At 43.0% G+C, this 288,358-nt stretch overlaps 1 protein-coding gene across 1 annotated transcript; it reads left to right on the top strand.

Moving 5' to 3' along the window:
• The first annotated feature begins 62,220 nt into the window (after positions 1-62,220).
• LOC126475151 (dipeptidase 1-like) lies at positions 62,221-221,993 on the top strand. The gene is made up of 6 exons (XM_050102767.1): positions 62,221-62,353; positions 123,837-124,013; positions 149,878-149,962; positions 153,252-153,327; positions 159,136-159,274; positions 221,730-221,993. Exons 2-6 carry the CDS (start codon positions 123,852-123,854, stop codon positions 221,832-221,834), a joined length of 567 nt encoding a protein of 188 aa, XP_049958724.1. The 5' UTR covers positions 62,221-62,353; positions 123,837-123,851; the 3' UTR covers positions 221,835-221,993.
• The last annotated feature ends 66,365 nt before the right edge of the window (positions 221,994-288,358 follow it).

Genomic DNA, 288,358 nt, shown 5'->3' with positions numbered 1-288,358 from the left:
ATATCATTTCCCCCTCCCCCCCCCCTTGAATTGTATATATGTACATCATAGTTCTTTCTCAGATTGTGATAGATAATTATAACGAATTTCATCAATGAATGCAATCGCTGTGATGGCACAGGTAAAATGGCTAGCCTCTAGAGGTGGTACCTAGATCACCACTGTGGGTGAACGTCACATGTCATTCTCACTGTTCGCTTTTTTACAATCAATACTTTCTTTCTAAGTGATGGGGTGCCCAGGAAAATTATTCCGTACGACATTATTAGGTGGAAATAAGCAAAATTTGTCAGAAGGTTGTTATGAATGTTGACAAGATTAGCAATTAAACTAAGAGCTGAAGTAACTGAGTTTGATTTTTTTTTGACCGTGTCAGTAACGTGCTTCTCCCAGTTCAAGTTCTCGTCAATATGTACACTCAAAAACTTGGGGCATTTTACCCTATGTACTGGCTAATGTTCAATGTAATGTGTTTTTTGACAATTTACAGAAAGTCTGTTTTCAGACAAACACTTAATAATTATTTGAAAATCAGCATGTATCAAGTCTTCTGTTGCTTTCTCTTCAATGGGATTTATTATAGTACTAGCATCGTCTGAAAAAAAAATTAGCTCGTTGAATGTTAAATGCCATACCATTCACATATATAAATAACAGGAGAGGACTCAAATTGAACACTGTGGACTCCTCTGTGACTTTTTTTCCTGAGTCACTGAAATATTCTACCTTTCTGATATTGTTTAAATTATTCAGCATAACATTTTACATTCTGGTTGTTAAGTGTGATTCAAACCATCTGTGTGTAAAGCCATCAGCTACATATAATTTGAATTTTTTAATGTGAGTAGCTATATCTACACAATAAAACGCCTTGGAAAGACCACAAAAATACCACCGGGCGATATACTATTATTAATCCCTGTACTAATTAGTGAGTAAATGTATAAATAGCATTCTCAGTCGAGCAACTCCTCTGCAATTGAAACTGTTACGCTAAGTAAATTGTTTAATTGTTTACACTGATGTGTATGACTAGTCTTGAGTACCTTAATTTTTAGAATATTTTGGAAAAAGGTGTCAGAAATGAGACTGGACGATAATTGTTTAAGCCAGTCTCGCCACTTTTCTTGTGAAGTGGTTTAATGTTTGCGTATGTGTCAGTGATACACTGCATATATCACTAAGGACATTACTTATTAAGTTAGAACAACTTTTCAGAATTCTGTTTAAAATTCCATTAACCCCAAATGAGCTTTTGTTTTCCTGATTTTTTATAACTGTGCTAAATTCAGAGAATGAATTTTGGGCTTCTTCTGGATGGTTGCTGTTTTGTGGAATGACATTTTAAAATATTTTCGTGCTTTTTCAACCGAAACATCTAATCCTACATTTGCTGCTAAGTTTAAAGCTGATTCTTAAAAGTACTTGCAACATGTATATTGTCAGTCACAACATTGCCATTTTGTTTAATTATTCTGGAATTTCGTACACTCACATGCTGGCCGGCCGGTGTGGCCGTGCGGCTCTAGGCGCTTCAGTCAGGAACCACGTGACCGCTGCGGGCGCAGGTTCGAATCTTGCCTCGGGCATGTATGCGTGTTATGTCCTCAGGTTACTTAGGTTTAAGTAGTTCTAAGTTCTAGGGGACTGATGACCACAGACGTTAAGTCCCCTAGTGCTCAGAGCCATTTGAACCATTTTGAACTCACCTGCTGAGTGTCCTTTCTCCCGTTTTAATCTTATTAAGTGCAGTATTTATTCCCATCAGCACATGGATATCTATGGACATTTAATGATTTTCCTTAAAATACTACAGAATTTTCTTAAGTATGGAAGTTGTTGTGTCGTGCCCACTCGTCTAACATTGGGTGCCTAGGAAACTTGCATTCTCGGATCGCTAGACGACAATTCAAGCAAATCGTGTTAATCAACTTTTATTGCAATAAGATAAACTACAATACTTAACTCTGAGAATTGGCAATGTTGTGTCGCAAGCAATGGGCCACAGAGAAAATACAAAAATCTCTTCAGTAGACACAACTCAAAATACAAGTGAAACCAATACAGTTCGTAAGTCGCTGCTGTAGAGCTCGTAGAAGAGGTAGTGTTCAACTGGGTCGCTTCCAGACAGCGCGGCGCTTATGTTCTCTTCACTTAGAGGCCGCTGCTGTCTCGGTGTCGTCCTAGAGAGGGGTCGGCCAGCGTACTATTGCTTCCCCCCCCCCCTCCCCCTTACCACAAAGCGGCGGGATGTCGTCGTGTAACGAGCTCGACAACGGCAGGGGAGGCAGGAATGTGGATGTGCGCTGGACGTCAGGCTTCCGGTCGTACCCCGCCATCTGGCCTGCTCACTGGCCGAAACGTCCCCTGGAAAACCAGAAGGGTACGCGTTCACCTCAGAAGGCCCATAACAAGATGTAGAAGGCACAGGCTGCTGTTCTGTGGGAGGGTCGAGATCCATCGGTAGGACTAGAGGAGGCGGAGGCGGCGATAGGCTCCGACTCCGTGGGGTCGTCCCAGGGTGTCGCGATGACACCCTGGCGGCTGCTGTGGTCGCGCTGTTCTCATGATCTGTGGATCTGGGGAGAGAAACACTGAAGGATCACCGTGCACATGACATTGCCGATTTTGACTATGACACTGGCGCTGCAATCCGTCTGGCCCTGAAATGAAATTGTGCATACGCCAAGGCGATGAAGGATCTTGCTTCGCGCCTACCGTCTGCTGCCGCGAAAGACCCCGAAAAACACAAAATAAGGCGGCGCGAAGCGATGCTTGCGGCCTTCCTTCGACGCCAGATAATGAAGAGAGTGGAGCAGATCGATCAGTATCCGGTGGCGGCTACCGCGAAGTAATTCCGCCGGTGATGATCTCGTGGATGCAAACGATAGGAGGCAAGAAACCGTTTCACTACTTGATCGTGGTGTGTGTTGTGAGCTAATGGGCGAGTTGAAGCGCCCTGGAAATATTCTAAGTTCAGAGTTGGCGACCACTGCTCGGGCCACTGGGTAAGAAGCACCTCGTTAGCAACCACGTGATGCCGCACAACGGCCAGACCACGTGGTCCATCGGACGCGTGGTTGGGAATTCCATAGTGACTCTGTGTCGCTGAAGGAGACACTCCGGGAGTGCCAAAGATGGCGGACTTTGTGAAACCATCATGGCAGACATTTCACAGTTCGTATAGAAATAAACAGTAGCCAGATGAATCAGGGTGCCTCAAAAAGAAACATGTACATTACTATTACTTGCACGACGATTCTGATGGTGTAATCGGATTTTCAATATATTTATTAGTTTGAGATTTTGTATCTGACGCCACTTATGCAAGAAACACCCAGCAACGAATTTCCGAAGCATAAACGCTTCATCCCATTTTGTCGATCGCCATGTCTTTAGAAAGCTATTAGCATAAACCGAAATTGGTATGAATTACAGGCATGTAACTTAAATGGTACATGAGTTATTGGAGGTCAAATTGGCCGATTACTATCGATCGCGTCAGGCCGTAAGTACTCCACAGTTACACGAAGAAACGGTAGCAGCATGCTTATAAATATATTTATTAATCTATGTCTTTGTTTATATCCGATATATATATACTATTCGTGAAGAAATTGGTTATATATTTACTGTGTTTTAGAAAGCACAAAGGCATTAGGCTACTGGCCTACGTTTTGTTCTATTCCTTTGATATATGATTATTTAATTTGTTTATGTATTTAATAATGTATATTAGAGCTTGTTTAAGGTCCAGCCGTAACAATATTTATTTAATTTCAAGTATTTAAATGTAAATCCAGTATTTCGAATAAGTTTCATTATGTTTGTGAGTGTAAGTTGGCTTGGAGACATAGAGGGAGCACTCTAGCCAATCACAGCGCTCGTTACGTGCAGGGGACAGCCGCACAGGACGCGGCGAGTTCTGGAGTACGACACTGGACACGGTATTTGCTGGATGCGACGGCGCGGCGGATGCACACTCACGAGAGGGACTTAGCAGTTTACGCGTGGTCCCGGCAAATAGAAATATTTCTTAGTGCTGACTTGTGCACTTGTGAGATTTCCGTGGCTTCTAAGGTCAATATTTCGCGAACTTTGTTGTTGTTCATAAGCAATTACGTGCAGTAGGAATCTGTTATTTCCTTGTTATTCAACTTATATTTTATTTAATTGGTGTACCATCGACACCAATAAATGTTTTGCAGAAATATACCGCATTCTCAAAGGACATCTACTATCGTACTCATCATTTAAAGTCGTTAAGATAGTGCCTGCACGTCTTATTTAAGTTTAGTCTTTCATTTATAAATTTATATGTCACATTCGTAATGCGCAATTCCCGAGTGATAGAAACATTCGACCATTCGATTCATGTGTATATTTTTATCGTATGGTTCAAAATGGCTCTGAGCACTATGGGACTTAACATCTATGGTCATCAGTCCCCTAGAACTTAGAACTACTTAAACCTAACTAACCTAAGGACAGCACACAACACCCAGCCATCACGAGGCACAGAAAATCCCTGACCCCGCCGGGAATCGAACCCGGGAACCCGGGCGTGGGAAGCGAGAACGCTACCGCACGACCACGAGATGCGGGCTTTTATCGTATACTCTAGATTCAGCAGTATTTGGTCTGTAATGCGGCAACTACGTATCCCAGGCCCTAGACGCGAAACCAGCCAAAACTTTTAATATTTCAACTCTGAGTCCAACTCTGAGTCGAAGGATGCGTAGATATTTGAAAGCCCGCAGTGCGGTGCGAAGTTTGGTCACCTGCTGCTTGAAGATTCTGGCAAAACGTTCCGCTCTGTGAATGGAACGATGCACTGGTTGGATGCTGTATGCCACTGCGTTCACAGAATGTTTCAGATTCATTTGACGTGAACTGAGGACTGTTGTCCGACACTATGACTTCAGATACACCTCAGAAGCCAAAAATGGAGGACAAAGTCTGAATTGTGGTACGTCACGTTGTCGAGTTTATCGGCACAGCAAGAGAAAATTACTCGCTGAGCGAGTCTACCACAAGTAACCAACGAGTGTTCTAAAAAGGTTCCGCAAAGTCTGTGTGTACACGTTGCCATGGTGACTGCGACTTCGGCCAAACAAAGAATTTTTGTGGCGGGGCGGACTGATTCTCCGCACATGCGTGACACTGTGAAGTCATCTATTCTATTTGGGTGCCCATACTGTGCCAAGTGCAGTGCCGCCGCGCTAACTGTTTCGTACGAACGATCCCCCAGTGTCCTTGGTGAAGTAAATTCCACACTTCTTTTTACAAAGCCTTAGGGATGAACACACGTGACTGTCCACTGTCATTCTGAACAAGAATGGCACCGTGCTGTATAGCGAGGCTATGCTGACGTACAAAGTATCGGCACACTACAGTGTTCTTTACGCTATGCAATGAGCGAGGCCAAGATGTTCGAATGTACTGTAGCAAAATATTCAAATCTGAATCATCTTCCGTGGTCGGTGCAATTTTCCTATACTTCAGAGTAAAGGATTCAAGCAATTTAAAATACTGATCATCGATGTGATAGCAAGATGCAGCAGAAGCGTCGAAGTCCGTATCAGGGACGATCGGAAGACGTGAAAGTGCGTCCGCATTACCATATTTAGTCGTCGGACGATACACAATCTCGTACTGGTATTAAGACAACAACAAAACCCATCGCTGTAATTTTTAGGCAGTTCGTACAGGAACTGGCTTCGTTGGATGAAACAAGGACTCCAAAGGGTTATGATTCGTCCCTAAGTAGAATTTTCTGACATACAAATAGTGGTGCAGCTTGGTAACGCCATACACCATGGCCAATACCTCTTTCTCTATTTGTGAATAGTTACACTGATCTTTGGACAACACTTTTGATGCGAAAGCAACAGACCTGTCTGTATCACCAAATCTGTGTAAAGCTCAGCGCTGATTCCGTAAGAGGAAGCTTGAACTTGCAACACAACTGTTTTGCCAGGATCAAAGTGTACCAAACATCGATCACTGATCAATGCATTAAAAAAGTTTTTGAAAAGCTTCTTGACACTCATCTGTCCAAACAAAGGGAACGTTCTTGCGATGCAAGCGATGCAGTGGAGCTGCAATTTGTGCTGCATTCTGTATGAACCGAATATACTAGTTCATTTTCCCTAATTGCAATTCTGTGACATAGCGATGAACTGCAAATCTTGTATGGCTAACAAATGTGGTTGAAGAGAATGTACACCTTAACTGTTTATGACATGACAAAGATAATTCAACTCAGGTTAAAAAACCACACACACACACACACACACACACACACACACACACACACGCACGCACACACACACACACTTTCCCAGTCAACACTTTAGTCCTGTATCAGATAACACACAAAACAAAGCACGCAGATTTGCAATGTGTTCTTCAGGTGTACGACCTGCCATAACAATATCGTCCAAATAGTTTGAACAGTTTGTTATTCGAGAAGTCAACTTTTCCAAATACCGTTGGAAAATGGTAGGTGAGGAAGTACTGCCAAAAGGCAAACGCAAATATTTAAACAAGCCCAAAACGAATGTTCACAACATACACTTTTTGAGGTTCTTCGTCTACTGGTATTTAAAGATATGCATCGCGCAAATTAGTTTTTGAAAGGTAACGACCAGCGCCTAATCTGTCCATGAGATCCTTTGGGCATGGCAATGGATAAGTATCAATCACAGTTTGTGGGTTAGTGGTAGACTTAAAGTCAACACAGAGGCGAATGCCACCTGAAGATTTGGGAGCAACAACATTGAACTTCCCCATTGACCAGCTTGTATGGGCACAGTAGCTCCGCTATGTCGCAAGTTCAGCAGTGACTTTGTCCAGTAATGCAATGGGAAAAGTTCTGGACCAGCAAAACTTCATCTGAGCATTGACTTTCATTCTAACATGTGCAACAAAATTTTTAGCCTTGGCTAAACTTTCAGAAAAGAGTTCAGGGAATTCTTTCAGCAAATCTTTTGCATTGAATACAGACAATGACAAGACATTGTCCTCATATTTAAAAACAAACAGATCAAAAGAATCAAGGCAAAATATGTTCTCACAATCGCGTGACTGTAGCAGTGAAAGTCACAGTTTGCGCATGTGTGCAACGCATGGCAGGCAAAGTACATTTTCCGACAACGAGAACGTCTTGTACATTATAAGCCGTCAGGTGCATGCTAGCTTTAGACAGGTTTCAGTAGCCTAACAGTTCATGTGTGTTACGATTCAGCAATGTAAGAGAGGGCTCTGAGCACTATGGGACTTAACTTCTGAGGTCATCAGTCCCCCAGAACTTAGAACTACTTAAACCTAACTAACCTAAGGATATCACACACATCCATGCCCCAGGCAGGATTCAAACCTGCGATGGTAGAGGTCGCCCGGTTCCAGACTGTAGCGCCTAGAACCGCACGGCCATCCCGGCCGGCAAGAAACTGTTCCCTTGCTAGTTTTGCTAATGAGTGTTGCAGGAATTGAATACACTGCATTTATGACGTAGGCCTTGTGACTAGATTTTTGTGAGTGAGCAGAATTCCTCCGTGTGTTCCGTTGCAAACAGACGGATTGTACATCTCCTTTCTAGCCACAAGCGTAGCATTGTGCTTGTCGGGAAGGGTAGTTTGTCGTTTGTGCCGTGAATGGCACCGCGGGGATGACTTAATTTTGTTTGCCTTTGTAGAGAGCTGTTTTTGTGGTATGGAGAGCTGTCTCATGCAACATGGCGCGCACAAGCTGCTGCTGCGTAATGGGCTGGCCACTACCAAGGTGTGATTCGAACCGACAAATGGACAACTGCTCAGAGGCACCTGAATCGTATGTATCTAGTATTTGAATGATGGATCAGACTGTTTCAAAATATGTTCTCGAAGTCTGACATGAGTCACATTTTACACAGTCGCATCATGCAACATTGCATGTAAATACAAAGCATCGCAAGCACATTTGAATTTGAATTTCCTCATCATACCCTGCAAGTCTCTGACCCACACGCGATAAATGTTTTCTTACCGTTTGTTGAAATAAAAGAACTGGTACCTAGCTGCTACCACATTCACTTGTTGGTCATAATAGTTAGTTAGAGAGTCTACAACCTCATCATATGGACGTTCACTCGGAGTGGAGTTAAGAAATAACTTCTGAGTGAATCCGAACACTGCAGTTCCTACAGCCGACAATAAATAGGAGTACCTGGGAGGCTGCGAGCAATTATGTGGGCCTCAAACTGTGGCAACCACTCGAGCCATTCCTCTTCTTATTCATGAAACTGGCAAAAAGGCGGTACATCACTCGGAGATACTGTAGGCGCCTGCTGCAGTGTATTCTATTTGCGTCGCCAGCAGCAGCCGTCCCGAATTTAGTAGAGACCCGATCTGTTGACTCTGAAACATCTCCATTAGCGGCGTTGCATCTATGGTTTGCAGCTGAGGCGCCTGTGCAGGGATAGGTTAGGTGGGCTGCTCGTACTGGGAGAGAGAAATGCTATGAACAGACAAGGCAAGCAAGAAAAATAAGTATAAAAGCAAAGAAAATTTCTGCAATGCCCACTTGAAAACACTCATTAGCAAAAAACACTACAAGAGATACTATTAAAGCAAGTAAACACCCCTGAAAAGAAAAGCAAATTAGAGTTAAGATGCCACGAACCCACAAATGAAAATGCCCGTGGCCACGAGGCGTGGGGTTTTTTGAAGACTCGTCGACAATGTTGTGTCGTCTAATATAGGGTGCCTAGGAAACTTGCTTTCTCGGATCGCTAGATGACAATTCAGGCAAATCGTATTAATGAATTTTTATTACAGTGAGATAAATGACAATACTTAACTTTAAGAATTTACAATGGTGTGACGCAAACAATGGGTGAGCGACAAAATAAAAAGTTCTCTTCAGTATACACAACTCCTAATACAAGTGAAACCAATACAGTTCCTAATTCGCTGCCTTTGTGCTCGTAGAACGGCCAGTCTTCACCTGCGCTGCGGCCAGGTGGGGCGGTGCTTATATTCTCTTCGCCTAGAGGCCGCTGCTGCCTCGGTGTCGCCCCAGAGAGGGATCGGTCAGCGTACTATTGGCTGATGTCTTCACAGGCCTCTCTGCTCTGCATTCTTGACCGTCGTGCCAGCGCTTGACTGGCGGAACACAAGTAATGTCGGTTCATGAGTCTTATGAAGATGCTGGTCTTTTCTGGGCCAAACGACATAAAGACTGTACAGCAGTTGACCGAAGGTGCGTACTATGGTCCAACAAGTCACGCCTTGCCCTCTTCCTAAATGAAAAGAGACATCAATTGCACCATGCCCAAAGAGAGCGTTTAACACGTAAGGTTTGGAGGATTTACATCAGCCCATAGGTAATTCACAGACTATTGGGTTGGTTTTCAACCATGACTTACCTCTCTTACTTAGTTTGGTCCGAACACGAGGCGTGGTGTACGTTTCAACATTCTCGTTGACGAAATATTAACCTTTCTTGTAAATCATGGTGAGTAGGCTGTGGACTGTCTCGTATTCCAAGTTGATAACAGCTGCATTCATGTGGCTGAATAGACCTGTTCCTAGTTTGGCGAACGCTCAGGTGCCACGTCGTCCGAAGCGAGACTGTCGAGACGACTGCTGAATTGCCAAAAGTAACCCACAAGAGTGCATGGAAGCATTTGACACAGAGAATCAAACTGTGTTGTACACGGTCCAGTCACATTAATGTAACCACCGTCTATGTTCGACGCCATTGTGCAATAACCACTTATGGACGGCAGCTGGGAGCACTAATCGTGAAGAGTATATAAAGCACGTCGTGGGGATACGGACAACAGTGCAGTCGTGGTCGTAACGCGGAAACGGAGAGATGTATCTGACATCCAACAAGCATGATCATTGGCTTTTGGGACAACGGTGGAAGAATGTCCGAAACGGCTAAATTTGTAAACCGTTCTTGTGTCGCTGCTGGTAAAGTATAACGTGCCTGGAAATACGGCGCATTCCAAAACCAGTGTCGAGGTTACTGTGGTACACAACGGGCAATAGATGACGGGCGAACGACGGCTGCGGAAATGTGCTTGGGCAAAGAGACGTGCAACTGTCGAGCAACTGCCCGCCCAGAGAAACAAAGGGACTCCAACAGTGTCTCCTCAACGACCGTGAAGCGAATGTTGCTGCATATGGGCTCACTGCAGTTCATCGGTGCCGAAGGCTGGAATTTACATGCCAATGCGCAACTGGGCGTCCATTGGGTTACGGCAAGTGGCCTTTCAGATGAATCACGTTTAGAGCTCCATCTGTGTGAGACGTCTAAACAATCGTGGGAAAGGTCCAGGCCGGAGAAGGGTGTGTTAAGGTCTGGGGATTTATTTAGTGGCATTTTCTGGATGATCCTGTCATTGTTGAACCCACAATGGATCATCTTAAATGTAGTTATTCAAGTATTTGACAGGCTGTCAGATAAATGTGACTGGACAACACAGTAGCAGACTGTAAATCGACATCTCGTTTTATAAACTGTGTCATGTTCCATTAACCTTAAAAAAGGATTCTTTGTATGGCATTTTCTTGAGACATTCACAAAACAATGTGAATAATTTTGAAATCGTTTTAGAGGGAACGTCTGGCGTAGGTGGATAATTTTCAGAGACGTCATTTGTTCACTGGACACTACCGGACAACGACGAGGGTTGGTGAGCCGACTACCCTGGATGTGGTTTTTAGTCATCCGACTGTCTGAATAGCAGACTGGTACCCATGTCCTGTCTCACTTACATGATTCGCAAACTCTTTGATACGGCTCACACGGGATAACACTAGGCGTGGACAGGTGGGAAACACAATATCCGTTCTAGTGAGGTACGGGCGGCAACAGGAACGGCATCTGGCCAGCCTTGACCTCTAACTTTGCGAAACCCATAAATTAACATGCCGAGTCCATCAAGATATGGGATAACGGACAGGAAAAACAAGGAGAAGCACTATCGCGGCAATGCTGATGATGGCCGTTTTCGAGTGCAGAACATACATGTTTCTATTTGTGCCTGCGGCTAACATAACATAAAGTATATTTCCGGTTTTCGAATCCTTAACATCATTTAGACATCGTCTTAGGCCATGGACCTGGCACACAGAAGTAAATGACAAGATAAAAAAAGTGTGCCCACGCGAACTGTGGAATTATAAATCTTCTGATAAGGGGAGTGTAGGTTATACGCTGCAAAGTAAAAACTGATTTGGGAAACAGATTACTACAGCATCAGTTGAAATCTTAATTTTCAATAGGACGACCAGTTTCAGCCACTAGGGCCAATTTCAAGTCGTTACTGAAACAACGCTATCTAGCATTATTAAAAAAAAGATACAAATGTAAACAGTTACATAAAAAACAAAGTAACAACAAACACTATTAAGAAAAGGCACTATTGCATGAATGAAACAATGTGAAACAAATAATGAAGCACAACAATGTCTCCAAATTTAAGGAAGGTATTGAAATGACGTATAAAGTTTCAGAATGCACACAGAATTTATAATCATGTGTACCGTAATAAGAACCAAATTCTTAATGAGCAAATAATTAAAAAGTAAAATACTGTTCTTCTTTATTTCCCTCAAAATGTTTACGATATCGTCTTCTTATCCTTTTGCCATTTTTCAGTTTCGTCTACGAGGTCTGCATTCTTATATGGGTTCAGGCAATATCTGTGGTAGTTGGTGGCGGTCTACCCTTCCTGATGCCAGTATGTGTTTGATATACGGTCTTCATACATGGGTCCACAGCCCGCAAGAATTCTATGAAGAAAACATTACCCTTAGAAGGCTGTACAATTATATCCTCCATCCGTTCTAAGATTGGCCACTTTTGACACTAAGTAATGTTCAATTACTTGCGGATTAGCATTTTGCAATATGTCGTATTTCTTGTGGTATACAATCGAAAAGGCATTCCATATGTGAAGCCATACGTCCATTAATGGCAACTGTAAGTGAATATAAGGCCGTTAATTAGCATCACAATGTACTGCAGAACCACTATATCATTGAACTTGGCCTTTACTGAAAATACGTAGTGGTGTTGCAGTAAACAAGTACAGTGGTGACTAAGGAAAACTCATCGTAAAGTCAGTACTTTCAGGACAGTTGTGCATAAACTGTCGCCTCTGATTGCGAGCTGAATCACGCTTAAGTTGACTGAAGCACCCTCACTCCAAGGGGTAATAATATTGTGGACGACTAATACGTGTGACCCACTGATTGTAACCAAATGGTCATGCTCAGTACTTCTGTTTTCATGTCGTGCAAACACCTCTTTTGCCTACAGAGATGCATTTGCTGACTGTGCTCCTTTTCCATTGCTGGCTTTCCGGCCTTGACCCTTCTTCAGTCAGGTTTTCCGAGAGTCCTCTGCTATTTATGATGTTTTCTCTTACCTAAATCTCTCAGTCTTTTAAATTCTTTTATTTCTGACTTTTCTTTCACTTATGATGATATAAGCGGCAGTCAAATAAAAAGGAGACAGATGAAAACAAATTAAGTAATAGGTTTATTAATTCAAAAGGCCGTAGTTGTAAATAGCCCACTGTTACCAAAAGACGGTCAATGCCTTCGTGGAGAAACGTTTGCAGTTACCTACTGGATCGTGATTGCACTCAGGCTTGCTCCTTTTTCTTTCAAAGCATATCGATAGTCACGAATTTCTTCCTTCAGGGCTTCAAAAATGTGAAAATCACATGGGGAGAGATCGGCAGTGTATGGAGGGTATCTAAGGGTTTCTCAGCGGAACTTCTGCAACGTAGTCCAAACAACTTTATTACCATGTTGGCGGGAATTTTGTAGGCATCCCTCTGGAGGGCAGCGTGATCGGAGTTTCTGCTCTCTTGTACAAGATGTAACTATTGCGGACTGTTCACAATCACTGGACGAAATTTGAACGTGATCCAAAGCAGATAATGGTTCTTATGCTTTTTCAGTCCTCCTGTCTTGTGCCTTGCTGTTGCAGTCACCGGGTTTGTGGCACTGACCCCCGTTTTGGCAATACCCTCCGTGGCATCCACCCACCTTTATTAACAATTTTAAAAACACGCCTGTACTGAGATAAATTGTGAAGCAGTCTTATCTCCCTGAAAGCAGGCATCAAAGATCGGAGAGGTGTCGAATGGTCGTCTGCCTGCAGGTAGCTAGGACTATTTCACAGGTTATATATGTGCTGCTTATTCTTTCGAACGTGTCCGAAAGATCAGATTGTTCTTTTGAACATGTCTGAAAGGCACTGTTTTGATTCTGCAGATACTATGAATCAAGACACAAACGAATTAAAGACATTAACTACCAGTAAGCATCAATTTATATCGATGGGGGAAGTTTAAAATTTTTGCCTGACAGAGAGTCGGATCAGGGTCTCCTGCTTCCAAGGCAGATGCACTGACCAATATGCTATCCGAGCATAGTCGTCTTCACATCCGCGCTGGCTATGTTAGCACGCCCACCGCCAGACCCAAATTTTTAACTTATACCGTACACTAATGATGTAGTGCCCTTCTCATTAGCATCATTAGTCGTGGATTCTCGCCGAATCCCTTAATGGTCCGAGCTTGGTGTGCATCTGCGCTGAGGGGATCGTTGACCGTCATCGCCTTCATTATATATGTGGTGTCTGTCCGAAAGAGAAGACACTCTTTGATCCTACAGCCGCTATGAATCAAGATATAAAGCAATTAAAGACATTAGCTACCACTGGGCTTGCCGCGCGGGATTAGCCGAGCGGTCAGGGGCGCTGCAGTCATGGACTGTGTGGCTGGTCCCGGCGGAGGTTCGAGTCCTCCCTCGGGCATGGGTGTGTGTGTTTGTCCTTAGGATAATTTAGGTTAAGTAGTATTTAAGCTTAGGAACTGATGACCTTAGCGGTCAAGTCCCATAAGATTTCACATACATGTGAACATTTTACCACTGGGCTTCGATTTATACCAAGCTGTGGATGCAAGAGCGGGACATGTCTGAAAGAACAGACAGCGCATATGTAATTAAGGTGATGATGGCCAATGATTCCTTCAGTGCAGATTGACACCAAGCTCCAACTCATATGGGAATCGGCGAGATGCCGCGATTAATGAGGCTACGAGCGGGGACACTACATCGTTTGTATGTGATACAAGTTGAGGATTTGGGTCCGACAGGAGGCGTGCTAGAGTAATCTGTGCGTTTGTGATGACCACTAGGTCCGGTTGGCGTAGTGGTCAGCGTATCTTCCTGGTAAGCAGGAGATCAGCGTTCGAACTCGGGTCCGGCACAAATTTTCAACTTGTCCCATTGAGTCAATGCCCCCTGGTAGCTAGTGTCTTTCATTCCTTTGAGTCTTTCACTTGACGGTTTATCTCAGTGCAGGTACGTTTTTAAATTTCTCACTTTGACGCTAAGACTCTGGTCTTTTCGAAGAAACCATCCTAGCCCAAGCCCAAAATGGATCCCCATACAAGTGTTTAAGGCTCTACTGGACATGCGCTCCCACTAGCAACAGGAAAAGTTCTTCAATATGCTGAATATATGGTGTTACCAAAAAGGAAAGGACAAATTTCCGATAACCGTTCTTCACATACAGTAGAGCAAAGTTGCATGCCGCAGTGTTCTATTGCTATGTGTTTCCGATGACAAATGCACTATGGACAGGTCTCGAAAACCGGTTCGGACACGAAAATCAACAGTTTCCCAACCAATGTACAGGTGTTTTCCTTCTGTAATAACTGGGCGTACGTTTTTGTTACATCCCGTATATTTTCGTAATAACGTCAGCGGAGGATGGGGAAGCAATCTGCGTGATAATCCAGGAGCGTAGGTGGCAGTCAGATCTGCCGCCAAGGTTTGTATAAATCACTGTACGACGGACAAGCTGTCCCTCTGGGTGACGTTTCCACCATGTGAAGCGGGAAACAATGGAGCTGCGCTAGATTAAAGGGATTACTGCGGCTCACCACCTTTCAGCTACTCAGCCGGGTTGGCTTTATGGACGTCGTCCTCTGTAGAGGACACTGGCTGGTCAAACACAACTTTCTAGTCAGAAACTGCGACGACTGAATAGCCCGCGGTGCGACGCCGTGCTGTGGTACTCACGAGTACCTGCGACTCATTCACGGTTATGAGAGTGATATTTTTGAACCTGATTTCATCTGCAACGTATCCATGTTTTATGTTTCTATGGTCCTCATTTTTCTGACCGTGCCCCTTGTGTTCTCAAGAGCCCACGACACGGTTTTATTCCTTGTAATGTTACCCCTCTATACAAAATTACACATATTAACAACAACAAAAAATACGGCAACTGACATGACCCGACTTCCGAGAAACTTCCCTCAATGGAAGAGGGGTATCTCCACTTATCCAAAGATACTAGACAGTTTCTGAGAAAAGTACGGTCAAATTTTTCGAAGTAGCGTAGATACCTTTTAGTGAAAAATACACTCCTGGAAATTGAAATAAGAACACCGTGAATTCATTGTCCCAGGAAGGGGAAACTTTATTGACACATTCCTGGGGTCAGATACATCACATGATCACACTGACAGAACCACAGGCACATAGACACAGGCAACAGAGCATGCACAATGTCGGCACTAGTACAGTGTATATCCACCTTTCGCAGCAATGCAGGCTGCTATTCTCCCATGGAGACGATCGTAGAGATGCTGGATGTAGTCCTGTGGAACGGCTTGCCATGCCATTTCCACCTGGCGCCTCAGTTGGACCAGCGTTCGTGCTGGACGTGCAGACCGCGTGAGACGACGCTTCATCCAGTCCCAAACATGCTCAATGGGGGACAGATCCAGAGATCTTGCTGGCCAGGGTAGTTGACTTACACCTTCTAGAGCACGTTGGGTGGCACGGGATACATGCGGACGTGCATTGTCCTGTTGGAACAGCAAGTTCCCTTGCCGGTCTAGGAATGGTAGAACGATGGGTTCGATGACGGTTTGGATGTACCGTGCACTATTCAGTGTCCCCTCGACGATCACCAGTGGTGTACGGCCAGTGTAGGAGATCGCTCCCCACACCATGATGCCGGGTGTTGGCCCTGTGTGCCTCGGTCGTATGCAATCCTGATTGTGGCGCTCACCTGCACGGCGCCAAACACGCATACGACCATCATTGGCACCAAGGCAGAAGCGACTCTCATCGCTGAAGACGACACGTCTCCATTCGTCCCTCCATTCACGCCTGTCGCGACACCACTGGAGGCGGGCTGCACGATGTTGGGGCGTGAGCGGAAGACGGCCTAACGGTGTGCGGGACCGTAGCCCAGCTTCATGGAGACGGTTGCGAATGGTCCTCGCCGATACCCCAGGAGCAACAGTGTCCCTAATTTGCTGGGAAGTGGCGGTGCGGTCCCCTACGGCACTGCGTAGGATCCTACGGTCTTGGCGTGCATCCGTGCGTCGCTGCGGTCCGGTCCCAGGTCGACGGGCACGTGCACCTTCCGCCGACCACTGGCGACAACATCGATGTACTGTGGAGACCTCACGCCCCACGTGTTGAGCAATTCGGCGGTACGTCCACCCGGCCTCCCGCATGCCCACTATACGCCCTCGCTCAAAGTCCGTCAACTGCACATACGGTTCACGTCCACGCTGTCGCGGCATGCTACCAGTGTTAAAGACTGCGATGGAGCTCCGTATGCCACGGCAAACTGGCTGACACTGACGGCGGCGGTGCACAAATGCTGCGCAGCTAGCGCCATTCGACGGCCAACACCGCGGTTCCTGGTGTGTCCGCTGTGCCGTGCGTGTGATCATTGCTTGTACACCCCTCTCGCAGTGTCCGGAGCAAGTATGGTGGGTCTGACACACCGGTGTCAATGTGTTCTTTTTTCCATTTCCAGGAGTGTACGTTCGTGGGAAGCTGTGGCACACAGTGGTCAGCGTCATGGCATTACACTTTTGCGTCCGTGTTCGAAACTCGTCTTCTTATTTATTTATCTACTCCTGTCGGTAGAAAGTAACTAGGCGATTGTTTGTTATCAAATTTTCGATACAAGGACATTATATTAATTGTAAAATTGCAACTGTCTTTCACAATTCCTGGCACACATTTGTTATATACGAGAGCATGGTATTTTCAGGGGTTACGGCCTTTTTAAGTCCTCATATTCTTCCATTTAAATCTTGTATCAGTTCTTATATTACTTTCTTACATTGAATTATTATTTTTATTATTCAGGAAGATTTGTGCGTTCCCTGAATGATAACAATCGTTGAAACATTCGGAACCTAGAAATTCCGAGCATCATGAGCACTGCGCGAAGCCAGTTTTGTTATTCTCACATTTCTTCGTATGAATCTCGCTGGGGAAAGAAATGTCGTTGACAGTGCTGAAAAATTAACGCATTGGCAATAATTTTGCGATAAAACACGCATAGCGCACCATTTCTCCGAAAACTGGAGCCTGCCATTAATTATGAATCGAGAAACACTACACGAATTTCACGATTAACAATTTCAAATAATTTTCAATCTTTTTTTTAAAAAAAAAAATAGACAGACAGGCCGCTAGTCTGCATTTTCCAATGCATGGTGAAATAACGTTGTTCTTCTTTAAGAACAAAGAACGACGTTATTTCAACATGCATTGGAAAATATTCATGCAGTAGTAGTCTACGCAAATGGTTTTATAAATGAAAAACAAAAACAAAAATAAAGACGACAACTGGGTTTCAAACAAGGGTCGAAAAAGTGTGAAGCATCGACACAATTCATTGTACCACCGCTTCGGCTGGGCTTTACCCGCTAAAAGGGCAATGCAGTAACACCAAGACTTTGACTGTCGTTTTCTCAGAAACAGTTGAGTATCTACGCGTAATTCGAGACAAGGGGTCCCCTAATTTTCACCCCTCTTGCCCTGGGCGAAGTTTCTAGAAAATCGGATTTAGTACTCATCATGTTTTCCTCGAAAGTTACACTGCTCCTGTCACGGCAACAGACGTATAACCTACCTACACTCTTCGGTAATTGTAGGATTTAATAGCTAGTGTTACCTAATGTTCCGTATTTTAGAGAAAAGGCATCGATTCTGTACAATAATGCTAGTCAAAAGAATGCAAGCACTTCATCGCTGCCGCACAGATACTTACCATGTACAAGGATCGTAAAGAAATTTCATAATGAATTAAATAGCGCACTGTGATTAGCTGTAATTCCGAATATGTATGAGAAGCAATCAAAAATTTTACTTTCGAAGAGCACATTAACCGCTAAGCTACATGTCGATGCTTCTACACCCGCATAAGACTCGCGCTGGGTTGCATATAATAAGAAGCAGCGTCCTCAAAATGAAACCTTCTCATCGCCCCTTATGACTGAAACTATATGAAAGTTGATTACTGAACAATAAACTACAGTCGCTTGCTCACAAGCGAGCGGAAGTTAATAACTGTTAACTACTGAACAGAAACTGAAATTATGGAGTACTAACAAGTGTGTATGTAGGAAGCAGTGGAACACACGCACGAACTTAAATGGCGCAGCTACGTATCACTATAGGACTTTCAGTAACCTATTAAAAGACTGGAATTATAATTAACGAAGACCGTGGATGATTATTTAACAGTGGTACGTAATGGAAGAAGAACTACGCAACATCACTCACTGCAATGCTATCTGTTGTCAGGTCTTGTGAAGCAAATAACAAACTGTGAAGCAAATACCCATTTTGGCTACAGCATGTTACGAAAATCGAAACACACACTTGTAAACGTACCAAATACTGACGTTAATTTACCAGCAGTTTGAAGTTACCTTTACTTTTCACTGTTTTTGCTTGGTTACTCATACGTTGCAATAGAAACACTGCAACGCACAATGAAATTTAGTTAATTATTACCGAATATAATTTACTGAACTGATTGAATTTACATTAACTGGCAAGCGCAATTAAAATTTCTCTCAGTTATTTCTTTCACTTACTATGATTAATACGATAATAATGGCGATGGGATAGGATAGTACTCACTGTAAGTGCCATAGGATAGTGACCAACACTAAATATAATTACAGTTCAACTGAAAACACTATATTGTTCAAAATATTGCGTCTAAGACACTCAAACGTAGTATACGTAACTAATAAAGCAACTGGCTCGTTCTTAGTTTGAGGCGAGTTGCAAGAGGTGTGGCGCAATGCATTAAGTGACAATAATTAATGAAACAGCAGGGTCTTCTTCAGTGACGAGCAACCTCAAAATTAGAACACCATCATGCTCAAGCGCGCCCCCATACTGCATACTACCTATAACTTGCAATTACTCCGTCCCTTACATCTCTCTGTCCGCGCTCGCGCCCAACGATATTAGTATCATACTTGGAACATATGTTTTGGATTTTAGGCAAAACGTATTTTTCTGACTTTTCTGGTTTTTACCACAAAGTTTTACAATATCTTCCAGTCTTTTTATATACTTACGTTACGGTTTTTTAACTAACGACCATTGATGGTTGGTTAGTCGATATGGGGTAAGGAACCAAACCGCGAAGACGTCGGTCCGATCGGATTAGGGAAGAAAGTTGGCCGTGCCCTTTCGAAGGAAAGATCCTAGCATTTTCCTGAAGCGATTTATGGATATCACGTAAAACCTAAATCAGGATGGCCAGTTGCGGGTTCGGACCATTGTCCTCCAAAATGCGCGTCCAGTGTGCTACCCACTACGCCACCTCGCTCACTAATGACCATTGACGAAACTAATAAAGCATATCTAAACACATATGTGCATATTCATATACGAGGGTTGTACAGAAAGTAAGTTCTGATCGGCCGCATAATGGAAACCACTGGAAAAATCCGGAAAAGCTTTGGGCAGACGTGTTGGGGAGAGTCTCTAGTATTCCCGTCGATCGTGTCGCGTCACTCTTTTCAGTTTTGAGTGAACAGTGAGCACATGAATATGCGTAGGGAATAGCATCTCCCGCTAAGTATGACGGTTAAAATGGGTCTGAGCACTATGGGACTTAACTTCTGAGGTCATCAGTCCTCCAGAACTTAGAATCACTTAAACCTAACTAACCTAAGGACATCACACACATCCATGCCCGAGGCAGGATTCAAACCTGCGACAGTAGTGGTCGCGCGGATCCAGACTGTAGTGCCTAGAACCGCTCGGCCACCTCGGCCGGCCAAGTACGACGGCCTGGTTAGAGATTTCGCCTGTTTCATGAAGCCCAAGTAACACAACTGTCTGCGAGTTTCTTCTTCATGCCAATTCTTGGCCGCACACTGCAGGGGAAATGAAGACGCCCCTGCGGGGTTTCCGATGAGAAGTGTTTGATCACTCACAATACAGTCCGTAATTGGCTCCCGCTGAGTTTCATCTCTGCTTACAAGTACCGCTGGCTATGAAGACAAAATTTTTCCACAGACAACGAGCTGCAGACCAGTGCAGATAGCTGGCCGAAAGCAAAGGTGGCTGCTTTCTTTGAAGAGGATATTGGAAAGTTGATACAAAACTACGACAAAACTCGAAGTTAGAGGGGCAACTATGTAGAGAAGTAGGTGGAAGGTGTACCTAACTGTTGCAAATAAAACGTTTCTTGTTTTCACTGTGGTTTCCATTTCGCGACCGATCGGAACTTACTTTCTGGACAAGCATCGTACATATAATACCAGGTGGCCCACACAAGCCGCCCTCCGCAGCTTTATGTTTCCCGCATACGTCACTGCAAGAAGGGTAGCCTGATCACTGCTGTCTGAAGGGGAAGTGCACGTACAAGCGAACATCCACCGTGCTCTGCCGCCGTCTGGGTGCGTTTCTCTACTGGTTACTCTCTGATAAGGACGTGTGGCTGTCTTTTTGTAGATCGAGTCACTTCTTACAGTCAAACAGGTAACGTCTGCAATGTACTCTAGCGAAGACTACATAGATATGATACTGATCTATGGGGAGACGCACCACAACGTATCTGAGGCCTGAAGGCTGTACTCGCTATGATTTGCAACGCGACGTCTAGCTTCTGCGCATGTTTTTAGATGTTCAGAGATGCATTTAAGAACCCAGGGAGCTTTCCAGGTACAATGTGTCGTGGAAAGATGAATGCGCGACGCACCCGATTTGCCCGGAACGTTATTGAGTATTTTGAAGCATATCTCACGCATGATAAGCATAGCTTAAATGAAAATAACGTGTAGGTACATAGTACCATAAACAATAAGGTTAAAGTGGTTGTTGTGTTGTTTATACCTATAATTATAATAATTATAAAAATAACGCTCTTACGGTCGTTATTATTAATGTTATGAAAGTCGGTAGCACGACGGTTCAATCCCGCATCCGGCCATCCTGATTTCGGTTTTCCGTGATTTCCCTAAATCACTTCAGGCAAATGCCGGGATGGTTCCTTTGAAAGGGCACGGCCGACGTCCTTCCCCGTCCTTTCCTAATCCGATGAGACCGATGACCTCGCTGTCTGGTCTCCTTTCCCAAACAATCCAATTATGAAAGTCATTATATCTCGCCAAATGATACCTATTTATCGTCGTAATTAGGACAAAGAAAAGCTACAGAGGACCTTAGGATATCGAGGTCTTCGGTTCAAAATGTTCTGGAGAAGCAAAAATGGCATCTTTTAAGCTGCATCTACAGCAGCAGCTATATGGAAACGATTTCTAAAATCGAGTATCGTTCTGCAGACGACTCATAAATAAAACTGCCGTAAATCCGGATTCATCACGCAGATTTTATGGGGAGATGAATGCCAATGGAGCCATTGTCAATAGACACAATCTACAGTACTGGGCTCCTACAAATCCTCACTGGTTACGACCACATCACATGCAAGGAGAACTGGAGTGTTAAGGTTTGACGCGGCATTCTAGCAGACCACATCATTGGGCCATTTTACTTGCCTCCCAAACCAATGAATTTTTGGTCTCTCCTAGAAGACATCCCACTTGAGTTAGCTATGAGGCACTTGTTTCAGTGCGATGGTGCACCATCCTATTATTATAGAGGGATTAGAGTATTTACCAACTGTGTGTACCCCAAACACAGTACATCGTAGTGATTGCATTCGATGTGCAGCAGGATCCCCTGATTTAAAGCCCCTGGGTATTTTTTCTTTTGGTGTTTTATCAAAGACAGGGTCTACGAAACGGAAACGGTAAATCCAGATATGTTAAGAGAACGAATACGTCATGCTTGCAGTATCTACAGAAATGTTAAGAGATGTTCATGATAATACCTAGAGGCACCTACAGAAATGCATCTAACAAGGCGGTCTGCATTTGAACCTTTGTATATTGAATAATGCAGATACAAAAATCTGTCCGCACATAATATAGGTTAAAAGCGGCATCATTTATGCTATTCATTATTGTCATTGTTCTTTACTGCAATCAAAGATATAGCATTTATGTAATACTGCCAACTGTGAAGCACGAATTGGTACATCAGGTGTTGTTAATAAATTAGCTGTCATATATTGATACGCTTTAAAACAGATAATTAATATGCTCTACCCTTATGCGTATTGCTTTGGTCAGGGACAATTATTCTTCAACACAGACACCTTTCTCGAGCCAAGGAATCGAAACCGCCACCTTTGCTTTGGTCAGGGACAATTATTCTTCAACACAGACACCTTTATCGAGCCAAGGAATCGAACCCGCCACCTCTCCTTCAGCAAGCAAGTTTCCTAGCGACGAGCTATAGGACTAGTTGTTGATGGAAAGTGTTTATTTCAAGCGCCGGTCTTAGGTTTAGCAGGATCTCCTCTCTGTTGGTGGTGAGTGAGTCTCATTTACTGTTCTTCTTAGGCAAAGCTTCCAGCGTCTGTGGTGTCCGGAATAAACTATCGTTAACGGAGGATGGGGTGCGTGGGCCAACTGGAATATATATATATATAAGAAACTACGTAAAACTTACAGAATCAGTTAATTGGCAATAATGAGACGCTTCGTTCTTGTGTTATAAAATATGATTCATTTGTAAAAAAACCCAATCTGTCTGAAATTACTGAAGCTTCGGAATGGCAAGGGCTTTCACAAAATGTAACTGAATAAAAGGAGAGGAGGATGGGGTTAACTAGAGGTAACCAAGACGAAACTGAGACTAGAACAGTCACTAGGACACAACACCTCTCGTATTACGTCTGCCAATGGAGATTGTTTAGCATTTCCGTAACGCTCTCTCGCCAGCTGAATGATCCTGTGACGAAACGCACCGCTCTTCGTTGGATGTTCTCTATCTCTTCATCAGTCCTACCTGATAGGGATCTCAGACAGATGAACAATACTCAAGAATCGGGCGAGCAGGCGCCTTATAAGTCGCATCTTTCATGGATGAGTTACATTTCCTTAAGATTCTTCCGATGAATCTGAATCTAGTGTCTGCTTTTCTCACTATCTGTTTTATACGGTCATTCCACTTAAGGTTGCTCTGGGTAGTTACTCCTAGATATTATACGGGAGACGCTGTCTCCAGCTGTTTGTCATCAACAGTGTAGCTGTACAGTAGTGCATTTCTTTTCCTATGTATGCGCAATATGTTACATTTATTTACGTTCAGGGTCAACTGCCAAAGTCTGCACCATTCATCAATTCTCTGCAGGTCGTTCTCCAAATTCTTACTATCTTCTGGCGTTGCTATTTTGGTAGACGCAACTGCATCATCTGCAAATAGTCTTAAAATACATCAGACGCTTTATACTAGATTATTTGTATATATTGTAAACAGGAACGGTCCTACCACACTTCCATGTGGTACTCCGGATATTACCTTTACATCTGTCGATTTAGTTCCGTTACGAGCGACGTGTTGAATTCTATCTGCAAGAAAGTCTTGAATCCAATCGTAGGTCTGATTCGGTGCACCGTAAGCTCGTATTTTTTCACTAAACGGCACTGCGGGACGATGTCAAATACCTTACTGAAACCAAGGAACACGGCATCAATCTGAGCGCCGTTGTCCTCTACGCTTTGGATCTCATGGAGGATTTGAGCGAGCTGAGTTTCGCAGAATCTCTCTTTGCGGAATCCATGTTGATTTTTGTAGAGGAGATGTTCATTTTCCAAAAACGTCATACTTCTTGAGCATAAAACATGTTCCATAATTCTATTACAGATTGATGCCAACGATATAGGTCTATAATTGTGTGGATCTGTCTTACGGCCTTTCTTAATAACGAGAATGACCTGCGCTTTTTTCCAGTCGTTAGGTCCCTTTCGTTTCTCAAGCGATCTGCCATAAATTACTGCTACAAGGGATAGTAAGTTCTTTCGCGTAATCTTTATAGAATGTTATACGTATCTCATCTGGTCTTAAAGCCTTTCTACTACTAAGTGTGCCGGCCGGTGTGGCCGTGCGATTCTGGGCGCTTCAGTCTGGAACCACGAGACCGCTACGGTCGCAGGTTCGAATCCTGCCTCGGGCATGGATGTGTGTGACGTCCTTAGGTTAGTTAGGTTTAAGTTCTTCTAAGTTCTAGGGGACTGATGACCTCAGATGTTAAGTCCCATAGTGCTCAGAGCAATTTGAACCATTTGAACCACTAAATGTTGTAGGTGCTTTTCTGTTCCGCGATCGGTTATCTCAATATCTGCCACTTCGATGTTCGTACGACGATTGAAAGGAGGGAGAGTGTTACGATCATCCGTGGTTAAACAACTTCGGAAGACTGAATTCAATATTTCGGCCTTCAGTCTGCTATCTTATGTTTCGGTGTCGGTGTGGTCGCTGAGAGAATGAACAGATGATTTTGACCCACTTACTGATTTTACTTACGACCAAAATCTCTTAGGCGTATTACTCAGGTCGATTGACAACGTCTCACTTTCAAAATCACTGAACGCTTTTCTCATTGCTCTCCTTAGGCACACTTTCGCTTCGTTCAGCTTTTGTTTGTCAGCTGGGTTTTTACTTCTCTTGAATCTGAGATGAAGTGCTCTTTGTTTACGTAGCGCTTTTCTACCACGGCTATTAAACCAGAATGGATCTTTTCCATCTCTTAAAACCTTACTCTGAACATACTTGTTGATTATTTTTCCATTTGTTCTCTACATCTTCGTCCTCATCACCGAATATTTGACGCTTACTGCTGAGATATTCTGAAATTTGTATCCTGTCACCCTTGCTGAGCAAATATATCTTCCTACTTTTCTTAACATTCCTTGTAGGACCGGTCGTCATAGACGCTGTCACAGTCTTATGATCACCGAAACTTCCTATACGTTAAGTGATTCGGTCAGTTCAGATCTGGTTGTTTCCAGTAGGTCTCAGACGTAACCCTCTCGAGTTGGTTCTCTAACTATCTGCTCAAGGTAGTTTTCGGACAAAATGGTTCAAATGGCTCTGAGAACTATGGGACTTAACTGTTGAGGTCATCAGTCTCCTAACTAACCTAAGGACATCACACACATCCATGCCCGAGGCAGGATTCGAACCTGCGACCGTAACGGTGGTGCGGGTCCAGACTGTAGCGCCTAGAACCGCTCGACCATTCCGACCAGCTTTTCGGACAAGACAGGCAGAAAAATGCCACACGATTCCCTGTCTCTGGAACCAGTTTTGATGGCATAACACTCCCAATCTATACCTGGCAAGTTGAAGTCACCCACTATTACAACGGCATGATCACGAAAATTATTAATGACTCTCTGCAAGTTCTGTCTGAAACACTGTACAACTACAGATCCTGACCCAGGTGGTCCATAAAAGCATGCGATCACCACTTTTGATCGTTCTTTGATACTCAGTTTCACCCAGAATAATTCACATTCGGAATCCGTGATAACTTCGCTAGATTTTATCGATTTTTTTACTGCAATAAATACGTCACCCCCATTGGCGACTAACCTGTTGTTGTTGTTGTGGTCTTCAGTCCTGAGACTGGTTTGATGCAGCTCTCCATGCTACTCTATCCTGTGCAAGCTTTCTCATCTCCCAGTACCTACAGCAACCTACATCCTTCTGAATCTGCTTAGTGTATTCATCTCTTGGTCTCCCTCTACGATTTTTACCCTCCACGCTGCCCTCCAATACTAAATTGGTGATCCCTTGATGCCTCAGAACATGTCCTACCAACCGATCCCTTCTTCTGGTCAAGTTGTGCCACAAACTTCTCTTCTCCCCAATCCTATTCAATACTTCCTCATTAGTTATGTGATCTACCCATCTAATCTTCAGCATTCTTCTGTAGCACCACATTTCGAAAGCTTCTATTCTCTTCTTGTCCAAACTATTTATCGTCCATGTTTCACTTCCATACATGGCTGCACTCCATACGAATACTTTCAGAAATGACTTCCTGACACTTAAATCAATACTGGATGTTAACAAATTTCTCTTCTTCAGAAACGCTTGCCTTGCCATTGCCAGCCTACATTTTATATCCTCTCTACTTCGACCATCATCAGTTATTTTGCTCCCCAAATAGCAAAACTCCTTTACTACTTTAAGTGCCTCATTTCCTAATCTAATTCCCTCAGCATCACCCGACTTAATTAGACTACATTCCATTATCCTTGTTTTGCTTTTGTTGATGTTCATCTTATATCCTCCTTTCAAGACACTGTCCATTCCATTCAACTGCTCTTCCAAGTCCTTTGCTGTCTCTGACAGAATTACAATGTCATCGGTGAACCTCAAAGTTTTTATTTCTTCTCCATGAATTTTAATACCTACTCCGAATTTTTCTTATGTTTCCTTTACTGCTTGCTCAATATACAGATTGAACAACATCGGGGAGAGGCTACAACCCTGTCTTACTCCCTTCCCAACCACTGCTTCCCTTTCATGTCCCTCGACTCTTATAACTGCCATCTGGTTTCTGTACAAATTGTAAATAGCCTTTCGCTCCCTGTATTTTACCCCTGCCACCTTTAGAATTTGAAAGAGAGTATTCCAGTCAACATTGTCAAAAGCTTTCTTTAAGTCTACAAATGCTAGAAACGTAGGTTTGCCTTTCCTTAATCTTTCTTCTTAGATAAGTCGTAAGGTCAGTATTGCCTCACGTGTTCCAGTGTTTCTACGGAATCCAGACTGATCTTCCCCGAGGTTGGCTTCTACTAGTTTTTCCATTCGTCTGTAAAGAATTCGTGTTAGTATTTTGCAGCTGTGACTTATTAAGCTGATAGTTCGGTAATTTTCACATCTGTCAACACCTGCTTTCTTTGGGTTGGAATTATTATATTCTTCTTGAAGTCTGAGGGTATTTCGCCTGTTTCATACATCTTGCTCACCAGATGGTAGAGTTTTGTCAGGACTGGCTCTCCCAAGGCCGTCTGTAGTTCCAATGGAATATTGTCTACTCCGGGGGCCTTGTTTCGACTCAGGTCTTTCAGTGCTCTGCCAAACTCTTCACGCAGTATCATATCTCCCATTTCATCTTCATCTACATCCTCTTCCATTTCCATAATATTGTCCTCAAGTACATCGCCCTTGTATAGACCCTCTATATACTCCTTCCACCTTTCTGCTTTCCCTTCTTTGCTTAGAACTGGGTTTCCATCTGAGCTCTTGATATTCATACAAGTGGTTCTCTTATCTCCAAAGGTCTCTTTAATTTTCCTGTAGGCGGTATCTATCTTACCCCCGGTGAGATAGGCCTCTACATCCTTACATTTGTCCTCTAGCCATCCCTGCTTAGCCATTTTGCACTTCCTGTCGATCTCATTTTTGAGACGTTTGTATTCCTTTTTGCCTGTTTCACTTACTGCATTTTTATATTTTCTCCTTTCATCAATTAAATTCAATATTTCTTCTGTTACCCAAGGATTTCTACTAGCCCTCATCTTTTTACCTACTTGATCCTCTGCTGCCTTCACTACTTCATCCCTCAAAGCTACCCATTCTTCTTCTACTGTATTTATTTCCCTCATTCCTGTCAATTGCTCCCTTATGCTCTCCCTGAATCTCTGTACAACCTCTGGTTCTTTTAGTTTATCCAGGTCCCATCTCCTTAAATTCCCACCTTTTTGCAGTTTCTTCAGTTTTAATCTACAGGCCATAACCAATAGATTGTGGTCAGAGTCCACATCTGCCCCTGGAAATGTCTTACAATTTAAAACCTGGTTCCTAAATCTCTGTCTTACCATTATATAATCTATCTGATACCTTTTAGTATCTCCAGGGTTCTTCCATGTATACAACCTTCTTTCATGATTCTTAAACCAAGTGTTAGCTATGATTATGTTGTGCTCTGTGCAAAATTCTACCAGGCGGCTTCCTCTTTCATTTCTGTCCCCCAATCCATATTCACCTACTATGTTTCCTTCTCTCCCTTTCCCTACACTCAAATTCCAGTCACCCATGACTATTAAATTTTCGTCTCCCTTCACAATCTGAATAATTTCTTTTATTTCATCATACATTTCTTCAGTTTCTTCGTCATCTGCAGAGCTAGTTGGCATATAAACTTGTACTACTGTAGTAGGTGTGGGCTTCGTATCTATCTTGGCCACAATAATGCGTTCACTATGCTGTTTGTAGTAGCTTACCCGCATTCCTATTTTCCTATTCATTATTAAACCTACTCCTGCATTACCCCTATTTGATTTTGTGTTTATAGCCCTGTAGTCACCTGACCAGAAGTCTTGTTCCTCCTGCCACCGAACTTCACTAATTCCCACTACATCTAACTTCAACCTATCCATTTCCCTTTTTAAATTTTCTAACCTACCTGCCCGATTAAGGGATCTGACATTCCACGCTCCGATCCGTAGAACGCCAGTTTTCTTTCTCCTGATAACGACATCCTCTTGAGTAGTCTCCGCCCGGAGATCCGAATGGGGGACTATTTTACCTCCGGAATATTTAACCCAAGAGGACGCCATCATCATGTAATCATACAGTAAAGCTGCATGCCCTCGGGAAAAATTACGGCTGTAGTTTCCCCTTGCTTTCAGTCGTTCGCAGTACCAGCACAGCAAGGCCGTTTTGGTTATTGTTACAAGGCCAGATCAGTCAATCATCCAGACTGTTGCCCTTGCAACTACTGAAAAGGCTGCTGCCCCTCTTCAGGAACCACACGTTGGTCTGGCCTCTCAACAGATACCCCTCCGTTGTGGTTGCACCTACGGTACGGATATCTGTATCGCTGAGGCACGCAAGCCTCCCCACCAACGGCAAGGTCCATGGTTCATGGACCTTACGATAAATCTTCCATTCTGATCGTAGGATTCGTTGTCATTGACGACCGCGAGCAACCATGTGTACGATGCTACAAATAGACAGCTTAGCCTGCAGCCCACGTGCGTTACTAGTAGCCCTCAACAAATCAGCCACCCGCCGAAAGGAGCCGAGGATGGCCTCGGAACCCAAGCGGCAGGCGTCATTCGAGCCGACATATGCCACGACATGGAGCCGGTTGCACCCAGTGCACTAGATAGCCGCCGGCAAAGCGTCACAGCGACGCTAGGACACACAAAATATTTTGTGTCAGTGATGTAAAACCATACATGTTGGGCACTCAGCTTATAACTTTAAATGTAAAAAACAATACAGATCGGCGATAAACAGTTTCAAAGAACACCCGGTGTACTGAACCTTATTTTCCTAAGACCCACAAAAACTGTAAATTATTCGCCTAAATATCTGGAAATGTATAGTAAAATATTGCTTTTGACTGATCTCCAAGAGAATGCACAAAGCCGAAGCAAGGTGAAATACAAATATATTATAAAATCTATATTGGATGGTGAAAAAAACAGAAGTGGTGATGGTATTGACAATCAGCGTAAGAGAGTGAGAAATCGGCTCCCACAGCACATAAATTACGACGATCCCAAAGAACTAATACACCGGCTATGACTGCTCATGGCATCAGCTGGCGCTTGTAATACAGCTCATTCGAATGAAGCATGGAGAGTGTAGTTCGAGAACTACACAGACCAGCACGCAAAACGTACCCTCGAAGATATGTTATGATTAAAGGTTTGAACGTCCTGTGGTAGGTAGATCTTATCGACATAGGGAGACGGATTTAAATATTTTTATTGATCATTGATAATTATTCCAAATATGCCTGCGTATTACTCGTGAAAGAGAAAACCTGGAAGGATGTCGCTCATGTGTTTGAGGGATTGCTTCAGACGGGAACGAATCGAAGCCCAGACAACGTTCAGACAGGTCACTGCGGTGAGTTTTACAATAAATATTTCACGGCTGTGATGGAGCGGTATGGAATACATCACTATTCGACATTCACCCATCTGAAGGCGAGTATCGTGGAACGTCTGAACAGAACAGTGAAATCCTAGATGTTGATCCAATCGTGGCTCACACAGATGGATCGATATCCTCCCGCAAATAATTGCACAATATAATCGAACTAAACATCAGATAATGAAAATGAAACCAATCTCTGTTCGTGAGAACAGACTTCTAGATACAGTTTACAATCGTATTAAAGTGTTAGATCCTCGCAAACAGCAATTTATTGTAGTTGATTTAGCATATGTTTCAAAACACAAGACGTAAATTGAGAAGTCATACATTCCAAACTGGTCAAATGAGATATTCACGGTTTCCAAAGTGCAGAGAACGAATCTTGAAACCTAACTCTTCAAAGACAGAAGTGGTACTGAAACTTCAGGATGCTTTTACACAGAAGAGTTACAGAGCATCTCGGAATCAGAAGTGTATCTCGTATAGAGAGTCATACGGCGTCTAGTGAATAGAGCCTTAGTTACATAGCTTGATTTTCCCGCATCACAAAACAGCTGAATCGACGCTGACGATTTTCGGTATAAAAGGGTGCGTAGACCATAACCAACTCAGTATCATAACATGCGTGATAGGAGGCGCATTAGAGGAGTAATCGGTACTCTGAAACGACTGGCAGGCTGTGATAAGATGATAAATCTGCTCGACGATGCATGTGTGGAACACGACATCGCGTACGCAGCAAATAGAGATCGTAACGCCGCCGGTCGAATGTTAGCTGATAAAGCTAAAGAAATACGTGGGAGAAAGGGTATTGGTATAGGTCAAGGCACTGCAGCATTTGCAGTTGGAAATTATAAAGTAAAATAATAAAAAAGCCCCCTAGCAGTCCTACCAGAAAGGTAGGCTACAAATGCAGATGTGGTGAAGTTTGTAAAGAATAAATTCAACATTCCTAGATTCCTAGGCGAGTTTCTGTGGAAATCAGGAGAATGAAGAATTGTGAATCTCGATGTGGCAGGAGGACCTGGAACTTACTTGGTAGCATATATTAATAAAAGAAATACAAATAACGTCTGCTATTTCGACTTATTCGGTGATCCGTAACCCCGAGAAGAATGACAATGACACTTCACAGGCAGAAGACATGTGTTCTACAATTTTCGACGCTACCAAGACTTTGTGCGTTCGTGTGTGGTCATTTATGCATCGTGTTCCTCCTGACCCACTACTGTGTTTCACAAAGGAACATGTTTTGAAGACGGGTCACAGTAAATTTTACGAATATGATCAGACAGTGGATATTCTCCCTGTCAGTCCGTGTTGAGTGTAACATTGCAACGAACTCATATCTCAATGATAGATTGGTTCATTCAATTTACAGATTCTTCCCATCAGTTGGAACACGGTGTAAGATTGTTGAGACTCCTACCAATGCTATCCAACGCTACATACTTTCCAGTGACAGTTCTGACATCGCAATAATTGGAACTGCGTATTGTGGACCAGAATAACCAACTTGTTGAATTTCGTGGTGAGGAAATCATTGTATGGCTGTATCTAAGACAAGTTGGGTGTAACGTATAAAACGAGCACACACAGCGCACAGCGCAGCACTTCACAGCAGAACCGCAATATGGTAGCTGGTGCGAACTACGAATTTCTTAAATTAGTAGGCTTGAAACCTTACAGTTACTTTGTCAGCAATATATCGCACCCACTGGAATATGATGAGCGAATCATACGCCGGGAATACTTCTCGCATAAACCTTAATGCTTCAATAACATTTCACAAGAACGATTAAATTAGGATTGCCATACACTATCAAGACGTCTTAAATGTTCCGTGCAAGAGTTTCATACATTTGGATGGATCATTTAAGAAAAAGGATGGAGGTCATACAGTGGGATCAAAGCTTACACGTAAAGCTCTGGTTTTCTGTTCCAGGGAATGCGATATGAACTTATTGGGGTAGAGATTGATCGTACACGCTGTGTTGGTATAGCATCAACCCTCAAGATATATGTCTCATCATCATCCTTTGATTTGAATGGCTTATAAAATGCAAGATAGTTCCTAGACAAGCCTGTGGACAGAACAATAGCATAGTACCGTCGATTTACTGCATGCATACTTCAAAAATGCTTAGGGGTACTTTGAGGACATGCATCGAATTATTATTAATGCCAAACAGGAGCTTACTCTGACACGGAGTGCAACAGGCAGCAAGTCATACACTCAAGGAGCTCAAGAAGAGAATGAAATTATCATCAATAAAATTATACGGAACATGCGAAATATCACTGTGGCAGACGAGCAGCGTTTGAAGCTTTTGAAAGTGCTGAATACCGGTACATATCTGCCATTCACTTTGCGCTCATTGGAGGTATTTGAGGACCCGGTGCTACCGACAGCGGTCAGACAAACATCGGCTATTAAAGCCTCCGTGCAGCTGGAAACACAGAGATTCATCGTACTTGCATTTCAGACCAATATAAGGGGGAATTTAGCAAATGGTTCCACAGTATTTGAGAACTGTCATTTAACTATTGCCAGAGTCTACTTAAATTCAGAATTATATGCGTATGACAATTGACTGCTACAGTGGGATCAGAATGTATACAGTCTAGAATTTGACATGCATGCATAGGTTTCGTGCTTCTTACTATCTTCTTACTATAAAGAAGCTGAAGAGGAAGGATGCCAACTCAGTCCAAGCAAAATCAAGGAACTGGCACCAAGCATCGTAATATACTGTTCTAAGCAAAATGAGATGGTTAAATCAGGAGCAACAGACTTGCGAATCGAATTAGAATCCTCACAAATTTCCCAGAACGCACTGCAACGTATGCTCCTGTTCTACATGACCGTGTGATTAGCTGTTGCCCACTTACTGATGTTGTGCAGTGTGCTGTATAAATGACCAAATGCTGTGGCATGCCCAGAGCATTTCACAATGACAACTTGCAATGTGAACGTCGTTGCCGACATTTAACGTCTCTATGACAATGAGTGAAGAGAAGTCAAACATAAAGATGTAGCACTCATAGCATACACATAAGATGATGGTATTATAGAGACATTCTCAGGAATAATTGTATTATCTACGTCTACATCTACATCCATACTCCGCAAGCCTCCTGACGGCGTGGGGCGGAGGGTACCTTCTCCCTTCTATTCCAGTCTCGTATTGTTCGTGGAAAGAAAGATTGTCGGTATGCCTCTGTGGGGGCTCTAATCTCTCTAATTTTATCCTCATGGTCTCTTCGCGAGATGTACGTAAGAGGGAGCAAATATACTGCTTGACTCCTCGGTGAAGGTATGTTCTCGAAACTTCAACAAAAGCCCATACCGAGCTACTGAGCGTCTCTCCTGCAAAGTATCCCACTGGAGTTTATCTATCATCTCCGTAAAGCTTTCGCTGTTACTAAATGATCCTGTAACGAAGCGCGCTGCTCTCAGTTGGATCTTCTGTATCTCTTCCATCAACCGTATCTGGTACAGATCCCACACCGGTAAGCAGTGTTCAAGCAGTGGGCGAACAAGTGTACTGTAACCTACTTCTTTTGTTTTCAAACTGCATTTCCTTAGGATTATTCCAATGAATCTCAGTCTGGCATCTGCTTTACTGACGATTAATTTTATATGGTCATTCCATTTTAAATCACTCCTAATTCCTACTCCCAGATAATTTATGGAATTAACTGCTTCCAGTTGCTGACCTGATATATTGTAGCTAAATGATAAAGGAAGTTTCTTTCTATGTATTCGCAGCACATTACATTTCTCTACATTGAGATTCAATTGCCATTCCCCGCACCATGCGTCAATTCGCTGCAGATCCTCCGGCATTTCAGTACAATTTTACATTGTTACAACCTCTAGACGCACTACAGCATCATCAGTAAAAAGCCTCAGTGAACTTCCGATGTTATCCACAAGGTCATTTATATACACTCCTGGAAATGGAAAAAAGAACACATTGACACCGGTGTGTCAGACTCACCATACTTGCTCCGGACACTGCGAGAGGGCTGTAAAAGCAATGATCACACGCACGGCACAGCGGACACACCAGGAACCGCGGTGTTGGCCGTCGAATGGCGCTAGCTGCGCAGCATTTGTGCACCGCCGCCGTCAGTGTCAGCCAGTTTGCCGTGGCATACGGAGCTCCATCGCAGTCTTTAACACTGGTAGCATGCCGCGACAGCGTGGACGTGAACCGTATGTGCAGTTGACGGACTTTGAGCGAGGTCATATAGTGGGCATGCGGGAGGCCGGGTGGACGTACCGCCGAATTGCTCAACACGTGCGGCGTGAGGTCTCCACAGTACATCGATGTTGTCGCCAGTGGTCGGCGGAAGGTGCACGTGCCCGTCGACCTGGGACCGGACCGCAGCGACGCACGGATGCACGCCAAGACCATAGGATCCTACGCAGTGCCGTAGGGGATCGCACCGCCACTTCCCAGCAAATTAGGGACACTGTTGCTCCTGGGGTATCCGTCTCCATGAAGCTGGGCTACGGTCCCACACACCGTTAGGCCGTCTTCCGCTCACGCCCCAACATCGTGCAGCCCGCCTCCAGTGGTGTCGCGACAGGCGTGAATGGAGGGACGAATGGAGACGTGTCGTCTTCAGCGATGAGAGTCGCTTCTGCCTTGGTGCCAATGATGGTCGTATGCGTGTTTGGCGCCGTGCAGGTGAGCGCCACAATCAGGACTGCATACGACCGAGGCACACAGGGCCAACACCAGGCATCATGGTGTGGGGATCGATCTCCTACACTGGCCGTACACCACTGGTGATCGTCGAGGGGACACTGAATAGTGCACGGTACATCCAAACCGTCATCGACCCATCGTTCTACCATTCCTAGACCGACAAGGGAACTTGCTGTTCCAACAGGACAATGCACGTCCGCATGTATCCCGTGCCACCCAACGTGCTCTAGAAGGTGTAAGTCAACTACCCTGGCCAGCAAGATCTCCGGATCTGTCCCCCATTGAGCATGTTTGGGACTGGATGTAGCGTCGTCTCAGGCGGTCTGCACGTCCAGCACGAACGCTGGTCCAACTGAGGCGCCAGGTGGAAATGGCATGGCAAGCCGTTCCACAGGACTACATCCAGCATCTCTACGATCGTCTCCATGGGAGAACAGCAGCCTGCATTGCTGCGAAAGGTGGATATACACTGTACTAGCGCCGACATTGTGCATGCTCTGTTGCCTGTGTCTATGTGCCTGTGGTTCTGTCAGTGTGATCATGTGATGTATCTGGCCCCAGGAATGTGTCAATAAAGTTTCCCCTTCCTGGGAAAATGAATTCACGGTGTTCTTATTTCAATTTCCAGGAGTGTATATTGCCAATAGAAACGGTCCTACGACACTCCCCTGCGGCACACCTGAAATCACTCTTACTTCGGAAGATTCCTCTCCATTGAGAATGACATGCTGCGTTCTGTTATCTAGGAACTCTTCAGTCCAATCTGATAGTCCATAAGCTCTTTCTTTGTTCATTAAACGACTGTGGGGAACTTTATCAAACGCCTTGCGGAAGTCAAGAAACACGGTATCTTTCTGGGAACCCGTGTCTATGGCCCTTTGAGTCTCGTAGACGAATAGCGCGAGCTGGGTTTCATTCGACCGTCTTTTTCGAAACCCATGCTGTTTCCTACAGAGTAGATTTCCAGTCTCCAGAAAGTCATTATACTCGAACATAATACGCGTTCCAAAATTCTACAACTGATCGACGTTGAAGGTATAGGTGTATACTTCTGCACATCTGTTTGACGTCTCTTCTTGAAAACGCGAATGACCTGTGCCCTTTTCCAATCTTTCGGAACGCTACGCTCTTCTAGAGACCTACGGTACACCGCTGCAAGAAGGGGGGCAAGTTCCTTCGCGTAGTCTGTGTAAAATCGAACTGGTATTCCATCAGGTCCAGCGGCCATTCCTCTTTTGAGCGATTTCAATTGTTTCTCTATCCCTCTGTCATCTATTTCGATATCTACCATTTTGTCATCTGTGCGACAATCTAGAGAAGGAACTACAGTGCAGTCTTCCTCTGTGAAACAGCTTTGGAAAAGGACATTTAGTATTTCGGCCTTTAGTCTGTCATCCTCTGTTTCAGTACCATTTTGGTCAAAGAGTGTCTGGACATTTTGTTTTGATCCACCGAGTCCTTTAACGAATGTGAATTGTGCTGAAACACGGAGGAGTGCAAAGTAGCTAACACGTTTGTTTCACGGATACCACTGGAACGATCCTGGTATAACTTATAAAGAAACAATGAAATCACTTCGAATATTCGATCATCCTGAGACCATCACGTAATTCAAAGACGAGAAGAATGTCACATGTATGCAACCAATCTTCAAACTTGCATCTATTCAAGACCTGAAATTCTACGAGTGCTCTGCTATCCATCAACTCAAGAAGAAGAAGATGTTTGAGAATAGTGTTGTGTTTGGTTATGAAAATGTAAAATTACTTTTAAGTAGGATTAATGAAAATAAGTGATTTTCTTTTTGCCTCACAGTCTTTGTTTCTCTTCCTTTCTACCTAGCTCCTACTCAGATAATGTTCAGCTTTGCGTAGATCCTGCATCTATGGCTTTGTTCAAGTACGGGAGATATAATTTCAGCCATGATTGATATATATCTTTGGAAACGGACACGATCACGTGTCGCCTGTTCCCAAAAACCTTTACGTGCAGCATGACAGGCGAAATCCCTTGCAATCATTACATATATTTTGTCTCCCTTCAACTTAAACGTCACCTTCCTCATGCTTCAAACTAACATCTAGTGCATCTTGCATAACCTTTACATACATTCATACGTTTGTAAGGCTATGGATTTGTGAAAAAACATCCGCTACTGCGTGTTCTGCGCTCATAGGGAGCACACGGCTCCTGGTACACGCGACCCTCGGGGACCACAGCACAGTGTAAGTGTCGTGGTATCATTTGTGTATTTCCCTACCCAGGCAGTCGTCCGTAATACTGTCAGGTGCCACTGGCGCATTGACCTAAGTTTCTTAGCACCTAGCCCGGCTGGCGGTTTCGAAACGTTTTTAAAAGTTTTTAAAACTTTGTAGAAAAAAATTGTGTTTTGTTTTTTATGTGTGTTGCGGCGTGTGAAAATTATCTCCCATCTTTTGCTATTTCCAGTATGACACCGGAGGATGGGTTTATAACAGTCCGAAACCGGTCATGTGAAAACAAAGTGAAGTACAACTGAAGCGGTATTTTCAACCTCTGCTATAATGCTTGGTTGCGGATGTTCTGCCAACAGGATTGTTTGCAAAAACGAAGTGCTTCTATTAAAAAAGGTGTAAAACAAGGATGTAGTCTTTCGCTCCTACTGTTCAATCTGTACATCGAGGAAGCAATGATGGAAATGAGAGAAAGGTCCAGGAATGGAATTAAAATCAAGGTGAAACGATATCAATGATAAGATTCGCTGACGACAATGCCATCCTGAGAGAAAGTGAAGAAGAATTATATGATCTCCTGAATGGAATGTACAGTGTAATGGGTACATAGTATGGATTAAGAGTAAATCGAAGGAAGACGAAGGTAATGAGAAGTAGTAGGAATGAGAATAGTGAGAAACCTCATGTCAGGATCGATGGTCACGAAGTAGATGAAGTTAAGGAATTCTGCTACCTAGGTAGTAAAATAACGTATGACGGACCGAGCAAGGAGGACATCAAAAGCGGACTAGCAATGGCAAAAAGGGCATTCCTGGCCAAGAGAAGTCTACTAATATCAAATATTGGCCTTAATTTGAGGAGTAAATTTATGAGAAAGTACATCTGGAGTACAGATTAATTTGAGGAATAAATTTATGAGAAAGTACGTCTGGAGTACAGCATTGTATGGCAGTGAAACATGGACTGTGGGAAAACCGGAACTGAAGAGAATTGAAGCATTTGACACGTGGTGCTACAGACGAATGATGAAAATTAGGTGGAGTGATAAGGTAAGAAATGAGGAGGTTCTGCGCAAAATTGGAGAGGAAAGGAGTATGTGGAAAGCCCTTATAAGAAGAAGGGACAGGATGATAGAACATCTGTTAAGAAATGAGGGAATGACTTCTATGGTATCAGAGGGAGCTTTAGAGAGCAAAAACTGTAGAGCTAGACAGAGATTTTAATACTTTTAATACATGCAGCTAATAATTGAGGACGCGGGGGGGGGGGGGGGGGGGGGCAGCACTGTAACAGGAATGGCCGCCTCTCGCGCGGCAACGAGCGGCGCTATGCAAGGCAGTGCATGTCACTTGGGTGAGTGTTGGATACCTGCCCCCACAGCCACTGCTCTAGGTGCACATGTCACAGCAAATTGTTGTGTTGGCTAATATAGGGAAAAAATTAAGTACAACTCTCGAGATTTTTAAATATACGCCTTAAACAAATAACAACAATTAAGTCATCAGCATTCCAGAATAATCATTATATGCTGTAATGATGCGATCACCTTTCACACCTTGGGTCCCGGGATGGAGCAGTTAAGTCGATCTTTCTAACATTTCTCTCACGCACTCAAATACTTCCATCTCTTCTTCCAGAAGGGAAAGGTCACACTGCCTTTCAGCAGCCACCTTCTCACGCTCCCACACCTGTATTGCACCCTTACCGTTATTGTTGTTGTTGTGGAGCACCAATCCATCTTACAGAAGTTTTCTACATCAAGATATTGATTGTAAGAAACAACAACAAAAAATTTTCACTGAGTTTGCCTACAGAGGGATGTTGATTATACATAACTACGAAAAAAAAAAGTTCATTCCCGATGGAAATGACGACTCCTGGGCATCCTTGTTGATGCATACCCCTACTAGCATCTTATCCTCCTTTTTATCTATAGCAACATCTGCAAAGATGGATAATATATCCATCACACAGCTGTATACGATGAAAGAAAGTCGAATGGCAATATATTACAAATGTACTTAAATTCTTCCGGCATTTCGGCCTCCAGTAGCAGTTCAATGTCCGTCAGCTGTTGTTCTAATGTTGCATCAGCGAGATCAAAAATTATATAAACACTTGTTACAATCTGAATATATCAAGAGCTGTTTCCTGAACATGTAAGCTATCACAGAGAATTGAAGATGTGTTTACATAATGGTAGCACAACTTTTTTGGCTTGCTGGCGGCTTTCAGCTTCGAGTTGGTGTTCTGCCAAAACATGGAAAATGAATGTTGCAATAGTAAGAAAAAAGGACTTTTATTACCACTGGTTACGAAAATGTATCACACTCTCGAAAAATTTGAATATTTTCGCTACGAAATTTTATAACTGTCGAAATTGGAACACATAATTTTCTTATAAACACTTACATGGCAACTGCCCCAAGTTTGGCTGTTTAACAGTACCACTACCGCTGGCATCATTGCTAGCAGTCCGCAGCTCGTGGTCTTGCGGTAGCGCTCTCGCTTCCCGCGCACGGGGTCCCGTGTTCGATTCCCGGCGGGGTCAGAGATTTTCTCTGCTTCGAGATGACTGGCTGTTGTGCGTCTGTCTTCATCATTTCATCCTCATTCACTCGCAAGTCGCCGTAGTGGCGTTAAAGAACTTGTGGAGTGGCGGTCGAACCGCCCCATGAGGGGTCTCCGGGCCACCAATGCCATACGCTCAATATTATTATCATTACTGCGGGCTGACCGTTTCACATTGCAGGAATCACTCAGACACAACTAGGCACTGTCAAATACTGATTGTGGTGGGGTTGGTCTTTGGGCTTTATATATCCTCAGACTCCACCCTCTATTTTGCAGACGACAAATAGGCACTCAGAGTACTATAATGGCAAGTTACAATTGGCCCTCATTTTTCTTCAAGCAGCCTTGCTGCAGGTTTCTGAGGAACAGATCACATCTGTGGGGGAGAGAGAGTTATGAGACAAATATACTTTGTTTACTGCCAAGTGGCTGGAGAACTGGACCCAGCTGCTAGCTTTAGATTAAGACTCTTTGTTCATTCTGAGGTAAACAGATAGCTTGATACTTCTGGTGTCAGCTACATCCCTCAAATACATATTGTTAGTCAAGGTACAGCTGTGGGTGAGGACGCTAACCTCACCTTCTTCTTTTTCTTCAAGCTGGCTTGGTATGGGTGACTGCTGTCGCAGACAAAAAAATTCTGTCAAACAGATAGAGGCCCCTTCTGAATACATCCTTTGTTTTCCAGCAAGTGGATGGAAAATTGGATGCATATTCTACCTTTACAAAAACACCCGTTGTTCCTTTAGAGACAGACACATAGTCTGGCACACACAATGACAGCGGCACCCTTCGAAATATATGTTGCTATTTTCGTTAGCACAGAGTTGTAGGGTAGACACTAACCTTCAAAAATAAATCTATTGTTCATGGTAGATGCGCAACAAAGCGCGCCTTGAGAGCAGCATTGTACACTAATATCATCTGCTGATTTCCAACTGCTGGCTGCCGTCTCCCTGTGGTGTGGGTTGTGTCACTTCAGGCCACCTGAGAGTTACAAAGATGCGTGGGTCAGCGCCGTTTCACCTGAAGCCCCCTCTGAGCAGGGGAGGAGGTGGTGGGCAAGGTCCTGTTAGGATCCGAAAGGCAAGACAGCTGCAGCGGCCATCATAAATGTGGTCTGGTGGGGGATGGACGGAGATTCCTGCCAAGGTTATGCTAGGTGGTGTGGTGCAAAAGGTGAAGAAAGGATCAACGCTGACACACCTCTATTGCACTCATGCCCGGGAGAGCACCACGGAGCGTCTTAATGACTTTGTAATTGCAGTATACAAAGCAACTGGAAGCTGAACAAAAATATTCCTTTCCTATGAAATGTCCATCTCAGAGCATAATTCAACTGTTTCCCAGCCTCTGAGGTATTTTTTCTGATTTTTACATTCTATTCCTTTCTTAAAACCATTTTCCATCAAAAATTTCGATTACTACAATGTCCTCTGAATTTTTCAATCGAATTGTACAACGAAAAATCGAAATTGCCGCCGAAATTCGAAATTCACGCCCAATTTCGAAATACCCTCCAATAGGGTAGGTGGGAGAGAGAGAGGGGTGGGTGGGGAGGGGGGAGGGTGCAGGCTGAGGAAAACACATGGCGTCGTCCAGGGGTGGGTGTGGGTGTGGTTGGGGGTAATTAATTGGTCAGTTTAGTTCATTTGGATAACAATTTGATATCAATACAGAGCTGTTGCCGCCCTTACCCTACTACTACTATTATGTAGATGACATACACACACTAAAGTGTGTCAGCTTCTGGGAAATTAGACCTTCACCATAATCTTAATCCTTTTGATCACTCTTGGCCCCCAAAATATGTTAAAAATAATTTTACTCAGTGCACTTTTATATGTTAATTTTCAACTTTATTATTAGCTTTATTTATTGTTCAACCTTCCAGGACCCAATATTTCCCTGGACTACATTTATGAGGGGCATTTTCCATTGTTTGACATAGGCTCACTTAAAAATATTTTAATCGGTCAATTGATGACAGAATTTTTTTTGAGTCATCAGTCTTCGGACTGAATTCCTCTGCTGTGCCAACCAATACATCTCAGGGGTAGCAGTTGCATCCTACGTCTTCAACTGTTTGCTTTATGTATTCCAGTCTCTGTCTTCCTCTACAGTTTGGACCCTCTAAATACATGGCAGTTATCCGCTGATGCCTTAACAGGTGTCCTTCTTCTGGTTAGAGTTTTGCATACATTCCTTTCCTCGTCGATTCTGCGGAGAACCTCCTCATTTGTTCACTTATATGTCCAACTTCATTTCACCATTCTTCTGTAGCACCACATCTCAATGGCTTCGTTTGTCTTTTGTTCTAGTTTACCCACAGTCCACGTCTCACTACGATAAATGATGCCCTCCAAACTTACATTTTCAGAAATTTCATCCTCGAGTTGAGACCTATGTTCGATACTAGCCGACTTCTCTCAGCCACGAATGTCTTTTTTGGCAGAGATAGTGAGCTTTTTACGTCCTCCTTGCTTTGTCCAATTTAGCTTATTTGCTGCTTAGGAAGCATAATTCCCTGACTTTGTCTACTTCGTGATCCCCAATTGTAATGTTAACTTTCTTGCTGTTCTCATTTTTCTACTTCCTTGAGTTACCCTCAGTCCATATTTTGTACTAACTAGTATGTTAGTTTCATTCAACGCATCCTGCAGTCCTCCTGCACTTTCGTTGAGGGTAGCAGTGTCATCAGCGAGTCTTATCATTGATAGCTTTTCAACCTGAATTTTCATCCCCCTCTTAAATCTTTCTTTTATTTCCGTCATTACTTCTACGACACGATATACAGACGGCACGGAAGGGGGTATGGTTATATCCCTGTCTTATACTTTTTTCAATCCGAGCACTCCGTTCTTAGTCTCCCCGTCTTGTTTTTGCCTCTTGGTTCTTGTGCATATTGTATATTACCCGCCTTTCCTTATAGCTTACCTCTATTTTATCCAGAATATTTCCAATCGCAACGCCAGAACTGCCACTCTGTTGTCTACTTTTCATAAAGCCAAACTGATCGTCATCTAACAGATCTTCAATTTTCTTTTTCCATTCCTCTGTATATTATTGTTGTCAACAACTTGGATGCATGAGCTTTTAAGCAGATTTTACGATAATCCTCGCACTTGATGGCTCTTCGGAATAGTCTGTATGACGTTTTCCCGAATGTCAGATGGTATGTCGCCAGACTCATACATTCTACATACCATGGTGAATAGTCGTTTTGTTGTTACTTCCCCCAACGATTTTAGAAATTCTGATGGAATTTTATCCATCCCATCTGCCTTATTTGATAGTAAGTATTCCAAAGTTCTTTTAAATTATGCTTCTAATACTGGATCCCTTCTCTCTTCCCTGTCCAGTCCTGTTTATTTTTCTATCAATTCGTTAGAAAGTTTTCCTCGTCGTAGAGGCCTTCATGTTCTCTCTCCACCTATTCGCTCAGTTTATAGTTACATATCTTAAATCTGGTCACTCTAGTTTTTATCAGCTGTTCCATGTTACATGGTACTGGCCCCGCCCCCTTTTTACTTTAGGTCTGCATCACTGTTTCTTGGTCAATGATCAGTTTCTGATTCCTAATTTCTTTCCTTCACTTTTACAAACTGGACATTTATAACTGATGATGGTCTTTATCGAATGAAGAAGGCTGAGAAATTTGCCTAGCCACACCATCAGTGGGATTGGGGACAAAAAGTTAGTGCTCTCCATGGAATGGAAACGCGGAAATTTTGATGATCTACCAATTGAGCTTCGTTCTTTGTGCGTGTAAGAAGAGTCCTGGAAATACGAGATATAAGATCGACTTCCCGATAACTGAAAAAGACAAAAGAGATGCCACGCTCGCTTAAGCACAGTCTATGAAATTTGCAAGATTTCTGGTGAGTGCAGAAGCAACTAAATTGATCAGTCTATCAGTACCTGTGCCGACAGCTGTGCTGAAAACCACAGACATATTAAAATTCGATAACTTGAGAAATCAGCAGTTTCTGATCACAATCTCGCGAATAACCATTGAATAATGTCTGTCGAAACTCAGATCATGCCCACGATTCAACATACTTAGATTCTGATATCAAATGAGCATTAGATATTTGAATGTGTAAGAAGAGCTTCAAATTGTATAGTAGATATAGTCATAGTGAGGTGTGGAAACGAGCTCTCGACTCTAAGAAGATACAGATAAATGAGCCGAATAGTTTATGTTCGTTTGAGAGCAGTATCACAACTAGCGTAAATATGGACACAGTCTGTGGCAGCATGACGTAATGATGACGTACACCAGCTAATCAGAAGCCGTCTGTTGGCTATAAATGGCCACCACATAAACAGCCAAAGTAGCCATGATAGTCATTTGGTCCAGACGTAGCCAATGGAGAACATCGTCGAAAGTTCGAGATTTCACCCAGATTTGACGCGGCAAGTAAACCGAGAACTGTGCAGAGAGCTAATTCGTATCTATGTCAATCCACGGGCGGGCCTAGGAGGCGGGGACTTTGTTAGAGAGCAGTATCTGCACCGAGCAAGGTTCTGATAAGCAAAAAGTCTAATAATCAGTTTCGCAACGTCTAATAATCAGTTTTGCAATTACGTTTCGGCATCTATCGCGCACAACAAGTGTGAGCCATGCCAGCACTCCTGGTTGTGGATATAAGAGAGTCTTGCTACGATTGTGCTGTGGAGCTTAACATCTGTGGCCGAGTCGCAAATGCAAGAGCGTTGGATGGTGCGGGATCTCAGTCTCGAGTCCTCCTACAAACTAGGAGGGAAACGTGTGGTCCAGTGGAGTGATGTATGTAGCGGCCAGCCTCTTTTTTCTTTTCTTTTCGGCGCTGTATTTCCACAGTGCTACCTCTTTTGGAGGCCGGAGCGTCTGTGTAGAAAGTGCAGGTTTATTACTTGAGTGCTCAGGTAATTGTGTCTTTTGGGGGACATTGGGCTCATTATTTGGTCAATCACGCCTCCAGTCCTATATTTCCTTGAGAAGTGTTTTATCTCTTACAGCTGCTGGTGGCACTTTGACTTTATGCCACTGCACAGATTCTACTGCTGGCACATCTTGAAACTGAACTGTGGTAGGTCGGAGCTATGCGATTTTTCAACTAGCTTCCTAGTGCAATTCTTTATCTGCTCCTGAATCGTCTCCATGTTTAGTTCCTCGTGAACTTTTGCTGTGTTCATCAACTAGGGGGCACTGAGAATTAGTTTAAGACAGCTATTTTGTAGTCAGTGGAGCATTTTGACGATCGCAGCCAGCCTGTGTATTCGAGTTTTGGCCATGACTCCGAGCGATGAGGCCAGCCCTTAGTCTTCCCCGAGGAGTGCATGCTCTTTGTTTGTTTGCCATTGCTCGGTGGCGGGCACATACGTGTAGTACGGTGCGCGTATGTGTGTTGTGGTGTATCCAGCATTGAATGCAGGCCGTTTGCCTGTCATTATTACGGTTCAGTGTACCAAATACAACGAACGGATCAGCAATGCGGGCTCAGCAGAGTGGTTGTAACTGCCGGCTTGCCACTTTCTCTATGTGTGTGTGTGTGTGTGTGTGTGTGTGGGTGGGTGGGTGGGTGGGTGTGCGCGCGCTTCTGTGTGTGGTACGTCGTCTGCGTACATGCTCAGCCTGTCACTGTGTGGATTCCAAAGTGACAGAATCAGATTAGCAAGGTGCTCAGCTGCGACCTCGTTGTGTGAGCGACGTTGTTTTCTTGCCCAGTGTGGAAGTTACGGTGTTGTATTTTTTTCCAGTGTCTTTGATCTCATGTTTGTCAGGTATTCATTGAGTTTTGTTATTGTTGTCTGCCGCGTCTGAGCTAGTGTCCTTTGTTGAATCGTGTATCTCACAGCGTGTGGTTCCGGTGCAAATAAGTGGCTTGTTTTCGAATGTGAAACACCCTTCTAGTCTGTACCTGTTGGTCGAATTAGTGTTTGGTTTGGCGCGTCCTTTATCTAACCGTACCTATATCCATGTGTGTTACGTGTTGCAAAGGAAAGTTACGTTTTGTTGAGATGTTTAAATGTAAGCTTCCCGCCAGCCCAGTAACGTTAAATACTACTTATTGCGGTGGTAACATTGAGGCTGTCTCTTAGCCTGTTCCATATTTGTGAGGCTGTTGATTTTAAGTTACTACAGTTCTATTCCGTTAGCTTTCCAGCAGTAGAAGCGCTAAGGTCAATCTAACTGATATACATAGTTACGTATGATTAAAATTTTTCAAGTAAACATCCATTTTAATGAATTTGGTAATCGCTTGTAAATCCCTTTCAACCAGGAAGCATCAATGGTTGCGAATTTACAGGATCTGCGAATTTCATATCATAATGTGTATCCAAGAGACACGTGGCTAGTAACTGAAAAAGTGCCATGATGATCTCTCAATTTGCAAAAGGCTTAGGACTAGTCCTCTATTCCGATCTCCGGAAGGGAGCTGCCTAAGGAGAAGTGACCATGAGAAAAAGGACTAACGAAAGGATAACGGTCTACAGGTCGGGGCGTCGAATGTCAGAAGTTTGAACTTGGTATGGATGCTAGAAAACCTGAAAAGGGGAATGTATAGCTCAATCTAGATGTAGTGAATGTCAGCGAGGCGAAATGGAAAGAAGACAAGGATTTTTGGCCAGATGAGTATAGGGTACTATCAAATAGCTCTGAGCACTATGCGACTTAACTTCTGAGGTCATCAGTCGCCTATAACTTAGAACTAATTAAACCTAACTAACCTAAGGACATCACACACGTCCAAGCCCGAGGCCGGATTAGAACCTGCGACCGTAGCGGTCTCTCGGTTCCATACTGCAGCGCCTAGAACCGCACGGCCACTCCGGCCGGTTAGGGTACTATCAACAGCAGCAGAAAATGCTACAGCAGGATTCCTTACAGGGTAGGAACTTACGGTGGAGAATGTTTCACTGTGAACAGTTCAGTAATAGTGTTTTTCTCAACGGAATTGACAGCAACTCAGTACTAACAACGATAGTTCAGGTATAAATACCGACGTCGTAAGCTGTAGATGAATATAAACAGAAGGTATACGAGGATCTTGAACGCGTAATTCAGTACATACAGGAAGATGACAATCTAATAGTCATGGGGGTTAGGAATGTGGTTTTAGGGGAAGGAGTAGAAGAAAGGGTTACGTGGGAATGTGGGCGTGGTACCAGGAATTAGAAAGGAGGAAGACTAACTGAGTCATGTTAACAAATTTCACATCGTGTTAGCTTATACTCAGTTCAAGAACCAAAAGACGAGGAGATACACCTGGAAGAGGCTGGAAGATGCAGGAAGATTTCAGTTAGATTTATCATGACCAGGCAGAGATTCGGAAATCAGAAATGGGATTGTAAGGCATACCCAGAGGCAGATATAGACTCAGAGCATGATTTGTTTGAAGAGTATGCTGAAGTTCAAGAGATTAGTCAGGAAGACCCAAGGCACAAAGAAGTGATATATTCAAGTGCTAAGGAATGAAGAGATACAATTGAAGTCCTCTGAGCAATGGATACTGCGGTAATGATTGGCTCAGTAGGCAGCTCAGTTGAAGAGGAATGGACATTTCGGCAAAGAGCAATCAAGGAGCTTGAGAGAAAGACGCAGCTACGAGGAAGGTAAACGCGAAGAGACTATGGGTAACAGAAGAAATACTTTACTTGACCCACGAAAGAAGGAAGTACTAAAATGTCAGGTAAATTCAGGAATACAAAAATACAAGTTCAAAAATGGTTGAAACGGCTCTGAGCACTATGGGACTTAACTTCTGAGGTCATCAGTCCCCTAGAACTTAGAACTACTTTAACCTAACTAACCTAAGGACATCACACACGTCCATGCCCGAGGCAGGATTTGAACCTGCGACCGTAGCGGTCGCGCGGTTCCAGACTGTAGCGCCTAGAACCGCTCGGCGACACCGGCCGGCCAAAAATACAAATCACTTAGGAATAAAATAAATAGGAAGTGCAGGGAAGATAAGGTGAAATAGCTACTTGAGAAAAGGGAAGAAATCAAAAAAGAAATGATTGTCGGATGTAAATCTTTAACATAATGCAGCGCTTCAGCAACCGTGAATTGTTCAGACAGTAAGAAACTCAGCCTTCAATTGCAAGAGAAAATTTTTTTTAGTTTAAAATTTTTAAACATCTCATTATTGATAGAGAAAATTTAGTTAATGATCAGCTGCAACTAAAGAATAGAAATTATTTCGAAGGATTTCAACCTTTACTCCAGTGGAGTTGACCCATGGTCCGCTTCGAATGGCCGATACTGTTTCCTATGTGTTTTGCTCCTTTATTTTGTTTGTACATTTTCTCTCCATATATTTTGTTTTATACTGGTAATGACACCAGTTGCAAAGGTGTTTGTTAATTTGCCTGTTTTATGTTCAAGATATTTAATGCTTCGCACGCCTGTGTCTCCCAGACAAATTTATTAGTGACTGTAGTGGGGTTTCGCCTTCTTATTATAATATTTGAATGCAAATTTTCTTGCTCTGACTTAGTAACTAGTTTTTAAGAAAACTGTTTAATGTACTGTACCATAGGTATGCATTTATCCACTTGCAGGACTGTTTCTTGTCACATTTTGTTTTTAATTTACGTGGCACTAAGTAATATTGAGACAACTTGTCTCTGACGCTCACGCATGCGCTTGGCCGCTGGCCAAGCCTCGCCGCTGAACTGCTCCCGACGCCTGGTTTCCTTGTTGCTTACGTGTGACCCTTATTCCTGGCCCGGCGTAGCTCCGTCTGTGTTTTTCCTATTGTTTTTACTGTTGATAGACATAATCTTATGATAATGCTTCTTTATTCTGTATTAGTTTTATTCTGTGACGTGGCCAACGTTTGGCCCTCAAAATAATTTAATTTTTGTAAGTATCACGATTTCCCTTAGGCGCTTCAGTCCGGAACCGCGCGGCTGCTGCGGTCGCAGGTTCGAATCCTGCCTCGGGCATGGATGTGTGTGATGTTCTTAGGTTAGTTAGGTTTAAGTAGTTCTAAGTTCTAGGGGACTGATGACCTTAGATGTTAAGTCCCATAGTGCTCAGAGCCCAGATTTTCTTATTATGAAATCATTAGATTGATGACGTATTTCAATGTTTAATATATGTCCGTATGGATTAATTTATAGGTTCTGAAGAAGATACCATTATTGGCATTGAAACGTAGGTAAACTAAAAAGAAATACCTTGCAAATGAAGGCTGAATTTCTTATAGACTGATTGCCGGATAGACTGACGCAGCATACAGAAAAGTCAAAACAGCCCTCGGTGAAATTAAAATCAAGGGTGGTAATATGAAGAGTGCAACGGGAATCCCACTGCGGCAGAGAGAAGGGATAGATGGAAAGAGTAGATTCAGGGTCTCTATGTCTCTCTCGGGTGGAGGTTACCTGATGGCGTGACATAAAAAGAAACGGGATTTCAAAGGAACGCGATAGGGAATCCACCATTAGAAGCAGAACTTAGAAGGGCTTCTGAAAGCTTAAAATCAAATAAGACAGAAGGAGTAGGTAGCATGCCATAAGAATTTCTAAGACTGTGGAAAGTGGGAAAAATATGAACACTCACGTCGGTGTGCAGAATGTATGGGACTAGTGATACACCATCAGTCTACAAGAAAAATTTCATCCACACAATTCCCAAGGTTGCAAAAGTTTACAAGTGCTACAATTATCGCACAATCAGCTTAACAGCTCACTCATCCAAGTCAATTACAAGAATGATGCATAGGAAAATGGAAAAGAAAATAGAGGAGCAGATAGATGACGATCTATTTCGGTTTAGGAAAGATAAAGGTACCAGAGAGGCAGTTCTGACGTTGCGGATGAAAATGGAAGCAAGACTAAAGAAGAATCTAGACACATTGTTAAGATTTGTCGATCGAGAAAAAGCGTTCGACAATGTAAAATGGTGCAAGACGTACGAAATTCTGAAAAAATGGTGGTATGCTTTATTGAAAGACAGGTAGTATATAATATGTACGAGAACCAGGACTGAACAATAAGAACAAGAACGCAGTGCATCAATTAAAAAGCTTGTAGGACAGGGATGCAGTCTTTCGTTCCTGCTGTTCTGTCTACACGTCGAAGAAGCAATGATAAAAGGAAAAGAAAGTTACAATAGTAGGATTAAAAATCAAGGTGAAAAGATATCAGTGCTAGAATCGCCGATGATATGGCTATCCACAGTGACAGTTAAGTGGAATTACAGGATGTGTTGAATGGAATGAACAGTCGACGTGAGCAGAATATGTACTGAGAGTAAATCGAAGAAAGACGAAAGTTATCAGAAGTAGCAAAAATCAGAACAGGGAGGATCTTAACATCGTAACTGGTGACAACGAAGTAGATGAAGTTAAGGAATTCTCCTACCTAGGCAGCAAAATAACCCACCATAGACGGAGCAGGGCTGATGTAAAATGCGTACTAGCACTGACAAAAAGGGCATTCCTGGCAGAGAGAAGTCTACTGTTATTAAACATAGGCCTTAATTCGAGGAACAGATTTCTGAGAATGTGCGTTTGGAGTCTAGCATTGTATGACAATGAGACACTGGTTGTAGGAAATGCTGCACAGAAGAGAATAGAATACTTTGATATGTGGTGCTACAGAGAACGTTGAAAATTAATTGGACAGATAAGGTAATGACGTGGAGGTTCACCGGAGAATCGGCGAGAAAAGGAACATACGGGAAACACTAACAAGAAGAAGGGACAGGATGGTAGGCCATCTATTAAGGCATCACAGTGTAACTTCCATTGGATACTGGGAGCTATAGAGAATATGAACTGCAGACAATGAGAGATATTGGGTTACTTCGATCAAATAAATGAGGGCGTAGGGTGTCAAGTGCTACTCTGAGATAAAGATGTTGATACAGGAGAGGAATTTATGGACTGCTGCATCAAACCAGACAGTAGACCGACGACTAAAAAAATATGGTTCATAAACGACGAATTAAAATCTGCCCAGTAATACCACCATCCACTCACTCACTCCACACTCACTTGTGAGTGTTCAAGCTGTTGCGGAAGATTAGAGCGGCAGTTTCCCGCCGCAGAGCAGGTGGCCGGCGGTTGCTACGGGTCCGTGGCGAGTGGCTAGTGTTTACGCGGCCTTGGAAAAACCCAAGCGGGAGTTGGCAGGGGCGCTTATGGCCGTGTTTGTGCGCTTGGAGAAATTTGTATGCCAGAGCAAAATTGATAAAAACAAAACTAAGAGTGACACGAGGGTGCGAATTGGCAGTCAGGGACAGAAAAATATGTAAAGCTAAATTATCTAGACGCGCCACAAAAATATGTAATAGTTTGAAAGTTATTGTTGTCTTAAAAATTGTAAGTTTATGAAAGTTAAAAAGCTAATATCTCGGCAATGCTTTGGCCGATTAATACGAACGAAGGGTTTATGGATGCGGCTAGTAGAGCTGCATCGAGCAATCATATCCAATTTGGCATAGTGTGTACCATTTTTGAATGAGAGGTCGTAATACGGGATTCGACTGAGATAAACTGTTTTTGGTAATCAATAAATTTAAAAAGACGAAACTAGCGGCAGCATTCTAAAGTTCAAAGAGGTATATGAGTAATTAAGAATGTATTTTTATTTGTTTATTTATGTTCAGTATCAAAAATCCGGGAAAAGCAAAATCACACCACAAGAATATTATTTGTGAAGAAACGGTGGCAAATAAAAAAATTGGACTTCAAATTGTTATTGCGCAGGAAATTTCCATATTTTTTAATATGTCATATATTTTCTTGTTTTTTTCCTTAGAATATTCGTAAATTTTGTCAGACATTGTTTTGAGTTAGGCAGTCGTTTCGAGGGTGGATAGGGCGCGCATCTGGGGGTGGTAGTGGGTTGGTAGCCACGTTCGAAGGCGACCAAGTGGAGTGCAATATAGTGGTTTAGGACATCAGACAAGAGTGTATTTTGTGAATTGTGAACAGACTGTCGATTGCCGTGATCGTGACATATCAGTTTTATAATAAAGTGTTGTAGCATCAATTATTAAAGGCCGCCCTTATGTAAAAGTAAAATTTAAGTGTTTAGTGAATATGCCGAGAAATAGAAATAAACTAAATGTTCTAATTATAAATCAACGTGAGTGACTCAATATTTTAAATTTCACCGCAATACCTGCCTGCATTGCTTTTTGATATTTTATTTCAGCTTAAAATTGAGTTTATAACAAATGTGAGCTGGCAACCTATGACGAAAAACGTAGCTAATCATTGAGACCAGCCATATCTCTGGGCCGCTCAACTGAGCCTGATTGTAACATATATATATATATATATATATATATATATATATATATATATATTCGTGTCATAGTATGTGGGGGCTCGAACCAAACTATTCAAACTTCAATGTGTAGTGCCCAGTACCGTCGTAGCCTGGGTTTGAAAACGACACATATATTCTTGTCGTTTTGATTTCACGTGGAACACGATATGCAATAGTGTCTTACACTTAGTGATTTATCTAGGAGAGCAGTGTTATGTCCATTTACTGATGTTGAGTTTTTTACTGATGTTAAGTTTGTGCAACTTGTGGACGCCGGCGATTAAAAACAGTGTACATAGTACTCAGTTTTGTACGTAATAATATTAGCACGAGTCAAATATGTAGTTCTGTCAGGTGTTAAAATGAACGAAGAAATTCTGTCAGTTACTGCAAGCACATGTAGGAAGTAAAAGGGAAAATTTATTGTGAAGTGTTTTTTCTTTTTTTTTTGTCAGTTCGTATTTACAAGAAAAGTTTTACATCGCATCTGTCTGTACCAAGGGAATCGTTCTGGTTCTGAACAGCATCGTGTTTTTACATAAAACTGAGCTTTCTGCTGGCATCGCGTCAGTTCAACTAACTAAAAACTTTACAATAAGACATATTCGGTCTTTGAGAGTTTCGTTCTACTTCGCTGGTTATCTCCAAGTCTCCCAATTTAAATTCTCATGTCATCCTGTTTCTAGTAGATTTCAGTTTATATTACATTCACAATTTACTGTTTTTCTCACAGGTATGACTAACCCACGTTTCATACGAAGAATTTGCAGTGCTTTGTTTTGAAATGCCTCAGCCTGTAATTAGTGACCTGCAGTTACAACCCCATAACATATAACAAAATACCGCCGGTTCCTCGGTGTGATATGTGCTGTACAAACAGAGCAAAATATCAGTAACAAATGTGCGTAGCAGAGTCTGAAATCGTTTTATATTGCGGTATATTATACACTGAAGCAGGAAGAGTTATATTACAGCAAATAAACATTATAATTTAATTAAATCTCTAATTTCATGTCGCCCGAACGTTTGCTAAATATGATAAATGAAACTAGTTTACGTGGTAGACTTATGGTCGAATTCAACTGCGAAAAGCATATTACATTTAGTTATATTACATTAAGTTCTATCGCGTCTCTACCGTTTTTTTTACATAAAGTCTTTCTACATTGTATGTCATAATGTAGCACGAGATATTTACAGTGACTCTCCAGACTATGCCAACATTGCTAATTAGTGCGTATGCAGGTGAAATTAAATTATTAATTGGCGGTGAACCTTTGGGGATTGTACTGCCTCGATCCATGAAACTTTTCTCTTCCTGCCGTTCCATCCAGAGCTGCGTTGGACATATTCAGAGGTACTCTTGGTTTGGTAGAGAGTCGAGATTGACGAGTCAGATGACGGAGATCAACATAAATTCCTTGAAAAGAAAGCGTAGTATGTAGACATAATACTTGTCAAAGATTAAACTTAACTGTTTTCAGGCGAATATAAATCTTACCTATCGATTCTATTGAGCTACTGTCCATATCACTGGATTTCATGCCTTCTACTTTCCTGTTAGAACTGTCGTTATTTTCTATATGTCGTCGGCTTCTTTACATAGCCGTGAATAACACTTCGCCACTGTAGATAAAATTTCTGTCTGAGAAATATTCGCTTCGTGTTTTCCTGAGTGAAGAACATGCTTTATTACAGCTAGTTTTTCTACCTTCCCTAGCCGATGCAGACTTTTGTTTCTTCAGACATGCACTCCAAATTCTCTTGGTAATTCCAAGATAGACCATAAATTTTACATGCGAGCGGAGGGGGAAATTTTCTTCTTTATGGGTCTGAGAGTTTGACAAAATTATTTTGTTGGTGAAAAACTGATCTGAAGTGATGTTTCTGTAAAACATTCCGAGCTAACCAGTTTCATTTTTAATAAAAGTGAGAATAACTGAATTCTTCCATAGTTATTTTTAATCCTTGACCTTCGTCCTAGTGTTATTTTGAGGCAAAAATCCATTTAGTTCTTTTCCTGAACAACCATTTTCTTAGAAAGCCTTGGTCTCTGTTGACAAGACTTTTAACGGACGATAGCTTTACAGAGCCGATAAATAATGATTATCTTTGACATGCGGCTGGCCGATAGTTAAGTTTTGTCTTTGACGAAGATTATCTCTGCCGATTACGCCTGTTTCTCACGGTATTTATGTCGCTCTCCAATGTCGGACACACCAGTCGTCTAGACTCAGCCGAACCATGAGCACGTGTGAAGATGTTAATCATTGGTCGACAGGTCTGAAGCAAAAAATTGTTATAGGCCACGACCATACAAGCCGGAAGTTTCTCAACCAACTGAGACAACATCCTATGCAAGTCTTTATTGTATGATGAAACGACCATACTGTTTCTTGAAGATCGAACTACATACACTCCTGGAAATTGAAATAAGAACACCGTGAATTCATTGTCCCAGGAAGGGGAAACTTTATTGACACATTCCTCAGATACATCACATGATCACACTGACAGAACCACAGGCACATAGACACAGGCAACAGAGCATGCACAATGTCGGCACTAGTACAGTGTATATCCACCTTTCGCAGCAATGCAGGCTGCTATTCTCCCATGGAGACGATCGTAGAGATGCTGGATGTAGTCCTGTGGAACGGCTTGCCATGCCATTTCCACCTGGCCCCTCAGTTGGACCAGCGTTCGTGCTGGACGTGCAGACCGCGTGAGACGACGCTTCATCCAGTCCCAAACATGCTCAATGGGGGACAGATCCGGAGATCTTGCTGGCCAGGGTAGTTGACTTACACCTTCTAGAGCACGTTGGGTGGCACGGGATACATGCGGACGTGCATTGTCCTGTTGGAACAGCAAGTTCCCTTGCCGGTCTAGGAATGGTAGAACGATGGGTTCGATGACGGTGTGGATGTACCGTGCACTATTCAGTGTCCCCTCGACGATCACCAGTGGTGTACGGCCAGTGTAGGAGATCGCTCCCCACACCATGATGCCGGGTGTTGGCCCTGTGCGCCTCGGTCGTATGCAGTCCTGATTGTGGCGCTCACCTGCACGGCGCCAAACACGCATACGACCATCATTGGCACCAAGGCAGAAGCGACTCTCATCGCTGAAGACGACACGTCTCCATTCGTCCCTCCATTCACGCCTGTCGCGCCACCACTGGAGGCGGGCTGCACGATGTTGGGGCGTGAGCGGAAGACGGCCTAACGGTGTGCGGGACCGTAGCCCAGCTTCATGGAGACGGTTGCGAATGGTCCTCGCCGATACCCCAGGTGCAACAGTGTCCCTAATTTGCTGGGAAGTGGCGGTGCGGTCCCCTACGGCACTGCGTAGGATCCTACGGTCTTGGCGTGCATCCGTGCGTCGCTGCGGTCCGGTCCCAGGTCGACGGGCACGTGCACCGTCCGCCGACCACTGGCGACAACATCGATGTACTGTGGAGACCTCACGCCCCACGTGTTGAGCAATTCGGCGGTACGTCCACCCGGCCTCCCGCATGCCCACTATACGCCCTCGCTCAAAGTCCGTCAACTGCACATACGGTTCACGTCCACGCTGTCGCGGCATGCTACCAGTGTTAAAGACTGCGATGGAGCTCCGTATGCCACGGCAAACTGGCTGACACTGACGGCGGCGGTGCACAAATGCTGTGCAGCTAGCGCCATTCGACGGCCAACACCGCGGTTCCTGGTGTGTCCGCTGTGCCGTGCGTGTGATCATTGCTTGTACAGCCCTCTCGCAGTGTCCGGAGCAAGTATGGTGGGTCTGACACACCGGTGTCAATGTGTTCTATTTTCCATTTCCAGGAGTGTATATTAACGAAAGTAATCAAGTTTTGACAATATTATGTGATTGAATAGATAAAAAGTGTACTCGCCAATCGGCGGCAGGAGGACACACACATATAAAAAAATGTTTTACTTATGTAAGCTTTGAGAGCGAGTAGGCCCATCTTCCGGCAGTAGTACAGAAGGAGGAAGAAAAGTGGCGAAGGGAAAGGAACTCGAGAGGTTTCGGAAAAGGGGCAGAGTTCGGAAAAGTCACACAGAACTCCTGGTAAAGAGCGACTTACCGGACGGGATGAGAAGGAAAGACTTTGACGTTGAGGCAGACTGCTTTCCCTCTACCACATAAACTACGCTCGTTTCTTGAGTAAATAAGTAATTGTAAATGACTGAAAGAAGGGAATTCTGGACGTTCACCTTTCTTCCAAGGCTCTGGTCGAACTGTTACCGTAGTTAAATGGTAAATCATCCTTGAATGCCGTGTTCTTTGGCATCCAATTGGTGTGTCGGTGTAGCTTTGTGTAATCAGAACATATTTCAAATTGAACATTTCTCCACTATTCCTTTTTTCTAAGTAGACTGTCTTAGCCTCATTAAGCAGAAGTGCGCCATATTCATGAACCAATATCTGCGTGTAATGCCCGCGAGAGACAGCAATCGGTTTGATGTCCAAAACTGGTTAATCGCATGTTCTAAATATTACAATCATTCCAAAACTAGTTACCGGATTTTGAAGAGTGCAACACGTCTCATGTAGAACGAAGATGCTAGCAGCAGATACTACAATAGTTCCATGTTAAAAAGCGAAGTTAATATCGATATTTATGCACTTAGCGCTGATGAGAAAAGAGAGTAGTCATCATGTAGTGTAGAATTTACACAGTTCATCTAGATGTACACTCATTACGATATCTTAAACGATTCAAGATATACTGTAGTCGAACAGCTTAGTATTCCAGCATCCTGCGTCGTAGTGACTGTATATAGACTTACGTGATCGATGTGGCACACCACTGCAACTACATCTCATTATTTTACTCCAGTATCTTTATCCATGTGGTTACCACAGCAGAGGATGATCGGGTACGTTAACAGGAGCAACATGGGCTGTGCAAAGATATAGAAACTCCTCGAAAAACGCCAGCTTGAATATAAATGCAGGTGATAGTCTGCAAGTTGCACTGTTGTATTTGCCCACAAACGGCACCTGTACAATGTCCTCAATACATTTCAAACTTCAGTTGTGATCACACCGGTGTTCTGTGTAGTTGTGAGTGCATTGTGTCCTAGTTAAGTGGGTTCGAACGTGGGTAGACTGTCGGTCCTCTTATGGTGGCTGCTTCCGTAACCAACGTAGCCGACGTCTTTGATGTTTCAAGCGCCACCGTACCGAAGATTTATACCGCGTACTGGGAAAGTCGAAAAACATCCTCCGCTAAGTCACAACGCACACGAAATTGGGTGGTGAGTGATCGCGCAGACGGTCGTTGATGATGACAGAGACGAAAAATAAGGGAGCGGCAGAAAAGTCAACGCACAACTAAATGTCGCACTCCCGAACCCCGTAAGCACCAACACAACACGAAAGGAGCTCAATATGCAGTGAATTGCAGGGCGAGCTGAAATTCTAAAGCCACCCATCAGTGATCCAAATGAACGTAATAGGAGAACGTGGCCCCGAAGCCATACAACCTGGACTATGGAGCAATGTAAAAAAGTTATAACGTCCGATGAGTCTTACTTCACACTGTTTCCAACTTCTGTCCGAATTTACCTTTCATGTGCGAAACAAAGCAGCGGTTCGGCGATGAGTTGGGCAGCCACACAGTGGTATCGCATTGGTACTATGGTCGCTCTATAAGGTCACATTACTGCCAAGGATTATGTGGCCATTATGGCTATCAGGTCCATCCATTGGTATAGAATTTGTTTCCTAACGGTGATACAGTATTGCAAGACTGCTTACACTGGTGGTCGCATCCTCTATGAGTGGTTTCGTGAACACGAGGATTAATTGTCACATTTCTCCTGGTCACCAAAGTCCCCAGATATCAATGTTATTGACCCTTTAAGGCCATCTTTGGAGCGAAGAGTGTGTGATTGCTTCCCACCTCCTCATCATCGTTACCATAATATTCCCTAGAAAACCACACTGCACCACAATTTATCCTTTCTGAGATGAGTAGAAGCTGATTTCAACGCCAAAGGGTCTCCTACACCGTGTTCATAGTATTGTCTTGTGGTTTTGTTATTTCCAAATTTTTGTCCATCCTGTGTACTCGCGGTGATACCCATCACAGTACTAGAGTGTTTGAAGATGAAGTTGTAATTGTTTTCGTTGTGTTGGCTGAAGAGCCAACACCGTGTTACTAGAGGAGGCCGAAATGCACGCGTTTTAGCTCACACAGGCTGGCGTGAGGAAGGAAGAACTATACTGACGTGAGGTCTGGAACATGACAAGGAATTAGAATTCAGAAAGCCGACGTAATTACTTTCATACTTAACTGTTATCCTTTAATGATGAACGTCGCTCTTGACGGTACATGATTCACAATATTATCAGTTCAGAATAGTAACGGAATATGGCGCCTTGCTAGGTCGTAGCAATTGACGTAGCTGAAGGCTATACTAAACTGTCGTCTCGGCAAATGAGAGCGTATGTAGACAGTGAACCATCGCTAGCAAAGTCGGCTGTACAACTGGGGCAAGTGCTAGTTCGTCTCTCTAGACTAGACCTGCCGTGTAGCGGCGCTCGGTCTGCAATCACTGATAGGGTCCGACATATACTAACGGACCGCGGCCGATTTAAAGGCTACCACCTAGCAGGTGTGGTGTTTGGCGGTGACACCACAGTTTTGATATCTATTGCATAAACCAAGAGACACAGGCGAGATAAAATAGTAAGTGAATAACCTTCATATAAGAAAATATTTAACTACTGACGTCCATTATGTCAAGTGATATGGGGACTATAAGATTAAACAAAGAGAGGCTGAAACGTGAAATCGAAGTTTTATTTGTTATTTAATCAATGGTAACTCTCAAACAGTCAGTTATATACGAAGTGTTCGAAAATAATTATTTTTGGCTGAACCAGAGCCTTGTGAGACAATGATTATGGGGACACAAAAAAGGATGTTTCAGATTTAACAAACCCAAAAGGCACGAATACACACCACAACATTCTTTCACATTCTTACACGTATATACACATGCGTTCTTATACAAATCAAATTTAAATATTTTTATGGGACAACAGATAGTAGTGTCCCAGAAATAAATTATTTAGTTCGTTCAGTACTGATTGGCACTGACCGTATAACTCGTGAACAGTAGTGGCTTGAAATGTGGGCAGATGTATGTCTGAAAACAGGCTGTAGTACCGTTTACCACTACCAGATGTTGATGCTGCGTCGTCTAGGTGACACGATGACACAATGCAGCAGCACTTGTTCCAGTTTGAGAGTACTCTGATGGACACCGATAAAATGACATGGAAGCACACAAGCATATTCAACTGCGAGCAGTATGGTTTCCCTAGAGAGAAGGAGCAGCTGCTTCATATATTCACAAGAGGTCAGTAAGCCATTTGTGGGGAGAGATTAACAAGTCGCAAATCCGTGTTTCGATGCGTATCGAAGGTCAGATAGGACGGGGACTGAGCTCAAAAATGCAAAAGCACTGGGTGTCCTGCAGTTGCACTCAAACCAAACAATTCCCAGGTCTTCAGTGTGCGATAATGGAGCACAGGTGAATGATATTTGATGAAGTAGAGAAAGAAATAGGTTTTTCACGGGGATCCCCCAACTCTTCATTCATATCGATTTGAGGATGAGGAAGGTGTGCGCACAGTGGGTGTCCCATTACCTCACCATTGCGCAGAAAACAGAAGCGTGTGGAGATATGCGAATAGACAGTGCAGTAGTGCAGTGCAAATCCAGCTGAGTTCTTTGTGAGTATGGTCACCATCGATGAATCATGGCGTCTTACAAGAGACTCCATCCCAGAAAAGGAAAATGCCAGTCTAGGGAGTGGACGCATAGTGAAAACCCTCGTCCCAAGAAGACACGGCCTGGGCGGATCAGGAAATGGATCTGGTGGACTGGCTCCTTCCCAACACAGTCCTTATCACTATCTGTACTGCATTTCACTGCACCAACTCCGCCGAAGTATTCACCAATACCGCCACAGCAAATGGGGCCGTGGCGTTCTGAGCCAACACGACAATTCGTGACAGTCACCAGATCATTGTCACTATGCGTGAACTACCATGTACAAACACGCCATGTTATTCGCTGGATCTGGCTTCTAGCGACTAAGCCGTATTCGACGCAACGAAAGAGGTCATGCTGATTAAGAAGTCAATCACCAACGACGAGCTTCATGCAGCCGTCCACCAGCGGCATCGAGATTCCCGAAAGAATGGTTTGTTACTTAAATACGGTAGCTGCCAAAACGACGGCAAAAGTGCATGGACATTGGCGGGAAATACCTGTAATATTAGGTTAGAGCATGAGTTCATACTGTTTTTCCGTAAGTTTAATAAACACAACAGTTACATTTTAGTCATCATTTATACATTGTCCTTCACCATTAACAACAGTCTACACTATTAACAACAGTTTACCAACGCTGAGGTAACTTTTCGATTCCGCGACTATAGAAATCACTTGGATTTGAGGAGAAGGACTTGTAGAGCAATTTGGGAGTGCATTTTCATCCGGAAACGAAGTTCTTTGATGGTTATTGCTTTGGCGTCATTGTTGAATGCTTCGGTGGAGTTGGTGCAGTTAAATGCAGTACTGATAGTTCCTTGGAGGTGGTTCCTTGAAGCTTACAAGGTGAAAATCAGGTGAATAAGGTGGAAGCTGAATGACTTCCCAACCCAACTGCTATACTGTGTTTTATGTGCGTCTCGCACAAGGCGGGAGGGCGTCATCGTGGAGTAACATCACATCACGCAGTCCTCCTGGTGGCTGTTGGTGAAATGTGTCCGCAAGACGCCTCAGTTGTTAATGATAAATGTCAGCAGTCATGGATACATCGTGTGGAAGCAATTCGTAGTACACCACACCGTCGCTGTTCCACCAGATGCAGAGGATTACCTTTTGTGGATGCCCGCAGGTCTTTGTACAGGGAGCTGCTGCTTGGTTTGGGCTCAACTATTCCTTTCTTTTCCCTATATTAGCATAAAGACACATTTCTCGTCACCAGTAACGATACAGGATAGGAATGGTAGGCGTTGTTCACGAGCCAACTCATGAGGGGCAAGCAGTGATGCACATATGGTCAAGTGTTGTTTCTTGTAATTGTGGCTTAGCGCATGCGTTACCCGATTTTGGACCCTTTCCCATGGCATGCAAGTGTCGCACGGCGGTGTAATGATCACAGTTAACCACACTGGGCAGTTCTCGAGCACACTGACGCGGATCATTGCGGATTAGTTCATCGAAACGCTAAGGTCTTCCTGAACGTGGAGAGACGCTAACATCAAAACGGTCGTACGTGGTACAAATGTTAATGACTGCCTCCGCCGCTGTCACCCTCTATTGAACAGAAGAATGTGCGGAAATGTTCCGAATGCTCCGCTCGGCACTCCATTTTCTTGCGTCCACAGCTCCACTCACTATCTCCAAATGACAAGATGACAATATGTAAATGCCGGTGTGGCCGAGCGGTTCTAGGCGCTTCAGTCTGGAACCGCGCGACCGCTACGTTCGCAGGTTCGAATCCTGCCTCGGGCATGGATCTGTGTGATGTCCGTATGTTAGTTAGGTTTAGATAATTCTAAGTTCTAGGGGACTGATGACCTCAGATGTTAAGTCCCATAGTGTTCAGAGCCATTTGAACCATTTTTGAACAATATGTAAATTCAAATAACAACACAGAGAATTACAAAGAAAAAATGACAATCTATAAATACACTCTTAGTAACCGGAATACCAACACGCAAAACAAAAACGCTACGAACCTATGCACTGGCCTAATATAATCTCTGTTCCTTCCCCACTAAATGGTTCCTGTGACAAGACAAAAAGTTGCAATTTCAATAATGTCTCAGGTAAGACAGTCCCCCAAGTAAAAAATTTCCAGTCATTGAGTCAGGCCAAAGTATTTTGGAGATTCCCTAGGTTGTAACGCGAATAGCAGAACTGCAAGTTACGTCGTAAGTTTTCTCACTTATGCTTACCTTCGCCCCTCTCCCAGCCAAATGAAATATTGACCTATAAGGGGCTGGATCTCTAACAACTCGCTCTACTCCATGAATCAGGGAATGGAAGGTACAAAAAAAGTAAAGAAGAAAGTGAACCAGCTCGGTGATTGATTGGCTGGCACGATTGCAGCAGGCGGCGAGGGCGACACCTGGCAGCGGCGACGGTGCCGTCGCGACGGGCGAGTAGTGAGAGGCTGTACTTTTCGGCAGGGCAGACTCTTCGGCGGCTGGCGAGTTGGCCGACGACCAGGAGTTGCCGCCCGCCACGGTCTCGCCCCTGCCTCCGCCTCCGCCGCCGCCGCCGTCGCCGTCGCCCACACCCCTGGTCCTGGCCGACGTCGCCGCGGACGCTGACCCGGCGGCCGAACTCCTGCCGGGTCTCTCTGTTGTCCGCCGTCCCGGCCTAACGGAATTCGGCAGGGTGAGTACACGCCGTCTTCCGAAGCGGCTACGAAATTTGTTATCAAGTTGGTGGATATGGCCATTGATCTTTAAATTGGCGTGTGTATAGAGAGGACAAAATAATACATTACGAATTTTTTGTTTGTGACCAATTTCACTTCCTAGGCGAAAATAAAAGGCAAAAAGTAATTTGGTATTTTAGGCTTGGAGGGAATGTACTCGAAAATAGGAAACGTAAAAAGTGCTTCCAAATAAAACTTAACAGGTAATTAATGTTCTGAAGAACTGTAGAATCAACATTTGTAATAATCTGAAATTTTGCAATATACTCCACCACCACGCACTAATTGTGAAAAATGGAAACTGTTGTTACTATATAAGCTGAAGAAGCTTTCAACTCACATACATCCTTGTGCAATAAATACCACTTTTTGGAAAATAAGCTGTACACAGTACGCTGCCAGTATATTTTCGAGAAATGTTGTTGTTGTTGTGGTCTTCAGTCCTGAGACTGGTTTGATACAGCTCTTCATGCTACTTTATCCTGTGCAAGCTGCCTAATCTCCCAGTACGTACTGCAGCCTACATCCTTCTGAATCTGCTTAGTGTATTCATCTCTTGGTCTCCCTCTACGATTTTTACCCTCTTCGTGCCCTCCAGTACCAAATCGGTGATCACTTGATGCCTCAGAACATGTCCTACCAACCGATCCCTTCTTCTAGTCAAGTTGTGCCACAAACTCTTCTTCTCCCCAAATCTATTCAATAGCTCCTCATTAGTTTTGTTATCTACCCATCTAATCTTCAGCATTCTTCTGTAACACCACATTTCGAAAGCTTCTATTCTCTTCTTGTCGAAACTACTTATCGTCCATGTTTCACTGCCATACTTGGCTACACTCCATACATATACTTTCAGAAACGACTTCCTGACACTTAAATCAATACTCGATGTTAACAAATTTCTCTTCTTCAGAAACGCTTTCCTTGCCATTGCCAGTCTATATTTTACATCCTCTCTACTTCGACCATCATCAGTTATTTTGTTCCCCAAATAGCAAAACGCCTTTACTACTTTAAGTGTCTCATTTCCTAATGTAATTCCCTCAGCATCACCCGATTTAATTCGACTACATTCCATTATCCTCGTTTTGCTTTTATTGATGTTCATCTTATACCCTCCTTTCAAGACACCGTCCATTCCGTTCAACTGCTCTTCCGAGACCTTTGCTGTCTCTGACACGAGAAATATAATTCAAAAATGTTCAAATGTGTGTGAAATCTTATGGGACTTAACTGCGAAGGTCATCAGTCCCTAAGCTTACACACTTTTTAACCCAAATTATCCTAAGGACAAGCACAAACAACCATGCCCGAAGGAGGACTCGAATCTCCACCGGAACCAGCCGCACAGTCCATGACTGCAGCCCCTGAGACCGCTCGGCTAATCCTGAGCGGCAGAAATCTATTTAAAACACCCCAACAGTCGTCACTATTCTATCTGTTTAAATTACGTACATTTGTTTAATGTTTTTAAATTAATATTTTGCGTTTTAAAATTATGGTTGTTTTGTTTGTCAGTTTACTACTCCATATATGTATAGTTCGTTTCCTGAAGATAATATGTAACTCATTATGATATAAGTTAATTACAATAATGATAAACAGTAAAGAAATGCTTAAAACATAACATTTCTTTACACCGTGCACAGAAAATAAACGCAATCTTTTCACATGTTATACAGTACATGACAGAGAAGACAATTTATGAGCCAAATTTAGCAGGATTTCAAACTGTAGTGAGTGGTTCTCTGAATAACCTGATTTGTGTCAAGCATATAAAGTCTGGTAAGCGTTGGCGAAGAGTATTGATAATATACTAATGACTGCAGATTGAGTATATTGTTTATCAAGTGGACACTGGCATCGTAGTGATTCAACAGGACTAGATCCGAAAGCCTTCTCAGAAAATTCTTCCAATACTGCAAGCTGTGCACGTCCCACGGTTGTACAAGTGCAGTCAAGTGGTTTAGGATCACCAGATGAAAAAGTTCCTTGTCGTCACGTACGATGTTCTAACGGTTCTTTCACAATGGACTCTAACAATAATACAGACATTTCTCCCTCATTGTGCAAGGAAACATCTTTCAAATACCTTCTAACCTAGTTAGTCATTTGTTTACCAGATTTAGATACTGTCACAAAGACATTTGTGTCTTCAGAAATCGTCGGCCAAAACTCACCCTTAGTTTCTTTTAAAACCCAGAAAACACCGGTGGCCCGTGTGAAAAAAAGAAAAAGCTCCTTTAGAGCCTCGTACCTGAGGGCAAGAAGAAATGGTTCAAATGGCTCTGAGCACTATGGGACTTAACTGCTGAGGTCATCAGTCCCCTAGAACTTAGAACTACTTAAACCTAACTAACCTAAGGACATCACCCACATCCATGCCCGAGGCAGGATTCGAACCTGCAACCGTTGCGGTCACGCGGTTCCAGACTGTAGCGCCTAGAACCGCCCGGCCACCTCGGACGGCTACCTGAGGGCAGGAAACACCTGGTGATCCAAAAGAACTCGATGGCACAGTTACAGCGGTGAAACGTATACGGTTTTCGATGTTGGAAGAACTTCACGAGAAGATTTTCAGATCTAGTTCAGTTGAATAGTTAAGATGTTAGTCTCCACTTGAGAAAAAATATAATGAAGCGGCAGCCGTTAGGACATAATCAATTCTCCTTGCCAAGACTTGCAATGTACTAGAATATGCTTGATACAAATTAGCATACTCAGAGAATCATCCGTGACGGTTTGAAATCATGCTCAATTTTGTTTTATGTTATCGCCGTCGTGTGTATTACTTGAAGAAATTTCACTCATTTTATGTGCGTGGTGTAAAAAAACGCAACTTTTTTATGATTTACTTACAGATTATCATTTTGTGATTATTATATACCAGAACAATGAGTTACGTACTATTTTCATACGTATGTGAAACGGTGAATTAAGAAAAATGCCATGAAGGTAAATTGTAAAATAAAAATTTAAAATATAATACGAATATAAGTAAAACAGGTGATTAGAATAGATATGAATTTTGACATATTATAAATAGATATATTGTAAAGCAAGGGTGATAACATTAAGAGTGCAACGGGAATTCCACTGTTACAACCAAAGGAGAGAACGGATATATGGAAAGAATACATTCAGGGGGAAGGTTTGTCAGATGTCATAGAAGAAGAAACAGAAGTCGATTTAGAACAGATAGAGGATTCAGTATTAGATTCAGAATTTAAAAGAGCTTTGGAGGAGTTAAGATCAAATAAGGCACAAGGGATAGACCACATTCCATCATAATTTCTAAAATCATTGGGGGAAGTGGCAACAAAACGACTATTCACTATGGTGTGTAGAATGTATGACTCTGGTGACGTACCATCGAACATTCGGAAAAGCATCATCCACACAATTCCGAAGAGAGCAGAGCTGAGAAGTGCGAGAATTATTGCACAACCAGTTTAACAGCTCATTTATCCAAGTTGCTTGTAAGAATAATATACAGAAGAATGGAAAAGTAAACTAAGGATGCTCTAAATGAAGATAAGTTTGGTTTTAGGAGAGGTAAAGGCACGAGTGGGGCAATTCTGACATTTCATTTAGTAATGGAAGCACGACTAAAGAAAAATCAAGACACGTTCATAGGATTGTCGACCTAGAAAAAGCGTTCGACAGCGTAAAATGGTGCAAGATGTTCGAAATCCTGAAAAAAGTAGGGGTAAGCTATAGGAAGAGACGAGTCATATACAATATGTACAACAGCCAAGAGGGAACAATAAGAGCGGACGACCAAGAAAGAAGTACTCCTATTAAAAAGAGTGTAAGGCAAGGATGCAGACTTTCACCCCTATGTTAAATCTGTACATCGAGGAAGCAATGACGGCAATGAAAGAAAGGTTCAGGAGTGGAATTAAAAGTCAAGGTGAAACGATATCAATGATACGATTCGCTGATGGCTTTGCTATCCCGAGTGAAAGTGAAGAAGAATTACATGATCTGCTGAATAGAATGAACAGTCTAATGACTACAGAGTATGGGTTGAGCGTAAAACGAAGAAAGACGAAGGTAATGAGAAGTAGTAGAAATGAGAACAGCGAGAAACTTAACATTAGGATTGATGGTGATGAAGTAGACGAAGTTTAGGAATTGTGCTACTTATACAGTTAAATAGCCGACGATGGACGGAGAGAGGACATCAAAAGCAGACTAGCAATGGCAAAAATGGCATTCCTGCACAAGAGAATTCTACTAATCTCAAATATCGGCCTTAATTTGAGGAAGTCATTTCTGAGAATGTACGTCTGGAGTACAGCACTGTATGGTAGAGGAACATGGACTGTGGGAAAACCTGAAAAGAAGACAATCAAATAATTTGAGATGTGGTGCTACAAACAAATGTTGAGAATTGGCTGGAATGGTAAGGAACGAGGAAGCTCTGCGCAGAATCGGAGAGGATAGGAATATGTGGAAAACACTGATAAGGAGATGGGGCAAGACGATAGGACATCAGTTAAGATATGAGGGGATGACTTCTATGGCACTATTGGGAGCTGTAAGCTGTAGAGGGCAAAAACTGTAGAGGAAGACACAGATTGGAATACATTTTCCAAGAATGGTATTTCAGAAATCAGCTTTTTTTTACACAGTGATGTTTGGGCCTTGAAGGCTTCTTTAATTTACAGTGTAACAAAAGCCTTCATTTTCCAAAATTAATAAATGGTCGTGGTGGAGTATTTTCCAAATCTCAGATTATTCCAAAATTCGATTATGCAGTCTTCAAGAACATTAATTACATATCATCTTTTATGTGAAATACACTTTTATATATCATTGTCTCGAAGTATTCCCTCTGAATCTGAAATTCCAAATTACCTTTTGGAGTGTGTTTGACCGCTTGAAATTGAAACTGGCACAAAAAAAGTTGTCTTGCAGTATTTGGCCTTCTCTAAACTTCCGCCAAGTTTCACCAAGATCGGTCATTGACACGTAGGAATGTTCCCTTGCCAGTTACCATACAGGCCCCCAACGGAAGATAAGACAGAGAAGGCCGAAATACTGAATTCGGTATTCTGGAACTGTTTCACCACGATAAACTATAACACGATCCCTCTTTTTAGTCACCACAGGGATGTCGAAATGGTAGATATTTAAATAATGAACTGAAAAACAACTACAATCGTTTTGTAGTGGAAAGGTATCAGGACTGGACGAGATCCTCTTAATTCAAATGCTTCCCTTCTAGCAGCAGTTTATCGCAGTTTGCCAAAACAACGAGGGGTAGCTACTAATTGGAGAAAAGCACAGGCCATTACCGTTTTCAAGAAGGTCATACAAAGAGGCATATAATTATAGACTTAGATCGTTGACGTCAGGATGTTGAAGAATTAAGGAATGCGTTTTATGCCAAAGAATTATGATGTTTTTGGAGAACGAAAATCTCCTCAGTAGAAATAAACATGGATTCCGCAAAAAGAGATCTTGTGAAGCTTCGCTCTCTCAGTTCCTCCAATAGATGGACAGAGTTTTAGACAACGGTGGTCACATTGTTACCGTGTTCCTTAACTTCAGCAAGGCACTGATGCCATCTCACGCTGCTCATTACCGAAAAATGTACGAGAACCCCAAGGAGGTGTGATAGAAGCGTACTGTTTGCAGTGTATATCAGGCGGAAACAGTGTGTACCCAGATGCTAATGGACTAAGTGATCATGATGCGCAATTAATGGAAACAAACAGATGGCACCTTACAACCCTTGGGCAGGTTCATACAAAATAGTCAGGCTTTATGAGGAAAACAGGGTACAATGTTTTAAGAGCAAGCAAGCTAAAAGTGGTGGTATGGAATGAGATGTACGGGGTGAATTTTTGCAACGTGTACAAACTCCAAGGAATGATCGATGAGAAGATATGGAACAAAAAAGGCCTATCCGGTCGATGCCCTGGTCGATGTGGACGTGTGAGGCAGAACAAACTACGGCGCCTACCCGCATGCGATGAGGCACATGGAAACCTCTTTCAGCGTATACTGTAACTGTGGCTTCATGGTACAGCTCGTATTAGACCGCAGTCTCTGTAACAAAGTATGACAGAATAAAGGTATCTAGCATGGAAAGCAGGAATTTCCGGACATAAGTTCATTAGATCTTTTTTCTTCCGTATCCTCTAATCGATCAGTCCCTAGAGTTTGTAAAAGGCGGAAAAATTCATCCCGTATATAGCAGGAGACGCTAATGCCATATTCAATTTATTCCATAGTAAATTTGCGTCAATATTTAAGAGTTGCTTATCTAAAATGATATCCAGAAGATCCAAAAATAAAAAAATAAAAAGAATTCGTGGAAAAATAACGGTACTAAAATCTCCTGTAGAGAAAGAGGGACATTTCTGTAATGGCCAGAGTAAGTTTAGATACGACATTACTTGCATACTACAAAAATTACCACAGTATTTTAAGGAAAGGCATTCAAGTCTTCAGAAGTGAGAATGTCATGACATAAATAAATAATGCCGACCCTGAAATTAAAACAAACTGAGCGAGGGGAAAACGATTGTCTATATGCCTCCAAAGACTCCTAATTTCTCTCATCTTATCTTTATAGTCGTTACTTGAAATGGCGGCAGCAGAATAGTTTTCCAGTCAGCATCAAATGCCGAGTCTCTAAATTTCCTCAGTAGAGTTCCCCGAATTGAATGTCGCCTTCTCTTCATGGATTTCTACCATTTGAATTACCGAAGCATCTCCATAACATTTGCGTATTGTGCGAACCTACCGGTGACAATTATAGCTGTTCGCCTCTGAACTGCTCGATTTCCTTTAATCCGACCTGGTACGAATGAGGATTCAGGGCACTCGAACAGTACTCAAGTAGGTCGCACCAGCGTCTTATATGTCTCCTTTACAGATGAACCACACCTTCCTAAAATTCTCCAAATAAACCGATGTCGGCCTTTCGCCTTCTCTATCACAGTCCTCACATGCTCATTCCACTTCCTATCGAACGTTTAAGTGAAGTGACTTTGTTAAACAGGGCACCATTAATACTGTATGCGAAAATTATGGGTGTGTGCCCTCTACTCATCCGCACCGTTGATGTCTCGGAACATCGATACTGTCGATGACCTCCTGAATGGCTGTTTTCAGCTCAGCAATGGTTTTGGGGTTATTGCTCCACACCTTGTCTTTAATATAGCCCCACGAAAAAGCGTCGCATGTATTCAGATCCGGAGACTATGGCGGCCAATCCAGACCCATGCCAGGGGCGTCTGCGTCCTCAAAGTACTCTTCCAGGACATAAAAACCTCTCGCGCTTCGATAGGGTCGAGCTCCGTCTTGCATGAACATCTTGTCGAAATCAGGGTCACTTTGGGTAATGGGGATAAAATCATCTTCCAAAACCTTTATGTTCCGTTCGGTGGTCACCATGCCATCATGTAATGTCGCACCCATTATTCTGTGATTGGACATTGCACTCCACACAGTCACCTTTGGAGGATGGAGAGACTTGTCGTTCGCGAAATGCGAATTCTCAGTCCCCCAAATGCGCCAAATTTGCTTATTGACGAATTTGTCCAAATGAAAGTGAGCTTCGTCCCTAAACCAAACCATATTCACATCAAAATCCTGTTCGTTAATTCTGTGGAGAATGGTGGTCCTGGGGCTTAATGACTGATGAGTTTGAATTTTGCATCAGAAGAGATGCAGGTCTTCAACGGCAGTTTGTCGCAGTGTCTCCCGGTTGATGCCCACCTGTTGTGCATCTCGTCTGATCGATTTCCTGGGATGACTTGAAACACCGCGCGTAACTTCTCGGTTTTCAGGCGTTTCCATCCACGACCGACATTGCCAACACTGTCATCACAGACACTACCCGTTCTCTCAAACTTGCGAATCAAATTCTTGATTGATACCATACTTGTACGGGTTGTCTTCTGCTTGAACTCGGTCGCAAACTATTTTTGAGCCGCAGTTGGGCTGTTATTGCTCACATAGTTGGCGCCATACTTTCAGGCACGCTGTACCGAGACACTTTTAAGTGGAAATGTCCGACAAAAACAAGGCTCGTACGAATGCACATACTAATTTCATCATGCCACACATACAACCGTGCAGTTTTAACGTCCTAATGGAAATAGTTCAGGAGCTATGACTATTTTATTTCACTTAGTTCAATAATTGTCACCCTGCATATTCAAAGCTAGCTGCCATTCATCACACCAACTAGAAATTTCGTCTAACTCATCTTGTATCTACACACTGTCACTCTACTTGGACACCTTACCGTACTCCACAACGTCAAATCACTGCCCTCCCCGTTCATCAAATTATTTGTACATATAGAGAAGAACAGCTATTCTACCACACTTCACTGGGGCACTCCTGACGATATCCTTCCCTTTGATGAACACCCACCCTCGAGGACAACATACTGGGCTCTATAGCTTAAAAGGTCTTCGAGCCAGTCACGTATCTATGAACCTAATCCATACGCTCGTACCTTCGTTGACAGCCTGCAATGAGTGGCTGTGTCAAGTGGTTCCCGGAAAACTATAAATATGGAAACCACCTGTTGCCCTTCTTTCATAGTTCTCAGTATATGAGAAAAGAGCAAGCTGAGCTCCAACGATCGATGTTTTATAAAATCAAGCTCATTCGTGGACATAAGCTTTTCCGGTCTCAAAAAAATTTACTATATTCGAACTGAGAATATATTCACGGATTCTGAAGAATACCGTAGTTTGGGATATCAGTTTGTAATTTTGCGGGTCCGTTCTTTTACCCTTCTTATATACAGGAATTGTCTGCGCTTTCTTCTAGTCGCTTGGGAAATTGCTCTGGGCGAGAGATTCACGTAAATGCAAACTAGGTAAGGGGCCAGCGCCGCAGAGTATTGTTTGTAAAACCGAAATGGGATTCCATCCGGACCTAGTGACTTATTTGATTTCAAATCTTTCAGTTGCTTCTCTATGCCAGGGATGCTTATTACTACGTCGTCTGATGGTCAAATGACGGTATGTTTCTACGATTCCCCTGCGTGAACGATTTCTTAGACGAGGAATTTGTAACATCGGAATTCGTTGTGCTATCTTCAAGTGCCACATCAGGTGGTCAACCAGGCACTGGATGGAAGCCACAGACCCGCTTACCGACTTTACATAGGACCAGAATTTTGTTGGGTTCTCTGCTAAATATTTTGCTAAGACTGACGGTGGTATTTGTTGCATGCTTCGCGCATAGATCTTTTCACGCAAGCTCGAATTTCTACTGACCTTTGCTTGTTGTCACTTGCGCGTTCTCTTTTGCCCTGAGAGCAATAGTCTCTGCTTTCTCAGCACCTTTCGAATTTCGTTGTTAAACTATGGTCGGTCTGTTATATCCTTAATCCGCTTACTAGGCTCATGACTTCCCAAACCAAGTTTTATAGTCTGCTAAACTTTGCCCATAATTCCTCTATGTTCATCTTACTGGAGCTGAGTGACGTCAATTCATTGTCTACCTGAGATGTTAACAGTTGCTTATCTGCTCTTCCTAGCAGAAAGACTCTTCTTGTCTTCTTCGCCGATTTATTAACTTTCGTGATCATAGTTGCTACAACGGCATCATGATCGCAAGCCCCCGTCTCCATACCGACGCTGTCAATAAGGTCAAGCCTATTTGTAGCTGCAAAATCTAAGGTATTTCCATTGCGTGTGGGATGTCGAACCAGCTACTCAAGACACCGATCAAAATCCGCGTTCAAGAGTAGTTCGCACGTTCTAGTTTACAGATGATCAGCATAGATAATCCTTGTCAGAGATAAATTTTCACTATCTATTCTAGCCTGTCAAAGAAAAAACTTATCTATCGGTTTTGCAGAACCGCTGTCCGTGTATCATTAAATTTCATGGTTTCATCTTTCCTGTCAACACAGGGTGTTATTTGTACAGGTACAGATAGTGTGACCATTGGTAGCTTAATATACTACTGGCCATTAAAATTGCTACACCAAGAACAAATGCAGATGATATACGGGTATTCATTGCACAAATATATTACACTAGAACTGACATGTGATTACATTTTGCCGGCCGGACTGGCCGAGAGGTTCTAGGTGCTACAGTCTGGAACCGCGCGACCGCTACGGGCGCAGGTTCGAATCCTCCCTCGGGCATGAATGTGTGTGATGTCCTTACGTTAGTTAGGTTTAACTAGTTCTAACTTCTAGGGGACTGGTGACATCAGAAGTTAAGTCCCATAGTGCTCAGAGCCATTTGAACCATTTTTTACTACATTTTCACGCAGTTTGCGTGCATAGATCCTGAGAAATCAGTACCCAGCACAAACACCTCTAGCCGTAATAACGGCCATTATACGCCTCGGCATTGAGTCGGACAGAGCTTGGATGGCGTGTACAGGTACAGCTGCCCATGCAGCTTCAACACGATACCACAGTTCATCAACAGAAGTGACTGGCGCATTGTGACGAGCTAGTTGCTCAGCCACCATTGACCAGACGTTTTCAACTGGTGAGAGATCTGGAGAGTGTGCTCGCCAGGGCAGCAGTCGAACATTTTCTGTATCCAGACAGGCCCGTACAGGACCTGCAACATGCGGTCGTGCATTATCCTGCTGATATGTAGGGTTTCGCAGGAATCGAATGCAGGGCAGAGCCACGGGTCGTAACACATCTGAAATGTAACGTCCACTGTTCAAAGTGCCGTCAATGCGAATAAGAGGTGACCGAGACGTGTAATCAGTGGCACCCCATACTATCACGCCGGGTGGTACGCCAGTATGGCGATGACGAAAACACGCTTTCAATGTGCGTTCACCGCGATGTCGCCAAACACGGATGCGACCATCATGATCCTCTAAACAGTACCTGGATTCAGCGGAAAAAACGACGTTTTGCCATTCGTGCACCCAGGTTCGTCGTTGAGTACACCATCGCAGGCGCTCCTGTCTGTGATGCAGCGTCAAGGGTAACCGCAGCCATGGTCTCCGAGCTGATAGTCCATGCTGCTGCAAACGTCGTCGAACTGTTCGTGCAGATGGTTGTTGTCTTGGAAACGTCCTCATCGGTTGACTCAGGGATCGAGACGTGGATAAGATGCCTGTCATCTTGACTGCTTGTGATACGAGGCCGTTGGGATCCAGCACGGCGTTCCGTATTACCCTCCTAAACCCACCGATTCCATATTCTGCTGACAATCATTGGATCTCGACAAACGCGAGCAGCAATGTCGCGATACGATAAACCGCAATCGCCATTGGCTACAATCCGACCTTTATCAAAGTCGGAAACGTCATGGTACGCATTTCTCCTCCTTACACGATGCATCACAACAATGTTTCACCAGGCTACGCCGGTCAACTGCCGTTTGTATATGAGAAATCGGTTGGAAACTTTCCTCATGTCAGCACGTTGTAGGTATCGCCACCGGCGCCAACCTCGTGTGAATGCTCTGAAAAGCTAATCATTTGCATATCACAGTATCGTCTTCCTGTCGGTTAAATTTCGCGTGTGTAACACGTCATCTTCGTGGTGTAGCAATTTTAATGGCCAGTAGTGTATGTACCCACATCAGTGTGTTAGTTATTTTTTCTCTGTCTTCCGGGAGACACATAACATAATTTTGTACCTAATGTTTTCTCCGCGGTCATAACTGCACCGTGAAGTGGACTGTACCTGTTGGTGCAGACAATCCGTTCTGCTTCTACGCATCCACACTTCAATACGTGACCTGCTACCCAGGGAACATAAAAGTTAATGGTTTGCTCGTGTCACGCAATCTTGTAGGTAATAACCAACGTAACGAAATACTACTCGCAGTAACTATGATTATTAACGTCTAAATGAAGTAAATACCTACGTAATATTGTTCAGCAAACTGTCCTCAGTCACCCTGCATATTTCTATCGCGTCTGTATAAAGCAGTGTATAATAGTTTCTCAATGTAGAAAAAATTTTCGTTTCAGAAAACTTTATGATTTCTTAACTGAAGAGCTACTAGCGACAGGCGTCAATGCATTGTCAGATTTTATCTCAGACAAAGATTATATCTGTGGATCAAGCGTAAACTAGACCACGCCCATTTTATCCAGTATATAAGTCGCTTTCCGACGTCCGACACGCCAGTCGGCAACACTCGGTGAAGGTATCCAGTGCAGCTATGATAGGAACGTTAGGAACCGAAAAGTATCTTGTATGTTATTTTGAATTGTACAAGGTGACCGAGAAGTCCGTTAAGACTTGAAGATGCATTATTTCGCGAATTAAGGAAGGCAGAAAAGAAAAACTTGTCAAACATGAAGAATTTACGAGGGGTTTTACTGAAACCAAAAACGAGTGCATGGTGTGGTTTGGGTTTATCACAATAACCGTGATCTGGCCCTTTTTCACCGAGAAATGCGGGCTGCAGCTTTCCACACTGCACGCGTAGCGGGTGCAAGATATGCAGATATACAGTCAAGCGCTAAAGAAACTGGTATAGGCAAGCGTTTTCAAATACAGAGATTTGTAAACAGTCAGAATACGAGGCTGCGCTCGGCAACGCCTGTATAAGACAACTAGTGTCTGGTGAAATTGTTAAATCGGTTACTGCAGCAATGACAGGTTACCCAGATCTATGTGAGTTTGAACGTCGTGTTAACTCGACACACGAGTGATGGGACGCAGCATCTCCGAGATAGCGATGAAGTGGGGATTTTACGTTACTACCATTTCATGACTGTGTCGTGAATATCAGGAATCCGGTAGAACATCAAATGTCCGACATCGGTGCAGCCGGAAAAAGATCCTGTAAGAACGGAACCAACGACTACTGAAGAGAATCTTTCAACGTGACAGAACTGCAATTCTTCCGCAGATTGCTAAAGATATCAATGGTGGGCCATTAACAACTGTCAGCGTGCGAACCATTCTACGAAACATCACCGAATTGGAGCCGAAGGCCTACCCGTGTACTCTTGAAGACTGCACGACACAACGCTTTACGCCTCACCTGGGTCTGTGAACACCGACACTGGACAGTGACTGACTGGAAAAATGTTGCCTCGTCGGACGAGTCTCGTTTGAAATTCTATCGAGCGGATGGACGTGTACGGGTATGGAGACAATCTCATGCATCCATGGACCCTGCATGTTAGCAGGGGACTGTCAAAGCTGGTGGAGGCTATGTAGCCGTGTTGGACGCTTGCAGTTTGAGTGGTGTAGCACCCTTGATACGTCTATATACGACACTGACGGGTGACTCGTACGTAAGCATGGTGTCCGATCACCTGCATCCATTCATGTCCATTGTGCATTCCGACAGACTAAGGCAATTACAGCAGGACAATGCGACACCACACACGTCCAGTATTTCTACGTAGCGGCCCCAGTAACACTGTTCTGAGTTTAAACACTTTCTCTGGCCATCAGACTCCCCACAATGAACATTACTGAGCATAGCTGGGATGCCTTGCAACAAGCTGTGCAGAAGAGATCTGCACTCCCTCGTTCTCTTAAGGATTTATGGACAGCCCTGCAGGATTCATGGTGTCAATTCCCTCCGGCACTACTTCAGACATTAGTCGAGCCTATTCAACGTCGTGTTGCAGTTTTTCTGCGTGTTTGCGTGGGCCCTACACGATATTAGGCAGGTGTACCAGCTTCTTTGGCTCTTCAGTGTATTACAGAATCGCATCGTCCCCTAACGTGGCTGATATACACCTGCTGGAATGGAAGACTTCAATGGAGGATGACGCTCCACCTCATATTCCTGCATGTGTGACCGACCTCTTGCGTCCATCGTTTGGTAAGTATCGCGTGCTGAGCTGCCACTTCTGTCGTGTTTCGTCTCCCAGCTCTCCAGAAGTCAATCCGTGTGACTATTGGTTGTGGTGTTACCTGAAATCGGAGGTCTAATGGCGTTGTCCGGCCTCATTAGGGATGCTAAAAGATGACATATGACGGCAGTTTCTCACAGTAACTACTGATTTGCCCTACAGTGCTGTTCACAACAGGTATTGTTGATTAATGACGGCCCACATGTCGAGCATTAGTTATTGTCCTGCTAATTGTTGCTTCAATATCATATAAAACGCCATCTTTTGGGCGTCTCCTCCACATCTTTTCTTTCAGGGAAACTCCAATTTTTACCTTGTACTGACATTACTCCGTGAAGAACTGAATTTTCAAATGTTTGCGTGCTTTTGTGTCACCCTGTATGTTGATATAAACATGCCCTATTTACAATTTCCGTTAGGAAATCACAAAATATATCGTTTTCGCTCAGGATTCATACGCCGACTGCAACGTTAATCACTGAACAAAGGTACACTGATGAATGCCTATGAAGAATTGCAAATATTATCATATTCTAATCCTTTTCTTTAAAATCAACTACGCCACAAATGGATGGTTGTGAAGGAATCACAACTAGAAACGAGGAAACTGTAGGATGTTCCACATCTGACTAGCGAAGCACGTCACTTAAACCTGGAGGTCGTCTCTCTGCAAGTCTGCTCCTCTCGATGCCCCAATAACTAGCAGTTTCTGAACCTTCGTTTCCCGACAAGCTCCCTCAATCAGTGGTAGCGTTAGCTATTCTGGAGCCACCGTATACACCAACTCCTTTCCCAGGTCTGTGCTACTAATTTCTATATCAACTAGTGATTGTACAATGAAATAAAATCCCCCCAGGTGACAAGCTGAAACAAAGCTTCTCGTCGCCTGTTTGCAATGATATGGGCCTCTTATAATAATGAGAAATTTATAATAATGAGAAAATACACAATGGAAGGGCCTGTCTGCGATTTTTCCTTCCATATTTAGACTGCTGCAGCGTAGTTTCTTTAGTAAGGGAGAGCAGTCTCCGATGGTAGTCGTTGCCTCTGAATCCACGCGTTTTGTGGCGCCTTGACGGCTAAGGCATTTACGCCCCCACAGTCGCCTTTGAGGTCCGCTTTCATGTGGCCACAAAAGCGTCGGTGCCGAGTTTCTCCTCCACGACATGGATTTTTCTCTTCACCAAAGGAGCTCGTAACACCGGAGAATAAGGGTGGGAGGCAAAATTTCATAGCCCAAAGAAGAAGTGCGTAAAACCGTGTCATATCCGGCCAGCTAGGGAGTTGTGGAGGAGCCAGGACACCCTCTTGGACAGCTTCTTATAACATCCTCAGATTTTGTCACCATACTCCTGTGACTGTTTATCCCTGAACGAAAGACGAAGTTCTTTTCGAGGAGCGCTGTTGAGAAAATTTAGAGAACGGGCATCTAAATCTGACTGCAGAACGATATTACTGACGCCAACAAACATTTTGCGTAAGACCCACGAAGGTTCGATACGAGAAATTAGCTCTCATACGGAAGCATATAGACAGTCGTTCTCCCTCGCTGTATTGCCAAGTGAAAAAGGGAAGGAAATGACTAGTAGTGGTAAAGCGTAACGTCTGCCAAGCACAATAGGTGGCGTACGGAGTATGTATGTAGATGCAGATGGAAAAAGCATTTTATATTATTTTACTCGATTGCGATTGGGTTTTAGACTTTTTCGGAGTCGCGAATCCTCATGCTTTCACTGCTCTCGTTGCTCCTCAGTCTCTGGCCATAGTGATACATACAACATTAGTCCATCATGATAACCTGGCTAAAGAAGGCACCTGGATTGGCTTGACACACAGTTCAATATTTCTAATGATGTTACGTTACAGAGGGCATTTTATATGAGTATCAGAGGTCGTGTAACTTGGCGACTGGTGATCGTGATATTTAGAGAGTGGTGCAAAATGCATAAAGGGCATCCATGGCTGATTTTCAGTTTGCGCTTTCGCCCTGATGATGGTACGTCGATGTTCTACCACTGAACCCTCTTCTTCCACTCAGTTCTCCACAGAGATATGACTTCCCGTTTCCGTTTCGTCATTCAGACATCTTTTCCGACCCTGCAAGAGTATGCACAACGTAGCCATTGTTTTATACATTCAGGTGACAAAAATAACGGGATAGCGATTTGCACATACACAGGTAGAGGTAGTCTCGCACACAAAGGCTATAAAAGGGCAGTGCATTGGCTGAGCGGCCATTTGTACTCAAGTGATTTATGTGAAAAGATTTACAACGTGATTATGACAGCACTAAGTGAATTAATAAATTTTGAATGCGAAGTTGTCGTAGGAGCTAGGTGCATGGGACATTCCAGTTCGGAAATCGTTAGCGAATTCAATATTACGATATCTACAGTTTGGAGGTGTACTAAGGATACCAAATTCCAGGCTTTGCCGCTCACCGTGGACAACGCAGTGGCCGACCACCGTCACTTAACGACAGAGAGTAGCGGCATCTGCGTAGAATTGTCAGTGCTAACAGAAAAGCAAAACTGTATGAAATAACCGCAGACATTAATGTGGGACGTACGACAGCAACGGCTGACGCAAGTGCCTTTGCGAAGACGCATGACATCACCTGCAGCGCCTCTTCTGGACTCGTGACCATATCAGTTGGACCCTAGACGACCGGATAAACGTGGCCTGATCAGATGGGTCTTGATTTCAGTTGGTAAGAGCTGATATTAGGTTTCAAGTGTCGTAGAGACACCACGAACCCATGGACCCAAGTAGTCAGCAGGGCACTGTGCAAGCTGATGGTGGCTCCATAATGGTGTGGGCTCTGATTTCATGGAGTGGACTGTGTCCTCAGGTCCAACTGAACCGACCATTGACTGGAAACGGTTATGTTCAGCTACTTGGAGACCATTTGCTAGCATTTATGGACTCCACGTTCCCAAACAATGATGGAATTTCTATGGATGACGATGCGCCTTGCCACAAAGTCTCAAATGTTCACTATTGGTTTCAAAAACATTCTGGACAATTGTAAGGAATGACTTGGCCACCCATCGAACATTTGTAGGGCATAATAGGGAGGTCAATTCGTGCATAAGAATCCTGCACCAGAAAGACTTCATTAATTATGGGTGGCTGTAGAGGCAGCATAACTCAATATTTCTGCAGGGGACTTGCAATGGCTTGTTGAGTCCATATCACGTCGAGTTGCTGCACAATGTTGGGCGAAAGGAGGTGCATCACGATGTTAGGAAGTGTCCCACGACGCTTGTCACCTCAGTGTGTGTTGGCGAAATGTTGCTCTACATTCTACATTCACATGATCTCTGTTTGCGGAATCCAGGAGGACCTGCAGAGGATTAATGCATGGTGCGACAGCTGGCAGCTTTCCCTAAACGTAGATAAATGTAATATAATGCGCATACGTAGGGGCAGAAATCCATTCCAGTACGATTATGCCATAGGTGGTAAATCATTGGAAGCGGTAACGACCGTAAAATACTTAGGAGTTACTATCCGGAGCGATCTGAAGTGGAATGATCACATAAAACAAATAGTGGGAAAAGCAGGCGCCAGGTTGAGATTCATAGGAAGAATTCTAAGAAAATGTGACTCATCGACGAAAGAAGTAGCTTACAAAACGCTTGTTCGTCCGATTCTTGAGTATTGCTCATCAGTATGGGACCCTTACCAGGTTGGATTAATAGAAGAGATAGACATGATCCAGCGGAAAGCAGCGCGATTCGTCATGGGGACATTTAGTCAGCGCGAGAGCGTTACGGAGATGCTGAACAAGCTCCAGTAGCGGACACTTCAAGAAAGGCGTTACGCAATACGGAGAGGTTTATTATCGAAATTACGAGACAGCACATTCCGGGAAGAGATGGGCAACATATTACTACCGCCCACATATATCTCGCGTAATGATCACAACGAAAAGATCCGAGAAATTAGAGCAAATAGGGAGACTTACAAGCAGTCGTTCTTCCCACGCACAATTCGTGAATGGAACAGGGAAGGGGGGATCAGGGCTTGCGGAGTATAGATGTAGATGTAGATGTAGATGTACATGTGCAACTACACAGCATGGATTCTTGCAGCGTTGTTCGCCTGCGAATACAGATAATTCCTGCATGACACTCTAGTTTTTTAACGGGATGCGCTATTTTGATTTGGCTGCTGTAGCGACAGGCTTAAGTACTGTGTCAAAGGGATTTCAACATTCCAAATTGTACCTCTATTGCAAACGTATACCTTGAAAGATAAATACAACGTAATTACATAATTTACACTTTTGGACACCATAATTAAAACTTTATGACTATCCATCGCAAGTTTCTATCTCCGACGAAGGAGAAGTCACCTTTGATCGAATGTCTAAGCATAGGCGGCTCCGCCCCGTAAGCAATATATAGTGAAATTTCCTGATTCTTCTATCACTGTTTTGTAGAAACGGGTTCCTATTGATAAACTAAACATTATGGATGCTCTACGGTATTAATTTACTTATATGAACGCTTTACGGCTTAAAAAAACAATCACCAGATTACAAATGTTAAATGGTCGAAGTCAGTTAAGTATATCCCTTCTCCCAAACTTCACTTAAGACCATGATGTGTGTTCTGTTCAGTCCTTTCATATTGCTTTGTATTCAGTGCATTCCAAACTGTTATATATTCATCTTCCAAACAGTAAATCTACAGAGGTGTGCTGAACAATAAAGCTTCCGAATTGCTTACGTGAAAATTCTTAAAGCTTTTTAAATAAAAAAATTTCGTTGTTATTCTACATCTTTATTCTTCATTTCTACATACCTACATCTACATCTACATGGTAACTCTACAGTTCACACTTGAGTGCCTGGCAGAGAGTTCATCCAACCATTTTCATACTACTTCTCTACCATTCCACTCTCGAATAGCGCTTGGGAGAAAGGAACACGTAAATCTTTCCGTTCGAGCTCTGATTTCTCTTATTTTATTACGATGATCATTTCTCCCTACGTAGGTTGGTGTCAACACAGTATTTTCGCATTCGGAAGAGACAGTTCGTGATTGAAATTTCTTAAATAGATCTGGCCTCAAAGAAAACCGCCTTTGTTTCAGTGACTGCCACCACAACTCGCGTATCATGCCAGTGACACTCTCACCCCTATTGCACGATAAGACGAAACGAGCTGCCCTTCTTTCCACTTTTTCCATGTCCTCCATCAATCCTACCTGGTAAGGATCCCACACCGCGCAGCAATATTCCAGCAGAGGACGTACAAGTGTAATGTAGGTTGTCTCTTTAGTGGGTTTATCGTATCTTCTAACTGTTCTGCCAACAAAGCGCAGTCTTTCTTTGGCCTTCCCCACAGCATTAGCTATTTGATCTTTCCAATTTAAGTTGCTCGTAATTGTAATTCTTAGGTATTTAGTCGAATTGACAGCCCTTAGATTTGTGCGATTTATCGTATATCCAAAATTAAAATATTTCTTTTAGTGCCCATGCGGATGACCTCGTACTTTTCAGTGTTTAGTGCCAATTGCCACTTTTTTCTCTAGATCATACTGTAATTGGAAATGATCATCTGATAATTTTACTAAACGGTAAATTACAGCGTCATCTGAAAACAATCTAAGGGAGCTGTTCAGTTTATCACCTACATCATTTATGTAAATCAGTAACAGCAGAGGGGCTATGACACTACCTTGCGGAATACCAAATTCATTTCCGTTCTACTCGATGATTTACCGTCTATCAGTACGAACTGTGACTTCTCTGAGAGGAAATCACGAATCCAGTCACACGACTGAGACGATACTCCACATGCACGCAATTTGCTTAATAGTCGTTTGTGAGAAACGGTATCAGAAGCCTTCTGGAAATCTAGGAATATGGAATCGATCTGAGATCCCTTGCCGACAGCACTCATTACTTCATGGTAATAAAGAGCTACTTGTGTTGCACAAGAACGATGTTTTCTGAATCCGTGTTGGTTATGTATCAATAAGTCATTTTCTTCAAAGTGATTCACAATGTTCGAGTACAGTATATGCTCCAAAATCCTACTGCAAATTGAGGTCAGTGATATAGGTCTGTAATTCAATGGGTTATTCCTATTTCCTTTCTTGAATATTGGTGTGACGTGTGTGCTACTTTCCAGTCTTTAGGAACAGACCTTGACTGCTAAGAAAGGCGTTATTGTGTCTGCATACTCTGAGCAACCTGATTGGTATATCATCTGCACCGGAAGACTTGCTTTTCTTAAGTGATTTGAGTTGTTTCACAACACCCAAGATATCTACTTTTATGTCACTCATGCTAACAGCTGTTCTGGTTACGAATTCTGGAATATTTACTTCGTCTTCTTTCGTCAAGGAATACGGAAAACTGTATATAGTCACTCCGCTTTAGTGGCACCTTCATCCGTAGTATTTCCATCGCTATCGCGCAGTGACGGTACTGACTGTTTTTTGCCACTGGTGTACTTTACATACGACCAGAATCTCTTGGGGTTTTATACCGTATTTTATGCTATGTTTCATTGTGGAAACTATTAAAAGCATCTCGCATCGACGTCCGCACTAAATTACGAGCTTCCGTGAAACTTAGCCAGTCTTCTGAATTTGGTATGCTTTTTTCGTTGCTTCTGCGACAGTGTTCTGACGTGCTTTTTCTACCATGGTGGATCAATCCCGTCTCTTATTAACTTACGCGGTATGAATCTATCTATTGATGTCTCACCACAGTCACTCTGAGGACGAACAGATTTCTTTCAACGGCCGGCCGGTGTGGGCGAGCGGTTCTAGGCGCTACGGTCTGGAACCGCGCGACCGCTACGGTCGCAGGTTCGTATCCTGCCTCGGGCATGGATGTGTGTGACGTCCTTAGGTTAGTTTGGTTTAAGTAGTTCTAAGTTCTAGGGGACTGATGACCTCAGAAGTTAAGTCTCATAGTGCTCAGAGCCACTTGAACCATTTCTTTCAACGAAAGACCGGCTTTTTGATACCTTCACTGTAGAATGTTTAACTTTGTTGCCAGAGCAACGACCTCAGGTCTGTATGCACCGCTTAATCAGTGTCAAAGTGAAGTCTTCAAAGAAGTTCTTTAAGTTTCGAAAACAGATGAAAATATGATGGGGTCAAGTCGGGATCGTATGGAGAATGACCGATGACAGTGAACCCAACGAGTCGGATTTCTGTAGATGTGGCAGCGCTCGTGTGTGGCCTGGCCTTGTCATGTTGAAAGAGATGGTACTCCATGTGTGGACTGTTGTAGACTTGATTACAGAACTGTGTTTCTCACGCAATGTGATAGTTACCTAACACATCACCTTACTACACACTACAATCCTGGGTCGTCTAACGACATAGGGTTGCAACTCGACTCAAAGAGACGGTAAAGTCTACTGAGTAATATGCTTGATATGTAATACCTCAGCGGGAACAGAACACAACATACAAATTTGGAAGCTAACTGTTTTATTCGATTTCTATGACATAATCCAGCCATTCTCCAACATTATGGTATTTATTTTATTTGAGCTATATGGCCAGTTTCATTTAAACTGTTTTAAAAGCGCTATTTGCTTGATTTACAGCACGTAGGTTCCCTCTTATGTTGAGTATAATTCTTTGCTGACGTTATACGCATCGCCTACCACCTCACTGCAACGCGCGCGTGCGCGTACACACACACACAATATATATATATATATTTTGAGAAAGCCGTTGGCGAATGAATGTCCCTTCGACTGCAGAGGCTATGTTCCAAATTTAAGCAGTGGCTGTGTTCGAACACGTGATCCAGGAAGTTTTGAATAGTAATTATAATGAATTATAATTAATTATGTATGTATGATATTCTGTGTATTCAGTGTTAAAGTTTTCTGGTATACCCAATTTATAATTATTTAAAGTTTTGATTCAACTTTTTCATGTTTTATGACCTAGGAGTATCGAAATTACTATTCAAAACGTCCTGGATACCGTGTTCGAACACAGCCGCTGCTTAAATTTGGAACATAACCTCAGCAGTGGAAGGGACTTCGCTTTCCAACGGCTTTCTCAAAGCGGGCGGAGGAGCGAACGAAGTTTCAGGGTAATCCTTTGCTCTTCGGGTGCGATACTGTCCCTAAAAGACGGAAGTATCAGTAATGAACAACAGAACGAGGATGCAGAAGACAATGGAACCCATTGCATTAATCACTAGTAAGGTGTATCCAGACGAATGTGACTAAATGGAAAACGGTCCTGATGATCTCTCTACTGGCAAAAATTACTGACTAGCCCTCCATTCGGATCTCCGGAAGGGGACTGCCAATGGGAAGGTGACTATGAGAAATAAACTGAATAAACTACGAAAGATAACGATCTACGACTCGCGGCGTGCGACTTATGAAGTTTGAACATGGTAAGGAAGCTAGAAAATCTCAAAAGGGAAATGCGAAGTCTAGGTCTAGATATATAGGGCTCACTGAAGTGAAATGGAAAGAGAACAAAGATTTCTCGTCAGACGCCCATAGGGTAATAAGAACAGCAACAGAAAATGATGCAGCAGGAGTAGATTTCGTTATGAATAGATTGGTAGGGCAGAGAGTTAGTTATTGTGCACAGTTGAGCGACAGAATTGTTCTCGACAGCAAATCAACACCGACAACAATATTTCGTGTATAAATACCAACGCCGCAAGCAGACGATGAAATATCTAAATGGAAATGAAAATCTAGTAGTCATGGGGAACTGGAACGGCGCATCTCCTACCTCAGTTCTAGTTTGTAGCCTGGTTACGTCTCTCTGTATACCAGTTTTATCCTGATAAAGCTTATTATGTTAAGACCTCGTTTTTTCTCTTAAAGACGGGACCAAACATGGTTACCGATCACAGCGGTTGCCATCACTTCCTCGTCACCCTTCACCTGTCGTATTATTGCTCATATGCACTCTTCGTCCCGTCTCGCGCTGGGCTTCGCCTGAAGTGACGAGCAAAAGGAGGAATAGGGGTTAGGGGCGCTACTTTGGTAGTGTGCGACAAATGGGATTTTCGATTGAGGAGGGAGGTGTGCTTTCGAGGGAAACTCCCCGTCGATCCCCGATCTCATTTAGTGGTGAGAGGGCCCACTTGATACCCCGTCAAAAACTGAACACAGATCAAGCATGAAAATTGGAAGAAGGTGTAGTGATGTGTGGAGAAGAAGCAAAATAGAAACACTGAATTCTCAAAGGACAAGTGCGTAATAGAGCTATAAAAACAGCTATGGCGTCACGTTTAGGCGGTAACGCTAGTGGAGCGTAAAGCAAGCGAGTCGCGTTCAAAGCTCGTCCCTATATTTTACTCCGCTGTTCGCTGTATTCGACTCTGTGTCTGTGTCGTGGGGACCTATAATGATTGTTGAGTCTACACAATTAATCTAGTAACAGCCGAAAGAAAGTGGCTTTCGAATGGGAACCGAAAACATTTGAAGACAAGGCAACGTGTCAACCGAATCCTCCACCGGAAAACGCGGCATTAGTGACAGTAAGTGTGTCATACAATAGAAATCTCTTATCGACACTCCTAACTCGTACGCCTGGTGTGTGAGTGAGGTACGCCTCCTTGCCCGATTTAGGTGTTAGTATTGTAAGTAGGCTGTTTAGGTTTTTATGTTGGTAACGCCATGTAGCGCTCTATATGAAAATCACTGACTGTGCTGTGTGCAGCCTGTGGCTGGTCGGCATTGTTGTAATACTTGCTATTGTAGTATTGGGCAGTTGGAGGTTAACAGCGCGTAGCGTTGCGCAGTTGGAGGTGAGCCGCCAGCAGTGGTGGATGTGGGGAGTGAGATGGCGGTGTTTTCTCTATCAAAATCTTTCATTTGCTAACTATGCCTATCAGTAGTTATTGACTTCAGTAGTTACAATCTATTATTTAGCTGTCAGTATTGGCGCTCGCTGTATTGCAGTAGTCAGAGAAACGAAGATTTTTGCGAGGTAAGTGATTCATGAAAGATGTAGGTTATTTTTAGTCAGGGCCATTCTTTTGTAGGGATTATTAAAAGTCAGATTGCGTTGCGCTAAAAATATTGTGTGTCAGTTTAGTGATGATCAGAATAAGTAAAGAGCGAAATGTCTGAGTACGTTCAGTTGTGCTCAGCTGTTAGAAAATCAAATAATGTAAGAGGTTTACCAGCACAGTAATTGAATAATTTTTCTAAGGGGACGTTTCAGTATGAATTTTAATGTGTTCTCTCCCAAGGAAATTATGAAAACATTGTAGTTTGTCACATGAGCTGCACCAAACGAACGCAATTGTTTCACATTCACACAGTTTTCCCTGTGCCTATCTAAATAAATGTTTTCAACGTTTTTTAAGTTGCCTCTCGCATTGAACGTTTTACCTGTTGAATTCCTTTGTTGTAACATAGTTCACGCCCATTTATTTGTGGTTTCATTTCTGTGAGACGTCTATGTAGCATCTCACCTGCTCTCATTATACATCACATTTACTTGGGACGGTAATGTATTCTTACCACATGACTCTTATTCTATAGCCTATATATAGTATGACAACTACCAAGACTACAGAAAGAGAACAAACGTTTCAATTAACGGACGGACAGTTCATATTTTTGTGAAAATAAAAGTTGTAAGTGGCGCGAAGACGTTTTGAAGGCGAGTCGTCCGCGTAGCAGTCGCAAACCGTGAAGACTTCACCACGACGCCACAGCCATACCAGTGTGCAAGATGTTGTACTTCTTAACCTTGGACCGTTCACTATTTCTGTTTGTATCACACTTTAGTACACCTCCTTTCTGTTTTCATGCTTGATCTGTGTTCAGTATTTGACGGGATATACAGTGGACAATCTTACCACAAAATCTGAGAAGGGTGCGGTGGGGAGTACCCCTTTTTTATCGTTATTGTTCGTTGCATTTATTCGGGACAGACGTCCCATTAAACTCGTTCAGATCTGTCGCTGACCCATTCACTAAGCTTCATAATAACAGAGGGCAGCAAACCCTCTGACCCAACACTGTGAGCAACCGTGCCGGCTACTTGTTACGTAATCCGTGAAGTTGTATGAAGTCTGTGTGTCGACGTGGCGTAAATGGTGAACGCACCAGTTTAGTAAGCGGAAGACTTGGGTTCGAATCCCAGCTTTGACACAAATTTCCGTTGGTCGTCAGTGCATTCCTTCACTGCCCTAATGCGACAGAAATTTGAATTTCTCCTTCGTGAACATCTTACCGCTAATTCTAGAATTTTTATCATTAATCTTTTTATTGTCATGTGTTGTGTCGCATTGATTTTTAGGCATTTTCGCCGGAACACCATTGTCGACATGTCCTCTCTTGCAATGCACATTACGTAGACAGCGTTCGTTTACACACTTTGTGGACTGTACGTGACGCTTTCGTCCATAACAACACAGTCCGTCACTTCCATATAACGTAGCCAATAATACACAATTCATATAATTGTTCTTTTACGTGAAGCACACCGTAAACAATGTCCACTCTGTTCTCGCCGTTCAAACTTCTGTAACGTCATTGAAAGTCAGATATACAGCACAGCTCATTAAATTCTCCACTTTCACAGCTTAATAAAAAGCGAAAGACAACAGTTCCACCACCCGAATATCAGTGCCAGCAAAACTCATTCGTATGTTCGTGTCGGTCTCAACAAAGTCTCAGTATCACTGTCCATAGAATTCCAGGTGCCTTTCATAAAAACACAGTATCACTTTCCCGCGCATGCTTCACAGACGCATCCTCCACCATACCTCCTACTACACATCCTCTGTTCGACTATCGGTATTTCCTTTGTCTAAAGATGTTATATCATTATCATAAATAATATAAATGTTTATAAATGTTCCTGTCTGCAGTTTGCACAATTAATAAAAAACCAAGAAAGGAATATACAAATTTTTCCATAGTTACAAAGCAAGAAGCATATTTATCCACTGGCAAACGAAATAATCACAATTACATCTTTACACTTAAAAACCACAGTATTACGTTACATCATGATAACTACATTTGCCGGTAGGAACAAAAGAAAAAAACGAAAGAAAATCACGGCCAAAAATTTTATATGCGTAATTAGCAATGCCTTCACAAACAGTCTCCTGAAAAATCACATTTTAAAATCTTATACACTACCTGGCCAGAAGCATCCGACCACTAATATGTAGTGCGGAAGTGACGACCAGTACGAGAGGAAGAGGGGACCTTAGTGTTATCACTGGAGAAGCAACAACAATGGAATTGGTCGGTCAGGGGACCGCCGGGACTGCAACATCAATCACACCAATCACTGAACATCACTGGAGCACCAAATCTCTCACGAAAATACCAATCCATTTAGAAGTGCCTAGGTCGACATTGGTGATGTGACTGCGAAGTGTAAACGTAAAGGAGAAACCACAGCTAAACCGTGTTCAAAGATTTGGAGGTCAGTACATACATGCAACATCATGCTTCTCTACACCATAACACTTGGACCACCAAAACGATCATATTTGACAATTCTGGGCGTAAATTCACACGCCGACAGGTGGAACCACGTAATGCACCCGGGAAAGTTGTCGAAATTGATAGTTTTGGTGGTCCAGGTGATATGGTTCGGTGAGGCATAATGTATCAAACCATTGAACACGATAGAATCTTTGGTCAACGTTAATGTGACACTGTACTTCTTCTCCATGTTCGTCTTTTCAGGGGTGCATTCGGCTCTGACTTCAAATTGTGGATGAATAAGCCTAGAACAGAGCAGGTGGAGGTAATTTGGAACGAGCGGATATTCGCAAACGAATTGGCCCGTCCCCTTTACTTAAGTACCACCGGGCACGTGTGGAGGTGGATCGCGAAGGCGTATTGTAGCACGTCTACGTGTACCAACGACCGTCTAGCAGTACCTGTCAACTGCGCTGGTGGGGGAATGAAAATCTATACCACAAGAACTGGTAACCAATCTTGTGGTTACCATGGGAGCAATTCTCATATCATGCATTTTCGTCCGTGCTGGTGACACACCATAATGAACCATGTCCAGCCTTTTGTAATGTCCAGTGAACCATCTTGAATCACATCACTTCACTGTAAGTATTGTCTTTGAATAAAAGCGTCGTTTATGTTCGTCTCGTTCCTCATTTCTTTCAGATATCTTCTGTACTGTGCTACAGCAGCTCTTTCTATGCGTGGTCCAATTTTCACTGATCTATGTAACTTGTCAGTGATACATCATGCGAAAGTAACTTTCCTCCTTAAGTTTTGCACACCAGTGTATTATTTCCCTCACAATGACTTCCTGCAGTGTAGCCATATGCGAAGTGAAACATGGACGATAAACAGTTTAGAACAAAATAGAACAGAAGGTTCAGAAATGTGGTGCTACAAAAGAATCTAAATCTACATCTACATCCATACTCCGCAAGCAACCTGACGGTGTGTGGTGGAGGGTACTTTGAGTACCTCTATCGGTTGTCCCTTCTATTCCAGTCTCGTATTGTTCGTGGAAAGAAAGATTGTTGGTTGCTTCTGTGTGGGCTCTAATCTCTCTGATTTTACCGTCATGGTCTCTTCGCAAGATGTACGTAGGAGGGAGCAATATACTGCTTGACTCCTCGGTGAAGGTATGTTCTCGAAACTTCAACAAAAGCCCGTACCGAGCTACTGAGCGTCTCTCCTGCAAAATCTTCCACTGGAGTTTATCTATCATCTTCGTAACGCTTTCGCGATAACTAAATGATCCTGTAACGAAGCGCGTTTCTCTCCGTTGGATCTTCTCTATCTCTTCTATCAACCCTATCTGGTACAGATCCCACACTGGTGAGCAATATTCAAGCAGTGGGCGGATAAGTGTACTGTAACCTACTTCCTTTGTTTTCGGATTGCACTTCCTTAGGATTTCGGATTGCACTTCCTTAGGATTCTTCCAATGAATCTCAGTCGGCCATCTACTTTACCGACGATAAGCCTTATATGATGATTCCATTTTAAATCAATCCTAATGCCTACTCGCAGATAATTTATGGAATTGATTGCTTCCAGTTGTTGACCTCTATATTGTAGCTAAATGATAAACGTTCTTTCTTTCTATGTACCCGCAGTACATTACACTTGTCTACAGTGAGATTCAATTGCCATTTCCTTCACCATGCGTCAATTCGTTGCATATCCTCCTGCATTTCAGTACAATTTTCCATTGTTACAACCTCTCGATGTACCACAGCATCATCCGCAAAAAGCCTCAGTGAACTTCCGATGTTATCCACAAGGTCATTTATGTGTATTGTGAATGGTGAAGATTAGATGTGTAGATCGCGTAACTAATGAGGGGGGACTGAACATAACCAGAGACACAAAAGATTTGTGGCGCAATTTGACTAAAACAATGGATCGATTGGAAGGTCACATTCAGAGCCGTCAAGAGATCACCAATTTAGTATTGGAGGGAAGAGTGGATGGGCAAAGGTCGTAGAGGGAGACCAAGAGACGAATACAGTAGGCTGGTTCAGATTGATGTAGGTTACAGTAGTTATCCAGAGATAATGATGCTTGCACAGGATAGATTACGAAGTAGAACTGCATCAAACCAGTCTTCGGACTGAGGACGACAGCAACAATGACACTCCATGTAAGCGTAAAATCAGACAGACCTGTCAGAGACCGACCACAAGTTTCAACGCGTATTATAATTTTTTTCTGTCAACTCATGTTATGTCTATTTGGTAAAATCAACAAATCAACCTCCATTAGAAGACAAAAGCGACCATCCCTAAGAAAAGAACAACACAACTGGCAGAAAGTTGGAAGTCTATCGAACTCGGGATCTTACCTGAGCATAAACGCACACATATATTAATACTTGTTCCAGAAATCATAAATACGACATTTCGTAATGATGTGGAACGTGTTACTTTAACGAAAATTTTCATTAGACAACATAATTTTTTTTGACAGTTACTGCTTCATATCTAGAAGTTCATCTATTGAGCAGAAGGAGTTTTTAAATTATAGTTGGCTATCTGTCAGACTTTTAATGCTATTTGGCAAATGACCAAACTTACTTTTAGGCATCATAATTCACCCCTTTCTGTGCCAAAGTCAGATTTAACCCCGAATAATGAAGATCATCCTTCCTTCTAGTGTTGTAGCTATGCACTTTGCTGTTATTTTTGAATTGCGATGGGTTATTAATAATAAATTTCATGAGTGAATATGTGCATTGCGAAGGTACTGTGAATATCCCGCGTTCCTTACATAAACGTCTGCAAGGTGATCTTGGGTGGTCTCCAGCTATTATTGTGATTATGCTCTTTAGTGGAATGAATGTTTTTTTCTCTTAATGATGAATTACCCCAAAATATGAGGCCATATGAAAGCAGTAAATAAAAGTAGGCATGTAGGCTAATTTACTGATATGTTTATCACAAAAATTTGCAATGACCCTAACCGCATAAGTAGCTGAACCTAATCATTTCAGCAGATTACCGCTGTGTTTTTTCCAAATCATTTTCTCTTCAGTGCACACTCTGAGAAATTTTGAACATTCTGCCTTAGCAACAGGCATCTGTTCATACTCTATATTTATCAATGGTGTTGTGCCGTTTACTATACAGAATTGTATATACTGGTTTTTCTCAAAGTTTTGTGAAAGTCCATTTGCAGAGAACTGCTTACTAATTCTCTGAAAAGACATTATTTACAAATTCCTCAGCTGTTTCTTGTTTGTTGGGTGTGATAACTATACTTGCGTCATCAGCAAAAAGAACTTACTTTCCATTTTCGTGAATACACAGGGTGAGTCACTAACTATTGCCACCTAGAGTAACTCCGAAAGTATGATAGTACGTAGCTGAAAAGTTTGTGAGACAAATGATGCCTGGGACAATGGGGGCCTTAATATGACGTTGATTTTTTGTTGCTAAGCGGGGTCGCGTCAGAGATATGAAGATCAACTTTGTCACTTATTTTCTGATAGCGGCTATCGAGACGAATCCAGTGATGTGTAACAATAATGTCTTTGAAGGTTAAAAAGGTCAAAAACGCGGCATGAACGTCCATTTACAGAAGGTGTTCGAAGTGATGACCATTGGTATCAATGCAGTGCTGCAATCTTCTTAAAATGGGTTGAGTGGTATCACATCGGCACTTATCGAAGAACGTGTTCTGACAATTCTCTCTCGCATATGTTCAGGTGTAGTTGGAACGTCTGTATAAACAAAGTCTTTAACGAATCCCCAGAAGAAAATATCCAGAGGCGTCAAGTCCGGCAAACGAGCCGGCCACGACACATCTCCTTCGCGTCCAATCCAGCGATTTGGGATTTGTTTCTGCAACTCATTTCTAGCCATCCGCGAAAAATGTGCCGGACACCCATAGTGTTCATACCACATTCTGTTTCTTGTTCCTCAAGGTATTTCTTCCAAAAACATACCTAATTTTTCTTGCAGGAATGTGGTGTACTTTCTACCGTTAAGATATCCTTCCATGAAATAGGGGCCTATAATTCTGTTTTCGAGAATCCCACACTATACATTCACCGACAACGGTTTTTGGTGTTCAAATTGCAGCAGCCAACATGGATTTTCAGTTGCCCAATAATGCATGTTATGCAAATTAACATTTCCATGATTCGTGAATGTAGCCTCGTCAGTAAAGAAAATCAAACTAATAAATGTGCCATCACTCAGAATCTGAAGTTGAGCCCATCATCAGAATTCAATGCGACGCATACAATCTGTACCAGACAATTCTTGGTGGAGATTGATATGGTAAGGATGATATTTATGGCGATGCAGAACACGAACAACACTACTCTGGTTCATGCCAGATTTCCTTGCGATTTGACGCGAACTAACACAAGCATCTCGAACCACCGTGGCAAGGGTATCTATTTCCGTTTTCTCGATAGTAGCTTTCCTTTGCCGAATATGTTCCCGATGCGTTAAGGATACAGTTGTTCTCGATTTATCATACACATATTTAAATGTACGACGTGTAGGGTGTACGTTGAGGATACCTTTAAGCGGATAGGTCTCTAGCTCTCACTGAATTATGTTGGCATTATCCGTAAATGAGAAGCATATCGACTTGTTCTTCGAGGGAATACATCATTCACATTCGCTTGATTCGACGATACTATTCTCACCGTTCCTATTAGTGTTGTATTTCGAAACCGTCGAATCTTTTTACATGCCAGTGGCACGTTAGATGGATACGCGAATATTTGCTATCTGCACGATATGCGAGAGAGAATTGTCAGAGCATGTGCTTCGATAAGTGCCGATGTGATAAGGAATACCACTGAATCCATAATACGAATATTGCAGCACTGAATTGATATCAATGGTCATCACTTTGTAAATGGACGTTCATGTCACCTATTTGACCTTCAAAGACCTTAATGTTAAACATCATTAGATTCGTCTCGATAGCCGCTATCAGAAAATAAGTACCAAACTATAGCACCCCATTTAAGAAAACAAAGTTGAACTTCATATCTCTGACGCAACCCCAACTAGCAACAAGAAACCAACGTCGATTATGGCCCTCATCATCCCATGCAACATTTGTCCCACAAACGTTTCACCTTCTACCATACTTTCAGAGTTATTCTAGGTGGCAATAATTAGTGACTCACCCTGAACAGCGGCAAGTCAGTAATATATATTAAGAGCAATAAAGGACCCAAAACTGAACCCTGTGGGACACCATTCTTGATACCTCCCCAGTTAGAGGGCTCTGTTGATTTTTGCAGATTATCTGTAGCATTCAATTCAACCTTCTACATTCTTCCAGTTAAATATGAATTAAACCGTATGCACTGTCCCACTCATGCCAAAATCTAGAAGAATTTCATCATTCACACAATCAAAAGCCTTTGAGAGATCACAAAATATCCCAATGGGTTTATTCAGTTATTCAGTGCATTCAATTTTTGATCAGTGAAAGCATATATAGCATTTTCTGTTGAAAAGCCTTTCTGAAAACTAAACTGAAATTTTTTTAGTACTTCATTCTCACAAATATGTGATGATACTCTTCAATACATTACTTTTTCAAAAATTATGGATAAATCTGTCAGAAGTGAGATAGCAACAGACAAACCCCCCTTTTTTATGCAATGGTTTAACAATAGTGTATTTCAGTGTATATGGATAAATGCCCTGTTTCAGTGAGGCACTACATATGTGTCTGAGAATCCTACTTATCTGTTCGAAATAAGCTTTTAGTACTCTGTTGGAAATGCCATCAATTCTGTGTGAGGTTTTAATTTTAAGTGGATTTATTATTTTCCTAATTTCAGTAGGAGACGTGGGTTGAATTACAATTTTGTCAAATTGCATAGGTATTGCATCTTCCATAGACTGCCTTGCATTTTTTAACGAATAGCTAGTTCCTATGTTCTCTACAACACTTAAAACGATTATAAAAACGTTTTCTGGTTCTAACTTTTTGTTAACAAACTTTTCAATGATTCTGATAGAAATACAGTCTTCTGTACTTTCGATTGCCCTATTTCCTTTTAACAATATTCCAGATTGTTTTGATTTTATCACCAGATGTGCCAATCTCAGACATAATGCACATACTTATGAATTTTTAATAACTTTTCTTATTAAAAAGCAGTTGTTTTTATAATACTACAGTGTTTCTGGATCATTACTGCTCCTAGTTATAAGATACATTTCCCTTTTCTGTTTACAAGCTACTTTTATCACTCTAGTGAGCCATGTCTTTTTAGGTAGTTTCTTACATTTATATTTCAATATTTTCTTAAGGAAATTGTTTTCAGATATACTCACAAAGGTATCATGAAATAGGTTTCATTTTAAATTAGCATCATGTTCCCTGTACACCTCATCCCAGTCCAACTGTTGCAAGCTTTCTCTAAAATTTTCATTTGTTAAATCATTAATTGCACACACTATTCTGGAATCTGTTTTGCATTATTGTATGAAGCTATGTGCTATACTGTCATCAGCTGTGCATCATCATCAGACAGACCATTCTTAATAAGAAAAGTTTTTATTTGGTTAAATTTATCTTGGTCTGTAAAAATATTACGTATCAGTGTGTTTCTTTCCTGTACCACCAGAGTAGGAAAATCAATAACTGACATCAAATTGAAAGAACCAAGTAATACTTCAAGGGCAAGTTTTCCGTCTGACTCTTTCAGAAAATCTCCATTGAAATCCCCACAAACAATAATTTGCTTCCCTTTCTCTGACAGATAGCACGACAAAGTACCTATTCTTTTCCAAAGCAGCTGCAAATTTCCCAGTGGGGTCCTACATATGGCTACAATTATAAAAGTACCATTATTTAGTTTAGGCTCACAAGCACATGCTTCTATGTGATCTCTACACACAATATTTTAGTTTCGAAATTTTTCGCACTATGACAGATTACATGTGCTGAAAGCTTTTACCATTTCTATACCTGTGACTATAAGATATTCAGACAATTTAGTACATCTATTCCATCCTCAGTTTCTAAATTTTTTACAAACAACAAGCTCATCTACTTTGTTTTTTAATCCCCTGGTATTCTGATACAATATACTAATAGTATTTTTCACTGTACCTTTCTGAGAATCTTGCGACATACGAACATTATTTTTCACTATACTGTTATGAGTGTTTTGTGATATCTTAACATCCCTAGTACCTACCTGTCTGAGCTTCTCATTAAGCTTAATTTCAGTCAATGTTGGATGACGGGACACTTATCTTAGCCCAAATAAGAGGCACTGCCATGAGTTTCAGTGCCTGCCTTAAAGATTTTGCTATCATCCCCACCAGTTTACTCTTCCTTTTCCGACTGAGATGCAGGTCATGTCTTGTGATGTCCCAACTACCAATACTACCAACAGGGACCAAACCTATGCTTGACAAAGTAGGTATGCCTGACAAAGCAGCTGATTTTTCTCCACTTTCACCCTCGTTACAGAGCTGTTGCAGGTCACAATCAGTATTGTAGCTTGGTCCCTATCAAAACTGTTTCTGCTCCACCCACTACCACAACATGGTCCTGCTTTGTAAAACCCATGAACAATGATCCTACATCCTTTATCACTGGACTTGAAAATACTTGTGACCTGGTACCTGTCACCTAATTTTTCCTGCAAGATCTAGCCCACACCTGTTCCGTGGCTACTACCAGCCAACAGAATTTTCCTCCTACTTTTATCTTTCTTTGAAACAGTTGATTTCGTAGTGAAAGTCTATTGAGTGCTGACTACACTTACATCTACTTGAGCCTATTCCTTATTTGACTGAGGTAGCGTGGCAAATCTATCGCTTGTGCCAATGATGAAACTGTCGGATACTGTTCTCTTTTTGTGGACCCTGTTCCTTGCTACCACTTCCCACCTGTCTTCACACTTCTCCCCCATTAACCTTATCAGTTTCTCCATAACACTATCCAGTTCAGCCTTAAAGGCTCTAATCTTCCCCTCCTGTTCAGCTATTTTCCTATCCCTTGAACATACTCTGCAATACCATGGAGAAGATCCATTTACTTCTCCAATTCCCATGCCACTACATTCCCCCCAACAGCTGCGCAGAACCCCAGAACTAACTCTCCTATGGCAGCTCAAACACTTTTGTCTCATAGTTGTTTACAATATTTTTACAAAATTTATCTAGGCAATAACAGTAGTATTCTATTAACTACAGATCAAAAGGTTCACTAATGTCACGTAGAACACTAATATACGTGTATACTATTAATATAGTACGTAATGCACTTAAACTAATATTAAAAATCAAAACTTGTGTACCCGAAAAATAGGCCTAAGATCGCTATTCGCAATATGTACTTTACACGTTTTGAAACGGAATGAAAGTTAGAACTTAAAACCTTTAATTCCCAGAGTACATCCGGCATTATTAAATATGTATATAATGTAAACAGCCTAAATTATTCCCTTAATACGTATTCAAGTGTCTTAAATTTGTATATAAATCTACGTCTAAAGTGCGCGGAAAATCACTTTCCAAGGTCTGCGTCTGAGCCGTCTGTTGGGGCCAATTCTACTGCTACTTTCTTCTTTATTTAGAGGATGTAGCCGTGACTAAAATCCAGATAATATAATTTGAACTGCAAAACACTTGTCTCTATAAGCTCGGAAATGATAGGTTACAACAGCGCCACAAGATCAGACATTAGGTCGTAGAAGCAGAATGAAGAAGTACAGCTTGCATTAGCAGCGAGAGTTTTAACAGTATTCCGTGAGTATGGTCAAGCGATGAGGAAGAAGTAAAATTTTGTTTATATGAGGAAAAATAAAATTCTAAAAATCCCATTGCTTCTCCGGATAAAAGTATTTCATATCAGTAAGTGTGTGTGTGTGTGTGTGTGTGTGTGTGTGTGTGTGTGTGTGTGTGTGTGTGTGTGTGTGTCTGTGTGTGTATGTGTGTGTGTGTTTGAGGTTTTCGGGCGCTAAACAGCGTGGTCATCAGCGCCCAAACGCATAGAAACAGGAACATATGCGGTGAAGGGACGAAGACTGACAGCGAACAAGGAGAACGGCTAAAAGACACAGACCTGACGCAGTTTCAAATCCTTACATACAGAGGCAAAACAAGAGGAGAAGAAACACACTAAAAAGGAAAGGCAACACAAGGAAAGGAGAACAGAAACCGAAGGGAAGGAAGGAGGTATTCGAGACTGGCGGACCTCTTACCTAAAACCTGGGCGAGCCAGTCACCCAGCAGCACATTAAAACCCTCTCCCTAAAATACGAGGCAACAAATTGGACAGGACACAAAACCGTAAGACCTTAACCACAGTCGTTGCGTCGTCTTGCAGAATAGAGGGCAAATCCGGTGGCAAAGAAACCACCGCCCTCTGGTCAGAGAATAAAAGACAGTCAAGTAAAATGTGTCGGTCAGTAATCTGGACGCCACAAGCACTGAATAACCATGTGTTAAGGGACTGTGCCCGATGCGGGGGCGAGTGAGGAGAACCTCATCCCGCCTGCGTGACTGGTAGGACGTACGCCATGGCCACGTGGTGGCTTTGACCAGACGCAGCTTATTTTCACCGACTGCCAGCCACTCCTCTTCCCATTGACGCATAACACGAAAACGCAGGAGGGAGGTAACAGCATGGAGGGGGACGGCACATTCAACAACGTGAGCGAAGGAACATGCATCTTTGGCAGCCACATCCGCTAGTTCGTTTCCCTAATACCCACGTGCCCCGGCATCCAGCAGAAGGAAACCTCCTGCCCCTGCCGTTGCAGGTGGAGTAGGGCGTCGTGGATGTTCAGGACGACCGTATCCGCTGGGTACAAGTGTTGCATGGTCTGAAGGGCACTCAGGGAGTCAGAACAGATGAGAAACTTAAGACCGGGAACACATCTCATCTGCTCCAATGCCCACAAGATCGCAAACAATTCGGCATCAAAGATGGTAAACGCCGCAGGAAGCCGTAACTTGACGACTCTATCAGGGAAAACAACAGCACAACCAACAGAGTCCCCCTGTTTAGAGACATCCGTAAATACTGGTGCATGGTCGGGATACAGGTGTAAAATATCGGAAAATAAGGAGGTAAAAGCAAACGCAGGAGTGCAGCTTCTCCGGTACTCCGACAAGTCTAAAAGGTCTCTGGGCCTCTGGAGCAACCAGGGAGGCAGGCGGGTAAAACCTTGGCGTTGGGGGGCCACACGCTCCACGCCAAGGGACTCAAGCAAATGCTTGGCACGAATCCCAAATGGTCTCGTTGCCCTGGGACGACTGGAAAAGGGACGTCCCATAGGCGGTCGGGCAACGGTAGGGTACGCAGGGGAGGTAGGACAGGCAAGGAATTGACACACCCGTCGCACCATGAGGAGTTTCCGCCGGATGGCGAGCGGCGGTTCCCCTGCCTCAGCACACAGGCTGCTGATGGGACTGGTACGGAAGGCACCAGTGGCCAGCCTGATACCCTCACGGTGTACTGCGTCAAGAATCTTCAGATACGAAGGCCTTGCTGACCCATACAAGGTGCAACCATAGTCAAGACGCGATCGGAGGCCCAGTGTCCTTTTAGACTTGTCGGAGTACCGGAGGAGCTGCACTCCTGCATTTGCTTTTACCACCTTATTTTCCGATACTTTACACCTGTATCCCGACCATGTACCAGTATTTACGGAAAGCCCTATAAAACTGCAGCAGACGCGGCCGATCTGCTCCCCAGGACTGATGGCTCAGACACTTCAAATTATTCACTGCCTTCAGGGCCCGCACCTTGAGATCTTTAAGGTGAGGCAACCACGACAACTTGGAATCGAAAGTGAGGCCCAGGAACCTCACAGTGTCTCTAAAAGGAAGAATGGTGTCCCTCAGACGCAATTCAGGTTAGGTAAAAAGACGTCGAGAACGATTAAAATGAACACTCACACATTTGTCGGCAGAAAAGGTAAAACCTGTCTTCGCTCCCCATGCCTCTAATCGCTTTATCGTAAGCTGCAACTGCCGACTAGCAGTGACAAGACTGGAGGAATAACAGAAAACAGCAAAATCGTCCACAAACAAGGAGAATTGGGCAGGACTCCGGATAGTGGACGTGATACTGTTAATGGCGACGGCAAAGAGGGTGACACTTAAAACGCTTCCCTGAGGAACACCATTCTCCTGCACGTACAAATCAGATAGCACATTACCAACCCGATATCGAAAGAGGCGGTGGGAAAGAAAGGACCGAATGAAGATGGGGAGACGGCCACGAAAGCCCCATTGATGGAGTTGATTGAGGATAATGCGGCGCAAAGTAGTGTCATACGCCTTATTAATGTTAAAGAATACACCTAGACAATGCTGGTTACGAGGAAGGCCTGCTAGATGGCCGCCTCAAGCAGCGTCAAGTTGTCTATAGTGGAACGACATCTCCGAAAGCCACACTGAGAGGGGCCAAGGAGCTGCCTGGTCTCGATCAGCCAAACTAGGCGACGATTGACCATGCGTTCCAACGTCTACCCGACACAGCTCGTCAAAGCAATACGTCGATAACAACTGGGATGCGTTCGGTCCTTCCCCGGTTTGAGGAGGGGAATCAAAATCGCCTCCCTCCACGAGTCAGGGAACGTGCCTGATAACCATATCATATTAAAACAATTCAGGAGAACTTCCTTGGATGGCAGCAACAAGTGCTGCAGCATGCTGTACCGGATTTGATCATGACCAGGCGCAGTATCATGAGCCACAGACATCGCCGAATCCAGTTCCCACATTGTGAAGGGGCAGTTGTAGGGTTCAGAATTTGGAGACCGGAAGTCCAAGTGACCCCTCTCGATGGCAGTGCGGTAGCGGCAGAAATCTGGTTCACAGTTAACAGTGGCGGTAGAATCCGCTAAATGCATGGTCAGTGTCTGGGCAATGTCTCTCGGCGCCGTGAAAAGACATCCCTGTGCAGCAATGCCATGACAGGTAGTTGGGTGAGTTTTCCGGAAATCCTGCTGATGGCTTCCCATACTTTAGTAGAACTAGTGGAGCGGGAGATGGAGTTCAAGAACGATTGCCACGACCGTCGTTTGCTCTCTTTAATCACTCGCCGCGCCTTGACCCTTGCCATCAGAAAAGCCGCAAGATTGTCAGCTGAGGGACGGCACTTGAAGCGGCGCAGAGCGGCACGGCGGGCTCGGATGGCTGAGCGGCACTCAGTGGTCCACCAAAGGACAGGACGCCTCTTGGGATGACCGGATGACCGTGGGATTGACAATTCAGCAGCATGGGAGATCACGGCTGTAACATGGTCGACCCATTCGTGGACGCTGGCACGGTGTTCCAAAACAGGCAGTTGGCTGAAAAGTGTCCAGTCAGCACTGCAGAGGTGCCACCGGGGTGGAACGGGTAATGCCACAGCCTCATCCAGGAGGCGGATCCAAAGGGGGAAGTGGTCACAAGATTGAAGGTCAGCAGCAACCTCCCACAGAGCAGAATCCGCGAGTGCTGGAGAGCAAAAGGAAAGGTCAATAGCTGATGACAATCCGGAAGCAGTACAGAAATGAGTGGGAGCACTAGAGTTGAGGATGCACAGTTCTTCAGACATCATGAGGCTTTCCAGAATGCGACCCCTGGGGCAAGTAGTCGGAGAACCCCATAAGACTTTATGAGCATTGAAGTCCCCCAGAAGAAGAAATGGGCGGGGGATTTGGCTAATAAGGTCTGCGAGAGCCTCAGAGTCTATTGCATCCTGAGGTGGTAAGTAAACTGAACAGACTGTGAGCCTCTGACCCACAAGAAGGTCAACTGCAACTGCTTGCAAGTCTGTAACGAGAGGGGGCTCACGGACAAAAACTGCAACACCACCCTTTGCCTTTTCCCCTGTCAGATCATCTTTTCGATATACGGTATAGCCCCGTAAAGAAGGAGAATCAGTGGCCCGAAAATGTGTCTCTTGGAGACATAAGCACAAAAGGCACTCTCGTACAAGGAGTTGTAATTCGGCCACATTCGTCCTGAATCCATTCAGGTTCCACTGTAATATGGGAGCCAGTGATCAGGTGGGCTGAACTTTCACCCTGCCTCTGTGCTTTGGAGGAGAGCTTGTATTGGCCGGAGATTTATTCCTGAGGCTAGAAGATCCCCCACGGTCGACATCAATGTCCATCAGCTCCGATGACGAGCCACGGGAGATGTCAGACAGTACGATGGCCTCGTCATCGGTCCGACCCTGACTAGTCTCCTGAGATGGCAAAACCTTCATCTTCGGCGTCTTTGTCTTGGGGGGCTTTGAATGCAGAGCCTTGTCAACAGTTGGAGCTTTACTCGTCTGGGCAGAAGGCGCCATATGGAAAGAGGCAGGGAGTACCCCAATGTCAGCAACCACGGCCTTGTCCGACGTTGCGGGGAGAGCTGCAGGTTGCAAAACAACCGCGGCAGCACACGTGCACTGGCAAACGCAGGTATTAGTGCTAACACTAGCAACCTCCGTTTGCGTAGCAACAGCGGTCATTTGTACCGGTTTTTTCAGAGCGGAAGCGAAAGATGTAGAAAACACAGGAGGTTGCATGGCCTTAAAGAGCTTCTTGGCCTCACCATAGGGGATGCGCTTAGATGTTTTGATCTCCTTTACCTTCCGTTCTTCGAGATAGATGGGGCAGACCCGGCTCCAGACAGGGTGACTCCCAGAGCAATTCACGCACTTCACAGGCGATGAACAATCGGCTCCTTCATGGGCAGGCTGACTACATTTTCCACAAGTGGCTATCCCATTGCACCCCAACGTAGTATGCCCAAAGCGCTGACATTTAAAACAGCGCATTGGATTGGGGAAATATGACCGTACTGGCAAACGTAAGAACCCCGCTTTAACATGCTCTGGGAGTCACGGGCAACTGAACGTGAGAATAAACGAGTCGGATTTGACGAGGTCCCCATCGACTCGTTTCATAATATGCTGCACGTCAACAGTACCTTCGTCAGCCCATTCAAACTCGTCTGTGGGGATATCCACCAAGTCCCTACATGTCACAACACCCTTACTATAATTCAAAGTGGAGTGGACCTCGGTCTCGATAGCATACTGTCCGAAACAGGTTGCTTTCAGAAGAGAAGCGACTTGACGGGAACTAGAAGTCTCAACTAACAGAGTCCCATTGCGGAGACGCTTCACAGATTTCAGTGTTCCTGCAATTCCCTCAAGACCCTTGTGGATGTAAAAGGGAGAAACCCTCTCAAAGCTACCCTCCTTCCGTTTAATAATCAAAAACACATTCTGATTATCAGCATGTGCTTTGTTACGACAGTCTGATAAATCTCTAGCAACACCAGGCGCTGGAGGACTCGTAGCATGAAGTCTCTTTTTCGATGGGGTGTATTTACTACCAGTGGCCCACCCAATCCACTAATAGGGGGAAATGTAGAGGTCGAAGGGTCCATTGCGGTCCCACGAGCAGCTATGGAACTAAAGGTACGCTCAGACAGAGCCCCGCGTGCCTGAGTAAGCCTTATACAACTGGGGTGCGGCAGGTGCCCCAGAGCTTGCCCGTTTGCGACTGTTCCACCCCAACAGCCATGCATCTTATAGGCGCGGAGCACACTGTAAGACTGAGGGGTTTTTATAGAGGTTGGCCTTCCTCGCAATCCAGGCGATCAAGCCAAGATTACCATTCCCCGCAGCACACAACATTCCACCGCCGCGCCATACGGTGGTCGCTGAAGCATGTCCGGGGGTTACGGTGACAGGGTGTAAGTAGGCTGTTTAGGTTTTTATATAGGTAACGCCACGTAGCGCTCTGTGTGAAAATTACTGGCTGTGCTGTGTGCAGTCTGTGGCTAGTTTGCATTGTTGTCTGCCATTGTAGCGTTGGGCAGCTGGATGTTAACAGCGCGTAGCGTTGCGCAGTTGGAGGTGAGCCGCCAGCAGTGGTGGATGTGGGGAGAGAAATAGCGGAGTTTTGAAATTTGTAAGACTGTATGTCATGAACTGCTATGTATATTATGATTTTTAAACACTAGTAAGGTAAATACATTGTTTGTTCTCTATTAAAATCTTTCATTTGCTAACTGTGCCTATCAGTAGTTAGTGCCTTCCATAGTTTGAATCTTTTATTTAGCTGGCAGTAGCGGCGCTCGCTGTATTGCAGTAGTTCAAGTAACGAAGATTTTTGTGAGTTAAGTGATTTGTGAAAGGCATAGGTTAATGTTAGTCAGGGCCATTCTTTTGTAGGGATTATTGAAAGTCAGATTGCGTTGCGCTAAAAAATATTGTGTGTCAGTTTAAGGACAGTCATGTATAATTTTTCTAAGGGGACGTTTCAAGCAGACTGGCGGCGCTGACCAGTCCGCAGCTCAGGACCCCGGGGTCGACAAACCCGTACTCAGCAAATGAATGCTGAGCCCCTGGGGGCTTCATATCAGTAAGTGTAGTTTTTAAAGAATATATAGAACATTAGAAGTAAAGGACAACGACACACTGATATGCATATGGAAAGGAGTAGGTGATGTGGAAATCTATTGTGAAATGGTAGCTGCTGAATAATTTTACATTTACAGGACTGTGAGCAAATAAATCTATTTGTTATTCATTACTAAAGAATCCTTTTTTAAAGTAATACAGCAGGAAATTTTTAGCGAATGATAGGTGAAAGCACGATATTGACGGTGGATGGAAACCATCAACGTATACTGCATATTTTAATTGCTTGGATTGACCGCAGACGAACATATTTGTAAATTATTTCATATGAGATCCAATATGTAATTAAACAAATATTGACCATTGATAGAGCTGGATGTATTTAATTAAATTCCTGCCAGGGAGAAAACAATGCAGTAAGGCTTACAGTTCCGCAGCGGAATCAGTTTTGTCTGTACGGAATACGAAGATTATTTGTGTACCTTTCCAGAACTCACTGGCTTCGCAAACCGGATAATAAAACTAGTAATCTTCCGTTCTATCAATCTGGCTTCCAATTTAAGATATTGAAGAGCTGCTGAGCCTTTTACATCAAAATTTATTCAGCCTTTCATTTATGTTATAAAATTCTTTTTTTAGAGGATGTAGCACTTTGCGTAGTGGTAAATCAACTGTCTAAACAGAGAATACCTACTTCATACAAGAATTATTTCGACGATCGTCACCCGTACGAGAATGTGTGAGATTCTAGCAAGCTGAAACAACTTCAAAGATATTATTTTTTTCCTATTTAGTGTTATCGTTACGTTTCTGATACGTGGGGAGATATGTAAATCAGGGCTGTGAAAGCAGGAAATTGAAATGTTCGTTCGAGATTAATTTTTTCTTTGTTAACCACATGAGCAGCCATCAAATGTTATTCATCTGTGTCACCCAGAGGAAAGGCTGTCAGAATCTCCAGATGTGTATCAACACGATATTAGCGAAGTAATTTTCGTTAAACTTTAGAGATTTACAAGGCGCATTGCTTCCTTTTAAGAGATTATTATTCCACGCAACTGTCAAACATTTATCATTAAGTAGGAATGAATGACTATCCTGAAATTTCCCATGTGACGTCAACTGCTATCGCCTAAATCACCAGGTAGCTATTGTTGACATTCTTGCCAGTAAGCAATGAGTCCAAAAATAACAAGCGCGATATGAAGATGAGATAACTTATTTAATGTGAAATTGATTTTGAGAACTGTCGTTAATGAGACTTAGTGCCAAAATTGTATATTAAATCCCAAGCACATCATTAGTTTTTCTTCCCATACATGATACGACATAATAATGTAGTAAATGTTCGTATCTATAGATATACCCAATGAAACGAACAGAAAGAGACGAACAGAAATGACACTTTTGTGCAAAGACAATACACTCTGAAATTCGTGATTTAATACGGTTTCCTGGACATTAAGAAAGGCGGGATATGGTTCTTAATATCGTAGATGACCACTACCAACGGCATTGTGTGCCACTAGTTTGCTAGGAGGTCTTGTGGTGCGGCGTTCCATTACTCCACCAGCGCTAGTAAAAACTACGCGATGGTCACTGATGCACGTGGAACATCTTTCAATACATCCCCCAACGCATCTCACATTTACCCCATGGAATTTGGGTCAAGTGATAGGCAGGCCAGTCCATTCGCCGAATATCCGCTCGTTACAGGAGCTCATCCATTTGCTCTGTTCGATGCGATTGTGCATTGTCATCCGTAAAAATGAAGTCAGCTTTAAATGCATCCCTGAAAGGACGCACATGGATGAGTATAATAACACAGTAACGTTGACCAGTGGGTGTAACGTGTTCAGTAATTTGTGATTCCCCACACCATAACACCTGCACCACCTCCCCCCCCCCCACCCCCCGCAAAAAAACCATCATGTTCCACATTATTTCATGGGTGAACTAAGTGTTCTTGCTTCTCGTAATACGACAGTATGACGGTACGTCCAGGATAACTAGTCAGGCTGAAGCAGCTTTCATCCGAGACGAATCCGCCACCTAAGCTTTTGACACCATCGCGACCGGTGCCCCGGTGTGTGGGAGAAACGAAACACAATATACTAGTCGTCGGACAAAGAGATCACGCCCATCCGGTCACCCTGCCACTGTGGAGCATGAGGCTGTATGCTTCGCAGTACTGTTGAATGACTGCAAATCCCTGCACCAGCTGTTTGTCGTAGGTCCCTTTATGCCTGATGTACACTGTAGCGCTTAATTGCTGCTGTAGTTGTCCGTGGTCGGTTACCTCCTCTCCTACGTGCAGCAATGACTGTGGCTCTAAATGTTCCCAATACACTTTAAGCAATGATGTGAGCAACACCAAACTCCTGGGTTACTCTCGTCACACTTTGTCATTCATCCAGATTCCAGACGATTCTTCCTCGTATGAAGCCATCCAGATGTTGTCTCTAGGCCACGTTATAGTCAAGAACTTAATACCAATGCACTGTAATATCCCAGATTTAAATAATGTATATTTCAGGACCACTGAGTTATACATTGGCTACCACAAAAATAAAGTTCTTAATACTCTGCCGGCCAATGTGGCCGTGCGGTTCTAGGCGTTTCAGTCCGGAACCGCGCTGCTGCTACGGTCACAGGTTCGAATCCTGCCTCGGGCATGGATGTGTGTGATGTCCTTAGGTTAGCAAGGTTTAAGTAGCTCTAAGTCTAGGGGACTGATGACCTCAGATGTTAAGTCCCATAGTGCTGACAGCCATTTCAACCTTTTTTTTTTTTTTCTTAGTACTCCCCCCTCCCTACCCACACACACACCCAGCCACAAACAGGAGACCACCGACTACATAAGCTTTAATTCGAGGAAATGTGAGGTAACCGAATATTTCCTTCCACTTTTACATGCAATGCAAATGTTTCTGCGTCATTTGTAAGCAATAGACGATAGCCAAACAGGAACCGTTGATTGCACACAGCAAGGCGCAAGACTATTGGCAGATAGGAAGCAAGTCGAAAACATAGCGCCCATTATAAAATCATGCGCCCATAGTCATTCTTTCGGAACTCGTTTTGCAAATATAAAGTTGAGTCCTCAGAAAAATGAACAATAGCGTGATGTTTCACATACTGCGATGCTGTCATTCAGCTGTGCTATATGTAGTAAAGTCTATAGGGCCTTAAGAAGACGAGACCTAATACTAATTCTAAATCACATAAGTAGATAAAGAAGACGCTATTCCCGATCGTGATAAATTTTAGTTTCAGAGTCCCTGAGATTTGTAATTCTTCGACAGTGCTGAACCAACTACAACAGACACTCCATCCATTCATTGTACTACCACTGTGAAGAGCAGTGGACCGTTAAAAGGAACTGCACGTTCGATATCTGCAGTCGCTGAATTCAGCTTCACTGAGAAAAATCGAAAAGCATTTCATGGAACGGAAACCTTGTTCCACACCTTTGTAACTTCGGATTCTGTTTCTAAAGGAACTGTAGAAATTCGGATGTACGATAACAGTCTCAACCTGAGCGGCGGATACAATATTGGCGGTGCCTGAAAACTAACTCACGTTACTGGGAAGATTAAAAGAAATTCAGCGTGTTGTTTACGTTCGTACAAGAGCAGTGGCGCCACCTGCTTAGAAGCTACATCATCTCTGGCAGCAGGACGTAATGATAACGTTTGCCAACAAATTACAGGCCTTCTATCCTTTTTGTAGAACATCCACTAAATTTAATTGACAAGAGAGAAAATGCAGAAGAGATAGAAAATGAAGCAAGCAAAAGGCAATAAAGATATCTAAAAAACAGAAATTTACACAACTTACAGGAAGTGCTGAATGGCAAAGCAAGAATGGCTAACGAAAAAATACGAGGCTCTAGACGTATGTTTATTAAATGTGACAATTGTGAGTCCCACACAGGTTACGGCAGACGTCATTCAGACCTAGCTTGCCAAAACTTTATAACGAATTTGTTGCTTTTCTTTAGCGCTCTGTGAAATAGTAGATATAGTTGAACCCTAATTGCATGTGACGTCTGTCCCGATTAACTTGAAACTTCACATGTCTTTACAATAGCTCTTTAACTAGCAGGAAACGAATTTGTCGTCATACAGAGTGTATTCTAAACAGAAATTTCAAAACCGTTGTGAATGGCCTCCTTTTTGGTTTACATCGGGTGCTCTATAACAGCACCCTATATACCCAAGTAAGGCCATATCTAAGAATCGATAGGGTGCAGTGAAGGTTAGCTCACATGACTGGCAGCATAGGGGAGTTATTTAGGAATTTTACGAAGGAGCATCAGGTATGGGTAGTGGGTGGAGCAGGGAACAGTCTTGATAGCGACGGAGAATATGCTGTAGGTGGTGACCTGGTAAAGATAGCTACTTAAACTGGTGGTACTAATGTGTATTTCGTGTAAATGTTTCAGCGTCATGATCGCCCTCACCTTAATGCGGCTGTTAGGCACGTTAACGTGGGGCTGGGGAGGGCGCTGATGGAAGAGGGCGTGGGTCACATCTCAGTGGTGCCAGTTGGGTCTATTAGCAGATCGGGTTTCACTAGGCATTGCCTGCGCCTCAATAGGTATGGGAAACAGAGCCTGAATAAGCTAATAGGTGACAGTGTATTTGGTGGTGGTGGTGGTGGTGGTGGGTCACTCATGGAAAAATTCCTGTAGCAGCCGGTGTTAGAGCTACACCTGTTTTAGACTGAAGTTAGCTGATAGATATACCTTGTTAAAGGAAGTCCCTCTAACTAAGGGCCCACCTTCCGAGGATGTAAAATTTCCAATTCGAGAAGGAATTAGCATATTTCATCAGAATATAAGAGGTATTAGAGATAAAGTTAGTGAACTGCTTATAGATGTTGACTCTGAAATTACTGGTATATCAGAGCACCACTTAAATAATTTGACAATTCAGAGGCATCCTTTACCGGGATACAGATTAGCTGGCTGTTTCTCAAAGAGTTCCTTGCGGCGTGGGGGAGCGACTATGTACGTAAGGAACAGTATTCCATTGGGCCATAGACGTATGACGACACAGCACTGAACAGATATTTGAATGTAGCGCAGGGACAGTTGAATTTAGTGAAACTAAACTTCAAATTGTTGTCGTTTATAGGTCCCTTAACTCCAACTTCAGAGCATTTCTGCTCAAGCTAGAGAGGGTTCTCGATTCACTTTGTAGGAAGTACCAGAAATTAGTTATATGTGGTGACTTCAATGCAAATTTTGTATGTGATGGTTCAAGGAAAAGGATGTTTGTTGATCTCTTAAATTTATGTGATCTGATGCAGACTGCGTTTTTTCGAACTTGGATGCAGGGGAACAGTAGCACAGCCATAGACAATATATTTATTCAGTCTTCTTTACTAATTGGGTATTCTGTTAGTAAAAGCGTGAATGGCCTTTCAGACCATGATGCACGAAATTTTAACACTAAAAGGCTTTTGTACTCAAACCAATATTATATTTAAATACAAACTATGCTGGAAAGTTAATCCAACAGTAATAAAAAATTTTTTAAACCTTGTCAAGGAACAAGAGTGGCAGGATATTTATAGTGCCAATAACATAAATGATAAATACAATGGTTCCCTTAACACATTTCTCATGCTCTTTGAGAGTTACTTTCGCCGGCCGAAGTGGCCGTGCGGTTAAAGGCGCTGCAGTCTGGAACCGCAAGACCGCTACGGTCGCAGGTTCGAATCCTGCCTCGGGCATGGATGTTTGTGATGTCCTTAGGTTAGTTAGGTTTAACTAGTTCTAAGTTCTAGGGGACTAATGACCTCAGCAGTTGAGTCCCATAGTGCTCAGAGCCATTTTTTTGAGAGTTACTTTCCATTAGAACGTTTCAAACGGGGTACTAGCAGTAATAGGCAGCCCGGGTGGGTGACTAGCGGGATAAGATTATCTTGTAGAGCAAAGCGGGAATTATATCAAAACGTTAGAAGTAGTCACAATCAAGCTACAGTAGCCCATTACAAACAGTATTGTAAGGTGCTTAAAGATGTTATTAGGAAGACAAAGAGTATGTGGTATGTAAATAGAGTAGCTGATTCACAGGCTAAAATTAAAACCATATGGTCAGTTGTGAAGGAAGTGTCTGGTCAGCAGTACAAGGTCGACGATATAGTCAGTTGCCAGTAAAAATATTTCTGTTACTGATATATCAGATGTATGTACAGTATTTAACAATCATTATCTGAGCATTGCTGGTGAATTAAATAAAAATTTAGTTTCTACAGGAAATCATATAACTTTCTTGGCAAACGCCTTTCCGAGATTGATGTCTGAAATACTCCTCTGTGATACAGACAAGAGGGAGAGTGAGTCGATAATAAAATTACTGAAGACTAAGGACTCTCATGGTTAGGACGGAGTGTCTAGCAGAATATTAAAGTACTGCACGTGTTAGCCCTGTATTTAGCCATATTTATAATTTTTCCTTTCCTGGCCGATTAAAGTGCTCAGTAGTTAAGCCGCTTTATAAAAAGAGAGAAAGGGATAATGTAAATAATTTTAGACCTATTTCTATGCCATCAGTGTTAGCAAAAGCTATTCAAAACGCTGTGCATGTAAGGATAATTGATCATTTTACATCACACGATTTGCTATCGGATGTACAGTTCGTCTTTAGAAGTTGTTTGAGAACTGAAAATGCTATATTCTCTTTTCTCTGTGAGGTACTGGAAGGGCTAAACGAAGGGTTTCGAACGCTTGGCGTATTTTTTGATTTAACTAAGGCATTTGATTGTGTTGATCACAGAATATTGCTCCAGAAGTTGGACCATTACGGAATACGGGGAGCAGTTCACAATTGGTTCACCTCTTACTTTAGCAACATGCAGCAAAAGGTCATTATTCACAATGTTGATAACGGCTGTGATGTGGAGTCTGAGTGGGGTACTGTCAAGTGGAGGATGCCCCAGGGATCACTATTGGGCCGCTCCTGTTCCTTATTTATATAAATGACATGCCTTCTAGTATTGCGGGTAACTCTAAAATATTCCTGTTTGTCGATTTGGTAGTAAAGGATGTTATCTGCAACATTGGCTCGGTTTCAAATAGTGCAGTTTATTGCTTGTAGAAAATAAACTAACGTTAAATTACAGTAAGACTCAGTTTTACAGTTTCTAACTCACAATTCAACAAAACCAGACCTTTGAATTTAACAGAACGGGCATATGATTAGTGAAACTGAACAGTTCTAATTTCTAGGTGTTCAGATAGATAGTAAGCTGTCATGGAATGCCCAAATGGTTCAAATGGCTCTGAGCACTATGGGACTTAACATCTGTGTTCATCAGTCCCCTAGAACTTAGAACTACTTAAACCTAACTAACCTAAGGACATCACACACATCCATGCCCGAGGCAGGATTCGAACCTGCGACCGTAGCAGTCGCGCGGTTCCGGACTGAGCGCCTAGAACCGCTAGACCACCGCGGCCGGCATGGAAAGCCCACGTTCAGGATCTTGTTCAAAGACTTAATACTGCCATTTTTACTATTCGAACGGTATCAGAAGTGAGTGATCGTTCGACATGAAAATTAGTCTACTTTGCGTATTTTCATTCGCATATGTCGTATGGTATTATATTTTGGGGTAACTCTTCCCATTCTAAAAATATATTTTTGGCTCAGAAACGGGTGATTCGGGCAATAAGTAGTGTAAGTTCACGAACCTCTTGTTGACCCTGGCTCACGAGTCTGGGTATTTTGACATTGGCTTCTCAGTATGAATATTCCTTACTGTTATTTCTTGTTAACAATATTAGCTTATTCCCAAGAATAAGCAGCTTTCACTCTGTTTATACTCGGCAGAAATCAAACCTGCATTTGGATCGGACTTCCTTAAGTCTTGTGCAAAAAGGTGTGCAGTATACTTCTGCATCCATTTTCAGTAAGCTACCATTCGTATTCAAAAATCTTAGCAGTAATCCACGAGCTTTCAAATCGAAACTGAAGAGTTTGCTCATGGGTCACTTCTTCTATTCTATCGAGGAGTTCCTTGAAAAAGAGAGCTGATTCTTATTGTATTGTTGATTGCGTTTACTTAAACTTATGGACTGACATTTTTAGGGTTCATGAACACTTAATTTTATCTGTTATTACTTTTATGTTGTAATTTCATGTACTGACACGTTCCATGACCTTGGAGATTTCCTCCTCAATTTGGTCCTACGGAACTTGACGTGTAAGTAAATAAAAATGAAATGCTGAATACAAAGTCAAAAAAGTTTATTATACATTAAAAAATCAATAAGGAAAACTGAAACTTTCATAGACTTGAACTATACTATACCTCAATAGTGACAGAATTATCTCTCAACGGTGTCTCTATTGTCGTTCCTGGCACAAGGCTCGTGAATATATTGTCCACATCGTAAACAGCGAATCATATCTTCTGCCGAGTTCTCAATGCAGATGAGACAATGTTAAGATGTAGATGCATCCAGTTTTAGGTTGGTGGGACCTGGTTGAGAGATTCGCTCGAAGTTTTTGATATTGTCTTTTGATGTACTGGAGTTGATGCTCAAGTTTCCTCTTAGACTAGACTCCAGCTTACTTTGTCCCCCCCCCCCCCCTCTGTAATTCAAACTTATATCCTCCTCGGTGAGACTTTTCTCCGTTTAAGGGTTTTTAAGATGTTTGCTGAAGGACCTCCAGCCACATGAGGAAAAGAGGGCTGAGGATTCCATTTCAGGAAGGGCCTCACATTGATCTAGTAAGGTCGGCTCGTTGACTTTCACTTCTTCACCTAGACCGACCACATTAGGATCTACTGCAGGCATAACTTACATCTGAGATCCATCAAGGCAAATCAGGAGTGTTTTCATCATTACATGGGGAGTCACCATCCACCATTACCTCCATTACCCATCCACCGGTTGCTGTCTATGTGGGTGCAAGGTTTTCTTCCTCAGCGGTTTCACTGGAAGCACATTATTCAGGAGGGATGACATTGGAGTTGAAGGGGTAAATCCCTGTGCTCCGGAACTTTGCAGCTACATTGAGTGGTGACAGAGCTATTGACCATGCTTTATGGAAAATAATCCCGATTGAGACCTTATTATTCTCCTGTTAGAGGTGTTTTCCCCTAATTAAGGCGAGGATGATGTTATTGGTCTACATACAATGTTTGTTTCTGTCATTTATAACAATCCTATTTTAAAATAACTCAGGAAACTCGCATCTACAGCAAATATGGTTGAAAAGATCCATCTGTCCATAAAGCAACCACAAAATTTAACTGTTCCAGGGCTTAGGGATAACTTACCTTAGTAGCTTTGCAAAAATCTCCAAGATCCACGTCTGCAACTGAATAATGTGAAGCATGGCGCCCCATCTTATCTTTTGTCACTAGGATGCTATTTCGGGTCATGTAGACGCTGCCATTTAACGGATCTGACTGAAAGTTTCTAAAATAAAGGGTAAGGGCATGGCCTTTTTGGGAACTATGGCCTTATTTGGTGCACTTACCTTATTACTTTTCTCTGTTTCAGTCACTCGTTGCTTACTGCTGTCTGTGAGACTGTCGACCACTTCTGACCCTTTTAATTTACCCAGTTCCCAGGTCCTTAATTGCATACTTTTGTAGGAAACTGTACTTATTTACAGCTAATTTCAAATCAGAACCTAAGTCTAGGAAATAGTTCATCTGGAGCGACAAGTTTTCCATGTGTTGTCAACTACATAATGAGATACTGAACAATCATGAATGATAATGCACAAAATCTCTTGACAGTAAAATGAGAAAACATGAAAAATGAAATAGGTGAAAGAATAAATCATAAAAGATTATTTAAAAAATTGCCCTTATCCTTACCGATAATCTACCTAGTATGCAGTCAGTTCTGGTTTAGAGTCGGCCGAGATGTGCCTTTAATGCAGAAGTATTAAACAGTTGTATCGAGGGTAGATTTAATTGTTGAAGAAAAAGGAATGAGAAGAAGTTAATTTGAGAGTGTTTCAAGTTTTGTGGGAGTGGATATATCGGTCCAAACACCAACTTAAGCGATTGATGTGAATATCTAGGGCCCGTGTGGACACCATAATGTGGATGTAGCTCACAGGCGAGTTTACTATACTTATAATCATGTTTCTACTTGACTAACATGATCGCAGTGGACTGTGAATGATAAGGATGTAGTTAGCTTTGTGTTCTTGCTTAGGGATTAATAAACCAAGTAAATAGACGTCGTCTTTTATTTTATAATATTATTGCCGTCACTCTACCTCTACATGTACGTAGATAGACCGCAAGCCACCGTATGATGTGTGGCGGAGAGAACCCTGTACCACTGCTAGTTATTTCCTTTTTTTGCACCACTCTCAAACAGAGTCAGACGTAAACATCTGTCTATATGCCTCCGTATGAGCCCTAATTTCTCGTATCTTATCTTCGTGGTCCTTAGGCGCAGTGTATGCTGGCAGCAGTACAATCATCCAGCAGTCAGCGTCAGATGCCGCTTCTCTAAATTTTCTCAATAGTCTCTCTATAAGTAGGTCACCTTCTCTCCAGAGGTTCCCATTTGGGTTGCCGAAGCATCTCCGTAACCCTTACGCGTTTTTCGAACCTACCGGTAACAAATCTGACTGCCCGCCTTTGAATTGTTTCGATGTCTTCCTTCAATCCGCCCTGGTACGGATCCCAAACACTCGAGAAGGACTCTACAATCGGTTGCACCGCGTCACATATGCGATCTCCTTCACAAGTGAACCAGTCTCTCCTAATATTTTCCCAATAACATGAGGTCGACCATTCGACTTGCCTACCACAGTTCTCACATACTCATTCCAAATATTATCGCTTTGCAACGTTACGGCCAGACATTTAAATTATCTGGTAATACTGCATCCGAACATTACAGGTTTTTCCTTCCTGCACATAAGCATAAACTTATATTTTTCCACATTTTGAGCTAGCTGCCATTCGTCACACCAACTAGATTGGTAGTGGGAAGTTCCTATGGGATCAAACTGATGAGGTCATCGGTCCCTAGGCTTACACACTACTTAACCTAACTTAAACTAACTTACGCTAAGGACAACACACACATCCCATGCCCGAGGACCAAGTAAATACGTATACTGTTCCATCGAAATTGTTTAAAATGTTTTCGGTAAGCGTCTAAAATAACTGTACAGTTCTACGAATTACTGTTGAAGTAGATTGATATAATAAATCACAAGCTTCGGATACAATGAAATGTCGAAGCTATATTTCATTTATAAAACATACAAGAATAAAATGCATTGGAGTATGCTTTAGTCCTGTTTGCTATAATAGGGCCTGGTTGAAGGGTGCATCATGGTTCAAAATGGTTCAAATGGCTCTGAGCGTCCACACCTCGTGGTCGTGCGGTAGCGTTCTCGCTTCCCGCGCCCGGGTTCCCGGGTTCGATCCCCGGCGGGGTCAGGGATTTTCTCTGCCTCGTGATGACTGGACGTTGTGTGATGTCCTTAGGTTAGTTAGGTTTAAGTAGTTCTAAGTTATAGGGGACTGATGAACATAGATGTTAAGTCCCATAGTGCTCAGAGCCATTTGAATTTGGCTCTGAGCACTATGGGACTTAACATTTGTGGTCATCAGTCCCCTATAACTTAGAACTACTTAAACCTAACTAACCTAAGGACATCACACACATCCATGCCCGAGGCAGGATTCGAACCTGCGACCGTAGCAGTCACGCGGTTCCGGACTGCGCGCCTAGAACCGCTAGACCACCGCGGCCGGCGATGCATCATGTATTTGTGCAGAGGAATTGTGATCTTTTGTCAGAATATGTGATATTGCATAGTGAACTGCATTGCTGGCGAACGTTTTACGCCATTTATATTCGTAAAATTTATACGCATACAAAGTATTGTATATCAGAGCTCTGTCTTCATCTCATTTACGAGCACTTAAGTCAATGTGAGAGCTTATTAACAGATAACACATGTATTATCCTCTGTTATGCTATAAATAAATATTCCCATCCTATCCTACTGCACATTACAATCATAGCACTATTAGTAAGCTGTATGATGTAGACAGATGGAGAGACTTTACGACATAAAGCTTATAAGTTTGTATCATTGGTGTGCACTATCTTTGCTACGTGCACAGGCAGTATCTTTAGTAAATGTATTTCCGCGCCAACTGACTTACCTCCACATGTTGTGAGTGTACCTGAACTTGTATGTGTGATAGATTATTAGAACGATGATAACATCAGCAGTTCAGTATATGTTGAACAACATATTGCGAAGTAATAAGTGTCGTACCTGTCGGATGTTTTGGGACTCCCACAGTCAAAAGGCTGCATTTTGGCGACATGTACTCTGTCAGTTTTATATTCTAACAGAATGCAAGTAATGGACATTTATCTCCAGTTGTTACAACTGAGCTACTTTCTTAACGAAATGTTTGCTGAATTATGTATATACACCCTGTGCTTCACTTTTGTATTTTTGTGTTTAGGTGACTTTGCAGTGTTACTTGAAAATGGTCATAAGGCCGAATTTGCAGTAGTACAATAAATATTTTAAACATTCAACGGTGACTGTGATGTCTTTTAGAAATATTGTATGACTGTGAATCCCAACCATGAGAAGTTAATCAAATTTGTATCAATTATACTTACGGAGCTTGAATCGTTCAAAGTTTAAGGGTAGATGCTACATGTTGTACCGAACTGATCGTGTTGAGATAGATGTCCTAGAGATGGATGTCCTAGTATCATAACTTTAATTTATATCAGGTACTCAAACGAGTGCCCAGTTTTCTCAATGCACAACTCAATGTGCCCCCTAAACAACGTACGGACGTGATGTAAAGTTGGTGGCGTAACGGAGCCACAAGCTTCCTCGATGCACAGTTTGGAGTCATGGTACCTTAGGTGGAAGAATGTTTCCTTACACTGCCGTGTACAAGGCAGGTGCAAATGTACAGTTTAAAGAAACAAGTTTCGTTCTTCCACAGACTTTGAAGTGGACAAACACGAAATACACATGTAACGCGTTCTTTGACATGTTGCTGCTTCTCGGCGAAATAAGAGACGATCAGAATGAAGTATCCATGGCTGCTGGAAGAGCTCCGTTCTCCATAACGTTTTTACGTACAATTTGAGAAGACACGGCGGTAACAGACGACCAGCAGGATGCAGGGATATGGAAGTGTTTCCCTTAGCTACCGCATACCGCGATCATCATATCAGTTGTTGCCTTCACTGGAATTAATCAAGAACAGCTGCGAAGATAAGAATCATAGAAGTCGATGCCCTCTGTGTAGCAAAGCATTTTAAATCAATAATGGCAGGGCCTCCGGTCCAGATTGTATACCAGTCAGGTTCCTTTCAGGGTATGCTGATACAATAGCTACATATTTAGCAGTTATATACAACCGCTCGCTCACAGAAAGTTCCGTAACTAAAGACTGGATAATTGCTCAAGTCACATCAATACCCAGAATGGGAAATAGGAGTAATCCACTGCATAAGAGGCATATCTCACTAACGTCGATATGCAGTTAAATTTTGGAACATATACTGTGTTCAAACATTATGAATTACCTCGAAGAAAAGGATTTATTGACACATAGCCAGCACGGATTCAGAAAACATCTTTCTTGTGAAACACAACTAGCTCTTTATACTCATGAAGTAATGAGTGCTATCGACAAGGGATGTCAAATCGATTTCTTATTTTTAGATTTCCTGAAGGCTTTCGACACTGTCCCACACAAGCGTCTTCTAACCAAACTCAGTGCCTATGGAATAGCGCCTCAGTTTTGCGACTGGATTCGTGATTTCCTGTGAGAAAGGTCACAGTTCGTAGTAATAGACGGAAAGTCATCGAGTAAAATGGAAGTAATATCCGGCGTTCCCCAAGGAAGTGTTATAAGCCCTCTATTCTCCCTGATCTATATTAACGATATAGGAGACAATCTGAGTAGCCCTATTAGATTGTTTGCAGATGATTCTGTTACTTACCGTCTTGTAAAGTCATCAGATGACCAAAACGAATTGCAAAAGGATGTAGATAAGATATCTGATGGCTCGAAAAGTGGCAGTTGTGCTGAATAAAGAAAAGTGTGAAGTTATTCAAATAAATACCTAAAGAGATCCGCTAAATTTTGGTTACGCGATAAGTCGAACAAATCTTAAAGCTGTAAATTCAACAAAATACAAAGGGATTACAATTACAAATAACCTAAATTGGTACGACCACATAGATAAAGTTGTGGATAGAGCAAACCAAAGACTGCTATTCTTTGGCAGAACACTTAGAAGGTGCAACAGGTCTACTAAAGAGTCTACTTTCACCACGCTTGTCCACTCTATTCTGGAGTATTGCTGTGCATTGTGGGATCCGCATCAGGTGGGACTGATGGATGATACCGAAAATGTTTAAAGAAAGGCCCCTGGTTTTGTATTATAGTGAAATAGGGGAGATAGTGCCACAGGCATGATACGTAAATTGGAGTCGCAATCATTAAAATAAAGGCGTTTTTGTTGCGACGGGATCTTCTCATGAAATTTCAATCACCAGTTTTCCACTCCGATTGCGAAAACATTCTTTTGGCACCCACCTACATAGGGAGGAATGATTATGACGATAAAATAAGAGAAATCAGGGCTCCCACAGAAAAATTTAAGTGCTCGTTTTTCTCGCACGCCATTGGAGAGTGGAACGGTATAGAGACAGCTTGAAGGAGGTTCATTGAACCCTCTGCCAGGTACTTTATTGTAAATACCCGAGTAACTACGTAGATGCAGGTGTAGGTATGCATCTATGTGGTGAGTAGTATTCTGTCGCAACTTTCCCCCGTACCACCTACTGCGGAAACAGGAGCTGAAGGGGAGCGATTTCAATCGGAAAACAAGTAGTTTCACACGGACATCCACAAACTATGGCACAGTGAACCCTCATAATATTCAGCAATGGGCCGCAGAAAATACTAGATGGGAACCTAATGTCGACTGTCAAAACTGATGGTCCATTACAGATTTGTGTGCAATTGTAGGAAATGAAATCATCAGTCCATACTACTATGCGGATACTCTCACAGGTGAATTGTACCGAGCCTTTATCGTCGACTGTTTCATTGCCCTCCTTGAAAATGTCAGTCTAGACATTAGTGATCTGCCGTGGATGCAGTACTACGGTCACCCATGCCGTTCTGCACATTATGTTGTGCAAGAGTTCAACAACAGATTACCTGGAAGATCGTTAGGACTCAGCGAACCTCAAGAATGGCTCCCAAGGCACCAGCACCAGTGGATTCCTTCTTGTTGGGTACTTAAGGAATCGTGTTTATATGACCGTGACCACAGTGTATAGAGGAATATGTCGCTGCGTGACACCAGCTTGTCGTGCAGATGACGCACTGAGTTGTGTACTCAGAAGAATGTGGACTCGCTCGAACACCTCGATTAAATGAGCGTTCCACCTCCATAAAATTCATATGTTTACAGATAAATATGTAAAATATTATAACTCGTGCATGTTACTCTTCGAAAACTAATAAACGTGGTACACACCTGCCTAGATGAATATTTTTTTACTTATAATCCTGTAAATGACAGAGAAACACGTTTTCCGAAACAGCGTGCAACACATGGAAATATTATAGATGTAGAAATACACACACGAATGAAATTACCGTGAAGAGAAGCCACCACTGTAGTAACCTCAGTAATTAAATGGAGTGGCACACCACAAGATCTAAAAGTCTTTGATGTCATATACATTACAGAAATGGAAAGGAAAACAGTACTAGGAAAAAGGAAAATTTAATGAAATGTCGTATAACACAGAGATAAACTTGTTACCCGAAGGAGAACACATAGGGCGTTAGTTTTAAATGCACAAGAGCGAGGAGACAGATGGCATGTATATACCACAAATTTTTTGAGGGAGATGTTCTGAACCACGTTGAACGTGGATGAGCGTAGATGTTGAACTCGAGTGCAGTAGACGTCATAATCAAATTTGATAAGGGAGAGACGGCTTTTCAGAAACGAAAGTAATGCTTGGTCATTAGAATAGAGCAATATCTTTATTAAAGGGTTTCGGGAGCGCATAACAGTGGGGAGTTCCAGGGAAGAAAAGGAAGCTTTTGTTACCAGACATTACAAAGAACGACACAGGCATTGCCTGTAGCTAATTACGTGCACTTACCTCGTATTGCATTAAGGGGACACGTTTCCTGTTTTTAATATTAAATTCCTACATCAAGAAAAATAACAGCATGATAATAACTTTCCTTTCTATTTCTTCTGTGGCAGACAGAGGCTTCATATAGATTCCAACTATTTAAATAAAAAGCAGTCGTTCATTGTGTATTTACATTTCATTAATATCTGTAGCAACCTATTTCGGCAGTCTAATAGCTCTTTACAGAGAAAAGCTGTGATCGGACTGTTCAGCGCAAGATATGCCACTGTTGTAGTCTCTGACTACAAAGAAACATAGTAGATTCCGATTATGAGTTTCGCCCATTTCAGCAGGGTACATACTAGAAACTGAAGGGACTCCCTTTATTTCTTTTCACTTGCAAACAACAGCACAGGAAATTCCTTACAAGCTACCTGCCTCTCTTCAATTTCATAGTAGCTCTGGCTTTTGGTTTATGCTCTCAGTTACTGCGAAGTGTTCCAGACTAGTAGGCTTAATAAATAATTTTAACAAGGCGTCACAATTATAAAACTTGTTAACAGTAAAACACATACCTTTTCTTCAAGCATGTTTAAAACAACTCCAGATGCATGAATTTTCTTCTGGCATGCTACAGTATATTTTTAATTTGAGAATTGTAACTCTGTATTCTCAGATTTCACAAAGATTCACCACATTCTCGAGTTTCAGCGGCTGTCTGGTAAAGGGACGTCCACACCACAATACTATTGACCTGTCAGTGCAGTGATTCCTGTCCAGAACGTATTTATAACTCGTGAAGCTATGGAAATGGTGCACAATTGGTTTAATTTTGTTGAGACTGCAATTGTATTACAAAGAGATCCAGAACATGCCAATGCGGAGATTATAAAAAGTAACATTACATGTGCTACAACAGTTCCAGAAAAATTAAATTCAATAAAATCTCGAGAGAAAAGCTGATGTCCTCCTACAACGTTCATAAGTTTTTTTGTCTCAAACGTACATAATTTGTCCGACTATTAATGTATGGAACAAAAGAAAAGAAAACAACTAATTAACAAGTGAACTGATGACAGAATTTTACGAGACTACTTCAAGCGCAGCTACTCGTTGAGCAGAAGCAACACTGTACCTCGATTAACTTCCACGCATCAGTGTTCTTTGTAGTGTCTTCTATCTGACGACTGCAATCACTGTAGTGTGAGTCCTCACTCAAAACCTCACCTGAAGGTCGTTCGTAGACATTATGCCATCTGAGAAGTCGTCCGGAAAATTATCCCATTGTGATTCGTTCATATTAACTAGATATGGAAGCCCTGCATCACTCAACTTTGTCTTGTTATCAGTCATCTTAGGTGAATTGACCACAGCTAACTCAAAAACATCGCAATCCACAAAGAAGTCTTGATATATGCTGATGAAATTACATCGAAAGCGTGAACTATTTTATCGAATACGGTTAGAAATACGGTAATTTGGAAATAATAGCGATACGGGCTTATTACGCGGGGCGTTCAGGACGTAATGTAGTACTTGTTTCTGAACTCAGGTTGGTTTTATTCAGGATTTTAATACACCATATCATTCATTGTACTCTTGGCTATTTTCGAAATATAATTTCCGGTCAAAGCGATAGCCTTACGCCACCTTAGTGGGAGGTTCTGTATGCCCGCAGAGTACGACTGTACGGGTCGACGTCGGAGCCAACGTTTTGCTCCATCAATAACGTCCCTTTCATCCACGTACTGCTTTCCTCGGAGTGATCCCTCATTTGGCCAAACACAGGAAGTCGGAAGGTGCGAGATACGCTCTGTAGCAATGATGAGGGAGAAGAGTCCAATGAAGTTTTGTGAGCTCTCCTCGGATGCGTAGACTTGTGTGAGGCCTTGCGTTGTCGTGGAGAAGGTTGAATTCGTTTGCACTTTCGTGGCGCGAAACACGTTGAAATCACTTCTTCAGTTTCCTGAGGGTGGCGCGATACACACCCGATTTTGGCGTTGCACCCGACAGACGACATCCAAAAGAATAAATCCTTCAGGGTCCTAGAACACTATCATCATTACATTTATCTGCTTAGGGTGCGGGTTTGAAATTTTTATTCGGAGGAGAGGTGGTGTGGTGCCATTCCAAGGACTGTCGTTTTGTCTCCGGATCGAAGTGATGAACTCATATTTCATCACCTGTGACGTCGTTGGAAAATAATGGTAACGAATAGCCTCGTAACGCGCCAACAATTCCTCACAGATGGCCCTTCGCTACTCTTTATGGTCCTCTGCTAGGTTCCGAGGAACCCAGCAGACATGCACCTATGAGTATGCCAACTTATGGACGAGTATGTCAGCATTACTAACACAGACATCCAGTTGTACATGACGTGTGTGATTGTGATCCATAGATCACCTTGAATGAGAGTGTCCGCACGTTCCAGCATTGCAGAAGACACAGCGATATGCGGCCGGACGGCACGCGAAAGGACGGACAAGTTGGCGCGACCTTGTTGCTATGATAACAAACGCCTCGCCCTACTATTTACTGTGCATTTGTTCACTGCCGGGTCTCCGTAGAAAATCTGCTGACGTCTATGAAGAATATTGCTCTGGTTTTCCGCCAAATGAATCTCAATGAGTGTTCTCTGCTTGGAAAGCACCTTCATTTCCAACGCCATTTGAACGTTACGTATAGCACCGCCAGCTATCGGAAATTTATGAAACTGTAGGACGTCAAGCGGGAATACTACACTATATCCCACACCGAATTCAACATGTTTTCAACCGTAACTGGCCGAGAAAAAATGTGTTCTATTACTTACTGAACGCCCCTCATACCAATGAAATAACAAATCAGATCTTATGAACAACTGGGCTGGGCTTTCGAAGGCAGCCTGCACGTCTCGGCCGCTCCAGCCAATGTGCTACGGAAACTCGTTCTCTCCCAGTTTAGTAACGGAATGACTGGAACTGGGGACCTAGTAGCGACAGTAGCGACTTCGTCCCCGCCATTGTCCTCAGTGGTTGACAACCCCACAACAGGCTACAGCGGTACACTCAGCCCACTGCCGCCCCACACCGAACCCAGGGTTAGTGGGCGGTTCGGTCCCAGTGCCCCTCCCCCCGCCCCCCGGGAACGTCTCACACCAGCCGAGTGTAACCCCAATGTCTCCGTGGTAGAGTAATTATGGTGTACCCGTACGTGGAGAAAGTGTTTGCGCAGCAATCGCCGACATAGTGTAACTGAGGCGGAATAAGGGGAACCAGCCCGCATTCGCCGAGGCAGATGGAAAAGCGCCTTAAAAACCATCCACATGCCGGCACACCGAACCTCGACACTAAACCGCCGGGCGGATTCGTGCCGGGGACCGGCACGCCTTCCCGCCCGGAATGTAGTGCGTTAGACAACACGGTTAATTGGGTAGGCTTGGAGGAACAGTAACTCCGTATTATACGAGTATGTAATTCTGCAATGACACGCATCAAGTCGTGATGTTGAGACTGCCCGTAGTAAAGCCGAAACGATGACATCCGATCGTAATATTAATCGTTCAACAAAACAAATGAGTATTACTTAATACGTAGACTACATGTGTTCCTTGTTTCTGTGTAGTAACAACTGCCCACTGACGAATGAGAAGCACGTTGTGACGTTGCTGTGTTGCAGAAGGTGGTGCGCGAGATGAACCGTCTGGGCATGATGGTGGACCTGTCGCACGCGAGCGTCGCCACCATGAAGGACGCGCTGGAAGCGAGCCAGGCGCCCGTCATCTTCTCACACTCCGCCGTCTACGCGCTCTGCAACAGCTCCAGCAACGTGCCCGACGACGTACTGAGGTCCTTGGTATGTATGTTCAAGAAGCTATTCTTCGTATGTCCAACGGAAGTCTGATGCAGAATTAAAACTGTCAACAAGAATGTCACACAAGTCCAATGCTGCGTTCGCAGTTTGGTGTTCAGTTTCGTTAAGCTCTAAGGGGAAAAATACCGACGCACCACGAAGCAATTATCCGAGTAGGACGGAAATCGGTAGAAGAGACGTACACATACAGACAAACTAATAATTACTATTTCAGATAAACTGAATAATTTCTTCCAGAGAAAGAGCTCCACAAATTAAGTAAATAAATTACGCGTTGAACTGCCTCTGGCCCTTATAGAAGCAGTTATTCGGCTTGGCGTTGGGTTACAGAATTGTTGGATGTCCTCCTGAGGAATATCGTGCCTGATTTTGTCGAACTGGGGCCTTAAATGGGCAAAATCCCGTGCTGATTTGAGGGCCCTGCCCATAATGTTCCATAGATTCTCAATTTGGAAGACATCGCGCGACATTGATGGCCAAGGTAGGATCTCGCAAGCACGAGGACAAGGAACAGAAAATCTCACTGTGTGTGGATGGGCGTTAATTTGCTGAAATGTAAGGCTAGGATGGCTTGCATTGAAAGGCAAGAAAAAAGGTTGTAGAACATCGTCAACGTACCATTGCGCTGTAAGGGTGTCGTGGAAGACAAGCAAATAGGTCTTGCGATGAAAAGAAATGGAACCATGGACCATCACTTCTAGCGGATGACTGTTTGGTATACCGCCTCAGTCTTGCGTGTCTCCCAACACGTTTTCGCCGGTCATCGGCAGTTCACTTCGTAGCCAGACTCATGATTGAAGAGAGTTGTACTTCAGTCAACGGGATTGCACGCCAAAGACATTCTGAAGACGCCCCAGACAGTGGTGGGGTACCAACCTGACTGTCATACGCCATATGACCCGACCACCATTAGCGATTGTCTTGGGGTGTCATTTCTTTTCACCTCAGGATCCCCTTGGTTGTCATACACGGCAACATAACAGCACAATGCAACGTCGAGGATATTCTACACCCCGTTCTATTGCCTTTCATGGCAAGCTATCCTGAAATTACATTTCAGCAAGATAATGCGTGCTTTCGTGCATCGCAAACCCTGCCTTGGCCAGAAAAATCGCCGAATCTCCCCCAAAACGTGCACGTTTGGAGTATTAACTGCAGGGCCATCCAACTACTTCAGGAGTTTGACAATATAACGCGTCATTTGGTCAAAATTTGCCATGCCCGAAGGGTACCACCCAGAAATTCTGTCAATCAGTACCAAACCTAGTAACAACTTGCCAAGGGGCCAGACCTAGACCAACGCGTGTTTGAATTGTTGAATTTGTGAAGCTTTTCCTCTGCAATATATAATAAATTTGTTCTGAAATTGTTATCATTTGTATGAACGTGAACATGACAACCGATTTACGTCCAATTCAGATAATTCCTTCGTTTTGTGTCCTGTTTTGTATTAGGGCGTATCTGCATCTAAATGGCTCGTAATTGTGGCCCTCACTATGGTGTGGAACGAGTCAGCTTTACAATTACAGTTCACACTTTCAGTACAAAATACGGCAACAGGCTGACAATTAAATAATCATTCAGACACACTCACACACACACACACACACACACACACACACACACACACACACAGATTGTAGTGTTACACATTCTGAATTTTTTTTTTTTTTTTTTTTTTTTGCATTGGAAGAAGTTGTCACTTCTACTTCTTTTACTTAACAAATTTTTGTACGACATAGAGTATGATCAAAGCTTTTCATGGCGTTCGTACATAGTTTGGTACCCGAAAAGCCGCAGCATCTGTATTTTACGATATCTCTCGTAAGTGTAGACTACTTATGTTAACGTCTACTGTTTTCTTTCTTCAGAAACCATAGTAACCCTTTAGAAAACAGAGTTCTTCTGGGATGATGATTTAAACTTTAGTGCTCATGGACCACGGTAATGTAACTGACTGAGAAAACAAACCCTTTTGCGGAAACTGCTTAGTCGAAAGTTACGAAGGCAAATCGTAGTGGTATTGCCTTAGCAGTGAAATAGGAGACAAGTAATTGTGTGCACAATGTCATAAAACGGTATATTATTGACGTAGTTACTGAAACTGTAGGGACGGCGAGAACAACCAAAAAGGAGGCACACTTCAGGAAGGGTGGCAACAGCAAAACTACAGTCTCACTGTAGGTGTTTGTACGCCGACGTAGTCCTGACGCCAAGTACTGCTGTGCTGCATACTTACCCTCACTTTGCTGCACGTCTACCTCTGTCGGCTGCGTGACAGACAGAGGTGGCGCAATGGATAACATACTGGACTCGCTTTAGGGGGGACGACGGTTCAAACCCGCGTCCGGCCATCCTGAATTACGCTTTCCGTAATTACCCTAAATCGCTTCAGGCAAACGACGGGAAGGTTCCTTTGGACGGCACGGCCGGCTTCATTCCCCATCCTTCCCTAATCAGATGGAACCGATGACCTCGCTGTTGGTCCCCTCCTTCAAATCAACCAACCAACCAGTCGAGTGCGTGCCTACTTCTTTTGGTGAAGGACGTTCACCAGACGCTGACTGTTCAATAGTCGTGTATGGGGCCATGAGGATTCCTATATTCCTGTTATAAAGGAATATCAACAAAGTTTGGTTTAACAGTTTTATATTAAGCATATTGGTCAGAGTGGGACCTTCCCTTCACTCCCTTCCCACTCTAATTCCATGTAGCACCACCTTCAGCTTTGATACTTACCTCAGGTCGGCGAGGAAGAGAGTGAACAAGTTTCCTTATGTTTTTCATGTATAGCTGCAGCAACTCATTGGTAATTTGTTCCTCAAAGCTACCCAACTTCGGTGATGTTGATTCCTACATGTCACCCACTGCTCCAAATAAACTCTGACATTCTTTGTGGGAGTAAGATCACGTGATTTAGCGGGCCACGTGATAGATGACATTTGGTGCCCTAGTGTGCGTCAAAGCAAGAACACACGCAGCCCAATGTTTGTAACGAGTGGCCCTCGGCGATGTAATTAATGAAGATTCTCGCGTTGGTCGGTTGAGGCATGTAAAATGAATAAAAAGTTACGTGCGACTTGTTACGGCTCTACAATTTTAATTTATAACGGCCACTGTACAAATGCAGGCAAATGCGTGCGCTCGCTGACTTGTTGACTTGAGATGATGTGCATTATTATCGAATTTGTTATGTGACGATTACTAATAAAGTGTCTGGTATAGAAAACTTTCTATCTCAAGGCATGATAAGTCGGTGCACCTTTCGAGGAAAAACTGCAAATATGATATGTGACACATGGTGTCTCGAAAGAAAGCTTACTCGTATATCTCAAGAGCTCTCTGCGAAAGCGCAGCACATCGGAAGAGAGTGAGGAGCACGTCGTTGCTTGCTTGGCCCTAGGAATTCAGTCTATATGCAGTGCCTCTCGGAAGCGGACCACGCATTGTGTGTGCCCGAATTTCACAAAAACGTTGATCCGGCGACTGTAGCACGGAGGATATTTTGTAGTGATTGTGGACTGCAGGACTGCATAATGTACATGGTGCTCCAAGTGTTCCCCTTATTCGGAAATGGATCGAAACGTTTGAAGAGACCCGTTAAACACTGGCCATACAGAAATACGGGTGGCCAGGGTCATCAAGAGCGGACGAATCCGTGGAAAGAGTAAATCGGCCTGTTCGTAGCAATCCAACCTCTCCATTCGTAAGCGTGCAAGTTCCATAAATGTGCATATATCATCACTGCACCGCACAGTTAAAAAAATCCAACTGGTGAAAGAATTAAAGGCTCAAGATGTGAGGCATAGGCCGCAGTTCGTTTGTGATGTGACTGATTGCCCTTCATTTAACAACATTTTGTTTTCTGATTAGTCTCAGTTTTATCTGAACGTTCACGTCAACTACAGTGCACTACAGTGCACCTAATAATAAACAGAAGCATGAGAAACTGCTTCATTCGCCAAAAGTTATTGTGTGGGCAGCGATATCGGCGCGTGGAGTAACAGGCCCGTAGTTTTTCGAGGACGAGAATGGCCGTGCAGTTACAGTGATATTGGAAGGTTATGTGACGATGGTAAATGACTTTTTGGTTCCTGAGTTGCAAAACATTTCTGATTATAATCAAAGAAGATGTGTACGAACTTTCAGCACGCTGGAGTAACTTGCGGCAGCAAGTTCTGTTGCTCAGTAGAACGGAAAACCAGAGAAAGTTACAAACATTTTATTTTTCATTCCATGATAAGTTTTGGGCCTAGACATATTTTCAAGGCAACTCACAGGGCAGAAAATTAAATTTACACTCATGCACAACATAGTTATTATCAAGTTCTTAAGCGCATGCCAAAGATACAGAGCATATCGTTATAAACTTACGTAACAAAGTCGAAAATGGCATTTCGCAACACGTCGAAAAATGTGTAATGTACATTGTAATGCGTACAGGTAACGAGCAGTTTACTCCTTCCTCTGTCGTAAGAAAACCTCGGGATTTCGTAATACATGCCGTTTGTGGCGATGCTGTGTACTATTGGTCAGTGATTTTTAGTATTTGACTCTTTTTGGTAAAGATTTTAAAAAGTATTTATTTTATTGAGTACTTGTACGGCTGTTGTGTGGATTTTGTGTTCTTAATGACTGTAGAACGATTTAATATATAAAAAGGTTTTCTGTAACCTGATGGGGCGCCCCCTTCCCGATGCTTCCTTACGTCAGGTGAAGGAGTGAACTGCGAGTTATATGTATGCACTGTAATGTGCATTACACTTTTTTCGACATCTTCGGCAACGACATTTCAGACTTTATTATGTACGTTTAAAACGACATGTTCTGTATGTGTGGTATATGCTTAAGAATTTGGTAATAAGTGTATCATGCGTGAATGTAAATTTGGCTTACCGCCCTGTAGGTTGATTTTAAAATGGGTCTCGGCCCGAAACTAGTCATCGAATGAAAAACAAAATATTTGCAACTTGGACTGGTTTTTCTTTCTATTAAAGAAGAAGTTTTGAGTAAGATGGAGCCACAGCACGCACATACAATGCGTCTATGCTGCAATTTCGTAAAAGGTTTCTTGGTATCGTACTCCAGGAGGGACGAATACAAACTGGCTCCCACGCAGTCGAAATTTGAGCCCCATGGATTTTTTCTTGTGAGGATGTGTCAGATGTAAAGCGTTTGTCAATAATCCGACATCTCTTGAGCAACTGAAAGCAAAAATCAGTAGCCAGGACTCCGTCTTCAGTGGCCCATCGGGACCATCCGACCGCCGTGTCATCCTCTGATGAGGATGCGGATAGGAGGGGCGTGTGGTCAGCACACCGCACTCCCGGTCGTCATGACGGTTTTCTTTGACCAGAGCCGCTACTATTCGGTCGAGTAGCTCCTCAGTTGGCATCACGAGGCTGAGTGCACCCCGAAAAATGGCCGGAATGGTCGCCCATCCAAGTGCCGCCACGCCCGACAGCGCTTAACTTCGGTGATCTGATGGGAACCGGTGTATCCACTGCGGCAAGGCCGTTGCCAAATATCAGTAGCCAAATGGCAGCGATCTCTGTGTCTACAATCCGAGCCGTCTTGCAAAATTTTGGTCATGGTCTAAATGAGTGCAGTAGGCACTCTGAGTTGCATTTAAATGGCGTTATCTTTCAAGAAGTAAATTCCTGAGCTGTACAGTAAACTTTCCTTTGAGACACCCAGTGGAGTATTATATACTGCATTCTGCCACGGTCGGTCCCCGCTAGACCGCGGATTGTAGGTAAAAACCTATTTTGTTCCTGAGTTCCTATTTGCATAAAATTTTGTACTTATGCGTTTCATGACTATTTACACTTAATAGCGTTAATTCTATAGGACCTAAAAAAAGCCTATTTCGACGTTAGTGCCTATTTTTGCCTATTTCGGCTTTAATATCCTAAAAAGTGCCTATTTAATGATATAAGACAGTGGCTTCAAGTTTTTCCACACTATACGACAGATGGAAAAAAAAAAAAATATTTTCTGCCCAGCGTGCAGCAAGGTGGCTAGTTGATATGCGCTCATGCTTCGTATTTGCCTAACACTTCGATCTTTTTTTCCTTTTTTTAAATCGCTGTCCCTGTTAATACCAAATACTCTTTATAGGTGTTTTATTATTCATATGTAAAAAATAGATCACGGATCTTTAGGTTAAATTGAAATCTGGTGAATCCTCTGAAAGAAACAAGTTCGGCAGTGATTTGTGTTATGCACTTGCTGCAGCAAACATCCCCTTTCGGAAACTAAAAAACCCTATTTTCAGAGGTTTTCTTGAGAAGTACTGCCATCAGTCTATTCCTGCAGAGTAAACTTTACGTAAGAATTATGTGGATTCAGCTTACAATGCTGCATTGCACAGAATCCGAGAAGATGTTGGAGAATCTTGTATATGGATTTCTGTGGATGAAACTGCTGACAGTCTTGGCCGTTACATTGCAAACCTGATTATTGGCAAGCTAGATCCAGATGCTCCATCCAGGGCTCATTTGGTATACTCAAAACAGCTTGCAAAAACTAACCAACAAACAATAGCACAGTTTGTGAACAATGGGCTTAAGGTGCAATACCCAAACGGAGTGGATGAGAATAAGGGGCTTCTGGCCGTCACTGATGCTGCTGCATATATGATAGCAGCGTTTCAACTATTAAAAGTGTTCTACCCATTAATGCTGCACGTAACTTGTGTAGTGCATGGGATCAACCGCATAGCAGGGCAAGTAAGGCTACAATTTCCTAAAGTAAATAAAGTAATATCTATGGTGAAGAAAATTTTTGTTAAGGCACCATCAAGAATGCAGGCATTCAAAGAACAGCTTCCAGATGTCCCATTGCCGGCAGAGCCTGTTGTCACCCGCTGGGGCACGTGGCTGACAGCAGCAGAATCCTATAGTACGCATCTCTCAGCTGTGCAGAAGGTGGTTGATACCGGAGGATGCTGCATCCGTCACTGCAGCAATGGAGTTACTCAAAGACTCTTCTTTAAAACGGGACTTATCTTACACTAGGGCCCACTACACATTTATGGCAAGAATAATTTCACACTTAGAAGGCTCAGGGAGACCTATCTACGACAATATTTCTTTGCTAGAAGAAGTCAAAATGAAAATTAATGAAGCGCCATGTGAAGTAGGGGAAAAAGTACGGGCAAAAATGCAAACGGTTTTGCAGAAGAAAACTGGCCTGAAGGAGTTGTGTGCAGCTGCCAACATACTTAGTGGAAAATCCAGCACTCCTGACTGCAGCATTCCTATCCAACACGTGCCGAAAATGAAGTACGCTCCTGTCACGTCTGTTGATGTGGAACGTTATTTTTCAGCGTATAAATTGATTCTGATTGACTAGCGCCACAGTTTTTCACTAGAAAACCTAGAAAAGATTTTGGTTATTTATTGCGAAGCCAACTATGGTCATCTTTTTTACGGAGATCTTTACCTTGCAGGAACTCAAAAATATTTGGAGTTATGTTCAACATTAATGTTGTAGATTGCTGTGCTCTGTAACTGTGTAAATATTCATTCTACGTGTTTTAATGACTAATGAGATGTTCGTACTGTCAACACTGTGTATTTTAATTTATTTTTATTTCCTCTGCATCATTTTTATTAGAGCCTATTTTAGGTTTTATATAACCTAAATGAACTACTGAAGGAGCCTATTTTAGGTGCCTAAAACACACTTTTTTACGACCTAAAGATCCGTGGTCTAGACTCCCCGCACAGAAATAAGCTGCGCCCGCATAAAAGACGCAGGCAGACTGAGTCTGACTTCAAACAAAATCAGCATCTTGGACGTCGGAGTAATTCGATGAGACTGCGAAGCAGGGGGAAGCAATAGCTTTTAGCTTTAATCAAAGACCACTGAGGTATTCAGACTGAGTGATGCTGGAAACCGGTGGGCTGCAGAGACAGGACGAGCCAGTGAGAGACGGAAGAGCGGAGCGGTTCCGTCGCTGAAAGGCGCAGCGCCGGGCGGCTACGGTCTTTGCGCCGGGGAGACGAGACGCTGCCCGCCGCCCCGGCGTCGCCTCTATACGAGCACGGCGCCTCGGCGCTGCTCCGGGTGAGAGGGACGCCGGAGGAAAGAAAGACTGCGCGCGTTCCAAGCGCTGCTCGTTTTGTTTGCGGTAAGGTCTCCCGCAAATAGCCCGGGAAGTCGCTCTGTCCCCCGGGAAATCTATGACACAGCGCTGGCCGAGATGCGATACGTATACGTGGCAGCGAGTCCGCGTGTTTATGTGTGTGCGCGAGCATGTGCCCGTGTGAAGGACTGAGTGCCGCATACGAGACAGCGTCCTCTCACCACGATTTCCATTTTCCATCTTTACAGAATTACGCCAACGGAGCAGGGATATCTTTCAGCGTCTGCTTGCAAATTCTTTCGAAGCGGAGAACGTTCCGAACGATAGGTCTTCCCGTAGGGTTTCATCGTATTCTTTTCTGGGGTAACAGACACTTAGGGCAGAGTTTTGTCATTAACTTAATACATGTGAAAAATGATTACAGTTAATGAGAAACACGATATATAAAATGTGAACGCAATTGCAAGTAGCGGGTACGTAGATTAAATTCGCTATGGTATTCATTTTGTATTGGGAATTAGTCCACCAGACAGCTACAATTCCTTTCCCGAATATTGTTTGTAGGCTTAAATTACGCAAAAAATGTCAGTTCATCAACTTGACCAGCAACATTCCTGAATTCCTCTTTCGAACAGGATATCTTAATCCATTCCTGTAACAAAGTTAATACGTCTCTTCAGTTTCATGCGTTGATCCTTTGCGATAATATTAACCAAGTAAAATACTTTCACAATGCATGTAATTACGACAAATTTCACAGATGTGCCTGACTGTGCTTGTTGACAGTGGTAGAATGTCATAGTACGATATACACAGCCGTTTACCGTATCGATGTTCCACAAGCTATACCACTGATTCAGGCATCACCTACAATGTGAAACATACGTCTTTGCACAGTTCTCTCTTTGGCGGTTTAAATTTTATTTGACTTTCTTCTGAATATTTAAATTTATTAACTGTGATGAACTGAAAATTTAAATCATGGTGTTCCACTGGAACACACGACATTGCGTAACACGATACCCATATGCTTCATTTTATAATATAAGAAAATCTTGCGATTGCATAAAGAAGTTATGCAGCGTCAGTGGATTTTGTGATTCGGTGATAAAAGAAGCGGTAGAGATACGTCCGCACGAAAATTTAATTAAGCGAGACAGTGGTTACCATCCCAGGACAGCTTGGGATCCGGCAATAAGCGAGAATTCGGCAAGAACGCTCCGATCCAAAGGGGACCGTGGCCGGCGCTGATATGAACAGACACCGGGAATCGACGCCCGCACTCGCGTGCCCCCCCCCCCCCCCCTCCCTCCCCACACCACTGGTGGCCCCAAGCACCCGGTACGATTCTGCTGGCACGTGATTGGTCGCCAGCCGAGATCTGATGGCGGTCCTGCGGCTACAAAGGCGCGCGGCAGGCAACATCCCGACCGTGCCCAAAGAGGGGAAAGTAACAGATGTGAGCAGCAGCAGCAGCAACATCCCGACACTTCGCCTGAATATGATGGATACGCAATCCATTGAAACGTTGCAACTAGAAGACGACGCCACTCGGCTGATAACCCGTGATGATTTCATAGCTAAGAAAATCTTGTTAAAATAATTTTTATGTACATGTTACAGTTTTTAGCAGTTTTCTTATACTTTTTACAGCATTTAGAATGGAAACAAGCTTTCTATAACCGTCAGTTTCCCAGATATAGGAGCCGCTATTTCTCACTGAAGTAGCTCCTCTGCTGTCACAACGAGGCTGGGTATACTCCTTTGCACTCGTCCCACCAAGAAAAAAATTCTCTGGCAGTACTCGGACTTGAATCTGGGTCCTCCACATGGTCGTCCCACATGCTCGTTACTTACTTACGGACTCACACACATATACCTTCATCGCAGTGTTGCACACAGAACCGGTACTCACTTAAGCAGGTGACGAGGTGCCGCTCCTGTCTAAAGTGTTTTCGTTGTGCACCCTACTGTCGGCGGGCCATTCTCTGTTCCCACGTCATACTGTAACGCAGCAGCAGTCGTCCAAAAACAGTCACACTGTCCGTGTGTGTACTGGTCTTGCTGCTAAATAGCTCATTTCCTGATAAAGGTACGTCAATAGGTGTATGACTTTAACGACCCAGCAAACTCAGTATGTGTGTCCTCTCGGCGCTAGTAACGTGTTTTTGTTCAGATCCCGCCTAGCGTTGAGTATGGCCGTCCTGAGCCCATCGATACTGTATTCACGTGGCAGTCCAGCGATCCCGAACAATGCAAGTAAGAATATCGCAGAATGATACTCTCAGTCTGGATCCCGAAATCCAACACGTGCTGGTAGACATTAATTCCTTCTCTCACGAAGCATAACTCGACCTTCCTACAAATCACCCATATTTAGGTACGATTGCTTAAAGAGAGACATTGTATGTTATTTTACGTTATGCGCAAAATGTAGATCGCGCTCCTCTTGCTACACCGTGCGACTGCGCTAAGCTGCTAGTCATTTCCATATCCAGACGTTTAATCACTTTATGTCAAGCTGAAGTTGCAGTTTTAATGACCGGCAGGCTATTTACAGTTACCAATAGCTTTGCGAGTTACAGAGATGTGTCTGAGAAAGCGCAAATCAGCGTGCGTGTTTTACTTTTTCCATTCGTCTACTTCTCAGCCCAGATTTCCAACGTCCCCTGTTACGTTCTTTGCTTGCAATATGCCACTCACAGACTCTTATTTTCTTTTTTGTGTGATCCATTGCATAAATACAAAGCCGAAATGTCTGGTCTATTTTACTGGTTTGAATGGTTTTTCTTCTTGACAGCACAATTCATTGCACGTGGTACGGTCTATGCATACGCATGTTCCCATAAAGTGTTTAATAACTGATATAGCGTAGGATTTCAGCGGGGATGGCATTAGAATATATTCGAACTACGTCGGTTTATCATGTCGTAGCACTTTTGGCGAAACATGGTGACATTTTCACACGTTAGCCCCGTGTTTGTGTCATCGAGAACTACTGTTGTTCTGCTACAGGAAAAAATGAGTTGATATCTCTGTTAAAAAAGTTACTTAGTTGACTTCTGTGTTTCTGGTGGTAACAAGGGCAACACAATTCGTAGTTTTGGATTCATGAGCTTTTGTGAATATTCATGTAGGTGAAATTCATTTAGCAAGCATTTGAATGGGTGCGACTGGTTTTTCACTGTGTAAATTCATGGGCCACATACAACCAAATAAGGAATTCGTAGCGGAGTAATACATACCGATAGCAATTTTGATGACAGTCTGACATTAGCGCTTATTAAAGCGGCGCACGAAAGAACGTTAATATACCATGAAGCTATCAGTATTATCGGTACAGCCCAATACACAGTGTGGTTATAGTTAAACTTTCGCTACTTCGGCCAGTGGAGACGAAAAACTATCTACCGTTCGCGTAGGAATGATTTGCGGACTGTGTACGGCAGGATCTGAGTCATTAGTAATGTTATTGCTATGACTTGCTGTTAGGCGGCGGTGCCAGTACTGCCTTGTAGTGCTGAAAAGTAAGCATCAGTCTGTATACAGTTCCATGCAGTGAACAAGGGTCTGTGCAAGGTGAGTAGGGCTTTACTCGTAAAGCTGTTTCATCGAAACAACAACAATAGTGTCGTTGTTCTTCACGAGTTCAGACGCGTTAAAGGAATACGGAGAGGTCCTCTTTCCACACTGGTGTTGAAGAACATGATTCGGAAGTGCGAATTAACTGAAGATTAGGGAATTGCACGTGGGAAAAGCCGACGACCAATTGCGACACAGATTGTTTAAGAGCCTACGGCTGACATTGCTGAGAATTCTGGGCGCAATGCTCTTTCAAATGTTCAAATGTGTGAAGATTCCTGAGGGACCAAACTGCTGAGGTCAACGGTCCCTAGACTTACACACTACTTAAACTAGCTTACGCTAAGGGCAACACACACACCCATACCCGAGGGAGGACTCGAACCTCCGGCGGGAGGGGTCATGACATGGCGCCATAAACTGCGCGACCACTCAGCGCGGTCGCCATGTTCGATTTTGGAGCAGTCCATGACGTGTGTCACGCCAGCTGAACAATCCACGGTCAACAGTTCGAAAACTGCTACCAGCCACTGTCAAATGGTATCTATAGTGCGGTTCCACAGTGTCATGGGTGGAGATCCTGGATCCGCGGATTTGGAATACGTGCCAGACGGCATGGGCGTCGAAGACCCCTAGAGGTGTGACTCTTGCAATTTTCCCGGCGTATCGAATATTCCACGAGATTTCGGGCTTGCAGCCGGATCTCATCGACTTCTTTCCACGATATTTCGGCTGACAACCTTACAGCCATCTTCAGGCGAGTGTTTGACACTGGAGATTGCTAGTGCAAGTCGCTCTATTTATACGTAAAAGTGCCGCAGGCGTGCATGCGCAAGTTACCGTAGCATGCGTGCCACCAGTCGATTCCAAGACCCTCTACAATATTACTGCATCTATGGAGCGCAAACGAGTGCGTGAAAAAAGTAAAATATGCACGCAGACGTGTCCAAAACAATAAAAGATTTTCGTGGCCGCATAATCCATAGTATGTCCTGTGGAAATACAATGTTCGGCTATGGCCGACTTACTGGGCTGTAAAAGGCGAGTGTGGCGCTCATGTTCAACGCAGCGGTCGTGTACTGTGAGTGTGCTTTGACCAATGTAGGCTTTCCCACACTCGCAAGGTATTTTATAAATTCCAGCCATCCGTAATCCCAGATCATCCTTGGCTGAGCCCAGAAGAGCACGAGTCTTTGTAGGTGGCCGGAAGATTGCTTTACACGACGTTTCTTTAAAATTCTGCCTACTTTCGATGAAATGTTCCCGACATATGGGAGAAATGCTCTGGACTTAAACACCTCTTTATCCTCTTGATCTTGTGGGTGGTCACGTTTTTTTTCCTCCTTAAAGCAGTACTGACCTGATGTGTAGAATATCCATTATGTTGAAATACCGATTTCAAGTGCTCTAATTCGTCTGCAAATCTGTCTTTATCAAACACGACATGTGCCCTATGCACCAACGTTCGAAGGACGCCCATAGTTTGTGACGCGTGATGAGAGCTTGACGCCTGCAGGTACAGATCCGTATGCGTGGGTTTTCGATAGACAGAATGCCCCAATGACCCATCCACCCTGCATTTAACCATGACGTCCAGAAATGGTAGGCAACCATTCTTTTCAACTTCCATCGTAAACTGAATGTTTGTGTGGATGGAATTCAGATGTTGTAAAAACCGTGAAAGCTCTTCTTCATTGTGAGGCCACACAACAAAGGTATCGTCCACGTACCGCCAGAAGATTGTTGGTTTCAACATCGCCGAATAGTCAGTGTCAAACACTCGCCTGAAGATGGCTGTAAGGTTGTCAGCCGAAATATCGTGGAAAGAAGTCGATGAGATCCGGCTGCAAGCCCGAAATCTTGTGGAATACCCCTAGAGGTCTTTGCACGATCGCGCCGTAAGCCGTGTCGGTGCGCGCCACCTGGCCCATGTTTAATTTGAGGGCGCCACAGTGGAACACGTGGTCCCAACGGCCAATAGCGGCGCCGTCGATCATGTATTTAAGCGCCTGCCTCCTGCTCAGCCAGCGTCTTGACATATCGCCTCGACAACAGACAGCATGTTCACCATTCTTTGCCGGCCGCGGTGGTCTCGCGGTTAAGGCGCTCAGTCCGGAACCGCGCGACTGCTACGGTCGCAGGTTCGAATCCTGCCTCGGGCATGGATGTGTGTGATGTCCTTAGGTTAGTTAGGTTTAAGTAGTTCTAAGTTCTAGGTGACTGATGACCACAGAAGTTAAGTCCCATAGTGCTCAGAGCCATTTGAACCATTTTTTGAACCACCATTCTTTGTTTTCCTTACTACTGGACGTCTTGGATTCGTTTGGTTGTCTCTGTCACCCCGTTGCTTCTTGCGTGATGTCGTCGTAAGTTCTCTCTCGATCGTCCGTCGTTGCTTCGTGTCCGTCCTTTCCGTTCGTCTGTTTGTTCGCGGGCCGCTCTCCGTTTGGTCCCACCGCGCTTTCTCGGCCACCCCGCGACCGTTCCGGTCGCGATTACAACAGAGATGGCAGTCAAACTGAACACTTCTGACCTGGAACGTAAACATGGTACGCAATTAACGAATGTTACACTCTCATACGAAAATTAAAATGTGTTTTTTTTTATGTTTTAATCATTATTTCTCTTCCTTGTGCCATTGAAAATATTTCCGCAAAGTTTCATTCCATTACTATCACTCGTTTTACATGGGAGCCTTTTCAAGTAGCGGAAGTTCTATTATAACCATCCTGTATTTTATTACTGACAGAGTGGGCGGTAATGCAGTAAACAGATCGGCTATGCTTCCGTTCGTAGCCAGACAGCATTTGCAAACGATAAGAACAGGAAATGTAGCAGTACTCGTAAGCTTTGCTCAAAGGAGAATACGCTTACACTGATGACTCTGTAGCTATCTCAATACAGCTTCTTCCAGTGGTACTGGAAATTCAATAGACCTGTAAATACACAAAAGAGAAACCTGGCTATAGCTATGAATGGGAAGTGGTAACGCACACAGAGAATTGAAAATAACTTTGTTCAAAATTTTGTTTACATAAAATCTACAAGAAATAAGCCAAACTATTTCTGTCGGTGTTCACTAGCCCATTCTGACACTTGTCTGCTTGAAAAAAGCCTTTATGAACAATCACTGTGAATTTCCGTACGTGGGTCGTATGTATATAGAACGTGTACAATATGAGACAAAGAAAGCCTGGCCGAAGACCTGCGACACCTGAGAGACAGTTCCAAAGGAAACTAGTACTCAGAACAACACAACGCCCTTGCCCTGCAAAGGTAGACATGGGTGATCCGCTTCTGAACTGCTTCCACGAGACAGATCCTTCTAAGGAGTGAGTGATCAGTGACTCGCAAAAACGGAGCGTTATCTCCTCTGATCCTAAATGTGTCTGTGGAGACGTTACTGAGCTGAATGAAGATCCTGCGTCAGGCTGCTGCAACAGTGCCCCAAGTCACATACTGAACACTGATGTATGGAAACTCAAGAAAGAACAATTTCATATACGACACTTGCGATCTGTCAAGTCAGGAAACGCCCTCAAAGTGCCGTATAAAAATTACTAAAGAAACAGCACATGCACATCACGCAGGCCGGCCAAAGTGGCTGAGCGGTTCTAGGCGCTACAGTCTGGAACCGCGCGACCACTACGGTCGCAGGTTCGAATCCTGCCTCGGGCATGGGTGTGTGTGATGTCCTTAGGTTAGTTAGGTTTAAGTAGTTCTAAGTTCTAGGGGACTGATGACCACAGCAGTTAAGTCCCATAGTGCTCAGAGCCATTTGAACCACATCATGCAGGATTTTCATAATTCTTTCGTTCTACGCTAAATATTAGCCCTAGAGAAAAAAAATGAGCGGTACTTCTTCTTGTAGGACACTTAATGTAATTTAGTTTTGTACTGGGATACTTTTTCGGTAGAAGCCGTAATTTTCAAGTTATTCAAGAAAAAGGCTAATTGCTTTTAAGGGGCTCCGGAAAGGCTCAAAATCATGAAAAGTTCAATTTTTACTTTTTCGCGTTTTCTGAATCTGCAGACTATTACCTTTTAATAGATATATAATTTATTCAATTCCGAAGACTACAACTATTTTTAAATTTTTTTTGAAATGTGTTCTACATGGGCGTGACCCACTGTGGCGCTGTTAAACTGCTGTCAAATGGTGTTATTATTAACGTCCGTGTTCATCAGGTACATTTTAGTGATGTGAGATAAAGTATGTGTTGTGGCTAACCTGTGATGGTTCAATATATATCGCTGGTGTGATTGTCGATTGTTTCATGTTTATTTACTCTGTCGTTATCTCGAAAATATTCGTAATTAATTCTGTTTCTTGAGTCTCTGTTTTGTTGAAGTATAATAATGAGTAAAAGTAAAGTTATTAGAAATCCTCTGAAGGCTTTTAAGAAAAGGAGAAATGTTGGAAAGCCAAAGGTATGTGTTATTACTGTAAACAATAAAGACGATAACCAAGTGAGTGAACCTAACCTCTCAAGTACACCTGCCCATAGCAGTCAAAGTGGGAAAGAAAATACTTCACAGAAGAAGCTTGGTTCAATGAGTGAAAACTATGAATGATTTATGGGCGAATCGGATGTGAATGAAATATTTGATATGTCGGTTCTCAAAGGAATTTTTTCAAACTGTGTAAGATGTATTCATTGTAGTGAAGTTGGTCTGGAACTCTCCATAATAAAGCACGTAGGACGTGCTAGTGAAATACAACTGAAATGTGATAAGTGTTCATACATGACCACCTTTTGGAACAGTGTTGCAGTAACTGCAACTGAAGAAAATGGTAGCAAAATCTACGAACACAACAACGAGCGATGCTTGCTTTAGACAAGGAACGCCTTCGGGCTGCAGACAGGGCTGTAAAGAGTCTAGAAATTCAAGCAAGAGTAAACAGGAGGGGGAACAAGAGGATGCTGGAGGAGGAGTTTGCAGAGGATGAAGATAATCCATCCTATGGACCTGGAATGCACTAAAAAGTTAATCCAATCTTTGTCGCTCGATTCCCAAAACTTTTATTTTCTCATACTAATTACATGTTTTCTAAGGATCTTCCAAACATATTTGTTTCAAACTTTCAGTAAATGTTACACAGCCTTTTTCCAAAAAACTGTATATTTTTGAATATATAAATAAAAAATTGAAAAAAAATGTTGTGAATTTTCATTACAATTGAAAAAAATAATCTTTAATAACTGAACTAAAATTTTGTAAAATCCCTGTGTTAAGTTGTAGCCCATATTCCAATAAATAATCTGTAAAAATTTCAACTTCCTACCTCAAATACTTTGTGAGGAAAGATGTAATTTATAAGCGCTATTTTAACATTGCAAATATAGGGCGTTCCGGAGCCCCTTAAATGTATCTCCACCCCAACAATCATCCCTCAACAGTCATTATTTCTAATATATCGTTGTTGGCATTCCGTCCTACCCCTGTACAAAACTGTGCAACGAGACAAATTATTTCCCGTATTCGTCCGCCTGCTTAGCTGAGTGGTAACGTGCTTGCTACAATGCAGCAGGCCCAGGTTCGATTCCCTGCCAGGTTACAGATTTTCTCCGCCAGTAGATAGGGTGTTGCGTTGTTTTCATCACCATCTCATCATGACCGATGCGCAAGTCATCCATTCTGGTGACACGTGAAATAAGACTTGCACCCGGCGGCAGAACTTCCTCAGGAGCGGCTTCACGATCATCAATGCCACACGATCATTTCATTTCATTTCCCATATTCCACATTTTTTCTGCATTGACTGGCTATTACACCACCAACTTTGCCATGCACTTTAAAATGGTAAAATGGACTTACGTAAACGTATGCTTCCGCGCCCATTGTCACATTCAATAATTTTTTCTTAATTTGTGACCGCATTGTCAACATGTAGAACTACCGACGTTTCGGTCCCTTGTGCAAGTGACATTCTTCAGAGAGTTTTTGTTTACTGCTGAATGAGAAAATTTGGTTTCTTACATACCTGCAGCCGTAACTGTTACGTAATTCTGATATGCTATTAAGGACGAACTGGAGGGGTGTTAAAAGTCTTTATTGGTGTTATTATTATTTCTTTTCATTGGTGGAAACCTCACGTTTCGATTACTGTTTGCAATAGTGCATGTGATGGATGGAAATCGGCGAATGGGAATCCAGGCGGCAACTGTGACATGGCGCTGTTTTCCTGCTTTCTCGCGCCAGCTTAGGAGCGCCAGTACTCTACGTACTTGCGACCGCTGCGGTCTCACGCGCGTCTTTGGTGTATTGCTTCACGTTAGCTGCCGTTTAGTAACGCTGTTATTACTGGCAGCCAAGACGTCGGAAGTCGATATCCCTCTTCTCTGTTGACGCTCCGATCCGTAGAACGCCAGTTCTCTTTCTCCTGATAACGATGTCCTACTGAGTAGTCCCCACCTGGAGGTCCGCATGGGGGACTATTTTACCTCTGGAATATTTTACCCAAGAGGATGCCATCATCAATTAACTATACAGTAAAGCTGCATGCCCTCGGGAAAATTTACGGCTGTAGATTCCCTTTGCTTTCAGCCCTTCGTAATACCAGCACAGGAAGGTAGTTTTCGTTAATGTTACAAGGCCAGATCAGTCAATCATCCAGACTGTTGCTCCTGCAACTGCGCCAAAGGCTGCTACGCCTCGTTTGGAATCACACGCTTGTCTGGACTCTCAACATATACCCCTCAATTTCCGCTGCAGCTACGATACGGCAATCTGATCAGTGAGGCACGCAAGCCTCCCCACCAACGACAAGTCCAAGGTTCATTGGGGGGGGGGGAATGTTGTTATTTATCATGATAAGAGTATATATTCACATAATTATTTTTACATATATGACAATGCGCACACAGGCACACACACACACACACACACACACACACACACACACACACACACACACACACACACACACACATACTTCATTTATATATTTAAAATAATCAGATTAATGCTTTCAGGACAGTTATGTGATGTCTTTTCCTTTCATCTTTATGTATTAATCATTTGACTGTTACATCCTCTTGGTTGTAGTTATTAATCTTCACCCTTTGGTCCATCTTTCTCAAGGCCTTATGCCCAACAGGTAATAATTCATCGATAATTCAACTAGTCTGCCATTTTCCATTCTTTTGATATAGTCCATTCAGTAGTTCGTGTATTCCTTAATCTCTTCATACATATTTTTTAACTCTCTGTTCTCTGATATCAGCACACATGCTCCTTTCAGAAACTGTATATCCAGATATTATTCTTAGCAGTATGTCTCCAATGCTTGTATTCTTTATTCACTACTTTTTTGTTTTCGTACTACCACAGTACTATTTCAAATGTCATAATTGGTTCTGACATGATTTTGTAAAACTTGGGTAAATTATCGTTTCACACTTTAGTTCTGAGGGCTCTAGACATTGTTGTGTCAATAAAATTAAATCTTTCTACTTTTTTTGTATGTCCAATTCTGTCATGACTGAGATAAGACTTCATATGAGACTGAACGACTTTATGCTTCCTGTATTCTAACCATTTATAATTATTTTTATGGGAACTGGCCTCTGGCCTTTGAAAGACATAACTTCTGTTGTCCTTGAAGGTACAAAGAGACTACATTCCTCTGCGATTGTGGATGAAATATTACCAGCTGTCCAGTGGGTTTTCTCATTTCCAAGGTTGTCATGTCTAGTGATAGTCGAACTAGACAGATATTTATCTGAGTCATATTTGAATAGAAACAATAGAAACAGCGATTCCTTAAACTGGTGGGTAATCAAAACAATTTCCGTCCCAATGTTACAACAACAGGTTCAGACAGTATTATGTAACCCTCTATGTCTAGGCGCTTTGAGTGTATCTATTCAAAAGCAACACAATGTTTACCAAGAGAGGAAACTGACTCACTTTAAATAGACCAAATTTTATTTGTAAATCATAATACTGATTAATTTTTTTCGGTTTAGGCACATATTTTGTCATACTGACTGCAGATATCTAGATTAATTAAAGTTATGCTACTGTTCTTAAATTGTATTTTGTCTCTAATAAAAGTATGAAAACGTAACAATAATTAGCCTTAGTTTTAAAATTTTGCCTATTGTTGAAAAGCATTTAGGATTTTGATGTGATATTTTGAATTTTTGCTGCGGATGAAAAGCAGATCATTTAAATCACGAAACTACTGCCAACTTAACATAAACTTATTACTTCTCTTTCTATGACATTTCAAAACAGGAATACGTCAGATAAAAATACAGGTATAACTGCCTGAATTACAATGGCAAAATGACTTCCTTTCATTAATTTACGTGAGTGAATGATGAGTGGTGAGCCAGTGAGAGGACAGCTGTAACCGAATCTCTGGAAAGAACAGTTTCACCTCTCTCTATACAAGACAGGTCATTGCTGCCTACTGAGAGTGTCGACATTAAGGAACAAGAAGTCAGATTCGGAAATCTTCCAAACACAGGCGCTGATTCCGGAAGATCTGTGGAATATATGGAAAATATTAATGAAAGATAATATTGGACCACGCAAGTAGTATACTTTACAGGCTATGACAACTGTTAAAACAAAGGTGTAACGCACATAGATGGTACACTTAATGGAAACCGGCGAACAACATCGGTCTTCATTGAATACTGTCCCATCTGAGAGCATGAAATAAAACTGGACATTATCAGGTTCGTATTACACACGCCGTATTAATGGTTCAAAAATGGCTCTAAGAACTATGGAACTTAACATCTGAGGTCATCAGACCCCTAGACGTAGAACTACTTAAAACTAACTAACCGAAGGACATCACACACATCCATGATCGAGGCAGGATTCGAACCTGCGACCGTAGCAGCAGCGCGGTTCCGGATTGAAGCGCCTAGAACCGCTTGGTCACAGCGGCCGGCCGTATACATGGGACGGGGCATAGGTAATAATTTAAATAATGCATGAGACGTGGCATTCAATGTACGCAAATCACGTCCGAAAAGACTCAGTGCTCTCTTTGTACTTATTTCCACCTGTCATAGCTTATTTTGGTGAAGGGTATTGTCTTACGATGTTCTACGTGCAACTATTTTACGGTACTGTTTAGCCTTCAGATTGTTGTCAAACGCCTGTGAATTTTATTCTTTGACGTCGCTGGTAAATGATCGCAATGGCGGGGCGCAGAATGTGCAGTGCACAGTTTGGTTCAAATCCAAAAAATGAGAAACGAGATCAACGCCCGAAGCGTCACGAAGATGACTAGGACTAATGTGGTAAAATCTTGGAGGGAGTAAGACATCATTAACGTAGCAGCAAATCCAGAAACAGGCAAACCATAGTTACTGCTAAGACAGACAGGTAGCATGCTTGATATTAGATTTAACCGTAATACTCGAGCGGCATCAAGAACTACCTTACAATTAGTCACAAACTATTATCGCATCAATCAACTGGAAACTTTCTCGAAAACCTCATGTCATTTCTCTTTAATTCTTATTTTACTTTTTGGATTGAGTATCAGACCTACAGCAAGGTTATCGAGTTGAAAGCTGAAGGACAAATATTTACTACTAAATGAAGCGTCGTTCAAGCATGTAGTCAAGGACATGCAGCGTGATCCGCTCTTCGCTCGCCGTTGTACTGTGACTATTAAGACAGAAATAGTTCGGTCAAAAATGTAGTCGGGCACCTCCTTAGACTACGTTTGCTTTCATTCACACTGGCGACATCCGCATATTGTGGAGACATAACGCGTAACACCGGAATTCCAATAGGTCGTGACATTTCGACTTTTACGAAACGTAGTCCTCTCTTTGTGTCATAAATATAAATAAAATCGTTTTTACGGTGACATTTATGTGACGCCTGCGTAAAAATTTCCAGTATTTCGCCTGCTAATGTATGGTAGTGAAAGACGACACAGTTATGTGATTAATAATAAACTTTCATACAAGAAAGAAGTGTACCATACTAGGTTTTATGAAAAACTACAAAAATATATTTCAGTCAATACAATAATAATTATAACCCACTAATGTAAAAAAAAAATTTAAAAAAAATACCCTTTCTCCAAATGGCAACCCTTCTAAGGAGATGACATGGCCAAAAGCCTGTATTCATTTTGGCAACAGCAATAAAGTTAACTGTTTGCTCTTTCAATGTCAGAAGTGTTCGAAAAGTGACGATGATCTCTACACGTTCACTTGAGCAACTAAAGTTTTACAAAGCCAGACGTGACCAAATGAATAATGTCTGCAATTTATTACAAGGCATACGTGTCTGTAATATTGATAGTATTGTACTGACACATTTAAGCATTGCAAACATTAAAACGCGTTTACACCTTAATTTCCTGCGAAGGGTATCTTCCTTACTTACTTTGGAAATACAACCAAAAATCGTTCAATGAACCCCTTTAATTTCGTGAATGTATTAAAATGATGAATAATCCATTTAGTGATGGTATTACGTATTTTCCGTAGTTTCGTATTTTGCTTGCCTGGGACAGCTACCAGAAAGTTGTCACAGGGAAGCATTAACCACGACGTTAAGGATGAAACTGCAAACAGTCAGTGATGTCTCCATTCAAAATAAATTCAACACTGGACGTGACCGTAGATTAGTGGCTAGTAAAATTATCATAAACCCCAAACACCAAATGTTGAAACTGTTTGAAAGAAAGAAATCTGAGTACTGAGCAGTGAAGTGAGATAAACCAGCAGCCTGAATCAATAGCACCATACAATTCATGATAAAGTATCGAGTTGCGGAAATAACTGGTATAGAAGGAATCACAGACCATAACGAAAGTGGAACAGTAATACTAAAGCCCTACTGAACAAGCAATGACAATTCAAAACTGAAACGATTTAAGTAAAATATATTAATGCACGACTATCAGAAGAAAATGGAAGGTGAAAATAAACTCAACGAGAATCTGTAAAGAAAACTTTATTAAAGCAGAATATCTGGCAAAAAAAGTTAAACAGACGTTAAAGGTAGGTAGGATATAATCAACAGCAATGTAAAACAACAGGCGAATAATGGAAACATAAAACATTTTCCAGTACATCTGCAACATCTACCGCAGCCTAAACACAACATTGGTAGAACAAAAGCAGATGTACCTATTTACCAAGAGGTTTTTCAGTCAAAGATAGAAAGGCTATTGAGCAGGTGAGGAAAGGCAGAGCAGAACGGCATGTTATCGTATTTCAGCTATTGGAACTGTTAGAAACGAAACAGTCGTTAGTTAGCATCTTCACAATAGGCTGCAGGATGGTAACATACCATCAATTTGGAAAATAGCCATATTACGCTGGACTAACTTCCATTTCATTAGCTTTTTATCTGCTATGCACAAGCTTTTCACGAAGATTCTAAAGAAGAACATTACAGGTGTTTTGGCTAGAGCTTAGCTAGTAAAATAGGTATCGTACCTCAGTGGATTCAACACGATAGGCCGCTTCCATTCAGCCAAACTAATGAGCGTGCAACGTTACTTTACTCGCCCTCCTCGAATGCGAAAAGGTATTTGATTCAGTCAGCTACAAAGGAGTTATAAAAACCCTAACAGAGCTAGGGACAGAACAAACACACATTAAAATGATACACATGGATATAACAGGAAAACGTGATGCCAAAACTGTAACACCTGGACTGTGGGCCAGGGGAAAAAAGTCATTTGATCGCGTGAAGCTTAATCCATACCCTGTCCAGCTTCGGCCGAGTTTACTTCCCGAGTGAAATATGACAGGGTTTGAGTTGATGACTTCGTCAGTCATGTCGGCGTAGTCCATGGGTCCCGTGGTTACTGTGAAAGGTCGCATTACAGTCAAGGATTACACAATCAGTTTCGTTGATCAGCTCCATCCCATGGTACAATGTTTGTTCTCCAGTGGAGATGCTACGTTCCAAAACGACAGAGCCCATCTTCACGTAACTCGAATGTCCAGAAATGGTTTTGTGAGCACGAGCATGAAATTTCTCATCTACCCTGGCCGCCACAGTCACCAGATCTCAATATTATTGAAACTTTGTCGTCTAATTTGGAGACAAGGTTGTGTGATCGCTATCCACCACCATCACGTTCACCTGAAGTTTTGCTGATAGAATAGTATGAGATGCAAGATGCCCATGAGAACCATACAGGACCTGTATTAATACCTTCTGAGACGACTGGAAGCTCGTTAACGCGTTTCTTTTCTTTTCTTTTCCCTTTTTTTTTTCTTTGAGGCTTCAATTCTCTGACTAGTTTAGTGCGGCCAGCCACAAATTCCTCTTCTGCATCAACCTCTTCATTTCTTCTTCCTCAGTTATTTGCTGGATATGTCCCGATCTCTGTCTTCTCCTTCCCTTTAGTATCGTGGAGGTTATTCCCTGATGCCTTAACACATGTTCTACGATGCTGCCCTTCATATTGTCAGAGTTTTCACTGTATTTGTATGTGTTACATCTGATCTTTCGGACATGTCCGAATATATGTGCCTTGACTGCAGTTAAAGATCATCCAGTGCAGATGCACTTTCACTGTATTTGTATGTGTTATATCTGTTCTTTCGGACATGGCCGAATATATGTGCCTTGACTGCAATTAAAGTTCATCCAGTGCAGATGCAGTCTTTGTTTGACGCCGGCTTCTGTGGCCGAGCGGTTCTAGGCACTTCAGCCTGCCACCACGCGACCGCTACGGTTGCAACTTCGAATCCTGCCTTTGGCATGGATATGTGTGATGTCCTTAGGTTAGTTAGTTTTAAATAGTTCTAAGTTCTAGGGGTCTGATGACCTCAGATGTGAAGTCCCATAGTTCTCAGAGCCATTTGAACCACCTTTGTCTGACCTCTTGCGGAAACTAGCATGATTCTGCGAGCAGTGAGGGTAACAGACAGGGGACACTACGAATGTAGTGTGCGATAAGTTGGGAATTCTGGTTGGAAGGGAAGCGCTCTCGGATAGCCGAAGCTGTTCATGGGACAGTTGGCACAAAGCGGGCAATACCTGTTGGACTCCAGGTCCGACACGACTTTTCACTTAGTGCCCATTACGACTAATGTCGGAATTTTAATTTCGATCATGTGTATATACGACTGCAGGATAAAAAATAAATGTTGTCAGTCTTTTCGGACAGGTCCAAATGAACAGTATGTGCAGTCCGCAGATTGCTGAGTAGATCACTGAGGGAAAAATCATTGCCTGGATGCAAGCTGACTTTATTATTCCAGTATCACCGTGCCGGACACTGCCATCATCAGATATTTTGGAATGTCATGTTGTACCTAGACATGAAGATAGATCTTGGAGTAGTAACAATCGTAAGCAGACTTTTGTATCTATAAGCAAAATCAAGGTCCGGGGTATCTGACTATGACAGTGTCCAAAACGCGTATAGCTGGAATAATAAAGTGAACTTGCATCAAGAGAATGACTTTTGCTCAGCGACGCATCCAGTGAATGACTTTTGCTCCGCGACCTATTCAGCGTTTTTCTGACTGCACTTTATTGTCCAACATCGTCACATACCTCCTTCGTGACTTCGTGTCATAGCTACATTCTGAAGGAACAGGCACCACACACAAAGCCGGGCTTTATTTTTGACATCACATCCGTAAACCCAAGTTTCATCACTTGTTGTGACCCTTTTCACTAGCTTTCTGGCATTGGTGACTTCATCTAGCTACTCCTGGGCAAGTTATATTGCAGCTGTATTGGTTTTAAATTCAACAATTATGGAAAATATTGTACTATTGCAAGTTTGATATCGAAAATATAAGAAAAAAGTCAGGGAATGTGCCAACTTCCTATATCATCATGGTCTTCTTTGATTGATTCCGCTGTCGTCCATAATCATTTCTTGCACTTTGTCCAACGATTTCATGGGCAGATGACGTCTTCGGATGGATAGGTCGCTCATCATATTCAAAGTCTACAGCCTCCTCCTAAAAGTCTATACTAGTCGTAACCTCTTTCTTTACTCACAGCAAGCTCACCAGAAACGACATTTAACGTTTCTAATATTTCGATGTACTTTATGGTATTTCTAATGCTAAATTTAGTATAAACAAATTCACTTGTGTATGAAATAGATAGTTGCCAATACTGTCAAAAAGCTTGCGAAAGCTGTTTATAGAGTACTGTAGAAGTGCATGTGCTGAGAACTGTTTGTTTCTGCCTCGGCAGGCGATGAACGGCGGAGTGGTGATGCTGAGCCTGTACCCGTATTTCATCACCTGCAGCGCGGCCGCCAACATCACTGACGTCATAGGTGAGAAATGAGTTTATCACGTTGGGGCTCATAACGGCCAATACTGCTAATGAATTTTCTCCCTTCACTCTTCATTAGTCTGCCTTCAAAACTGCCATCCAAATTTTTCTGTTGAGGCAGCTTTTCAATTATGGATACTGGTCGAGCAGTTCTCTAATAAGATCGTTAACAATTAGGAGACACGTGTGAGGTACACGGCACAAAAGATTATACGTAATCTGGTCTTAAGGGAGACTGAGAGAAGTAAATGGCGAAAGGGTACAGTAATTACGAAATTTAATGGTGATAGTTTTACTTCCACATATACAGAGTGAAGAAACATTGACACGCGCTGGCTCTTCGACGTGATTCCTTGCCTACTAGCAATACAAAATTATCTCAACCCTGTGCATTAGTGTAAACTGGACGTTAAAAATGTCTGTTTGGCAGCATTTCATGCACATTTATAGCAAGTACCTTAATTCAAGATTATCGGCCTCTTGATTAAAATGTAACAGATGAAGTAGCAGTAGAACAATACTGATAAATCTTGTGACTATGTGGTGCTTACAGTTGACACGGCCTCTCTAGGATGATTCCGAAATGAGTATTAAAAGAAAGGATCACGTGTAGCAGACCAAAACCGAGATGAAAAGTATTGGTTTTGGGGCAAAGGTGAGAAACGTTGAAAGTTGAGTGTAATGAATAGGTGAAGATGAAGTGTGGCTTGGGAAAAGTGTGAAGACTTAAAGGCTCAATACGGCCCTGAAAACAAAATAACAAAAACATACTACATTAAAGTATTAATACTCACTAATGAGACGTATTTCGTACAAGATATGCTACAATAGCTATATAATGTTTAAGAAGCCGTACACCATATAATGAAAGCGAAAATTAGAAAATAATAAAAAAGCACTCGTACGTTCCTGGATCATAATCCCCTGCTTACTCTAACACCAGCCTCAAGACACTGAAATGACTGGGTATATCAGTTTTATAATGTCGGAATTGAACTTAAGTACCTAAAACGTGATAACAGTCTTGGCAGACAGCGACTCTTGTACGTCCGGTTTCTACAGAAAATACACAAAAGATGTAACTGTGTGACAGACTATTTTCTGTTATCTTCGTGCAAGAAACCGCGTGTGGTATCAGAGTCTGCGAATATAGTTTCATCCTGCATAGTCTTTTCATTTCACAAGTCGCTACACAATCTAACCCGGAAATGACCCATTTCATCAAATTCCTGAATTGGGGTTTGAATAGGACGAGATATCAACTTACTTTCATTTATTTCCCTTCTAACAAGAAATAAAATAATTATGCCCGAAATATCTCCACTAGCAGTGGAAGAATAAAACGAAGAACTTACTATCTAATACGTATGAGCATGTTCTAGACCTAACAGAAGGCTATAAAATATGAAGGGCTTATTTCAATAGTGGTACAAGTCCATTACCTCCACTTTTCTGCCCATAATGCTTCTGAAATTGATGATCCAAAGAATCGGAAAGAAAGGTTTATATCTAGCAAGAAGCCATATGCTTGAATATTTCTGGTATCTCAACTACATATTTTTCAGCCCTCATTTAACTTTAGGACTCTGTATCTGAATATGAACAAAAATGGACTTGTACCACTACTGGAATAAGGCCTTCATATAAAATGTGAATTAACTAAAAAACAAGTTTCGTATTTTATTGCTCATTTTTGCGTAACGCTGTTCATAAGTATACATGGTGCGTCAGTGAATGGTCTCAGAAAATAAAATACCTTTACTGGCACTTAAACTAATCACCATGAGATACAATATACTTCCGACATCGGCTGTGAACCGTTAGGAAACTGTTAGCAAACGCATGTTGTGGAATTGCTCAACCACCGTCGTTACGTGTTGTTGGACACCCGCATCATTACAAGAGATGAGATATGGTGCTACCAATGGCATCAGGGGGCCAAACGATAGTCGGTGTTTTCATCATCTTCCCCGCCTCCCTTGGGTTGAAATTCATGAGACAGCAAGTCTTTGCGGTTGAGAAAGACGATCAACATCGTCTTGATCTTGGATTTTGTCGGCTGACTTATCTTGGGACGCGGGTAAGACGATGATCCCCACGCCACTGACTGCCACTAGGTCTCCGCATCGTATTGGTGACATCAGGTCCAGTCTCTTCTAATAATGCGGATGTCCAACAACGCGTGACCACGGTACTTCGAGCGATTCCCCAAAAATTGTTTGTTGACAGTTTGCATCATCTTAACGACCGACGTCACAAGTGTGTCGTAGTTAATTGTGATTAATTTGAAGGCGAGTAAAGGTGTTTTCTTCGTACCTCTTGTTTCCTTTATTTTCTAAGACCGTTCACCGAATTTTCGGACGTGCCTTGTATTTACACGATATAATTCTCAATAGTAACATAATGTGCATTACGTATTAACAGGTGCACTGTAATTTACATGTGAAGCTGAGGTTTTACGGAGTTGCCAGCAGAGTCTGAACTGCTTGTCAAGTCGTGCGAATTTATTTTGGATATTATCTTCTAGTTTTCTCCTTCAATAATTACCTTGTGTTGCACATTACAAAACAGTGCTGTATTGGAACTAAAAACGTTGGTTCTATAATTACCAGTTAAAACTCGAGAACTGCTGCGTTGTGTAGTTGGTAATGATCGCCGAGATGGAATCTTTAGTGAATAATGTAATGACGTAGAAGGAAGCTCTGTTTCTACTGCTATTTTGTGCTAAGAATGACGGAGGGTGATGCCGCTGGTGTGCTTATGTGCACAAAAACTTTAGACTGTCCCATGATTTCTACCGACAGAGTTGTTATCACCTTATGACCAAGCGCTGTCATTTTGTTTCCCGATATGCTGATTGAGTATCCACGTGCTTTTCTTGCACACATGGATGACTAATTACATTTAATTTGTAGAATTTCATCACACGACCATGTTTTTCCTGAAGCTGACAGTTTTGTTTCTGACTGGTTATTTATATCGAAAATAGTACTTACGCTGAATAAGAGTGTAAAATTCACTTAATGAGAACTCGTCATGGGTTAGTGATCACGCTATTAAGTTTTCATAATCCTTCTCACATTCTCTTTGGATAAGCAGTTACTTTGGTTTGATATAGTTTTGGAATAACGCAATAAGAAATTGCTTTGATCGATAATGGAGAATATCAACATTTCTTAAAAGCATTTCAGAAGAAAGGAGTACGCAATCGACCCTCGAAAAGCGTGGATAAATGTTTGCAAACATCTCTTTGCAGGGACTGCTTACAGGTATGTGACCTTCTGTTTCAGCGCACATCAACCACGTGCGTGACGTCGCTGGGGTGGACCACGTGGGCCTTGGTGCTGGTTTTGACGGCATCAGCCAGTGAGTATTGCTGAAAGGACTGTTGCCACTAGAATTTAAGGCAGCTCGCACGTTGCATTTAGATAGTTTTACTGTAAAACAGAACGTCGTGGAGATCAGAAACAAACTGCTAAGTGCAAAATCTAAGAGAAAATTTCATTTTAAAAATTCTTTGGATGTTGAATTACTGGATCCCTACAGAACTACCAATTAATACCTGTTGTGACTTTGCAGTGCTTCCCCTAAAGCAGTTATCAAGGGAAATTTCTTTCGTTATATATCCATATACGTGGACTGCGTACCTTGAGAATGTGCTAAAATATTGTACATAGTGTGTCACAAAAAGAGGACGAACACTATCCCATTAGAACAGTGGTTTCCAACTTTTCTGAGTCCGGTATCCCTGGGTGCTATCAGATATTAGCTAGTGCCCACCGCCATCATCAGCATTAACTCGTAACTAAACTTTAGAATGGAAAAGAATTTTTTTTAACACTTTCATTTTTAAATGACGGAAGGTTAACTACATTTGCTGTAGTAGGTGTATTATCAGAAAACACACTAATTACTTAGTGAGCGATTTGGTACTGTTTGTTCCTAACAACCTTTCATTATATTATGAAGAAGCAATTTTCAGTACATCGAGAATGCTACCTACAATTCCTTTTCGGGAAAGCAACTTTGCGCCACTTGTCTCCCTACTGGCACTTGCTTCACGCACATCCTCATCCCCCATTTAAAATTAAAATGTCCGCACTACACATAGGCCAACTGTTTGTAAATCACTTGACTGCGTACACTTTACTTCTGAACTGGCAGGAATTGGAAGAATTCAGACTGGCAGTGCTTTGTGACCTACTACTGTCACCACTACCAATATTACTAGTACTTTTACTACCAATAAACCCCGAACAAGCTTCGAAAGGCCCAATAGTAACGACGTGCCCCCGTTTCCTCCAAAGCCGATTGGCGTAACCGGATGCGGGTATGGCGGTGCATGTGGTCAGCCTACCGCTCTCACGGCCGTTATCAATTTTCGTGACCGGAACCGCTGTTTCACAGTCAAGTAGCTTCTAGTATCTCAGTTAACCTCACAAGGGCTGTGTATAGCCCGGTTGCCAACAGCGTTCGGCAGACCCAGACGATCACCCATCCAAGTGCTCAGCAAGCCCGACAGCGCTTAACTTCGGTGATCTGACGAGAACCGGTGTTACCATTGCTGCAGGCCGTTGGCGACCACTACCACTACCACTACAACCATCACCATCACTACTACTACTACTGCTAATAATGATAATAATAATAATAATAATAATAATAATAATAATAATGCAATGTAGGCCCTCCATCAGTGTAGCAGCCATTAGATTCTTAATGTTACCTTGTGCTCTCAATTAATTCATTTAATGTAGCGAAGTGAATAATGAAGCAATTTCTAATCTAGTACAAGGACTACTTGAAACTTGAAGAAAACCTTTTCATAAGATATTTAAACATATGAGATGTACACGTCTCAATTTCACTGTGATCGCTGCATGGTACAAAGTGCTAAGAATGTGCGCAGTGGACGTAGGTATAACCTTGCTTTAATGTTAGTACTTGAAAAAAAAATTTAATTATTGGTAACTTATATGATCAGTTTTTCATTCTTACAAAATTCTGATAATAGCAATGATCTTTTAAAAATAATTTATTTTCTTTGCCGATACATAATTTAACGCATTTGTTTTTACACCTCAGAAAATTGTCTATTTCCCCTCAGGTGAGATTATTCCGAGCTTCGGACAACGGTTTTGGAATATGGGTTTATGGATTTTTTCTGGGAAGGGAATACCATTGGCGACTCTTCAGTCTATTCTCCATTGCTACCTACGATTTATTCGCTCCCTGATTATGGGTCCATGATCCAGTGAAGCCCCCCCCCCCCCCCCCGCAACCCCCCTCCCTCTCCAATCTCAAGAAGTTACTTTACTTATCGCTGATGAAGATTTACAGATTCTTAGGTTAATTGTTGGTTATTTGAGGATGAAGACGGCAGTAGTACACTGAATGGCATAACTTCATGGGAAGTCACTGGAAGTGTTGTCGGTCGTCGCCTGCAGAATTCTGTGCGGTACGTTTGCACATTTGTCCCTGTCAGTCCAGGTAGCAATGATATTCCTGGTGGCTCATATGGCAATCCACGACGAAATGACTCGTCAGCCTTTAAGGATTTGTGGAGGCCACGCGACATCTGTTCGCTGGACACTTCAGTCGTTACTAACCTCAGCTACGTTCGTGGTCAATATCAGCTTAATTGACAATGACGAGGCTGTTAGAACCAACAGCTTCAGAGTCATGGTCTGTCGTATATCGCTGATTTTAGTGGTACACATTTCCCTGGTCCCAGTACCATTATGGACAGAGGTTTTTGGGTGTCCCCATTTTGTATGTTAGTGAAATAGTCATCCAGCAAGACAACAGTGTGTTTCCTTCGTAGGAGACAAGGCCTGTTTACGCAGCAGGTGGCTTCATCTTCTCCACTGGCGGTCGTGGCAATCAGTGGTGATCACCGAATAAAAATACAATATTGCGAGATGTTCCTTCTGTGGTCCGTCAGCGTACAAAGTCACGTATGGTGCCGATGTAGTGACCTAGTAGTAGGTGCCGGCGCCTATAACTTCCTCTGTAGTCTCCCTGCATGACGTTTCCAGACTTGGGTTGCTATCCTCGGTTAGTTACTCAACGCTGTTCTACAAACCCTCGAAGTTTGTCAGTTTGTCGCAAAATTTCTGGGACACCCTTCATAGCAATGATGTGCCACTAAAAATGACAAATGTTACTTTAAATCCGTCTCGATTGCAAATTTTTTATTATTCATATGACCGGTTTCGGTTCATTCAGAACCATCTTCAGATCTGTAAAAATAATTATACTTTGGTGTTGTGCCGCGGTCCGCTCAGTCGTCTGCTGTCCATCGCGGCACAACACCAAAGTGGCGGGAACCACGGAAGCAGACGGTAGAAGAAAACAAGTTCACACCAGCACCATAGATATATAAATCGCCCTATGCCTTTTAGATCGTATAAAAATGATAATTTTACTGTTTTTTTAATCCTGACAAGTACAGATTTTAGCTTTGACATCTACATATTTTAATTAAATATTTTTAATATAAAAAAGATCTACTGAATACAGTATGTGCAAATGGAATGTAACAAATGTACCAGACGCCACCTGTCGTAAATAGTGTTATAATTAATATAAATGACGTGCACTCTGCCAACCAATTTTATGTGACGTAGCATGTGAAAGTTGCTGAATTGGACGGGTTAGTCCTGTAACTTAAATATCAGGTACGTTCTGGTACATTTGAGGTTGATTAGACAGAATGAAAAAGATTTGCTTTCGTGAAATAGTAAAATTAGTATAATTATTTTTACAGATCTGAAGATGGTTCTGAATGAACCGAAACCGGTCATATGAATAATAAAAAATTTGCAATCAAGACGGATTTAAAGTAACATTATAAAATCACTGATTGCTGTTATCCCATAAGACATTATGTCTGTTTTTGCAAAAAATGACAAATGCTCCAACGATTGTCTATTTACAGATGATCATTTTTGTCGTGAAAGAGATCGAATGTATTATAAATTATCTAGCTAATAGGATAGTGATTAACATCTCTTCTCTGAAGAGAACAGATTAACGACTAACTGCAAGAATACGCAATTCATAGATTCCGACACTAAACCTATGCAAAGGCTAAATTTATTCTCTCTGTGGTCACGCAGTCAGTGTAATCGAAATTCTTAGAAGTGAGGTAAATGAAAAGCTTCCACGGAGGTCCTTTTCAGGAACTCAATGCTACTATCTATGCAGTAAGAATGATCGCCACTCTCTCCCTTACACTCAAAATGGTTCAAATGGCTCTGAGCACTATGGGACTTAACATCTATGGTCATCAGTCCCCTAGAACTGAGAACTACTTAAACCTAACTAACCTAAGGACATCACACAACACCCACTCATCACGAGGTCCCTTACACTCAAAAGCGCAAAGACGTCACATACTTCCACTCTATATATACGTTTTGGGACAACTCGGAGCACTCACCAAAAATTGTCTATGTCCAGGAAACAGCGGTTACAGTGCGCTACCATATCTGTTTGATCATTTCTTGTAGACTATTGTTATGGTGTCTATGATATGTAACTCCACCATTACTGTACATATATACGATCATGGAATTTCTGGTTGATAATATTGACCGATTCACAAGAGGCTGCAATGTTGATTCTGAGAACACCAGATGATAATAAAATTTGTATATACAACAATTTCTAGATCTACAGCTACATGTAAATACAAATTCCGCAAGCCACCATACGATGCATGGCGGAAGGTACCCTGCACCACTATTAATCACTTCCTCTCCCGTTCCATTCGCAAATAGAGCGAGGGAAAAAGGGCTGCCTATGTGCGTCCGTACGTGCCATAATTTCTTTTATGTTCGTGATATTCAGGCGAAATGCATGTTTGCGGCAGTCGAATCGTTCTGCAGTCAGTTGGAAATGCCGGTTCTCTAAATTTTGTCGATAGTCTTCCACGAAAAGAACGTCGTCTTTTGTGTAGGGATTCCCATTTGAGCTCTGGAACCATTTCTGTAGTACTTGCGTGTTGTTCGAACCTACCGGTAACAAATCTAGCAGCCGACCTCTGAATTGCATCTATGTCTTCTTTTAATCCGACCTAGTGCGCATCCCAAACACTCGAGCAGAGCCCTAGAATGGGTCGCGCTAATGTCCTATATGAGGTCTCCTCTACGGAGGAACTCAAGAATGGGTCCCGCTAATGTCCTAAATACTGTCTCCTCTACAGACGAACTGGATTCTACTAAAATTGTCCCAATAAACCGAAGTCTACTATTCGCTGTCCCTACCACAATCGTGCTCGTTCCATCACTCTGCAATGTTACCCCAAATTATTTAATAGACGTAACTGTGCCAAACAGGCACACAGCCATTGTCTTATTCGAGCATTACGGGTTTCTGTTTGTTATCTGCATTAACTTATTATTTTATTACATTTAGATCTAGCTGCCAACACGTAGAAATGTTGTCTAAGTCATCTTGTATCTTTCGACAGTCACTCAACGGCGACACCTTCCCGTACACCACAGCATGATCAGGAAACAGCCGCAGATTGTTATTTACCCTGTTAGCCAGATCATTTATGTATATAACAAATGACAGCGGTCCAATCACACTTCCCTGAGACACTCCTTACGACACCCTTCACTCTGATGAACATTTTCGGTCGAGGACAACGTACTGGGTTCTATTACTTAAGAAGTTTTCAAACCACTCACATATCTTGGACCTATTCCATATGCTCCAACCTTCTTTAATGCCTTCCGGAAATTTAGGAACATGGACTCTGCCTGTTGCCTTCATCCACAGTTCTTGAACATTGTTCAGTTGTACACTATTAACAGCTGTCAACAGGCTTCCAGCTGAACAGAAAAAGTAATGATGAAACCCAAGTACGTAAATCTAGGTTGAATAGTTTCCCTACAGTACACTGCTGCACTGCACAGTAGTTTCTCACAGTAGTTGAAAATTTTTCTCTCCACCCTTCAAAAAAATTGTGTTCCACTAATTTTTGGTTCTTTTGTTATCAAAAATTTTAAGTCACCATCCGTATGGCTTAGTAAATGACGAGTAGCTTTTGCCTGCTTGCTAGATGCAAAGGACGGACGAGAGAGCAAAGTGGACATGATAATAAAATATGTCAGTAAGTGCTATGGAGAAGAATAGTGTGTGATTGTGTACTGTGTCCAGCAGCACAACGACGGGACTGGAGGACGTGTCGAGGTACCCGCAGCTGCTGGCCGCACTGCTGGAAGACCCGTCCTGGAGTGAGGATGACGTCAAGAGGCTGGCAGGGCTCAACCTGCTCAGGGTCTTCCGCCAGGTCGAGCAGGTTAGTAGGTGGTCTGCGCTCCCACTAGAACAACACCACACCCACCGATTGTGCAGTCGTGGTGCTAATCTAGCCATGTAGAATCCTTGGCATTTCCTTTCTAATTAATCACCTAGCTTTCGAACTTGCCGTCATTTCCTTTGTCCGTCTCCAAATAGTTACCACACACAGCATCCTGAACAATTTTTAAGGTATATTTAATGTTTTAAGTGCAATCTGTATGCGTTACCTTTCATTCAACGACTGATAAACTTTATTATGAGTTTGATTTAGTTTCGATGAAATTCTGCTCTAGGAGGCCTTTAGGTTCAGTATACTTATTAAACCAACATTATTTAGGAAAAATATGTTCTTCTCGTTGGAGAAGTTTTATTTGCCCATTTCGCAATAATTACATAATGGAGTACTAGTTTCGGCAAACTTTAATGGCCATGTGCATATCATTTGAATACATCAAACATTGTGCCACTCTATGCAGTGCACTGTCATCTAGTCCTGTCCATATAGGAGCTCAACTCGCTGGATAGGTCACACCGGTGTAGCGTCATACGTCAAGTAATAATAACATAATAGTGATGATGACTGAAATAGTTAGTGAATTGTTACCAGAATTATGTTTTATTACTTGATATATGACTCTACACCGAATTACGTTTTTACTACTTGTATCCAATCCAACTAATACAGCTCCTTTATGTACATGATTAGATGACAGTGCACTATTTAGGGTGGCATAATGTTTGATGTTTTTAGATGATCTGCAGATGACAACTAAATCTGGCGAAACTAATAGTCCATATAAGTAATTACGGGATCTGGTCAAATAAAACTTCTCCTGCCAGTAGATTACATTTATTTAAACACGATATTGCTCTCCTGCTGGCAATGTCAAGTAACCACGACATTATTTAGTACTACTAAACCTCCATCTCCGTAAATAATCCGAATCCCATGAATAAAACAGCAACATACTATTATATGTCCACAGCTCGTGGTCGTGCGTAGCGTTCTCGCTTCCCGCTCGCGGGTTCCCGGGTTCGATTCCCGGCGGCGTCAGGGATTTTTTCTGCCTCGTGATGACTGGGTGTTGTGTGATGTCCTTAGGTTAGTTAGGTTTAAGTAGTTGTAAGTTCTAGGGGACTGATGACCATAGATGTTAAGTCCCGTAGTGCTCAGAGCCATTTGATTTGAACTATTAGTTATTTTAGAAAAGAGCTTATGTATTAAATAATTATGTTAAGCAAGTAAGTGAGGTGAGTTTAGAAAATATCTAAGATTGTGAAAACAATTTGTTAGAAGTCGGTAAGTGCTCTCGTTCAAGACGTCATACCTTCTGAAATATTTATCGCACTGTGATACACTTTTGTAGGTACATTTAGTTCTACATGTAGACAGTGTCTGCGAAACGCGTTGCGAATCGACTAGTGATAAGGAAGTTTCTTGTCATCCTTTTCGTGAGTCACTAAGTGCTCCAAATCTCAAGTACTGGTTGATGTAGTGTGGTATTTACACGCTGTAGCTTACGCTGCCCTAAGACATCAATGTAGTTTGAGACTGTGATTGTTTTCTGTCTTAAATCTTTAACGTAAGATTATACCTCTTGATGGATAGGTTATGGCTGAATTTTAAATCCTTAAATTATATAAAATATTGAAAATCAAATTTCAGCGGCCTCTGGAAGCTTTAGATAGGCAACCTGCAACTTGGATAGGACGACCATGCACCATATTAGCCGTTCAATAATACTGTTTACGTTCCGAAAGTGAGTTTCGTTATTGTTTCGGACACGGAAACTTTATTGCCAAAAAGAAATACATCATTCCATCACGAACTATACATCCCATTTATTTATATTTTTCAATATAATCGCCACCGACTTTGAGAGATTGGTCGTTGTGTGCAGTCAATTTGAAGAAACCACTGTGGTAAAACTCGGAGCCCTACAATCCAAGAAACTGCCACATAACCTGCTTCATCTCACCATTAGTTTGAAAGTTACTTCCTGAGAGGGCATCTTTCAATGCAGTGAACAGGTGAATGTCCGATATGGTAAGATCGGAGTTGTAGGCCTGTGGTGTGCGTACTGTAAGACCTTCGGTACACACACCATCAGATTATTTGACTTTTCGCTCTAACGAAGTTGGCAAGTGTCATCCATATGTCTCGTGGTCTTATCGTGGCGTGTTTATCTTCTGCCATCAGGTCAGACGACAGAAATGCCACTTCCACACTTAGAGTAGTAGATTGACGGTGACCAACTTTAAACATAACTTGATTAACTTTCACACACATTTATTAAAATAGTAGCAAGCATAAACCTCACGTAACTTGATTCTGGATGCTATTTACAATTGACAATCTGAAGTTCCTTTGGTCTTGGTACGTTAATATTATTCTCACATGTCTCTGATACTTGACAAAGTGTCTATACATTTATCTTCATAGGTAAGTACATTTTTATGGTAATCTTATTAGGCGCAGACTGAAATCTGACTATAGACTGGTAAAGACAAATGCAGACAAATGCAGACGGGTGCAGACAAATTCAGACTGAGTAATCAGAGGTCTGTACATTCGTTATAATACCTCGCGCGTTCAGGTATCACTGCACGAGTGTGATCTGCGAGGAGAAAAGGTTCTACGTTAGCAGCAATCTCATTGGTTGCGTTACATATTAATACGCGGATCGGCGGAAGCAGAATTAGGTCCGTCTCTAAGGCAGCACCATCTCGTAGTGTGGAGACGGACGAGTGCTGCGTCTGCTCTGTTGTGTTTAGCGGGGCGCGCTCTAGTGGGAAAGTTGTGTACGCGCTGACTATGTGGAACTTCTATGTACACAACAAGGCCGCGTGATCCAATCTCTCCCACCTGAAGCGGCGAATCTGATCCTGTATGGGCCTTGCTGTGTGTGGTTTTGCGTTGTCGTCCAAGAGCGCAACATCTTCACTCAAGAGCACTGGTCTCTTTTGTCGAACAGCGGACCAGAATGTGGTAAGGGAGTCGCAGCAGCATGCCACATTGACGGCTCCTTGCTGGAGGAAATCAAGGAGAGTCACACCTCTCAGGCCACTGTGGCCAAAACCTTTCCTGGCGAGGGTAACAACGAAGTTTTTCGTCACTAATGGTCCTGGATGCTTCCGCGTAATTGAGGCGACCTTGGATCATAGTGTAAGTAATGCACCCATTTCTCACGACCTGTGATGATACTGAAGAGAAATTCATTTACCTCTCGCACGTACCACATCAAATGATCGAAGCGGACGCCCATTCTTCCACTCTTGTTACTCAGGGTCTCATTTCTCGGCAAACGTCTTACAGACCGTTTAGATAATCCAACATAGGATGCATCAGGTGATGTGCCTGAAGATGGCCAATACGCAGTGTAGACACTATGTCTGACAGAGTTGTCCGCATTTCTACTGACACCATAACCTGTACTCTATAATGTTGTTTTCATTATTAAATGTGGAGAGACGCTCAAGTTGACCTTCAATCTCCACACTATGCCTTTCTTCTTTGAACGTGGAACACCAGCGAGCAACCATTTAATGAGACATAACCTCCTCATCACACACGGTCTGTAGGTATTCATGGTTGATGTTCATACTAGCTCCAAGTGCCCATTCATACCAGATAACAGCACATACTTCCATTGGTGACGACGTTGCCTGTATACGTCCGTCTGCCATCGTGATGATACTCATGTTAACTTCAGCACGACGGTCTGTTGCTACTCTCCCTTCTCCACGCTCTGCGGATACCTCATCCCTCCTCCGCTGAAGCGCCTTCCGTTGTTGAACCAGTAATGGGTGGTGAGTCATATGGGTATATTTTGTGTCACCTGATGTACCATCTTCTCTTTCCGAAACAATGACGAAACTTAATTTCGGAACGTCTCTTATAGGAGTATCGGAAAATATATACGTCAGTGCTAAAGGAGGAGAATCCGTATTTCCAAGTCGCTAAATTTATTCTGAGTAGTCCTGGAGGAGGGTTTCAGAACTTTAAACATATTAATGCAGTATAAAAGCACTGAAGAAATAACTACTCGTACTTGTACAGGAAACTAATGTCGTGCAACACCTTCTCTGCCTTTGACAGTTACCCTAACTCGGTAACGAAAAGTAGATATAACTTCCTTCAGTATGGGAATTTGGGTCCGCCTTGATACAAAACACTTCTGTTTTATTTTGATTTTCTTCTCTAAACTAATCTGTGTGGCAATATCGCCATCGTCAGTGAGATTTTTCTTTATTCTAAAACATGCAAATTCTGCATTACTACAAACATTACCTAACGTTATTACATGTGCACTGCTTGGTTCTAGATAACGCATTATGTCAATAGTTTTATAACGTTTTGCTTACTTTTAAGTCACCGCATAGTTTTTACATTTGTTGCCGTTTTCCGGCGTATTTTCTGTGTGTTATTGCAGAGGTTTTTTTTATACAGTATATTCAGCATCTCATCTGCAATTATATGACCGATCTGTTATTAACAAATATGAAAATGTGAACTCACATACATCAGTCTTACATAGTTGAGAATTTCGGTAGTGTTGCGTATAGAGTTTTGGCGGGTATTAGGTTGTTACGTAATCTGTCATGTGCTCACGATCGTCGCCGGCTGGCATTCACTTTAAATCACGGAAAAACATAAATGTTACACCGTGGCTGCAATTTGATACCTTACGCCATCTCGCTATTCACGCGTATGGTGAAAAGTTTCACGTATCGCTTGAAACTGAAACTGATTATTAGATCCCGAAGGGCTATTAAATTGCGAGAATGTTGGGAAACACGTTTCACTCGCTCCTCCAAATAGTCGCAGACATTTTTTGTAGGGTTACAAGCCTTTCAACTAGGTGATCAGCTGTGATATGACATATAACTGACCTCTATTAATATTTAACTGTCTATTACAACAAAAAGGCAATAAACTCTTTATTTTGTTGGATTACACAAATATTTCGAAAGGTTCGTTGCGAAAGAGCAAATTATGATATGGATTAAAGAGTATTTCTGAATAAAGTTCTGAATTGTTAGTGAAAACTGAATGTAGGAAATTCGTTTCAACTCTTATTTTGATTTAACTCCTTTTCTCTTGAGACAAACTGATTTTGTGCTGAATCCTAAGTTACTGAATAGCTTCGATTTGTATGGTTGTGTTTGAGAAACCTGTTTACTGAAAATTAGTCTAGACCACGTGACCTAATAAAATCATCACACTTCAATGTAAGAAAACTATGTACAAGTTCTGACAAAAAAGGGAGATGTAAGAAATTTAAATTACAAATCCAAACTAAGTTTAATGTATCACGCAATCTACCCTAGTTTCCTCTAGAACAGTCACAGTGGCCACATTTGACTTTAATTCCTCAGTATAATAAAAACAATGGAAACTACGTAATGAAAGATAAACGATTCTTTACAGTTCTCATTATTCCAATTAGAACAAGAAAATTGCATTCACTAGTGCAGAAGTGCATTCAGATGCGACCTCAATCAGAACTAAGAGAGCAATGAACGATTCATTGAAGTACTTGGAAATATAAAATGGAAACTCAAAAAAAAGGGGGAGGGGGAGCGCTGTGTTGTTATTCTTAGACGAACAAGGAATTTTATATAAATCAAGCCACTTTCAGACACATTCAGTAAAAAATGGAAAAGCTCTCTTAAAATACTAACAGGGAAGCCCCGAAGTTCCCCATCGCACCCCCTCAGATTTAGTGGTAAAATGGCCCAGTGGCAAGATGTGCAACATAGAGCATATTGCAAGGATAACGGGGTCGTCACTGTGCGTTCACGGTGTTGCTCAGCGAAGCGGGTGATCCGTGTTCAAATGTCCCTTGTGCCCTACTTTTCCCTTCCACAAAACCATGAACTTTCCGTTCGGCCATTGGCTTGTCTGTTCTTCTTCCTTAGTTATGTGAATTGCCATAGTACATATTGGTTATAAAAGAACTTTGTGTTCTGGCGTACGGCAGGCCTTGTCATGGGGAAGCCTCGTCAGAGAGGTCCACCGCATGAACGTCTAGGGAAGTGAAGCCAGTGGTGGTTTCCCGTTGCCTTCCACCGATAATGATGGAATGATAATGAGGACACTTTTTTCTTTTTTTCACTAGCTGCTTATATTTTATGACCCACCGTCTATTTTCTCATGGTGGGTCGTATGTTGCCACTTAGCCTCTGTGACTGGGTCCGGGGTCCGGAGTGACTGAAAGTAACACCACCCCGGCTCCCGTCCCCACACACACTGTTGCCCGTGCCCCGCCACGTGGAGGCGGGCTCTATTTGTTTAGAACCATTTGATATCTTTTTTATTTTTTTTGTGCAGCATTAAAAAAACTTATAACTAATACAACATCAAGTAAGATATTAATAAACAAAACGAAATTAAATATTTAGAAAGAAGGAGGGGAGAGAACTGAAAAGAGAAGGAATAGGTATAATATTGCCCGTCACCTGGTTGTGGGCGGCGGCCTGGGTCTTGGAATGACCCTGAAGACGCTGGCCGTCGCTCACCATGCCTTTAACATCTACTATCCTAAATACTAACTTAACTAGAAGAGATTAGAGTACGTTAAAGCTAGAAACGAAGACTAAGACCTCCATGTACAGCCTGCTAAACTGTTTACGATATACAATAGAGAGGTAACTGATTTTGTGCTTGGCTCAAAGTTGCTAATGAAAGGGTACTTGTGGTAAAAGTAATAAGGTAATGACGCTAAAGGTTTGTGTTGAGCCTACAAGGCTCCTAGTAGAGTACATCAGGCGCAAGCTCCTCCCGGCCCCGCCGACAACACGACCTGAACGGTGGTTTTCCCCGATCTACCATAGGTATCCGTCGGGTTGGGCTCAAAAAAGAGGAACCACAATTAAGATCCTTCCATCTAGGACGTGCGCCGCCTCTTACCAGGGAGCGTAGGTCTCTTGAAGAGGTGCCTAACTTTAAGCTTCAGATCAGAAGTTATTAGTGTAGTGGAGGTTCAGGTATAGGCTGTGTAGGTTGGTTGTACAAACAGTTCACGCTGAGCCAATGAGACTTACAATGATACGTGGTGTGGCAGTTAGCACCTTCCGGCCCCGCCAGCAATACAGCCTGAATGGTGGTTTTCCCCGATCTACCAAGGTATCCGTCGGATTGGGCTCAAAAGAGAGGGACCACAATTAAGATCCTTCGATCCAGACTGTGCGCTGCCTCTTAATGGAAGGCGTAGGTCCCTTGAAGAGGTGCCCAGCTTTAAGCTCTTATTAGACATGGAGATGCTGTTAACTATTTACATATAAGGTGCAATCTGTTTATAGGATTGTGTGTGACTTGTGCTCCTCTTGTCGGTTGTTCCACTCTGTTCTTTGAATTTGACTTGGTTGACACTATGGATCATCCACGCTGAACGCTTCAATATCTGTGTTGGTGCCCTGGTCTGTATCTGTTTCTTCTTCATCACTCGCGGTGCTAATTATATCTGTGTCCCACTGGGCATCGTGACGTCTGTTTGGACCGACTTGCCTTCGGTAGGGTCTGTTGCGCAAGTATTCTATTTGTTGGATCTTCGAGATTTCGTCCCTTAGTTTGTTGAGTTCAGTCCACCTTTCCGGGTCGCGTATTATGGCATATAGTTCGTTCTGTGTGTTCAGGCGATTTATGTGTACTGTGTGTCTTATGTTCGTGCGTTGTCCGCAGAAGAAGACAGTATGTTCAGGGGAATCTTCTTCCCCGCATGTGCATCTATTAGTCTGCTGCAGACTCACGCGGTACAGGTGCGTGGGATAAGGGCCATGTCCTGTGACGAAATGTACCATACTGCGGCTGGGATCAATATGTTTTAGTTTTAGTCTCTCCGGGATGTCAGGGAAGAAGTTGTATACACGGCGGCCCTTATCGCTATTGGCCCACTCGCTCTGCCAGGTATCTACTCGCCATGCTCTGAGTTGGCGTGTTGTCTCAATCGGTACACCAGTGATCTGCCGAACCTGGTCTGTTCTCCCCATCCTAAGCCAGCACATTGCTGCGCGGTACCTGATGGTGATATCTGTGGGGAAGATTCCCATGACGACACATAGTGCGTCATTTGATGTTGTGTTGAATGGCCCTGTTAGTCGAAGTAGAACACTTCTTTGGCCTCGACGTACGATGGTTCTATTGGTTGAGAGATTTAACCTGTGGGCCCACGTACTGGCAGCAAAGCATAGTACTGACTCGAAGAGAGCGCAATGGTATGTTCGTGTGACTGACAGGGGTAGTCTGAATTGTTCCGAATTTAGCCAAGCCGGTTTGTGTAGTATCTTTTCTGCTTTGTTTGTGCATATTCGCATGTGTTTGTGGAAGTTCAATCGTTCATAAATGTATACTCCTAGATAGCGTGTGACTGCTAGTCTTTTTATGTTTGTGTCCCCGATTTTGACTATTGGTTTCCTGCGCAGGATACCCTTTAGCAATGTATAAGTTGTTTTGTTTCCTGCTATCTTTAATTTATTATCTGTGCACCATTGGGCTATTGTCCTAAGTGTTCCATTGGCTCTTTCTTCTAGCTGGTCTCGGTTGTTTGCTGAAACTACGACGAGTAGATCATCAGCATAAGCGACAACTCCATCTGTCAGGATGTGCTCCTCTAGTAACCGTAGGAGCGGTTCTATAACTATGTCCCAGAAGATGGGGCCGCAGATCGACCCTTGTGGACAGCCTTTTGTAATTCGTTTAATCACTTTCTGGTTGTCCATTTGCCAAACGACCGTTCTGTCTCTGCAGTAGTCCGGTACCTGCAGGTGTCTGAGCCTCTTGAACAAGGCCGGCCACCAGAGGTTGTCGAAGGCACCTGAGATGTCTAACATAATTCCAAGTGTGTATTTGGAGGGTGTGTCGTGTACTATTTGGATTGCTCTGTTAATTGCGTCGTCTATAGATTTCCCTTCCCTGAAGCCGTATTGGTGTGGTGTCAGTCTCCGTAATGTTCGGTGTGCTTGTAGTCTTTTGCAGAGTAGTTTTTCTTGTACTTTACCGAGTGTATTGATAAGGCAAATTGTTCTGTGTGACTTGGGGTCTAATGGGTCTTTGTCTGGAGCCTTTTTGATGATAACCGCCTTCGAGGTCTTCCACACTGCAGGCACACGGCCCAGCCTTAATGCATCGTTTAACAACGTTGTGATAAATGGGGTGATCTGCGGTGCAATTTATTTCAGTACCTCAGAGTGTATACCATCCGGTCCAGGCGCCTTTTTGTTTTTGAGTTCTGAGATCGCTGTCGCCACTTCTTCCTGCGCAAATGGACAGGTGACGGTTGGTGTGGTGTATACTGTGTCTACTTCGCGTCTCAGTGCTGCATGTTGTGGTGTGTCTGTGTCTGCGATGTCGTCGGGCAGGGGTTTGCTCAGCAGGAACTCCGCTGTGCGTCTCCAGCCCTTAGTCATCTTACCATCCTCCTGTCGCAGCGTTCCCAGAACCAGTGGGCTCTTAGTTTTCTCTGATTTTGTATGGTTCCCCCCAAATGTTTAGTTGTGTTTGTGCTGCTACATGGCTGTTCCAATGGTCTTTCCTGGTCTATATCAGCTCAAGTTTATATTTGTCCTCGGCGAACCGGTAGTCGTGTAGCCTTAATTGTCTTTCTCTATCTGAAATTGCTAGTTGGTAAAGCTTACGTTTACGTTTTGAGTCTTGTTTGAGTCGTGTTAATTGTGTAATCCAGCGAATATTTTGGTGTTTTGTCATTCTTTGTGTGGGTATGCAGGTGTTCTGTGTGTGTGTGATGATATCTGTCAGCATGTGTGCTCTGTAATCAACCCTGCCGGTGATGTCTTGCGGTATGTGCTCATGTATTTTTTGTCTGACCCTGTCCCAGTCTGTTTTGTCAAATAATATTCTTTTTGGTAGTGTTTCTGTGTTGACATTTGGTGTACCACTTAAGGTTAGTGTGATGATGTTGTGGTCGCTAGCAGTGATCTGGTCATGTACGGTCCAGTCTCGTACGTGGTTGATGGCGGCATTATTAACGAGGCTGATGTCTATGTTTGATGAATGACCGTTGTGTCCGATCTGAGTCGGGTGATGTCCTTCCTTGTTGAGCACGTGAAGTCTGTTTTCTCGGATGATGTCATTTATTATTCTACCTCTGTCGTCAGTTCTGTCTGAATGCCACAGGGTTGATCTGGCATTTATGTCTGCACAGATGAGAAGTTTTTTGTTGCCAGCGTATTGCGCAACATCTCTGATGAGGTCTGCGTATGGTTTGATGCAATGACAGAATTGGGCGTACAGCGACGCGATGATCCAAGTATCCCCCTTGTGTGTGACTTCAACTGTAACTAGGTGCTCGGAACAGAGTTCTGTAATTTTGACTGGATGTATTTCTTTGTTTAGGATTATGACAGATGCCATGCAGCCTGTCCCCTCCACAACTGTCACCGCACTTGGAGGAAAGTTGGGGATATGCCCTTGTCTAGTGTAGGGTTCCTGTATGCACAGAATGTCACTTTTTAGTTCACGTAGGACCCGTGGGAGCTCCGCATAGCATTTAGCTGTGCTATTAGCAGTTTGGGTGTTTAACGGTGGCGTAGCACTTGCTGCCAGTTTGACTGTAATCGAAGTATGTACTCCCATGAGCCCTTACGTGATCCTTGTAAAGCTTGTCCATATCGAATGGTTCCTCCCTGCGGGCGCACACCTGCATGAGCAGATCTAGTAGGCTGTCTGGATCTGTTGGAATATTCTCCGTTTTGAGAAACAGACTATCGGTTTGCTCTGATGTACGGAAACAAACAGATTGGCCGTACGGGTGTAGGGTGCGGATGAGCATCCGCTGTGCCGTCTCTAAGATGTCTCTTATTTCTAGCCTACTTAATTTTACATTTATGTCTAGCTTGTCGTAACTAAAACTATCGGTGTCGATGGCGTGTGTTGCAGCCGTGACGTGTCGTGATGGTGTAGTGGCGTTGCTGTGCACCTCTGTGGGGGGCGCTGGATTGGCTTCCTCGCTGGTTGTTGTGGGGGTTTCCTTGGGCGTCGGCATTGAGGTTGTTGGTTGGGGGGCTAAGAAGGTGTTGGTATCATCAGGGGTATGCACTTTCGTGTCACTAGGTTTTGAGGCAGCCTGCGACTGCCGCGATTGGTCGTCACACGCTTTCACTTTCTTGACTCTCTTAGGCTGTTTGGGTTTTCTATGCGGTTTTAGTTTCCTAAAGGCTGTGATGATTCGTTTGTTTTTTGTGTGTGTTTCGTTTGTGCAGTCTTGATGTGTATCAGATGTGTTGGTTGTTTGTGCCTCCATTCTACATTGATTTGACTTGATTAGGTTCCCACTTGACTGCTCGTCTACGCTATCTGTGTCAGACATAACAGCTTTTGGTATGTTATGCGCACTGTCGCCTCTATTGCCAGACCCTCCGCAGACTTTTGTTGCGGTTGTTGCTGCGGCTTTTTGTGTGGCATTCGTGGTGTCTGCCGGCACTGTGGCCTGTTCAAGGTCGGTATTAGGGTTTCGAATATCATTGTTATGAACACTACAATATTTGGCGTAAGGGCAATAATAGACGTCGTCTTCTTCCTCTGTCAGTGAGTCAGAGAGAGTTATTTTGCGTTTGATTTGATTACAGTCAGAGGTGTCTGATTTGTCCATGTTTTCCGTTTCGGCTCCAGTTGTGCTGGCTTGCGTTACGGTTGTGTTTAGCACCGTTGGGTTCAAGGTCTCACCTTGTATCAATTTGATTGGTTTGACACGTCCTTCGCATTTTGTAGTGTCGTATGTGCGTCGTTGTGCTGGAGTGGATGGGTGATCTTGAGTCGTTAGCAACGCTGTTTTGTGCAGTGGCTTTGGTTGGTCATTTGTGGTATGGTTTTCTGGTCTGTCGGTATCAGGATTTGGGGTTATCATGTCTATTCTCATGAGGACAACACAACACCCAGTCCCTGAGCGGAGAAAATCTCCGACCCAGCCGGAAATCGATTCTGGGCGCCTTGACGTGACAGACCGCCGCGCTGACCACTCAGATTTAAAAAAAAAAATAGAATTACAAAATAATATAATTGACTGTCTTAAGTAGAATTGCGGTTCTGTCAATTGATTCACAACCGTCCAAACTCTACATAGAAAGTCATATGGAGTATACATACTAATAACAAAGACATGCACAGGCAAATTAAGGAAAACGTCATAATGAAGTTAATAAACACTGTTGAGAAATTGGGAGCAGTCATGGGAACTGGTGTATCTCCTTATTCGTTGTATGTTTTGTCCGCTACATCGTCGTGATTTGTGCCCTACCGGCATCGAGAATTATCCTACGCCTTGTTTTTCAAAAATTATATCTAACATGTTACCAAGCATCGTCCTGACACTTGGTTTCAAATGGTTCAAATGGCTCTGAGCACTATGGGACTTAACTTCTGAGGTCTCAGTCCCCTAGAACGTAGAACTACTTAAACCTAACTAACCTAAGGACATCACACACATCCACGCCCGAGGCAGGATTCGAACCTGCGGTTCTAGACTGAAGCGCCTAGAACCGCACGGCCACACCGGCCGGCGACACTTGGGTAACGTTTCATCTTCCAATGTGCCGTTCTCATATAAGGCTCGAAAGTAAAGAGTTCGTCTTCACTATGGATGATGGTATATGTCACACACTGCGCTAACAGCCACATCACGATGTTGTTCTTGGTAGCGGGAAAATGTTTCCTTTCCGGCCAGAGCAGGATGTCGGTGCAGTGGCTGGCTGGGGTGCTGCGGGTAATCAGGCCCAGCCTCTGCTGCACCCATTTCCAGTTAATGAGATGATCGCCACAAGTAAAGCGATGGCGTAAGGTGTCGACCAGACCACAGCGGACGCATTTATCACTGTCACATAAGCCGATGCTATGCAACCTTTCATTAGTGAGGATAAAATCGTTTACCACTTTATACCGTGGATGCCGCCTCAGCAGTGTGGACAGTTACTCTTATGTTGCCCCTAACTGCTTTCCAATGAACACTCGGGTATTTAAGTTTAAAGGGATTTCGGACTATTGGAGATGTCCATCTCTTTAGTAACAGGTGCGTCGTTGGTAAATCCTGCGTGAGATAGTTTCCATCAATACAAGGTGTTACAAAAAGGTACGGCCAAACTTCCAGGAAACATTCCTCACACACAAATAAAGAAAAAATGTTATGTGGACATGTGTCCGAAAACGCTTGATTTCCATGTTAGAGCTCATTTTAGTTTCGTCAGTATGTTTTTCCACCTACGCTCAATTGAGCACGTTATCATGATTTCATACGGGATAGTCTACCTGCGCTGCTAGATCATGTGCCTTTACAAGTAGGACACAACATGTGGTTCATGCACGATGGAGCTCCTGCACATTTCAGTCGATGTGTTCGTACGTTTCTCAACAACAGATTCGTTGACCGATGGATTGGTAAAGGCGGACCAATTCCATGGCCTCCACGCTCTCCTGACCTCAACCCTCTTGACTTTCATTTAAGGGGCATTTGAAAGCTCTTGTCTACGCAAACCCGGCACCAAATGTAGAGACTTTAGGTGCTCGTATTGTGCGCGGCTGTGATACAATACGCCATTCTCCAGGGCTGCATCAGGGATTCCATGCGACGGAGGGTGGATGCATGTATCCTCGCTAACGGAGGACATTTTGAACATTTCCTGTAACAAAGTGTTTGAAGTCACGCTGGTACGTTCTGTTGCTGTGTGTTTCCATTCCAAGATTAATGTGATTTGAAGAGAAGTAATAAAATGAGCTCTAACATGGAAAGTAAGCGCTTCCGGACACATGTCCACATAACATATTTTCTTTCTTTGTGTGTGAGGAATGTTTCCTGAAAGTTTGGCCGTACCTTTTTATAACACCCTGTATAGCTTACTTCAATAAAAAAAAACCTGTTTGACATGTCGTAGTTTGTAATGCATTTTACCTACATAAATGGGTGGGTGCATATCGGTGGGTTGTAAGGTTCGGAAGAGCCAACTGATTACGCTGAGTGGTTCCTTGTCCAACAGGCGGGTGATTCGTTTAATATATAACGCCGTACACTTTCAGTTAACGTCAGGCGGGCCAGTCTGGAAGACATCAGCGCGGTGTATTTCACTTTAAACAGATGCTCTTGCCAGATAAATCTATTAGAGATTTTCATCACGTGTTTGGCCTGCACCTTTGGGACGGGAAATATTTGGGCCGCATAGTACGCTTTTCTGAATATATAACTGCTGTGGAGTCGTATGCGTTGGAGAATGTCAAAGGACCGCCAATTGTTTTCATAGATGGCACCTTGAATTTTATTGGTGACCTGCTTCCAATTTTTTGCATTCATTTTTAGCGGGCATTTGTTGATAATGATCCCCAGAGTTTTGTGGGCTTCGACACGATTCGCCCAAGGTGCAATAACTGCGTCCAATCCCCGAATGTTGACAAAGGTACATTTATCGGCATTGATTTTAGCACCATAAGCACGACAGTACTCGTCTACCACGGTCTTGAGCGTTGATACGTCTCTGCCGTTGCACAGTAACATTTTGACGTCGCCGGCCGGAGTGGCCGAGCGGTTCTAGGCGTACAGTCTGGAACCGCGCGACTGCTACGGTCGCAGGTTCGAATCCTGCCTCGGGCATGGATGTGTGTGATATGCGTAGGTTAGTTAGGTTTAGGTAGTTCTAAGTTCTAGGGGACTGATGAACTCAGCAGTTGAGTCCCACAGTGCTCAGAGCCAGTTTTGAACTTCGACGTCGCCGGCGTAAGCACGAACCACGAAGGACGTCCCGGCGATCGACAGGCCTGCAAGTTTATCATGAATGGAGCGTAAGAGTGACTCGAGCGATAAAACAAATAACATCATGGAGAGAGGGCTCCCCTGCGGCACTCCTCTTTGGATCTCGATGGGCTGAGTAAGCTGTCCATTTACACTGACTTTGTTTGTAATGCACGGGACGGAATGTTGCACGACATTAATAACCCGTTGATCAAAACCACACCGCTACAGTAGCTGTAGGAGGTTCTCGGGGCGGACGCGATGAAATGCCTTGCAAAAGTCGATAAACAGCAATGCGAGATTCACGTTAGTGACTGAAGCTATCGCTATTATATCTCTATATTCTGAAAGGGGCGTCATAATAGTGCAACCAGGGAAGCCTGATTGAGGGTTGGAATCACTTGCTTCATTAATGGAGACAATCTACTGTTGAGTGCTCTGGCAAAGGTTTTGTAATCAAAACTGTGTAAAGTAATCGGTTGGAAGTTATCTAAGGTTTCTCGGTGTTTGCTTTTTGATATCAGTACAATTCGACCTTAATTCATTTCGGCTGCCACGTCACTCCCTCGCATCACTTCATTGAGAACATCTGTAAATGCGTGTCCGATTATGGGCCAGAAACGCACATAAAATTCCCGTGGCAATCCATCAGGGCCTGGGGATTTATTCGATGGCGAGCCAGAAATCTGTTCAAGGACGTCGTCTGGAGCAAAATCGTGTACGACCGCCGAGTTCTCCGCAGGCGTGACTACGGGGGGCAGAGCACGCTCGATCTCACCGCCGTCATCACCATGTGTATCGCATTGCGAATACAGATCCGTGAAGTACCGGTAAGCTGCAGTAAGAATATCACTCCGTCGGGTCAAACTGAGTCCATCATCTGTGTCCAGCTCCCCAATAAAAGCTCGTTTGCGATTGGAACGATGTTTTATGAAGTGATACAGCGATGCAAGTTCGTCCTCTTGAAGCGACTTTGCCTTAGACCTGATCTTCAGTCCTTCAAGCTGCGTTCGCTTTATGCCTACAAGCTTCGCCTTTATTTGTTTGATGGTCGCCAGCTGCGTGTTGGTTTGTGACATAGTCGAATACAACTCTCGCAGAACTGTCTGGTAAAAATCAATCGTACGTTTGACATCTTGCGCCCATTGCCAACTGTAGATTTTTAATAATAATCGCATTTTCCACTTGAACACAACATTCCACCAGGCTATCTTACTCGGATATGTGCAGCATTGCTTGAGACAATCCGCCCTTGTCTTGGAGAAGACATCTCGTAGCGCGGCATCGGCGAGAATAGAAGAATTTAGGCTCCACAGAATGCTATGCCATTTACTATGCTGTTTGACCAGATTTATCGTGACACAGAGGGTGCAGTGGTCGGAGAAACTAGCTGGAATGTCATCGGCGCCCAGAACATGGCTCTGAGCACTATGGGACTCAACTGCTGAGGTCATTAGTCCCCTAGAACTTAGAACTAGTTAAACCTAACTAACCTAAGAACATCACAAACATCCATGCCCGAGGCAGGATTCGAACCTGCGACCGTAGCGGCCTTGCGGTTCCAGACTGCAGCGCCTTTAACCGCACGGCCACTTCGGCCGGCCCCAGAACATGTTGGCACATGTTCTCAGAGATGTACAAACGGTGTAGACGGCTACATGCGGTGGAGGTCAGGTACGTGTACTTTACTAGGGTAGGAAATTTTATTTCCCACGCATCCTTCAGCTGCAGGTGACGCACCAGATCATGTAGTTCCCTACAGTAACTTAAGTTTGGCGACAGATCTTTCCTGTGGATCACACAGTTAAAATCACCACTAATTATCAACTGAGATTGGTTGCGAGGTAACAAGTAGATGATGTCTTGTTCAAAGACGTTAGCTCTTTCTGATTTTAGAGTCGTTCCAGACGGAGCATTGATATTGACGACGGTGACATCAAAAATTTGTCAAGCTATGCCTCTACCGGAGTCCAAAATTTCGATATTGCTCACTTGGATTCCGTCTCGTGATAGAATGGCCGTACCTGTACTCTCGTCCGCCGCGGTGTTTACGATTTTCGCAAATCCTGATACACTTCCTGTAACAGAACTATATCAGCTTCGGACTCATAGATAAACTGCCGTAGCATTGCTACTTTTAAATCTGTCTTAACTCTGCTAATATTCAGGGGCAAAAACTTATAAGCATGACTGATGATCGTCAGAGACGCGTGGGTGTTGGGAGGCGAAGGAAGCCCATTCCATCTCACTGTCGGACTTCTAACCTACATCCGCAGTTTTTTTACCAGTTTTTGCGCTGACTTTACTTTTTGACTTACTTCTAGCCACGGAGTCATTTGATTTAACTATATTTTACCCTCGTACAGTCGTCCGAAGTGTCATAAAAGACGGCGGAGTTGGCGAGTCATGGCTGTAAGCAGTATGTGAAAGTCCTTGCTTCGGAACGGATGACGGCAAGTCTGAAGACGCGGCTTCAGTAGGCTCAGTGTGTTTGTTTGCAGCAGCACTGGCTGTTTGTATACAGCTTTCCGGTTCTTCGCGTTGTTTGGAAGCAGTTCCAATGTGGCGAGTGTTTATGTTAAGCTCTACACCAAGTACATCATCCTCTGTGTTTACGATAATCAGTTGACTGACTTCCGCCTCTTCTATGTTGACCACCTGTGGCGAGTCGAGAAGCGGTATCGCAACGGAATGCTGTAAACACTCGACTGCACTCGTATTGATAGTTTCTGCGACGGCTGTTCCAATGTGAATTTGGCGGTTCGTAACTGAGCCGTCCGACATATGCGTGTCCTGTGTGGAGGCCCGTGTCTCCGCGTCATCGGTTAGATTTTTTACGACCTGGTCACCGGAGCCACTACCGGCACTAGTACGGCGTTGTTTGTTACCGACAGATAATGCAACGCCGGCGGCTAAGGGGTGACTGGCCACAGTTTTCGGAGGCAAGGGTGCGAAGGTGCCTTTACCGAGATCGTTGTCCTCTGACACAGACGCACTCGTTTGGGAGTCAATCACAGAAAGCGTCTTTATTTTGTGTTAGGACATCAACCAATGTTAATCTCTCTCGTTGTTGCAGACTGTTTCGATTTACGAAAATGCGCCGCGGACAGTCACCTCGTAAATGGCCACTCGTGTTACAGATAAAACAAGTGTCTAATTGTCCATCGTAAATGACAAGAGCCTTACAACCACAAACCATTATAAAGAATGGGGTGTTGACTTTAATGGCCTTGTCATCTGAGCGAACCCCACTATAACGTTGAAGTTTGTGTCGGTTCGACCATTTTTCGTTTCTAATCTGTCGGATGTCACCTTATTTGCAAAGGGCATCTCTAAGAAAACAATTCTCAACCTCAGGTGGCAAATTTGAACACTCGCACTTGTTCATAGTCAATATCAGCGTTACTCATGGAAACTGTACTCACCGACTGATCACGATGTCGGAACTCTGCTTTCCCACCAGTATTCACCAAAATTTTCTCCAGTTGTATCTGATCTAAAAGCTTCACAAAGAAACAGTATTCCTCCATGTCATAATATGCTGTGCGGACCTGGTCGGACGTGATACCAATAATACCTACTATCCAGGCATGGATTTCTAGAGAACTCGGTTGCACATTCCTGGAGGATTTCTTAAATGCAAAACACAGGGTAATCTTACGGGGTACACTGAGAGCCCTAACTGCACCATATGAGCGGCCGAGACCGCTGTGAGTTAATTAACTAGCGTGTGTACGACGGTAGTGAAGAAGCACAGAGAATATCACAGGTCACAATCCAAGAATTTCTATAAATACGGCTTGCGGCGTCATGACTACGCGGAAGTTTAAATGGCTCTGAGCACTATGGGACTCAACATCTGAGGTCATTAGTCCCCTAGAACTTAGAACTAGTTAAACCTAACTAACCTAAGGACATCACACACATCCATGCCCGAGGCAGGATTCGAACCTGCGACCGTAGCGGTCTCGCGGTCCCAGACTGCAGCGCCTAGAACCGCACGGGCACTTCGGCCGGCTACGCGGAAGTACCGGCACGTCCGGTCGCTGTCGCATCCCAAGCGGAACTCGAATTTCGGGGCGGACTACGGTAGTATGTTAGTAATTTGGTACGAATGTATTTACACTTTGTAAGGATTTTTAGGGGATCTTCTATCTTCGCAGTCTAACACCGTAACCATAACCACAGCGCCATGGCTACCCGAATATGTTCGATGCTGCACATCTTGAGCTTGGAACATTCGATGTATCGGTTTTGCTTCTTTTTTCGCAGCGCAGTAGACCTTCTAGCTGTTTTCAAGGTTGATCTGTGTTCAGTTTTTGGCGGACTATCCACTAAGCCGCCGTATCACTAAATCTGAGGTTGGGTGCTATGGAGAGTTTCCATTGTAAGTGGTTCATAAACAGGCGCCACAGATAGTGTTCCTCAGTGTTCGTCAATCAAACTACGTATGCGTTCAGACCTGTAGATATCACTGCTCTCATCTTGTTAGACGGCACTGTTCACACCACACTCTGGCCTGAACTACACGCTCCATAGGCTGCGGATGAGACTCCCCACTGTGTGGTTATTTTCCGAAAAGAGGCAAAATCGTTTCTCGTCAGACCACAGAACACGCCTACTTTCAGCCACTGTTCTTTTTCTGTGTTGTTTGGCTAGCTAGAGATGAGCAGGTCTATGTGCTGCTATGATGACCTTTAGTGAGGCACCCGATTCCAAACATCCACTGCATGCAGTTTGCTTCGCATTAATCCCTCGGCTGTTGGTTGAATTAAACCTGCATTCTTGACAGCAGCAATTCATGTAGGGTTTGAAATCGATTGTCACTGGCAAGGTGTGACACTCATCACAAATGTAATCTATTGCGAATACATAGAAAGAAGGATCCTTGTGTGAGAAATCTTATGGGGCTTAACTACTAAGGTCATCAGTCCCTAAGCTTACACACTACTTAGCCTAAATTATCCTAAGGACAAACACACCCACCCATGCCCGAGGGAGGGCTCGAACCTCCGCCGGGACCAGCGGCACAGTCCACGACTGCTTCGCCTTACACGGGAAGGATCCTTTATTGTATGATTATATGATAGCGGAACAAACACTGGTAGCAGTTACTTCCGTAAAATATCTGGGAGTATGCGCACGGAACGATTTGAAGTGGAATGATCATATAAAATTAATTGTTGGTAAGGCGGGTGCCAGGTTGAGATTCACTGGGAGAGTCCTTAGAAAATGTAGTCCGTCAACAAAGCAGGTGGCAACAAAATACTCGTTCGACCTATACTTGAGTATTGCTCATCAGTGTGGAATCCGTACCAGGTCGGGTTGACAGAGGAGATAGAGATCCAAAGAAGAGCGACGCGTTTCGTCACAGGGTTATTCGGTATGCGTGACAGCGTTACGGAGATGTTTAGCGAACTGAAGTGGCAGACTCTGCAAGAGTCAGCATCGCGGTGTAGCTTTCTGTCCAGGTTTCGAGCGGGTGAGTTTCTGGATGAGGTATTGAATATATTACTTCCCTCTACTTATACCTCCCGAGGAGATCACGAATGTAAAATTAGAGAGATTAGATGGCTCACGGAGGCTTTCCGGAAGTAGTTCTTCCCGCAAACCATACGCTGTCTTAACACGACAGCTCCTTTTTGTCTTCCTGTCACGTCTCCACGTCGACCCACCTTACTGCGCTGGTTCCACGCAATCTTCACTGAGAACACTTACGTCAGCGGTACAGCGTCACTTGCCCGTTTGATGCCAGCTCCACATCCTCATCTCCATCTATCTCGTACTCTGCAAACCACCTATGTGGCACAGGGTAGTTACGGCCCCACTAACATAGCTCAATCTACCCTCTCCCACTAGCGAAAGGCGGGTGGGGAAAATGATTGCCGGTAAGCCTCTGTATTAGTTATAATACCTCGAATTTTCTCATTGTCCTCATTTCGCGAGGTGTATGTGAGAGGAGGTAACACATTATACGTCTCTTGTCTTTAATAGTAAACCTCTTTGATGTAAACGCCTCTCTAGTAACGCCTGCCACCAGAGTTTGTTGAACATCTTTGTGACTCTCTGGCGCCGACTAAACGATCTCTTGACAGATCGCGCCACTCTTCACTCTTCGTTGGATCTTCCATATGTCTTCTACTAGTTTTACCTGGTAATAATCACGGATCAATGAACAATACTGCTTCTGGGATGGGTTAGATTTCCTCTTTTTCCTATGAAGTTAAGTTTGGCATCAGTTTTCCTGCCATTTGTTTTATGTGGTCATTCCACATAAGGTCGCTCCGGATAGTTACTACTAAGTTTTAAGGTAAATACTGTTTCTATCAGTTTTTCATCAGTAGTGTAGCTGTAAAGTAGAGGATTTCTTTTCGCTCCAAAGAGACCGGTGAGCTCTTTCAAAGAGGTGACTGAAAAATGTTGTAAGCACTATACGTCAATACTAGAGACGACAAAAGTTTTCAGATAAATGTCGGCAAATACAGTGAATTCGCCTTTGTTTAGTGTTGTATTCTGGCCCTGTTATAAAACGTGTTGCTCTAAACGTAAAAGTCTCTACAGCCATATAAAAGTGCAGCTGAGCTACTTAGGGAACGGTAATAAGAATATATAGGACAGAAGGACGATGTTGCTCACATGAACATGGAAAATTTCGACAACCTGAACTCTATGAAGCTGGAGCAACAATTATATAACCCCGTGGTGTATCTCGCCTCGCGAGGACGTCGTAATAAGAAGTACAAATGTATATAGGATACTTCCTAATACTTTTACCAAGGTTGGGGACAGGTTCCTTATTCCAAAGGTCACATTAGCACGCGTACAAAAGCCCTTCATTTTCGAGATTATAAACGAAAGTTTGCAGCTTCGTCGACTGGAGCTCATCAACACATAAAGTCATAGTAAAAGCTCTAAATGTCCAATTCTTGCTCCTAAAAACTTATGCATTCGTCGTATCAATGACTGTCACACCCTTTCAAATACTCCCTGACGGTTCCGTACAGTTTCACAGGCTTCCTTGAGCGATCGATGTTAGGGATCGTACGAACGGACACGGACAGAAGATTCCCCTTGGCTCCAAATGCTGTTCACATACGAGACGTAGGCTCTCATATTCACATTATGTACTCTCTTGCACGCTTAAGCGAAGTCACTTGTAGAGTGTTTATGTTGATACTATATACAGAAATTTATGAAGATATTATGACGAGCTTTTCCAGAAAGTTGCCATAAAACTACTAATTTTGGACTAGCAGACACAAATCCAAAAACAACCTGCCCCTCTCTCAGCAGTTCTTTCTCAGATGTACCAATAAATTTAGTAGACTCTTAAAAATGCTAGGCTTAGTTAAGATTAGACGATTTAAATAGATTATTTCTTAGGATATTGTGTAGGTAGGTGTAAATAAATAACGCAAGCTACATGGAATTTTTTGGTTGACATCCTATGATAATTTGTCTTCTTTTGTTTATAAAGTACGCATTGCTATTAGGAGTGTTCAGTTATTTATATTATTGAAAATGCGGACGCTATATTATTTGCTTTGCTTGTAGTTTTTGGGGATGTGGAAAGACTGTCCATCACCTGTAATTTTGTCTTCCGGGACCTTCATTAGGCTTCTTTACTCTTGAAATTCTTATATCAAGAAAAAATTACTCTTTAACTCTGACAGAGCATCTGACATTTGTAACAGGTTTTACAGAACAATTTTTTTCTTATTTTGTCCATGTACTCCCATAGGTTAGGTAGTATGACGACTTTTATTTAATATTCTCCAGAAACTCCTCTCCATTTATTTATAAAACGACAAACTCACACTAAATATTTATTTAACAGTATTTAATAATTATTTAATTACGTTACTAAATCTGTTAGGGTAATCTTCTCTTCGTCGGTTTATAAAGGGACATAGTGTCAAAGTGGATATTTATTTACTTACAATACTATATTTGCGGATGCATATTCATTAGCCTTTTTCTTTACAATATTTTGTTAAATATTAGCTTGTAATTAAACATACATAACATTCTAGCGAGCGAGATAAAGCCTCTGATGGTCACAGACGCGGATTCTGCATTCGAGACGACCATGTATGGGGCGAAACACGCATTCGGGACTGTGTATGCGTGGAATTTAAATAATGCCGCGGCCCCTACGCAGCCGCTGTGTTTATACATCAGTCATGACAAGAAAACAAAGTTCCAGGGCAGAGCAAATGAATTAATTTTCCGCCACTCTTTTGTTCTCACAGTTAATTCCAAACAACCCTCGGCGCCTCGACAAAGCAGGCGTTCTCTTTGTTGAAATATCGCTCGCCTGGCAGCTAGCTGAGAACTTTTATCCATGGGAGATGAGAGGGGCACACATGGGTGGTTTTTTTTTTTCTAGTGTTCGAGGATTTATCAGGAAGGATGGGGGTCTTATAAGTTCTGCATACGAACGTAAGTAACGGGAGATTTCAGTTTTCCTGTTAACAGTCCCCGTACAGTTGTTATATCAACAACCAACACAAGTACTATTTGCATCTCTCGTACTACATCTACATATATACACTGAAACGATGTATGATAGAGTGTATTTCATACCAATATTGACGATTTTCGGTCCTATTCCAATCACGTATTGAGAGACGGGAGCATGAGGGTGTGTATGTCTTGCACATGGCCTATTCTTTCTTATTCTTATGATTCTTAATCGAGACGTACAATGCTGTCAGCAGAGTGGGTGACGGTTATCCTCGAGTACATTCGAAAGATCCCGTTTAAGTTCGCCAAGCATCTTTGCTACACTCTTATGTGAACCATATCGATCTGTTGTCCTAACAGTTCATCTGTGAATTATTTCTACGTCTGTTGCCATGCCTACTTGATAAGGACTTGATAAGGTATCACTAAAGGTTGCTAATAACTAAAAGATTCATTTGCGACTGGTTTCCACTTTTCATCATAATCTGATTGGGTTCGTAGCACAGAAAGGTATATACCAAAAATCCATGATTGATCTGACAGTTGACGAGGAAAAGTCGGATCTAGTAGCAAGTGAATAAAGTTTGCTTTAACAATTTAACAGCAGCTTTTGTTTAGTATATGCAAAATAGCTTGTATACAACATACTAAAGATGTGAAGCACATTTAAAGATTCTATAATTGGTTGTACTAATGAGTTGTATGTGATTTATTTTCTTGGCACACTGATCTTTCCGAGAATGCTTCCAACATACCTGCGAGTAAATTTTCGATTAGCCTTCGATACTACTGGTTTTAAGAGTTCATCCCAATTTGTATAGCTTGTTAATGTTACCGACTGTTACTTACACATTCTCACGTCCTCAAGATGTTCACATCTAAACCTCGATATGTTGGAACACGCATTTGTCCACAACTTCACAATTAATGTGATAGTATTAGTGACACTTCTAATTCTGCAAATAAAAACCATGATCAGGAGGTTTTTCTTTCCTGGTGGCAAGTGCAGCACAAGAGTTACAGATGTTTTTTGCAGAAACCGAGGTAAAAGACACATAATATGGCACCTGGCACATAAAACTCAGTGCTTCTGGTAGGCATGGTGCTGACCAGCCAGTCCTAGTGGCATAGGCGTGAGCTTAGCATGAACCTGTCGTAATTTCGTGTTGTGGGCGCACCTGCAGCCTCGATTGATGCTATGGCACAGGCACGGCAGCAGCCTAGAATGATTCTATGGCTTCAGCTTGGCTGCAGCATGACAGAACGTGGTTGCAGCGGTTTGGCCGGAGCACAGAGTGTACTGCAACGTGACTCACGAAAAGCCCAGAGCGGTGTTGTGATATGGGAGCGGCAGCACCGCAGAGTGATGCAGTGATGTGAGCTTGCCAGGGTACTGAATGATAGTGTGCCGCAGGATCAGCAGGAGGCTATGTGATGCAGTGGCACACAACCACCAGGAACCTATAGTGATGTTATGGCGCACGCTTGGCAGGAACTAGCCATGTGTGACTCTGTGACTCGGGCTCAGCTGCAGCATGGCTGGATTCAGTTCTGCAGGCTCTGCTTGGAGCACAATGTAGACCGCTGCTTAACTCTGCAGGAGCCTGGAGTGATTTGTGGCCTTGCAGACATGGGCTCAGAGTGATGCTGGCCTCACCAGAAACTTGTAGCGATTTTTTAGTGCAGAGTCAGCAGGAGCCAAGAATGGTACTTCGGCATGAGTGCACAGTGATGTTGTTGGATGGGTCCAGTAAGAGACCAAATTGTTGCTGTGATGCAGGCTCCCTAGGAACCTATATGCTCCCCAGGAACTCTGAGTGTTACTGCAGGAGCCCATAAGGTTGCTGTGGCGTGGCCTCGACATTTGTCCAGAATGACGCACTGGAATAGGCTCAACATTTGCCCATAATGAGGCTCTGTCATGGGTTCAACACTGCTGCTGCGCTGCGGGCGTCACGTAAATACAGAGTGAAGCTGTGGTGCCACCGCGGCAGGAGCATGGCATGGACATTGGCATGGAGCTGCAGAACCCCATCATGGTTCCATGGTGCATTCTCAGTTGGAGCACTGTGTGTGGTACAGCGTTGGCTTTTCAGCATGCCAGTGAGGTTGCAGTACCGACTCGACTGGAGCCCTACGTAGAGCAGCAGTACAATCCCAGCAGGACGCTACATCACAGGCTTGATAGAAGCCTGGAGAGAGTCACTGTGTTGGCTCGACAGGAGCCCGATGTGAGCTGCTATGTCGATTCTGCAGAAGCTGTGGTAAGGTGAAACCTATGAGCAGGTGGAAGCTCAGTGGCACCGAACAACAGTGGCTACTAGTAATACAAAGGTGCCAACAGACCAGCAAGTGTGGCTCTGGTTGATGGTCCATCAAATGCTGCATATGTAAAGCCCAGAACAGGACACATCTGTCTGCTGGCAGTCATGCTACGACCTATATTGAGACGTGGTAGGATATCAGCTGGATATGACTGGGGATGAGGAATAGTCCTATGACTGCAGTGCTGCTATTGGCAGTGCATGTACAGCTAGCCGAGAAGCGTCCACACCCATGTAGCTAGATTAGCCACAAAACAGTATAAAACAATTCACTGCATTCTCTTCCATCTGCATTAGCAAGGCCACAATTTATTGTCGAATGGAATCATTCAAGCCCTATATTGCCCATAGTCTTACTGTATATCACATGGTTTACAGACAACGATCCATAAAGGATTTCGAACAGTGGAAGCCAATATCATGGTAAACAGAGTAGGAGCAAAAGTTTGTTACGACCTTCAAAAAAAAAAAGAAAAGGGTTCAAATGGCTCTGAGCACTATGGGACTTAACATCTGTGGTCATCAGTCCCCTAGAACTTAGAACTACTTAAACCTAACTTAACTAACCTAAGGACATCACACACATCCATGCCCGAGGCAGGATTCGAACCTGCGACCGTAGCGGTCACGCGATTCCAGACTGAAGCACCTAGAACCGCACGGTCACACCGGCAGGCCGGACCTTCAAAGGTCTTACTCTATCTCTGATATCACCATTCCGCCAGTCATATGCCTGCTGGGAGCTTACAACTTACTAATTAATATTGGCTACATCCCTATAACACTACAGTGTTGCACGTGGATGCCACTGTAAAGACGACAACATCGACCGGTGAGAGCGTGCATTTTGCTGTGACTTTGGAAGTGAGAGGTAGTCGTTGGTAGAACTATCTTACGTTTCCATCCAGTACCTGTAATTCTGTTACGCCGGCTGCAGCAGACGAGCGGTTTTAGGCGCTACAGCTTGGAACCCGCGAACGCTGCGGTCGCAGGTTCGAACCCTGCCTCGGGGATGGATGTGTGTGATGTCCTTAGGTTAGTTAGGTTTAAGTAGTTCTAAGCTCTAGGGGACTGATGACCTCAGAAGTTAAGTCCGATAGTGCTCAGAGCCAATTGAACCATTTTTTTGCAATTTTGTTTACCTCTTTGTAAGTGCTTTTCGTCGTGTATCGGTGGTGTTTGGCCAGAATATTCCACTGCATAGACTATAATCGTTCGTGGCACATTACAAAATGAAAAGTTAATGATGGAGTTCTGTTGTGTCTAGACAAGACAGCCTAGACACAATGAGAGGAAGCCGAAACGCACGCACTAAGTTAAAGCAGGATGGCGTAAGGTCTGAAACAGGATATGTAATGAATGCTATAAAGAAAAGTACGTAGCTTCTGGAATACTTAACTTTAATCCATCCTTTTGGTACATCTGGAGATTGTCGCTATACAAGTGAGACTCTTTAGATACATGCAATGTTACTAATGGCGCCTTGCTAGGCCGTAGCCATTGACTTAGCTGAAGGCTATTCTAACTATCGGCTCGGCAAAGGAGCAATGCTTCGTCCATGTAGTCGCTAGCTACGTCGTCCGTACAACTGGGGCGAGTGCTAGTCCGTATCTCGAGACCTGCCTTGTGGTGGCGCTCGGTCTGCGATCACACAGTGGCGACACGCGTGTCCGACATGTACAAATGGACCGCGGCCGATTTAAAACTACCACATAGCAAGTGTGGTGTCTGGCGGTGACACCACATTCCTCCCCCGCAAATCGGCGAACGGTCGTGTTATAAGGCTTCCGCCCGCCGTGGGGAGGACCCCATGTTGACGTATGCGATGAGGTGGGGAGCCCAACAAGAGGCGAGGCTGTGCCACCCGCACCCGGCCATTCGGTCCGAGGGGAGCTAGGAAACGCCTGAAAACCTAGTCCAGGGTGCACGTCAACATGCGGTGTATGCGCCCGTAAAGAGACAGGAGGGGCCGAAGGGTCGACCTCCATTGCGTCGGGGTACCCGACGCGCGAAGACGCCATGTGGTCCGGAGCGGGCAAGAGGTCCATGGCGGAGGACAGCTGGTCACGGGAAGCGATCGGCGGCGCGTGACCCAGGGAGGCGCTTGGCGGCTGCAGCAAAGCGTCCACTGCGGGCGGCGCCGGCTGGAGGACAGGTGGCGGTGGCGGAGGCGGCGGCGGCGCGTCGCCATGGGGCAAAATGGAAGGCATCGTCGGTAACACCTGGGGATGAGGCGAGCCAGTAGATGGGTCCCCAGTGCGCTTACCGGACGGCACCGTCGCTGAAAGCGGACGGGGAGCGGCAGAACCCGTGCGACGACAGAGGCGCAGCTGATTGAGATGCCGACGCACCGCACCAGAGGCCCCAAAACCAAATACATCGCGCGGCCGAGGCAGCGAAGAATGCACCCTGCGAGCCAACGCCGTGAACCTCGATAGTTGCGATAGAGTACAACGTCGCCTGGAGCAAGAGCAGAAGTCTGCCGCTGCACAGGAACCTGATGCGGCGGGTGCAGCAAAGACAGCAAGGTTCGAAGAGGACGACCGTGGAGCAACTCAGCCGGCGAGCGACCATCTCGGGGCTGAGAGCGATACGAGGAGAAAAAGAGCAACAACGCGTTCGCATTCCGTCGTCCAGACGAACGGAACACCTTTACGGCGTAAGCGATGAAGCGGAGCTGAAAGGGAAGAGGCATTGCGCACATTCACTCACATCTTGTGATTCTAAATCGTGTAATGTTCTTGCGACCTCATCACGCAATGCGTGAGGAACATTGCGCGCTCTGAAAAATTTCGGTTGCGCGTTGACTTTCAGTTCCAAATATGCTTCATAGTTTTTAGCGCAACCTAAGCCCAAAGCAAAAAAGTCTGCAAATTCTACACATAGACGAGAAACACTGTCTGAAGGCACAGTCTGATTCACTGATAGGACCTGATTTACTATAGACATGTTAAACAACTGAAATAAATCTAAACCAAACAAGTGCACTGCAGTAGAAGAACGAAGAACGTAAAATGACACAAGTTTTGTTTGTCCCTTGTATGTTGCAAGAAGAGTGCACTGTCCTAAGACAGGGATATTCTGACCTGAATAACTATTTAACTGAACATTTGCGGCACGCAACGGAGGTTTGCCCAGTTGTTTGTACGTGTCGCGATTGATCAATGAAACTGCAGCCCCGGTATCGAGCTGGAATGGTATGACCTTGCCATTAAAGTCCAAATCTACAAAAAGGTTATTGACCTGCAATTGTCTCGTGCAATTTGAACTGATACAGGTACAGAAGCACTTGCTAATTGACGTGATTTCCGGCGACGTCGACGCACACTTTTTGTGGGACGAACACAGTCACTGTTAGAAATAGTGGCACTGGGCGGAGTGGAATTAACTACATGAACGTCCATGGGCGAAGGTTCACGAGCCTGAGTATTCTTGGTTCGATTCCAGCGCGAAGCAAAGGGCCTGGAATGGTTGTGATTGTCTGATCTGGGCTTTTTCTGGCAAACACTTCGAACATGTCCTTTCTTATTACAGTAAAAGCAAATAGCTTGGCGTGACGGGCAATTTACACGCGAATGTCTAGTAGCACACCGCGGGCATGATTTCACTGCAGTTGTATGCTGTCGCGGCACACCTGGTTTAGAGCGTGGCGGCAGCTGCGCGGACGTGTGCGAGGGCAGTTTATCGGGCCGTGCAGCGCGCCCGGCGGGCCGGTTAATGTTACACACGGCTGGCGAAGTTGCAAACGATTCCTGAGCAAAGTCAAGCGTGTCTTGTCTATCCAATATGTCTATCACTTGTTGAAGGGAGGGATTGACGAGTTTCAAAATCTGTTCCCGTATGCGAACATCAGAAACGTTCTGTGCTATTGCGTCACGTACCATAGTATCTGAATAAGGGAGTCCACATTCACACTCAAAAGCACAATCCCTTGTAAGGCCTTGCAATGTTGCTACCCACTCCCTATTAGTCTGACCGGCCGTACGTTTTGTACGAAAGAACGTATACCTTTTTGCAACGACATTGACTGTTTCTTTGAAATAGGCGTCCAATGCCGACAAAATTTCTTTGTAGGACAGAGTTGCTACGTCGCGCCGGGGAAACAATTTCACTATCACACGGTAGGTGGACACACCTACACGGGCCAATAAAAAAGGCTGTTGCTCGTTACCTTGAATTCTGTAGGCGGCGAGATGGAATCCAAATTGGCGTGACCACTCCGTCCATGTTTCCTTAGCTGGTTTGTAGGGACGAAATGGGGGTGCAACTGCATGTTGTAGCTATGGTAGCGGTGAAGTGGCGGCTGCCGCATCGTTTTGCAGTGCACGTTGACCCTGGACGAGCTGTCCAAGAGCATCCAATAACGCTTGCGTCTGCTGATTCTGCAAGCGATAAAATTCGGACAGTACATCTGGCGAAGCCATGACACAAGTAAATGTAAGCAATTAGAAAGAACAAGACCCTTTCCGTTGACTCGTCGCCAAAAATGTTGTGTCTGGACAAGACAGCCTAGACACAATGAGAGGAAGCTGAAAGGCACGCGCTAAGTTAAAGCAGGATGGCGTGAGGTCTGAAACAGGATATGTAATGAATGCTATAAAGAAAAGTACGTAGCTTCTGGAATACTTAACTTTAATCCATCCTTTTGGTACATCTGGAGATTGTGGCGATAGAAGTGAGACTCTTTAGATACATGCAATGTTACTAATGGCACCTTGCTAGGTCGTAGCCATTGACTTAGCTGAAGGCTATTCTAACTATTGGCTCGGCAAAGGAGCAATGCTTCGTCCATGTAGTCGCTAGCTACCTCGTCCGTACAACTGGGGCGAGTGCTAGTCCGTATCTCGAGACCTGCCTTGTGGTGGCGCTCGGTCTGCGATCACACAGTGGCGACACGCGGGTCCGACATGTATTAATGGACCGCGGCCAATTTAAAACTACCACCTAGCAAGTGTGGTGTCTGGCGGTGACACTCGCTTATGATAACGAAGATTCTTCAATGAAACAACCATTTGCACTGCATATTTAAAACCGGTTAGTTATTGAAATGTCTCGACTAGCAGGACAGAGCGGATTAGGCCAAAATAAGATGCTGTCAGTTGCACTCAACATACAAACTTTATTTATTAACACACAATATTATAACAAGGATGCAATACACTCAAAACTTTAATCGACCTCCTTTGATTAACTTTAGATCGGCTGAAGGCCAGTCTCAAAATCATAGAAACAAGACTTAAGCAAGAAATTGAAACACATGGTCTTCTGGAGGATACACCGAAGAATATTTTCTAAATCTTCAATCCAAACAGGCTGAAGGCCTTAGCAATTTAATTTTAATGGAACTTGGCTGGGTGCCGCATATTAAGCAACAAAAAGAGTTTCAATCCAAAAGCAGAAGGCCTTATCTTAAAACATTTTATATAAAATTTGTTGAAGGCCCCCGTGAAGAATAACAATATCATGCCTTATGGGCAAGACAAGAACATTAATTTAAGAGATATTAATACTCAGCTTAAGGTCACATATCAAAAATATGTTTAACTGCTTCAGGCCTAGAAAAAGCGTTTCAATTTAAAAGGCAAGAAGGCCTTATCTTAAAACATTTCACCTAAAATTCGGCTAAAGTCCCCATGTAAAAGAATAACAATCTCATGCCTTACGGGCAAGACAAGAACATTAATTTAAGAGATACTAATACTCGACTGAAGGCCACACATCAACCAAATAACTAAACCCCAAACAGGGAAATTACTATGTGACACACAAGGAACGGCGCTCAGAAGTTTCCAAGGGTCGGCCTGGGATTGTAGCACTAACGCCCGTTTAAGTGAGACAGGCAGCCTGTCGAATGACTTCTTAATCTGAAGGCAACCCAACCGACTGACAGCCGACCGACCAATCAACAATATCAGTTCCGCTCCACGCAACCAGAAAAACGACCACATGATACCAATAGAACGACACACAAAATATAGGCTGGCCACGCCAACGACCAGCAACACCTCAGCTGTCGAACTACACGCCGCGCTGGACAGCAACAACACGACGAGAAAAATACACTGCCGAAAATTATGTCAACGACCAGGGCAGGTAACCGGAACGTCAACGGCCACAAGGCAGAACATACCACTGGTCAACTTCAATAACAGGAAATAAATTACGTAAACTCCACAGGAAGAAGGCTGGAATCTTGTTGTTGTTGTTGTGGTCTACAGTCCTGAGACTGGTTTGATGCAGCTCTCCATGCTACCCTATCCTGTGCAAGCTTCTTCATCTCCCAGAACTTACTGCAACACACATCCTTCTGAATCTGCTTGGTGTATTCATCTCTTGGTCTCCCTCTACGATTTTTACCCTCCACCCTGCCCTCCAATGCTAAATTTGTGATCCCTTGATGCCTCAGAACATGTCCTACTAACCGGTCCCTTCTTTTTGTCAAGTTGTGCCACGTACTCCTCTTCTCCCCAATTCTATTCAATACTTCATCATTAGTTATGTGATCTACCCATCTAATCTTCAGCATTCTTCTGTAGCACCACATTTCGAAAGCTTCTATTCTCTTCTTGTCCAAACTACTTATCGTCCATGTTTCACTTCCATACAAGGCTACATTCCATACAAATACTTTCAGAAACGACTTCCTGACACTTAAAACTATACTCCATGTTAACAAATTTCTCTTCTTCAGAAACGCTTTCCTTGCCATTGCCAGTCTACATTTTATATCCTCTCTACTTCGACCATCATCAGTTATTTTGCTCCCCAAATAGCAAAACTCCTTTACTACTTTAAGTGTCTCATTTCCTAATCTAATTCCGTCAGCGTCACCCGACTTAATTCAACTACATTCCATTATCCTCGTTTTGCTTTTGTTGATGTTCATCTTATATCCTCCTTTCAAGACACTGTCCATTCCGTTCAACTGCCCTTTCAAGTCCTTTGCTGTCTCTGACAGTATTACAAAGTCATCGGCGAACCTCAAAGTTTTTATTTCTTCTCCATGGATTTTAATACCTACTCCGAACTTTTCTTTGGTTTCCTTTACTGCTTGCTCAATATACAGATTGAATAACATCGAGGAGAGGCTGCAACCCTGTCTCATTCCATTCCCAACCACTGCTTCCCATTCATGACCCTCAACTCTTATAACTGCCATCTGGTTTCTGTACAAATTGTAAATAGCCTTTCGCTCCCTGTATTTTACCCCTGACACCCTTAGAATTTGAAAGAGAGTATTCCAGCCAACATTGTCAAAAGCTTTCTCTAAGTCTACAAATGCTAGAAACGTAGGTTTGCCTTTCCTTAATCTTTCTTCTAAGATAAGTCGTAGGGTCAGTATTGCCTCACATGTTCCAATATTTCTACGAAATCCAAACTGATCTTCCCGAGGTCGGCTTCTACCAGTTTTTCCATTCGTCTGTAAAGAATTCGCGTTAGTATTTTGCAGCTGTGACTTATTAAACTGATAGTTCGGTAATTTTCACATCTGTCAACACCTGCTTTCTTTTGGAGTGGAATTATTTTATACTTCTTGAAGTCTGAGAGTATTTCCCCTGTCTCATGCATCTTGCTCACCAGATGGTAGAGTTTTGTCAGGACTGGTTCTCCCAAGGCCAATAGTAGTTCTAATGGAATGTTGTCTACTCCCGGGCCTTGTTTCTACTCAGGTCGATCAGTGCTCTGTCAAACTCTTCACGCAGTATCGTATCTCCCATTTCAGCTTCATCTACATCCTCTTCCATTTCCATAATATTGTCCTCAAGTACATAACCCTTGTATAGACCCTCTGTATACTCCTTCCACCTTTCTGCTTTCCCCTCTTTGCTTAGAACTGGGTTTCCATCGAAGCTCGTGAAATCCATACAAGTGGTTCTCATATCTCCAAAGGTCTCTTTAATTTTCCTGTAGGCAGTATCTATCTTACCCCCTAGTGAGATAAGCCTCTACATCCTTACATTTGTCCTCTAGCCATCCCTGCTTAGCCATTTTGCACTTCCTGTCGATCTCATTTTTGAGACGTTTGTATTCCTTTTTGCCTGCTTCATTAACTGCATTTTTATATTTTCTCCTTTCGTCAATTAAGTTCAATATTTCTTCTGTTACCCAAGGAGTTCTACTAGCCCTCGTCTCTTTACCTACTTGATCCTCTGCTGCCTTCTTTATTTCATCCCTCAGAGCTACCCATTCTTCTTCTACTGTACTTCTTTCCCCCATTCCTGTCAATTGTTCCCTTATGCTCTCCCTGAAACTCTGTACAACCTCTGGTTCTTTCAGTTTATCCAGGACCTATCTCCTTAAATTCCCACCTTTTTGCAGTTTTTTTCAGTTTTAATCTACAGTTCATAACCAATAGATTGAGGTCAGAGTCCACATCTGCCCCTGGAAATGTCATACAATTTAAAACCTGGTTCCTAAAGCTCTGTCTTACCATAATATTATCTATCTGATACCTTCTCGTATCTCCAGGATTCTTCCATGTATACAACCCTCTTTCATGATCCTTGAACCAAGTGTTAGCTATGATTAAGTTGTGCTCTGTGCAAAATTCTACCAGGAATCTTAGCCGACTTAAATACACAAACGTAGTTGCTCGCGGGATTGCCCCAAAAGCGACAATTAGGATCAAACGGAGAAGTGTAACCAGTTGAGACTCGATAGTAGGTTAAGTGAGGACTCAACTTTCATGTCCAAGATCGGTGGACGACGAACTTCGCAGCATCGCAAGCAGCACCTCACACTCCAACTGTGCGTGCACCGGCTACGGCCCGACTCCGCGCGACAGGGGCTTCCTTGCTGCTCCACGCCAACCGGCCGTCTGGTCACAGACTGCCCAGTTGCAAACTATATCCGCCTCACCAAAGATAGTACGGCAGTACTAGTATCGATACACGCTGCTGCTGCCACTCACGGAGAGGACAGCAACATTATCGTGATAACTGCAGGAGATATACAACCACAGGTTTGCAACCAAGGTTTAACCCAAGACAAGCATAACTCGAGCCAGCCACGGCTCAGTTATGTATATGTGGCTGGAACTTATTCTTGATTGTTCGTCATTGGACGAGTAAGTTCAGAATACTTATACGACACAGTACCATAATAACGTTAGTAAATACTGGCATCACACAATTCAGACTGGTATACAGGGTTATTACAAATGATTGAAGCGATTTCACAGCTCTGCAACAACTTTATTATTTGAGATATTTTCACAATGCTTTGCACACACATACAAAAACTCAAAAAGTTTTTTTAGGCATTCACAAATGTTCGATATGAGCCCCTTTAGTGATTCGGCAGACATCAAGCTGATAATCAAGTTCCTCCCCACACTCGGTGCAGCATGTCCCCATCAATGAGTTCGAAAGCATCGTTGATGCGAGCTCGCAGTTCTGGCACATTGTGTCTGTTCACTTCACCATTAAGAAAAAATGTTGCTTCATCACTGAAAACAAGTTTCGCACTGAACGCATCCTCTTCCATGAGCTGTTGCAACCGCGCCGAAAATTCAAAGCGTTTGCCTTTGTCATCGGGTGTCAGGGCTTGTAGCAATTGTAAACGGTAAGGCTTCTGCTTTAGCCTTTTCCGTAAGATTTCCCAAACCGTCGGCTGTGGTACGTTTAGCTCCCTGCTTGCTTTATTCGTCGACTTTCGCGGGCTACGCGTGAAACTTGCCCGCACGCGTTCAAACGTTTCTTCGCTCACTGCAGGCCGACCCGTTGATTTCCAGAAGCTTTAAACTGCGCATACCATCGCCAAATGGCGTTGGCAGTTGGTGGATCTTTGTTGAACTTCGTCCTGAAGTGTCGTTGCACTGTTATGACTGACTGATGTGAGTGCATTTCAAGCACGACATACGCTTTCTGGGCTCCTGTCGCCATTTTGTCTCACTGCGCTCTCGAGCGCTCTGGCGGCAGAAACCTGAAGTGCGGCTTTAGCCGAACAAAACTTTATGTGTTTTTCTACGGATCTATAGTGTGTCGTGACCATATGTCAATGAATGGAGCTACAGTGAATTTATGAAATCGCTTCAATCATTTGTAATAGCCCTGTAGTTACTGAAGTTTCTCACAGACACAGTCCTGAATATCTCGAGAATAAATCAAGATCGTGTGTACAGAAATATTGCAGATGACAGTAATTTTAACTTATTATTGGATACAATACTCTTCCATACAAATTCTTCCATCCGATTCTTGACGTCATTCAGAGTCAACTGCAAGATTAGCAAACGCATTATGACGTTCTGCATTCGGTGATTATATTCTATGCAGTCACCAAACACTAGCAGCGTATAGCGTATTGCTCCACTTAAAACATGTAGTGCCGGAGTACTACATATTTGTCAAACATGCTTTTGTTTCAGTACTTTAAAACTAATATACTAGGATATCATCTTCACTTCAAGCATTAAACTTTATTAGTTTTGCCTGTTACCATAGCCATAGCTTCCCTGATTTTCTTTGCCACCTATCACCCACTGGGTTAAACCTTATCTGGAGAAGTAATCTGTCTCCACTCATTCTTTCGAGATGTTCGTTCCAGATTCTTCTATTTTCTTGTGTTTTATTGAGGGTGGTAAACTTGTTCAGTTCTTCCATAATTTCCTAATTTAGGAATCTGTCCCCTCTTCTGCATTCCCTTACCGCACTTAGAAATCCGATCTCTTATGCCTGTATGCAACGTTCTAGACGACTGTTATTAACCCATGATTCACTTCCGATAACAAGCATTGGAACTGATATGGTCTTATAAAATTTTAATTTAATTTTTTTCTCGTTTTATTTTTTAGATATGTTTATTGTTCCATAAATATTCTCAAACATTGCAGTTCCTTTCCCTTTTTCTTCATCATGCTCGCATGTGACGTCACAACCTAAATAGTTAAAATGTTTGACCTGTTTTATAACTGATCACAATATTTGTCCGAACAGCGTGTTTTCCTCTAAAAGTTATTGGTTTAGTGATCTATCATCTTTAGAAAAATAATTAATGGAAATGAAAGATGAACATATCCATGGTTCTGCCGACCAACTTTCAAGGAAGCAATGACGCATATCTATGACAACCGTGCAGTGTTAATGTTGCGACTGTGCCAGTGGGGAAATGCCATCAGACTTTCAGAGGAATCTCGTCCATATCATCCCGAAGAGAGCATAGACAGGTAAACAGAGAGAAATGCGAGACCCGCCTCACAATTACCTTGAGAGCCCATGCACCCAAGTTGCTGACGACAATCACATTTATAAGAACAGGAAAGGAAATCAAAGATTTGTTGGATGGAGATAACTTTACATGAAGCAAAAGAGGTTGGTCTGATGTTACGCTTGTTAATAACTTACGAAAAATCAAGACTAGTTCATAGGATCTGTCAATCTGGAAAACGCGTTTGCCAATGTGAAGTGGTGCAAGGTCTCTAGAATTGTGTGTAAGTCAACCCGCTTTTGTGACTGACTTCACTGAAGATAAAATCATCTGGTTTTTAGACAGAACCATGTTCCTCTTCAGACGTCTGTAATAGTCGACGTTTGGGCTACTTTTCTGCTCTTCGTTGTACGTTGTAACGTATGTCAATATTTAGTGACTGAAAAATTAGTCCACATATCATTATTCAAATAATTTATATTACGTGGTTCTTAGCAAAACCTTTGATGATTACTCAACAGATAGCGCCTTCAGAAAAAGTAGTTTTAAATATCCTAGGAAGAGCAATGGGGGACTGCATTCTCACTCTCTAAGACTAGAGTTCAATTCCACAAAATTCTGTACAAACATGCCATAAAGACCACAGGACTGACTGCGGACCTTTGGTACAGAGCCGAGTGGAGGGTCTGAATCAGAGGCTGAGACGGTTCTGCGACCGTGTGGGCTGCAGATTCCTCGACTTGCGCCATAGGGTGGTGGGGTTTCGGGTTCCGCTGGATAGGTCAGGAGTCCACTACACGCAACATGCGGCTACACGGCTAGCAGGGGTTGTGTGGCGTGGGCTGGGCGGTTGTTTTAGGTTAGATGGCCTTGGGCAAGTACAGAAAGGGCAACAGCCTCAACGGGTGCGGGGCAAAGTCAAGACATGCGGGGACCAAGCAGCAATCGGTATTGTAATTGTCAACTGTCGAAGCTGCGTTGGTAAAGTAACAGAACTTCAAGCGCTGAAATCGTTATAGGTACAGAAAGCTGGCTTAAGCCAGAGATAATTTCTGCCGAAATTTTTACAAAGGTACAGACGGTGTTTAGAAAGGATAGAGTGCATGCAACCGGTGGTGGAGTGTTCGTCGCTGTTAGTAGTAGTTTATCCTGTAGCGAAGTAGAAGTGGATAGTTCCTGTGAATTATTATGGGTGGAGGTTACACTAAACAACCGAACTAGGTTAATAATTGGCTCCTTTTACCGACCTCCCGACTCAGCAGCATTAGTGGCAGAACAAGTGAGAGAAAATTTGGAATACATTTCACATAAATTTTCTCAGCATGTTATAGTCTTAGGTAGAGATTTCAATTTACCAGATATAGACTGGGACACTCAGATGTTTAGGACGGGTGGTAGGGACAGAGCATCGAGTGACATTATACTGAGTGCACTATCCGAAAATTACCTCGAGCAATTAAACAGAGAACCGACTCGTGGAGATAACATCTTGGACCTACTGATAACAAACAGACCCGAACTTTTCGACTCTGTATGTACAGAACAGAGAATCAGTGATCATAAGGCCGTTGCAGCATCCCTGAATATGGAAGTTAATAGGAATATAAAAAAAGGGAGGAAGGTTTATCTGTTTAGCAAGAGTAATAGAAGGCAGATTTCAGACTACCTAACAGATCAAAACGAAAATTTCTGTTCCGACACTGACAATGTTGAGTGTTCATGGAAAAAGTTCAAGGCAATCGTAAAATGCGTTTTAGACAGGTACGTGCCGAGTAAAACTGTGAGGGACGGGAAAAACCCACCGTGGTACAACAACAAAGTTAGGAAACTACTGCGAAAGCAAAGAGAGCTCCACTCCAAGTTTAAACGCAGCCAAAACCTCTCAGACAAACAGAAGATAACGATGTCAAAGTTAGCGTAAGGAGGGCTATGCGTGAAGCGGTCATTGAATTCGAAAGTGAAATTCTATGTACCGACTTGACAGAAAATCCTAGGAAGTTCTGGTCTTACGTTAAATCAGTAAGTGGCTCGAAACAGCATATCCAGACACTACGGAATGATGATGGCATTGAAACAGTGGATGACACGCGTAAAGCTGAAATACTAAACACCTTTTTCCAAAGCTGTTTCACAGAGGAAGACCGCACTGCAGTTCCTTCTCTAAATCCTCGCACAAACGAAAAAATGGCTGACATCGAAATAAGTGTCAAAGGAATAGAAAAGCAACTGGAATCACTCAATAGAGGAAAGTCCACTGGACCTGACGGGGTACCAATTCGATTCTACACAGAGTACGCGAAAGAACTTGCCCCCTTCTAACAGCCGTGTACCGCAAGTCTCTAGAGGAACGGAGGGTTCCAAATGATTGGAAAAGAGCACAGATAGTCCCAGTCTTCAAGAAGGGTCGTCGAGCAGATGCGCAAAACTATCGACCTATATCTCTTACGTCGATCTCTTGTAGAATTTTAGAACATGTTTTTTGCTCGCGTATCATGTCATTTCTGGAAACCCAGGATCTACTATGTAGGAATCAACATGGATTCCGGAAACAGCGATCGTGTGAGACCCAACTCGCCTTAATTATTCATGAGACCCAGAAAATATTAGATACAGGCTCCCAGGTAGATGCTATTTTTCTTGACTTCCGGAAGGCGTTCGATACAGTTCCGCACTGTCGCCTGATAAAAAAAGTAAGAGCCTACGGAATATCAGACTAGCTGTGTGGCTGGATTGAAGAGTTTTTAGCAAACAGAACACAGCATGTTGTTATCAATGGAGAGACGTCTACAGACGTTAAAGTAACCTCTGGCGTGCCACAGGGGAGTGTTATGGGACCATTGCTTTTCACAATATATATAAATGACTTAGTAGATAGTGTCGGAAGTTCCATGCGGCTTTACGCGGATGATGCTGTAGTATACAGAGAAGTCGCAGCATTAGAAAATTGTAGCGAAATGCAGGAAGATCTGCAGCGGATAGGCACTTGGTGCAGGGAGTGGCAACTGACCCTTAACATAGACAAATGTAATGTATTGCGAATACATAGAAAGAAGGATCCTTTATTGTATGATTATATGATAGCGGAACAAACACTGGTAGCAGTTACTTCTGTAAAATATCTGGGAGTATGCGTGCGGAACGATTAGAAGTGGAATGATCATATAAAATTAATTGTTGGTAAGGCGGGTACCAGGTTGAGATGCATTGGGAGAGTGCTTAGAAAATGTAGTCCATCAATAAAGGAGGTGGCTTACAAAACACTCGTTCGACCTATACTTGAGTATTGCTCATCAGTGTGGGATCCGTACCAGAACGGTCTGACGGAGGAGATAGAGAAGATCCAAAGAAGAGCGGCGCGTTTCGTCACAGGGTTATTTGGTAACCGTGATAGCGTTACGGAGATGTTTAATAAACTCAAGTGGCAGACTCTGCAAGAGAGGCGCTCTGCATCGCGGTGTAGCTTGCTCGCCAGGTTTCGAGAGGGTGCGTTTCTGGATGAGGTATCGAATATATTGCTTCCCCCTACTTATACCTCCCGAGGAGATCACGAATGTAAAATTAGAAAGATTAGAGCGCGCACGGAGGCTTTCAGACAGTCGTTCTTCCCGCGAACCATACGCGACTGGAACAGGAAAGGGAGGTAATGACAGTGGCACGTAAAGTGCCCTCCGCCACACACCGTTGGGTGGCTTGCGGAGTATCTATGTAGATGTAGATGTAGATGTAGATGTTTCTGTCAATATAAAATAAAAGACCTTCTCGGAGCTAATACGGACGTGCCTTATAACAACATTGCGGGAGTCTACGTAGAACGTGTGACTGTGGCATAGTGTATTCAGGCGAAACTGGGAACACAATATAGGCATTAATGACTGTGAGCGCTGCTCATGTTTAAAACAAAACCTGAAATCTACAATAGCGAAACATGAATCGGACTGATGTCAGGGTTTAAATTTGTGAAAGGAAAAGCCAAGCAGCGATTGCCAGCTCTAAGAATGAGAGAAATTTCAAGAGTGATGATGGCTACAGACTCCATCTTCGTGTTTCCCACGATCAAGGAAGTGAATACCCAGTCGTGGTGTGTGAGACATACAAACGACTACCGGCGACGAGCTCGGTGACATGAGAACAATGTTTTGGCAATTATTTCCCCTGTCTTTCACTACCTATTGTCACTACCTCTCCCATGACTATGGTCCACCAACAGTTACCTAAAGAGTTTAACCCAAAATCTCCACCTCTGCCGAGTAAGCTCGGTGAAATACCCTTTAACAAGTGAACGCGGGACTTGTTTCCTACAGCGTACAGCCAACTGGAGAGTTAAGAAGGGCCTGAAGAAGATCCCCAATAGACAGACAGAGCGGGATGGTGCAGTAGTTAGCGTACTGGACACGCATTCCAGAGGACGAGGTTGCAAACCCGCATCCGGCCATACAGATTCAGGCTTTCCGTGATATCCTTAAATGGCTCCAGGAGAATGCCAGGTTGACTTCAGTGAAAGGCCACGACTAATTTCATACCCTACCCATGATACAATCCGAGCTTGTGTTTCGTCTATAATGACCTCCACGTCGACGGGACGTTAAACCCACTCTTCTTTTTCTTCCCAATGGGGAGATCGAAATGTAGACGAGTAAAGAAGAATTTTCAGGGGGAACGGGACTCGAGCTAACAATCTTGAAGAACTTCAGTGTTTGAATTTCCAAGAAGTATGGTTATATGATGTAGGGAATGATGGATGTGTCGTGCAGAAAAACAGAGTGGAAATAATAGCAATGGAAGACCGAGGAAAATGCCCACATAAAAAGCAGCTTAAGACGGAGGTGTAATATTTCGTCTCTACTGTACATCCTATGTACTGAAGAAGAAGTAAAATAAGTAAATGTAAAGAAAGGTTCGTAAATGAGATAAAAGATCAGGGTGAAATAATATAAACGATTAGGGATTAACCGATGGCATTAACTTGGAATTACATGATCCGTTGAATGTAAAGAGCTGCAGAACACAGATTATGGAAACAGCAGAAACGGATTTAGTGCAAAACTGAGATAAAAACTAGGAACTACGTAGTAAATGATGCGAATAAATTCTGGTACAGTGGAAGAATAATAACGAGGGACGGACGAAGCAACACGTAAGTAGCAGGGTAGCACACACATAGAACATTCCTCAGGAAATGCTATCTCCTACACCCATGCTCAGAAATTAAGGACAATGCTGATACACGGTGAAACAACGCTCTGGTGGTCGGTTTGTGGGTTTAAATCACCTCGGGGTATGACCATGCAGTGCATTTGACCTGCGGTCGTCGTACGGTGGCACTGGCAGCAGTCCACATACGCAGAGGTGTGTTGGTGCAACGTCAGAGTACGGTGCTGCGAGTAACTGTGCAGACGTTTTCAGACGTTCTTTACGTGCTTAGGTTGAAACTACAAAAGGCCGTATCCAGAAACGCACGGCTTGGACGGTGGAGATCGTCGAAGTCTCAGATCGAAATGCAGTGACCAATTTTTCCGATTCTTTTTGGTGACTGAATATGGAAGGTATGCAACTCGTTAGGCATCTGTGTACTGCGAATGGACGACCTGAGCCTAATAGCATTCCTGCACACGCGCTGCGTTCCTCCACACAGCCCTCTTGCTCATCCTAGTGCGGACCTAGTGTGGTCTGTCAGTGGAGTAACGTTGTTGGCAGCAGTGCTGCGGAGATGACCGACATGGCGCTTGCATACGGCAAAGCGGATTGCAGTGCGGGAGCTGCTGGAAGATTGCACGCGAAACGTTATCCAAACAGAGATACCGCACATCATTCCACGTTCGTAGCCGTCTAGAGACACCGCAGAGAAGCCCGGAAGTTGAACGTGGATTATTTCTGCATGAAGTGTGTCCATTGTACAGTAAAGTGGTAAGACGTTGTGGTTGGTACTTGCGAATTCTATCCCCTGTCTACTATTTGCTCTCTGGTAGGAGCCGACGGAAACACGACGCGGATCACCCACGCTCGTCTCGATCATTACAAGTGGAGGAGGACGTGCTGACAATGATCGTAGTGCACCCAGCCACCAGCATTCGGCAGGTGTCACGGGTGCTCCAGATGGGTGAAAGTGCTGTGTGGCGTGATGTCCATAAACACCAGCTCCATCTACACCATCTGCGGAAAGTCCAGGCGTTACGTGAGGAGGATACTCAGGACCGGTACAGCAAGCACATTGCTAATTACCGCAATGTATACTGCAGCCACAATTCGCCAGCTTGGTGCTATTTACAGATGAAAGCACTTTTATTAGCCACGGTATACTAAAGCCGCACATGGCACATATTTGGGCGGTCGAAAATCTACATGCGCAGGTGATTCAAAATCACCAACGCAACGTCTGTCCCAGGATAATTTGTGGCCATATCGCTGGACTGACAGACCTCACATGTATTAGACATGGTGTGCCTACCCTAAATGTTTGGACGGACATGCGGCTGAAACATGATGTCTCCAGCACACTTTGATGTCGAGATGCGGATTCACCTCAGTATCGCGCGTCTTAGACGCTGGATCGGTGTGAATGGATTAGGTCCACGGGCAGCACGGTCACCAGATATGACACCTGTATACTATATTCGTAGACACAGTATGAAGAGTAGTACGTGGCACACCTGCAATTTCAGCGCAGGACTACTAAAACTGTTCGAGTCCGCGGAGAGTCCAAAGACAACCACAATTATTGGCTCATGTGCATGAGACTTAGCACGCTGGTGTCGGTCCTGCATTACGTAGAAAGTACGCAGTACGAAGTCCGTTTGTAATGCAGACAGCCCGATGTGCTACTCTGTTGGGTTTATTGACTTAATGTGCAGCGCACATGCGTCTCATACTTCGCCGCTCTTCAGCGCCCAAGCCGCGCATTTCTGGATACAGGTTCCTTCTGGAAAACAGATCTGTGTGCCTTGCCGCACAACATACTAAGGGTTTCCGGTGGTTTCTGGGGCACCTTGTATACCTAGAGATGACAGTGAGATTATGCAAACCGGCAATATGTAAGTGGCGATAAAAAAGTTTCCGTTTGAACGCCGTGCAGTCCAGAGTCGGTATGCCAACCAAGCAAGACCCCCGTGAGAATTGAGGTAATCATGCCACCAAAGCAATAGGCCGAAGGTACCTATTTGGTAAAACACCGTGTCTTGCTGAGTGAAGAAGTCTGAAACTGTCTGCTGCACATTCTCGTCAGACAGGAATCGTCGACTCCTGAATGCCTTTTTTAAGGGACCAAAGGTGTGGTGATCACAAGGGGGTGTTCTTGTGTCTTCCACTTGAATTTTGCGTAACTACGGTGTTACAAAATTTTCGTTATGAGGACTTGTGTTATCAAGCAACAGCAGCATACTCTGTCGCAGAAGCTTTTCGACACAAATGTTGCCCCATACACTTTCTTAACTCCGCTACGGATGTCTACCAGTGTTTGTCCTTTGGCAACCAAGAAAAGAATAATAGAACGTTGGTCCAGTTTGGACGCATTTGGTAATAACGTCATCACAATTCACGATTCTACATTTACGGCACGCACGTTGAAGGAAAAAAATTTCTGTGATTATATACCAGCATCGGAGTCGCGCTTCGTTGCTTGCACACTGTGGCAACGCAGTCAAACGAAACCTTTTTGATCGCCCCTTCTACCACAAAGAACATTAACTCAAAAGTAATCGCTAACCTTGCTCACCAAAAGGCCAACCCTGCTATCTGTGTGATCTGCTGCTGGATACGAGAATAGCTACATTACTTGAAGCAATTCCGGAAGTAAAAAAAAAAAAAAAAAAAAAAAAAAAAAAAAAAAAAAAAAAAAAAAAAAAAAAAAAACGCCGCAGCTGCTGTTGTTGACCTAAGATACAGTGTTTAAGGAAAGAATGATACACAAGCTTCTCCGTTCAACTCCTTGCAAAGGAATTGTTCGGCTGATAGAAAGATTGCTGAAATACTGATTGTGAGAAATGTCATCGCATCCTAAATGAGTTCCCTGGGGAAATTAAAGAACAGGCTACCACTTTGGTCAGTTTTTGTTTCAAACTTTTTCGGCTTGTACATTGCTGAGACTCCATAAACTAAATCAAAGAAGTTTGGCTTCGCCAACGACTGGATACTTGCAAAATGGTCTAACTCAGTAATTGAACTGTCAGAAGAAATCCTAAAGGTGGGCCTAGACGTTGTGAGAAAGTGCTTTCGCAAATGGAGACTCCAACCTTGCGCCACTGGAATGGAAGTTTCCTGCATTTCCCCAAATAGCAAAGCAAAAAAATGGCTCTGAGCACAATGGGACTTAATTTCTGAGGCCTTCAGTCCCCTAGAGCTTAGAACTACTTAAACCTAACTAACCTCAGGACATCACACTCATCCATGCCCGAGGCAGGATTCGAACCTGCGACCGTAGCGGTCGCGCGGTTCCAGACTGTAGCGCCTAGAACCGCTCGGCCACTCCTGCCGGCAAATAGAAAAGCAGCCGGAGAAAAAATTCAGAATGTAGTTTGGGAACCTAAGTGCCTGGGCCTAACCATTGACAGAACGTTATCTTTCAGAAAATACTTGACAAGAACAGCCGAAAAACTGAAAACAAGAAACAGCTTCTGCCAAAAGCCACTTAGTACAACTCTGGAAGCATCAGTATCCACACAGCGTTTTTACACCACGTCTCTGTCTTCGCAAACGCAGAATATTGTGATGCAGTTTTGTTCAGTAGCCCACATACACAAAAAATACACGTGCACCTAAGTAATGCCATGAGAATAAAACTTCCTAGCAACCTGCGTTTTTTGCCTCTACGGACCGAGCTATCCAAGCACGAGACACGCCCCGGCCTCACAGCTTCGCTTCAACCAGCCGCTCTTCTCCTATTTCCTAAACTTCTCAAAGTATTCTGGCTTACCCTATGGGACTAGCACCATTGGTAGAGAGAATATTGCGGTGGAGATTGGTCAGCCACAGTGTAGTGGATGCTTCCAAGAAACAGGAATTGCTGGTGTTATCAAATGAAGTAGCTACTATTATTACACCACGATCCACCTCCTTAACTGCTACTCAGAAACGAGTAAGAAAAGATCGTAGATAACGAAATCTCCCAATTCATTAAGATACCAGTGATGCTAACCATTAGACTCCGTTCTAGACAACCATCAATAAAAACAATAAGGTTCGCTGTAGACAATGAGTTCTACCTTTTCAAGTCATGAATTCAAGAAAGGGCTCAACTGCAAATATCATACGCTTTTTCATCTGACCAGTTTTCTGACTGGTTGTGATAATGCATGAATCCCTCTCTTGTGCTCTTTATCTCAGTGGCATCTGCACTCTTTGTCTTCACTTTAATTCTTTCCACATAGTGCTTCCTCTAGTGCCATGTAAATTGTTGCCTGCTGTCTCAACCATTGCCCTCCCACCTAGCCCCCTTATTTTGTCAAGAGTTTTCTACATGCTCCCCACTTTACCGATTCGGGGGAGTACCACCTCATTTCTTATCTTATCTTTCTACAGCACCACGTCTCAAACGCTTCGTTTCTTCTCTCATGCAGTTTTTCCTCAGCCCATAAATAATTATCGCACAATTTGGTGTTCCAGACGTACATTACCAGAAATTTCTTTCTTAGAAAAAAGCCTATGTTTGAGATTAACAGCTAGGAATGCCCTCTTTTCCTGTGCTAATCTGTTTTTTGTATGCACCCTGCTTCATTTGGCATGTGTTATTTTGTTCCAAAGGTAGCAGAATTCCTCAGCTTCGTCTACCGTGAGATGCCAAGATCTGGTATTAAGTCTCTTGCCGTTCTCATAACAGCTACGTCTCTTGACTTTCGTTTTTCTTCAATTTACTTTCAGTCCCCATTCTGCACTAATTGCATAGCTCATTCCATACCTCCGTCATTGCTTCTTCGTCGTATAGTAGGGGCGAAAGACTACATCCCTCTCTTACATCTTTTTTAATCCGAGGGATTCGTACTTGATCTTCCATTATTATTGTTTCCTTTTCGTCCTTGTACATATTGTACAATAGCCGCCTTCCCCCATAGTTTACTTCTATTTCTTTCAGAATGTGGAACATCTTAAGTATCTTGTTTCACACAAAAATCACCAGGATTTTACCTGCGATGAAAAATGTGGTCAGTGAATTTAAATCCAATTTAAATCCAACACGGCAGATTTTATACCAGTGTGCTGAGCTATCATTCCCTCTACCTGAATCCAGAGAAGATCAAACCATCAGACATTTGGCAGACCACCCCACAAGTTCATAGTGCGGTAGACTATAAGACTCCCTGCTAGCAACTGCAGACTCCAGAGACAGACAATGCTTTATTCTACTTATATTAAATCTACTTTCTATTATTACTTAAAAGCCAAATGGTAATTACGTACATAATTACTTGTTCTATTTATTCTAACGTGTCTTCCCCCACCATTTTTGCTTCATACGCCATAACTCAGGAGGAGCAGTCAAATAAAAACGAAACAAATGGGAAAGTTAGGTGTGTATTACTTCAGGAGTAATCACCGTAACTCTTGATATATTTATCCCACTGCAGGCACTACGGTCAGTTTTTTCATGGAAATATATTATTTATAGCCTACGGAAGCATGATTATACCCACAGGCACTCCTCTTCGTGCAAAGCAAATCAACGGCCACCAAGAATGCAAAAATTAGGAAATGTCATGCGGAGAGGTCGGGACTGTATTTAAGATATGTAACGCCACCCAAATGTTGCTAACGTTGTTTTGAGTACAGTGTAAAAGAGACCTGGAAACCCCTTACACATCATTCATACAATCCCCATCCCTCCCCATTTGACTTTCGTATCTTTGGAGCCCCGAAGGAAGACATTAGTGACCATGGATTTGCTTCTGACAAACGGGTGCCAACAGCTTTCCAAGAGGGTATTGATCGTCTTCTCTTACAGTGGGATGGATGAATTAACAGCAATCGCTAATACTTTTAAAATAATTAACAGTTGACTTGTTTTCTTCCGTCTGCTTTCTTTTCATTTTACTGCCCCTTGCATTAATCCAGTTACAAATATGATGTGTATGTTTTCGGCATTGTTAGTCAGTAAGTTTTCCTAACTTTTCATAAGAATCGTTACATAAAAGGCCTACTGGCCTGGAGCTCGTGTTGATAATTCTGTGGTACGTAAGCTGAATATTGTACTTTGTTCACTAAGAACCCACCTATAGCCACTGCAGCTTTGCTGCGTGCTTTCGACCTTGGCGGTGCAATACGATCCATCTTGTGAAATAGTCCCCACAGTCAAACACGTCTATGTCAATCTGTGCTTACAAAAATCTCAAATTCATAATTAACATTATTTAATTCGTAGTTAATACTTAGTAGAGAGCATCAGATTTCACATACCTCGGTGAAAGAGGACTCATCAATGCTTCCTGAAGAAGAGCGCATAGAATAACAGTTCGCATGCATAGTGTACCAAAATAAATACAAATGTGTCACTACACATTCATCAATAATTCAAAAGAATGAATATTAAGTTATATTATCCTCATTTACAAACATCAAAAAATTTTGCATCACCCCGGTTCCAAGAACTCCGGAAAATAGGCGTTTACTGTGGCACAGACACAGTCCCTTTGACTGTTCAGAGATGTCACTAAGCTCGCTCAAAGATGTAGACAATCTTGAATGAGCAGCGCCTATTAGACGGAGGCGGTCCGACAGCCGATCAGTTCCAGACATTCTACCAGGAAGGTGGTATACGTTTCGTGTTGTCTGTAGTTCAACGATGCCTACACGGTCAATACCGCGGTTCGATCGCGTCCGCGTTGTTAATTAGTGCCAGGAAGGGCTCTCAACAAGGGAAGTGTCCAGGCGTCTCGGAGTGAACCAAAGCCATGTTGTTCGGACATGGAGGAGATACAGAGAGACAAGAACTGTCGATGACATGCCTCGCCCAGGCCCCCCCAATGGCTGCTACTGCAGTGGATGACCGCTACCTACGGATTATGGCTCGGAGGAAACCTAACAGCAACGCCACACCGTGTTGAATAATGGTTTTCGTGCAGCAACAGGACGTCGTGTTACGACTCAAACTGTGCGCAGTAGGCTACATGATGCGCAACTTCACGCCCGACGTCCATGGCGAGGTCCATCTTTGCAACTACGACACCATGCAGCGCGGGACAGATGGGCCCGACAACATGCCGAATCGACAGCTCATGATTGGCATCACGTTCTCTTCCCTGATGTATGTCGCATATGCCTTCAACCAGACAATCGTCGGAGACGTGATTGGAGGCAACCCGTACAGGCTTAACGCCTTAGACATACTGTCCAGCGAATGCAGCAAGGTGGAGGTTTCATGCTGTTTTGGGATGGATGGCATTACGTGGGGCCGACGTACGCCGCTGCTGGTGATGGAAGGGGCCGTAACGGTTGTACGATACGTGAATGCCATTCTCCGACCGATAGTGCAACGATATCGGCAGCATATTGGCGAGGCGAGGCACTCACCTTCATGGACGACAATTCGCGCCCCCATCGTGCTCATCTTGTGAATTGATTTTCTTCAGGATAACGACATCGCTTGACTAGAGTGGTCAGCACGTGCTCCAGACATGAACCCTATCGACAATGCCTGCGACAGATTGAAAACGGCTTTTAATGGACACCGTGACCTACCAACCACCCTGAGGGATCTACGCTGAATCGCCGTTGAGGAATGGGATAATCTGGACGAACAGTGCCTTGATGAACTTGTGGATAGTATGCCATGACGAATACAGGCATACGTCAACGCGTGAGGACGTGCTACTAGGTATTACAGGTACCGGTGTGTGCAGAAATCTGGACCTCCACCTCTGAAGGTCTCGCTGTATGTTAGTTCGACATGCAATGTGTGGTTTTCATGAGCAATTAAAAGGGCGGAAATGATGTTGATGTTGATCTCTATTCCAATTTATTGTACAGGTTCCGGAACGAGGTGACGTAATACTACTTTTAATGTGTGTAATTGTCAAAGAAAACTTTACTCTTAGTGACATATAGAATGCATTAATATTTTAATATTAGCGAGTCATTTTTGCCGTCAACATACGTAACACTTTTCAGTTGCTCGTCTAAAGATGAAACCAAAACCAGAGTAAGGGCAAATTTGCAATTATCGTATTTACATTTTTCTCGTAACAAAGATTTCAACATACGCCACTTCATCGAAAGGCTCTAGTCACCCGTCACTTGACAAGGTGTGTACTCGACCCCGGCCTTTACAGCTTCTTCAATTCGGATGCGGTCACCTTTAATGACTTGTCTGAATATTTCTGGAGGAATAGCTGCCCATTCCTTTTGAAAAGCCGAAACCAGAGGAGGTGGTAATGTAGTATGCTTGGGTATGGAGTGAGGTTGTTGTCTAAGTGATCCCGAAGTTGTTCAGTTTTGTTCAGATCGGGACCCTTGGCAGGTCAGTCCATTTTAAGTATGTTATTATTAATATACCGCTGTCTCACAGATGCTGTTTTATTACAGGGTGCATTATCATGCTGATACAATCATCCTCTCCGAAAGTTTCCTCTGCTGTAGGCAGTACACAGTGCCGTGAAATGTGTTCATGTTTTTTCTAGTTTTTTTTTATTTAGTGTTTTCCTAAGTGCAAATAGGGTCCACACACTACCCACGAAAACTACACCCTTAACGTCACACCAACTCTTCCATATTTGACTTTTGTCATTAATCATAAGTAGTGTTCTGCATTCATTGCCAAACCTAAACGCTTCCATCGGATTTTGCCAGCGTGAGTCATCACTCGAAATGACTCGTTTCCATCCACCCAGTGACATCGCTCTTTACCCCACCTCAAGCATCACTTAGCACCATACACAGAAATGCGTGGCTTATGAACTGCACGACGTAACTCCGCGCAACATCATTGTGGTAGCTGGACTGTTGGTGGCAGTTTGGAACCCGCGAGTGATATACCTTACTTTGGCTTCACTTGATTTTGTAGAACCAGCCTCCGCATTGCTGGACGTTCCTTTTCGTCAGTACACGAGTTCTGCATGATCTTGCTTCAGCTGTGGTTGTTCCTTCACGTGTCCACCTCACAATCCCATCACCAACAGTCAACTTAAGTCGCTCTAGAAAGGTCGATGGATCTGTTTCTCGGGTGACATTCAGTTACTACTTGGGCTTTCTTGACCGACACATTCGGCAGTTAACTGATTCTCTAGTAACAACAAAATACTTTACGCCTCCTTTTATGCTGGCAAATGCGCTCTCGAGACATCAAGTGGTCAGTTGCGCATTACTAAGGGGTGTTGTTCAGACAGTGTATCTTCAATGAGTAATAGGTTGAATCCTTTGAAATTTTCGTTTACAGATCATAATCAACGGTGCTTCAGTTGAAGCCCTCTTATAGGGCGCAACGAAATTACCAATCAGAGTATCACATTTATATATCACTCTACCATCTGGTGACCAAGATGTATGACACGCGAAATACCCTCAGACTTCAAGAAGAATATAATACTTCCAAAGAAAGCAGGTGCTGCCAGGTGATAAAATTACCGAACTATCAAATGGCTCTGAGCACTATGCGACTTAACTTCTGAGGTCATCAGTCGCCTAGAACTTAGAACTAATTAAATCTAACTAACCGAAGGACATCACACACATCCATGCGCGAGGCAGGGTTCGAACCTGCGACCGTAGCGGTCGCTCGGCTCCAGACTGAAGTGCCCAGAACCGCACGGCCACTCGGCCGGCACCGAACTATCAGTTTAATAAATACCAGTTTCAAAATACTGACACGAATTCTTTACAGAATTATGGAAAAACTGGTAGAAGCCACCCTCGGGAATGATCATTTTGGATTCCGTAGAAATGATAGACTACGTGAGGTAATACCGACCATACGACTTATCTTAGAAGTTAGATTAAGGAAAGGCAAACCTACGTTTCTAACATTTGTAGACTTAGAGAAAGCTTTCGACAATATTGGCTGGAATACTGTCTTTAACATGGGGTAAAATACAGGGAGCGAAAGGCTATTTACAATTTGTACAGAAAACAGACGGCGTTTATAAGAGTAGAGGGACATGAAAAGGAAGCTGTGGTTGAGAAGGGAGTGAGACGGGGTTGTAGCCTATTCCCGACGCCATTCAAAATGGCTCTGAGCACTATGGGACTCAACTTCTGAGGTCATTAGTTCCCTAGAACTTAGAACTAGTTAAACCTAACTAATCTAAGGACATCACAAACATCCATGCCCGAGACAGGATTCGAACCTGCGACCGTAGCGGTCTTGCGGTTCCAGACTGCAGCGCCTTTAACCGCACGGCCACTTCGGCCGGCCCGATGTCATTCAATCTATTTATTGACCAAGCAGTAAAGGAAACAAAAGAAAAATTTGGAGTAGGAATTAAAATCCATGTAGAAGAAATAAAAAAACTTTGAGGTTTGTCGATGACACTGTAATTCTGTCAGAGACAGCAAAGGACCTGGAAGAGCAATTGAACGGAATGGATAGTGTCTTGAGAGGAGGATATAAGATGAACATCGACAAAAGCAAAACGAGGATAATGGAATATAGTAGAATTAAATCAGGTGATGCTGAGGGAATTAGGTTACGAAATGAGACACTTAAAGTAGTATTTGAGATTTGCTATTTGGGGAGCAAAATAACTGATGATGGTCGAAGTAGAGAGGATATAAAATGTAGACTGGCAATGGCAAGGAAAGCGTTTCTGAAGAAGAGATTATTGTTAACATGTAGTATAGATTTAAGTGCCAGGAAGTCTTTTCTGAAAGTATTTGTGTGGAGTGTAGCCATGTATGGAAGTGAAACATGGACGATAAATAGTTTAGACAAGAAGAGAACAGCAGCTTTCGATTTGTGGTGCTACAGGCGAATGCTGAAGATTAGATGGGTAGATCACTTAAGTAATGAAGAGGTACTGAATAGAATTGGGGAAATGAGGAATTTGTGCCGCAACTTGACTAGAAGAAGGGATCGGTTGGTAGGAAATGTTCTGAGGCATCGAGGGAACACCAATTCAGTATTGAGGGCCAACGTGGAGGGAAAAAAATCATAGAGGGAGACCAAGAGATGAATACACTAAGCAGATTCAGAAAGATGTAGTCTGCAGTAGGTACTTGGAGATGAAGAAGCTTGCACAGGATAGAGTAACATGGAGAGCTGCATCAAACCATCTTTGGACTGAAGACCACAACATCTGGTGCCAACGTTCGGCAATACATCTGACTTTTTCGTAATCTAAGATGTACTTAATCTTTGGAAGAATTGTCCAAGTTGAAAATACAGATTCAGTGTCACTAAAGAAAGTTAATGGCTCCATATCGATGGAATAACTGAACCCACCTGCCAGAATTACACTGCATTACATACACTGCAATGAGGTCCGCTAAGATCACTATCATGGCTTTGTTTTTAATTACTGATAATCATGAATTATTTATTTTCCTTTGATGGTAATGTCAGCGTTAATAACAATGTTATATGCCGACACAGATAAGTTCTCCCAAATATATTACATTAATACATAAATGACACAATCACAGTATCATTTTCATATCTAGTTGCTGAACTGATGCAGAGAGAGAATGGGTCTTTTGATATGCGATTACCATTTGTTATTAGTTCATTGTTGTAGCGAATCAAAAAGAATAGCGGCATGGAACCGTAAATTGGTGTTTTTGTGCACACTGAGTAAACTGTGTTACTCAAATATCAAAGCTGTTAGTCACCATACTTGTTAGAACTGAGAACAGATAAATACGTTTTCGTTTGCAGCATATTATTCTTATTTTCAGTATACATTTGCATGATTTGAATGCCTGAAAGTTACTACTGTAGTTTAAAAAAATCATTCAAGCATTGCTACTGGGGACGTTTACTCAGTTCAGTTGGGGCAGGTTTACACACTATTTACCATTGCTATCCTAACTATCATAACTGATAACCTAGTAGAGGAAACTTTAAGACAAGAGAAAAAGAAAACGCAATCTAAAAAATGAAGGCACAGGAGAATAAAAGAGAGAAATTTCTAAAATGCTATTTGAATCTAATGAATCTCAAGCTGGAAGAATTAATTGTCTGAGGGCAAGGACTAAAATGGGCGAGAAATTCCTAAAAGCAAGAACAAGGTAGAGCGTGGATACCAAAATATCTCTTGTTGGCACTGAATAAAAGACAGTCTTCCTTAAACGAATTAATTTGTTAAAACACAATAACTTTTCTGAAAATATACATCTGATATCATTAGTGTCCCCCCCATGAACCATGGACCTTGTCGTTGGTGGGGAAGCTTGCGTGCCTCAGCGATACAGATAGCCGTACCGTAGGTGCAACCACAACGGAGGGGTATCTGTTGAGAGGCCAGACAAACGTGTGGTTCCTGAACAGGGCAGCAGCCTTTTCAGTAGTTGCAAGGGCAACAGTCTGGATGATTGACTGATCTGGCCTTGTAACAATAACCAAAACGGCCTTGCTGTGCTGGTACTGCGAAAGGCTGAAAGCAAGGAGAAACTACAGCCGTAATTTTTCCCGAGGGCATACAGCTTTAATGTATGATTAAATGATGATGGCGTCCTCTTGGGTAAAATATTCCGGAGGTAAAATAGTCTCCCATTCGGATCTCTGGGCGGGGACTACTCAAGAGGATGTCGTTATCAGGAGAAAGAAAACTGGCGTTCTACGGATCGGAGCGTGGAATGACAGATCCCTTAATCAGGCAGGTAGGTTAGAAAATTTAAAAAGGAAAATGGATAGGTTGAAGTTAGGTATAGTGGGAATTAGTGAAGTTCGGTGGCAGGAGGAACAAGACTTCTGGTCAGGTGACTACAGGGTTATAAACACAAAATCAAATAGGGGTAATGCAGGAGTAGGTTTAATAATGAATAGGAAAATAGGAATGCGGGTAAGCTACTACAAACAGCATAGTGAACGCATTATTGTGGCCAAGATAGATACGAAGCCCACACCTACTACAGTAGTACAAGTTTATATGCCAACTAGCTCTGCAGATGACGAAGAAATTGAAGAAATGTATGATGAAATAAAAGAAATCATTCAGATTGTGAAGGGAGACGAAAATTTAATTGTCATGGGTGACTGGAATTCGAGTGTAGGAAAAGGGAGAGAAGGAAACAGAGTAGGTGAATATGGATTGGGGCTAAGAAATGAAAGAGGAAGCCGCCTGGGTGAATATGGATTGGGGCTAAGAAATGAAAGAGGAAGCCGCCTGGTAGAATTTTGCACAGAGCACAACATAATCATAGCTAACACTTGGTTTAAGAATCATGAAAGAAGGTTGTATACATGGAAGGACCCTGGAGATACTAAAAGGTATAAGATAGATTATATATTGGTAAGACAGAGATTTAGGAACCATGTTTTAAATTGTAAGACATTTCCAGGGACTGATGTGGACGCTGACCACAATCTATTGGTTATGACCTGTAGATTGAAACTGAAGAAACTGCAAAAAGGTGGGAATTTAAGGAGATGGGACCTGGATAAACTGAAAGAACCAGAGGTTGTACAGAGTTTCAGGGAGAGCATAAGGGAACAATTGACAGGAATGGGGGAAAGAAATACAGTAGAAGAAGAATGGGTAGCTTTGAGGGATGAAGTAGCGAAGGCAGCAGAGGATCAAGTAGGTAAAAAGACGAGGGCTAGTAGAAATCCTTGGGTAACAGAAGAAATATTGAATTTAATTGATGAAAGGAGAAAATACAAAAATTCAGTAAATGAAGCAGGAAAAAAGGAATACAAACGTCTCAAAAATGAGATCGACAGGAAGTGCAAAATGGCTAAGCAGGGATGGGTAGAGGACAAATGTAAGGATGTAGAAGCCTACCTCACTAGGGATAAGATAGATACTGCCTACAGGAAAATTAAAGAGACCTTTGGAGAGAAGAGAACGACTTGTATGAATATCAAGAGCTCAGATGGAAACCCAGTTCTAAGCAAAGAAGAGAAAGCAGAAAGGTGGAAGGAGTATATAGAGGGTCTATACAAGGGCGATGTACTTGAGGACAGTATTATGGAAATGGAAGAGGATGTAGATGAAGATGAAACGGGAGTTATGATACTGCGTGAAGAGTTTGACAGAGCACTGAAAGACCTGAGTCGAAACAAGGCCCCCGGAGTAGACAACATTCCATTGGAGATACTGACGGCCTTGGGTGGGCCAGTCCTGACAAATCTCTACCATCTGGTGAGCAAGATGTATGAAACAAGCGAAATACCCTCAGACTTCAAGAAGAATATAATAATTCCAATCCCAAAGAAAGCAGGTGTTGACAGATGTGAAAATTACCGAACTATCAGTTTAATAAGTCACAGCTGCAAAATACTAACACGAATTCTTTACAGACGAATGGAAAAACTAGTAGAAACCAACCTCGGGGAAGATCAGTTTGGATTCCGTAGAAACACTGGAACACGTGAGGCAATACTGACCTTACGACTTATCTTAGAAGAAAGATTAAGGAAAGGCAAACCTACGTTTCTAACATTTGTAGACTTAGAGAAAGCATTTGACAATGTTGACTGGAATAATCTCTTTCAAATTCTAAAGGTGTCAGGGGTAAAATACAGGGAGCGAAAGGCTATTTACAATTTGTACAGAAACCAGATGGCAGTTATAAGAGTCGAGGTACATGAAAGTGAAGCAGTGGTAGGGAAGGAAGTAAGACAGGGTTGTAGCCTCTCCCCGATGTTGTTCAATCTGTATATTGAGCAAGCAGTAAAGGAAACAAAAGAAATATTCGGAGTAGGTATTAAAATTCATGGAAAAGAAATAAAAACTTTGAGGTTCGCCGATGACATTGTAATTCTGTCAGAGACAGCAAAGGACTTGGAAGAGCAGTTGAATGGAATGGACAGTGTCTTGAAAGGAGGATATAAGATGAACATCAACAAAAGCAAAACAAGGATAATGGAATGTAGTTGAATTAAGTCGGGTGATGCTGACGGAATTGGATTAGGAAATGAGACAGTTAAAGTAGTAAAGGAGATTTGCTATTTGGGGAGCAAAATAACTGATGATGGCCGAAGTAGAGAGGATTTAAAATGTAGACTGGCAATGGCAAGGAAAGCGTTTCTGAAGAAGAGAAATTTGTTAACATCGAGTATAGATTTATGTGTCAGGAAGTCGTTTCTGAAAGTATTTGTATGGAGTGTAGCCATGTATGGAGGTGAAACATGGACGATAAATAGTTTGGACAAGAAGAGAATAGAAGCTTTCGAAATGTAGTGCTACAGAAGAATGCTGAAGATTAGATGGGTAGATCACGTGACTAATGAGGAAGTATTGAACAGGATTCGGGAGAAGAGAAGTTTGTGGCACAACTTGACTAGAAGAAGGGATCGGTTGGTAGGACATGTTCTGAGGCATCAAAGGATCACCAATTTAGTATTGGGGGGCAGCGTGGAGGGTAAAAATCGTAGAGGGAGACCAAGAGATGAATACACTAAGCAGATTCAGAAGGATGTAGGTTGCAGTAGGTACTGGGAGATGAAGAAGCTTGCACAGGATAGAGTAGCATGGAGAGCTGCGTCAAACCAGTCTCAAGACTGAAGACCACAACAACAACAACATCATTAGTGTTCTGCCCAAGTGCAGATTTCCACATGGTGACTCTACATTCTACCCTGTCTTCTGCCATCCTCTTCAGGCCTCATAATTTCCGCTTGCCATTACGTCTTGTAGGCAACAGTCGTGCTACAGTGGTTAAAATCGGTTCCCGTCAGGTCACCGAAATAAAGCGCTTTCGTGCTTGGCTAGTACTTGGATGGGTGACCGTCCTTGCAGCCGAGTGATGTTGGCAAACGTAGTGCACTCAGCCCCTGTGAGGCCAAGTGAGGAGCTACTTGATTTAGGAGTGGCTCCAGTAACGAAACCTGACAAAGGCCAGGAGAGCAGTGTGCTAACCATGTGTCCCGTCATACACTCCTGGAAATTGAAATAAGAACACCGTGAATTCATTGTCCCAGGAAGGGGAAACTTTATTGACACATTCCTGGGGTCAGATACATCACATGATCACACTGACAGAACCACAGGCACATAGACACAGGCAACAGAGCATGCACAATGTCGGCACTAGTACAGTGTATATCCACCTTTCGCAGCAATGCCGGCTGCTATTCTCCCATGGAGACGATCGTAGAGATGCTGGATGTAGTCCTGTGGAACGGCTTGCCATGCCATTTCCACCTGGCGCTTCAGTTGGACCAGCGTTCGTGCTGGACGTGCAGACCGCGTGAGACGACGCTTCATCCAGTCCCAAACATGCTCAATGGGGGACAGATCCGGAGATCTTGCTGGCCAGGGTAGTTGACTTACACTTTCTAGAGCACGTTGGGTGGCACGGGATACATGCGGACGTGCATTGTCCTGTTGGAACAGCAAGTTCTCTTGCCGGTCTAGGAATGGTAGAACGATGGGTTCGATGACGGTTTGGATGTACCGTGCACTATTCAGTGTCCCCTCGACGATCACCAGTGGTGTACGGCCAGTGTAGGAGATCGCTCCCCACACCATGATGCCGGGTGTTGGCCCTGTGTGCCTCTGTCGTATGCAGTCCTGATTGTGGCGCTCACCTGCACGGCGCCAAACACGCATACGACCATCATTGGCACCAAGGCAGAAGCGACTCTCATCGCTGAAGACGACACGTCTCCATTCGTCCCTCCATTCACGCCTGTCGCGACACCACTGGAGGCGGGCTGCACGATGTTGGGGCGTGAGCGGAAGACGGCCTAACGGTGTGCGGGACCGTAGCCCAGCTTCATGGAGACGGTTGCAAATGGTCCTCGCCGATACCCCAGGAGCAACAGTGTCCCTAATTTGCTGGGAAGTGGCGGTGCGGTCCCCTACGGCACTGCGTAGGATCCTACGGTCTTGGCGTGCATCCATGCGTCGCTGCGGTCCGGTCCCAGGTCGACGGGCACGTGCACCTTCCGCCGACCAATGGCGACAACATCGATGTACTGTGGAGACCTCACGCCCCACGTGTTGAGCAATTCGGCGGTACGTCCACCCGGCCTCCCGCATGCCCACTATACGCCCTCGCTCAAAGTCCGTCAACTGCACATGCGGTTCACGTCCACGCTGTCGCGGCATGCTACCAGTGTTAAAGACTGCGATGGAGCTCCGTATGCCACGGCAAACTGGCTGACACTGACGGCGGCGGTGCACAAATGCTGCGCAGCTAGCGCCATTCGACGGCCAACACCGCGGTTCCTGGTGTGTCCGCTGTGCCGTGCTTGTGATCATTGCTTGTACAGCCCTCTCGCAGTGTCCGGAGCAAGTATGGTGGGTCTGACACACCGGTGTCAATGTGTTCTTTTTTCCATTTCCAGGAGTGTATATGCATCCAGTGTCGCCTATTGGCTGAGGATGACTCGTCTGTCGGTGTGTACCGTTGGGCCTTCTGAAGTCTGCTCAGAAGAAGATTAATTTATGTATATCGTCCTGTATCTTTTCCTAGCTCTCAATCGCCTCTCACAGACAAATCCTTCCGAGGCGTTCGTCAGCAAGCACTCCTGTTTCAGCAAACGTCAAATCTAGTTTTCCTTCCTTTCTCTTACAACCTTCAGCAGTTTGATGAAGAGGGTGATTATTGACTTTGTATTTACTGCTCGAAACGATACAGCTAATCAAAAAGAAATCAGGAAAGGGTTCAGTGAGCCCGCCACGCGGTCTAACGCTCTGCTTCCCGATCGGAAAGGTGTGCCGGTCCCCAGCATGAATCCACCTGGCCGATTAGCAGCGAGGTTCATTGTGCTGGCCACCATGTGGATGGTTTTTAAGGCGGTTTTCCATCTGCCTAGACGAATGTGGGCTGGTTACTCTTATACCGCCTCAGTTACACTATGTCGGCAATTGCTGCACAAACACTGTTTCCACGTACGCATTCACCATAATTACTCTATCACTCAAACATTGGGGTTACACTCGTCTGAAATGAGACGTTCCCAGGAATGGGGTACACTGGGGACAGAACTGCACAATAACCCTTGGTTCAGTGGGGCGGAGGTGGGGTGGGATGACTGCTGTGGCTTGTTGTGGGGTTGTGAACCACTGATGGCTATGGCGGGACGAACCCACTCCGTCGTTTCTAGGTCCCCGGTTTAATTCGCAATGCACACACAATGGGCTCTGTATTTTTTTTAATGGTTTGATGCGGCCCGCTCCAAATGTATCTCCTGTGCCAACCTCCCCATTTCAAAGTAACGCTTGCAACTTCGAACCTCATTTATTTGCTGGATGTGTCCCAAACTGTGTCTTCCTCTACAATTTTTACCCCCTTCAACTCTATCTGGTACCAAGGGAGCTACTCCCAGATGTCTTTAAAGATGTCCAGTCATCCTGTCCGTTCTTCGCGTCAGTGCTTTCATTAGGTTCCTTTCCTCCCCAATACTGTAGAGAACCTCCTCAAACCACACCTTATCAGTCCACATAATTTTCAACACTCATATGTAGCACATCAACTGAAATGCCTTGATTCTCTTCTGTTCCGGTTTTCCAAAGTCCATGTCTCACTACCAATCAGTGCTGTGCTCCTAACGTACATTCTTAGAAATTTCTTCCTCGAATTAAGACCTCTGATACTAGCTGACTTCTCTTGGCCAGGAATGCCCTCTTTGCCAGTGAAAGTCACCTTTTTATGTCCTTCAGATTTCTATATTGACTGTATTACGCTAGCAGGTGGACGTTCGTTAAAAAGTTATTGTTTTAGAAGGTCGACTGGTGTGAGTAAAGCCGTAATTTTATTTACTGCCAGTGAAACTTATTTTGAAAAGTTTGGTAGTGTGTTTTTATTGCTCGTTATTGTGTTGTATGATATTCGTAAACCTGTCCAATAAGAGGGGCTCATTTTTGCTTTTGACTTTTGCCTGTACAAAATTCTTTTGTACTCTTAAATGTAATGTTGAGTTAGAAGTGTGTGTTATAAAATGTAACAACCTAAACACGACAAATCTAATCGAAAATATTCTAGAAAGTGGGAAAATAAATCAGTGTATATTACACTGTTTCTGTTTACAAGGCATTTTATTCTACATCTACATTTATACTCCGCAATCCACCCTACGGTGTGTGGCGGAGGTCACTTTACGTGCCACTGTCATTACCTCCCTTTCCAGTTCCACTCGCGTATGGTTCGCGGGAAGAACGACTGCCGGAAAGCCTCGTGCGCGCTCGAATGTCTCTAATATTACATTCGTGATCTCCTCGGGAGGTATAAGCAGGGGGAAGCAATATATTCGATGTCTCATCCTGAAACGCACCCTCTCGAAACCTGGACAGCAAGCTACACCGTGATGCAGAGCGCCTTTCTTGCAGAGTCTGCCACTTGAGTTTGCTAAACATCTCCGTAACGCTATCACGCTTATCAAATAATCCTGTGACGAAACGCAGTGCTCTTCTTTGGATATTCTCTATCTCCTCTGTCAACCCGACCGGGTACGGATACCACGATGATGAGCAATACTCAAGTATAGGCCGAACGAGCGTTCTGTAAGCCACCTCCTTTGTTGATGGACTACATTTCCTAATGTCTCTCCCAATGAATCTCATCCTAGCACCCGCCTTACCAATAATTAATTTTATATGGTCATTCCACTTCAAATTGTTCCGTACGCATACTCCCAGATATTTTACAGAAGTAACTGCTATCAGTATTTGTTCCGCTATCATATAATCATACAATAAAGGATCCTTCTTTCCATGTATTCGCAATAAATTGCATTTGTCAATGTTAAGGATCAGCTGCCACTCCCTGCACAAAGTGCCTATCCGTTGCAGATTTTCCTGCATTTCGCTGCAATTTTACGCCAGAGGTTACTTAAACGTCTGTAGACGTTTCTCCATTGAGATCAACATGCTGCATTCTGTTTGCTAAAAACTCTTCAGTCCAGCCACACAGCTGGTCTGATATTCCGTAGGCTCTTACTTTGTTTATCAGGCGACAGTGCGGAACTGTATCGAACTCCTTGCGGAAGTCCACGAAAATGGCATCTACCTGGGAGCCTGTATGTAAAATTTCCTGGGTCTCATGAACAAATAAAGCGAGTAGGGTCTCACACGATCGCTGTTTCCGGAATCCATGTTGATTCCTACAGAGTAGATTCTGGGTTTCCAGAAATGACATGATACGCGAGCAAGAAACATGTTCCAAGATTTTACAACCGATCGATGTCAGAGATATTGGCCTATAGTTTTGTGCATCTGCTAGACGACCCGTCTTGAAAACTGGAACTACCTGTACTCTTTTCCAATCATTTGGAACCTTCCGCTGCTCTAGAGACTTGCGGTACACGGCTATTAGAAGGGGGGCAAGTTCTTTCGCGTACTCTGTGCAGAATCGAATTGGTATCCCGTCCGGTCCAGTTGACTTTCGTCTGTTGACTAATTTCAGTTTTATATTCCTTGGACACTTATTTCGATGTCAGCCATCTTTTCGTTCGTGCGAGGGTTTAGAGAAGTAACTGCAGTGTGGTCTTCCTCTGTGAAACAGCTTTGGAAAAAGGTGTTTAGTATTTCAGCTTTACGCCTGTCATCCTCTGTTTCAATGCCATCATCATCCCAGAGTGTCTGGATATGCTGTTTCGATCCACTAACTGATTCCTTGTCAGAGCAAAGTATGCGAGACGTAACAGTATGTTTTTGCACAGACATGAGGGAATTTAGTTGGCGAACCTGACTCCTGAAGAGAACGTCATCCCCATTTCCACCTAGGAGGGCACAGCTAGGAGCTTAAATTGCCCATGTTGTTGCAGGTACGAGATAAATGGCGGTTGGCAGCCGTGACGCCGGGAGAGGATTTCATCGCGAGTGCCAACCTGGAGGGCGCGGCCGGCAACTGCACTTACGTGGGCTCCTGACCACGGGGCACTGCGATACTTCCCCGGCCGGCAGGAACACGCCCATCCGACGGCTTCCGCTCTGCTCTTCTTCTCGTCGAGCTGTGGTTACGGCGTGGGACTCTGCTAGCTTCCAATAAGTACAAAACTTGATGAAAGGAGATGTGTAAAAGATGGCCAACGCAAGAGTCACCGATGTAACTGTAGAGCGAGCTGAGACACAAGCGACATTTGTGGAAGAAGACGATTATGATACTTAAGCCTTACAAGAAAAGAGAAAGCTTTACAGGTTTTCTTCACTGCTGTGATGCAGACAGTGCTGCTGCAGAAGAGCAGTTGGTGGATTGTCGATGTTGCTTCAGGACGGCTATGGCACTGCATTTAAATGTATTGTGATAACTCTCAGAGCCGGTACTTGCATTAATGCTTTGTAAAATAACTTACAGTGACGTATTTTAAAGTAAAGTAAAATTACTTACAGTTTCCTAAGGTTCAGGGCAATAGGCAGTGTTAATTCGCGAAATTTCCCTATTAAAATTCCTTGAATTCCATAATCGCCGCAGGACATCATGTGTTTTACTTCGGCGAACAGTTTAGCTTTGAGGTCAGTAAACGTATGCTATCGGCGTAGTTAAAAAGGAAATCCTCAATAAGTCGACGGAAATAAAACTCAAATGGTGTCAGGTAAAGCCGTGCAACGTTTTTAGTTTGAGATATCTAATTACCTAGATACCAATGGTTCAGATAATCCAGAAGTTTTCAGTGATGTATGGTAGTATTTCATCCTCTTCTTTATCCAACCTGATTAACACTTTTTCAGTAGACCTCTTGCAAAACACTTATTGAGTATCTATAATTTTTAGTTTTTGCACCATTATTCATCTGCACTATGCAAAAGCTTACTCTCAGTTGGCGCCAAGTAGTCGAAAATGAATATCAGTGAATATCAGTCCGACTTTGTCGAACCGTTATTGAAACTGGGCCTCCATATATCGTGTGATAATTGATAACGACCTATGAATTTGTTACGCATTCCTGGTCAGCTTGTCTGGACAAACCACTCTTCTCTCTCGATGGCTATAGTTCTGCTGGACATAATCGACTTTGCACGAGGAGAACACTGTTTCATGTTTGTCGCAATGCTCGATTATTCTGAGCAAAACACAAAGCAAGCACACAGAGTGACAGTGAAAGCTGTCATTCTGATACAATTGGCTCCGATGCAAACAGAATAAGGTCGGTAATTCTGTCAGTAAACGGTTTGAAATGTGATTCGAAAAATAGACACCAGAACCGGCTCTGTGAGGTGTCACAAAAACGTACATTCTGCTGCAAAGAAGTAACGTCCTTATTGAAATAGGCTGTGTTGTTAAGGTATATTCAGTCGCAGTGGTTACTTTGGAAAACAGCTCAGGGCACTTTCCCGCCTATCTCAGTCATATATGTCAATTATTGTAGTGGCATGGCTATATAACATGGAATTTGCGCATTGTTTCTTCACGTTAGTACATATTTTCTGCTTCTGCTTATAATTAGACATAGCGAAGTTAACACCCAAATGATGGTCTTCCATTCTTTGATGCTGCTTACTTTCGCACCAGTTTTTCATGTATCAGTACATTGTACAAAGGCGATACCTCTTGACATCATATTATCTCTCTTAACAGTAAAACCTAACAAACTTGGTTCGTAAAGATAAATTATTTTTCACCATTAACATATCATTGTATCAAACCAGCGTTTTTAAATTACAAGCTGGCGTTGTGTTGGCCGAATTTGTGTTGGCTGGATTTACCTTAAGTATACTCTTTTTCCGGCGTCTCGAAACCGGTTCCCGATTAATACAATATGATTATATGCAGGGAATCCTGTCAAAAGATTGTGATACTGATAAACTAAGGGGAATTAAGATGCAAGGAGCACAGAAGTTTTCGGAGTATCTTACTTCGCCATATTGTAAAAAAGACACCAGTAGACGCAGAAGAAAGCCATTACAACCGTGGCAGAAACGTCGGTTCCTCCAGTGAAGTTTTTTACATTATGACGCGGCACGATACTCAGAAAACTTTTCTATCAACTGACTCTGGGCGCGGAAGCCTACGCAGTTATAATGCACTTTGGAGTTTCCATAATTAATTCCACATTTCGTTCATTTAATGCTGCAATGACTTTACTGAATGAGCATAGGCGGAAGCTCCACGTTAACACAAAAGTATAAATTGTTGTGGATTTCCGTAAAGAGTGGTGACACATTATGTGACAACGCGAATTACGAGTCTAAGGTGATCGCTTTCAGTATGGTCCAGCAAGAAAACAGTGTACATGGACGAAGAATCAACAGCAGCGAACCACTCTTGATGTCATGGTTTAGAAGATTTTTAGAGGTTTTTATGAACATTGAAAATGACTGAATGTTAATGAGAACTGGAGTAGATTGAAAACATAAATTTTATTGTACTCTTATATATGTCTATGGAATGTTGACTTCATGTATATCTTCAATTTATGTGGAATTAAACACGGTAGTTTTGTATAAACATTTTGTTACGTTTCATTAACCTTGTAAGAACTATTCTTAAAAAGTATTTGAATGTATCCGTTTTTAAATTCAAAACTTGTGTTCGACTTCTATAAACGTTCATGGCTATGAGTTTAACGGCAAATAGGGACTAAGGATGGAGAGAAATGCTGTTTACAGAGACGTTCTTGTAGAAATTACCTATGATAAACATCGAACCAGTCAATTACTATTTACAGGTACAACATATTTCTGCAGTTCATATGAGTAATTTTTATAAATTTCTCAGATAGCTGGTGTATACCAGTATTCGCTGAGTTTTGGAAATAATGGATAATGGCTATGATAAATCACAGCGTAGTAAGACAAGAAACGAAGGTGATGTGCTTTACATGGAATACGATACAAGACACTTCCACACGGCTGCCCGTGGTGATTTACGGTGCTAGGATTGTGGCAAATAATGGAGAGGGTGCTGTTGTAAGAAATTTGCACGCTGTCTAAATATATAAAGTAATACCACTGGAATGTGTGCATGAACAGCACTGTCACTCGGCATTTACCACTTCGAATGGAAGGAGGCACTGTGGACCTACGAGTACGTCAGGTAATGTATGCACAGAGTGTAGTAAACACACACATCGTTGTGCTGACCGAGAGCTTCCGGTAGTTTGTTGGCAACATTGTTTGCAAATTGTTCCGCAAAATTTTGCAACATTTTACGTTGTTCGCGTCGCCGTCTACACTAGCGGCAAATATTTCAAGACTTTTATTCGTTGGATTGGCAGCAAACATTTCGCTACGACAAGCGAAGAGAAAGATTTAATAGTATGTGGTGCTGCATTAACAATAATCTACGAAATAAACAGACGAAGGAAACGACGTAGTTGTCCCCGGTGGACAGAAACATACTACAAAATATGTAGCGGGAATGACGTCCTGTGTGAGCTGAATTTGGGAATATTACAGAACTGGTTGTTTCAAAAAAAAGTTGTACATTTCAGAGGAGCAGTTCCTGTGAGGCAAAGACTTGCTGCTACTCTTTTTTTTTTTTTTTTTTTTTTTTTTTTTTTTTGCAACAGAAGATTCCTATAAAAACCTTGCATCTTTATTCAACATTTAAAACCCAGCCGCATCTCAGATAGGTTCTGCAGTTTCTGAACGCTTAGCTGACGGACTAAAGGTTTATGTAAACACAATTCAGTTATGTTAATTGAAGGTGGAGGTGGTGAGGGGGGCAGGAAAGGAAAGAAAAGAAAATGATGATGTCAGCTGCACCGGGATTTTATGTGGAACAGACAGCGACGAGAGAAAATGTGTGCCGGCCCTGAGCTCGAACCCAGGATCTCCAGCTTACTGGACGCTTGCGTCAACTACAGCGCTATTCGACAAGGTGTTAACCGTAAATGCACGGACTATATCGGCGCGTTCCCCGGCTGACCCACATTCCCACCTAGCGCCACCCGCCCGCGGTCCCTGTCCATATCGTCCATGCTCCCTAATTTGAGATTCCCGCTGGAGGTCGAACGATACTGTGCATCCGCTGCGACGGTGGTGTGTTCATTACCCACCGAGGCGAATAAATCATATGATTGCGTGGTATCTGCTTTTCAGGAAACCCCCGAAAGAACAGACATCACGCTGATGTCCGCCTAGTGAGCAGGAGGTCCTCAGTTCCAATCCCGAACCGACTCATATTTTCGCTCGTCGTCACCGATTCCGCATAAAACCCTGATGCAGCTGATATCATCAGTTCCTTCCCTTTCGTTTTGATTCTCCCCCCTCCACATTCAGTATCACAGGTGCGGATTCCGTGTGATGTGTGTTCTTACGGACCTGTCCAAAAGAACAGACACCATGCATTCATATAATTCAGTTATGTTAATAGCACGGAAATATGCGTTAAGCTGATCAAATATTCATTTTTTGATGCTAAAGTTATTCAAAATTATCACTTTTAACAAAGAAAACTTCATCATCCTCCATGCCAACGCGAGAGGGGAGTATGCTGGTGATGATACCCCTACGTTTACTACTGACTCCAGCCACCTACATACACTTATTTCAGTCCCATTGAAAGGTCGCAATTCTGTTGTTGTTCCAACCGCCCTTTCGAATGGCGGCGGCTCACGTAACATGCTGACGACAAATTCTTTTGCAGACAAATAATGAAGTTTGTTGAAACTTCCTGGCAGATTAAAATCGTGTGCCGGACCGGGACTCGAACTCGAGACCTTTGCCTTTCGCGGGCAAGTGCTCTACCAACTGAACTACCCAAGCACGATTCACGACCCGTCCTCACAGCTTTAATTTCGCCAGTACCTCGTCTCCTACCTACCAAACATCACAGAAGCTCTCCTGCGAACCTAGCATAACTAGCACTCCTGGAAGAAAGGATATTGCGGAGACATGGATTAGCCACAACCTAGGGGATGTTTCTAGAATGAAATTTTCACTCTATAGCGGAGTGTGCGCTGATTCTAGAAACATCCTCTAGGCTGTGGCTAAGCCATGTCTCCACAATATGCTTTCTTCCAGAAGTGCTAGTTCTGCAAGGTTCGCAGGAGAGGTTCTGTGAAGTTTGGAAGGTAGGAGACGAGGTACTGGCGGAATTAAAGCTGCGAGGACGGGTCGTGCTTGGGTAGCTCAGTTGGCTCCTCAGATTGTCAACATGCTAAGAAATATTGCAACAGGTATAAATGCGAAAATAGCAATCAATGGCCAAACATCTAAACCCATACAGATAAGGCGAGAGGTTCCACAGGGCAGTCCCTTATCTATGTTTTTATTTTCCGTCTCCTTAGAGCCCTTTCTCCGCACTGTCCACGCTAGATTAACAGGCATAACATTGAGTGGTGAGAAAAGTGTCATACGAGCTTATGCTGATGACGTGGGTGTTGTCATAAGGAATGAGGTGGAGACAGTTACACTGGAAAGAAAAATCTAAAAGTATTGTCTAGCGTCGGGAGCGACAACAAATGAAAACAAAAGTAAAATATTGAATCTGAGGGGCCTAGATCACCTCCGACTGCCATGGGCAAAACAAGACAACAAACATAAGACTTTGGCAATAACCTTAATGGCATGTCCGATGAGGATGGCTGGTTTTAACTGGACGGAATCTAGCAGGAAAGTTATGATGCTGTAATGGAGAACATCCATCGAACTATGGACCAGGTGCAAAAAGTCAGATTCATCAACTCCTGCATTTTGTCTAAAGCGTATTTCACTGCGCAAGTATTTCCAATCCCCAAACTAGTAGTGAAAGGGATCATGTCCACTGTTACCAATTATTTATGGCGAGGAGACATATTCTGGGTTGGTGCGACTACTGTTATAGTAGATGTCAGAAACGGGGGCCTCGGTTTGGTGGATATTCGAAATAAAGCGTCTGCTCTGTTCCTCAAACGGACTTTCGATATACTCAGAGAACTTCCACAATGTATAACCGCAAAGCTCTTTTAGGCTGTGACACCCCATAGCCCGGAAGCACCGACTGATGTGCGTAGGATTAATGCCTGTCTGCAGTATGTGACGAAATTTTTCCTGGAAGGAAGTTATCTGAGTGACGATATCAGAAGCAACACATGTATCACAGCGCGCGACATCATACTTGAAAGGAAGTTAAATGAGGGCAGAAACAAAATTGAAAAGAAATTCCCTAATTGTGACTGGAAAGCTGTATGGCGGAACATCAACTATGCCGGGCTATCTACAGACGCTATTTTCGCATGGTAGAAAACAGTTAACAATGTCATCAGCACCAACGAGAGACTATTTGGGATCGGTTTAAACCAGACACACCTTTGTGGAAAATGCAATCTGGTGGATACACTCATCCACAGATTCACCTGTGGCGGCAATGTGAATAACTGGAATTGGATCAGGCAACAAATCGCCTTTCTCACCAGATCCTCGACGGAATATATAAAGCCATCGCTCCTTCTGAGACCAAACATGACGTACTTTCCGGAATTAAAACCAACGCCATTAGCTGGTTACTGGGAAAATATGTTAGTTATGTCATCAACAAACTTGGGTCGGACGATGAGACAGAATTCCACGTTTACGTAAAGTGTGAATACGCAAAAATCAGCACGTATCGAAACCACAAGAAGCACTACGGAAACATGCTGAAGATCATTTTTGAAAGAATGGGTGTCGGTTAAATATGTGGAATCACTACAGCGTCTTGAACGAGAACGAACAGAAGATAATTAGAAGCCACTTGTGTTCTTATTATTATTTAGTATTAACTTGCTTCCAAAACTTCTGTGTTACACGAAGAGTTTTTTAAAAACATTTTGTTCAGAATTACTCGTGTTCGACTTCCAAAGTGTTTGTGTGATTCAATAGGAATTGTTAAGTTTTATCAGTGTTCAGTTTCTACTCAGAGACGAGGTTTCTTTGTCTTTGTTACATCGGAGAATGGGAGTTTTGTGTTAAGATTTCTGCATACTTAGTGCTATGACCCAACAGGAGGCATGGAAAAAGGGGTGGGAGGGGTTTGGGCCTCGACGCAGTGGCAGTGCCGTGAAGAGACCCCACTGCTAGTGCGGCGTGTACCACGCACTGACCTTCCTAAAAAAAAGGGACAACTACTGTCTATGATTAATGCGTTGTGTGATACTGACAATTTTGTGAATAAAAAAAGAAAAAAAGTGTTTAAAAAGTGGCAGAAGAAAATGGTGTAAGGGTTAGCACTGTGGACTCTGAATCCAGAAAAAAAAGTGATTACGGCGTAGGAAAGGAAAGTAGCTTTCACCCAGGAGGCTCGGGTTCGATTCCAAGTACCGGAACGGAACAAAAAAAAAGTTTGCAGAGCACTTTCCCACGAAAGGCAAAGGTCCCGTGGTCCCGAGTTCGAGTCTCGGTCCGGCACACAGTTTTAATCTGCCAGGAAGTTTCATATCAGCGTACACTCCGCTGTAGAGTGAAAATTTCATTCTATGAATTCTGTTGGCTGTAGCTGCGCTATTGAGACACACACGATTTTTTTTATCGTCGCCACTACTGCTGGCGTCAAAAAAACGCAGTAACAGTAGACAGTCATTCTCCTCACAAATAAAGTGTTCGAGCCTATTATGCCATGGTCCAATGGATTTCACATTAAAACCAACGTTTCGTCCTCATCTGCGCAGGACATTTTCAAGGTGGATCGTAGCTACTTTGAATGTCCGATTCACATCCTAGCTCGCTACTGACTACATCAAAACTCCGCTTCCGCGGCGTTCTTCAGCGCCGGAATCAAGATATCATTCAGTTTCACCCCCTCCGCCTTCCTATTTGAATTCCTGTAGCGTTTTACAATCTCTATGGTCTCTCTGTAGCCTGAAGATTTCAGAGTATCCGCTTGTAACTGCCAGAACTTGAGTAGTATCAAAATGAATGTGGTGGTCGCGTGGCTGTAAAGATGCTCCACAACACCTGATCTGTCACTCTCTCCTCTTCTGAAATTGCCTTTGTGCTCTTCTAGTCTTTCTTGACCGTTATTTTTCTAGTACCACGTACACCACCCCACAGGTATATAGAATGCTATAAATTCCTGCATTTTCCAGCGGCTGGTGAGCATCATTGGCCAATTTTTAGATGATCTTGTATTTCCGGGTGGGTTTGTGTATTAAATAATTGTACACTGAATAACGTACAAAAGTGACTTTCTAATGGACCCCCAGCCCCACACTTACACACCTTCGATCAGAATGTTAGTGTGGTGGTCTTGGCATTCCATCCTGCCACCGTATAAAAGTTGTGACTACAAGAATCATTTCCGACCTTTTTTGGTCTTTATTTTCTGGTCTATTACACCACCGGTTCAGTCGACTACTTCGTTAACATCAGTAACTTAAACTTTCCTGTGTGAGAATAGGGAAAAAAGTTTCGTACACGTTACACAGAAACTAATTAAGTTCATAATTCGATCTTTTTAATCACTTGAAGCGCGGAAGTTTTGTAGTTAGAATACCAAACAAATAAAGTGATTTAATCGTTCGTCTTATGCAGTTAATGTTCACAAAACTTCTAGGTAAAATTTACACAAACGTCAATTCCATAATTTGTAACTATACAGCTAAGCCGGAGGCGAGATAACAGTCCGGAAAATGATGACCCCAAAGTTCGAATGTGATAACTAACTCGTGAAGCCACAAATTATTTTGTGGGGGAAGGAGGTAGCTCTGTGAACAAGAGAACAGAGAGCCTAACCAGTGGAGGGTGAGTGTGGGGGTGAAATGTGAAGGTAAATTTTGTAAGTATTTCTTGAATAATTCGACAAACGCGGCGTATAGCGGAAACGTATTTCAGTACAACACTAATCTACCCCAAGTTCGCACTGAAAAAAAAACTGTACTCATGTTTTCAGTAGGACCAATAATTTGCACGCAGAAAGCGAGAGATACGGAAAATCTCGCACAGCGCGCATGAGCTGTAGCTTAGGTGAATTTTGTGGGTTAACTTGTGGTAGTTTGAAGACTTGATCTTCAAGTGTCCTGCAACCAATTGTTCGCCTCCTCTTCTTCTAAACAATTCTAGAACGTTAACATCCTGCATACACTGGTATTTTCACAGATTAAAATTAAAGGGTTAGGAAATAATCCCCTAACAGATACTCTGAATCCTATAGAATGATCTCGTTTATACGTACATTTGCATTTTACTTCACAATCCGTCTGATACGTAGCACTCAGTGGCTTGGGCATAAGCTGCTACGTCGCAGCCTCTCATCCCCCCCATCTCCCCCATCCCAACCACCCCCCCTCCCCCCCTCCACGAAGCGAAGTGTAATACCTTCTTTAAGGGCATACTGAACTTCTGTTAACATCAAATGCTACCAGGGAGTGATAGAAATTGGGAAGCGTTCGTCTACAACTCGTTATGTACTTTATGAACGTATTTTCAACGTATTTCATTCAGAAGACGTTGGTAATTATAACCAGTGCATCTTCATGATCAACTTTAAACGTCCTGTAGTTTCATATTCTTTGTGTCTTTACCTGTTGTGTTGCATTTGTCACTAGAACCAGTATGAACTCAACCTCGTTACACAACGTTACTAGGACGCTACCAGTTAGCTGAAGAAAAATCATGAGATACAGATACTGTTGAAACATTGTTGTCCAAAGCACATGATAACGAAATTGTTCTCTGATACGTAGGAAAAAAGAAATGTTTGCGTCGATGAAAACCTGCCAGATGGGTGCCTAAAAATAAACACAAAAGTAAACTGGTTACTATACCCATATCAAGTTTGTTTCCTTCTGTTATGTTATGTTTTATTAAGGACGGTCTGTAACAGTCTGAGAAGCTTGTAAAGGTATTACAGGGTGGGTTCTGCGGAAAAAATTCAATATTTAGCGCCTTTCCCTAGTTAATTAACATTGAAGTTAGCCAATCAGGACGCTGCGCTCTCAAATTTAAGCGCCCCGCTGAGACAATGTCACCAAACATGTTCTTCGTCTAGTTTCCTAAAGCCGAGCAAGAGATTAAGGAAATTGGAAGTAGAACGACAGTAAGGAATCCACGCTATGAGAACAACTTAAAGTAATTGTTTCCGGCGGCCTCTCGAATTTACGCGCGCAGAGGCCTGATTGGCTAGCTCCAATGCCAATTAACACGGAACCGGTTGAACATAACGAATGTATTTCTTAACGATTATGTCTCAGCACAACCCACCCTGCAACATCCTTACAAGCTTTTCAGTCTGTTTCTAACATTCGGTTCTGCGACCGTGTGGGCTGCAGATTCCTCGACTTGCGCCATAGAGTGGTGGGGTTTCGGGTTCCGCTGGATAGGTCAGGAGTCCACTACACGCAACAAGCGGCTACACGGGTAGCAGGGGTTGTGTGGCGTGGGCTGGGCGGTTTTTTAGGTTAGATGGCCTTGGGCAAGTACAGAAAGGGCAACAGCCTCAACGGGTGCGGGGCAACGTCAGGACATGCGGGGACCAAGCAGCAATCGGTATTGTAATTGTCAACTGTCGAAGCTGCGTTGGTAAAGTACCAGAACTTCAAGCGCTGATAGAAAGCACCGAAGCTGAAATCGTTATAGGTACAGAAAGCTGGCTTAAGCCAGAGATAAATTCTGCCGAAATTTGTACAAAGGTACAGACGGTGTTTAGAAAGGATAGATTGCATGCAACCGGTGGTGGAGTGTTCGTCGCTGTTAGTAGTAGTTTATCCTGTAGTGAAGTAGAAGTGGATAGTTCCTGTGAATTATTATGGGTGGAGGTTACACTCAACAACCGAGCTAGGTTAATAATTGGCTCCTTTTACCGACCTCCCGACTCAGCAGCATTAGTGGCAGAACAACTGAGAGAAAATTTGGAATATATTTCACATAAATTTTCTCAGCATGTTATAGTCTTAGGTGGAGATTTCGATTTACCAGATATAGACTGGGACACTCAGATGTTTAGGACGGGTGGTAGGGACAGAGCATCGAGTGACATTATACTGAGTGCACTATCCGAAAATTACCTCGAGTAATTAAATAGAGAACCGACTCGTGGAGATAACATCTTGGACCTACTGATAACAAACAGTCCCGAACTTTTCGACTGTTTAAGTGCAGAACAGGGAATCAGTGATCATAAGGCCGTTGCAGCATCCCTGAATATGGAAGTTAATAGGAATATAAAAAAAGGGAGGAAGGTTTATCTGTTTAGCAAGAGTAATAGAAGGCAGATTTCAGACTACCTAACAGATCAAAACGAAAATTTCTGTTCCGACACTGACAATGTTGAGTGTTTATGGAAAAAGTTCAAGGTAATCGTAAAATGCGTTTTAGACAGGTACGTGCCCAGTAAAACTGTGAGGGACGGGAAAAACCCACTGTGGTACAACAACAAAGTTAGGAAACTACGGCGAAAGCAAAGAGAGCTTCACTCCAAGCATAAACGCAGCCAAAACCTCTCATACAAACAGAAGCTAAACGATATCAAAGTTAGCGTAAGGAGGGCTATGCGTGAAGCGTTCAGTGAATTCGAAAGTAAAATTCTATGTACCGACTTGACAGAAAATCCTAGGAAGTTCTGGTCTTACGTTAAATCAGTAAGTGGCTCGAAACAGCATATCCAGACACTCCGGGATGCAGTTCCTTCTCTAAATCCTCGCACAAACGAAAAATTGGCTGACATCGAAGTAAGTGTCCAAGGAATAGAAAAGCAACTGGAATCACTCAATAGAGGAAAGTCCACTGGACCTGACGGGATACCAATTCGATTCTACACAGAGTACGCGAAAGAACTTGCCCCCCTTCTAACAGCCGTGTGCCGCAAGTCTCTAGAGGAACGAAGGGTTCCAAATGATTGGAAAAGAGCACAGGTAGTCCCAGTCTTCAAGAAGGGTCGTCGAGCAGCTGCGCAAAACTATAGACCTATATCTCTGACGTCGATGTGTTATAGAATTTTAGAACATGTTTTTTGCTCGAGTATCATGTCGTTTTTGGTAACCCAGAATCTACTATGTAGGAATCAACATGGATTCCGGAAACAGCGATCGTGTGAGACCCAACTCGCTTTATTTGTTCATGAGACCCAGAAAATATTAGATACAGGCTCCCAGATAGATGCTATTTTTCTTGACTTCCGGAAGGCGTTCGATACAGTTCCGCACTGTCGCCTGATAAACAAAGTAAGAGCCTACGGAATATCAGACCAGCTGTGTGGCTGGATTGAAGAGTTTTTAGCAAACAGAACACAGCATGTTGTTATCAATGGAGAGACGTCTACAGACGTTAAAGTAACCTCTGGCGTGCCACAGGGGAGTTTTATGGGTCCATTGCTTTTCACAATATATATAAATGACATAGTAGATAGTGTCGGAAGTTTCATGCGGCTTTTCGCGGATGATGCTGTAGTATACAGAGAAGTTGCAGCATTAGAAAATTGTAGCGAAATGCAGGAAGATCTGCAGCGGATAGGCACTTGGTGCAGGGAGTGGCAACTGTCCCATAACATAGGCAAATGTAATGTATTACGAATACATAGAAAGAAGGATCCTTTATTGTATGATTATATGATAGCGGAACAAACACTGATAGCAGTTACTTCTGTAAAATATCTGTGAGTATGCATACGGAACAATTTGAAGTGGTATGATCATATAAAATTAATTGTTGGTAAGGCGGGTGCTAGGTTGAGATTCATTGGGAGAGACATTAGAAAATGTAGTCCATCAACAAAGGAGGTGGCTTACAGAACGCTCGTTCGGCCTATACTTGAGTATTGCTCATCAGTGTGGGATCCGTAACCGGTCGGGTTGACAGAGGAGATAGAGAATATCCAAAGAAGAGCGCTGCGTTTCGTCACAGGGTTATTTGATAAGCGTGATAGCGTTACGGAGATGTTTAGCAAACTCAAGTGGCAGACTCTGCAAGAAAGGTGCTCTGCATCACGGTGTAGCTTGCTGTCCAGGTTTCGAGAGGGTGCGTTTCAGGATGAGACATCGAATATATTGCTTCCCCCTGCTTATACCTCCCGAGGAGATCACAAATGTAAAATTAGAGAGATTAGAGCGCGCACGGAGGCTTTCAGACAGTCGTTCTTCTCACGAACCATACGCGACTGGAACAGGAAAGGGAGGTAATGACAGTGGCACGTAAAGTGCCCTCCGCCACACACCGTTGGGTGGCTTGCGGAGTATAAATGTAGAATGTAGATGTAGATACGCTCACACAAAATTGATAACGGCATTTATTGTCTCTTTATTCATTTAGAAACTAGAAACAACAAATAGAACCGTGAAAGCATATAGCATGAAAGTCAAAGTTCCGAGTTAGAGTCCCGGTTTGGCACAGTTCTGATCTACTAATAAATTTAACAGACTTCTTCGTCATAGGTTACAGTGTATTTGCCGATAGTGTATCAGTATTCTGGGTTTTAAATTTAAAGGTGGACAGATTGTGGTCATTAGATTTATTAATAAAGAAAGAAATTTCCCGAATGAGTCTATGATCATTGTGGATACTTTGTGGATAAAGCCGTCTAGTTACAGGTCGCACCGGTAAGATACATATTACATTGATACTGACACTTAACATTATTTTACAAGTTATAAGTTTTGATCTGATAAAGGACATTTTAAATTAGAAATATGTTACGCGAACTAGATGGCGTTATTCACACAAAAACAACATTGCGATATAATAGGTGCATGTCCAGAATTACTGGACCCTATACAGGGTGAGTCACCTAACGTTACCGCTGGATATATTTCGTAAACCACATCAAATACTGACGAATCGATTCCACAGACCGAACGTGAATATGATAGGTACGGTAGGCGATTATGTCTCTGTCTACAAAACTTTCAAGGCCACCAACAGAAGGTACTCCGGTACCACCTCGTACAATAGCTACAGTCAGCCATCCATTACCATGAGTAAATGAATCATTAATGTCAATACTAACATTAAGTCTACAACCACAGAACACACATGGCCCATCCACAAGTGCAGTAGCAGCAGTATTCTTCACTGTATTCTTCTTCTTGTCTGCAGCAGATGTAGAGAATTCGATGTTCTCGATGTTTTGTAAATTGTCTGTTTAGAACGACGTCGCATTCTCCTGTGGATGCCCGCCTGGCATCCACAGAAAACACATGGTCCATCGACAAGTGTAGTAGCAGCAGTATTCTTCACAGTATTCTTCTTCTTGTCTGCGGCAGATGTCGAGAATTCGATGTTCTCAATTGTTTTGTAAGTTGTCTGTTTAGAACGACGACGTAGTCTTCTGTAAGGCGTCTTTATTAGCAAGTTCTCCAGTGTGATAGGTACGGTAGGCTATAATGTCTCTGTCTAGAAAACTTTCAAGGCCACCAACAGATGGTACTCCAGTACCACTTCGTACAATGGCTACAGTAAGCCAACCATTACCACGAGTAAAAGTATCATTGATGTCAATGCTAAAATTAAGTCTACAACCACAGAAAATACAAGGTCCGTCGACAATTGCAGTAGCAGCAGTGTTCTTCACTGTATTCTTCTTCTTGTCTGCAGCATATGTAGAGAATTCAATGTTCTCAATTGTTTTGTAGATTATCTGTTTAGAACGGCGACGTAGTCTCCTGTAAGGCATCGTGGCGTGCTGGAGGAGTGATACTCAGGCGTCAACTTTAGGTTACAATATCTCCGGATGTAATTAACATTTTACAATGCAACAAACGGCACTGATGACGTATTTGTTTATATGTTCAGATGTGTTAACAAAACTAACGGGGTTCCATTTAAGAAAACGTAGGTTTGTGTTAAAAAACATACTTCCGTGCATTTTTTTATGGTTTGTATTAACCAATTAACCTAGGCCCTCTCCTCACGTTCGGTCTGTGGAATCGATTCATCAGTATTTGATGTGGTTTACGAAATATATCCAGCGGTAATGTTAGGTGACTCACCCGGTATAATCGGCTCACACAGGTAAAAGCCTATTGTGAACATCTGTTCATTGAGAACTGTCAGCAACATAACCCACTGCTCCTCTGGAGCGACGTTATGTACAACACTCTCTCCGGAAGTAAGTCGTAGCTTCTGAAGAGTATAGTGTGTGTGGAACATTTTCTTGAAACGAATGTAAGGACAGTACTTATTAAAACCTAACATTTTGTTAAATGAATGTATTTTTGACTTATAATTTTGCTCTTCCTCTCCGAACAGTCAAGTGAAACCGGCCCACGGTGTATGACCTTGACGTCATCAACTATATGTCCCAGTTCGTTGATACTCCCAGTTTCCTGTATTAACATTCGTCTGCAGAGTCCCTACCACTCTCACACCACCCTCCCTTTTTGCTACCGGGAATCAAAACAAACACGCACTATTTCCAATTCGCTCTTAATTTCTCAAAAAAAGTTGTGTCTGACTCTTGTATATTTGGTGCATTGGAAGTTATCAATAATAATTTAATTCTAGGCGTGGATTTTTATCTTCAGGTAAATAATTCAGAAATTACGTATCGGATTAGAAAACAGAACAATTCGCGCTTACTAAATGGCTCTGAGCACTACGGGACTCAACTGCTGTGGTCATAAGTCCCCTAGAACTTAGAACTACTTAAACCTAACTAACCTAAGGACATCACACACATCCATGCCCGAGGCAGGATTCGAACCTGCGACCGTAGCGGTCGTGCGGTTCCAGACTGTAGCGCCTTTAACCGCTCGGCCACTCCGGCCGGCTCGCGCTTACTAATTTTAAAAATTCTGTCCGGCGCTTACCAGTCTTGGCTCCCCCTCCCCGTTCCCGAAATCCTCTGTTGCACAGCTCCTGTAGGTATGTCCTGATGGCTTTGCAATTAGAATGAAAACTTGTGTAGGCTCTGTCACAGTATTTTATGCGTGCTGGAATAGTTCAAACCAGTCTCTGCTGTAATTGTTCGATCTATTTTCCTAGGATTTTGCTGAATAATTCCGGAATGTGTGGCAATATTTTCAGGAGTAACTACAGTTTAGCTGGTTCCGACATTACCCACTGGATTATCAGCCACGCTGTCTGTCCGTTGGCATTTGGCGACGAGCTGGCGAATGGTTTTTGCATCGGGTTCTTTTGGAACGCTATATCGAGTGTGAAACACGTTACTGTTGCCGCAGGACTGTTTAAAAAAAAAAAAATTGTTCGAATGGCTCTGAGAACTATGGGACTTAACAGCTATGGTCATCAGTCCCCTATATCTTAGAACTACTTAAACCTAACTAATCTAAGGACATCACACAACACGCAGCCATCACAAGGCAGAGAAAATCCCGGACCCCGCCGGGAATCGAACCCGGGAACCCGGGCGCGGGAAGCGAGAACGCTACCGCACGATCACGAGCTGCGGACCAGGACTGTTTTCTAACCTGTTGTATTCTACGATATACATGATTTCAACCTCTTCTTTCTGTACACTAACCGCCTTTCACGTATCAACCGTGGATCTGACCGCTCTGAGCTGCAGCATATTATTTATAGGCACTATGCATTGCGATTACATCGCCTTCTTCTAGCAGATTTTCAATCTATTCCGACATTTTTGTGTAACCTCTATATAAACCTCTTACAGCTCCCGTAATAAACACAGCATTTATCACATTCACTTACCGATCTTAGTTTTCGAGATATTATATTTTGATATCAGGGACTCTTTCGCTGCCAGTGTAACGTGTATGGATGATTTTCTTGAAACGTGTGTAAGGACTCTGCTTCCACACATATTACAACCTAACCTTTCGTTATCTTATGATATTAGTTATCTTATAATTTTGTTCCAGCTACCAATCTCACTATCCGAATACTCAAGCGATACTGGCCCACAGTGTATGACCTTGACGTCATCCACTACATTTCTCTGTCCGTTGATATTCTCAGTTTCCGTTATTGACATACGTCTGAAGACTTCCCTCCACTCTCCCTCCACCCTCCCTCGTTTTGGCTACCGAAAGTCAAAACAAACACACACAATTTTCAGTTCGTTTTTGTTTCTTCAAAAAAAGCTGACAAACCATTGTTATGTTGAGGACCAATATGCAGATAATAACACTTAGTCTCATATTAACTCACGTAGCACCTGTTATAATGGCCGAAAGAGAAGGTATAGCGCCTGTGACATCACGCACTCGTCTCGCGACCCAGATCCAGTTCCTTTAGTGGCTCCCTAATTTAGTATCATTCAGTGATTCGCATTTCCTGTCCAGCCGGAGTATCGATACAAGGATCACCTCAGAGATACTCGCGCCACATATTCCGGCCTCAGCTTGCTCCTACACGAAACGCTGTCGTTGCCGCAAGCGTGTCACGTGTCCTGATGACGCGAGGAAGCCGCAAATACTGCTAGCCAGTCTGTTGCTAAATTCTGAAATTTCACTTACACGCCACTTAACGGCATAGTTTTGACGTTCCCTGTACTACGTTTGTGGTTTGTATTGCTACCGAGACTGTCCTGTACTCTTAAGACGACTTTTCTACTCAGCAGAGTTTTGTTTTCGGTTTGCCGTTCACTTCAAGAATCGCCTTTTCGTTCCTCGAGTCGCCATGTTGCTGACAAGCTAGATAGAAAAACTAGCTAATAGCTCATCGCAAAGAATAGGAAGCGTCGGCCCGAAAGTGTCACTGACGGTATATTATAAATTCTTCCCAATCGGATCCTGTATTATGTCTCTACACCATCTCCCTCTTCTCGGTTCTTTGATTGAATAACAATTTCCACTAATACATCACCAGGAAAGTTAGAGCAACAGCGTCACATTGAAAGAATTTCAGCCTTCTGAATTGGTTAGTAATGAGTGAAAGTACAAAAGATGTGGACAATAGACTTATTTGTAGTCAGACACAGGTGAGCATTGTAATTAATAAATCACACAAGAAAGGAAACGGTATATAACAGATCTGACTGACAAAATTCAGTGGAATGTTACCCGTAGATTTAAGAAAAAGGAACTTTCAATCGAAACTATACGTACACTAGAGACCAATACCAAGAACAACCGTAAGCTCCTAGCGAGGTACTTCGAGAAACAACTAAACGCAGAATCACCAACAGACAAACTGGACACAGAGGAACCCACACCAAACACAGACAGCGAAACGCCACTGATAGAAGAGGTAAGAGGAATCATCGAGAACCTCAAGAACAATAGAGCATCAGGAGAGGATGGAGTCATCGAGGAATTCTGGAAGCTATAAAATCCTAATCTCACAGAACACATACATAACATCATGAACAGATACGGGAAACAGAAGAGATACCGAAAGAATGGCGCACAGCACTAATACACCCTCTACACAAGAAAGGGGATAAGTCGGACCCAAACAACTATAGGGCATCTCACTGTTACCTGTCACATATAAGATATTTTCGAAAGCATTGCTAAATAGATTAGAGAAGCGAACAGACCACCTGATTGGCGAATACCAGGCTGGGTTTCGTAGACATAGGTCGTGTACTGAACCGATATGGAACCTTAAGATGATAGTGCAACACAAACTGAACATAACCATCATCTTCGTCGACTTCAAGAAGGCGTACGACTCAAGGTATCTAATGAAGAGAGGAGTGCGAAACTAAAGAAGGCCTACAAACTGTCTATCTCACGAAATCCCAAGCTACGACACTACGAGACGGTGGTGTTGCCAGAAACGCACTATACGCAGCCGAGACAACAGTAGTACAAGGACAGACATGAATCAAATAGATAGAGAAGACGGAATGAAAAGTGCTCAGGAAAATATTCGGGGCGACGCAGAAAGACGGGGTATGGATAAACAGGCCAAGTTAAGTACTATACGTTCACACAGTGAAATAATAGACCAAATCAGGAAACTAAGACTACAGTTTTACGGGCCCCTCAGCAGAATGGCATTACATAGGATGAGACAGATCTTGGACTGAGTTAGCACAAGGAAAAACAACAAATAAATCAATGAAGTAAGAAATGACATGGAACAACACAACGGCACCCAGGGAACAATCAAAAAAAAAAAAAAAAAACACTCCTTGGGAACTCAAGAGACACCACACAACAAACGAACAGAATGGACCGAACAGAGACGACAAGAACACATCCAGAGGATGAAGGAACACTGGGCGAACAGGAAAAAAGAGCTGCCGAAGAAACCACAGGACCTAAAGTGGACCGAAGAACGGAAGCAGAAACAGCACACGAATGAGGGAAGTTTGGCAGAACAAAGAGAAAACAACAGGGAAATGGACATGAAGTTTAGTCTAAATGCGCCCTTCATGGGCATAACAAAATAATGATGATGATAATAATAATACATACTACCATCATTAGATATCCATTATCAAAATTACGTACGAACTAAATACCGTAATGTATTATTTAGTGCACAATAAAAAATAAAGCAACATTCCACTCAAAACTTTGTCCTGTGAGCAACGTGATGGTTATTCATTCTCTCAATGAGGTCCGGGTCGTCTAGAACTCCATCTAATCGCATGGTTGTCTTGATTTCGGGATGTTAACAGAATCTACGTGAAAACTGTTTCACACTAATATTAGTATATAATATTTATAACACCAAATTTACAGGGATTAAACGGTAGTCGGGAGGCGGTGTAAGAAGAGTAATTTGACTTACGAGAAAGAATAACAGCAAAAAAGTATCAAACTGCCATTTAATAGTCCTAAGGAATATATACATTGCCTAAGAAAAAAGTGAATACCCTGAAGACATGGTCGGACGTCATCGTAACTTCGTACACGTCCACACCACTAGCAGGTATGAAAACGGCAGGTATAACGGCCACCAGAGTGCATTTGTGTTTCAAGTGTCTAGTGTAGGTACTAGGACTGACAGGGCATATAAGGTGTGTGAATTGCATTAAATATTGCATTATCTCTGTGAAGGTCACGGGGATGCTGCGTACTTGTTCGAGAGATCCTTATTAGCTGCTGGCCTCTTTGTGGGTCTCCTTTGGACGGAAGGTCGAGTCGTGCTTTATCCAGATTTGTGAAACATTTGGGTGTTACAGTGGCCCCATGTTAGACTGCGTGCGAATTCGAGGGCCGGCGAACTAGTCCCCAACACTCTGATCGACCATCTCTGACCATCACAACGTGGGAATGCTGTAGGCTTTTGTGCACCCAGCACATCGTAACCTCTTGACATCCGCACCAGCCATCCGAGAATAAGTAATGGACTCCCTGCAAGATCCCGAGTCATCCCACACCATTGTTCGGAAACTAACAACAACAGGACTAGGAAATTAGCGTTCCAAGTGTATGCTATCTCTTAACACCTAAACACGAACTGCTGCGTCTGGATTGGTGTCGTGACCGGGTAACAAGGACAGCTGATGAATGGCGTCGTATTGTGTTCAGTGATGAATCGTAATTCTGCGCTAACCAGGATGACCGGCGTCTGGAAGTACGGTGGAAACTTTTGGGTGAGGTCTCATTCTGTTACTGTTTTGGAGAGGCACAGAGGCGTCACACCTGGTGTTAACGTATGGGAAGGTCCAGGAATGATTACAGCTCACGTCTGGTAGTGATTTAGGGAACTGTGAGAGCACAACAGAAGATCACTATACTGCATCCTCATGTATTATCTGTCAAACGACTGTGTATCATGGCGCCATTTTTTACAGAACACATGACACGTATCTCTATGAAGTATTTGAGTGACGTTGAGGTACCTCAGTGGTCAGCAAGATACCCAGATTTGTCCCCAATAGAAGGCATCTGGCACCATCTCGGGCGCGAGCTCCGTCCTGTTTTCAGTATCCACGATATCAAGGACCAGTTGCAACAGTTATAGGACAGCTTGCCTCAGGAAACATACTTCCGAATCGAATCGAGGCCTGAGGGCGAACAACGTTATACTGGTAAGTTGGCTCACTCTGTCATATTCGTTGTAAGTTTGACTCAGTTTTGTAGCCCCTAAAATAATATTACACATCCTCTCAATCCATGAAGTTTCGCCGGCTGCTGTGGCTGAAAGGTTCTAGGCGCTTCAGTCTGGAACCGCACGACCGCTACGGTCGCAGGTTCGAATCCTGCCTCGGGCATGGATGAGTGTGCTGTCCTTAGGTTAGTTAGGTTTAAGTAGTTCTGAGTTCTAGGGGACTGATGACCTAAGTTGTTAAGTCCCATAGTGCTCAGAGCCTTTTGAACCATGAAGCTTCCTTTCGTTACCTCCTCCGCTTCTGCATGCACTACATTATGTAAGCCAATCTACAGTAGCGTTTGTCAGTCTTACATCAGTTATGAGGAAATAATCTTTACAAAAACGCTGTTCATATTCGACTCAATATACAGAAAGTAACACTTTATCACAGTCGCATCATGTGACACGATTACAGTCATAATACCTTAAGCAAACGAAAAAGAGATGAAATTTCTTTCCTAGCAAGTACACATAAATTTTTTCTATACACATAAATCTACCTGTTTTGTATCCCCGCTCTTTGCTTCCCAACTTCTCTTACCTCTTCCCAATTTCTCTCATCTCACGAACCCAGTTGGTTGATTGGTCGATTCGGGGGAGGTCATCGGTCCCATCAGAGTAGGGAAGGATGGGGGAGAAAGTCAGCCGTTCCTATTTCAAAGGAACCATTCCGATATTTGTCTTTCCATTTAGGGAAATCACGAAAAACCTTAATCAGGACGATCGGATCAGGGGTATAAAGGGCGTAGCGACAGCTTTCTGATTACAGTAGATGCTACTTCTGTTGGCGGGAAACGTCACTTCGTTAACACTGTGTTGGCTATTTGGAATCTTATTGAGTATTGTATTTCTGAATAGCCTTTTGCACAAGGTAATTTAACACATATACATTCATATTTAAAGTTGAGTGAACCTAAGCTCTTAACGGAGGTTAGAAGCGGACTGGAGTTTATGTTTGGTAGTATAAATGGTGTATTTGATGTTCAAAAATGTAGGAGTAGGAAAATAGCATTGATTTATATAACAAAATATGATGCCGAGCCCATTTCAAATTGTAATGATTCCGCTTTGTCTTTCAATGTTCGTGTTCGAAGGTGGGCCGAACGTACTAATTTTATTCATTATACTGACCCGTTTATAGTTAATAACTGGTCATGTATTCGTTTCATTGAAAAATACTTTGAATCTTTTCAGGCTAAGAAGGCTATAGTGAGTTCGTTGTCCGAGTGTCATTTGCAGTATAATGGCTGGGCGGGGCGCGTGGTACGCTGGTATAACCAGGCCTTTCGGTCCAAGGTGGTGCGTAAAAAACAGTTATATCTCTATGGCGACACAAATATCGGCAAGTCCACTTTGACTGAAAAAATCTTGTCACGCAAACAACATGTATATCTTCCTTTTTGTTCCGAATTCGGATTTGGCGGATACGACCCTCGTGTTCATAATGTAATTGTGTTTGAAGAATTTGAGTGGTCTAGGTGGCGTCCATATGCCTCAATTTTGAAGCGCATAGTTGAAGGACGACCTGTGACCGTTAATGTGAAGAACAAGCCAGGCATGGTTATAAAACACCGAGGATTGGTGTCATGGCGGCTGCAATGTAACACGTGTTAAGTTCGGCTCGCGAAATTTAGTTGAATTCGAAGGTGTTCTCGCAGGTGGTGTTGTCTAGTACAAGTGGAAATCGTGAAAACAACAGTGTTCTGTGCTGTAGTGCTATTTTTTTTCTGTGCTCCGCCAATATCTTCGAGAAAATGGTAAACAGAAGAGTGAACAGCAGCGCGTCCAGCAGCGGGGAAGCAGCAGGTGCGGCGGGCCCGCTCTTGGCGGAAGGTGCGGCTGCGGCTCCCGGTATAGCGGAGCTGGTCCGCTCTGAGGGAAACGCTGCGATTCGCGATAAAAACAATCTCGATCTGATAGCAGGCACTATATCAGACACTGTAACGGCAGCAGTATTGGCCAAAATGCGTGAAACTGTTGAGGCCAATACTGCCGAAATTACAGCACTAAAAAAGTCTGTGTCTGAATACGAGAAAAAGGAACGAGAGTTGGAAGTCAAACTATCTGCCGCAACTGACGAACTAGAACAGTACCAAAGGCGAAATAGTCTACGACTGTTTGGAGTAGTAGAAAATAAGGAAGAAGACACGGACAACCTGCTTATACAGGTTGCGCGTGAAAAATTAGGCGTTGAAGTGACCAAGGCAGACATTGACAAGAGCCATCGGGTGGGACGAAAATTACCAGGCGCCACCAAACCTCGTCCAATAATAATTAAATTTGTCTCGTACCGAAAAAGGGCAGAGATCTTTACCCAGAAGAAGAAGTTAGCAAGGACAGGGCTTACAATAAGGGAAGATCTGACACACGAACGGCTAAAGATTTTAAACAGTGCCATATCCCATTTCGGTCTTCAGAATGTGTGGACTCAGGATGGCAGAGTAATCATTAAGACAGCAGCTGGAAAGAAGACAGTCACAAACATGACAGAACTGAATAGTATTAAGTGAAGCTACTCGAGCCAAAAGTGCAAACTTAACACCATTTGCAATTGTAACAGCCCCAATACTCAGATATAGTCTTGTAATTTTATTAATTTTTTAATTATACCCATATTTGTACCTTCAACTAATTGTTTTTGTAACTGTATTAACTTTTCACTATTTTTTTGTGTCTGTAGCTCTAACCATTACTTAATTTTAGTTACTGCTAATTCTTTTTTCATTTTCTCAGTTTATTCTCTTCCGTTCTGAAATAGTTCTATTGCAATTATTAGTCTCTCCTTTGGTTCATTAATCACCCATCTCTTCGGTTTAAATTGTTCATAACAAAAATCACTATCAGTATCACATTAGCAAATTTCAATCTAATTGTAGCTTCCTACGATAATCACTACCAGTATCACTTTATTAAATTTCAATTTAATTCTAGCTTCCTACGATAATCTATTAATTACTGAGCTTACTTCTCTCTGCTGGCAGCATCGGCCTCTTAAATCACTCCCTTCTCCCTTATTTCCACCCTAAGCTGTTTCAAATACGCTAATTACATTTCTCCTCGTACGACAGAGGATACACAGTGACACACAGCCGTCACTATTTTGGTCATATTCTCCTTGCACAGAAAACCACTAATCCATTTTCTATACTCCCGCAACCTCAGGAAATCTTTAGCAGGCGCCTTTCTTTCGGCACTCGCGGTGTCACAAACAGGGCGTGCAAAATTCCGGACACCCCTGTGTTATGTCACTTGGCGGAAGCAGCGGCCAGTGCCCCTCGCGGCAGGTAGTGCCTAACAAAGGGACAAACCAGTCTGCCACCCTACTCCAGGCTGCTCGGCGGAACGCGTCAGAGCTTTTAGCAGCTCACTGCAATATCCAGTCTTTACCTGCGCATTACGAAGAACTTAGCCTCCTCTTCAACCAACTAAACTACCACGTAATCCTCTTATCCGAAACGTGGTTGAAACCACACATATCCTCTGCATCTTTTCATCTCCCAGGGTACACATTTCTTAGGGCAGACAGATTAAAAAAGCGAGGTGGCGGGGTCGGCGCGTATATACGAACAGATCTCAAAGCGAAAGTCTTATGTACGTCAAATCCTGCTGAAGAAAAAGAGGCTGAATTCATGTACATTGAAATAAATATACAAAGTCGGAAATTCTTGACTGGCGTCGTGTACAAGCCGCCAAAAATAAGCTCAATGAGTTCCTTCCAGTCGGAATTACATTCACTTCAGTGTCAATACGAACATGTCATCGTAATGGGTGACTTGAACATAGACCTGCTAAGAGACACTCCCTCCACAATAAACCTAAGAAGACTGTTTAGCTGCAATAGCATGAACATTCTTCCATTACAACCTACACACCATACGGCGCACAGTCATACTCTTATAGACGTAATCACAACGAAACAGACTGACAAAGTAAGAGATGTTGGTCAAACATCGGCCCCTGGCCTCTCAGCACATGATGTAATATTCCTGGCCTACTCTGTGCAGCCCCCAAGGATCAAATCGCGTTACATAACTTGTAGGAACATGAAACGTATTGACCTTGACGCTCTAACAGCCGATTGCTCAGAAATCTCATGGCATCAAATAATCAGAAAACCCACAATCGACGGCAAAATTAATGAACTTGGTGATAAACTCACTGCCCTCTATGACAAACATGCACCTGTGCGCACAATCCGTGTAAGAAAATCTCCTGCTCCATGGCTGACAGCTGAATTACGTCAAATGATGACTAATAGGGATGCTGCACACAGGCGTTTCAAGGCAGATCCGAAACCCGAGCGTTTCGAAGAATATAGAAAGCTACGGAACAGAGTGAAACAATGCATTCGCAATGCTAAAATCAGGCACGGTCGCTCCCTTGTATGCAGCGGTCTGACGCCCACGACTCTATGGAAGAATCTCCGTAGCGTGGGGGTCGGAAAGGCAAAATCGGAAACTACTTTTCATGTGTCAGCTAACGAATTAAATGATTTCTTCTCTGCACCTCTGAATACCAGCACAGCTGATAATTACCGTCCACAAGAATCCCCAAACAGGATAACTAACAACGATATCTTCCATCTAAAACATGTAACAACAAATACGGCAAGAAAAGCAATAATGAGAATCTCTTCTGATGCAATAGGCAACGACAGTATCGGTATAACCATGATTAAGAATGTTGCCGATATCTTAGTACCTGTCTTAACTGACATATTTAATTTTTCCCTCGTGAACGGAATATATCCCACTGCATGGAAAAGAAGCCTAATTCGACCCATCCCTAAGTTCGAAAACCCGCAACTGCCTAGTGATTACCGACCAATTAGCATACTGCCTGCTGTTTCCAAAGCACTTGAATATATTGTTCATGACCAAATCACTGAACACTTGCATGAATTCAGCCTATATGACAAATTTCAATCCGGTTTCCGTAAACATCACAGCACAAACACTGCTCTAATTAAAGTAACTGATGACCTGAAATATGCCATCGACAATCGAAAGGCAACAATATTGACGCTACTGGACTTCAGCAAAGCTTTTGACACTGTTAACTTTGACATATTGCTCAGAAAGATGCAACAGCTTAATTTCTCTGATAGTGCAATGAGATGGTTTGAAAGCTACTTAAAAGACAGATAGCAATGTGTTGTCTGCGTAAATGAAAAATCTTCCTGGAAACATGTTTCCTCGGGAGTGCCACAAGGATCAGTCTTAGGACCACTTTTGTTTTCTTTATATGTCAACGATATTTCGTCGGTTCTGTCCTCCTGTAAATATCATTTCTATGCCGACGACCTCCAGCTCTACCTAAGCGTCAGACCTGAAGATGTAAACACTGTAATCGCTCAGATGAATGATGACCTGTCTTCAGTAGTGAGATGGGCGAAAAACCTGGGGCTTAAACTAAATGCAAAAAAGACGCAAGTAATCTTAATAGCCCATCAGAAATTAATAAGTTCAGATTTCCGCGAACGGTTACCTCCTATTCTGCTCGACGGTACTCCAATACCATATCAGAAAACAGTGAAGAACTTGGGTGTAACTTTGGATGAGCATCTCAACTGGGCGAAGAATACAGTCGCAGTGTGCCGAAAGACGTCTGCTTGTCTCTAGGCTCTCAAAAAGTTTCGGACCATATTTCCACAGGACTTGAAACGCCAGCTCGTGCAAGCACTCGTTCTACCGAACCTCCACTATTGTGATGTGATTCAACAAGGCATGAGTAGTGAAAACAAAAGACGGCTAGAGCTAACCATGAATGCCTGTGTGCGTTACACCTGCAACATTCGCCGATATGATCATGTTAGTGCTTCATACTCCGAGTTAGGGTGGCTGCGGCCGGACAAATTGCGTGACTACCACACTCTATGTATACTCCACCGACTCCTCATCGCGCAAGCACCCCAGTACCTTGCTTCAGAAATTAAAAACCTGTCATGTCATCATAATCGAAACACGAGGTCACTCTTATTTGGTATCCTAACTGTGCCCACTCACAAAACAAAAACTTTTGCAAACTCCTTCTCAGTTGCCGCTGTCCGCCTCTGGAACAAACTGCCCCTTACCTTGCGCAAAATTCGATCTCCTGCTGCTTTTAAGAAGAAGTTGAAGCATTTCCTACTATCATCCTCACAAAGTTCTCCACAAAATTAATGTACAAGGACAATCCCCTCATCTGTCAAATAGCAAAGCTAGCGTCTCCTATCTTGCTCCTGAGATGCCTTCCTCTTCATCTTTCTCTATTGGCCACCCAATCTTCTTTTCCTTTATATTTCCTTAATTATGTTTCATCATGTCTCTATTCTTCTCCTCCCTTCGCCATGAGTCTCCCTCATACTCCCTGCTGCCGGCACTCCTATCTAAAATCTGTCTCTTCAATAATGTCTAATTATAACAGTACTTGTGACCTAAGAATATAAACTCTATATGTATGTATTTTTCCAGGTGTACCTTTCAAATTGTTTATTTCACTTTTTGTACTAGATGTAGTTTAACATGCCTACTAAAACATATTAATGTAAAATAAGTAGAATGCCTGGTTAGATGTAAGAGAGGGCCTGATGGCCCTAATCTTGCCAGGTTAAATAAATAAATAAATAAATAAATAAATATTTGTGTCAAATGAATTTGCTATAGGTGATGAAGCTTTAATATCACGTTTGGACGTAGTGCATGCTGATTGCCATATTATTCATTGTTTATCTATGAAGGCGGAAGTGGCGTCGGACTCGTCGGATATGGAGGGCCCGGAGGAAGTTATTTGCGTTTCGTCGGATGAAGATGAACCGCAGAGTTCTCGCTGCACGCCCGAGGCGTTGGATACGCCGTCGGACCATTCTGAGTAGGCCGTTTTTCAGTCGGATGTGCAGGTGGCGCACGGAATATACGCAGTCGGATTCTGCTAGGTTCGAATATGGAAAGATGGGCGCCACCGAGAAATATGATGAGAATGCAATGAATTTCACAACATTAAAACATTATGACATAACAGATGAGTTTAAGTTTTTTGCTAACAAATATGCATCAGTTATAATTAATAAAGTAGTAACGTATGTATATAGAATTAATGTAAGAGTGGAACGTTTAACATTGGATGATAGAGGAAATAAGAAAATGTTTGATGACCAAGGTGCTTTGGAAAAAGTTAGTATAGCTTGTAGCAATAAAATAGGTCCATTTAGTCTTAGACCTGAACGTTCATCTGGCGTTCCTTGGCGTAAGTACACTAGAAAAAATCGATTCAAGTTTGTAACCTGTTCCAAGCCCGAGACAAGTGCCGACATATCAAAAGTAAAATCATGGACAGATTTGGAGAACCAATGTCGAGCAAAACCGTCGTCCTCCCGAATGCGAGTCCAGTGTGCTAACCACTGCGCCATCTCGCTTGGGCCAGCCCAGTCTTTTGGCGGATTGCATCGTTATCGTCCTATAACATAATCTGCACGTAGGAGATAATGATTACTTAGACATTTTCTCAATACAGAGATAATCAAACGACAAGTCAAATAGTTAAGATCACTTCCCGTGAGCCGGCCGTTGTCGCCGAACGGTTCTAGGCGCTTCAGTTCGGAACCACGCTGCTGCTACGATCTCAGGTTCGAATTCTGACTCGGGCATGGATGTGTGTGCTGTCCTTAGGTTAGTTAGGTTTAAGTAGTTCTATGTCTAGGGGACTAATGACCTTAGATGTTAAGTCCCATAGTGCTCAGAGCCATTTGAACCATCACTTCCCGTGAAGATTACTTTCTAAGGATCGTACCAGAACACTTCTGTGGTAGAAAACTTTTATGTCAATGAATTGGTTAGTAATAAACGGTTGGACGATAGCCTGATTTGCAATCGGAAACAAGTGGTCAGTGTAACTAACTCTTTAAAAGGAAAGATGATCGAATTAAATCACTTCGCTTGAAAGTTTATTAACAATATTTAGTAGAACGTTACCATACGTTAAAAAAATAAAGAGATAGTTCCAAGAAAACTGTTAAAACCATAAGTTCCTGAAGGAAATAACATCAGTGCTGTGAGTGCAACAGTTTTCTTTCCCTACGTCATTCCGACATGACTACTTGAGGACAGGTGTTTAACTGCCTCAGTCACGTCTCATCACCAACGAGTGACTTCATTGAGTTTACACTCACTGCTCCAAATGCGCGCCGACAGTCGGCAGCGTTAACGGCGGAACGGAGCCTCACACCACCTCTGCGTCCTGTCAGGTTGGCTCCTGTCTGTATGTGTGTATTTCAAGGCCGGTGACGCAAGTTCGTTGATCCACTACCTGCAAATTGGCTTCCGACAATGAAATAGCAGTCAGAGGCATCGCGCAATTTCAATTTCAACGAATTCAGTCGAACTGGGAATATGGCTTTCTGGTTCCGTTCATTCCTCATCTGCTCATCTGCTGTTCGAGTCCGAACTCGTGCCACAAGGACTGCCAGTTTCAATACAGGCGTCGCTTACAGGAATGAACTATATCATCCATTACCACAGTTTATTTGGCTTAGTCATAACATTTACCTTCAGTATTCACATATTTCGAATAGTTCTGTGTTGTAATTGTTGTCGAAGTACACTGAGGGAAACGGGAGTATTGTCTATCTGGTAGTTACCGCCGAACGGTCTAAGGCGCTGCAGTCATGGATCGTGCGGCTGGTCCCGGCGGAGGTTCGAGTCCTTCCTCGGGCATGGGTGTGTGTGTTTGTCCTTAGGATAATTTAGGTTAAGTAGTGTGTAAGCTTAGGGACTGATGACCTTAGCAGTTAAGTCCCATAGGATTTCACACACATTTTTTTTGTAGTTACCAAACACTGTAGAGATGTTTGTCTCATATAGGGTATTAAGTGGGAGATGCGCGAAAACGATCTTTTATTCGTTGTGGAATTAAATCAAACAGCCTCCTAATGTAACCTTCAGGAACATCTTTCCTGAAATACTTGCTTTGTCAGTACGTGAAGCCTAATGTGAAAATATTTCTCTCCATAAAATCGCAGACGTGCCGTATGTGTGGCAAATCAGAGAACTGGTAGGCCAGTCGAGGATACGATCATAGTTCAAGGCGGTTCTGGTGTGAACTGCAGCGCGCAAGTTGCAAAAAAATGGTGCAAATGGTTCTGAGGACTATGGGACTTAACGTCTGAGGTCATCAGTCACCTAGAACTTAGAACTACTTAAACCTAACGAACCTAAGGATATCACACGCATCCCTGCCCGAGGCATGCCGGCCACATCGGCCGGCCGGAAATTGCATTATCCTGCTATAATATGCTGTCTGCTACACTTAGGATCGAGGGTACGACGTCACAGTATTACCATTCTTGCCAAATACTGACCAGTATTCAGTCCTGCTTTTCAACAATTAACAAATGTCATATCCAATAGCTACCCAAGCCATGATTCCATGATTTAGAGATGTACGGACTAGAGAATCGCTAGTTCTTGTGTCTTTCATAAGTTTATCTATGGACAAAAAGTCGGTCTGACCACCATAAATACAAGAGAGACTCACTTCTGAATCCCACGGAAACCCACTCAGTGGTCCAGTTTGTCGTTGAAATAATGCCAGCGAATTTTGTTGGATGCTAGCTCAAGCCCGCAGCCTATCTTTCATTAAATCGTTCCGGAATATTCATAATGACGCTCTGCCTATAAGGTCTGCCAGGCTTTCACCTGTTGTCATCAGTCTATTCGTCAGGGCAGGTCGAACAGTCCAAACCATCTTCTCATGGTGAAGTAGTTCTGCTGGAACCCGTGCCAGACCCTCTTGGTACAATGTTGTTCTTAATTCATTTTGTATCCATCCAAAATGAACTCAGAACAACAGTGTACCAAGAGGATCAGGCACTACAGTCAACACTGTGTGACATTTCTCGATATGTTGTCCCGTACCAGTTATATCAAGACGTCCTAAGGATGGTGATAAGCTACACGTACACATCGTTTGGCCATGCTCTGTAGCGATGTAGAATAAAACAGAAAAAGTGCAGAAACGTTAGACACACTCATTTACTGTGTACTTACACCAATCTTAAACCTTGGGATCGGTATTTTACTACACTGAAAATAACCTTGCGTAAGGATAAAATTTCAATCAACTTGTCCCATAGGCTTGGAAACATTGGAGTATAAATTCGGTAGCGTTTCGTCAAAAGTATAGATACATCCTTCACCCGACAGCTAAAATGTGGCTTTTTAGTTTTGGCCTGAGCGTTTGTATACAACCCTTGCAGCAAGGCCGTAAACTAATAAACTATAGCCTCATCCAGCGATAAAATGTAAATAGCTTTCTTCTCAGGATTCAGAATATTCATTCGTTGGAGAAGAAGCTGTAAGTCTTAACTGAGGCTAAGCATAATTTTCATCACAACTGCAGTAGCTCTGATACACAAAAACAAAATATGCAGAATTGTGCAGTTACGAAAAGTGTCCTGGGATTTCCAGAAACAAGTAACTTGTGATGGCCAGAAAACACGACAAACGTAGCTCATCGAGAATGGAGTGACGTAAGTTTGCAATCGCACATACAAATACCTGTGGCAGGTGTCACAAGGCTGCAGTCACTATGGTGCGTAGACCATAACTCCAGGTGAACATCGGCTAATTACAACATATTAAACTTTAGATTTGTTGAACTCGAATATTGGTTCCATAAATCGTTCCCACATTTATGAGCAGCAGCGAATTCACACGTGTGCTAATGTGGAAATCTGATTGGAGGTTGGATGGTAGCCGTGTACAGTTTACGAAATGATAAATTCCCAAACCAGATAAATGGCGGTGTACTAAGCTCTTACTGCACATACATCCTACGCCTATCCCTACCGTCCATAAAATGTGGATAATAACATACAAGCACATCAATGTAACAAAATTATTCAAGAAGCAACCACTAACGTATCTTCACAAATAAATGTACACAACTGGCCATTAAAATTGCTACACCAGATGATAAACGGATTTTCATTGGAAAAATATATTATACTAGAACTGACATGTGATTACATTTTCCCGCAATTTGGGTGCATAGATCCTGAGAAATCAGTACCCAGAACAACCACCTCTGTCCGTAATAACGGCCTTGATACGCCTGAGAATTGAGTCAAACAGAGCTTCGATGGCGTGTACAGGTACAGCTGCCCATGCAGCTTCAACATGATACCACAATTCATCAAGAGTAGTCACTGGCGTATTGTGACGAGCCAATTGCTCGGCCACCATTGACCAGACGTTTTCAATTGGTGAGAGATCTAGAGAATGTGCTGGCCACGGCAGCAGTCGAACATTTTCTGTGTCCGGAAAGGCCTGTACAGGACCTGCAACATGCGGTCGTGCATTATCCTGCTGAAATGTAGGGTTTCATAGGAATCGTATGAATGGTAGAGCCATGGGTCGTAACACATTTGAAATGTAACGTCCACTGTTCAAAGTGCAGTCAATGAGAACAAGAGGTGACCGAGACGTGTAACCAAAGGCACCCCATACCATCACGCCGAGTGATACGCCAATATGGCGATAACGAATACACGGTTCCAATGTGCGTTCACCGCGATGTCGCTATAAGCGGATGCGACAATCATGATGCTTTACACAAAACCTGCATGCATCCGAAAAAATGACATTTTGCCATTCCTGCACCCAGGTTCGTCGTTGAGTACACCATCGCAGGCGCTCCTGTCTGTGATGCACCGTTAAGGGTAACGGAAGCCATGGTCTCCGAGCTGATAGTCCATGCTGCTGCAAACGTCATCGAACCCACCGATTCCATAATCTGCTAACAGTCATAGGATCTCGACCAACGCGAGCAGCAATGTTGCGATACGATAAACCGCAATCACAATAGGCTACAATCCGACCTTTATCAAAGTCGGAAACGTGATGGTACGCATTTCTCCCCCTTACACGAGGCATGACAACAACGTTTCACCAGAAAACCCCGGTCAACTGCTGTTTGTGAATGAGAAATCGGTTGGAAACTTTCCTCATGTCAGCACGTTGTAGGTGTCGCCACTGGTGCCAACCTTGTGTGAATGCTCTGAGAAGCTAATTATTTGCATATCACACCATCTTCTTCCTGTCAGTTAAATTTCGCGTCTGTAGCACGTCATCTTTGTGGTGTAGCAATTTTAATGTCCAGTAGTGTATTATTCAAGTATCAGCAAAAACTTCCGCTTTCTCTTTCAGTCAATTGCCATCCAAATATCGTCCAACTGTGGACGTAACGTTTACATTTAATTCAGTTTCTGTAATGCTTTTTACAAAAATACTTGCTATTACATCAAAGTACACGCAACTGATGTCATCGGGGTCTGCTACGATACAGCCCTAATCCATTCTTTTTTATGACAAATTTGTAGAATCCTAACGTCATAACAATCCACAGAGCATCTAGTTCTCTCTCTGTCGCAACCCGTGTATATAAACGATGTCTCTCGCGCGTATATTGCTTCTGGTTTAACATTATTGAACGATAAGCCAGTGACTCAACCGCCTAAAAAAGGGATAGTACAAAAAATTTATAGTACAAAGTCCCTACAATAAGGAAAATTATAATTCAGTAACATTCTTGGTAGTATTATATTCGAGTACGTACTGAACTCGTTTGGAAAAGTCTATTAATAGTTGCCTATGGATAAACGCGAAGCTTGATATACTGCTATGGGTCACATGAGTGAATACTGGCAGCTTGTTAAATTGAGGCATTTAAGAACTGTCAGCAACTAGGACAGATTACCAAATTGTAACGAGGTTGATTAATTATTTGGCACTAGCGCTTTTCTTGCACCAGGAGGAGGCAGTGCCTAAGTGGTTTCTATGAGTTTTCACATTCGGCCGCAAATTCCTGAGGGAACCCACCGAATACCTTCAACTAAGCTATATCAACCTTGGTTCATATCTCACAGTTTACAAAGACAGGTTTAGTTCAGTTAATACAAATAATAATCAGAACACACTAAATTTCAATAAATAGTATGGCGTGTTCGTTGGTGTAGACGGAAGAGGCATCTCATAAACAACTGAGCATGACATCGCCACTATGTCTGTCTGTCAAGCCGAAGGATAGGTGGTGACGAACTTGAGGTGTTGGCCATAACAGTCCTTCAGAATGTCGGCCAGGATGCAAAATGATCAGGTGCAGTGTAGATCCTCAGGGTAGATAAATGAAATAAATTGAAGGATCCTAAAACCTGTAAATCCTTTTTTCTCTGAATTCTATTGATGAAGGCGTGTGCACTAAATCTAATTCATTCAGATTCAGATTAAATCGAGTATATATTATGCAATTCCGTAATCAGGTTCGGTCTAGAGCACGTTCGCTTGCGAACTTCTGTATGTCCTTACAACCATGTTACTTAGTGTCTTTGGTGCATTGACCGTTTTATCGTATGCAACAGGGTAATTTCCAAGAATGATTGCCTACCGAAGTAGCGAGGTCCAACGATACATATCGAACGTGCGATGGTAAATCAATCATGCGACTCTGGTGCCGGGCGTTATATGTATGTTTACGGTTGTCACTACAGCAATGACCAAAGAAGAGCGTTACAAAAATACTTGTAATTGCAAAGAAGACGACTTACCTTACTCGTCGTCGGTGTTGTCATCATGTGAAAGTCCATTACGGTGGTCTGGCTGGATAATTTGGATGAGTCGAACTATGTGTTCTTCCTGATACTCGTTCGTTTTCCGTACTGTCCGCAATGACATTGAAAACGGTATTTTACTCACTTCGCACCACGTCAGTCTACACAGTCCCTTCGTTCCTCGTCCGGTAGCACTCAATATTTGCGACAAAAAGTAGAACTATTTTCTACGCTGGATATTCATGGAATTAGATTTTTCCATGTGAGAGAACCCGCCGAATAAACGTCAAGAATACCAGCCATTACTCTCACTAACGACATAAATCGTCTCGGATTCCCTAGCTACTCACAAATAATTCGCGGAGGTATGCAATTTAGAGCAACTAAGGGAACGACGGAAAACATAAAAATGACGATCACAAATAACTGATCACAACGCCCACCACCAGAGTCGCATGATGGATTTACCATCGCACGTTCGATAAGTATCGTTTGGACTCCGTGACTTCGATAGCCAATCATTCTTGGAAATTACCTGAAACAGAATAGATAAACACGCTGTTCTCCACAAGTCGACAAAAATCTAGTCTTCGTTGCCCACTCGACCTGCGATCTGATGTAAGGAGGTGGGAATCTCAATCAATTGTGCGTACAAAAATATGTACCCAATGATCACCGATCACAACATAACAATATTTCCAGTATACGTTCGTGTCTAGCGTCTGTCATATGTATTGGTTTGACATAGACTTCGTTGTTATTGTTGTATCAAGGACGTGAGAAATAACAAAGACTGCTGGAGTCAGTGGCAAATACACAACTGGCCATTAAAATTGCTACACCATGGAGAAATGCAGATGATAAACGGATTTTCATTGGAAAAATATATTGTACTAGAACTGACATGTGATTACATTTTCCCCCAATTTGAGTGCATAGATCCTGAGAAATCAGTACCCAGAACCACCACCTCTCGCTGTAATAACGGCGTTGATACGCCTGGGCATTGAGTCAAACAGAGCTTGGATGGCGTGTACAGGTACAGCTGTGCATGCAGCTTCAACACGATACCACAGTTAATCAAGAGTAGGGACTGGCGTATAGAGACGAGCCAGTTGCTCGGCCACCATTGACCAGACGTTTTGAATTGGCGAGAGATTTGGAGTACGTGCTGGCCAGGGCAGCAGTCGAACATTTTCTGTATCCAGAAAGCCCCGTAGAGGACCTGCAACATGCGGCTGTGCATTGTCCTGTTGAAATGTAGTGTTTCGCAGGGATCGAATGAAGGATAGAGCCACGGGTCGTAACACATCTGAAATGTAGCGTCCACTGTTCAAAGTGCCGTCAATGCGATGAAGAGGTGACCGAGACGCGTAACCAATGGCACCCTATACCATCACGCCGGGTGATACACCAGTATAGCGATGACGAACACTTCCAATGTGCGTTCACCGCGATGTCGCCAAACGCGGATGCGACCATCATGATGCTGTAAACAGAACCTGGATTCATCGGAAAAAATGACGTTTTGCCATTCGTGCACCCAGGTTCGTCGATGAGTACACCATTGCAGGTGCTCCTGTCTGCGATGCAGCATCAAGGGTAACTGCAGCCATGGTCTCCTTGCCGATAGTCCATGCTGCTGCAAACGTCGTCGAACGGTTCGTGCACATCGTTGTTATCTTGCAAACGTCCCCATCTGTTGACTCAGGGATTGAGACGTGGGTGCACGATCCGTTAAAGCCATGCGGATAAGATGCCTGTCTTCTCGACTGCTAGTGATACGAGGCCGTTGGGATCCAGTACGGCGTTGCGTATTACCCTCTTGAACCCACCGATTCCATATTATGCTAACAGTCATTGGATCTCGACGAACGCGAGCAGCAATGTCCCGATACAATAAACCGAAATCGCGATTGGCTACAATGCGACCTTTATCAAAGTCGGAATCGTGATGGTACGCTTTTCTCCTCCTTACACGAGGCATCATAACAACGTTTCACCAGGCAACGCCGGTCAACTGCTGTTTGTGTATAAGAAATCGGTTGGAAAATTTGCTCATGTCAGCACGTTGTAGGTGTCGCCACCGGCGCCAACCTTGTGTGAATGCTCTGAAAAGCTAATCATTTGCACATCACAGCATCTTCTTCCTGTCTGTTACGTTTCTCGTCTGTAGCATGTCATCTTCGTGTTGTGGCATTTTTAATGGCTAGTAGTGTAAGTTTAAGCTCTCAATAGAAGTTCACGTACGGTCTGAATACTGACTCCGTCAGATGGAATTGTACACTGAGTACCTTTCACAATCATGCAACACTGTCACTTCAAGTCTGTATATGTCCGTAGTCACAAGAGGTGGATCCGAACACTTTGAGAGACTGCAGCGTGACTTTGCACTGCCACCCGTGGCGTGGCATGTGCTTTTAACTAGTCCGATCGCGCAGGAGTACACAGGCCGCTGGTGAGCCCGCGGCGGCACGGCACGGCGTGAATGGCCCGTAGTCGGTAGGCTGATATTTTCCTTACGTACGCCGGCTGGCGTTGCTGTGGTTGCCGCAGAAACGCCTTAAGGGTGTCTGCGCCTGCTGTGTTAACCGGCGGTGGTGACGCCGTCTATCGGCCGTGAGTTGGACGCCGTCTGATTCCCGGCTGTGAAACGCTGTGCGCCACGGTGTCATCGCTAATGATACGACAGTTACCGAAATTCCATAGCCATAGGTATAGCTTCACCATAACAACACGTTACCTACAGCAAACCATAACGATTTCAGCTCATCAATCTCAGTCAAATGAGACCGCACCAAGAAACCGATAGTCGAAACCGAATAAGCGGTTTCACAGACGGGCGAAGTTTCGTAGTGGGAAAAACAATACAGTAAGCATCGTAACGTAAACCAGCTTGATATTATTCACAAATACACGAAAAACAAGTTAGATACCAAAAGTAGCTGTCATTAAATGAATCCAGTTGGTGTGATCGAATTATCTACTTTTCCTATGCGGACAGGGGAAGCGAACAACCACTTTTAATTTGAAATTACTTACCGTACTTTCTGTTTCTCTGTGTGCTAAGAACAACTTGAACAACCTGACATATGTTATTGCTGTTCAAAATCACCATAACTAATCGTTCCACTACTTCTAATGAAAACCCTTAAATAACAGACTTATTATTATTAGAAAACAATAATGATTCAAATGGGTCTGAGCTCTGTGGGACTTATCTTCTGACGTCATCAGTCCCATAGAACTTAGAACTACTTAAACCTAACTAACCTAAGGACACCACACACATCCATGCCTGAGGCAGGATTCGAACCTGCGGCCGTAGCGGTTGCGCGGTTCCAGACTGCAGCGCCTAAAACCGCTCGGCCACTACGGCCGGCAAAACAATGATGCATGGTTATTTTAATCTGTAATTTAACTCTGAAACCAATTTGATTATTAGAGTGTCAAATTTATGTATTTCACTCGCACTATCCATCGTGATACTTGCCGCGACTTTCTTAGTAATAACACATTGAAATGTGAAATATATCTTATAATTCCTTGCTAAAAGTCAGTTTAGATCTTATATTGTGTATTGTGTTATGCAGTTCTCGTAAACATTGTGTGTCCATGTATTCGTTCAGGAATAGTACTTTCTCGTATCTTGATGACGACAAGGCACATTAATCCTATGGCTGTCGGGATAACCAAGCAAACAGGCTCTGGGATTTGGTACTCTAAGGATTTCAACCCGCCCTCCATACAATAAATGTCAATCCTTATTCCTTCCATTCACTAATCACGAATGACGATGACTTTTCAATAACAGCCGGCCGCGGTGGTCTCGCGGTTCTAGGCGCTCAGTCCGGAACCGCGCGACTGCTACGATCGCAGGTTCGAATCCTGCCTCGGGCATGGATGTGTGTGATGCCCTCAGGTTAGTTAGGTTTAAGTAGTTCTAAGTTCTAGGGGACTGATGACCACAGATGTTAAGTCCCATAGTGCTCAGAGCCATTTGAACCATTTTTTTATTTTCAATAACAGCTTTTCCCGACTTGAAATCGTTGAACACGAAAATGGTTCAAATGGCTCTGAACACTATGGGACTTAACATCTGAGGTCATCAGTTCCCCAAGAACTTAGAGCTACTTAAACCTAACTAAACTAAGGACATCACACACATCCATGCCCGAGGCAGGATTCGAACCTGCGACAGTAGCGATCGCGCGGTTCCAGACTGAAGCACCTAGAACAGCTCGGCCACAGCGGCCGGCTCGTTGAACACGACTCAGACTGTTTCATAATCTTGTAGTAAGTTCCTGTGATGTGATAATAGCTATGGCAGAATTTCCAGTGTGAAGAGAGATTGAGATGTGTATCTATTTACGATTCTGTGCCCTGAGTACTGAAATAAGAAGCCGAACAACTGGTTCTCTTGCTGAGTAGTGAGGTAACCTGACGCTGTCAATTTCTGTTGTACCTGGGCTGCAGTCATGGTCTGTGCGGCTGATCCCGGCAGAGGTTCGAGTCCTCCCTCGGGCATGGGTGTGCGTGTTTGTCCTTAGGATAATTTAGGTTAAGTAGTGTGTAGGCTTAGGGACTGATGACCTTAGCTGTTAAGTCCCGTAAGATTTTACACACATTTGAACATTTTGTACCTGGGCTGCTACAGCAAGCACTTTTATTGCATACACAGGGAGCGTCCAGGTGCTTTCACTACACTTTACTGCAAGATTAATCCGTTATCCTCTACAATGTCTCCGGTGACTTCTCTCCTCTCGCAATAGGTCTATCTTGGCTGCCACTTCGTCGATCGGGATAAAGGCGGCCCATGGGGAAGTCAGTTCCTGTGTTTCTCTCCTGGATCAATTCCAGTCCCACGATACATTTTTCCAATTAATTTTCGACCACTAGGAAGGGGCATACTGTCGTTACTTTTTTTTTTGCCCGCATCTCGTGGTCGTGCGGTAGCGTTCTCGCTTCCCACGCCCGGGTTCCCGGGTTCGATTCCCGGCGGGGTCAGGGATTTTCTCTGCCTCGTGATGGCTGGGTGTTGTGTGATGTCCTTAGGTTAGTTAGGTTTAAGTAGTTCTAAGTTCTAGGGGACTGATGACCTAAGATGTTAAGTCCCATAGTGCTCAGAGCCATTTGTCGTTACTTTTCCTAATTTAATAAGTGTTTTCGTTTGTGTCTTACATTCCTTGATCTCGTGCCTAACGCACAAGTGATATTACACTTGTCTACTGGGAAGACAGGTAACCTGATCCATTTATAGATCCTGTTTTTTAAAGAAACTAGTCGAGACTACATCCACCGAAGCTCCAAAATAATCATTATCGGAATATCGTCTACCATTGCCCAGTCTGCTGATTTCGGTACCGGTGGTTATTCCAGATTACATATATTTACATCCTCACAGAGCTCCTCCCGCAAATCAGTACCGGTATCGGAACAGAAGAACTGAACCGTTTTGTCATTGCCCCTACCCTATGCACGGCTGCTTCTCCAGGGCTGGATGCAGTCCAATTTAGTGTACCGGTAATATGGATAATGAGCGTCATCGACAACCTCTTTATGAATAGGCAGTTGTGACCGTCAATCGGTGTAGTCTTGTTGTTGCTGCTGACTAAATATCCCCTGTTGATTATTTTGATGGTATCTATATCCAGCGATGTATCTTCTCTCCTTACGGTTTGGACGATTTCGGCTAAGTCAAAAATCATGGCTCAAATGGCTCTGAGCACTATGGGACTTAACATCTATGCTCATCAGTCCCCTAGAACGTAGAACTACTTAAACCTAACTAACCTAAGGACATCACACACATCCATGCCCGATGCAGGATTCGTACCTGCCACCGTAGCGATCGCGTGGTTTCAGACTAAAGCGCCTAGAATCGCTCGGTCACCAAGGCCGGCAGTCCACACAATTATTTCCATTGCCTTTACTAAAGTTATTATTTGCTTGCCCATCGTTTTGATTGTAGTGATACGCTTGAAGAGCATTATATTAGTGCTGTCACTCTTGCCACGTCCATTGCTTGTGCTCGCTCCAGGAGAAGCGCCGCTCTGTCCTAATTCCACATCTTCTTGAATTAAATCAATCGAATCCACAGCTGACATATGTCTCAAGATACCTCCTTATAATTTCATTCCTACATCAGAATGGCGCCAGGTTAAATATCTGCTTCCCACGTCGTTCTTGAAAGCCTCGCGACCATTGTTTCGCCTGTCTCCATCCCCTCAGTAACCCATAGCTCTCTTTCGCCGTCAATACTGCCGTATACGTAACTGATTTTCTTGGAATGTGTCCACGATTTCGGTAATACGTTTTTAAAAGCCACATATAAATACAACCGGCTTAACTAGCTTCCCATCTGGTGATAAGGATTGAAATTTGTACTTTATGAGTTTTTCTTCCATCCGCACTGTTGCGTAAATGTTTGATGTGGATCAGCTCAGTGACCGGAATTTGCATTACTTGCATCATCTTATACCCTGGAACATTCTCGCAAAGCGATACGGTGCTCGAGGTTTGTTGTCCTTCTGCCTATCGATGCTCGCTCTGACATTTTTGAACAGTCCTCTCCCAACACCGGACCACATTTATCTCATGTGTAACCGTTTCAACAGTGTCAACGATCTTTGTTCTCCACTGAGAGAAATCCGATACAATCTGCTTCTTCGCTTACAGCAAATCTTGCTTTATTTCTCTATCGGTGTGCTATTTTTCGAAGGGCGAATTCACAACGGTTTCCTTAATAGTTTCCTAAGACAATGTGCCACCTGTTTCTCTTCAGAATTCGCCCACGCATCTAGCTCTGCAGAAAAATATTTACGTTCCTGGAACATCTCCCCTATCAGCTTTCCTTGTCCCATAGATATTTGTTCTGCGGTTGTAACTGTTCTCCTTGTCAGGATTTAATTTCCCCAAATTCTAGATGAGCTTTTCGAGTTTTAGCCACAACATTCGGAAACCACACAACTTGAGCAGTCATCCGTTTAAATCAGTTTTATCTTAACTACTAGATTCTTTTTAGTAGGCACTTTATTTTGTTTGGTTACTAAATCGGATGCTTGATTAGTCCTCTGAGTCTGTTAAACGTTTACAAACGTTAATTGCTGCTAAATTTCAGCTAATAGGTCTATCAACTGATAGGCTAGCTCATGCCAGTTCCTAAATTTCATCAACCTCTTCGTGGGATTGAGCATTAGCTAATTGCTGAAGCTCCATTTCAATTTTTCGCACAAGTCTTGATTCTAACAAACTAAATTCATCGGCTGTGGAAGTTTGTCCTGACCTACCAGCGGTACACATCTTAAGACTAAAATTCACAATATACACTAAACAATACACAGTGCATGTATATAAATTCCTCAAAGAGAGTACATAATCAGATACCCTTCAAAGTACTTCATGAAGAAGCTACTCAAGAGAAAGTGAATCAGTAAGAAAAATTTGTCACTAATAGAATAGTAGTCACAGACTGCACATTATTATTTAAGTAATAAGTATACTAATAGTAATCATGCGGCAAAGGTGTGGAAGTGATGAAGGTTAAAATTTGTGCTTGATTCTAGTATCTGATGGAAAGATGAGTGAACCACGTTTATAAGCCGGTTATCGCCGTTTCTACCAGTAGAAAGCATGAAACAAAAACCAATGCAGAGCTTAACAACTTTACAATCAAATACAATTCATTTCCTAGTATACTGGGCGACAGTTTAGAATATCTTCATCTGGAAATACGTAATATTCTATTTCAGCTTATTTGCACAAAGTGAAATACTATTTCATTTATTGTTTAAGTTTGAAAATATCTTCCTCGCGTAGACCCTACGTAGCTCCAACTAAACATTACCTAAGTCTCCGAAAATCTGTAAGACTGTAAGATGCTGATACTACTAAGCTGTAGTTTTGTCGAGCATAAAGTTTTTTTTTTTTTCATCAGTCTTCTGATTGGTTTGCTGCTTCACGCCACGAATTCCTCTCGTGCCAACTTCATCTCAGAGTAGCACTTGCAACCTACGTCCTCAGTTATTTGTTATTTGTTGGATGTATTCAGGTCTCTGTCTTCCTCTACAGTTTTTGTCCTGTACAGCTCCCTCTAGTACCATGGAATTCATCCCCTGATGTCTTAACAGAAGTTCTATCATCCTCTTCCTTCTCCTTGTCAGTGTTTTCCACATATTCCTTTCCTCTCCGATTCCGTGCAGAACGTTCTCATTTCTTACCTTATAACTCCACCTAATTTTCAACATTTGTCTTTAGCACCACATCGTAAATGCTTCGATACTCTTCTGTTCTGGTTTTCCCACAGTCCATGTTTCACTACCATACAAAGCTGTGCTCCAAACGTACATTCTCAGAAATTTTTGCCTCAAATTACGTCCAATGTTTGGTATTTGTAGAATTTTATTGGCCAGGAATTCTCTTCTTACCACTGCTAGACTGTCTTTGATGTCCTCCTTGCTCCATCCTCATTGAACATTTTGATGTCTAGGAGTCAGCATTCCTTTTCTCCATTTATATCGTAACCACCATTCCCAATGTTACGTTTCTCGCTGTTGTCGTTTCTGCTACTTCTCTTTACTTTCACCTGTCTTTGATTTACTCTTGATCCATATTCTGTACTCATTAAACTTTTCATTCCATTCGACAGATCATGTAATTCATCTTCTGTTCCACTGAGGATAGCAATGTCATCAGCGAATCTTATCATTAATACCCTTTAACCTTGGATTTTCATGCTACTCTTGTAACTTTCTCTTATTTCCATCATTACTTCTCCGACGTGCAGACTGGACAGTAGAGGCGAAGGATAACATCTCTGTCTCAGACCCCTTTTTAATTCGAGCAATTTGTTCTTGGTCGGCCACTCCTATAATTCCATACGTCCGGGAGAGCGGTGTGCTGACCACATGCCCCTCCATATCCGTATCCAGTGACGCCTGTGGTCTGAGGACGACACGGTGGCCGGTCAGTACCGTTGGGCTTTGAAGGCCTGTTCGGGCAAAGTTTAGTATTTAGGCTCAAACCCCGCGGTATTCCGACAGACTTGGGCAATTCCACCAGGACAATGCTACACCACACACGTACAGAATTGCTACAGAGTGGCTCCAGGATCACTCTTCTTAATTTAAACACTTCCGATGGCCATCAAACTCCCAGACGTGAACACTGTTAAGCGCATCTGGGCCGCGCGGGGTAGCCGTGCGGTCTGAGGCGTCTTGTCACGGCTCGTGATGTTCCCCCGTCGGAGGCTCGTGTCCTCCCTCGGGCATGGGTGTGTGTGTTTTGCTTAGCGAAAGTTAGATTAATTAGTGTGTAAGCCTAGGGACCGATGACTTCAGCAGTTTGGTCCCACAGTCCTTACCGCAAATTTGCAAATTTCCAAATTTCCAAGCATATCTGGGATGCCTAACAACGTGCTGTTCAGAGGAGATCTCGACCCCCTCGTAATTTTACGGATTTGTGTACAGCCCTGCAGGATTTATGGCGCCAATTTCCTCCAGCACTACTGCAGACATTAGTCGAGTCCGTGCCACGTCGTGTTGCGGGATTTCTGAGTGCTCCCTGTGGCCCTACATGATGTTAGGCATCTGTATCAGTTTCTTTGGCTCTTGATTGTATATAATACCGCATCAAAATATCCTTATACCCTTATGTAATGGTGAACTGACAGTTAGATGTCACGAAAGCGGCAAGTATATAGGGAGGCGGGGAATATTGCTTTGTTAGTAGAGAAACAGTAGCATCAGCATGAGTTGGTCAGGAGAGCTCAGTTGCATCGAACGTGGACTAGTAATTGGATGTCACCTAAAATATCCTCCAGGGAAGTTTCCACGCTTCCAACACTGCCAAAGTTGACTACTGGTGACACGATTCCGAAGTGGAAACGCGAAGGAACGCCCACAGACAAACAAACACCGCGCAAAACTTACGTACTGACAGGAACCATCCAGTATTGTGGAGGGTGGTTGAAATCAGTGGACAGAATTACTCACGAGTTTCAAAGTGGAACCAGCAGTCCGGCTAACACAGAGAGAATAGGGAGTTAAGAAGAATGCAGTACTTTTGTCGAGCGGCTTCTCATAAGCCAAACATTTCTGTAGTCTATGTCAGAAGTAGTGTAAACAGCGACACTGCTGGATAGTGGATAACTGAAAACGAGTAATTTGGAGTGATGAAACATGCTATAGACTCTGTCAGTTCGATGGAAGCGACTGAATTTAACGACGGTCTGGAGATCTTTACGGTAACTGCCATCACGTGTAGTGCCAAGAGTACGGAGGAGATGCTCTCACGGTATGGATGTGTTTTTCATGGAGACGGTGTGGTTCTCTTGTTGCGCTTAAGAAAACGCTAAGTGCGAAGGGTAATCAACCAGTTTTACAAAATTGTACACTACGTACAGTAGATGATCATTTCGGGAACGTTAACTGATTGTATCAGCGTGAAAATGCTCCTTTACCGAAAAGCAGCATCGATGAGGCAATGGTTTGTGGACAATAACATTCCCGAAATAGAGCGAGCTGTGGCCTTCTCAGAGCCCCGACCTGAACCGAAAGGAACGCTTTGGGATTAGAATGTCGACTTCGCTCCAGACCCCATCATCCAACATCACTACCTTCATTGATTCCGGCTCCTGAGGAAGAATAGACTGCTATTCCTACACAATCATCCATACACGACACTGAAAGTGTTCGCAGCTGAGTGAAAGCTGTCATAGTGGTGAATGACGAACACACTGCATATTATCGTGTACTAGTAGTTGTCCGGGTACTTTTGATCAAGAAATGTACAAATAGCACTTGCTTGCCTCTGAGGTATTTCTGACCTTGTAACTGTATTCATTTCAGAGATTCTGCCCGAGCTGGAGGCGAGATTCTAAAAATTACGGTAACATATTGCTGTATCGGACAGCTTTCGTAGTTTAGGAGTGAGGATGTTGCTACTACACGATAAGCGTTCCTGCGATACCCATGATGAAATTAGCCCCGAAGCAGGTGTGGTCTGAATTAACTGAATTTCACTCGGAACAGAATTCAGTTATCAGAGTAGCGTTAAATCCATTCCGAGAGAAGCAAACAAAGTTTCATAGCCTTTTCTTGCTCTCTGACGCTTTATCGGTTGTACCGAAATACAGGTAAAATCCATCCGAGTCCTCACTAGAAATAGCCGTATACGAATAAAATGGATACACTTATAGCAGATGGACTTTTTTTAATACAAGTGAGCTGCGCAATACAAAGCGTATGTGATAGATAACGGACCTAGCTACATCTACAGGGTAAACCAATGTTCCGCAATCGTACGCCACAGCGCGATTCCTTGAGTTCTACAAGCAAAAGAAATGTCAACCAAATATTGTATCGTGCATGTTTTCGATGTAAAAGAGAGGCCAAAGGATGGCAGTTTGGCAACGCTGTGATCACATGCTTGCTTAGTATCTTCATTTAGTTCTCCATAAATGTTCCGTCCAGTTACTGCAATGCGTGGAGTTTTGATTTTTTTTTAGTTTTTTAATTCTGGGTTTGCCTGTCACTTCATTTAATTCTAAATGTTGGTCTGGGCGTATAATGCTACAGCATAAACAGTTTCTTAAACGATAAGTATACTGCAACAGTTTTTGACGTCGAAAATAACAATTACTTCTCAGACGTGTCAGAAATATCGTGAAGAGTAATACTGATAATCAGCTGAAAATAAATTACCTGTCATAGAAGAGAAATGAGTACAGGACTAATGATTATAATGATTTCCTTTATTACTTTACGACCGGTTTCGTTCGCAGTACATCTTTAAGTTCCTAACAGTTGCTAAATCATGATATAAATTGTCTGGCTATCGTATGTAATGTGAGCATTATGGCGGCGAAGTGGTCGCTGATCTCCAGCCAACAAAAGCATGAAGTGTGCTGCGGCTCCACTTTCTTTCCATCTCAGTGACCCTTCTAATGACTACCACTGACCACCGTCTGCCAACAAAATGGAACTATTATGTAAATTCAGGGTTGAGGGAGTTGTAAGGAAAGGAAAGGGAAGGAATTGTTGATGTCAGCTGCATCTGGATTTTATGTGGAATCAGCGGCGACGAGTGAAAAAGGGTGCTGGACTGGGACTCGATTGTAGGATCTCCTCCTTACTAGGCAGTTGGGTTAACCTCTCTGCTATCCAGACACAGTGCTTAAGGCAAGTGCGTGGGCTACTCGACACGCCTCCCGGCCGATGAACACTGCCACCGAGCGCAACCTATCCGCAAACCCCGTTCATGTCCTCCATGCTCACTACATTGAAATTCCCTCAGGAGGTCGAATGTGTTTGTGAATCCGCACTGAAGGTGGTAGACTTGTGGCGCATTGAATTGAGTCAATTACATGAATTCGAGTGTCGTTCTTTCGGATACGATGGAGGCTGCAATATTCTTTTATTCTCCAAGGAAATTTTGCTCTAGGAATATTAACAGTTCGTGACTCCACAATGCACAACACATATTTAGGTCCGTTTGCCACTGGAGATGGAAGTGCATCTCTTATTTGCTTATGAAATTGAGATTACACGCACTTCTCAGCTTTTTTACTATATCAGGCCTCCCAGCATGAAGAAAAATACCCAAGTATCAGACAGACGACTGTTTTATGCGCTACATGCTACGTGGGTGGACTATAGGCCTTGAGGAGTCTTTCAATAAAGCTCAGTCTAGCGTTGACTTTTCCTATTATTATCTGTATTTCATGGATGTGACTCCTTCTAATGGCTGTTCGACGATAATGTAATCCAACAGTAACCGGTCTTTCCCCTCTGAGTGTTCTGGCGTTTTGCCTCAAATTTTCTAGCGTTGCTACATCGCTTTATACAACACCATTAGTCACACATAGGCAAGCAGGTGAAGCTTCCGATACGTTAATGTAAAGGGGAGTCTATCATACTGTAGAAGTTAACAATTTGACTGCAAGAGTTTTGAACAGTATAAGTGCCTGAATAATGAACTTTGACATAACACCTACGATAATTAGTTTTGCAGAACTGATCCCGGATCCCAGAACTAAGGGTGTGACATAACACAGAAATTCTAACTGTCTCCGAAAGACATAAGTTGGCCCTGATTGAATAAAACTAAATCCAAATATTTAGTCGTTACCTCTATTCTGCGCAAATCTGGATAACGCGTCTGCTCTGTCTTGCACGCCGCTATGTTAAAGCTGCAAATCACTATATCTACACAGAGACACTCGTGAGGTGCAATGAGTTCTCTGTTAGTTGCAAATCGAAGTATATTTTTCAAAAACCAAGATCAATTAAAAGTTGTAAGAGAAAGGCAAGTAAAATATGAAATATGGGCATAAATGAGTACACTATTTTTTTTTTTTGCTTACTGTGAAAAACTGCTCAAGGCTCCTTTTAAATTTATTGATCGTCTTAACATCCAAACAATAGACGTGTCTATACTTCAAATCTCTCAGCTCTCAGTACAATAGCCAAGTTTGTCTAATGGCACAGCAACAATGAAAAACAAAAATTTCTATATAATATTTACCTCTGACATTTCACTTCTGGTATACACTTAGTTGCATTAAACTTCTTCCTTCACAAATCAGTATCCGTTACAATCCTGATATAATCGTGTTCATTAAACACATTGATAACCTGAGACCTCACATTTGAAACATAGCATTACCATTACTTCCTCACTCTCACATAGCTCAACATTATCTGCCCTCTGCGCCCCCGCGCACACCAAAATTAATAACCTAGTTCCTGCGATACAGATTTACAGCATCGCTGCTCGCTCACAATTGATTCGGATACCAAAATTATACATGACAGCTATCATTTCCCCGCGGCCCGGCGGACCAAAATTTCACAGGAGAGGTAATGTCAGTGACATTGCTGAGACTGGGAAATTTTACTTTACAAAAAAGAAAAAAAACCCTGATAGAAATATGTAGAAAGGTGACTTCAAAAGTTGAGTACACAGGTAATCATAAAAATATACATGACAGAAAATAACTACAAATTATAGATGGGCATTAACACATTGTTAGAACTATCGTATTTGCTAAAGATTAGGGTACACTCACAGTAGTGCACACTGAATTACATGTGTAGACTGTTAGTACAGAGATAAAAATAGAAACGACAGAATACATAAATGTACTGCACACAGTTGTGTTCTAAGTACAAAGAGAGTGTATATTACCACCATAGGTTGCAACATGCACGTGAACGAAATGGGACAAAAAGTGTCCCCAGAGCAGTAAAACTTGTAAGTAAGTGCCAACCGTAAGTGTGTAGGTGAAGTATATGACACACTGAGGGAAAATCTAGCAGCCCCACAATGAAAGTAAAAATACTATTAGAAAAGCAGAGTGAGACTATCTTGCAGATCCACTGGCTGTCATCAGAAATATTTGTTATAATAGGCCAGCGCAGGACAATCATGTACTCCCACTGTCACAGTCATCTGAAGTATTTAGTATAATTGACCAGCGTAGGAAAATCTTGCAGTCCCACTGGAACCGACATCAGAAAAGTTTGGTATAATTGACCAGCGCAAGACAGTCTTGCAGTCTCACTTGCACTGACATCAGAACAATTTGATATTGGTAGTAATGAGGAAGTAGCAATCTCAGAATGTGCTAAAAAAAAATAGTCCATCCATACTGTAGCAAGAACATATCCACTCATTATAAGTAAGTCTCCACAAGAACATCCACAGTATGTATAACCTTAAATGCAGTACAGGCTAAGCAAAAGCCAAGTTATAAGAGTCTACAGTCTCCGATCAAATAAAATATGAGAGCTAACAGTTGCTCCCAATGAAAATATTTCAAATAAAGTAGAATATTTCGTATAAAACAAGAGGGTATGTCCAGGCAATGAAATTCAATGGCGAACATGTATACATATTACATCGAGAAACAAAATGAGAAAGACATTATCTTAAAGAGCAAATAATACAAGAATACAGTACATCTCAACACCAACGAAATCACTTAAAATCAAGCATAGAATCAGGGTACCAATATCAGCAAGAAAAGAGTACAAATAATGTCCTCATAGTACATACAAATGGCATTGGAACAACCCCTTTCATTGAGTATAATGTGCAAACTTAGTTTCAGTGTGACCAGAATCGTTGTATACAAAGTTATAGTGATGGCATGTGAAAAATAGCTATCAAGAGCAAAGTATGTCACATTCAGTAATATGAGTAACACAGTTCTATAAAATTGTTGTTGTATACATTCAGAGAAGTGTGTAATCATGGTTATTTTATGATAAAACACTTTCCATATGATTGCAAGAACATCTTTATGTCACAATAAACATATTTATACTAATATCTAGGCCAGATATCCCTGAAGAGCAAACACTACAATGGAAGCAGGAGCTCCACTAACTACAGGAACAAATAGGACACGAGGAACACGAGGAGTAAAATGAAAGTTCTTATAGTGCACTAGGCCTATTGTACCTGTGGAAAGAGATAATTTAAAGTCATTTGTCGTGCATCAGTCAACATAACAACAAGAATAATTTGGCCAAATTAATGAATATATGTCACATTTGACAAGATAAACATCACCACATAGCAGAAAAAGAGTAATCATCAGGCAACAAGCATTTAGGTATCAATCCACAAATCATCATAGAGGAAAATAAATCAAATCTATCAAAGCAGCAAATCACTTAAAAAGTAATCCTAATCTCACACCTTCTATTCCAGGAAAAATATCATCATGAAATCCCAAGAAAATATCATCATCATTTACACAAAGTCTCTCCTTAATGTAATATCTTCAAAAAAGTACATCATAAAGACTCATACATACAGAATATCATAAACATCATACCATTTGCTGACAAATACATTGACTGACCTATTCGCAACTCAGTAAGATCTGTCACAAAATGGATTAGTACAAACTTTGAAAATTCATCAGTTGCAAAACAACGATACAAGATCTGCCAAGGTGTCCGCCACATGCCCATTACCTGAAAGCTTACCTTTTACTTCTGTATGTGCCAAGCTGACAGTACTAAGCTCCTGGAATACATAGACCTGTCTCTCCACAACAAAATTATGGTAAGACGATGGCAAAAAAGGAAACATTTACAAGCACAAGGTGGGTCTGTACCAGTTAAGAGCATAGGATCAAAATGTGATAGTGGTAAAAAAAATTACAAGCATAAGTTTCACCATAAACATCAAAGAAAATATATGTCTTAGTCTATAATGTATCTGCCTATACATAATAAACAAATTGCAAAGCACTCTACAATATATCCCCAAAATGTAAGACAAATAAAGCATAGTATGACCTCCATACAATATTCTTGAAAAGACAAGGAATGATTACGGAAAATGACAAGACACAAATCAGGTGTAGAAGTATCAGTTGTGTGAATATGTTGTCTGTCAAAGTGTGTTTGTGTTTCCTTATTCATTCAGTACACATGAGAAAATCATAGCTCCCACAAGAACAAATAGTCAAGATAATGCAAGAAAAACTGTTATAGTATATAGTAGTAATTAGACCAAAAATGTACATTGCTGTAAGATGTAGCATGGCTATTGCCTGTAGTGTTGTTCTCATAGACAAATGAAAAAAAAAATATCAAGTATATTCAGGGTTGCATAAAAATCTCAAAAAGTGTCAACTGCATCTTGTAAAAAGAAATAAAATTGAAAAAACCTTTCGGTGTAGGAGCAATTAGCTGTAGAACAGTTACAATTGTCATCCTGCCATGACTGATCCAAACTCACCTTTTATAATTATAAACCAGAAATATCATCACGTGAGATAAAACTCGATTTCAACAAAAACAGGGTCGCTAAACCACAACCATTACCTCAATATTATTAATCATCATCATTATCTTCATCTCATCAGTAACTACGCATAATACATTATATACGTAAGCCACATAAATCATAATCATATACCTCATTAAATTTCATCAGGAATCATGATCACCATATATATAAATATGCACTAAACTTCATAACAAAACTCATGTGAAATACACCAAAAAAAATTCCCCCATTGTGTCGACATTAATTGTCTCCCACACGAAAAACACCACATAGCCATAAGTAAAAACGTCCAATACTGTACACAACACACTTTCAATGACAATAGATCCCGAGAAAAGGAAGTTAGAGCTCTGAGCAAATATTCCTTCTGACAGTATGTATGAAAGCAACAGGCTGTAGGTAGAATCAGACAAATTGTAAAAACTTCTCCTGAGTAACAGCATGGCACATCCAAGTGTAAGTGCAAGTCCAACGTTGTAAGCTAAGAAAAGACAAATAGGCTGTAGTGATATCAGTCCGGTAATAATCCAGATCACAGTGTAAGTGTGTTATCTGTTAAGCTATGATTGTGTGTGCTATTCACAGAGCTCTTTCACAAATCACAAGATCAGGGAAAGTCGAACATTGTAAGACAATAAATAACAAAGTAGATTGTGGTCATACTAATCCGATAGTAAACAAATTCTCGGTGTACTTATGTTGTCTGTAAAGCTGTGTGAGTGTGTCCTATTCGTGAAATTCTTTGACATTCGTGATATAGTGTATACCCATACTCCATTTAGTTTCTTTAATTTACGTCCATGGTCACATAGACGTAAATTAAAGAAACTTGTTACATATACGGGTCACTGTGTTTTTTCTCGGCGATGTCGCAGCTTGTGAAGCTACATTTAGTTCTCAAACTTTCCGGTTCCAAAGCATTCGGATGACAAATACGACGAATTCTGTACGGTCCATTATAGCAAAGAAAGAATTTGCTGAACAATCGTTTTTCTTTATGAGACATTCGGTATGATCTGTTGATTACTTTTTGACCTACCTGAAATATTCTTTTGATTCCAGAAGGCTGCTGGTGTTGAATCCTCTTTTCTGCAGCACGTTTGATGTTTCGTAAAGCTATTTCCTCAATTTGATGGTGTCGTAAGCAATGTGACTTAGGTAACAGTACAAGTGGTCGGATCCTGTCAGGTAGTACCTTCTTTTTTTCTTTTTTTTTTTTTTTTTTTTTTGTACGAGGTACGGAAGAAGTAAGGTAGAAGCGTTGGGAACAGAGTTGATAACATACTGAAATATGTAAATGTATTTGTCCCAATCTCTGCGTTTCTTGTGGCAATATAGTCTTCACAGTTTACCTATTTGTTTCATAATGCGTTCAGCTGGTCTTGAAGAAGCTTAATAGCGCGAAATGTAAATGGGTTCGATATTCATGCTCGAGAGAGTACGAGTCTAGTAACTTGACCTAAATTGCAGACCGTTGTCTGAAATGACCTTGTCAATGTGACCAAGTTCAGTTAAAAAAAAAAAAAATCTTGACAAAGGCGGCCGACATAGTTTTGCCACTAGCTTTACGCGAAGTTGTGAATGAAACAGATTCGACGTGATGTCTACCGCTACGAAAATTTAAGAGAAATCTTGTCTGCTGGTAGCAATAGGACCGTATAAGTCAACAGCTGCTAGACGACGTAATTTCACAGGAATGATCGGATACAACTGAACATAAAATAATTTCTGGCATAATTTGCACTTCATAAGTACACGACAACTGCGTTTCCCCATATTAAAGAAGTACGACGTTCGACGAAGGATGAAAATGCATTTGCGGGCACCATATTGAGCGTAAATGAGATGCATGTAACAGATAGGTTTGTTAAGTGGAGGCTCGGGAATTGTAACAAGCCAGGTAGGAAGGCCAGGTGTTAACAGTTTAAACAAGATGTTATTCCGAACGAGGTAGTACAATCTGAAATAAGGTTTGGTTTTGTCACTCCATTGCCATTTGATATCTTTCCATATCGCATCCTGGTGTTGCTCTTAGAAATGTCGGACATTGCCAAAGAGTTGAAGTTTTCGATAGCTACCTGTTGAATATATAACACAGTGACATCGGCGTGACAAAATTCTGTTGAAGAACCAGACACAGTACCACCAAGTGAGCGAGATAATGCATCAGCGACCATATTTTCAACACCGGGAATGTAGATGACCATAAAACCAGATTCTTGTAAGTACATAGCTCATCGAAGTAAACTCTCATGAGAAAGTTTTGCTCACTTAAGAAATTGGAAATTTCAATGCTCTGTGATCAGTATAAATCTTGGTGTGTCTGCCAAGCAAGAAGTGACGGAATTTGGGAAAGACCCACACGACTGCTTAACGTTTAAGTTCTGTTATACAACACTTACGTCCATCTGGAGACAAAACGGGGCTGGCGAAAGCAATGCTTTTCCTAACAACAATGCTGTCTTCTTCGATCTCTTGAAACAGATAGACACCAATGGCCGTTTTAGAACTGTCAGTGGCCGAATAAAAGTAACGTGAAAGATTGGGATGAGAAAATGGAGTTCAATAAAGCTTCTTTGAAAATGACAAATTCTTGTTGAGCTTGGTCGTCCCAGAACCAGTTGACGTTTTTGCCGCTAACTTGGCACAAACGTGGATTATCGATAGCCTTATACTGAGCAAAACGTCGTAAAAAATATACCAAACCGAGAAAACTTCTTACCTGACGTTTGGAAGTGGGTGTGAAGATGTCACGGATAGCTTGCAATTTATCTGGGTCAGGTTCAATACCAGAAACGGATATAATGTGATCTAAAAAATCTGATGTTAGGTTTGCCAAATTCAGATTTGCTCAGGTTGACTGCGACTCCATGGTCAGAAAAGACTTGTAACCAAGAATTCAAGGTATCATTGTGCTCATCCCAGGTCTGATATGAGAATATCATTGACGTAAGTGGTAATCTTATTTTTCAAATGATCCGTTGAAATAGAATTTAGACCTCTGATGACTGCTGCAGACGAAATGTTGAACCCAAAAAGGAAGTTCACAGAACTGAGGTTTATGTGTTTAGCAAGAGTAATAGAAGGCAGATTTCAGACTACCTAACAGATCAAAACGAAACTTTCTGTTCCGACACTGACAATGTTGAGTGTTTATGGAAAAAGTTCAAGGCAATCGTAAAATGCGTTTTAGACAGGTACGTGCCGAGTAAAACTGTGAGGGACGGGAAAAACCCACCGTGGTACAACAACAAAGTTAGGAAACTACTGCGAAAGCAAAGAGAGCTCCACTCCAAGTTTAAACGCAGCCAAAACCTCTCAGACAAACAGAAGCTAAACGATGTCAAAGTTAGCGTAAGGAGGGCTATGCGTGAAGCGTTAAGTGAATTCGAAAGTAAAATTCTATGTACCGACTTGACAGAAAATCCTAGGAAGTTCTGGTCTTACGTTAAATCAGTAAGTGGCTCGAAACAGCATATCCAGACACTACGGGATGATGATGGCATTGAAACAGAGGATGACACGCGTAAAGCTGAAATACTAAACACCTTTTTCCAAATCTGTTTCACAGAGGAAGACCGCACTGCAGTTCCTTCTCTAAATCCTCGCACAAACGAAAAAATGGCTGACATCGAAATAAGTGTCCAAGGAATAGAAAAGCAACTGGAATCACTCAATAGAGGAAAGTCCACTGGACCTGACGGGATACCAATTCGATTCTACACAGAGTACGCGAAAGAACTTGCCCCCCTTCTAGCAGCCGAGTACCGCAAGTCTCTAGAGGAACGGAGGGTTCCAAATGATTGGAAAAGAGCACAGATAGTCCCAGTCTTCAAGAAGGGCCGTCGAGCAGATGCGCAAAACTATAGACCTATATCTCTGACGTCGATCTGTTGTAGAATTTTAGAACATGTTTTTTGCTCGAGTATCATGTCGTTTTTGGAAACCCAGAATCTACTATGTAGGAAGCAACATGGATTCCGAAAACAGCGATCGTGTGAGACCCAACTCGCTTTATTTGTTCATGAGACCCAGAAAATATTAGATACAGGCTCCCAGGTAGATGCTATTTTTCTTGACTTCCGGAAGGCGTTCGATACAGTTCCGCACTGTCGCCTGATAAACAAAGTAAGAGCCTACGGAATATCAGACCAGCTGTGTGGCTGGATTGAAGAGTTTTTAGCAAACAGAACACAGCATGTTGTTATCAATGGAGAGACGTCTACAGACGTTAAAGTAACCTCTGGCGTGCCACAGGGGAGTGTTATGGGACCATTGCTTTTCACAATATATATAAATGACCTAGTAGATAGTGTCGGAAGTTCCATGCGGCTTTTCGCGGGTGATGCTGTAGTATACAGAGAAGTTGCAGCATTAGAAAATTGTAGCGAAATGCAGGAAGATCTGCAGCGGATAGGCACTTGGTGCAGGGAGTGGCAACTGACCCTTAACATAGATAAATGTAATGTATTGCGAATACATAGAAAGAAGGATCCTTTATTGTATGATTATATGATAGCGGAACAAACACTGGTAGCAGTTATTTCTGTAAAATATCTGGGAGTATGCGTGCGGAACGATTTGAAGTGGAATGATCATATAAAATTAATTGTTGGTAAGGCGGGTACCAGGTTGAGATTCATTGGGAGAGTGCTTAGAAAATGTAGTCCATCAACAAAGGAGGTGGCTTACAAAACACTCGTTCGACCTATACTTGAGTATTGCTCATCAGTGTGGGATCCGTACCAGATCGGTCTGACGGAGAAGACAGAGAAGATCCAAAGAAGAGCGGCGCGTTTCGTCACAGGGTTATCTGCTAACCGTGATAGCGTTACGGAGATGTTTAATAAACTCAAGTGGCAGACTCTGCAAGAGAGGCGCTCTGCATCGCGGTGTAGCTTGCTCGCCAGGTTTCGAGAGGGTGCGTTTCTGGATGAGGTATCGAATATATTGCTTCCCCCTACTTATACCTCCCGAGGAGATCACGAATGTAAAATTAGAGAGATTAGAGCGCTCACGGAGGCTTTCAGACAGTCGTTCTTCCCACGAACCATACGCGACTGGAACAGGAAAGGGAGGTAATGACAGTGGCACGTAAAGTGCCCTCCGCCACACACCGTTGGGTGGCTTGTGGAGTATAAATGTAGATGTAGATGTAGATACGCCAAACCAGAGCAATGCCGTATATTTGCGGCAATTAGGGTGCAATTCAATTTGCCAAAAACTGGATTTTAAATTAAGAAAGGAGAAAACTGTGACGCCATGACATTTCTGAAGAATCGCTTCCAAAGTTTGCGGTCTATCGGTATCCGGAATAATAACGTTGTTAATTTGTCTCGAATCGAGAACAAGCCGCAGTGAACCACGTTTCTTCCGCACAATATGAAGCAGACTGTTATTAGGGCTGGCTACCGACTCAACAATACCCTGTTGAGGCATGGAATTAGCTTCGTCTTTAATTTTCTGAAGATAAACAAAAAGAACGTGTAGTGTCATCCAACACAAATATAGTAAGGCTTACCTTGAAAATCATAAAGAAAACTACGAATAGTGCCAGGTACATTATCAAAAACGTTAGCATCAGTTTATATGATTTCCTGTAATTATTGTTTATGAAAATCAGAGGTGGATTTACATTTCTCAACTTCGTTCTGAATAGTATCGAAAATGCCAAACACAGTGTCGTCATCGTTGTGCTCATAGTACGGGTCAGCTGAATGAAATTATGTGGTCTACCTGTCGATATTTCTGTTTGAAGAAAGGAAATGAAGGCGGTTAATGACTCGTTGCTCGCTAGAGAGGCTCTGATCAAAATCTAATGAAACCATACTGTCGTCGTTTTGTAGCGTAATACAAGAGTTATTAAAATCCAGCAGCGCTTTATGTCGGTTTAAGAAATCGTTGCCCAGAATTACTTGAGTTGTTAATAATGCAACGATAAGAAAGTTGCTGAAAAATGTGTGGCCTTGCGTAGAGAATTGTAAATAAGTTTGATATTTGATTTCAACGCTTTTACCATGTACAGCACCATTTATTTTGATTTTATTGAGAGGTAACACCGGACAAGAATCATCAGAATTGTAGCGGTCGAATGCTGCGTCACTCATGACAGTAACTGGAGAACCAGAATCCAGAATTGCTTTTAATACGTTTTTGACATCTTGAATGTGCTCTAATACGTGTGCAGAATGCGCTGTACCCTGTGCTGGCGAGGCGTCGGCATCATCTGACGCCTGGGTCGCTAGTCACTGTTGCCTAGGATCTATACTGTTCGGTGCTTTGTAAGATGCGCCCTCAATGACTCGAACAGCGCGCCAGGGCTCTAAATGATACCGACCACCCTGTCTTGGATGAAAACATGAATCTGGTTCGCCTAAGCAAAAAGACATTAAAGCACCCTTTACTCCTGCAATAATGATCAAAATTTCTATTTCCCTGTTTATTCCCACTGTGACCTTGAAAATGCTGGGTATTGCCCTAAGAATTTTGTTCGTACGGCATCTGTCTGTTGTTACGGATACTGCTCCCGTGAACTAAACTACCGCCGGAATCATTCCGTGACAATGATCACCGCTGTGACAGCCGTTGCGGCAAAGGCCGATCTATGTGTTGTCTGGAATCAACATACCGCTGTCTACACTGTTGAAAATTGTGATTCTGCTGTTGGTGATTATTAGGACATTTTTCTGAAAATGTCGTTGCTGATCACCACCAAAATTCTGGCTGTTGTCAAAATCAATGCTGCGTCGTTCATTCCCAAAACAGTCACCCTTATTGCGACTGAAAAACTCACCAGAATGACCACCGCCGTGTTTGTTGTGAAAATTGCGGTTGTTGTTAGAGAAGTTATTATTATTTTTCTGCTGAGGAAATACTCTTTTCTATCCTTCAAATCTCGCAACTCACAGTACAATTACCAAGTCAGTGCAATGGCGCATCAATAATGAAAAAAAAAAAAAAATCCCACAAATCAGTTTCCGTTACAATCTTAATATAATCCTGTTCATTAAACACATTGATGAACTGAGACTTAACATTTGAAACATAACACAGCTTAACATTATCTGCTCTCTGCGCCCTCGCGCACGCCAAAGGTAATAGTTAATAACCTAACTTCCGCGATACAGCACTACAACACGGCTGCTGGCTCACAATCGATTCAGATACCAAAATTATACGTGACATCTGTTTGTTTGTGAGTGTGTGTGTGTTCGTGCGTGTGTGTGTGTGTGTGTGTGTGTGTGTGTGTGTGTTTGTCTGTCTTTCTGTCTGTAAGGAAGACTACCTTCAGAATCATGACATAACTTTCAGTGTCTGAGTGCATTTGACCTTGAGAGAAGGTAAAATATTACAGCTGAGAAAATAGCTTGACACTTATTCAGGATCAACCGCTCCCTTCCCGGAACCCACCACCCTCCCCAGACCTGCCACTGCGCATGTAGGCGTATGTGATACATTCAGCGTCTCGGTCACGCCTGTAGAATAAGATTGGTTGGAAACTTAGCCAATGAATTGAGGCAACCTCGTCTGCTTTTATAACTAGAGCAGTTGGTCTGTTAGTGCAGTGTCGTCCGAACAAGACACAGCCAGGGCAAGAGCACCACAGGGCCAGTGCTATAGAGACTTGCCACTTGCGCCAGTTCCACCAATGCCACGGGCGTCACTGAGGATGTCGACTTCGCCTCGGCCAATTGCCAGTCGAGTACAATTCGCCAATGACCGTACGACAACACACAGAAGGCTGCTCGGAAGATAGAAGAGAACTTTAAAGTCAGTACCGCCGTTAGACTGTTGTTTATTTACAGTGTTGCATCTACACTTACAAAATCATGATTTCGGCTTCAAAGTACCATTATAAAGTGTTTTAAATGTTATACTCGTAAGTTGCCTAAGACGGCATATTGTCGTATTAAAATACACTATTAGACATAGTGTCTAAGAGTCGATATTTCTGCCAGAAATACCATCTTAGGCATCTTAGGCAATTTATAGCACTTAAAACACTTGGTTGTGTAAATGTAACACTGTAAGTAAACAACAGTCTGATGTCGGTACTGACTTCAAATAAATATATTACGACTGTGGCCTCGTATTATGAAAAAATTATTTTATAGAAGAGGAGCTCTCGCCACTTGGTTATAGATCATCATCCGGGGCTGATTTTCACAGCTAACGTCGTTTAGCGAACTCTTAGAAGTGAATAGACGGTTCCTGTAAATTGCATGAGCTATGTGTTGTGACGTTTACCTACGAGTATTTGCACTTAGCCATTGAGGGCCTATTTTGTGTTATATTATATGCGGTCTTGCAGACTTCATTATTCGACAAGTCACAAAGGTAAGTAAACCGTTTTAACTCATCTGTGTGCCTTTGTTATTAATTTGTTGGAGTGTTGTAGAACCTCAATTCTCCTATCCTGTTACCTGACACTGGGGCTTAGCTGCGTAATAGTGGCAGGGAGAAATAGTCTTAGCGCTGTACTGCACCAGAAGACGCTTCACGAACTCAAAAATCTCGGCCTCCACAGCGATAGCGACGAGGCCTTTGCAAACCTGGCGACGGGGGTTTACAAAAGTTAGGGATCAGAGTGTTGGTATTTGTTATAAATAATAAGAATTTAAATTTATTACAAATGTGTTTCTCCATACGAGGTCCAGGAAGAGAGTAAGTGAGTAAGTATTCAAATGCTTCAAATTGCTCAGACCACTATGCGACTTAACTTCTGAGGTCATCACTCCCCTAGAACTTAGAACTACTTAAACCTAACTAACCTAAGGACATAACACACATCCATGTCAGAGGCAGGATTCGAACCTGCGACCGTAGCGGTCGCGCGGTTCCAGACTGTAGCGCCTAGAAATGCTCGGCCACCCGGCCGGCTGAGTAAGTATTAAATTTGTTGTTGTTGTGGTCTTCAGTCCAGAGACTGGTTTGATGTAGCTCTCCATGCTGTTCTATCCTGTGCAAGCTTCTTCATCTCTGAGTAATTACTGTAACCTACATCCTTCTGAATCTGCTTAGTGTATTCAACTCTTGGTATACCTCTACTATTTTTACCCCCATGATACCCTCCAGTACTAAACTGGTGAGCCCTTGATGCCTCAGAAAGTGTCAAACCAACCGTTCCCTTCTTTTAGTCAGGTTGTGCCACAAATTTTTCTCCCCAATTCTGTTCAGTACCTCCTCATTACTTACGTGATATACCCATATAATCTTCCGCATTCTTCTGTAGCACCATATTTCGAAAGCGTCTATTCTCTTATTGTCTAAACTGTTTATCGTCCATATTTCATTTCCATACATGGCTACAACGATACAAATACTTTCAGAAAAGACTTCCTGACACTTAAATCTATACTCGATGTTCACAAATTTCTCTTCTTCAGAAACACTTTTCTTGCCATATCCAGTCTCCATTTTATATCCTCACTACTTCGACCATCATCAGTTGCTTTGCTCCACAAATAGCAGAACTCATCTACTAATGTAAGTGTCTAATTTCCTAGTCTAATCTCCCCAGCATCACCTGACTTCAATCGACAGCATTCGATTTCAAAAATGCATGTAATTACGGTATGTATTCAGAGGGGTTGTTGATAAGCTTTTACTTCATCTACGACTGAATTTTACATGCACAAGTTTTTGTTACATCCTCAACAACGGATCCCTTCGCTTTGTGTACCTAAGGCACTCCTTAGATAGGTTCAAATGGGTCAAATGGCTCTGAGCACTATGGCACTTAACTTCTTAGGTCATCAGTCCCCTAGAACTTAGAACTACTTAAACCTAACTAACCTAAGGACATCACACATATCCATGTCCGAGGCAGGATTCGAACCTGCGACCGTAGCGGTCGCGTGGTTCGAGACTGTAGCGCCTAGAAGCGCTCGGCCACTCCGGCCTGCCCTTAGATGGGAGGTGCGAACAAGTTCAACGTGATTTGTAGACGTGGCATGGACCACACCGAATATTGAGGTCCGCACATTATTACGTACGCTTTACGAAGTATATATCTGACAAATACCGGCCCTATGTGAATTCATTACCACACATTATTGATCTTCAAAAGCTGTGTCGCACAACAGATAACATTTAAGTAAATTCACATGAATGAAAGTTACGCAAAGTCAGTCACTTAGTGTGTTATTGGATTGCCCACATCCCTCCTATTCCACGGTCGTAACAGTACTGGCCTTAAGATGCTGATAATGGCGGACATGATTGTACAAAATGGCGACAATGGGCGCAAGGTATGGTTTTCAAATCAGAATGGACGTCCCTCCATCTTCTTTGAACCCCTGCGACTATTATTTGCTCAAAGAAACCACTCATCGCGGGAAAGCGGTAACTCTCTCATTTTCCACATACTAAAAATGTTGGTCTCCTATGTACATTGTAACCATTCACAAACATTTCACCAACTCCTACTCTTGGTGGGAAACAATAGGACTATTCACCTTCTTCATAAAACAAGTGATCTCTAACGCAATGTTTTTCTGCACCAGAAAAGGTTAAAGGATGTGGCCTCAATTAAACATAAGCTCATACTCAAATACAGCCTATGTAATGTCTTCTGAAACCCGTAAAGTTTGAAGAGGAAAGGAATATCAACAGAGGAATGTGGCCACTCTAAATATTCAAGTACGCTATCCCCAGATTTGGCAGTTTCCACAGGCCATTACTCAAACCGTGAAAATATCACTACTTTATCACAGTCTCTAACAGGGCCATTGCTATCACAAGCATGTACCCAGTTCTAGTTTAAATAAAATTAAGTAAGCAGTTCAGTAACATACTTCGCCTTCAAAATAAAAGTTCTTAAGCTATTTAATCAAGCAACATGCAGAATTATACGAGTTTACATCCGTCAAACTCGATTGAAATCAGATCAAGCACACTCTGTCCATAATTATTGTCTGTGCACCCAGCGACGAGATCCACCACAGACAACGAGAATTCAATGTACTCACCATGTATACGTGCTTGTCCGAAAACATGATTTCACACTAGAGAAAACTCAAATTATTTCTAGACTCTACACGCAAATGATATCAACTTATAATCCATACACGCAAGCCTCATCTGAATTCGGATCAAATACGCTTTCTAGACATTGAACGTGCAGCCAGCGATCACGAAGTCCAGTGAAGACAATGGGCTTTCAAAGTAATCGACTTGTACTCCTGCTTGCGCATTCGAAAGAAATCACTGACGCAAGTGAAATCTTAATTCTACCTCCACAGGCGAATAATCTTGACTCAGAATTAGAATAAACAAAAATTATTAGCAAGCTTCGTTGCAAAGCTTGCCCTATGTGTAAGACAAAGGTGCCTGGTTGATTAAGTCGTTCCTACTAAGTTCTGCTATGCGAGTAAATTAAAAAATAATTATCCTTTCATTTACTACTAATATTTCCTAAAGAGGAATGGATTATTGTGTAATTCAGTCTAAATATTCCACGTACAACACCCTCGCCGTTAGCAAAATTAGCGGAGCGCTTGCCAAAGTCAGCTGCCCATCTCCAACGCGAGCGTCCGAGTGCCAAACACGCCGACACCAGCGACCAGTCACGCTTCTTGTAGGTGGTAGGGGAGGGGACACTCTACCAACCATGACCTACCACATCTGCAGAATCGTACACATCTTCGACCGTTCATTCCTACTTAGCTATACTTGGAAGAAAACGCAAGTTGGCAACAGCTTGGGACTGGACAGGCAGCATCTATGAAAGCGAACTATCACCTGCGCAGACGACTCACTCCGTGCCATTCAATACACAAAGCAATCACCAGAAGAAAAAAAAAAGCATAATCACTAAGACAATGAGGACACCTGAAAATTACTGAGGGATGTGCATTGAAAAATAATATAACGCAGTTTCTCCAACTCTTCTCCATGGCACGCTGGTACCACTGCACCGAACTACAGTGAAATCATGCGCACAAATAACGACTTGCTGCTTTGACGCTAGTGAAAGGGGAAAAGTGGTATCCTTTCAGTGTAAGACATACTACAACCGTAAAATACATAGCTGTATTACGAGGCACTTGACCCTGCATTCGCCGAATAAATAAATGTAGGTGGAACGCGACCAGTTAGGTGGCAGTAAGTTAAGAATCTGCCCAAAACTACCCCAGTCCACCACTCCTAGGAATTTGCAATATTTTAACCATATATGCGTGTCGCTGACACGACCGACCTACTTATTGGTGGAAAAGGCACTGGTACGGAAGTAGTCAGTCAGGGAGAACTACCCTTCCCTTCCCCCTCACATTAATATTCGCAAACTTTCCAGCGAAAAGATGCGTGCAGCTCTGCAGATAAACGCCAAGCAGTCCGCAATCCCTCCCCACTCCCCACATTGGGTTTTCTCGCAGTTATTTATAGGTATTGTAACGACGACACACACTAATACAACATGACTGATTAGTTTGAAATATTGTGGTGTGGTAGTTTAACTGTCTTCCTACTGTTTTCTGTTCCGCCTAGGAGAGCTGGCTGACCAATTCTGATGTGATCCATGGAGTATTTCTGATATTAAAAACAAGTTGGTGAAGGGGGAGCTTGTTTCTCATTGGTTCAGGGAAAAAGCGGGCAGGAGAAATTAGTGCTTGGCACCTTTCTGCAAAGCCAGCCGCTAGAATTGTTGCCTACCACATCGCAACTCACTAGTCGGTATATAATTCCATTTATCCGACAAATACAAGGACTAGTTCTTCGTAATATAGTCGTGTAGTTGTAAGTGTGTAGTATTTGTCATACATATCGCATCTATGCGAGTTGGTAATGGCTTATCCTCCGAATTTTTACTGTGACTTCATGAATGTAGGGTACATTTACCGAGATTTTGCCGTGATGACATTATTTTTACCGATAGATGAACGAGCACTGATTGAGTGGGTTGTTGGATGTCCTCCTCAGGGATATCGTGCCAAGTTCTGTTGAACTGGCACGTAACATCAAACAAATTCCGAGATAGATGGAGAGCACTGCCCATAATGCTCCAAACGTTAATTGCGGAGAGGTATGACGACCTTGTTGACCAGTGTAAGATTTGTAAAGCACAAAGACATGCAATGGAAACTCTCGCTCTGTTCACGTAGGCATTATACTGTTGAAATGTAAACTCTACCACGAAGGCAACAAAACTGGGAGTCGAATATAGTCAACATACCGCTGTGCTGTAGAGGAGCCGCAGATGACGAGTAAAGGGGTCCAGCTATGAAGAGAAAAGGCACCTCAGATAATAATTGCTGGCTGGCGAGCTGACCGGCGAGTGACAGTCAAGTTGGTATCCCACCGCTTTCTGAGGCGCCTCCAGATACGTCTTTGGCTTGGAATCTCTTTGACTGGAGTAGAACTGAGTCCCACTTCGAACTGAGCCCCGATGATCAGCGGTGGGGTACCAATCGCCGTCATACTGTCCGATGGGTGCAATTTCTTTTCATAGGAGGACCCCTTTTGCCGATAGCCAAGAGTGATAGGCTCGGGTACAAATTCTTTTCATAGGAGGACCCCTTTTGCTGTCTGCCGCAGCATACAGCACAGTGGTGCTTCGACAATATTCTACTCTTCGTTTTCTTGCCCTTCATGACAAGCCATACTCGGGTTACATTTCAACAAGATAATGCCCGCCAGCACACAGTGAGAGTTTTCAGGTGGACTAAATTTAGCACGATATCCTTCAGGGCGAAATTCAACAACTCCATAAATCGCTGCTTGTATGAGGACCAGAGATGAATCACGCATTGTTGACTTGCTCAACATTTGAAACTCTTTCTCTTGAATAAATCATCCTATGTCTCTGATACTGTAATTATTTGTTTGTCTTTACATGTATATTACATCTCCCGACTTCCGTCCCATTTGCTTTGTTCCTTTCTGGAGCGCCGTTTTCTTTTTGTATTATAGTGTACGCTATGAAGTCGCACATATTGTAGTAGTTGTTTCCTTATCGGACTTTACCATTTAGTTCAAAAATGGTTCAAATGGCTCTGAGAACTATGGGACTTAACAGCGGAGATCATCAGTCCCCTAGAACTTAGAACTACTTAAACCTAACTAACCTAAGGACATCACACACATCCATGCCCGAGGCAGCAGTCGCGCGGTTCCGGACTGAAGCTCCTAGAACCGCTCGGCCACCCCGGCCGGCTGTACCATTTAGTTATAAACTACGTAGTATTGCAACTCCAAACAGTTCGTGATTTTGAAGATATAACGCTCCAATTGAATTTCACACGATATCCCTCAAGAGAACACCCAGCAACTCTGACAATCAATGCGGAGCCGAATAACTGTTGCATAAGGTCCATAGAAGGAACATCACGTTATTGACTTGCTCACTATGTTAAGCTGTTTCTCTTGAATAAATCACCCTATTTTTAGAAACTGTAATCATTTGTCTGTATATGTACACCACATTCACCAATGTGATGTGCATTCGGATGATTTCTTGGTGGTGCGTCTTTTATCATTTATTTTTATGTTATTTTCTTTACTTTTTTTGCCTTGAAGTGTATTAAAACATGATGCAACGAATGACTGGGAAGTTTGGTGTAAGTGATTCTTTGAGATGAAAAGGACAGCAGAAGAAATAGTGGTGGGCCCTGTCAAACCAGTTAGAACCCAAATAGACCAAAAAAATAGGGGGAAAACGGAAAACTTCATGAGAGCCTCCGCGTGTATGAATTTGGGTGTCTATCAACGGGATCTCCATTTAAAAGCCAGGAAATGAAGACTACGAAGAAGGTATGTACGACATTAGCAGGAAGAATCGTAGTTTTCGATACGCTAAACCGAGGTGACAAGAATCATGGCATATATCCTAATATAGTATCGGACCTTCTTTGGCCTGTTGGTGTGCAGGATTTTGACGTGGCGTGGAATAATTAGTCGTTGGAAGTCCCCTGCAGAAATGTTGAGCATGTTGCCTCTGTAGCCGTTCATAATTGCGAAAGTGTTGCCGGTGCTGGATTTTGTGCACGAATTGACCTCTCTATTATGTCCCATCAATGTCCGATGACATTCGTGTAGGGTGATTTGGGTGGGCAAATCGTTCACTCGAATTGTCTAGAACGTTTTTCATACCAATCGAAGACACCAGTGGCCCGATGTCATCGAGCAATGTCATACATGAAAATTCCGTCTTTGTTTGGCAACATGAAGTAGGTCAATGGCTGGAAATGTTCCGTAAGTAGTGGAACATAACTATTTCCAGTTATGATCGATTTATTTGGACCAGAGAACCCAGTCCATTCC

The sequence above is a fragment of the Schistocerca serialis genome, chromosome 4 (genome assembly GCF_023864345.2).
Source record: "Schistocerca serialis cubense isolate TAMUIC-IGC-003099 chromosome 4, iqSchSeri2.2, whole genome shotgun sequence".
Taxonomy (NCBI): domain Eukaryota; kingdom Metazoa; phylum Arthropoda; class Insecta; order Orthoptera; family Acrididae; genus Schistocerca; species Schistocerca serialis.
The sequence above is the reverse complement of the archived record's forward strand: the minus strand, read 5'-3'. Positions and strand labels throughout refer to the sequence as shown.

Excerpts from the sequence above, each read along its gene's own strand:
- LOC126475151 (XM_050102767.1), top strand. The coding sequence starts at position 123,852 with ATGAACCGTCTGGGCATGATGGTGGACCTGTCGCACGCGAGCGTCGCC. Across the intron at positions 149,963-153,251 it reads CAACATCACTGACGTCATAG|CGCACATCAACCACGTGCGT; the intron begins GTGAGAAATGAG and ends CTTCTGTTTCAG. Across the intron at positions 159,275-221,729 it reads TCTTCCGCCAGGTCGAGCAG|GTACGAGATAAATGGCGGTT; the intron begins GTTAGTAGGTGG and ends ATGTTGTTGCAG.